General features: G+C 44.1%; 4 protein-coding genes across 4 annotated transcripts; 2 read left to right on the top strand and 2 right to left on the bottom strand.

The window, feature by feature from the left end:
* The first annotated feature begins 21,629 nt into the window (after positions 1–21,629).
* Positions 21,630–154,254, top strand: LOC146057556 (von Willebrand factor A domain-containing protein 8-like). Its single transcript, XM_083168924.1, has 10 exons — positions 21,630–21,790; positions 45,737–45,941; positions 116,820–116,928; positions 123,680–123,836; positions 125,944–126,052; positions 141,521–141,646; positions 142,834–142,992; positions 150,175–150,273; positions 151,621–151,859; positions 153,847–154,254. The coding sequence occupies exons 1-10, from the start codon at positions 21,771–21,773 to the stop codon at positions 153,953–153,955; spliced, it is 1,332 nt and encodes a 443-aa protein (XP_083025050.1). The 5' UTR covers positions 21,630–21,770; the 3' UTR covers positions 153,956–154,254.
* Positions 154,255–199,692: 45,438 nt separating this feature from the next.
* On the top strand, positions 199,693–201,421 carry LOC146058523 (uncharacterized). The gene is made up of 3 exons (XM_083170812.1): positions 199,693–200,213; positions 200,303–200,420; positions 200,612–201,421. Exons 1-3 carry the CDS (start codon positions 199,693–199,695, stop codon positions 201,044–201,046), a joined length of 1,074 nt encoding a protein of 357 aa, XP_083026938.1. The 3' UTR covers positions 201,047–201,421.
* On the bottom strand, positions 199,732–203,381 carry LOC146057554 (uncharacterized). The gene is made up of 2 exons (XM_083168922.1): positions 202,446–203,381; positions 199,732–202,073 (listed from the first exon to the last, which is right to left on the bottom strand). Exons 1-2 carry the CDS (start codon positions 203,083–203,085, stop codon positions 201,274–201,276), a joined length of 1,440 nt encoding a protein of 479 aa, XP_083025048.1. The 5' UTR covers positions 203,086–203,381; the 3' UTR covers positions 199,732–201,273.
* Positions 203,382–233,166: 29,785 nt separating this feature from the next.
* On the bottom strand, positions 233,167–247,445 carry RGCC (regulator of cell cycle). Its single transcript, XM_083168921.1, has 5 exons — positions 247,275–247,445; positions 239,856–240,029; positions 235,858–235,965; positions 235,408–235,470; positions 233,167–233,483 (listed from the first exon to the last, which is right to left on the bottom strand). Exons 1-5 carry the CDS (start codon positions 247,306–247,308, stop codon positions 233,476–233,478), a joined length of 387 nt encoding a protein of 128 aa, XP_083025047.1. The 5' UTR covers positions 247,309–247,445; the 3' UTR covers positions 233,167–233,475.
* Positions 247,446–259,557: the final 12,112 nt, after the last annotated feature.

Below are 259,557 nucleotides of genomic sequence, written 5' to 3'. Positions count from 1 at the left end.
TCTTTCTTTGACCTGCCTGCTGCTCAATTTAGTTTGGTCGAAATGTTTTTAATCCTAAATCAGGACCTAATAATCGCTGTACTTGTTTTTAACCATATATTTTCATACAGCTATCTAAAGTGGTTTGTTAATGTAACAACAATTAAACATTACATCACCAAGCCCCACTGAAAAATTGGGGGAAGAGGGGCAGTACTCCCTCATGCAGACCCTGCCTGGGAACATGTGCACTAAAGCCCTGTTTTGGCTTCACTTTTATTTTAAGAACTGGGTCCTCATTCATTCAGACCTTGTCCTGGCCACTACCAGAAAATGGATGTGCTGGATAAACAAGTCTACACCATGGAGCGCCACCTTACAATATACAGGACCTATAGGATCTACTGTTGATGTCTTGGTGCCAAATACACAGGACACCTTCCGGGGTCTTGTGGAGTCCATGCTCAGTAGGGCAGAGCTGTTTGGGCATCACAAGAGGGATAAAAACAATATTAGGCAGGCGGTTTTAATATTTTGGCTGAGTAGTATATATGTCTGTGTGTGTGAGGTGAAGCCGGAAGAGCCCCCAGTTGGGTATGACACTGTTGTCATAATGTGATCTAAAGGGCACTACAATGTGGCATGGGGTGATCTAAGGGACACTACACAGTGGCATACTGTAATGAAAAATAAAAAGGCACTGTAAAGATAAATCTGTCTTTAAAAATAAATATATATATTGTGGGTTTTCACAATTTTCGCATATTATTCAGTGAAAAAGGTTGTATACTGTATCTCTAATTTGTTATAATATTAATTACTAGTTGTTGTATTCAGCTTGGCCTTTCTTTCTGTTTTTCCCCTTCTCCCTCTCCCATCTTACTCCCTTTAGACATTGTTTGTATCTTATTGTATATTTTGGTTATATACATTCTGATTGATGTATCTTTTGCATTGTACATTTTTCAATTCTTCTATACTGCTACACATTGGTTGTGGATGTAGTTTATGTGATGCTGTTATTGGTGGATATACAGGAGTGTCTTTGCTTTCATCCTAAAGTGGTATGTGATGAGTAAGTATGGGAAATAACAAGTGTTTGGAGGCTGTAGATGTGTTATGCTGGTACTCAGTGGAAGTAGCACCACTCACAGTGTTGGAAGGAGTAAGATTTCATACCAACTGTCTCCACGAGCAGTTCCATGTGATGACATCATTTAACACTCCTCAGCTTTATATATAGATTGCCATGCTATACGGTCACTAGGTCGACAGTACAAAGGTTGCCATGCATTAGGTCGACCATTGAAGGTCAACAGGCCTTAGGTCGACACAGGAAAAAGGTCGACATGGCATTAGGTCAACAAGGTCATTAGGTCGACACAAGCATTGAAGTGGGTTTTTCAGGGGGTTTTTAACCGACATGTGCCAAAAGGCAATATTTCATGCCCTACCATCCACTAGGGCAGGGGTGACTGGACTTTTTCAACCCGGGATCTACTTTTTGTACACTTACTTACCAGGGATCTACCGGCATCTCCCCCTGTATAAAGTATACCCCTCCAAATACAATACGTTCCCTACACCTTATGCAACACGGAATGAGAGAAACGTCACATTACAGTATGCCACACATGACACAGGGAACGTGCCCGAAATTCACATTCTGACACAGGGAATGTGCCCGAAATTCACATTCTGACACAGGGAATGAGGCTAAAATTCACATTCTGACACAGGGAATGAGGCTAAAATTCACATTCTGACACAGGGAATGAGGCTAAAATTCACATTCTGACACAGGGAATGTGCCCGAAATTCACATTCTGACACAGGGAACGTGCCCGAAATTCACATTCTGACACAGAGAATGAGCTAGAAATTCACAGTGTGGCACACAAAATGACTCAAACTTCAGTGCGCCACACGGAATGATGCAAACTTCACATTGCGCCACACGGAATGATGCAAACTTCACATTGCGCCACACGGAATGATGCAAACTTCACAATGGCACACAGAATGAGCTAAAATTCACATTGTGCCACACGTTATGACGCTCCAAATTTTACACTGAATGAGGCAAAAAAATTTTTTAGGGTGGGAGGGGCTAAATATATATATTTAGGGGGAGGGGCTAAATATATATATATTTAGGGGCACAAAACTCCATCACAGGCAGCCACTGGGATGAACTTACTTTTGTAAAGACAGCCCCTCCCACAACATATAAAAACAAAACCCCGTGAACAAACTTATCCCCCCACATGCACAGTGCAGCACTTAGCATCCCTTCTGTTTCTGTCCAGCTACCCACCGCTGCTGAGCCTCCCTGCTGCCACTCACTGTGCGCTGAGTCTTGTCCCGCCGCAGATGATCGCTCCCAGCCCTATCCTGCCACCGCTGAGCTTCTCTGCTGACACTCACTGCGCCGAGTCCTGTCCCGCCGCAGCTGGTCGTACATACCGCTGAAGCTGAGCCTTCCCGTCGGCTCCAACATGTTTTTCACACTTGCAGTGCGCGGGTGACGTCACTTGTGCACCCGCGCACTGCATCCCTGGGAACGCTTGAAGCCTCTGTTCTGTCAGAGGCTTCAGCAGCTATGTGCAGGGAAGTTGATCGTGATCTACCCGCGGGACCTCCGCGATCGACAGGTAGATCGCGATCGACCTTTTGGCCATCCCTGCACTAGGGCGTTGAGGGAGAATAGCATAGTGTGCCCGAAGCATGGCAAGCGAATGCGATGCACCGATACGGTGCCCCTGTCGACCATGTCTACATTCGGGACAATAAAAAAAAAAAAAAAAAACATGTCGACTTTTTTACTGTAGCCCTTCCTAATGTCAACCTAATGCTTGTGTTGACATAATGACCCTGTTAACCTTAAGCCATGTCGACATTTTTCATGGGTCTACCTAGTGGTCACCTAATGCATGTCAACCCTACTTTGGTTGACCTAATGATCCACACCTGATTGCCACTGCTTTAAAGAACCACTTAATCCCAAAATGGGCATTTTTAGAAATGTACTATGGGTGCGGGATACCCTGCTCTGTGTCTGAGACCACTACAGACAGCCGAAGGTCTACTAACATGTAGAGAAAAGCAAGCCTGTTATGTGTCGCTCCAACTACTGCTGGCTTAGTGGAGCACTGCAATCCTAACGTGATAACGGTCTATCTAACCTGGGGTAAATTGTGCACCTCTGCAAATGTTTTTATTGTTGTTTTTTAAGCTGTTTATTGACCTTTCCCACACACAAATACACAGGTGCTAATCTGATTTGACACCCTTGTAGTAATGATCTGCACCATAAATCCAGATTAATGACCTGTGTTATAAATTTGTCACTGTGATTGTAGCACCAAATTGCTTTTTCCTGGAGTGACCCAAATCTATTCTGAACATCATCTTCCCTTGAATGAGACAAGTACTTTTGACAATCTCTTATACCCTGCAGCCATTGGTCTCTTGTCAGATCTCATAAGAGAGCTGTCATAAAGAAAAATAGGAATTTTGTAAACTTGTCGCTATTTTCTTTTGTGTGACAAATTCACATTACACCAATAAATAGATAAAAAGCTCAGTAAAAATGAATTTATTGGAAATATTTCTGGTTACTTTTACAAATGTATATGCAAAATATCAGCTACCATTTGAGGTGATTGCCTTTGCATTGAGTTTTATTGTGCAGTTAAAGTGCACGACTCACAGAGGCTCCCTGCAATGCAATGATAATCCAGTTCATAGTGATGGCCACGAGGTGCCTCTGAAATGGTCAGGGGAAGGTGATTCGTGACCGGTACCTTCTTCTGTTTTGCTTGCGCACAGAGATACAGTACACAGCCATACATCACGCTGATACCCAGCGGCACATTGCTTTGGATTGAGCTATTCACATGTTATGTTAGCCTTGATATACAGTTAAAGGCTAACTAAAATAATTGTATTATTATTACTATTACAAATTTCAAGGGGTTGGAAAGTGAGATAGCTGGAGGCAGTTTTGAAAAAAGTGTATCTCAGGCACTAAAGATCTATCCCCTGGCTAATGGAGGCAAAGCAGGATGCATTATCAATGGAGAGCAGATAAAGTGTTCCCTTATATTTACAGATGTGCTCATAAGTTAACATAACCTAGCAGAATTTGTGATTTTCTGGCCATTTGTCAGAGAATATGAATTATAAATCACAAACTTTTCTTTCACTCATGGTTAGTGGTTGGGGGAAGCCAGTTATTGTCAAACAACTGTGTTTACTCTTTTAAAATGATAATGACAACAGAAACTACCCAAATGATCCTGATCAAAAATTGACATACCCTAGATATTTTGGCCTGATAACCTGCACACAAGTTGACACAAACGGGTTTGAATGGCTACTAAAGGTAACCATCCTCACTTGTGATCTGTTTGCTTGTAATCAGTGTGTGTGTATAAAAGGTCAGTGAGTTTCTGGTCTCCTGAAGGGGTCTTGCATCATTCATCCAGTGCTGGACTGACGTGTCTGGATTCTGAGTCATGGGGAAAGCAAAAGAATTGTCAAGGGATCTGCGGGAAAAGGTAATTGAACTGTATAAAACAGGAAAGGGATATAAAAAGATATCCAAGTAATTGAGAATGCCAATCAGCAGTGTTCAAACTCTAATTAAGAAGTGGAAAATGAGGGATTCTGTGGAAACCAAATCACGGTCAGGTAGACCAACAAACATTTCAACCACAACTGCCAGGAAAATTGTTCAGGATGCAAAGAAAAATCCACAATAACTTCAGTTTAAATACATGACAAAAAAAGTGGTGTGGTTGTTTTAAGATGCACAATAAGGAGGCATTTGAAGAAAAATAGGCTGCATGGTTGAGTCATCAGAAGAAATCCATTACTACGCAAATGCCACAAAGCATCCTGCTTACAATACTCCAAATAGCACAGAGACAAACCTCAAAACTTCTGGAACAAAGTCATTTGGAGCGATGAGAACAAAATTGAACTTTTTGGCCACAACCATAAACGTTACATTTGGAGAGGAGTCACCAAGGCCTATGATGAAAGGTACACCATTCCTACTGTGAAACACGGAGGTGGGTCACTGATATTTTGGGGATGTGTGAACTACAAAGGCACTGGAAACTTGGTCACAATTGATGGCAAGATGAATGTAGCATGTTATCAGAAAATACTGGAGGGAAATTTGCACTTATCAGCCTGGAAGCTGCACATGGGATGTACTTGGATGTTCCAACATGACAATGATCCAAAGCACAAGGCCAAGTTGACTTGTCATTGGTTAAAGCAGAATAAAGTGAAGGTTCTGGAGTGGCCATCTCAGGCTCCTAACCTCAATATCATTGAGTCACTCTGGGAAGATCTCAAACGTGCAGTTCATGCAAGACAGCCCAAGAATTTACAAAAACTGGAGGCTTTTTGCCAAGAATAATGGGCAGCTTTACCATCTGAGAAAATAGAGAGCCTCATCCACAACTACCACAAAAGATTTCAGGCTGTCATTGATGTTAAAATGGGCAATACACGGTAAGAACTGGGGTATGTAAACTTTTGATCAGGGTAGTTTCTGTTGTCATTATGATTTAACCCCTTCCCGACATTGCCTTTTATGCTATTTTTTTTTTTTTTTTTCCTCCTTGCGTTCAAATAAGCGTAACTTTTTTAATTTTCCGGCTATATAGACACATGAGGGCTTTTTTTTTGCGGGACAAGTTGTACTTTGTAATGGTACCATTTACTATACCGTATAATATTCTGGGGAATCAGGAAATAATTCAATGTGGGGTAAAAAAAAAAAAAAACGCCATTCCACAATTTTGCGCTGGTTACGGTTTTTTTGGAGTTCATAGTTCGTTTAAAATGATGGGTTATCTTTATTCTATGGGTCGTTACGATTCTGGTGATACCAAACTTATATAGTTTTCGTTATGTTTTACCACTAAAAAAAAAAATCGCAACTTTTACGGTTTTTCTAATTTGCGTTGCGTCGCCATGTTCTGCGGCTTATAACTTTTTTATTTTTCCACCTACGGACCTGGGTGAGGGCTCATTTTTTGCGGGCTGAAGTGTACTTTTTAATTAATTTAATTATGGGATATGGGCGACTTTCTGATCTCTTTTAGTTATTTTTTTTTGGGTACGCGATGCGACCAAAAAACGTAGTTTTGGCGTTTGGAATTATTTTCCGTTTACGCCTTTAACCGTGCGGGATAACTAATGTTATATTTTAATAGATCGGACTTTTAGGAACGCGGCGATACCAAATATGTTTTTTTTTTAATTTTTTATTTATTTTTATTTGTGAAATGGGGAAAGGGGGGTGATTTGAACTTTTAATATTTTTTTATTTTTTTTTTATTTTTAAACTTTATTTTTTTTTTTTTTTTACTTTTACTACAAGGCCCCCTAGTGTACTTGACCACTAGGGGGCGCGATCGCCTGTACTAGGTTCAGCCATAGAGCTCTATGGCTGAACGTAGTGATTTTATGCACTTCCTATTACATCCTGCCTGAGGCAGGATGTAATAGGTATGCATACACGGCCAGCACAGGGGTCTACATTAGACCCCTGGCTACCATGGCAATCGATCGGCACCCTCCGATCTCGCTGCGGGGGGCCCCGATCGGCGCCGGAGGGGGGCGCCCCCCCTCCGATCAGCTATTTAAGCACTGCGGTCGCTTTGCCCGCGGTGCTTAAAGGGTTAAACGGCCACGATCGGCGAACTCGCCGCTCGTGGCCGTGAGAGCAGGGACCTGGCTGTAATATACAGCCATTACCTGCTCTCTGTCAAGCCAGCTCACTCCGTGAGCTGGCTTGATTCCCCCGCACCCGACATATGACGTAAATGTACGTCATATGTCGGGAAGGGGTTAAAAAGAGTAAACACAGTTGTTTGACAATAAATGGCTTCATCCAACCACTAACCATTAGTGAAAGAAAAGATTGTGTATTATCATTCATATTCTCAAACGGCCTGAAAATCACAAATTCTGCTAGGGTATGTATGACCACAACTGTATCTCATGCAGAGCTTTCACTATATTTTTTAAAAACTTTTTTCATTTAATTCATTAAATATGTTATAACTATTACATAACTAACAAAAACAGGTGGCCACCTAAATCATATGAGCATTGTTTACCTATTATTCATTACTATCTTATAGTTTGTGAAAAGTGTTTATTGTATTTTGATATGTTTTACAAATGAGATTTTTTATAAATCATTAAAAATAATTATTGATTCAAAATTGTGTGGAACGGTGATTCAGCCATATTGCACTTTATATATCACAAGCGCAGACATTGGGATTTTTGTTTTTCTTGCAATAACAAATATAGTGTCAATGAAGGTGTACCCAAACTATTGTGTGTGCATGTGCCACTGTTTCTCTTACCTTATTGCATTGACGTACTGTATGTATTGGGTGTGGCTGCTGTTGTCCAGAGTTAAGTTGCTTCTTTGCCAGGAACATTGTTTCCCACATTTAATAAAATAGATTCTATTAGATTCTGATCACCTCCTATTATTATTATTATAATTTTATTTATAAGGCACCACAAGTGTTTTGCAGTGCCGTACAAAGGATCAATACAGGGAGACAAAACTTGGCATAACATTGAATAACTAACAAAAGTAGAGTACAAATAAAGAGCGCCACAGATCAATACACATTACAGCTTAACTATAAGTAGTGAGGACTCAATCAACATACAACTAGAGGCTTGAGGCCAATGATGGAGATGGGTATGCAGACGAAGATGGTCACTGAGTGTTTGAGTATAGGAAAGCTTTGAGTGAAATGTGAAGAGAAGTGGGCTTTGACAACAGGAAGGAGGGGAACCAGCTGAGGTGGCAGATTCACCCTCGGCGTGGGGCTGCACGCCAGGCTCCAGCTTGAGTACTCCATCTTCCTGGCCAGCAAATCATAGACATGCCATCCCTATTGCATTGTGCCTTGTGTGACAGCACTGACCATAATTCCCTCAGTATAGACATCATACCACACAAAAACTTAAAACATAATTGCGAATTTGGTGTGAGGGCAACTTATACAGGACCTTATTCCATCAAAGTGCAAATGTTACATGCACCTGGGAGACATTTTGCAGTTGGCCGTAGTCACAAGATGTGCCCATTACTACACAAGTAGCACATTATCACCGTCTTCCTGCATGTAACAGGAGCAGATGCAGCAGGAATACCACAGGAGGTGTGGCTTCACTGTGTATAGAGGCTTAGAAACGCTGTACACAAAGTGTAAATAATAAATTCGCAAGTTGCATTCAGAATGTTAACTGCAAATATAATGGAACTGAAATAAAAAATAGGAAAAATACTTTATTTTTTTAACCCCTTCCTGACAGAGCCAGTTTTTGCGTTCCTGACAGAGCCCTTTTTTTCAAATCTGACATGTATCACTTAAGTGGGGATAACTTTTTTTTGCTTTTACTTATCCCAGTGATTTTGAGATTGTTTTTTCGTGACACATTGTACTTCAAATTAGTGGTAAATTTGGGTCGATACAGTCTGTGTTTTTTTGTGAAAAATACCAAAATGTCGTAAAAAAATGGAAAATTTAGCAATTTGCAAAATGTTAAATTTTCTGCTTGTGAGACAAATAATCATACCACTCAAAATAGTTAATAACTAACATAGACCATATGTCTACTTTATGTTTCCATCATTATTTCAACTTCCTTTTCATTTTTTTGGACACTAGGAGGCTTACAATATGAATAGCAAATTCTCAAATTTTCAAGAAAATTTCAAACACTGATTTTTTTAGGGACCAGTTCAGTTCTGATGTGACTTTGAGGGACTTGTATGTGAGACACCCCCATAAATGATGCCATTTCAAAAACTGCACCCCTCACAGTATTCAAAACAGCATTTTGGAAGTTTGTTAACCCTTTAGGTGTTTCACAGGAATTAAAACAAAGTGTAGGTGAAATTTCAAAATTTCATTTTTTTTTGCAGATTTGCAATTTTAATACATTTTTCTAAGGAACACAGTACATTTTACTAGAGAAATGTGACTAAAAATTGATTCCCCCAATTCTTTTGTTTTCATAAATATCCTATATGTGGCCCTAGTGTGCACGTTGACCAAACCACAGGCTTCATAATAGAAGGAGCACCTACTTGATTTTGGAGCCTCCTTTTTATGAGATTATTTTTTAGGCACCATGTAGGTTTCTAGGCACCATAAGATGCTAAAATTTAGGAACCCCCCCACAAGTGACCCCATTTTGCAAACTACACCCCTCAGGGAATTCATCTAGGGGTATAGTGTACATTTCAAACCCCCAGGGGTTTCACCAATTGTGGTACAACTGGGCAGTGAAAATGAAAAATTACATTTTTTTACACAAAAATGCAGTTCTGGCTCAAAATTTTTCATTTTCATAAGGTATGAAGGAGAAAAACCACCCCAAAATCTGTGCCCCAATTTCTCCCGAGTATGGCAATGCCTCATATGTGACCAAAAAATACCAGTTGGGTGCATGGCAGGACTCAGAAGGGAAGGAGTGATTTTTGGTGGTGGAATGTTGGTGGGTGCTATGTCGCATTAGCAAGACCCCCAAAGCACCAATACAGTGGAACCCCCCCACAAGTGACCCCATTTTGCAAACTACACCCCTCAGGGAATTCATCTAGGGGTATAGTGTACATTTCAAACCCCCAGGGGTTTCACCAATTTTGATACAACTGGGCAGTGAAAATGAAAAATTAAATTTTTTTACACAAAAATGCAGTTCTGGCTCAAAATTTTTCATTTTCAGAAGGTATGAAGGAGAAAAAGCACCCCAAAATCTGTGCCCCAATTTCTCCCGAGTACGGCAATGCCTCACATGTGACCAAAAAATACCATTTGGGTGCATGGCAGGACTCAGAAGGGAAGGAGTGATTTTTGGATTTTGCAGCTCAGATTCTGGTGGAATTTTGGTGGGTGCTATGTCGCATTAGCAAGACCCCCCAAGCACCAATACAGTGGAACCCCCCCACAAGTGACCCCATTTTGCAAACTACACCCCTCAGGGAATTCATCTAGGGGTAAAGTGTACATTTCAAACCCCCAGGGGTTTCACCAATTTTGATACAACTGGGCTGTGCAAATGAAAAATTACATTTTTTACACAAAAATGCAGTTCTGGCTCAAAATTTTTCATTTTCACAAGGAATGAAGGAGACAAAGCACCCCAAAATCTGTGCCCCAATTTCTCCCGAGTACGGCAATGCCTCACATGTGACCAAAAAATACCATTTGGGTGCATGGCAGGACTCAGAAGGGAAGGAGTGATTTTTGGATTTTGCAGCTCAGATTCTGGTGGAATGTTGGTGGGTGCTATGTTGCATTAGCAAGACCCCCCAAGCACCAATACAGTGGAACCCCCCACAAGTGACCCCATTTTGCAAACTACACCCCTCAGGGAATTCATCTAGGGGTATAGTGTACATTTCAAACCCCCAGGGGTTTCACCAATTGTGGTACAACTGGGCAGTGAAAATGAAAAATTACATTTTTTTACACAAAAATGCAGTTCTGGCTCAAAATTTTTCATTTTCAGAAGGTATGAAGGAGAAAAAGCACCCCAAAATCTGTGCCCCAATTTCTCCCGAGTACGGCAATGCCTCACATGTGACCAAAAAATACCAGTTGGGTGCATGGCAGGACTCAGAAGGGAAGGAGTGATTTTTGGATTTTGCAGCTCAGATTCTGGTGGAATTTTGGTGGGTGCTATGTCGCATTAGCAAGACCCCCAAAGCACCAATACAGTGGAAGCCCCCCACAAGTGACCCCATTTTGCAAACTACACCCCTCAGGGAATTCATCTAGGGGTATAGTGTACATTTCAAACCCCCAGGGGTTTCACCAATTTTGATACAAGTGGGCAGTGAAAATGAAAAATAACATTTTTTTACACAAAAATGCAGTTCTGGCTCAAAATTTTTCATTTTCAGAAGGTATGAAGGAGAAAAAGCACCCCAAAATCTGTGCCCCAATTTCTCCCGAGTACGGCAATGCCTCACATGTGACCAAAAAATACCAGTTGGGTGCATGGCAGGACTCAGAAGGGAAGGAGTGATTTTTGGATTTTGCAGCTCAGATTCTGGTGGAATTTTGGTGGGTGCTATGTCGCACTAGCAAGACCCCCCAAGCACCAATACAGTGGAACCCCCCCACAAGTGACCCCATTTTGCAAACTACACCCCTCAGGGAATTCATCTAGGGGTATAGTGTACATTTCAAACCCCCAGGGGTTTCACCAATTTTCATACGAGTGGGCAGTGAAAATGAAAAATTACATTTTTTTACACAAAAATGCAGTTCTGGCTCAAAATTTTTCATTTTCAGAAGGTATGAAGGAGAAAAAGCACCCCAAAATCTGTGCCCCAATTTCTCCCGAGTACGGCAATGCCTCACATGTGACCAAAAAATACCATTTGGGTGCATGGCAGGACTCAGAAGGGAAGGAGTGATTTTTGGATTTTGCAGCTCAGATTCTGGTGGAATTTTGGTGGGTGCTATGTCGCATTAGCAAGACCCCCCAAGCACCAATACAGTGGAACCCCCCCACAAGTGACCCCATTTTGCAAACTACACCCCTCAGGGAATTCATCTAGGGGTATAGTGTACATTTCAAACCCCCAGGGGTTTCACCAATTTTGATACAACTGGGCTGTGCAAATGAAAAATTACATTTTTTACACAAAAATGCAGTTCTGGCTCAAAATTTTTCATTTTCACAAGGAATGAAGGAGACAAAGCACCCCAAAATCTGTGCCCCAATTTCTCCCGAGTACGGCAATGCCTCACATGTGACCAAAAAATACCATTTGGGTGCATGGCAGGACTCAGAAGGGAAGGAGTGATTTTTGGATTTTGCAGCTCAGATTCTGGTGGAATGTTGGTGGGTGCTATGTTGCATTAGCAAGACCCCCCAAGCACCAATACAGTGGAACCCCCCACAAGTGACCCCATTTTGCAAACTACACCCCTCAGGGAATTCATCTAGGGGTATAGTGTACATTTCAAACCCCCAGGGGTTTCACCAATTGTGGTACAACTGGGCAGTGAAAATGAAAAATTACATTTTTTTACACAAAAATGCAGATCTGGCTCAAAATTTTTCATTTTCAGAAGGTATGAAGGAGAAAAAGCACCCCAAAATCTGTGCCCCAATTTCTCCCGAGTACGGCAATGCCTCACATGTGACCAAAAAATACCAGTTGGGTGCATGGCAGGACTCAGAAGGGAAGGAGTGATTTTTGGATTTTGCAGCTCAGATTCTGGTGGAATTTTGGTGGGTGCTATGTCGCATTAGCAAGACCCCCAAAGCACCAATACAGTGGAAGCCCCCCACAAGTGACCCCATTTTGCAAACTACACCCCTCAGGGAATTCATCTAGGGGTATAGTGTACATTTCAAACCCCCAGGGGTTTCACCAATTTTGATACAAGTGGGCAGTGAAAATGAAAAATAACATTTTTTTACACAAAAATGCAGTTCTGGCTCAAAATTTTTCATTTTCAGAAGGTATGAAGGAGAAAAAGCACCCCAAAATCTGTGCCCCAATTTCTCCCGAGTACGGCAATGCCTCACATGTGACCAAAAAATACCAGTTGGGTGCATGGCAGGACTCAGAAGGGAAGGAGTGATTTTTGGATTTTGCAGCTCAGATTCTGGTGGAATTTTGGTGGGTGCTATGTCGCACTAGCAAGACCCCCCAAGCACCAATACAGTGGAACCCCCCCACAAGTGACCCCATTTTGCAAACTACACCCCTCAGGGAATTCATCTAGGGGTATAGTGTACATTTCAAACCCCCAGGGGTTTCACCAATTTTCATACGAGTGGGCAGTGAAAATGAAAAATTAAATTTTTTTACACAAAAATGCAGTTCTGGCTCAAAATTTTTCATTTTCAGAAGGTATGAAGGAGAAAAAGCACCCCAAAATCTGTACCCCAATTTCTCCCGAGTATGGCAATGCCTCATATGTGACCAAAAAATACCAGTTGGGTGCATGGCAGGACTCAGAAGGGAAGGAGTGATTTTTGGTGGTGGAATGTTGGTGGGTGCTATGTCGCATTAGCAAGACCCCCAAAGCACCAATACAGTGGAACCCCCCCACAAGTGACCCCATTTTGCAAACTACACCCCTCAGGGAATTCATCTAGGGGTATAGTGTACATTTCAAACCCCCAGGGGTTTCACCAATTTTGATACAAGTGGGCAGTGAAAATGAAAAATTACATTTTTTTACACAAAAATGCAGTTCTGGCTCAAAATTTTTCATTTTCAGAAGGTATGAAGGAGACAAAGCACCCCAAAATCTGTGCCCCAATTTCTCCCGAGTACGGCAATGCCTCATGTGTGACCAAAAAGTGGCAGGACTCAGAAAGGAAGGAGTGATATTTGGATTTTGCAGCACAAATTCTGGTGGAATTTTGGTGGGTGCTATGTCGCATTAGCAAGACCCCCAAAGCACCAATACAGTGGAACCCCCCCACAAGTGACCCCATTTTGCAAACTACACCCCTCAGGGAATTCATCTAGGGGTATAGTGTACATTTCAAACCCCCAGGGGTTTCACCAATTTTGATACAAGTGGGCAGTGAAAATGAAAAATTACATTTTTTTACACAAAAATGCAGTTCTGGCTCAAAATTTTTCATTTTCAGAAGGTATGAAGGAGAAAAAGCACCCCAAAATCTGTGCCCCAATTTCTCCCGAGTACGGCAATGCCTCACATGTGACCAAAAAATACCAGTTGGGTGCATGGCAGGACTCAGAAGGGAAGGAGTGATTTTTGGATTTTGCGGCTCAGATTCTGGTGGAATGAATGGTGGGTGCTATGTGGCATTAGCAAGACCCCCGAAGCACGGTGAAATTATGAACCTAATAATCCATAGATGTGTGGTATATTTTAAAACACTCCTTTATACATAGGCCGGGTTTGTCGGGGCAAGTGTCACACTGGAAAATAGTTTGCTTTCTTATTCCCTTTTTATAGCAAACTTTGCACCTTTTTTGTGTCCTGCCCTTTTTTCCAGTGGAGGGGATTTCATCAGGAAAATGCTGCCCTGGTACAATACGGGGGCCAGTACTAGAAGTACTGGGGCCCTCTGCCTGCTGGTTCCCAAATATTAGGCCCTTTATGACTTCCTCTTGAAAGTGCATAAATGTCCCCCTCTGGCCGGTAGAACGGAATAGCACGTAAGCGTTATACAGTGCCATCTGGATGATATACACGGCCAGCTTCTTGTACCAGATTTTTGTTTTCCGCAGGGCACTGTACGGCTTCAGTACCTGATCTGAAAGATCCACTCCGCCCATGTACCTATTGTAATACAGGATACAATTAGGTTTTGAGGTGTGGGTACTGGTACCTCGTACAGGGACGGAGGTGGTACTGTCTCCGTGAATTGTTGTCAGTATAAGGACATCCCTCTTGTCCTTATATTTGACCAACAACATATTTTCGGTGCATATTCCCCTGCTTTCACCCCTTCTCATTACTTGGGCAATGTGCGTTTTTGGGAGGCCTCTTTGGTTCTTGCGCACAGTACCGCAAGCTGCTGTACCTCTTGAACCAAGGGCCTTAAACAGGGGGATGCTAGTGTAAAAGTTATCCACATAGAGGTGATAACCTTTATCCAGGAAGGGGTGCACTAAATCCCAGACAATTTTTCCACTAACACCTACGAGGGAGGGGGGGCATTCTGGCGGTTCAATTCTTGAATCCTTCCCTTCATATACCCTAAACCTGTGAGTGTACCTTGAGGTGCTTTCACACAGCTTATACATTTTTATGCCATACCTTGCCCTCTTACTGGGAAGGTACTGGCGGAATTTAACCCTTCCTTTAAAATGTATAAGGGACTCGTCTATGCAAATGAATTTATCTGGGATGTACATGTCTTCAAATTTGGCACTGAAATGATCAATGACCGGCCTGACTTTGAATAGCCGGTCAAAGGTGGGATCATCTCTGGGTGTGCACTGTGCATTATCGTTGTAATGCAAAAATGTAAGGATCGTCTCAAATCGAGCCCGGGGCATGGCCATACGGTAAAATGGGGTGCTGTACAGAACATCTGTACTCCAATATTGCCTAATTTCTGGCTTTTTTACTATGCCCATATGAAACACCAGACCCCAAAACGTCATCATCTCTACTGCATCTACAGGGGTCCACCTAGCAAATGATGACGTGGGGTTTTGAGCAATAAACTGCTGGGCATATAAATTAGTTTGGTCCACCATTAAATTTATAAAATCATCAGAGAAAAATTATTTGAAAAAGTCAATTTCTCTGAGACCTGTGGAATCAAATTGGATTCCTGGCATGGCCAAAAACTCAGGAACCTGGGGCTCAAAATTGTCTGGTGGTGGGGTCCATACGAGATCAATTATTGGGGGGGGGGGTCTCAGCTGCTCTACGGGGGCGTCTTTGAGGGGGTCCCTCATCACCAGAGGAGGAAGAGGAGCTTAAGACGAATCCTTCAAATACCCCGCTTGCCTCACTGGCTGTGTCAGAGTCAGAGGCAAGCATGGCATATGCCTCCTCCACTGAATACATTCTTCTGGATGACTGGGATGACATTTGGGATGCCATTTTTATTTTTGTGTTACTGGTAGTGAAATGTTTCAACACGTGTATAGTGTAGGGGGGGGTACAAACTTTATTTCAACCCGGGGGGTATGTAGTGTGTAGTGTGTATGTAGTGCAGAAAAAAAAATACTTTATACAAAAAAAAAAAAAAATTGAAGGGGTTAAAAAAAAAAAAATTGAAGGGGTTAAAAAAAAAAAAATTGAAGGGGTTAAATAAAAAAAAAAAAAAAGGTCCTGCGCCAAAAATTGAGCACAGATGTTGGTCAGTAACGTCTGTCACTGAACAGCGCTCAAAGGCAACAGGAATTTGATAAAAAAAAAAAAAAAAATAGATCAACCCTGTGCCGAAAAAGCTGATCAGTGATGTACGTCACTGATCAGCGCACAGTGGCCACAGGACACCCACAAAATCACAGTGTGTGTAAAAAAAAAATTAAAAAAAGACCCCACAGCACCCACAAAAAAAAAAGGTGATCAGTGATGCGACACTGATTACCAGTGAGGGGCAGCAGGTGCACAACCTTTGGTGCAACTGACAGTGCAACTGGCAGCAACTGACAGGTATATATATAAAAAAAAAAAAAACTCTGCACCCCCAAAAAGTTGCTGATCACCTCAGATATAGTGATCAGCACAAAAGGCGGGGGCAGCAGACACAAAATTTAGCACTCACTATCACTCTCTGTCACTATCTCTCTCTATCTCTCACTATCTATCACTCTATGACACTGCAGCAGCAGCAGTGACAGGTATATATATATATAAAAAAAAAACTGCGCCCCCAAAAAGTTGCTGATCAGTTAATTTATACTGATCAGCACAAAAGGGGGGGCAGCAGTCAGTTATATAAAAAATATATAGCACAATCTGTCACTATCTCTATCTCTCTCTCTCTATCTCTCTCTATCTATAACTATCACACTGCAGCAGCACAAAATATAGCACTCTCTGTCACTAGGCCTCTCTATCTCTCTCTATCTCTTTCTCTCTATCTCTCTCTATCTCTCTCTCTCTCTATCTCTCTCTATCTCTCTATCTATAACTATATCACACTGCAGCAGCACAAAATATAGCACTCTCTGACACTATCTCTCTCTATCTCTCTATCTCTCTCTATCTCTCTCTATCTAACGCTATTACACTGCAGCAGCACAAGTTCACAACACAGGAAGTCACAAGTAACAGGATCCAGGAAGCATCCAGCGCACTACAAGTGATGAAGCAGTGATCAGGCAAGGTATTTGCAAGGATCAGGTAAGTATTTGGCAAAGTTCTGGTCAGTAAATGGCGACAGCTGGGCACGGTGACCGCACTGCACGCTATTCCAGACCGGAATGGCGTCTGCAGTGCAGTCACCGTTAGTTTAAATCCCCCTCCTTGGCTGTGATTGGTCCGTCGGCCCGACGAACCAATCACGGCCTTTGGGGGCGGGCGGGGTGAGGTGGGGTGACACCAGTGTCACCCTTACACCCCGCGGTGATTGGTGCTGTACTTTACAGCACCAATCACCTCCGATCCCGTGTCACCGGCGAACGTTATTCGCCGGTGACACAGGAAAACGCTGTGAATGGCTGTTCACACTGAACAGCCAATCACAGCGATCGCCGACGGGGGGGCGGCATCGCAGCCCCCCCTGGGCATGCACGGACATGTCTGCTGTCAGGGACAGCAGACATGTTGAAACTGTCACCGCGTCTATAGACGCGGTGACAGTTACAAGCCATGACGTACATTTACGCCATGTGTCGGGAAGTACTTCCCGACCATGACGTAAATGTACGTCAATTGTCGGCAAGGGGTTAAAGATGTGTTCTGCTACTCAGACTCGGTCATCCTAATCACCAGCTTAAAACGGGTAATAGAGTTTGAATACCTTCATGTCATGTCTGTTTAAATAGGCACATTTCTGTGTTTCAAGTTGCCATCATTATGCTTCTACCGTACACACCCTAACTGCCCTCTGACCACATCTATGTGTCTCCAAACCCCTACCTTGACCCACTTGGCAAGCACAATAGAAAATAACTTTTTGTGGGGGGAAAAAAAACCATAGTTTAAAAGCATATCACAAATTTTATTTATATAATGCTTTTCTCTAGTGTACTCAAAGTATTTTGCACTATAGCAAATACATAACCAAACAGAAAAAAACAACAAACAGATACTTGGTCACTAAAGATTAGTGACCAAATCAGGCGCTAATATATTGTAAGGTATAATAATAAATTTGTTAAGTCGAGATTTTATATAAATATATTGAGCTGCAGCTATTGTATATGCTCAAGTGTCTGAGCATATAATTTGCCACTTTTGTGGCTACAAACAGAAAAAAAACCTAGAGCGTGCAATACGCGTAATGCAAGGTTGATGCAGTTCTTTTTAAGAAAGGCACCAGGTAATGCAGCGATGTTGGGCACATTACGTAAGATTACCCTGGGTGCAATGGGTTATGCCTAGAAGAGATGACACAAAATGGGTGGTTGCAGTGTCCTAATGCTCATAGTAAGGTCCTAACATAACAGTTAAGACCATGCATTTTTCATCCCATCCATGAGAATACCTGGTGAGTCAGCCATGTTCACTACAAAAGTTACACTTTGGGAAATAGGACCGAAATTAAATTCACATATGTAATATGCTATACTTTATGAATAGATCAACATGTGCATCCTGCCTGTGAAGGAACCATCCGACAGTAATCTGAGGCACACTGCATAGTAGCGGTATGCCATACAGTGGGGGTTACCAGAAGAAAATATTACAGAAAAACAAAACCGTGGCATAAAGCAGTATTAAAACAGTGAGGTCAATATAAAAGTAAAGGGATTAGATTTTACATGTTGCAGGAAGAAGAAGATGTCATTTTCAGCAAGGTGGTCCAGTCGCATTGGTGGAGGATTAAAAGGGGATAGATGAAAGTAGTTCTTTATGAGCAGAGTTGGCTGAATTGTTCCCCATTTCCTTCTGTTTCCTCCCTGGTTAACTCCTTAATAACTCCAGCTTCAATATAAAAATTCAATAACCACTTCCCACCCCACGAAGCCTAATTCTCTCCCTAGTCCGTAACACTGTATTTACCAGCAGGATCCCGCTGTTGGTATTGTGACAAGGTTGATCTGGATACACTTTATTTACATAATTCTGCATTTTTTTTTTTAAATGTGTTTATTATTGTGTTACATTGCTTATGTTATATGTGTATTTTAATATTTCGACCGGTATTTTAAGAAGAAAAAAAAAGAATCTGTTTAAACAAGCCTAATAAATGTTGCCCACATGAAATTCAAATATAAACAGCTTATTATAAACCCTCTAAAACTGAGAAAATGCAAAAGAAAGCAAAACAACTAACCAAGCTCTGATCATAGAGAAACGGCTGCCAATATGGTGCCCACGCTAAAGCAAGGCCCAGCTACTGCAGACTCTGAGGTAAAAGACAGCTTGTAATTATATATAAACACAGACAGTTAGCAAAAGGAGAATATAATATAAGGACATACAGTATACTAATTCCTACTTAGAGTAAATTAGCAATATAGCATAAACAATAAAAAGAAAAGTTTAGTTTCTGTGCTATTGGTAATTTAGGCACCATGGATAAATGCACTACACACGGACACTCAATGTAATAGTTAATATACTTTGTATAATTTTATTGATAAGCAGTAATAGAAAATTAATAAAACATACTTCAAGCGGCCACCTACAAAACAACAATAACAGTAAAATATTTATCAAAGTTAATATATTATAAGACAGTTAAAAAAGAGCCTTGGGATAATTTCATGTATATATCACTATGTAAATTGATACACAGTCCATAATCCAGCAACAGATTCATTTTTATCTGTATATTGTATTTGTATCTCCAATAGAAATAATGAATTTGCTCAGTCACAATTGCATTGGTGCCGGGCTGCAGCACCCACGAGTAAAGCCTTGGATTAAATATCATTCACCAGTTGTACAAGTTTTGCATATAAATGATGCTATAAGTGGATGGTAGCGTGTCTCTCACCTGCGCAAGCTGTGAGCTAAAGATCCACATTTACAATAAAACAACTTGCAAACTGTCTTGACAATAGCAGTGGGCACCTCTCTGTAGATAGCAATAGAGTGATTTTGGGCAATAATATGAAAGCAGAACTAGTGTATGTAGCAGTGTTATGAGAAATTGTGGCACAAAGTGTTAGGAGACATGGTTGCATTGTGTAGCGCTGGAGTCTTGGGTTAGATTAACATATTGGGTTTGAAAGCTCAGAATGCATACAGTCCCAGACATTGGTCAGTGTGCCATCTAGGAACATATAATATTGTGAAGTGTGTAAACCAATATAATAGAAACATTACAACTCACAAATGTGACACATAAAATAAAGACAGCCGTGATGTCCCATGCGTATTTTTTTATCCAACTTGTAAACTACTTCTTATGACATTATACCCTTACAGTATTTTATTGTGTTACTCTCTATTGCAATTCTATTCTCCCTGTGGGAGGAATTGATTTGCTAGGGAAAGGTGTGAATTGCCATAGCGTTTAAATTCCGGCAACAGCGGCCTATCTCGCACTCTATCTGACATGATTGCCCAGGCTTTGGTCACAATAGATACATACTGTAGATACCTTTACCTATCTTATTCCTTTTGTTGATACGTTTATAGAATCTGCATGTGTATGTTTCTGTGTATTTACCTGAGGCTTCACAGGAATTATAAGATTAAATAAAAATGTAATTTCCATCATTTACCTGGGTACACGTTATGCAACAGGCCAACATACAGTATAGGATCCTGTATACCCATTGAAGATCTAATGAAGGCTGGAAAAATCACTGTTCCATCCTGCATTAGCATACATCAGGTCGCATGCCATATCACCCAGGTGGCCCTGCAGCACCGCCAACAGGGCGATGTCGCATGCGACCTTGGGAACTCGCATATCGGGCATACACACTGAGCAATATGCCCGATATGTCATTTTGATTCACCATATTGGGATGATATTGTCTCCGTGTGTACCAGGCTTTATTACCTAGTAGATTATAACGTATATAAAATAAAATGATAGCCTTCATCCTTGCTGGTCTCTCACTCGCTCCTCCTAGCTGCCTTGCATCTTCCCAGTTCATTCTCCAATTATCCCTCCATTAGAATGCAGGCTGTCTGGCGGTCCTGCCATCTTCCATCATGGTCCTTCACTTGCATTACCTTTGCCAACAGTGCATCTTGGACCTTATTCTAGTCCACACACAAAGCTGTGAATTTCGCAGTGCTGCGTGTGGATTTAACGCAGCCCGCCGCTCGCACAGCCGCCCCCCCCCCCCCCCCCCCCCCCCCTGCTCAGCGAGTTCCCCGCATGGCTGCGAATGGATGTTTTGCATAAACATTAATTCACAGGCTTGGGTGCAGGGGAAAAATCATTCAATGGTCACCGACCATGGAATGATTTGGAAGGAGCATGCAAAACTAAGACATTCTCTGGTGTCTTAGCTTCAGATGTCAGCTGCCTGCCCTCGGCAGCCGCGTCACTTTCATTCTCATGGGAATGCCCAGCATTTTTATGGGAACACCCATGAAATGCTGGGCGTTCCCATTGGTGCAGCCCATCGAATCGCCGCCGCGGTCCACACACACCACCCGCACTGGTAGGTGCGAACGGGACAGCAAACTAGTAGTTCACCGTACTCGTTTGCACCAAGCGTATGCACATGCACAGAAATGTGCATGCGCAGTAGTAAAACACCGCTCCCCGTGCGAACATGCAGGGGAGCGACTGATCCAGAATGAGGCCCCTTGTCTTTTGACTCATTATCCCCTTTTGCAACTCTGGCACTGCAAGTTGTCTTCCCCTTCCGCCTGTACTTTTCACTCCCTTTAGGTGCATGTATTTATGCTTTGTACAATTCACTATTGTGCACTGTGCACTGTTTTAATTTTTATGATACCTAATTGTTTATAATGACTTTTGATTTTCCAGGGCAACATCAGTGTCTCCATACACATCTTGGCTGTCTAAAATCTCTGACACAGACATCATTGTGGCAGCACTAGGAAACAGAGGAGTTGTCACTGTGGACATGGGTGGCAGCGTTAGGCTGTGGGAGACTGGGCTTGAAAGTATCCAACGATCTTTGCTTGAGTGGAGAAACATGATTGGACAAGATGATGGGCGACCAGTGCAGGTAGAAACTCAGACCTTTTCTGGATATTGTAACTTTTATCAATATAAAAACATAAAAAGAGATACATAGTCTATGTAATGGCTGGGCTGCGGCTATTTATCTTTCTCAAAAATGTAGTTCCCTTACTCAGTAGCATTTGTTGCATTTTATCCTATTTTTGTCTTCTTATTTACCCTCATACTACTACAGAGGTTCCCAGACTCCACCGCTACAGTCCAGTATTTATGGCTATATATGCTGGAGTACAGGTGATTTAATTAGTTCCTCAGTCAGTTGGACATGATTTAAGCTGGATTAAGTGCAATGACTTGAACATTGTGTATTCCACTTGCTGCAGGGATTGGTTTGGAGGGGGGACTGTTTCTTATGGCGTGCACACATGGTACCATTCGGGCTATATAATCAAAACCGTTAGGAAGTTAGTGCACATTGCATCGTGTGTGCCTGCATCCAATCCTGATGCATGGCCTCGCGACATCGGAATGGAAAGTAGAAATAGACTGCAGCACAATCTATTTCTACTATGTCGCAACAACGGCGATTCTGCTCAATGCAGCATGGCACCTGCTCTCCCCCTCCCCCCCATCTGCCCGATGATGCCAGCAACCTGGCGTGTCCCAGCGGACGCCAATATTGAATCAATATCACCAGCCACTGGATTTCGCTTTTCTTTGTACATGACACAGCAATAAAATCAATAGTATGGTTCAGGTCATTTGCAAGTAAAACATTTTTTAAGATTTATTCAAATCTTCAGGTTTTCTTTTTTTTTAGACATTTTGGGGGGAAATTTATTAGGATGAGACATCCAGAAAGTGAGATATTTTTTAAGAAATCTCCAGGGTTTTTTTTAAGCGGCAATCATTTACACTGCAAAACCAGTTTGATTTTACAGTGTAAATGATTGCTGCTTTAAAAAAAAAAAAAAAAGAGAGATTTCTTACCAAAAGCTTGATTTCTCCCACTTATTTTCTATGGATGTTTGTCTGCAGGTTCCTTTCCAACACTAATGGATGTAATGTCATAATATTTTGTATCCTTATTGCCTGAAGATGTCATACACTGTTAAGTCCCAAAGTTTTATACATAACATAGTTTCATTACTGTATGTTGCTAGCAGAAATGTAATGATTTCTAAAGGGACTAGAGAGAAAAATATTTATTGCAGTTATGTTGTATATTTGTGTTTTTATTCTGTAAAATGACATGCTGCAATGCATTCTACAATCAAAGCACATTCAGATAATGGAAATAAGTGATTTTACTATATTTAGTAATAAGAGGTTTGATGGGAAAATACTGTAATGGTCTTAAGACGACTATACTGGTATTAGAGCACCATCTGGTGGCCAAAGCTAAAATCTCTGATGTAATGCTATTGCCTTATGCACATCGTTGTGCCACAAGTACTTATGTAAATGCAACACTGCAGGCAAGAAATTGTGGAGACATCCATTCCTGGTGATAGAGTTATTTGAATTGAAATGGAGAATTGTAGAGGAGGCTGGGGAGTTACAATAGAAGTATTTGCATTGACAATGAAGGTACTCTTTACCTAGAACGGCGCCCGCGATTAGCATCGCGGGCGTCGGGGGTAAAAAATCGCGGGCATTGCGGCCATCGCATGCACATAAAAAACGGGTGCTACGCGATGCCCGCGATTTTCCCATACGGATCAATGTTAAAAGTCAGATTGGACGCGATTTTAGTGTTAAATGCCTCAATGCCCGCGATTTTTACATAGGAAACAATGTTAAATGGGCCACAGAGCCCTAATAGTCCCCCTGAAGTCTTAAATGGCCCCCACAATTTTTAACGCCACCCCACGATCAACGTGAACCCGAAGCATGGCGAGCGAACGCGGATACCTTCACAGTTATACGCGTCCCCTCGCGGGCTTCACAGGTGTCCGTGGCGACGCGGACACCTGTGAAGCCCGCGAGGGGACGCGTTTACCTGTGAAGGTATCCGCGTCCCCTCGCGGGGCTCGCTGCGCTCGCCACGCTTCGGGCTCGCTGCGCTCGCCACACTATTCTATTCTCAACTCCACGCCGACGTGGATAGTGGGGGTATGAAAAGGTCGGAGGACGCGTACCGCCGCCCCTCGCGGGCTCGCTGCGCTCGCCACGCTTCGGGTTGACGTTGATCGTGGGGTGCCTCAATGCCCGCGATTTTTACATAGGAAACAATGTTAAATGGGCCACAGAGCCCTAATAGTCCCCCTGAAGTCTTAAGTGGCCCCCACAATTTTTAACGCCACCCCACGATCAACGTGAACCCGAAGCGTGGCGAGCGGACGCGGATACCTTCACAGTTATACGCGTCCCCTCGCGGGCTTCACAGGTGTCCGTGGCGACGCGGACACCTGTGAAGCCCGCGAGGGGACGCGTTTACCTGTGAAGGTATCCGCGTCCCCTCGCGGGGCTCGCTGCGCTCGCCACACTATTCTATTCTCAACTCCACGCCGACGTGGATAGTGGGGGTATGAAAAGGTCGGAGGACGCGTACCGCTGCCGCTCGCCACGCTTCGGGTTGACGTTGATCGTGGGGTGTCGTTAAAAATTGTGGGGGCCATTTCAGACTTCAGGGGGACTATTAGGGCTCTGTGGCCCATTTAACATTGTTTCCTATGGAAAAATCGCGGGCATTGAGGCATTTAACACTAAAATCGCGTCCAATCTGACTTTTAACATTGATCCCTATGGGAAATCGCGGGCATCGCATCGCACCCGTTTTTTAGTGCATACGATGGTCGCGATGGTCGCCGTTCTAGGTAAAGAGTACCACAATGAATACTGTGATTTCTTTTTCTTTTAATTCTGGGTCCAAATTTTCAGTTTATTTAATTTTATGGTCTACAGTGCTACATACTGTACACTATACGTCAGAAATAATTTAATATACTGTTGAAAGTGCATAAGGGTACATTAATTAAATGCTATGCCAGGTAATAACTGTGAGGAAGGCATATGAATGAGCATTGACGATGGATAACATGTTTAGAAGGCATCAATAATTATTTTTGTTCTTCTGTCTAGAACACAGAACTGAACATAGTTATAGCCATGTTTACTATGATCAGTTAGGTAGTCAATGAGGCACACCTTACAATAATATGCTGTAATAGGCTGATAGCAAATTAATGGGGAAATTGGTATTGCCGTTTGTACATTAATGGGTTATCGCAGGATAAACCTGCTTTCTCACAAGCATGCTTATATAATAGTCTACATTAACTATTTCCTCGGTAATGCAGGTTATTAACAAAACAACATATGAATTGTGCGCCTCCTGCTTTATAAAGTAACTAGTTCCCAGCCCATGAAAATGACCAGACATAACAATAATTTGAGCATAGTTGTCTGTGAGCGCCCAAACAGCAACACTTGAATTGCTTTGTTGGGCATCATCTAGTGGCTGTCGAAACACTTAACATGTTTCGGCGGGGATTGTGGAATCGGGATTTACATGCTTATTTTCCCGATCCAACAGAGCCTACAGATCGCCGATCATCAATGGCCACAATCATCACATCTGGTCAGCTAATCGCCCCCGCTGGTGTATGGGCCCCAGGTTTTCCTTTCCTCCCCTGGCATCCCCACCTCTCACTCCTATATCCAACGGTTTCTCGGCTATATCCTCCTGGATGTCTAGCTGAATCACACTATCAGTCATATAAGTCAAGGTGCATACACACCAGATGATTATTGTTAATGATATATACATGATAACTAGTGTTCATTCTAGCACCCGCCATATTTGAAAACCCATGCAGTTCCTCTACCCTGCCTGGGGTTTTGCTGTCTGCTGTAGTGCTTCTAGCACAGTGTGGTCTGTATATCAGCACTGATATGCAAACCAGATGTGTTAGAAACACCACAGCAGACAGCGACACCCCAGGCAGGGAAGAGGAACTGCATGGGTTTTCAAATATGGCAGGTGCTAAAATGAACACTAATAACCATATCATCAGCGATATTTTTGTGCATATCGTCTAGTGTGTACGCCCTATATCGTTAGCAATGTGTGCTCCCACGGGTTGTTATTGCCCCCCACTTTCATTTCTAGACCATATGAAATCCTCACTATATCATCGACAGCATGCTTCTGAAAGTGGCTACTGAACATTATCGTTTGTTAGATTGTTTAGGGTGTATGCACTATATCGTTTGTCAGGAAGAACAGCCAGTTCCAGGGAAATCATTGATGACTTTGCATCATTTGCAGTGTCATCTAATGTGTACCCAGCTTTAAGGCCCATACACACTTGAAGATTTTCATTTCAAAAGACTTTGCCAAAATCTTTGATAGATATATCTGTCACAAAAGTAGTGCGTACACACTGAGCTATTTTCCTTAAAGAGCAATAGATTTTCAGGAGGCGAAAGACTTTGCTGAAAATCTTTCATATAAAAGGCGATTTACATAATGGGCGGGGTTTGAATTACAAGGGTTGGAGCAGAAGCCCTTTTATTCAGTGCATTCCTGTTCTTGGGGCCTGATTCAGAACTGATTGCTGGGCTGCATATATTCGGAGCCCAGCAATCAGGTAAACTCCACCCCGCGCTGCTCTGACCGGGCAAAATCCCACCCATTTTGATGGCAAACATTTCATTTGCAGCTGTGCACGTAGGGAGAAATCCATTCACTTACTCCAGCAATGTATACGTTACACCATAACAAAATATACATTGGGGGGGCAGTTGCGGCATTAACATATACATTGCTGGCCTGCGAAAAATTTAAGACATGGCTTTGGGGGACAGGGGACTATGCACACTACAATGCCCATTACACATATACCACATACCATAATGCCCATTACACATTAGGCCACAAACCGTAATGCCCATTACACATATGCCACACCCGGTAATGCCCATTACATATAATGCCACAAAAGTGCTGCTTACCTACATGCTCATTGCTCATTACCTACATGCTCATTTCATGCACCAATAAATAATTGGTGGGCAGTGGTGCCATTAATATATACATTGCTGGCATGTGCCAGCTATGTATATATTCTCCGGCAAATTAATAAATCATTGGTGGGCAGTGGTGCCATTAATATATACATTGCTGGCATGTGCCAGCTATGTTTATATTAACGGCAAATAAATAAATAATTGGTGGGAGTGGTGCCAGTAATATATACATTGCTGGCATGTGCCAGCAATGTATATATTGCTGGCAAATAAATAAATAATTGGTGGGAGTGGTGCCAGTAATATATACATTGCTGGCATGTGCCAGCTATGTATATATTACAAGCTAATTAACAGCAAATAAGAAATCATTGGTGGCAGTGGTGCCATTAATATATACATTGCTAGCATGTGCCAGCAATGTATATATTACCGGAAAATAAAGAAATCATTGGTGGCAGTAGATGCTCCTTGTGTGGAGCACGGCGGAGAGAACACGGAGCAGGGGTCAGTGCGTCCGACAGGCGCAGGGGGTGGCAGGGCGTGCGACGGGCTGGGGAACTGAGTGGCGCATCAGTGTGACATATGCGCCAGAACAGGGGGAGATAGCGGCGGAAGAGCGGCGCAGTTGTCCCGGCGGTGAGTATGTTCCAGCGCCGGGGAGCAGGGGGAGGGAGGGGGCAGTCAGTCGGGCTGAAAGTCTCTGATCTTTCAGCCCGGCTGCCGTACACACCTGGCGATGATGGCTCAAATATGAGCTATCATCGCCAGACGTGCTGGTAAAACCAGCAGATGGCCCACTTTGCTAGCGATGATGCGGGAGCGCGCATCATCGCTAGTCGGGCATCGGTGGCATATACACACTTGCAGACTTTAAGCTGAAACTCGCTCAAAACGTCTGTTTTGAGCGAGTTTCAGCTTAAAGTCGGCAAGTGTGTATGGGCCTTAAGTCTTCTCCAGATTGGACTAGTGTAACTTCCTTCTATCTGGCCTCTGACTTCCACCTCTGTCACTTCCAATCTGTTTTCAATGCTGCTGCCCGGCTCATATTCCTTTTCAAACATACTACATGTGCCTCCCCTCTCCCACATGCCCTTCACTGTCTTCTCTTCTCCTTCAGATTCCAATGATCCAACTAGTGCTTGTGACCCCACCCTCACTTACAAAACCCTCACCCAGTCCTCTCACAGACTTCTTTGATCCCACTGGACCTGGGTTGTATTAATGGCCTGTTCAGTCAGTGTGTGACTTGCAGCTTCCACCAGGGCCCTTCAAGCAGCACCTGGAACCACTTCTGCTATGTTTGCTTACACAAGCTGCAGCCAAACCTCCTGATTGGTGTTGGCTAATTCTCACTGGTCTCTCACCATGATCTCTCACACCTTGCACAGTAACTGGCAGATGGTGGAGTATGGAGACACTGGGCTTTACCAGCTGGAGAACAGGATAGGGTTTGGTGCAATTATATTGACTGCAAGATACAGATGCAGTCGTCCTTACATTGAGTGGCCAAATTATTAGGACCACCCCCTCAATACAATGTTGGACCACCTTTTGCCCTTAATACTAAATGGATTCTTCTTGGCATGGACTCTATGAGATGTTGGTAGGTGGTATGTGGAGTTTGAGACCATATACAATGAACTGCGCTTTCCCATTCCTTTGATTTGATGGTACTGGATCCAGCTGCCTAATGGCCCGTTCGGTCTCATCCCACAGATTCTCAATTGGATTGAGATCTGGTGATTGTGCAGGCCACCTAAGCAAGGTAAAGTCTCTATCATGCTCTTTGAACCATCTGCGGACAGTGGGCGGGATGTTCAAACATCCGCAGCCCAGCTCCGCCCCCCTTCGCCGATCATCGCATATATAATTATCGCATATGTCCTTTGCGGTGAGTCAGCGGGTCCCAGCGGCTACCCCCTCCCTCCCTTACCCGACGCTGCTGCACCGGGCTCTCCTCCTCCCTGCACCCGGGGATCATTGTGCAGGGAGGAGGAGGTCACTGGTCCTGGCAGCACAGCTCACGTCCGGTAGAAGCCCATAGGCTTCTATGGGGCATCGCCAGATTTTTCTGGCGATGCCCCCCATTGCGGTAACCCGGCGGAGGATGCTCAGAGCTTCCCAATTTTTTTTTAAATTGAGTAATTTTTATTGATTTTGCAAAATGAAATAACAGCAACAAAACAAACAAAAAAAATTACATTACAGACAGCAGAGTTTCAAAAGGGTCAATAGGTGCATACAGGAGGTATGTAGCAGCGCACATATTATATGTGCACAGGAGTATAGAAAGGCATCTATATGTGTTCATGCAAAGAACATATGTGGTCTGTACATAAGATGAGTACCTTCCCCACAGGATATAGATTCATATTAGAACAAGTACCTGGAGGCGCCATCCAAGTTCCCATAAACGGAGAGGTAGAAGAAGGCACATTCACATAAACACAGTGCATATCAAATCAGAAGACACCATTGATCTGTGTCATAAAACAAACGAAAAACCCCACTGTCTAAACTTTAGTGGTCCTTAGCTATATGGTAGCTAACTTGTACCAAAAACCTAACCTACTCCTCCCCCCCCCCATCCTGCCCACCCAACTATATCTATGCTGTACTACAGTAGTACTAATCAAACCCAACCCTCCCCTTCCCACCCACCCAGGTAATGAAGGATATTTGACAGGGACTAGGCTATACTAATGGCCTTAGGAAAACTAGGACAGGTACTCTCACAATATAAAGGTAGAAAATATCAAAGGGCGGGATTCTCTAAAATCCGCAGCCCAGTATCGCCGGCATTCGCATTTCTAATGACCGCATATTCTCTAAAATATGCGGTCATTAACGCAAGGGACAGCTCTTGCGGTAAGAGCTGTCCCTTGCGATGCGGCGCCGTTGCTGGACTTCCGGGTCTATGACAGATAGTGAGGTGACAGATAGTGAGACAACAAAGTCCAAGATCGCAGTATTCCCAACAGGAGAGGAGGAATCTTCATGGGAAACTCAACATCAGATGGCTCAAATAAGGGACTGTTCCAAACTGGTGTCAAGTTTGTCAAATGGGAATGTAGCTGGCCCAAGCAGTCGCCAGATGTTAAAGAGCACCAATCCAGGATTTGCAAATGGTTCTCGACGGTGGGTACAGCTCCCTCAGAGCATATGTACCGGACATGTAGAGATACAGGATCTATAGGGGTTATGATATCAGGACTCTTAGGCAGAATTTCTTTGGACATTTCAGTAGGTATAGCAGGGGCATAGGAAGGAGACAAAATGTCCTGTTGTATGACAGTAAGTTGGTTCACAAGCCTGTCTGCAGCGGAGGTGACAGCCAGCAGAATCTGGTGTAGCGAGACTTCAATCACAGGATCTATCGTAGAGGGGGTCAAAAAAAATAAAAATAAATGCAGCAGTGATATCAGAAGATAGCGGTGGCTAGCACACCGCTAGTATATAAAGGAGACTGGTGGCAGAAGGGCAGTCGACCACAATCAGGGTATTCCTACTAAGCCTATGGGGGTCAATGAGATGCGACAGCTGCGGCACCAAGCCGCAGGAGACTTGCTGGAGATCCTATAAAACAACAGAGGATTGCAGGAAACCGTTGCCTCTCCCAAGCTAGACGGTGCCAGGGTCCCACGTGTGAGGACCTATGCGCTAGGTCATATCAGGGGCGGCGAGCTCTCAGCTGGTGTATCCGCACCACAGCACCACCGCCGTACTCACCGCCGGGGTTGGGAGTGGATCACTGCAGGAGGAGGGTGGCAACGTCAGCGGCGCCCCTCGGTTGTATTTCAGAGCCGCAAAGCAGGGTGAGGCGGATCCAAGATGGCACCCGTGTACAGCAGAGAAGAAGCACGGAGCGCCAGCAGCCGCCGGAGCCTCCACAGGTGAATTATGAGAGCCGCGGACGGCACAAGAGGTGCAGGAAGTGCCACTGAGGGCAGGCAGGTAAAGATGTTGCACCCGCAGTCGCTGGGGAAGGATAATTAATCAGAATCTTAGCGGAGCTCTCACCCCCAGCGACCGCTCACATGTCGGGTCAAGCCACGCCCCCCCCAGATAACTGGGTTTTTACCGCATTTTTAGTTTAGAGAATCTCCCCCAATGCCAGCTTTATGACAGGGAGCATTGTCCTGCTGAAAGTATCCATCCCCGGCAGGGTACACTGTTAACATAACAGGATGTACTTGATCTGCGGTAACACTTAAATAACCTTGGCCATTCAGACGTTGTTCCACAGGAATCAAAGGACCCATACAATGCCAAGAAAAAATCCCCCATAATATTGCCTCCACCAGTTTGAATTGTTGTGGCAATGCAGTTAGGGTCCATGCCTTCGTGCTGTTTTCTCTATATTCGTACCCTGCCATCTGCATGGTTTAATTGAAAACATGATTCATCGGACCACATGACCCTTTTCCAGTCATCTACTGTCCAATCCTTGTGCTCCTTTGCAAACTGGAGACATCTGTTGTTGTTCAAGCCAGACAGTTGAGGCTTTCAAACAGATCGTTGGCTTCCATATCCTATACCCTTGATGGCTAACCTTGACATTCCAGCTGTTGCATCAGATTTAGCATGGCCAAATAGCAAAACTGAAGCATAACCATGCTGGGATGTGTAGCTCAACAACACCTGGAGCGTGAAGGTTAGCGAACAAGGGCCTATACGGTGTAATGTCCGGTGAACAGTCCGTTCAGAGACCTTCGCAGTTGCTCCTTTAGTAAGATTCCCTGCAATTTGACGTACTGTTGCTTTTCTGTTGGACTGGACAACTCTGGCAAGTCTCCTTTCAGATCGAGCATTCAGTAGCCTGTTATGACCACAAGCCTGATGTTGAGACCCAGTTTTCTGCTTGGTAGTCCACTCTCTGTAAACATTAATAACTGCTGCTCTCGAACACTTCACAAGTCAGCCGTTTTGCTAATACTGGTTCGGACGGTTCAAGCACCTACAATCATCCCGCGTTCAAACTCAATTAAAGCACGTTTTTGATGCTTCATTTGTCCTGCATTCCCTTTTTATAGCTATCTCGCCCTCTAGCGGCAACAACGTGAAGTTATGGCATGGTCATAATAATGTGGCCACTCATTGAGTGTACTAAACAAGCTGGATTCAATTTATCCTAATCTAACACACAATCCCAACTGGGGTAGTTCCACCCTGTGTTTTTTACACCAAGGCATGCACACCTCTAACATTGTCCCCAGTAGCCAGTAGGGAGTGGTCACTCCTCTGTGCCTGAGCCCACCTGCAGTGACAGGCACCACACATGTACCATCACGTCTAGTGTGCGTGTGGGGGGGGGGATCGTTCCCCTGAAACTGACATCCATGATGTTGCTGGGGACCAAGCCTGCCACCTGTAGTCTTAATCCAGGTTCTATAGATGGACAACAATATCCCCAACCAGAGTATCCTGACCACCAAATGGCAGCTCTTTGGAACTCCCTGACACCATTTAGCTGGCTCTGTTAGGCAGCCTTCTCTTTACCGTCTCATGTCACTTGCAGGTATGAGGCAGCATGGAAAGGTGATCTATTCCTAGCCCACATTGAGCTCTGTTTTTAATACATATCAATAAAGTGTATAACTTTTAATACTTATTCAAGTCCCAGTGCACCATCAAGACTACTCATGGTTACTTTTGGATTCTGATGCTTATACTGTTTAAGTAGTGCTTTGAGCCTAACAGTAGCACCATGAACCTACATGTGGGTACACCATAGTGAAGACCAGGCAATATTGAGAGAGGACATCAAGAAATGACATTATTTGAGTAATAAAATACTGATGCTGGATTTATGCTTTGGTTTGTAATTTGGCGCTATGAATTCCCCTTAAAACACCAGGAAAAATAAAATATTTTTTTTGGTAAATGCATTTTAATTTATATTTATACATTTGATGCATTATAAACATCTGTACATGTACAAGCTCGTAGCCTAGGGGTCATCCTCGACTCTGAACTGTCCTTTGTTCCCCACATTCAATCTGTCACCAAATCATGTTACATGCATCTAAACAACATATCCAAAATACGACCCTATCTCACACAAGACACTTGTCACGGCCTGGACTTGCTGTGTTCCCGGCAATGACATGGGTGAGCCAGTGGAGGGCGCAGGGAACTGGAAGCTCTGAGTTTTAGGTATCTGGAGCTCATGCACGGAGAGATGGGGGTGATGACCTGCTGGGGACACAAAGGATAGGCTAGACCTAAACAGAGGCGCGGAGTCTAAGCTGACAGTGGTATTCACCAGTGACCCCCGCAAGGGGATATGGACTTCGCTGCGACTGCCGACCAGGTCACGGCCCTCTGCCCAGGTTCCTCTGTGACTTAGCAGGGGTGATACTCTGGAGACGGGTAGAGCAGAGATGGTAACGGGATACTTAAACCATCGATGGTGGATTGATGGCACTGAATGCTGGGTAGCAACACAGAGGGCACAGAGGAATGATGGTAGCAAGGTAAACTCAGTAGAGGAGACTGGGTACCGAAGATGCGGCCTGGGAACCGGTTGATGGTAATCGATAGTGCGGCCTGGGAGCCGGTCGATGGTATTTGATTATGCGGCCTGTAAACCGGATGATGGTACTCAATGGTGCGGCCTGGGAGCCGGTAGATAGTACTCGATGGGAATCGATGGTGATCACTGGGGATTGCAGGGGCGGCCTGGAAGCCGAGAGGTAACAAGTAAGATAACCCACTGTACTTTTAACCTGGGCTGCACACAGAGAACTGAATCACACTGAAGATGGAACTTAGTGGAAATTAAGCAGGAGTGGAATGACCAGGTAATAGCAGATGATAACAGGTAACAGCGGGATACAGGTAGCCGGATCTCTGGAGCAAGGGGGGAGTCTTGGAGAGCTTGACACTGGAGAACTTGCAGGGGAACTGACAAGTTGTTCAAGACAAGGAGGAGTCTGGGAAGCTGGCTTTTATTCCTCCAGGTAATTGGTAATTAGCCACAGGCTGTGGCATCTGCCGCAGCAGCAGTACACAGAACCAGGAAGTAACTTGAACTACCTGGATCACGTGACCCTGAATCAGAACAGGGAATGCACCTGGAGTCCTCTATCCTATGTGACACAGGGAATGGCTCGTGAGACAGAGACATCGCGCCAGACTGCAGAGTGCGCCAACAGCTGATCTGCGGTGCATATTACACCAGCGCACCGGTAAGGGGTGCACGCGAGCAGCACGAGAACCGGGGTTCCTGACAACACTACTAAATCTCTTATCCATGCACTCATTATATCCCACATTGATTATTGCAATAGTCTCCTAACTGGTCTTCCCAAGAAGGAGTGATTTTTGGATTTTGCAGCTCAGATTCTGGTGGAATTTTGGTGGGTGCTATGTCGCATTAGCAAGACCCCCCAAGCACCAATACAGTGGAACCCCCCCACAAGTGACCCCATTTTGCAAACTACACCCCTCAGGGAATTCATCTAGGGGTAAAGTGTACATTTCAAACCCCCAGGGGTTTCACCAATTTTGATACAACTGGGCTGTGCAAATGAAAAATTACATTTTTTACACAAAAATGCAGTTCTGGCTCAAAATTTTTCATTTTCACAAGGAATGAAGGAGACAAAGCACCCCAAAATCTGTGCCCCAATTTCTCCCGAGTACGGCAATGCCTCACATGTGACCAAAAAATACCATTTGGGTGCATGGCAGGACTCAGAAGGGAAGGAGTGATTTTTGGATTTTGCAGCTCAGATTCTGGTGGAATGTTGGTGGGTGCTATGTTGCATTAGCAAGACCCCCCAAGCACCAATACAGTGGAACCCCCCACAAGTGACCCCATTTTGCAAACTACACCCCTCAGGGAATTCATCTAGGGGTATAGTGTACATTTCAAACCCCCAGGGGTTTCACCAATTGTGGTACAACTGGGCAGTGAAAATGAAAAATTACATTTTTTTACACAAAAATGCAGTTCTGGCTCAAAATTTTTCATTTTCAGAAGGTATGAAGGAGAAAAAGCACCCCAAAATCTGTGCCCCAATTTCTCCCGAGTACGGCAATGCCTCACATGTGACCAAAAAATACCAGTTGGGTGCATGGCAGGACTCAGAAGGGAAGGAGTGATTTTTGGATTTTGCAGCTCAGATTCTGGTGGAATTTTGGTGGGTGCTATGTCGCATTAGCAAGACCCCCAAAGCACCAATACAGTGGAAGCCCCCCACAAGTGACCCCATTTTGCAAACTACACCCCTCAGGGAATTCATCTAGGGGTATAGTGTACATTTCAAACCCCCAGGGGTTTCACCAATTTTGATACAAGTGGGCAGTGAAAATGAAAAATAACATTTTTTTACACAAAAATGCAGTTCTGGCTCAAAATTTTTCATTTTCAGAAGGTATGAAGGAGAAAAAGCACCCCAAAATCTGTGCCCCAATTTCTCCCGAGTACGGCAATGCCTCACATGTGACCAAAAAATACCAGTTGGGTGCATGGCAGGACTCAGAAGGGAAGGAGTGATTTTTGGATTTTGCAGCTCAGATTCTGGTGGAATTTTGGTGGGTGCTATGTCGCACTAGCAAGACCCCCCAAGCACCAATACAGTGGAACCCCCCCACAAGTGACCCCATTTTGCAAACTACACCCCTCAGGGAATTCATCTAGGGGTATAGTGTACATTTCAAACCCCCAGGGGTTTCACCAATTTTCATACGAGTGGGCAGTGAAAATGAAAAATTACATTTTTTTACACAAAAATGCAGTTCTGGCTCAAAATTTTTCATTTTCAGAAGGTATGAAGGAGAAAAAGCACCCCAAAATCTGTGCCCCAATTTCTCCCGAGTACGGCAATGCCTCACATGTGACCAAAAAATACCATTTGGGTGCATGGCAGGACTCAGAAGGGAAGGAGTGATTTTTGGATTTTGCAGCTCAGATTCTGGTGGAATTTTGGTGGGTGCTATGTCGCATTAGCAAGACCCCCCAAGCACCAATACAGTGGAACCCCCCCACAAGTGACCCCATTTTGCAAACTACACCCCTCAGGGAATTCATCTAGGGGTATAGTGTACATTTCAAACCCCCAGGGGTTTCACCAATTTTGATACAACTGGGCTGTGCAAATGAAAAATTACATTTTTTACACAAAAATGCAGTTCTGGCTCAAAATTTTTCATTTTCACAAGGAATGAAGGAGACAAAGCACCCCAAAATCTGTGCCCCAATTTCTCCCGAGTACGGCAATGCCTCACATGTGACCAAAAAATACCATTTGGGTGCATGGCAGGACTCAGAAGGGAAGGAGTGATTTTTGGATTTTGCAGCTCAGATTCTGGTGGAATGTTGGTGGGTGCTATGTTGCATTAGCAAGACCCCCCAAGCACCAATACAGTGGAACCCCCCACAAGTGACCCCATTTTGCAAACTACACCCCTCAGGGAATTCATCTAGGGGTATAGTGTACATTTCAAACCCCCAGGGGTTTCACCAATTGTGGTACAACTGGGCAGTGAAAATGAAAAATTACATTTTTTTACACAAAAATGCAGATCTGGCTCAAAATTTTTCATTTTCAGAAGGTATGAAGGAGAAAAAGCACCCCAAAATCTGTGCCCCAATTTCTCCCGAGTACGGCAATGCCTCACATGTGACCAAAAAATACCAGTTGGGTGCATGGCAGGACTCAGAAGGGAAGGAGTGATTTTTGGATTTTGCAGCTCAGATTCTGGTGGAATTTTGGTGGGTGCTATGTCGCATTAGCAAGACCCCCAAAGCACCAATACAGTGGAAGCCCCCCACAAGTGACCCCATTTTGCAAACTACACCCCTCAGGGAATTCATCTAGGGGTATAGTGTACATTTCAAACCCCCAGGGGTTTCACCAATTTTGATACAAGTGGGCAGTGAAAATGAAAAATAACATTTTTTTACACAAAAATGCAGTTCTGGCTCAAAATTTTTCATTTTCAGAAGGTATGAAGGAGAAAAAGCACCCCAAAATCTGTGCCCCAATTTCTCCCGAGTACGGCAATGCCTCACATGTGACCAAAAAATACCAGTTGGGTGCATGGCAGGACTCAGAAGGGAAGGAGTGATTTTTGGATTTTGCAGCTCAGATTCTGGTGGAATTTTGGTGGGTGCTATGTCGCACTAGCAAGACCCCCCAAGCACCAATACAGTGGAACCCCCCCACAAGTGACCCCATTTTGCAAACTACACCCCTCAGGGAATTCATCTAGGGGTATAGTGTACATTTCAAACCCCCAGGGGTTTCACCAATTTTCATACGAGTGGGCAGTGAAAATGAAAAATTAAATTTTTTTACACAAAAATGCAGTTCTGGCTCAAAATTTTTCATTTTCAGAAGGTATGAAGGAGAAAAAGCACCCCAAAATCTGTACCCCAATTTCTCCCGAGTATGGCAATGCCTCATATGTGACCAAAAAATACCAGTTGGGTGCATGGCAGGACTCAGAAGGGAAGGAGTGATTTTTGGTGGTGGAATGTTGGTGGGTGCTATGTCGCATTAGCAAGACCCCCAAAGCACCAATACAGTGGAACCCCCCCACAAGTGACCCCATTTTGCAAACTACACCCCTCAGGGAATTCATCTAGGGGTATAGTGTACATTTCAAACCCCCAGGGGTTTCACCAATTTTGATACAAGTGGGCAGTGAAAATGAAAAATTACATTTTTTTACACAAAAATGCAGTTCTGGCTCAAAATTTTTCATTTTCAGAAGGTATGAAGGAGACAAAGCACCCCAAAATCTGTGCCCCAATTTCTCCCGAGTACGGCAATGCCTCATGTGTGACCAAAAAGTGGCAGGACTCAGAAAGGAAGGAGTGATATTTGGATTTTGCAGCACAAATTCTGGTGGAATTTTGGTGGGTGCTATGTCGCATTAGCAAGACCCCCAAAGCACCAATACAGTGGAACCCCCCCACAAGTGACCCCATTTTGCAAACTACACCCCTCAGGGAATTCATCTAGGGGTATAGTGTACATTTCAAACCCCCAGGGGTTTCACCAATTTTGATACAAGTGGGCAGTGAAAATGAAAAATTACATTTTTTTACACAAAAATGCAGTTCTGGCTCAAAATTTTTCATTTTCAGAAGGTATGAAGGAGAAAAAGCACCCCAAAATCTGTGCCCCAATTTCTCCCGAGTACGGCAATGCCTCACATGTGACCAAAAAATACCAGTTGGGTGCATGGCAGGACTCAGAAGGGAAGGAGTGATTTTTGGATTTTGCGGCTCAGATTCTGGTGGAATGAATGGTGGGTGCTATGTGGCATTAGCAAGACCCCCGAAGCACGGTGAAATTATGAACCTAATAATCCATAGATGTGTGGTATATTTTAAAACACTCCTTTATACATAGGCCGGGTTTGTCGGGGCAAGTGTCACACTGGAAAATAGTTTGCTTTCTTATTCCCTTTTTATAGCAAACTTTGCACCTTTTTTGTGTCCTGCCCTTTTTTCCAGTGGAGGGGATTTCATCAGGAAAATGCTGCCCTGGTACAATACGGGGGCCAGTACTAGAAGTACTGGGGCCCTCTGCCTGCTGGTTCCCAAATATTAGGCCCTTTATGACTTCCTCTTGAAAGTGCATAAATGTCCCCCTCTGGCCGGTAGAACGGAATAGCACGTAAGCGTTATACAGTGCCATCTGGATGATATACACGGCCAGCTTCTTGTACCAGATTTTTGTTTTCCGCAGGGCACTGTACGGCTTCAGTACCTGATCTGAAAGATCCACTCCGCCCATGTACCTATTGTAATACAGGATACAATTAGGTTTTGAGGTGTGGGTACTGGTACCTCGTACAGGGACGGAGGTGGTACTGTCTCCGTGAATTGTTGTCAGTATAAGGACATCCCTCTTGTCCTTATATTTGACCAACAACATATTTTCGGTGCATATTCCCCTGCTTTCACCCCTTCTCATTACTTGGGCAATGTGCGTTTTTGGGAGGCCTCTTTGGTTCTTGCGCACAGTACCGCAAGCTGCTGTACCTCTTGAACCAAGGGCCTTAAACAGGGGGATGCTAGTGTAAAAGTTATCCACATAGAGGTGATAACCTTTATCCAGGAAGGGGTGCACTAAATCCCAGACAATTTTTCCACTAACACCTACGAGGGAGGGGGGGCATTCTGGCGGTTCAATTCTTGAATCCTTCCCTTCATATACCCTAAACCTGTGAGTGTACCTTGAGGTGCTTTCACACAGCTTATACATTTTTATGCCATACCTTGCCCTCTTACTGGGAAGGTACTGGCGGAATTTAACCCTTCCTTTAAAATGTATAAGGGACTCGTCTATGCAAATGAATTTATCTGGGATGTACATGTCTTCAAATTTGGCACTGAAATGATCAATGACCGGCCTGACTTTGAATAGCCGGTCAAAGGTGGGATCATCTCTGGGTGTGCACTGTGCATTATCGTTGTAATGCAAAAATGTAAGGATCGTCTCAAATCGAGCCCGGGGCATGGCCATACGGTAAAATGGGGTGCTGTACAGAACATCTGTACTCCAATATTGCCTAATTTCTGGCTTTTTTACTATGCCCATATGAAACACCAGACCCCAAAACGTCATCATCTCTACTGCATCTACAGGGGTCCACCTAGCAAATGATGACGTGGGGTTTTGAGCAATAAACTGCTGGGCATATAAATTAGTTTGGTCCACCATTAAATTTATAAAATCATCAGAGAAAAATTATTTGAAAAAGTCAATTTCTCTGAGACCTGTGGAATCAAATTGGATTCCTGGCATGGCCAAAAACTCAGGAACCTGGGGCTCAAAATTGTCTGGTGGTGGGGTCCATACGAGATCAATTATTGGGGGGGGGGGTCTCAGCTGCTCTACGGGGGCGTCTTTGAGGGGGTCCCTCATCACCAGAGGAGGAAGAGGAGCTTAAGACGAATCCTTCAAATACCCCGCTTGCCTCACTGGCTGTGTCAGAGTCAGAGGCAAGCATGGCATATGCCTCCTCCACTGAATACATTCTTCTGGATGACTGGGATGACATTTGGGATGCCATTTTTATTTTTGTGTTACTGGTAGTGAAATGTTTCAACACGTGTATAGTGTAGGGGGGGGTACAAACTTTATTTCAACCCGGGGGGTATGTAGTGTGTAGTGTGTATGTAGTGCAGAAAAAAAAATACTTTATACAAAAAAAAAAAAAAATTGAAGGGGTTAAAAAAAAAAAAATTGAAGGGGTTAAAAAAAAAAAAATTGAAGGGGTTAAATAAAAAAAAAAAAAAAGGTCCTGCGCCAAAAATTGAGCACAGATGTTGGTCAGTAACGTCTGTCACTGAACAGCGCTCAAAGGCAACAGGAATTTGATAAAAAAAAAAAAAAAAATAGATCAACCCTGTGCCGAAAAAGCTGATCAGTGATGTACGTCACTGATCAGCGCACAGTGGCCACAGGACACCCACAAAATCACAGTGTGTGTAAAAAAAAAATTAAAAAAAGACCCCACAGCACCCACAAAAAAAAAAGGTGATCAGTGATGCGACACTGATTACCAGTGAGGGGCAGCAGGTGCACAACCTTTGGTGCAACTGACAGTGCAACTGGCAGCAACTGACAGGTATATATATAAAAAAAAAAAAAACTCTGCACCCCCAAAAAGTTGCTGATCACCTCAGATATAGTGATCAGCACAAAAGGCGGGGGCAGCAGACACAAAATTTAGCACTCACTATCACTCTCTGTCACTATCTCTCTCTATCTCTCACTATCTATCACTCTATGACACTGCAGCAGCAGCAGTGACAGGTATATATATATATAAAAAAAAAACTGCGCCCCCAAAAAGTTGCTGATCAGTTAATTTATACTGATCAGCACAAAAGGGGGGGCAGCAGTCAGTTATATAAAAAATATATAGCACAATCTGTCACTATCTCTATCTCTCTCTCTCTATCTCTCTCTATCTATAACTATCACACTGCAGCAGCACAAAATATAGCACTCTCTGTCACTAGGCCTCTCTATCTCTCTCTATCTCTTTCTCTCTATCTCTCTCTATCTCTCTCTCTCTCTATCTCTCTCTATCTCTCTATCTATAACTATATCACACTGCAGCAGCACAAAATATAGCACTCTCTGACACTATCTCTCTCTATCTCTCTATCTCTCTCTATCTCTCTCTATCTAACGCTATTACACTGCAGCAGCACAAGTTCACAACACAGGAAGTCACAAGTAACAGGATCCAGGAAGCATCCAGCGCACTACAAGTGATGAAGCAGTGATCAGGCAAGGTATTTGCAAGGATCAGGTAAGTATTTGGCAAAGTTCTGGTCAGTAAATGGCGACAGCTGGGCACGGTGACCGCACTGCACGCTATTCCAGACCGGAATGGCGTCTGCAGTGCAGTCACCGTTAGTTTAAATCCCCCTCCTTGGCTGTGATTGGTCCGTCGGCCCGACGAACCAATCACGGCCTTTGGGGGCGGGCGGGGTGAGGTGGGGTGACACCAGTGTCACCCTTACACCCCGCGGTGATTGGTGCTGTACTTTACAGCACCAATCACCTCCGATCCCGTGTCACCGGCGAACGTTATTCGCCGGTGACACAGGAAAACGCTGTGAATGGCTGTTCACACTGAACAGCCAATCACAGCGATCGCCGACGGGGGGGCGGCATCGCAGCCCCCCCTGGGCATGCACGGACATGTCTGCTGTCAGGGACAGCAGACATGTTGAAACTGTCACCGCGTCTATAGACGCGGTGACAGTTACAAGCCATGACGTACATTTACGCCATGTGTCGGGAAGTACTTCCCGACCATGACGTAAATGTACGTCAATTGTCGGCAAGGGGTTAAAGATGTGTTCTGCTACTCAGACTCGGTCATCCTAATCACCAGCTTAAAACGGGTAATAGAGTTTGAATACCTTCATGTCATGTCTGTTTAAATAGGCACATTTCTGTGTTTCAAGTTGCCATCATTATGCTTCTACCGTACACACCCTAACTGCCCTCTGACCACATCTATGTGTCTCCAAACCCCTACCTTGACCCACTTGGCAAGCACAATAGAAAATAACTTTTTGTGGGGGGAAAAAAAACCATAGTTTAAAAGCATATCACAAATTTTATTTATATAATGCTTTTCTCTAGTGTACTCAAAGTATTTTGCACTATAGCAAATACATAACCAAACAGAAAAAAACAACAAACAGATACTTGGTCACTAAAGATTAGTGACCAAATCAGGCGCTAATATATTGTAAGGTATAATAATAAATTTGTTAAGTCGAGATTTTATATAAATATATTGAGCTGCAGCTATTGTATATGCTCAAGTGTCTGAGCATATAATTTGCCACTTTTGTGGCTACAAACAGAAAAAAAACCTAGAGCGTGCAATACGCGTAATGCAAGGTTGATGCAGTTCTTTTTAAGAAAGGCACCAGGTAATGCAGCGATGTTGGGCACATTACGTAAGATTACCCTGGGTGCAATGGGTTATGCCTAGAAGAGATGACACAAAATGGGTGGTTGCAGTGTCCTAATGCTCATAGTAAGGTCCTAACATAACAGTTAAGACCATGCATTTTTCATCCCATCCATGAGAATACCTGGTGAGTCAGCCATGTTCACTACAAAAGTTACACTTTGGGAAATAGGACCGAAATTAAATTCACATATGTAATATGCTATACTTTATGAATAGATCAACATGTGCATCCTGCCTGTGAAGGAACCATCCGACAGTAATCTGAGGCACACTGCATAGTAGCGGTATGCCATACAGTGGGGGTTACCAGAAGAAAATATTACAGAAAAACAAAACCGTGGCATAAAGCAGTATTAAAACAGTGAGGTCAATATAAAAGTAAAGGGATTAGATTTTACATGTTGCAGGAAGAAGAAGATGTCATTTTCAGCAAGGTGGTCCAGTCGCATTGGTGGAGGATTAAAAGGGGATAGATGAAAGTAGTTCTTTATGAGCAGAGTTGGCTGAATTGTTCCCCATTTCCTTCTGTTTCCTCCCTGGTTAACTCCTTAATAACTCCAGCTTCAATATAAAAATTCAATAACCACTTCCCACCCCACGAAGCCTAATTCTCTCCCTAGTCCGTAACACTGTATTTACCAGCAGGATCCCGCTGTTGGTATTGTGACAAGGTTGATCTGGATACACTTTATTTACATAATTCTGCATTTTTTTTTTTAAATGTGTTTATTATTGTGTTACATTGCTTATGTTATATGTGTATTTTAATATTTCGACCGGTATTTTAAGAAGAAAAAAAAAGAATCTGTTTAAACAAGCCTAATAAATGTTGCCCACATGAAATTCAAATATAAACAGCTTATTATAAACCCTCTAAAACTGAGAAAATGCAAAAGAAAGCAAAACAACTAACCAAGCTCTGATCATAGAGAAACGGCTGCCAATATGGTGCCCACGCTAAAGCAAGGCCCAGCTACTGCAGACTCTGAGGTAAAAGACAGCTTGTAATTATATATAAACACAGACAGTTAGCAAAAGGAGAATATAATATAAGGACATACAGTATACTAATTCCTACTTAGAGTAAATTAGCAATATAGCATAAACAATAAAAAGAAAAGTTTAGTTTCTGTGCTATTGGTAATTTAGGCACCATGGATAAATGCACTACACACGGACACTCAATGTAATAGTTAATATACTTTGTATAATTTTATTGATAAGCAGTAATAGAAAATTAATAAAACATACTTCAAGCGGCCACCTACAAAACAACAATAACAGTAAAATATTTATCAAAGTTAATATATTATAAGACAGTTAAAAAAGAGCCTTGGGATAATTTCATGTATATATCACTATGTAAATTGATACACAGTCCATAATCCAGCAACAGATTCATTTTTATCTGTATATTGTATTTGTATCTCCAATAGAAATAATGAATTTGCTCAGTCACAATTGCATTGGTGCCGGGCTGCAGCACCCACGAGTAAAGCCTTGGATTAAATATCATTCACCAGTTGTACAAGTTTTGCATATAAATGATGCTATAAGTGGATGGTAGCGTGTCTCTCACCTGCGCAAGCTGTGAGCTAAAGATCCACATTTACAATAAAACAACTTGCAAACTGTCTTGACAATAGCAGTGGGCACCTCTCTGTAGATAGCAATAGAGTGATTTTGGGCAATAATATGAAAGCAGAACTAGTGTATGTAGCAGTGTTATGAGAAATTGTGGCACAAAGTGTTAGGAGACATGGTTGCATTGTGTAGCGCTGGAGTCTTGGGTTAGATTAACATATTGGGTTTGAAAGCTCAGAATGCATACAGTCCCAGACATTGGTCAGTGTGCCATCTAGGAACATATAATATTGTGAAGTGTGTAAACCAATATAATAGAAACATTACAACTCACAAATGTGACACATAAAATAAAGACAGCCGTGATGTCCCATGCGTATTTTTTTATCCAACTTGTAAACTACTTCTTATGACATTATACCCTTACAGTATTTTATTGTGTTACTCTCTATTGCAATTCTATTCTCCCTGTGGGAGGAATTGATTTGCTAGGGAAAGGTGTGAATTGCCATAGCGTTTAAATTCCGGCAACAGCGGCCTATCTCGCACTCTATCTGACATGATTGCCCAGGCTTTGGTCACAATAGATACATACTGTAGATACCTTTACCTATCTTATTCCTTTTGTTGATACGTTTATAGAATCTGCATGTGTATGTTTCTGTGTATTTACCTGAGGCTTCACAGGAATTATAAGATTAAATAAAAATGTAATTTCCATCATTTACCTGGGTACACGTTATGCAACAGGCCAACATACAGTATAGGATCCTGTATACCCATTGAAGATCTAATGAAGGCTGGAAAAATCACTGTTCCATCCTGCATTAGCATACATCAGGTCGCATGCCATATCACCCAGGTGGCCCTGCAGCACCGCCAACAGGGCGATGTCGCATGCGACCTTGGGAACTCGCATATCGGGCATACACACTGAGCAATATGCCCGATATGTCATTTTGATTCACCATATTGGGATGATATTGTCTCCGTGTGTACCAGGCTTTATTACCTAGTAGATTATAACGTATATAAAATAAAATGATAGCCTTCATCCTTGCTGGTCTCTCACTCGCTCCTCCTAGCTGCCTTGCATCTTCCCAGTTCATTCTCCAATTATCCCTCCATTAGAATGCAGGCTGTCTGGCGGTCCTGCCATCTTCCATCATGGTCCTTCACTTGCATTACCTTTGCCAACAGTGCATCTTGGACCTTATTCTAGTCCACACACAAAGCTGTGAATTTCGCAGTGCTGCGTGTGGATTTAACGCAGCCCGCCGCTCGCACAGCCGCCCCCCCCCCCCCCCCCCCCCCCCCTGCTCAGCGAGTTCCCCGCATGGCTGCGAATGGATGTTTTGCATAAACATTAATTCACAGGCTTGGGTGCAGGGGAAAAATCATTCAATGGTCACCGACCATGGAATGATTTGGAAGGAGCATGCAAAACTAAGACATTCTCTGGTGTCTTAGCTTCAGATGTCAGCTGCCTGCCCTCGGCAGCCGCGTCACTTTCATTCTCATGGGAATGCCCAGCATTTTTATGGGAACACCCATGAAATGCTGGGCGTTCCCATTGGTGCAGCCCATCGAATCGCCGCCGCGGTCCACACACACCACCCGCACTGGTAGGTGCGAACGGGACAGCAAACTAGTAGTTCACCGTACTCGTTTGCACCAAGCGTATGCACATGCACAGAAATGTGCATGCGCAGTAGTAAAACACCGCTCCCCGTGCGAACATGCAGGGGAGCGACTGATCCAGAATGAGGCCCCTTGTCTTTTGACTCATTATCCCCTTTTGCAACTCTGGCACTGCAAGTTGTCTTCCCCTTCCGCCTGTACTTTTCACTCCCTTTAGGTGCATGTATTTATGCTTTGTACAATTCACTATTGTGCACTGTGCACTGTTTTAATTTTTATGATACCTAATTGTTTATAATGACTTTTGATTTTCCAGGGCAACATCAGTGTCTCCATACACATCTTGGCTGTCTAAAATCTCTGACACAGACATCATTGTGGCAGCACTAGGAAACAGAGGAGTTGTCACTGTGGACATGGGTGGCAGCGTTAGGCTGTGGGAGACTGGGCTTGAAAGTATCCAACGATCTTTGCTTGAGTGGAGAAACATGATTGGACAAGATGATGGGCGACCAGTGCAGGTAGAAACTCAGACCTTTTCTGGATATTGTAACTTTTATCAATATAAAAACATAAAAAGAGATACATAGTCTATGTAATGGCTGGGCTGCGGCTATTTATCTTTCTCAAAAATGTAGTTCCCTTACTCAGTAGCATTTGTTGCATTTTATCCTATTTTTGTCTTCTTATTTACCCTCATACTACTACAGAGGTTCCCAGACTCCACCGCTACAGTCCAGTATTTATGGCTATATATGCTGGAGTACAGGTGATTTAATTAGTTCCTCAGTCAGTTGGACATGATTTAAGCTGGATTAAGTGCAATGACTTGAACATTGTGTATTCCACTTGCTGCAGGGATTGGTTTGGAGGGGGGACTGTTTCTTATGGCGTGCACACATGGTACCATTCGGGCTATATAATCAAAACCGTTAGGAAGTTAGTGCACATTGCATCGTGTGTGCCTGCATCCAATCCTGATGCATGGCCTCGCGACATCGGAATGGAAAGTAGAAATAGACTGCAGCACAATCTATTTCTACTATGTCGCAACAACGGCGATTCTGCTCAATGCAGCATGGCACCTGCTCTCCCCCTCCCCCCCATCTGCCCGATGATGCCAGCAACCTGGCGTGTCCCAGCGGACGCCAATATTGAATCAATATCACCAGCCACTGGATTTCGCTTTTCTTTGTACATGACACAGCAATAAAATCAATAGTATGGTTCAGGTCATTTGCAAGTAAAACATTTTTTAAGATTTATTCAAATCTTCAGGTTTTCTTTTTTTTTAGACATTTTGGGGGGAAATTTATTAGGATGAGACATCCAGAAAGTGAGATATTTTTTAAGAAATCTCCAGGGTTTTTTTTAAGCGGCAATCATTTACACTGCAAAACCAGTTTGATTTTACAGTGTAAATGATTGCTGCTTTAAAAAAAAAAAAAAAAGAGAGATTTCTTACCAAAAGCTTGATTTCTCCCACTTATTTTCTATGGATGTTTGTCTGCAGGTTCCTTTCCAACACTAATGGATGTAATGTCATAATATTTTGTATCCTTATTGCCTGAAGATGTCATACACTGTTAAGTCCCAAAGTTTTATACATAACATAGTTTCATTACTGTATGTTGCTAGCAGAAATGTAATGATTTCTAAAGGGACTAGAGAGAAAAATATTTATTGCAGTTATGTTGTATATTTGTGTTTTTATTCTGTAAAATGACATGCTGCAATGCATTCTACAATCAAAGCACATTCAGATAATGGAAATAAGTGATTTTACTATATTTAGTAATAAGAGGTTTGATGGGAAAATACTGTAATGGTCTTAAGACGACTATACTGGTATTAGAGCACCATCTGGTGGCCAAAGCTAAAATCTCTGATGTAATGCTATTGCCTTATGCACATCGTTGTGCCACAAGTACTTATGTAAATGCAACACTGCAGGCAAGAAATTGTGGAGACATCCATTCCTGGTGATAGAGTTATTTGAATTGAAATGGAGAATTGTAGAGGAGGCTGGGGAGTTACAATAGAAGTATTTGCATTGACAATGAAGGTACTCTTTACCTAGAACGGCGCCCGCGATTAGCATCGCGGGCGTCGGGGGTAAAAAATCGCGGGCATTGCGGCCATCGCATGCACATAAAAAACGGGTGCTACGCGATGCCCGCGATTTTCCCATACGGATCAATGTTAAAAGTCAGATTGGACGCGATTTTAGTGTTAAATGCCTCAATGCCCGCGATTTTTACATAGGAAACAATGTTAAATGGGCCACAGAGCCCTAATAGTCCCCCTGAAGTCTTAAATGGCCCCCACAATTTTTAACGCCACCCCACGATCAACGTGAACCCGAAGCATGGCGAGCGAACGCGGATACCTTCACAGTTATACGCGTCCCCTCGCGGGCTTCACAGGTGTCCGTGGCGACGCGGACACCTGTGAAGCCCGCGAGGGGACGCGTTTACCTGTGAAGGTATCCGCGTCCCCTCGCGGGGCTCGCTGCGCTCGCCACGCTTCGGGCTCGCTGCGCTCGCCACACTATTCTATTCTCAACTCCACGCCGACGTGGATAGTGGGGGTATGAAAAGGTCGGAGGACGCGTACCGCCGCCCCTCGCGGGCTCGCTGCGCTCGCCACGCTTCGGGTTGACGTTGATCGTGGGGTGCCTCAATGCCCGCGATTTTTACATAGGAAACAATGTTAAATGGGCCACAGAGCCCTAATAGTCCCCCTGAAGTCTTAAGTGGCCCCCACAATTTTTAACGCCACCCCACGATCAACGTGAACCCGAAGCGTGGCGAGCGGACGCGGATACCTTCACAGTTATACGCGTCCCCTCGCGGGCTTCACAGGTGTCCGTGGCGACGCGGACACCTGTGAAGCCCGCGAGGGGACGCGTTTACCTGTGAAGGTATCCGCGTCCCCTCGCGGGGCTCGCTGCGCTCGCCACACTATTCTATTCTCAACTCCACGCCGACGTGGATAGTGGGGGTATGAAAAGGTCGGAGGACGCGTACCGCTGCCGCTCGCCACGCTTCGGGTTGACGTTGATCGTGGGGTGTCGTTAAAAATTGTGGGGGCCATTTCAGACTTCAGGGGGACTATTAGGGCTCTGTGGCCCATTTAACATTGTTTCCTATGGAAAAATCGCGGGCATTGAGGCATTTAACACTAAAATCGCGTCCAATCTGACTTTTAACATTGATCCCTATGGGAAATCGCGGGCATCGCATCGCACCCGTTTTTTAGTGCATACGATGGTCGCGATGGTCGCCGTTCTAGGTAAAGAGTACCACAATGAATACTGTGATTTCTTTTTCTTTTAATTCTGGGTCCAAATTTTCAGTTTATTTAATTTTATGGTCTACAGTGCTACATACTGTACACTATACGTCAGAAATAATTTAATATACTGTTGAAAGTGCATAAGGGTACATTAATTAAATGCTATGCCAGGTAATAACTGTGAGGAAGGCATATGAATGAGCATTGACGATGGATAACATGTTTAGAAGGCATCAATAATTATTTTTGTTCTTCTGTCTAGAACACAGAACTGAACATAGTTATAGCCATGTTTACTATGATCAGTTAGGTAGTCAATGAGGCACACCTTACAATAATATGCTGTAATAGGCTGATAGCAAATTAATGGGGAAATTGGTATTGCCGTTTGTACATTAATGGGTTATCGCAGGATAAACCTGCTTTCTCACAAGCATGCTTATATAATAGTCTACATTAACTATTTCCTCGGTAATGCAGGTTATTAACAAAACAACATATGAATTGTGCGCCTCCTGCTTTATAAAGTAACTAGTTCCCAGCCCATGAAAATGACCAGACATAACAATAATTTGAGCATAGTTGTCTGTGAGCGCCCAAACAGCAACACTTGAATTGCTTTGTTGGGCATCATCTAGTGGCTGTCGAAACACTTAACATGTTTCGGCGGGGATTGTGGAATCGGGATTTACATGCTTATTTTCCCGATCCAACAGAGCCTACAGATCGCCGATCATCAATGGCCACAATCATCACATCTGGTCAGCTAATCGCCCCCGCTGGTGTATGGGCCCCAGGTTTTCCTTTCCTCCCCTGGCATCCCCACCTCTCACTCCTATATCCAACGGTTTCTCGGCTATATCCTCCTGGATGTCTAGCTGAATCACACTATCAGTCATATAAGTCAAGGTGCATACACACCAGATGATTATTGTTAATGATATATACATGATAACTAGTGTTCATTCTAGCACCCGCCATATTTGAAAACCCATGCAGTTCCTCTACCCTGCCTGGGGTTTTGCTGTCTGCTGTAGTGCTTCTAGCACAGTGTGGTCTGTATATCAGCACTGATATGCAAACCAGATGTGTTAGAAACACCACAGCAGACAGCGACACCCCAGGCAGGGAAGAGGAACTGCATGGGTTTTCAAATATGGCAGGTGCTAAAATGAACACTAATAACCATATCATCAGCGATATTTTTGTGCATATCGTCTAGTGTGTACGCCCTATATCGTTAGCAATGTGTGCTCCCACGGGTTGTTATTGCCCCCCACTTTCATTTCTAGACCATATGAAATCCTCACTATATCATCGACAGCATGCTTCTGAAAGTGGCTACTGAACATTATCGTTTGTTAGATTGTTTAGGGTGTATGCACTATATCGTTTGTCAGGAAGAACAGCCAGTTCCAGGGAAATCATTGATGACTTTGCATCATTTGCAGTGTCATCTAATGTGTACCCAGCTTTAAGGCCCATACACACTTGAAGATTTTCATTTCAAAAGACTTTGCCAAAATCTTTGATAGATATATCTGTCACAAAAGTAGTGCGTACACACTGAGCTATTTTCCTTAAAGAGCAATAGATTTTCAGGAGGCGAAAGACTTTGCTGAAAATCTTTCATATAAAAGGCGATTTACATAATGGGCGGGGTTTGAATTACAAGGGTTGGAGCAGAAGCCCTTTTATTCAGTGCATTCCTGTTCTTGGGGCCTGATTCAGAACTGATTGCTGGGCTGCATATATTCGGAGCCCAGCAATCAGGTAAACTCCACCCCGCGCTGCTCTGACCGGGCAAAATCCCACCCATTTTGATGGCAAACATTTCATTTGCAGCTGTGCACGTAGGGAGAAATCCATTCACTTACTCCAGCAATGTATACGTTACACCATAACAAAATATACATTGGGGGGGCAGTTGCGGCATTAACATATACATTGCTGGCCTGCGAAAAATTTAAGACATGGCTTTGGGGGACAGGGGACTATGCACACTACAATGCCCATTACACATATACCACATACCATAATGCCCATTACACATTAGGCCACAAACCGTAATGCCCATTACACATATGCCACACCCGGTAATGCCCATTACATATAATGCCACAAAAGTGCTGCTTACCTACATGCTCATTGCTCATTACCTACATGCTCATTTCATGCACCAATAAATAATTGGTGGGCAGTGGTGCCATTAATATATACATTGCTGGCATGTGCCAGCTATGTATATATTCTCCGGCAAATTAATAAATCATTGGTGGGCAGTGGTGCCATTAATATATACATTGCTGGCATGTGCCAGCTATGTTTATATTAACGGCAAATAAATAAATAATTGGTGGGAGTGGTGCCAGTAATATATACATTGCTGGCATGTGCCAGCAATGTATATATTGCTGGCAAATAAATAAATAATTGGTGGGAGTGGTGCCAGTAATATATACATTGCTGGCATGTGCCAGCTATGTATATATTACAAGCTAATTAACAGCAAATAAGAAATCATTGGTGGCAGTGGTGCCATTAATATATACATTGCTAGCATGTGCCAGCAATGTATATATTACCGGAAAATAAAGAAATCATTGGTGGCAGTAGATGCTCCTTGTGTGGAGCACGGCGGAGAGAACACGGAGCAGGGGTCAGTGCGTCCGACAGGCGCAGGGGGTGGCAGGGCGTGCGACGGGCTGGGGAACTGAGTGGCGCATCAGTGTGACATATGCGCCAGAACAGGGGGAGATAGCGGCGGAAGAGCGGCGCAGTTGTCCCGGCGGTGAGTATGTTCCAGCGCCGGGGAGCAGGGGGAGGGAGGGGGCAGTCAGTCGGGCTGAAAGTCTCTGATCTTTCAGCCCGGCTGCCGTACACACCTGGCGATGATGGCTCAAATATGAGCTATCATCGCCAGACGTGCTGGTAAAACCAGCAGATGGCCCACTTTGCTAGCGATGATGCGGGAGCGCGCATCATCGCTAGTCGGGCATCGGTGGCATATACACACTTGCAGACTTTAAGCTGAAACTCGCTCAAAACGTCTGTTTTGAGCGAGTTTCAGCTTAAAGTCGGCAAGTGTGTATGGGCCTTAAGTCTTCTCCAGATTGGACTAGTGTAACTTCCTTCTATCTGGCCTCTGACTTCCACCTCTGTCACTTCCAATCTGTTTTCAATGCTGCTGCCCGGCTCATATTCCTTTTCAAACATACTACATGTGCCTCCCCTCTCCCACATGCCCTTCACTGTCTTCTCTTCTCCTTCAGATTCCAATGATCCAACTAGTGCTTGTGACCCCACCCTCACTTACAAAACCCTCACCCAGTCCTCTCACAGACTTCTTTGATCCCACTGGACCTGGGTTGTATTAATGGCCTGTTCAGTCAGTGTGTGACTTGCAGCTTCCACCAGGGCCCTTCAAGCAGCACCTGGAACCACTTCTGCTATGTTTGCTTACACAAGCTGCAGCCAAACCTCCTGATTGGTGTTGGCTAATTCTCACTGGTCTCTCACCATGATCTCTCACACCTTGCACAGTAACTGGCAGATGGTGGAGTATGGAGACACTGGGCTTTACCAGCTGGAGAACAGGATAGGGTTTGGTGCAATTATATTGACTGCAAGATACAGATGCAGTCGTCCTTACATTGAGTGGCCAAATTATTAGGACCACCCCCTCAATACAATGTTGGACCACCTTTTGCCCTTAATACTAAATGGATTCTTCTTGGCATGGACTCTATGAGATGTTGGTAGGTGGTATGTGGAGTTTGAGACCATATACAATGAACTGCGCTTTCCCATTCCTTTGATTTGATGGTACTGGATCCAGCTGCCTAATGGCCCGTTCGGTCTCATCCCACAGATTCTCAATTGGATTGAGATCTGGTGATTGTGCAGGCCACCTAAGCAAGGTAAAGTCTCTATCATGCTCTTTGAACCATCTGCGGACAGTGGGCGGGATGTTCAAACATCCGCAGCCCAGCTCCGCCCCCCTTCGCCGATCATCGCATATATAATTATCGCATATGTCCTTTGCGGTGAGTCAGCGGGTCCCAGCGGCTACCCCCTCCCTCCCTTACCCGACGCTGCTGCACCGGGCTCTCCTCCTCCCTGCACCCGGGGATCATTGTGCAGGGAGGAGGAGGTCACTGGTCCTGGCAGCACAGCTCACGTCCGGTAGAAGCCCATAGGCTTCTATGGGGCATCGCCAGATTTTTCTGGCGATGCCCCCCATTGCGGTAACCCGGCGGAGGATGCTCAGAGCTTCCCAATTTTTTTTTAAATTGAGTAATTTTTATTGATTTTGCAAAATGAAATAACAGCAACAAAACAAACAAAAAAAATTACATTACAGACAGCAGAGTTTCAAAAGGGTCAATAGGTGCATACAGGAGGTATGTAGCAGCGCACATATTATATGTGCACAGGAGTATAGAAAGGCATCTATATGTGTTCATGCAAAGAACATATGTGGTCTGTACATAAGATGAGTACCTTCCCCACAGGATATAGATTCATATTAGAACAAGTACCTGGAGGCGCCATCCAAGTTCCCATAAACGGAGAGGTAGAAGAAGGCACATTCACATAAACACAGTGCATATCAAATCAGAAGACACCATTGATCTGTGTCATAAAACAAACGAAAAACCCCACTGTCTAAACTTTAGTGGTCCTTAGCTATATGGTAGCTAACTTGTACCAAAAACCTAACCTACTCCTCCCCCCCCCCATCCTGCCCACCCAACTATATCTATGCTGTACTACAGTAGTACTAATCAAACCCAACCCTCCCCTTCCCACCCACCCAGGTAATGAAGGATATTTGACAGGGACTAGGCTATACTAATGGCCTTAGGAAAACTAGGACAGGTACTCTCACAATATAAAGGTAGAAAATATCAAAGGGCGGGATTCTCTAAAATCCGCAGCCCAGTATCGCCGGCATTCGCATTTCTAATGACCGCATATTCTCTAAAATATGCGGTCATTAACGCAAGGGACAGCTCTTGCGGTAAGAGCTGTCCCTTGCGATGCGGCGCCGTTGCTGGACTTCCGGGTCTATGACAGATAGTGAGGTGACAGATAGTGAGACAACAAAGTCCAAGATCGCAGTATTCCCAACAGGAGAGGAGGAATCTTCATGGGAAACTCAACATCAGATGGCTCAAATAAGGGACTGTTCCAAACTGGTGTCAAGTTTGTCAAATGGGAATGTAGCTGGCCCAAGCAGTCGCCAGATGTTAAAGAGCACCAATCCAGGATTTGCAAATGGTTCTCGACGGTGGGTACAGCTCCCTCAGAGCATATGTACCGGACATGTAGAGATACAGGATCTATAGGGGTTATGATATCAGGACTCTTAGGCAGAATTTCTTTGGACATTTCAGTAGGTATAGCAGGGGCATAGGAAGGAGACAAAATGTCCTGTTGTATGACAGTAAGTTGGTTCACAAGCCTGTCTGCAGCGGAGGTGACAGCCAGCAGAATCTGGTGTAGCGAGACTTCAATCACAGGATCTATCGTAGAGGGGGTCAAAAAAAATAAAAATAAATGCAGCAGTGATATCAGAAGATAGCGGTGGCTAGCACACCGCTAGTATATAAAGGAGACTGGTGGCAGAAGGGCAGTCGACCACAATCAGGGTATTCCTACTAAGCCTATGGGGGTCAATGAGATGCGACAGCTGCGGCACCAAGCCGCAGGAGACTTGCTGGAGATCCTATAAAACAACAGAGGATTGCAGGAAACCGTTGCCTCTCCCAAGCTAGACGGTGCCAGGGTCCCACGTGTGAGGACCTATGCGCTAGGTCATATCAGGGGCGGCGAGCTCTCAGCTGGTGTATCCGCACCACAGCACCACCGCCGTACTCACCGCCGGGGTTGGGAGTGGATCACTGCAGGAGGAGGGTGGCAACGTCAGCGGCGCCCCTCGGTTGTATTTCAGAGCCGCAAAGCAGGGTGAGGCGGATCCAAGATGGCACCCGTGTACAGCAGAGAAGAAGCACGGAGCGCCAGCAGCCGCCGGAGCCTCCACAGGTGAATTATGAGAGCCGCGGACGGCACAAGAGGTGCAGGAAGTGCCACTGAGGGCAGGCAGGTAAAGATGTTGCACCCGCAGTCGCTGGGGAAGGATAATTAATCAGAATCTTAGCGGAGCTCTCACCCCCAGCGACCGCTCACATGTCGGGTCAAGCCACGCCCCCCCCAGATAACTGGGTTTTTACCGCATTTTTAGTTTAGAGAATCTCCCCCAATGCCAGCTTTATGACAGGGAGCATTGTCCTGCTGAAAGTATCCATCCCCGGCAGGGTACACTGTTAACATAACAGGATGTACTTGATCTGCGGTAACACTTAAATAACCTTGGCCATTCAGACGTTGTTCCACAGGAATCAAAGGACCCATACAATGCCAAGAAAAAATCCCCCATAATATTGCCTCCACCAGTTTGAATTGTTGTGGCAATGCAGTTAGGGTCCATGCCTTCGTGCTGTTTTCTCTATATTCGTACCCTGCCATCTGCATGGTTTAATTGAAAACATGATTCATCGGACCACATGACCCTTTTCCAGTCATCTACTGTCCAATCCTTGTGCTCCTTTGCAAACTGGAGACATCTGTTGTTGTTCAAGCCAGACAGTTGAGGCTTTCAAACAGATCGTTGGCTTCCATATCCTATACCCTTGATGGCTAACCTTGACATTCCAGCTGTTGCATCAGATTTAGCATGGCCAAATAGCAAAACTGAAGCATAACCATGCTGGGATGTGTAGCTCAACAACACCTGGAGCGTGAAGGTTAGCGAACAAGGGCCTATACGGTGTAATGTCCGGTGAACAGTCCGTTCAGAGACCTTCGCAGTTGCTCCTTTAGTAAGATTCCCTGCAATTTGACGTACTGTTGCTTTTCTGTTGGACTGGACAACTCTGGCAAGTCTCCTTTCAGATCGAGCATTCAGTAGCCTGTTATGACCACAAGCCTGATGTTGAGACCCAGTTTTCTGCTTGGTAGTCCACTCTCTGTAAACATTAATAACTGCTGCTCTCGAACACTTCACAAGTCAGCCGTTTTGCTAATACTGGTTCGGACGGTTCAAGCACCTACAATCATCCCGCGTTCAAACTCAATTAAAGCACGTTTTTGATGCTTCATTTGTCCTGCATTCCCTTTTTATAGCTATCTCGCCCTCTAGCGGCAACAACGTGAAGTTATGGCATGGTCATAATAATGTGGCCACTCATTGAGTGTACTAAACAAGCTGGATTCAATTTATCCTAATCTAACACACAATCCCAACTGGGGTAGTTCCACCCTGTGTTTTTTACACCAAGGCATGCACACCTCTAACATTGTCCCCAGTAGCCAGTAGGGAGTGGTCACTCCTCTGTGCCTGAGCCCACCTGCAGTGACAGGCACCACACATGTACCATCACGTCTAGTGTGCGTGTGGGGGGGGGGATCGTTCCCCTGAAACTGACATCCATGATGTTGCTGGGGACCAAGCCTGCCACCTGTAGTCTTAATCCAGGTTCTATAGATGGACAACAATATCCCCAACCAGAGTATCCTGACCACCAAATGGCAGCTCTTTGGAACTCCCTGACACCATTTAGCTGGCTCTGTTAGGCAGCCTTCTCTTTACCGTCTCATGTCACTTGCAGGTATGAGGCAGCATGGAAAGGTGATCTATTCCTAGCCCACATTGAGCTCTGTTTTTAATACATATCAATAAAGTGTATAACTTTTAATACTTATTCAAGTCCCAGTGCACCATCAAGACTACTCATGGTTACTTTTGGATTCTGATGCTTATACTGTTTAAGTAGTGCTTTGAGCCTAACAGTAGCACCATGAACCTACATGTGGGTACACCATAGTGAAGACCAGGCAATATTGAGAGAGGACATCAAGAAATGACATTATTTGAGTAATAAAATACTGATGCTGGATTTATGCTTTGGTTTGTAATTTGGCGCTATGAATTCCCCTTAAAACACCAGGAAAAATAAAATATTTTTTTTGGTAAATGCATTTTAATTTATATTTATACATTTGATGCATTATAAACATCTGTACATGTACAAGCTCGTAGCCTAGGGGTCATCCTCGACTCTGAACTGTCCTTTGTTCCCCACATTCAATCTGTCACCAAATCATGTTACATGCATCTAAACAACATATCCAAAATACGACCCTATCTCACACAAGACACTTGTCACGGCCTGGACTTGCTGTGTTCCCGGCAATGACATGGGTGAGCCAGTGGAGGGCGCAGGGAACTGGAAGCTCTGAGTTTTAGGTATCTGGAGCTCATGCACGGAGAGATGGGGGTGATGACCTGCTGGGGACACAAAGGATAGGCTAGACCTAAACAGAGGCGCGGAGTCTAAGCTGACAGTGGTATTCACCAGTGACCCCCGCAAGGGGATATGGACTTCGCTGCGACTGCCGACCAGGTCACGGCCCTCTGCCCAGGTTCCTCTGTGACTTAGCAGGGGTGATACTCTGGAGACGGGTAGAGCAGAGATGGTAACGGGATACTTAAACCATCGATGGTGGATTGATGGCACTGAATGCTGGGTAGCAACACAGAGGGCACAGAGGAATGATGGTAGCAAGGTAAACTCAGTAGAGGAGACTGGGTACCGAAGATGCGGCCTGGGAACCGGTTGATGGTAATCGATAGTGCGGCCTGGGAGCCGGTCGATGGTATTTGATTATGCGGCCTGTAAACCGGATGATGGTACTCAATGGTGCGGCCTGGGAGCCGGTAGATAGTACTCGATGGGAATCGATGGTGATCACTGGGGATTGCAGGGGCGGCCTGGAAGCCGAGAGGTAACAAGTAAGATAACCCACTGTACTTTTAACCTGGGCTGCACACAGAGAACTGAATCACACTGAAGATGGAACTTAGTGGAAATTAAGCAGGAGTGGAATGACCAGGTAATAGCAGATGATAACAGGTAACAGCGGGATACAGGTAGCCGGATCTCTGGAGCAAGGGGGGAGTCTTGGAGAGCTTGACACTGGAGAACTTGCAGGGGAACTGACAAGTTGTTCAAGACAAGGAGGAGTCTGGGAAGCTGGCTTTTATTCCTCCAGGTAATTGGTAATTAGCCACAGGCTGTGGCATCTGCCGCAGCAGCAGTACACAGAACCAGGAAGTAACTTGAACTACCTGGATCACGTGACCCTGAATCAGAACAGGGAATGCACCTGGAGTCCTCTATCCTATGTGACACAGGGAATGGCTCGTGAGACAGAGACATCGCGCCAGACTGCAGAGTGCGCCAACAGCTGATCTGCGGTGCATATTACACCAGCGCACCGGTAAGGGGTGCACGCGAGCAGCACGAGAACCGGGGTTCCTGACAACACTACTAAATCTCTTATCCATGCACTCATTATATCCCACATTGATTATTGCAATAGTCTCCTAACTGGTCTTCCCAAGAACAGACTCTCACCACTGCAATCCATTTTAAATGCTGCTGCTAGGCTGATCTTCCTAGCAAGACACTCATCGTCTGCTGATCCGCTCTGCCAGTCCCTCCATTGGTTACCTGTGTTTTACCGTATTCAATATAAAACCCTTCTGCTAGCATATAAAGCTATTAACCATACTGCACCAGCATATATCTCCTTACTTATCACAAAATATCTCCCATCTCGACCACTCCGCTCTGCACAAGATCTGCGTCTCTCTTCTGCATGGATCACTAGCTCCCACTCAAGCGTTCCCTGAAAACTCACCTCGGTACTTATGTAATATCTGGGCTCCCGTTTTTCTTATGAGACCGCATCCCCTCGCGGGGCTCGCTGCGCTCGCCACGCTTCGGGCACGGTGGCTCGCTGCGCTCGCCACACTATATAAAATCAACTCCATGCGTAGTTGGATAGTAGGGGTATGAAAAAATGGTGTGCATTTAACATGGGAGCCCAGATAATACATAAGTACCCTCACCTCTTCAGGCAAGCCTATCATACTTAAGTTCCATACGCATAACCCACTTACGCATTATATAGCTTCCGTTCTGGACCTACAAGCTATGCTATTACTGGTGCCTGTCCTTGTGTTTCCCTCTAATGTCCCTATAGATTGTAAGCTTGCAGCAGGGCCCTCTTACCTCCAACCCCATTTGTTTTATCTCTGTTTACAATTGTAAAGCGCAATGGAATCTGCTGTGCTATATAAGAAACTGTAAATAAATATACTTTGTGCCTGGTGCCCTGCACCATGCTTGACATACTCTCGCACATCAACCCAGGGGTCTTGGCTCAGTGGTGCAAATACACATAAAATAAAATAAAAAAAAATATTTGGTACTTGTGTACTTTCACGGCTCCCATCGCATGCCATCGCATGCCAAATGTAGTGCGATTTTTAACAGAAATGCATCCAAATGCATTGAAATTAGTATCAAACATGTTCAATGGCCCCCAAATGTCATTTTTGAGGCTGTACCACCCCCACTATCAACGCGAACCCGAAGCGTGGCGAGCGCAGCGAGCCCGCCAGGGGCGGCGGTACGCGTCCTACGACCTTTTCATACCCCCACTATCCACGTCGGCGTGGAGTTGAGAATAGAAAGTGTGACAAGCGCAGCGAGCCACCGAGCCCGAAGCGTGACGAGCGGACGCGGACACCTGTGAAGCCCGCGAAGGGACGTGTATACCTGTGAAGGTATCCATGTCCCCTCGCGGGGCGCGCTGCGCTCGCCACGCTTCGGGCCCGGTGGCTCACTGCGCTCGCCACACTTTCTATTCTCAACTCCACACCGACTTGGATAGTGGGGGTATGAAAAGGTCGTAGGACGCGTACCGCCGCCCCTCGCGGGCTCGCTGCGCTCGCCACGCTTCGGGTTCGCGTTGATAGTGGGGGTGGAACAGCCTCAAAAATGACATTTGGGGGCCATATAACATGTTTGATACTAATTTCAATGCATTTGGATGCATTTCTGTTAAAAATCGCATGCAATGCGATTTTTTACTATGCGATGGACATCGTGGGAGCCGTGATTGTACACAAGTACCAAATATTTTTTATCATAGATATATATATTTTTTTACACTCCCCTTGGTGCAGCGAATTGGGGGTTTACACCCCATTTTCCTCTCAGTGCTGGGAGGTACCAGGAGTTGCTTTTCCTGGTCTCCAGCACTACTGGCTCCCATTACATAGCAGCAGCCTCCAGAGCTCCCGGGGCTGGCAGCAATGCTGCGCCCCAAGGGGTTAACCCAATGAATGGCTGCAGGCACTAGAAAGGTTCCGGGCTGCAGTGCACACACACACACACACTATGTCTGTCATCTACCCCTCTTTATGAATGTGTAATGTGTGGGAACAATTAGGGGCACATGCATGGTAGAATTAATACCATATATTTATTAAAAACAGAGAGACAGCTATTGTTGACACTATGGCTAGCATTGCAAATCTGTGTGAACCTTTTATTTAAAACATTTGAGCAAAACATTGAAGCTTGAAACTCATTGTTAGTGGATACCAATTTATGCAGTTTTCTGCAGTAACATGGGGGACTATTCAGAACTGATCACAAAGCATATATTTTAGAAAATGGAAAAACCGTACCGCACTGCAGTTGGGGCAAATGTAACATGTGCAGAGAGAGTTATGTTTGGAGGGATGCGGTCGAAATACCGACGCCGGAATGCCGGCACTTTGTCCCTCTATGGGTGTCCACGACACCCAAAGAGGGAGAATAAATTAGTGTGCCGAGCGTAGTGAGGCACCAGGCCCACTGCGTGGCGAGTGCAGCGAGCCCGCAAGGGAGGGCGATCCACGGCCCCCCCTTGTCGGCATTGCGGCGGTTGGGATTCCGCCGTCGGTATTTCGACCGCCGGGATTCCGACCGCCGGCATGTCATACCTGACTTGTTTGGGGAGGTTGTTCAAACAGAAATCTAAATTGCAGTGCAAAAGTAAAACAGCCAGTATTTATCCTGCACAGAAACCAAAAAAAATCTAACTCACCCTGCACATGTTACATTTGCTCCACCCACAGTGCAAGGTGGTTTTGTCCATTTCCTAAAAAAAGTGCTTTGCGATGAGGTCGGAATAACCTCCATAAGGTATACCATAATTGCTACCATCAAATTGGCATTAATTGCAAATACCTCTCATTATTGAAATTTACATGTTGTGCAGGGCCGGTGTTAGGCGCCCTCCTGCAAACTTTACATTTGCGCCCACTCATAGGGACAGCACACACTGTAAAAAAGATGTGTGGTCTCACAAGGAAGGGGCATGGCCACAAAATAGTACTCCCATTTCAAATTACACCACACAGAACCACAATCTTAATCACATTACACAGCTCCAGTGCCATAACTAGACATTATGGTGCTGTGTGCCAGAAAGGTAATTGGTGACTGTCTCATCACTGCAGGCAAGATAGGGAGAGTGCGTACCGAAGGCGCACGTACAAAATGTAGAGGAGTGGCTTTATGAGGAAGGGAAGTGGCCACATAACCGTACCAAAAACGCCGTAATGCCCATTACACATTATGCCTCACAGTAATGCCTATTACACATTATGCCACACACCATTATACCCCTTACAAAATATGCTGCACACCGTAATTTCCATATGACATTATGCCACACATTGGCCCTTATTCTGATTGACGCGGACTTTACCGCGTACTTACGGATCGCGTCTTTATGGCGTCTGCGCATGCGTGGAGAACGCTACGCGCATGTGCCACGCCTTGACTCGGTACCAGTTCGGCCAAATCCCGTCCAAAACTGTTCACCGCTATCAGTCGGGAAATAGGGGCGTATTATGGGCGTCATGCGGAATGACACATGGGCGTAGTTTCAAAGTGGGCAAAACGGGGCGGAAACATGGGCGGACACGGGGGAGTACACTTATGTTGGGGGGCGTACATTCGGAAACCACTCCGAATGCACGCGATCAAAAAGGGCAGAAATGTGCGGTGTCCACAAGTGTACTATTGCTTTGCGGACACCACTCGTTCATGCGGTAGGCGAACGTACGCCTAATGACTACAACCATTAACACCTGAACCCAATAGAATCGACTCCTTTACTCATTACTCACTAATAGGACGCTTGTCAGTGCTTTAATTGAAACCATTGCTGCTTCAAGGAACCCGTACTAAACACCCACATATGCTGTACTTGTCAGACACTTTCAAACTGCTAACAATGGACATGACAGAATATTAATACTAGCAATACACATGTGTATTTGACATGTACTCATGAAACCACACATTTTGGGTAAAGTAAACACATTTATTTATATTCATGTCACAGTCAATGCCAGTGTGATGCAATGACCATAAAATAATACATACAAACAATAAACAACATGGCAGGAATGCCGCAAAATAAATAATAATACAAAACAAATATAATTGCACACAGATGGACTCCAGCACCTCCTATGTGCCACTGCACATGCAGCCAGTGGGAAATGAGGAGGCTGCTGGCCCTTCTACAGCAGGGCAAGCTGCACCTGACCATTCAACAGCAGGGCACCCTACACCTGGCCCTTCTGCAGCAGGCCAACCTGCAGCTGGCTCATATGCACCATCAGCAGAATCATTTGGAACACAACCGGGGACTTCACAAGATAGTACCATGGCCATCACTTCAAGTACAGCTGACAGTAATGGCAGGCAAAAGAGGGCAACAGGGGAACCACAAAGGACATATGAAGCAAGGGCTCAGCTGGTTCCCCTCAGCACGTGATTGGACACAAGAAGCTGACACACACAGCACAATGGAAGATTTGGGAACACATAACGGCAGAGATTAATGCAGCCACAAGTTCATTTCCGACCACGTTTGGCCTTGGTAGGCTCCTTGGCCTGTGCAGCAGCTCTTCGGGGACGGCCAGATGCTGGGGCAGGTGGAGCAGATGATGTGGAGGGGTTGGCTGGTCTACCCCTCCTGCCAGCAGGGAGTGTTGCCGCTGGTAATGCACCAGAAACGGATGCCATTAGGACCCTGTTGCTGGTAACCAGCTCCACCATAAGCTCATTATGGTGGAGGAGGAGATCATTTTGGCGGGTGGCTTGCTCGGCCAGCACCTGAGCACTTGCAGCCATGGCCTGCATGCTCGCAGCCATGGACTGCTGGGTGCTGACCAAGCTCGCCAGGATCTCCTCGGTCCTACGCACCCGTTCTGATGCCAAGTCTCCCTGCTGGTTGATGTCCCCAAGCACCTCGGCCAAGGCGGCCAAATCGGCTTGGCCCGATGCCTGCTGCTGCACAGGCCTACCTCTGGGGCCAGGTGGCACGGACTCCTCCACCTCCTGAACAGAGTCGTCACCAAGCGGTGGGGTGTCTGTGGGAAAAGATAAACACAATTAGGAGACATTCTACGATAATTACTTGCACAAGTTTATGGCATGACCAATATTTACCTTCCAGAAAAGACGCAAACACTTCAGCTGGGGCCTCGCTATCCATCGTGCTCACCCCCCTGATCTCCTCAACTGATATACAGCTCTCGGCCATCACCTCCAGGGGGGTGAGCTCTAGCCCTGATGGCATGGGGCCGGCCCCAGATGTCTGGCTGTGGTCCCACCGCTTGGTCAGCTTCCTCTTCAGGTTGGTTTTGAAGTCCTGCCACCTGCAATGTAAGTTGACATATTAATACATGTCACTCCCAATGTTAGCTGTTGCAGCCATTGCTCTGTGCTACATATTACAACATGTGATTAATGTCCCATATATAATATTACATGCAACTAGGATATCAACCGTTACAATACACATTCACAATCACCCTACTCTAACTCTCCACGAAATAACATGCCAATAATGTATGTGTATCGTAACAACCTCACGGCCCATTTGCTAAATGCAGCTAAGCATCAATTCAATCATTACTTGGCTATTACTGGCCACATGTATCACAAAACAACTTGCCTCTTCTTCACATGGTCCGTCTCACGAACTTGTGGCGCTACTTCATTAATCTCTGCCGTTATCTGTTCCCAAATCTTCCATCTGCGTGTGTGTGTCAGCTTCTCGGATGGACACTCTATCCAATCACGTGCTCGGGGAACCAGGATGGCCAGCTCCTGTGCTTCATATGCCTTATTTTTTTTGGGTGGTTCCGCTGTTGCACTGGCTCGCCCCTTGCCACGTCCCTGGCCACGCCCCCTGGCACCAGTCGCTGCACTTGAAGTGCTGGCCATGGTACTACCTTGTGAAGTCCCCTGTTGTGTTCCAAACAATTCTGCTGATGGTGGATATGAGCCAGCTGCAGGTTGGCCTGCTGCAGAAGGGCCAGGTGTAGGTTGCCCTGCTGTAGAATGGTCAGGTGCAGGTTCCCCTGCTGTAGAAGGGGCAGCAGCCTCCTCATTACCCACTGGCCGCATGTGCAGTGGCACATAGGTGGTGCTGGAGTCCATCTGGTCAAATAGTTGCTGCAGCACTGGGTCCACCTCTGGTTGGGATCCAGCCATGTTAGCAACAACATTGTCACCTTCTAATACACCTTTATATACTGTTTGTGTAATCTGTTTGGCGGACATCAGCGGCAGCTGCGTTCCGTGCGTGAGCGTACGTCGCTGTTTTTTCGCGCCGCATACGGTGGCGGAAATTCCATTGTGTAAAACCTGGCGAAAGTTCTACATGAAATACTGGTCACCAATGCTAACATTGCATAGAATCTTCTGATACACCTGTGACTATTGCACAATACACATGCTATTTGCTAGCATGACATGACATTTCATTCATGACTACTGTGGTATTGTGGCGTTTTAGTGCAAGCTAAAAGTAGCCCAATCCCTTAGAGAATCCAGCCCACAAGTCATGCAATACTCATCTCTACTGTTATAGACCACACATGTGAGAGCCCTATAAATAGTGACTTCCTGCTAGAATCATTTGTCTCCAGATCTGGACTTGTCAGGGTCTAAGGTAAGCTCTTCCATGCTCCTTGTAGATATGATATCCATTAACAATGTAAGTGTATGAATGTATGCACCATTGCCTCACTGACTACAGATTGTTGGGCCAGCAAAGTGGTGTATCATTATTGCAACATGTCACATGTTCACTATTTCACTCACAGGTCTTAAACCTGTGTGGGTTCATCTATTGCAGGACAACATGTCCCAGCAATAGATGAAATGTGTCATAGTACATGATGTCGGCAAAAAATGCTGACACCTTTATCTGTGTGTTTTGGACGGTGTGTATTGAGTTCATATTATTGTGTCATCATTAGAGAGTCAAATGGATCTGCGGGATTTCATGGGGCGGCCATCTATTGTACGTATTGAAGGCTACAAATCTATTTGTAGTGGGATATGGCCATTATGTGCATAGGTGCATCAGTATTTATGTTCATTTCTTTATAGGTTGCTGAAGCTATTATGCGCTACATGGAGAGGAGGCTAAGGGCACTTGCGGCTCTCCCCACTCGTCGGCCAAGGAGGCCAGGACGTGCTAGAATCTATCGCACACGGGTGACTCTGTTTGCTATGCCCGATGATGAGGTACTTACTAGGTACCGGTTACCGCCACATGTCATTCTGGATCTGCTCACCTTAATTCAGAGCGATCTGGAACCTCTACACGGGATCACGACAGCAATTCCGCCTCACACACAGCTGCTGGCGGTGTTGCATTTCTGCGCCTCAGGATCATTCCAACAAGTAGTGGCAGTACTTGCTGGAATATCTCAGCCGGCCTTCTGCCGAATCCTGAGGCGTGTGACGTCGGCCATGTTCAGGCGCAAGGGGCACTTCATGGCCATGACATTTGCCACCGAGACCCTGCGCAGAAGCCAGCAGGCCTTCCATCAAATTGCTGGCTTCCCTAATGTGATAGGGGCTGTGGATGGCACCCATGTACCATTTGTGCCTCCATCTCGAAGTGAGAAGATATATAGGAACCGCAAATTGTTCCACTCACTGAACGTGATGGTGGTATGTGGCCCATCCATGGAGATTCTCGCCTTCAACTCGAAGTTTCCCGGAAGTGCCCATGACTCTCATGTCATCCGACAAACCGGGATATGGCATAGACTCCAAGAGCTGGAAGGCCGTGATGCGTGGGTTCTGGGTGACTCCGGTTACCCATGTACGCCCTGGCTACTTACGCCGTACAGCTACCCAGCACCGGGCCCACAGGAGGCATTCAATCGGGCGCATGTTGCCACCAGGCAAGTGGTGGAGCGCTCAATTGGCCTTTTAAAAGGTCGATTTAGAGTGCTCCACCGCACTGGTGGTGACTTACAATATGCGCCTGAAATGGTGTCGAGGATCGTGGGCCTGTGTATATTTTTCCACAACATTGCTGTGCGGCGTGAGATACCCTTTGATGAGTGGGAGGTACCATCTGAGCCGCAAGATCCGCCCATGCGCCCATCCCGCGCCCCTGAATGCCGGAGGGGATACCAGCTGCGGGACTCTGTGGCGCAAAGATACTTCAGGTACATGTTATCGAGTTGACAGAACACACCAATTATTGTACAAATCACCCCTTCAAATAAGTACAGTGTGTTAGTTGTCAGTGTTACAACACGAAAATTAGCCAGCCTGCCCTCCTAATGGCAAAGAAATAGGAGATATTTATCATATGTGCTTAGTTTTGGGGGAAGATAAATATTGGTGCTAATTATTATACCTTGTTAAAGGGATCTTATGTGTTTGTTATATCTTCATTATTGTAGTTGATACTATCCCTGATGACTGGTGAGTAGATTGATTTATTCTGTAATGTGTTTTGGATTTTTTCATGTGTTGATGTCTGATTTGTTTGCAGATATATATATATATATATATATATATATATATATCTATATATATGATATTAGAATTTATTCACATGTTTCAACATTTCAAGGGGCAGGCAGGCAGGCAGGCAGGCAGGCAGGGCTGTTGTATAATGCTGGTCTCAGGATACCTGCAAGTGTGTGTATGTGTCTTTTACACATAAATGTACGCATACACATAGATGCATAGAGTAAATAATGCTAAGTACAGCTATGCGTTGCTAAGCTATAGCACGCGTTGCTTGGCGGAGCGAGGCGTCATTGGATTTGCTAAGTGCATACACACTGTGTTTTATATATATTTATATATATATAAATAAAGTTATTAACACAAATAACTGTGATCAACCAATGCCACCAGCTGATTGGTTGATAGATGCCATTGTCAACATGGCGGAGACACGAAGGGCAGAACCCTTCACACATGCGGAGCTGAGGGTTCTTGTCTCCGTCATGGAGACAAGGCTGGGCCGTGCAGGGCCCTTCATAACCAACAGGCATAAGCGGAGGGCCTATGCTGCGGCAGGGCGCCGAATTTACGCCCGCACTCGGGTGCGGAGGTCCCTCGGGCAGCTGGAGAGGCGGTGGTCGGACCTCCGCAGGCGCCAGCCCCAGCTGCTTCAGCAACTCAGGGGCGAAATTGCTGAATGTGAGTATTTTAGCTATGAAATTTCGCACTTACAACATAGCATATATAAACAATAAAATGTGTCTCATGATAAGTGGGTGTCCATGGGTTTAAAAGTCCATAGACACTGTTATGTGTGCTTCTTCCTGGTTAACATGCAGTCATGTGGCTTTTATATGTAATGCCATAGCATTGAGGATTATGATGCATACAATGTGCCAGATCTAATATGTGTTACACATTGATAAATGCCTGGGTTGTAATGTGTGAACAAATTACTACCAATCACATACTAATTTAAATGTCACAATTTGGAATCCATTAACAGTAAGGAGCTACTTTCCTGCATCGTTTGCCATCATTATCACCCTTCCATGTATGTCTTGTTATGGATTAATACATGTGCCCCAATGACCCCACATTGACCATGATGTTTTTTTCTAACACACAGCACGAGCCCAAGCACAACAGGCCCGTGAAGAGGCGGAGGCTGCCCTGGCACAGGAGGAGGCCCAAGACCCGGAGGAGGAGGTGGCGGCAATGGTGGAGGAGGAGGAAGTGGAGGAGGAGGAGATGGTGGTGGAGGAGGAGGAGGTGCGTGAGGAGGTGGTGGAGGAGGATGTGGAAGCGGAGTTGGTTGCGGAGGAGGAGGTGTTGGTGGCGGAGGAGGAGGTGGAGGAGGAGGTGGTGGTGGTGGAGGAGGAGAAGGAGGAGGAGGAGGAGGAGGAGGAGGTGTTGGAGGAGGAGGTTGTTGGTGCAGAGGAGCTGGCGGAGGAGGGTTCGGAGGAGGCCACGGTTGCCCCGGAGGACTCGGATGATGAAGGGGAGGAGGCGTGCCAGGCCCCGGAAGATCAGCAGATCGGTATGTTAACATAATGCATCATTCATGAAGTAGTTGTACTGGTATTTGTTATGTAGCACTGGTGATAAAAAATTTTTTGCCCATACTATTCATATAGACCCCAAAGTGGGTAGCTACAGATACAGGTACGGGTTAGATGGGGTGTCCAAGGCATCCCTTTCATCCAGGACACCTCTGAATTACACCGGTTTGTGGGATGGCTTGGAGCTCCATTTTGACTGCCACATAACCGTTGTAGTTAAACAGGATCCTGGCGTAAAGGGATGAGTGGATCATTTGTGGATTAAATTCACCTGCTGCAAGCGTTGATTATGACCCATCAAATAGTGGAATCTATATTGTTGGTGAATGTTATTTATAAACTCTAGGATGTATGCTATAAATGGAGTATGTCCCGACCTACCTTGGAATGGAGTCAGAAGTTGCCAGTGTCCCAGGAGCCTCCTCTACCTAAACACCCCCTGTAGTTCTGATTTTTATTTTTCCCTCACAGAATTGTAGGTTGCTTTAGACAGAATTATGATTTTGAGGATGTGTACTGTGCATTCCTGACATTTGCATTACTCCCATGCCACGAACCATCACTGAACTTAGACTGAGCAGATTGTGACAAGTTCTTATTGACGGAGGCCATGACCTGCTTGTCATTGGTTAGTCATGGGTGGGTTGTGACTGAGAAGAAACAATATGACTGTTATGTCTTCTGCAGAGTAAAGGGTATAGGCCAAAAAAGACAGTATGTAGTAAATAAGTTAGCATGTATGTATATATGTATGTGTCATATCTATTTATCTATGTGTGTCTCTATCTCTCTACATCATGGGTCCTCAAACTGCGGCCCTCCAGATGTTGTGAAACTACAAATCCCGGCATGCCTTGCCACAGTTTTAACACTTCCTTATAGCAAAACTGTGGCAAGGCATGCTGGGATTTGTAGTTTCACAACATCTGGAGGGCCGCAGTTTGAGGACCCATGCTCTACATAGATATATATATATATATATACACACATGTCACCAAGCATTTGTGCAATTTATGTCGCAGTATGTGAAATGTATGCAAGAATAACATGACTAATTGTTGCCCCTTTGACATGCCCACAGATGACACCACACCGGCAGATGAGGGGGTGCGTGGGGCCCTCCTGCGACTGGAGCACCATCTGTGGCTGGCTCAAGCAGACCTGCAGGACCTGAAAGATCTGCTTCTTTAAATTATAATTTTATATTTTTTTTTAGTTATGTTAATTGTGTGGTTGAATAAATTATTTATGCAAGTTCACAGTTGTTGGTTTTATTTGCACTTTAAATAGTATATGTGTAGATTGTTTATAATCTTTTACACAGGGTGTAATACAAACCATTGCACTTACATTGCTGTAAGGGTTAATGTGTGCAATGCATGTGTTAGGCATGCTTGTAAGGATATATTGGAATCTAATTGATTCCAATTCCAAATAAGCTGTTTTTTCTGAGGATAGGTAATTGAATAAGTGGGTCATGTGATGTATTGCAGAAGATACTTCATAGTGGGTTGTTTGGCGTAAATACTCCGCTTACGTGCGGTAGCACCGCTTGGCTCCCGTTCGGATGCGGTATTCCCGAGCATACACTGTAATACTCTGTAATACCGTGCCGAATCGGAGTGTTTCTCCCGCACACGCATGCTTTGTATGTCGTCCGTAAACACGCCCTGTTCTTAAAGAGTGAGTCCGTCCGAATGCGGAGGACACGTGGGCGTTTCTACGGACGATGGCCGCATGCGGCAAAACACCGTGGCGTGCGGACCGCTCCGTAAGAATGCGGGAATTTCCGCACAGATCAGAATAAGGGCCATTATGCTCTGCATAATGTCCTAAATACTCCTGCTTATACACATAATGCCAGCAGTAATGCCACTTACACAATGCCCCAGTAGTGCCCCTAACAAAATGCCCCCAGTAGTACCTATTATACTTACACGCAAGGCCATAAATAAAACTACACCAACATACACCTTTTTGCTTATCTCAAAATATTTCCCAAACCCATGTCTTTGCTCTTCACAAGATCTACATTTCTCATCCACACTCATTATTTGCTACTATTCATGATTGCAGAACTTTCTTCAGGCTCTCTGGGATGCCCTTCCACACACCATAAAGGTGCGTACACACTGGCCGATATATCGGCCATTCGATTGAATGGCCAATATATCGATGCACCATCAGCCAGTGTGTACCATCAATATATCTGTGAACAGCGTTGTTCAGACACAGCTTCAGTTCAGTGCAACACAGCCGATACCTGATATATCTAAAGATATATTGGTGCATTGTGCTGTGTGTTTGGGCGATCCGCCGACTGCCCATACAGCCGTGTTGGGAGTATATCTGCAGATATCTCTGCTGGTGTGTAACCAGCTTTAGCATCTCCTCAAGTCTCTAAACTTTCAAGTGTTGCCTGAAAACTCACCTCTTTAAGGAAGCTAATCAAGTTCCAGAACCACCTGCTTGACATTCATAAACCTTTTCTACCCAATTGCATCCCCACTGTACAGGCCAAACATGTCCTCACTTACTGTATGTTCTCTTTTTTCACTTTTCCATCCTCCTGACCAACATTGCTTGGTGTCCATATCATAAAGCCCCTACCAAGAACCTTTGGAATCTGGTGGTCCGTTATGCTGTAAATAAAACCGATCCTTGTGTATCAATGCCTATTTCTGATAGATTGTAAGCTTGTGAGCAGGGGCCAGGCCTTCTTACCTCTATGACTGACAATTACTGCTTTGTTTACAATGGTAAAGCAGAATGGAATTTGCTGCGCTATAGAAGAAACTGTTAATAATAATAGTAATAATAACCTATGGCAATTGTAGTATGCATTTTATTAATTTATTTTTGAAAGTCCAGCGTGTTTTTAAATATTCGATTTCTCTGCCTTTATATAGGGTTTGACCAAATCAGAAGCAGTAGGATATATAGCCAATTGATCTATATAATTTTCACTCATTTGCACTCAATTAAGGAACATATTTTTGTGATGCTGAGCTGGAGACACTGGACACCAGGCCTAACACCCCATTACAGCTCAGCTAGTCATCTTGGATGTAGTAAGCAGCTGTTTTACTCGTCATATCAGCAGTAGGAATAAGGCCCTGGGGCAATTACAAGCGCTTATTGAATAAATATTTGCTTTGATTCTGGGATGATTAATAAGCCACAAAGTGATGCTCTCTACTGGTTTATATCTGACGTAATTTAATGTCATTATTATATTGGTATTTAAAGGTTAGGATTTCTGACTAAACTACAGATTTATTAAAATGTAGATGATTGTACCTCTACAGAAGGTTAGCACAGTCAGGGGGTGGAGCTTTAGGTGGATAGTGGGGGTGGGGGTGTAATTGGGCAGCTGGTAGCTCCTATTACAGTAGGCAGAGCCTACCCATGTACCCCAAACCTCCACTGGCCCTTCTAAAATGTGTTTGCATTTACCATTTCTGAAAGGATTTTGTTAAAACCTTCTCATATGGAAAATAGGCTTATGGGTAATGTAATTTATAGAGAATCATTTCAGTAAATGTATCAGCATGAACAGGACGTTACCATTAATCTCTCAAAAGAAAACTTAAAATTTTATCAAAGAGTTACCAAATTACCTTAATTTAAACCCCACAGGTCAAAGTAAGAATCAGCTGGTGGAACATGGTGGCACAGTGGTTAGTGCTGTCTCCTCAAAGTGCTCTTGTCATGGATTTAATTCCAACCAGGGTCCATTTTATGTGACATTTATATATTTTATACATATATATGGTTGTGTGGGTTTGTTCAGGAAATTCACATTTTCCCACAGTCTAAAAACATATTGGTACATACATTGAGGGGTATTTAATGACCATTACGGCGAGCTATGATGGCGAACAGTGCTCACCATCAGAGTATTCAACTCCCTTCACTTGCCATTTCCACCTTGATGGTTCCCTTCGGCAAGGTGGAAACGGTGAGTGTGGCCATTAAAACGGAGGGGCTCATCTCAAATTGCAGCAGACACACTGCATTTGTGGTGAACCTCACCATTTAATGTTGTTTGTTGGGACTATTTAAAAATCACGGCAATTTGATGGTAAACCATAGATGTTCCTACTCTCTGCCACATGGTGGAAGCAGTGAGCTGCAAAAGTAAGAGCTGTTCATTTCATGGAAAATTGTAAGTTGTCTAGATATAAGAACACTCCTATTTATTTTATTGAGAAAACTTGTAGTAGCGAGTGCAACCTAATTGTGATTATATTGTAGCAATCGCTGTGATCGCAGTGATTAGGGTCGACTCCAGCCTGCGGGCAGCCTGACTTTGAAGGCAGAGGCACTGTCCACCTCTTTACATTTGTGTCATGCAGCAGCCTCAGAAATGGACCACTCACCAAAGTGCTGCATCGCCACTCTCGTGACTCCCACCGGTGACTGGGAGAGGCAGTTGGTGATGGGGAAGGGGGAGAGTATGATCAAGAAGCAGTGGGTGATTGGTAGAGAGTGATGGGGAGAGGCAGAGGGTGATAGGAAGAACAATATAAGTAAAAAACTGGTGTAAAAGACTCTCTCCCACCTGTACAGATTAGTGCAAAAAAAGACAAGGGTTTGGGATAAATCCACTTTCAGCGCCACAGATGAGGGAAGGTAATATTTAAGGAAATATGCGTCCCTTATAAATAAATACCGTTCCTCTTCTCCATATATGTCACTCAAGGATTCTACCGAAATGACAAGCAGTATTCAAATATCCTCTAGGATGCCGTCCCGTTCTCGGGGTATTTCATCCAATGTATATGTATGTAAAAGAATGTGCAAGGGAAATGCATATAATGCAATGACCCTTTTTTATTCAAATGTAACACATACTGACATATACATAAAAAACACACATAAGTGGGTAGTGGAAGGAAAACTGAGAAAGAAAGGGTGGTCTGTAATTACCAGATCAATTTGAGAACTCCGTTTAGGGAAATTCTCAAATGAAGCATGGATTGAAGAGATGGTGTTCGGTCCTGTCCGGATTCAGTCCAACACAATGTCCCCTCTGCTGGTAACCGTCACCTCTGTCCTGGACCTGTCCCCACCTGCAGTGCACATGGTTTTGCCCATTTTTATAACAAATTTGTATTGCGATCCGATCTGAATAAAGCCCCTGATGTGAATGCGGCATTAGTCTCTCTGACTGTAAACTTGACAATTGCTGTGATCTGTTGTATGAATACGTTGGACTAAAAGTGTGTTTTGATGCTCCCACACAAGGCATGTACACAGGGGCGAATTTAGGGGTCAGGCCGCCCCTAGGCACAACATTTTTGTCCCCCCCCCCTCCTATTTTAATGTAATCATATATGTATATACAATGTTATTTATATTTCATTAAAATGTAACTGTAGCCCACCTCAATATTTTTTTAAGCACTTTGGACTGCTCACTGTACGGAGGACCCAGAGGGAGGGAGGCACTTATTAGTACAGTGATTAGCACATTGTCTCTGTCAGTCTCTCTCCGGCTCACACACTGTGACTGACTGAGTGCAGGGAGGATCTGCGCGTTGCTCAGCTCCTGGATACACAGCAGCCAATAGACTGTGTGTGTAGAGTAGCCAATGGGCGGGCGCCGGCAGCAGTGAGTCTGAGACATTTCCGGACGCGCAGGGGGACCGTCGAACCCAGCCACTTTGCGGTGATGTAATGTGCATGGCACAGCGGGTGGGCAGTGGCGGGTGACGAGTGGCGCTGCCGCCTACACATGATAATTCATGTCTGCGGCGGCGGCGCTTGTCACTCGCTGCTGCCCACCCGCTGTGCCATGCTGCTATTTAACCCCTTCCCGACGAGGCCTTTTTTGTTAATTTTTTTTTTTTTTCTCCTCGCGTTCAAATAAGCGTAACTTTTTTAATTTTCCGGCTATATAGACACATGAGGGCTTTTTTTTTGCGGGACAAGTTGTACTTTTTAATGGTACCATTTACTATACCGTATAATATTCTGGGGAATCAGGAAATAATTCAATGTGGGGTAAAAAAGAAAAAAAACGCAATTCCACAATTTTGCGCTGGTTACGGTTTTTTTGGAGTTCATAGTTCGTTTAAAATGATGGGTTATCTTTATTCTATGGGTCGTTACGATTCCGGTGATACCAAACTTATATAGTTTTCGTTATGTTTTACCACTAAAAAAAAAATAGAAAATTTTACGGTTTTTCTAATTTGCGTCGCGTCGCCATGTTCTGCGGCTTATAACTTTTTTATTTTTCCACCTACGGACCTGGGTGAGGGCTCATTTTTTGCGGGCTGAAGTGTACTTTTTAATTAATACCATTATGGGATATGGGCAACTTTCTGATCTCTTTTAGTTATTTTTTTTTTGGGTAGGCGATGCGACCAAAAAACGTAGTTTTGGCATTGGGAATTATTTTCCGTTTACGCCTTTAACCGTGCGGGATAACTAATGTTATATTTTAATAGATCGGACTTTTAGGAACGCGGCGATACCAAATATGTTTATTTTTTTTATTTTTTATTTATTTTTATTTGTGAAATGGGGAAAGGGGGGTGATTTGAACTTTTAATATTTTTTTATATTTTTTTTTATTTTTAAACTTATTTTTTTTTTTTTTTTTTACTTTTACTACAAGGCCCCCTAGTGTACTTGACCACTAGGGGGCGCGATCGCCTGTACTAGGTTCAGCCATAGAGCTCTATGGCTGAACATAGTGATTTTCAGCACTTTCTATTACATCCTGCCTCAGGCAGGATGTAATAGGAATGCTGACACGGCCAGCACAGGGGTCTACATTAGACCCCTGGCTGCCATGGCAACCGATCGGCACCCTCCGATCTCGCCGCGGGGGGCCCCGATCGGCGCCGGAGGGGGCGCCCCCCCTCCGATCAGCTATTTAAGCACTGCGGGCGCTTTGCCCGCGGTGCTTAAAGGGTTAAACGGCCACGATCGGCGAACTCGCCGCTCGTGGCCGTGAGAGCAGGTACCTGGCTGTAATATACAGCCATTACCTGCTCTCTTTCAAGCCAGCTCACTCCGTGAGCTGGCTTGATTCCCCCGCAACCGACATATGACGTAAATGTACGTCATATGTCGGGAAGGGGTTAACAGAATGTTAGCCTGCCTGCCGCCCTTAATTGGTGCCGCCCTGAGGCCGGTGCCTCACGTGCCTAGGCACAAATTCGGCCCTGCATGTACAGTATGTGTGTTAGAACAAGATAAGCATTTCCTCATCTTTGTCATCTCCACACTGGCAGGAGACCATGGGACTGTATTCAGAGAAATATCATGTTTGCTCTCTGTGCTCCAGTTAGCAAGCATACTTCACACTTCCTATTACCTGTAACACTTTGAAGACTGTGTGGGTGTTTTTTACTTATAAAACAACATCACAGTCTAAAACCTTCCGTACCCCTTATAAAATATGTAAATCATGTTTTGCCTCGAGTTAATGGAGAGACACGCCGAAGCCTCGGGAGAAATAAAGTACATGATATGCTTGGGACCACGAGCATTTTGGATAAGGGATTTTATGGATTTTGGAATATATTTTTTTCATATTTACCTGGTCCATCAACGTCCACGGTAGCCTTCTAAATCCTCTGCAGCGGCATCTCCGGTTCCAGGGGTGCATTGCGTAGGTGCACCAGTGACGTCTCTATGGTGTTAACACAGGGCTGGGCAATTGCAGCCCTCCAGATGTTGAGGAACTACACATTCCAGGATGCTTTGCATTAGTTTTGCTATGTGGCCATGCTGAAACTGATGCAATGCATGCTGGGATGTGTAGTTCCTTAACATCTGGAGGGCCGCAATTGGCCAGCCCTGTGTTAACAGGACCCAGGTTTCCATACATATATGTGTGCGGATATATATATATATATATAGCGTCACAGGATTTCACACACCTGGCGGGCAGAGAATCAGCACGGCACTGCAGCAATTTTCAAATACTTTATTTCCCACTACGTTTCGAAGCAGTACGCTCCGTCTTCAGGAGGATATGTGTAACAAAGGTATGTGTATCCTCCTGAAGACGGAGCGTACTGCTTCGAAACGTAGAGGGAAATAAAGTATTTGAAAATTGCTGCAGTGCCGTGCTGATTCTCTGCCCGCCGGGTGTGTGAAATCCTGTGACGCTATTACATTGTGCAGGGGCACGCAGCTCATCATCCCTATCGGAGAGTGCCGGGCCGTGAGCTGACTATATATATATATATATATATATATATATATATATATATATAAACAAAATATATAGAGGCACTCCCTGAACTTCAAAATAACGACACCAGGCCTTTAGGTAGTCAACGTTTCAATTGCCAACATGCAATTTTCATCAGGACAAAAGATGAAAATTGTCCTGATGAAAATTGCATGTTAGCAATTGAAACGTTGACTACCTAAAGGCCTGGCGTCGTTATTTTGAAGTCCGGGGAGTACGTCTACATATTTTGTTTGTTCTGGGAATCACTGCTGTGCTCTCGTTGGAGGCACCCAGGCATGCTCCCTCAAAAATCAGCAGAGTTTACCTGCTGTGGACAGTCCCGGACTTTCCCGGCCACATGGAGCATGGCCTGTCTGTACAGTGTGCCTGGGACTCAGGACAGAGGAGCTTCATTCTAGCTCCCTCTACCTTCAGCCAGCAGCAGCCTGTCTCTTGGACAGGTGGAAGCTGCCGGCCCGACTGCCACACAGTCAGTCTGCTCTCTGGTGGAGCAGATGGCTGCTTAATTTGGCAGCTGGGCCGTTGAAACGGCAAACAGGGGGGTTTCAAGGTACTCGAAACCCCCCCCCCCCCCCCCCCCCCATCCTGCGAGCACTGGTTTCAGCAGCTACATTGGAAGAGGCTTCTCTGAACTTATATGAATATCCTTACAAAGAAATAAGGATTAAAAAGGGTTGAGATTACCTGAAGGGTAAAAAAAAGGGGCAGACTAGATGGGCCAAATGGTTCTTATCTGCCGTCAAATTCTATGTTTCTATCACCCTGACTCCAGGCTGCAGGAACAGGGGTATAATAGGTTGACTAAAACGTTGACGTGCACAGGACTGACACTGAAAAAAGGTGGACACACACAAAAGGTAGACATGGAAAAGGTCAACAAATGTAAAGGATGAGCTAAGTTTTTCACTTTTTGGTGTAAATGTTGACCCCTGAGCATGTGGCCTCCCATGCTATACCATTCCCACCAGCCCATGTGAATAGTAAAGTTACAAAAAAAAAAACCTCATGTTAACCTTTTAATTTGTCGACCATAGCCATGTCAACATTTTGATAATGTATGTCAGCCTTATGGTGTCGACCTAGACATAGTTTATCAGCCCTCCGAATACCCTGCTGTGGGTGGTCAATCTTCCTTTTCAGGACCCTGGCCTGCAGGAGGAGGCAGTAGGGTGATTGCCATGACAACCAGGGGGTCCCCCAGTAGGGCTGAGCCAGACAGCTGCTGGAATATTACCATCCAGCAGGCTCCAGTAGGCTTCTCTGACGTGTCAGGGAAAGCCCAGCCTGGTATAGTTGCAGCTGATAGTTAAAACATATACTACTGTTCTCATCTGAAGTGTGCATAGCTACATTGGGTATGGGTCATAGGGTCGACAGCACTACGTTCGACATGCATTCGGTCGACCACTGAATGTCAACATGCATAAATGTCGACACAGCTGAAGGTCGACATGGGCTAAGGTCAACAGGTCATTATGTTGACACATGCAGTAGGTGGACATGGGGTTTTACACATGTTTTAACCTGAATGTCGACACCGTCGACATGGACACTAAAAAAGTGCACCGCATCCCCTCACATGGCTCGCTGCACTTGCCATGCTTCAGGCGCATTACTTCGCTACGCTTGGCATGCTATTTTATTCTCCCACGACACCCTGTTGGATGGTAGGGCATGCGACTGTCGGCGCATGTCGGCCCAAAAAGAAAAAGTGAAAAACCCCATGTTGACCTTTTGACTGTCAGCCATGCCCATGTCGACCTTCAGGTGTGTCGATGTTGATGCATGTCGCCCATCAGTGGTCATATCCAGCTACATTGAACTTGTGATACTGTATAGTTAGTTTTCGTGGCGCATTTTGTGTTTGGGACAGACACAAATCCATCTATTTACCCCATTGTGTGTGACATTCTGGAAAAACATTAGCCGCTCCGATGTAATGAATAATACATAGTAACACAGTGACCTGCTCATGGGTGGGACATTGTTTCTGGTACATTCCTGAACATAGAGATCATCTTCGATAAGTCCACAGGTGTTTCTAATTCTTTTTTTTTTTTTAAAGGAAACAAAACATACTCTTACATTGAATGAAAATCTGTCATTTGTGATTGAAGTGTCTGAACTATAGAGCTCCCCTTACCATATCTGTTTGCTCAGAAAGTAATTCACTCATTATTTCATGGGCACGTCCATTAAATACACTACTGTTCGTATGTATACTTCAGCACCAGTGTATACACATTATTTACCTACTGTTTTATTATGTGCTGGGTTTATTTTTATAATTTTTTAATTAATGATGTTACGCAAAACAAAACCATCGTCATATATTTTTCTCTGGTCACACTATATATATATATATATATATATATATATATATATCACTGTACTTTTCTATATGAAGAGACATCATGAGGGTGAATAGAACAGTACATAATAGCTATTTATCACGTTTTTGTGACTTTGTATATTTAAAAGAATCTTATTCTATTTTAATTATTTCATGTCTGTGGCTTAGTGTTGGTCATGTGACTCTGGATGTGCTGATAACATGTTGTTACAATCTGTGTCTGATGTCTGTACAGAGAATAGCGATCTTGTGGTGACGGAATTTTGCTAGGCAGCAGATGTAACTTGAGAGGTGAGGCAGAGGGCCAGGAAATGTCCTAGCGGTTTCAGTTGTGGCTAACATTCATTTTTTCAGAGTGAAAGCACAGGAAAACTATTGGTTGACTAACAGGATTATATGTACAGTATAATACAGCACTACTGCACGTTCACAGCTGGGACAGCATCTGTTTTATACAAATAAGAGATGTGGCAAGATGAAATGTAAAATTATGTAAGCATCACAAGTGCATTATTACTATTAATAATATTAATAATAATAATTTGATACATAATGCTTATACTGTACCTTAAATATGAGTTAAGAGCCTGTTACTTCATGTGTATTGAATCTTATAGTGATATGAATGTTTGGTGGTGCAAAACAAACTACAGGAAATCCAGGTTTTACTTTAGGACATATTCATATTACAACAAGTTATTTGCATTGAATCTGTTAGTCACAAATATACATATTTAATATCCAAGCTTATAACAAGATTTAACATTGTCCACTGTGAAGTACTGTACTCTAGTAAAGTTTTCTTGTGTTGCTGTGGGTTACTGTTGGATATTGTTATGGACCATTAGGTGTTACATTATCTGCAGTTCTTATGCCCCATACACAAGGAGTGACTATGCCTGTGTGCTGAGCAATCTAGTTCAGCACAGACCCCTCAGCACACAGCGATGCACCAGCGATGTGTGCTGAGCGATCAGCCATAGCCAGTCTGGTGAGACCACACTGACGATGACTAGATATATACTGCAGGCTTGAATGATCTAGCCTGGCGACAGCGACATGTGGCACCGCACATCGCCATTATACATCATACATCATACACACAGAGTGATTTGTGCTTAATTTCTAAGCAATCTGGCCAGAAATTAAGCTTAAATCTCCCCTTGTTGATCCTATGTTGACAGACTTCGACCTCTTCTCCAACTAGTCTACAGACAATGATGATTTCACAGGGTTGATACAGATGATGCAATGCATTTGTTATAACTACAACTCCCCTAGTACAAGTCCCCAACACCACAAGGACGTTCTTTCACACCTCTGCAGGTTGGAGATGGGGTTAACCGATAAGACGCGTGCATACCTCCCAACTGTCACGATTTTAGAGGGACAGTCCCGATTTTCGGGTCCTGTCCCGCTGTCCCACCCGCGGCAGGCATTAGTTGGGAGACCCCCAATCTAGTAGAATAGACGCTGTGCGCATGCGCACAGCGTCTATTTTCGTATGAAAATGAGGTTGCGGCTAATTAGCATAAGCCGCGCCCTCATTTGCATACGCCCCGCCCCCTTTTCGGGCGCTAGTGTCCCTATTTCCTCCGGCCAGAAGTTGGGAGGTATGCTATTGGAGATGGCAGGTATGGCTCATACAGGTTTATCTCCTCCGCTGTCTGCATTGTGGGGATTGTGTGATTATCTAAACTTCCTGTGTTCCAAACCAAACACATGACGCAATAATAAGGTGTTTCTGTGTTACTGATGCGCACATACAGTGAGGAAATGAGGGACGGCCTCAGGAGGTGATTACTCAGTCTGAATGCACAATCCCTACAGTAGATCACTCCGCCGACCATAAGCGGACATGCATACCTCCCAACTGTCACGATTTTAGAGGGACAGTCCCGATTTTCGGGTCCTGTCCCGCTGTCCCACCCGCTGCAGGCATTGTCCCGCTGCGGGGGGGTGGCAGTTGGGAGACCCCCAATCTAGTAGAATAGACGCTGTGCGCATGCGCACAGCGTCTCTTCTCGTATGAAAATGAGGTTGCGGCTAATTAGCATAAGCCGCGACCTCATTTGCATACGCCACGCCCCCTTTTCGGAAGCCGCGCGAGTGTCCCTATTTCATACGGACAGAAGTTGGGAGGTATGCGCGTGTAAGCTTGTGCGAAGCCTTTTCATGCAAAATTTGCACTTCAGAATTAAAGGTGCCCATACACGTACCAATTACCCGGTACTTTTTGTGCTAAAATAGCATCGTTGTGCATGCGTTGTGCATGCGATGCAATGCTATTCTAACACAAAAAGTATTGGGTAATTGGTACGTGTATGGGCACCTTAAAACTGATTCCAAATTTACAATCCAGCCTCTGTGCAGAGTTGCAATTTTCTTGTGCCCAACCCCCTCAGCAGGTTAAACGATAGGGAAATTTAAGGTTAAAATGTCGGGACACAATGCAGAACCTCTGGTACATATATTCCATCACCCAATGAATGATCATGCACTTGGAAGGTATAAATTGTATCATTTGGTCAATAAATTTTCAGGTGAATTTTATCCAAAAAGCGAAAACTGTATAAAGGATTTGGGACTGGCACGTATAGTGTTGTGTTGATTGGAAAGTGTTGAATATGGAACTGGGAGTAGCAACTGTCTTTTCCAACATGTTGTGGGACATATACAAACATTTTTCTGTACTTCAGAATAGATCAGAATTACATTTGCTGAAAACTTGCTAGCTATCATTTTTCTACTATTACTTAAAAAAATGTCAGCGATTTACACATTTTTAGAACCTCCAGTACTTTACTTGTGGCCAATAACAGTATTCTGTATGGCCCTGCTACAGATGTGTCCTCATATATTGTTGCTGCCAAGCATCCCATCTGACATACAGATGTAGCCCCATGTCCAATGATTCTCTGCTAGCACTGATTCTGTGCTTTCTAATTTTGTATGTAACATGTGAGTCTGGTAATCTGTATATGAATAAAGAGCTATGATGTGGTGACTGCAGCCTTTTTACATGCCAAGTTCCGTTATGTTTTCTATACAGACCCAGTCACCCACAGACCTGCCAGCTCCCTCCTACTAGGCATCTCATGCTGCCAGGTGGATTAAGGCTAGGTGTATGAAGACACATCTGTGTCTCAGTTGGCACTTCTTGAGGTGGTCAGAATGATTTTGCCACTATTTCATGCCTCTTTCCTAGTCCCATTTTGTACAAAAGTCATGCCACATAGCCGCTAGTACAGCAATCTGGGGATCTCACATTTTTCATGGTTTATGATTGATGATGGGAGTTCCCTTTTGCAAAATCGCATATGATTGTATTGGCATCTTAGTGGTAGCAGCTGTCACTCTGTGTAGGGCACCACATGGGCATTAAAAGCACTGGACAACTGATGGTATGTCACTTCTTTACTGCTTAGATGCCCCCTTTACAACAGTAAACCACCTATCGTAGTTTTACTATAACGATTACTTGCAGGGAATTAATTGCTTTTCCTGTAGGTTTCATCCTCACATCATGACTGTGTTTCAAATGATTCAAAGCAAAGTTGCCCACAAAAGGTATTTCTTGGCATACCCTTATAAAGCAAAAACCATAAGTGCATTTCAAAGAGTGTTTCCATAGTTACTGTTGGTATGGAGCATTCTGTCTTTCACAACCTATCTATTAAATAGCAACAGCAATGTGATTCAGATTTTCAAGCAAGAATGATGTCTTCTTTATGTATCAGAAGTTTTCTAGCATATTGCCGTATTCAGCATATTTGTTTTAATGAAGCAATGCAATTTTTGCATTTTTTTCCACTGTTGGTATTATGTTCTTGTAGGATAGTGTATAAGGAACCCTAGGTTATACTTTGAATAGGCATATTTATTATTTGCAGCTTTGCCAGTGTTCTGTACTGTATAAGATGGGTTTGTTCCTAGAGAGATCAGTGCCAAACAGTATGTGACATATGTACTAGGAATGCAAGCATGTCCAGAAGAAGTTTCAGTGCAATTCATATTGAGCCAAAGATGTGGTACAACCTTTACGGCACATGATGTACTCCATTAGGAAGTTTGTGCATAGTTCACCAGCCCACCAGTTACGTGGTATGATTTTTGGTACTTGTGTAGTTTCACGGCGCCCGATATATCGGATGCGATATCGGCCTAAATATCGGATGCAATATCGGCCGATATATCAATGCTATCCAAAGCGATTTTTTTACCTGTTCATAACCCCACTATCCACGACGCATGGAGTCGATTTTATATAATGTGGCGAGCACAGTAATCCGCATCCCCTTGCCACGCTTCGGGCTCGGTGGCTCGCTGCGCTCGCCACACTATATATATTATCAAGGTACTTGTGTAGTTTCATGACGCCCGATATAAATTGGATGCGATATCGGCCGCTTTATCGAATGCAACATTGGCCGATATATTGATGTGATCCTATGCAATTTTTTTACCTGTTCATAACCCCACTATCCACTAAGCATGGAGTCGATTTTATATAGTGTGGCAAGTCCGAAGCGTGGCGAGCGGAGGCGGATTACTGCGCTCGCCACACTATATAAACTCTACTCCATGCGTAGTGGATAGTGGGGTTATGAACAGGTAAAAAATCAACTTTGGATCACATCGATATGTCGGCTGATATCGGCTGATATATGGCATCCGATATAAATTGGGCGCCGTGAAAATACACAAGTACCAAAATCAACTCCATGCCTAGTGGATAGTGGGGTTATGAACAGGTAAAAAATTGCATTGATATTTCGGCCGATATCTCATCCGATATATTGGGCGCCGTGAAACTACACAAGTACCAGATTTTTTGCGTGTCACTTATTTCCCCAACACTTTAAGGATCAACTAATCCCATATACTGATCTACTCATATAAGAAGGCACATGGGAACGCAGGCGGGCCGATGCATGCCGGGGGCACCCGCCCCCTCCTCGGCTGATACCATAGGAAATAAAGGTCAGTTCAGACTCATTTTTATTTCCGAAAGCATTCGGGTGTGGTGGGGGTCTCTCGGCGTCTCAGTGCTCGGTAAGCAGCAATTTTCGCTCCTTACCGAGCCAACATGAATCACCATTAGTATGTAATCATCTGACTAATCATAAACTAAATTGTTGTTTGCTTTCCCTGAATTTTCATGATTTTACTTAATTGACTCCAGTTTCCTTCCACGCTCCAAAAACATAATTTTACGTTAATTGACATCTGACAAATAACCCTAGTTTGTGTATGTGTTTATGTGATAAAGAATATAGATCGTGAACTCCAGTGGGACAGAGCTGATGTAATACTCTCTGTAAAGTGCTACGTTATACTGTATGTGTGTGCTATATATATATATAACTAATTAATAAACTCTAGGTAAAAGCTAATTCTCCAAATATTCACCTGTATGGCCTTTGCTGTAGATTTATTTTAACCATCTGCTCTGGGAACTGTCAGACACAGCATTTACATGTGTAAAACTAATTTTATCGGCATAAGAACTCAATGATATAGTTAGTATTTTATTAAGTATTAAACCCTTGGTAATGCAATAACCACAGCATTTTCTTTATTTACATGGGATACGGTCATATTGTCTACAGCAGGGGTGTCCAACCTTTCACCTTCCCTGGGCCACATTAGAAGATGAAAATTTGGTTTGGGCCGCACATAAAATAAAATAACAGTAACGATACCTGATCATCCAAAAAAACATAGAAAACATAGTTAACATATTAAACTTAATTGGAAATGAAGTTAGTGAGATGTTTGACATTGTTTCTCACATTCGGACACAGAGAATAGGCCGAAATTCACATTGTGACACAGAGAATAAGCCAAAATTCACATTGTGACACAGAGAATAAGCCGAAATTCACTTTCTGACACAGAGAATAAGCCAAAATTCACATTGTGACACAGAGAATAAGCCGAAATTCACTTTCTGACACAGAGAATAAGCCGAAATTCACTTTCTGACACAGAATAAGCCGAAATTCACTTTCTGACACAGAGAATAAGCCGAAATTAACTTTCTGACACAGAGAATAAGCCAAAATTCACTTTCTGACACAGAGAATAAGCCAAAATTCACATTCTGACACAGAGAATAAGCCAAAATTCACATTCTGACACAGAGAATAAGCCAAAATTCACTTTCTGACACAAAGAATTAGCCGAAATTCACTTTCTGACACAGAGAATAAGCCAAAATTCACAATGTGACACAGGGAATGAGTAAAAATTCACATTTTGACACAGAGAATAAGCCGTAATTCACATTTTGACACAGAGAATAAGCCAAAATTCACATTGTGACACAGAAAATAAGCTGAAATACACATTCTGACACAGGGAATGAGTAAAAAATTCACATTCTGACACAGGGTGCCAGATAACACACATGCCCCACAGTGCCATATGACACACATGCCCCCACAGTGCCAGGTGACACACATGCCCCCACAGTGCCAGGTGACACACATGCCCCCACAGTGCCAGGTGACACACATGCCCCCGCAGTGCCAGGTGACACACATGCCCCCGCAGTGCCAGGTGACACACATGCCCCCGCAGTGCCAGGTGACACACATGCCCCCGCAGTGCCAGGTGACACACATGCCCCCGCAGTGCCAGGTGACACACATGCCCCCGCAGTGCCAGGTGACACACATGCCCCCGCAGTGCCAGGTGACACACATGCCCCCACAGTGCCAGGTGACACACATGCCCCCACAGTGCCAGGTGACACACATGCCCCCACAGTGCCAGGTGACACACATGCCCCCACAGTGCCAGGTGACACACATGCCCCCACAGTGCCAGGTGACACACATGCTGGTAATGCCAGGGGGCATTATGAATATAAGTGGCATTACCAGGGGGCATTATGAATATAAGTGGCATTACCAGGGGGCATTATATTCATAATGCCCCCTGGTAATGCCACTTATATTCATAATGCCCCCTGGTAATGCCAGGGGGCATTATGAATATAAGTGGCATTACCAGGGGGCATTATGAATATAAGTGGCATTACCTGGGGGCATTATGAATATAATGCCCCCTGGTAATGCCACTTATATTCATAATGCCCCCTGTAGTGATTACTAACCACAGCTAATGGTAGTGGGGGTATGATAAGTCACCGCTGTCCTGGCTGCCTGCTTGCTCCTGCCGACGCCGCCGCCACGCATCAAATAATCATCCAGCCCTGCGCGCTGCACGTGGGGAAAGCGCCAGCACAGACGTCCTTCGCGCGGGAGCAGCTGAGTGCGCCTGCGCATGCACACCAGCGCTCCCGCGTCCATTTTAAGTTTGGGAGAACAAGATGCTGGCCGCGGCCATCTTTACTTTGGGCACAGTGCCGCGGCCAGCACGAAGACGCTGCTGCGGGCAGAGTTGCCCTATAATTTATATTTAGAATGCCTATAAAATGCACTGGGCCGCATTACTACCCGACCTGGGCCGCATGCGGCCCGCGGGCCGCGGGTTGGACAAGCCTGGTCTACAGCATTTAGGTCTACCAGCATTAGGTCTACACCACTAGGTCCACCTGCATTTAGGTCGACCTGCATTTAGGTCGACATGACTTAGGTCGATAGGGTCATTAGGTCGACAGTGTCATTATATATTTTTATATTCTAGCAGACTTTATAAAGAGCGATCATTCCACCAGTTTGCTCCACAAACTTAGAGCTTATCAATGTTACACAAAAAACGGTTCATTTATTTACACCGTCTGTATAATTGGAAAGTGTATATTGACATTATACACATATATTTATGCATGCGATTATATTATTTGTTTATTCATTTTTTTAAACTATGTTTTTATGACAGGTGGCCACCTGCTATGATCTTGTATACGAAATTTGATTTTACAAACAAAATTCTAGATGATGAAAACACACAGAGATTTTTGTCACGTTGCTACCTATACACTTTATGAATTACTTTCTTTGATCACAGTTTCAGTTAATCATTTCATGAAAATGACAAACCGCTAGTAGCGATCCTTGATCTTTATAGCATCAGAGTGTCTAGTGGAATAAAGGATAAAATAAAACATTTGAGGCATGTACAGTAATCATATTATTAACAGTGCACCTAGCAATTGTGCTGCACCTGGCAAATTATGCGGGCATTGCATAATGAACGGTGCACAGAACCTCAAAGCATCTCTCAGCTAATCATTTGCCCTTAAATACAATAACATAGTGATCCTATAATCAAACAGCAAATCCTGTGCGGAATGTGCTGGCGGCTAAGTCCCTGACAGAGATTCTTCATATCCCCTAATAATAGCTATTTGTCCTAAAGCCCCTCTATTGACAAATGATCACATCCACCACTATTTATTTTCATTTGTAGTGGGACACTGGAATCCCATGTAAAATATACAGCTATGCGGTCTTACCCAAAATGATCCCTCCCCTGTGTAATGTAATATGATTACAATTTTCATATGTTGACAGGCATGACAAATGAAGCCTCTTTTACGCTGGATTATAATTAGACATGATTTGACTGTATTATTTTGTTCATAATCATTGTATTCATGACTGCAGGTTTTGGCCATTCCATTCATGTACTGCAGGCGGGTGTGGAATACTGGCCAGACAGTTGGGATCCCGACGGGTAGTATACCAACATGGGTATCCCGACAGAGGGGCGAGTGCAACGAAGCCCGTTGGGGAATAGCCCCTGTCAGTCGGGATCCGATTTTGGTGTACTGACCGTCGTAATCCCGACTGTCGCTCCATCATCTGGCACCCCTGCAGGCTTAAGCCCTGTACACACACATCAAGTTGCTTTTGATTCGATGTTAGATTTGATTTTTATTCGATTTGGCATTAGATCTTTACATTCGATTTGGCATTAGATCTGTACTTTTGTTTAGACATTGAATTCGATATACATTCATGGTACATTGTACACATTCGATTTGCTAGATCGAATTCGATATTTTATTGGCTGCACAGTAGATTTTTCTGTTCGATTTTGTGAAAACAGGAGCACGCATCAAATCGAATGCAGATCGAAACATTCGATTTTGTTTAGGATTCGATTTGATTTTTGCTTCTATAAGCAAAATCGAATCGAAAATCGGGAAAAATCGATGCATGTGTACAGGGCTATAGCTCTGCTTTTGTTCCTGCACATTACACTTCAGCTTGGCTGTAGGCCCACACTATAGCTAATGAATTACATCACTGATTTGGTGTAAGTTCAATGATGACAAGATAGGCATGCTGATAGCTTACCAAATTAAGGTACCTAATACTACACCTAACGAGACAGTGACGAGGAACGTTGGTAAAGATACCTTACTATAAACAAGGCACAATATAGAAATGCTGATTTTTAATGAAGTCAAATGTTATTACCAGTTATGCACATGTGCCTGCTGCGGGTGTTCAATTACATATATCAAAAAGCACAATGCATTTTATGTATAGGCCTCTAAGGTTATAAATGAACGTACAGTACATAGATGCTGCAAAAATAAGGTGACAGTTACATTTGCTCAAAACTGCATCTCCCATACCAATATAGTTATTTGTTCTATTTTCTAAGTATGTATCAGATTTATAAAATGTAAGGCATTTTATTTTGGCCTAATTCTTCTGTTGCTCCCACATGCCATTAAGAGCAGAGCCTTAGACCTTTTGCATTAGGTTTATATTCAGTATATAATGACAAATGTGGTTCTTATGGGAAGAATGCATTTATACTGCTATAGCACTGATGGTATTGGTAGATATTGTGTGAGATCCGTAATCTCTTGTACAGAGGTGTTACTAATATTTTGTGGGCCCCATAGCAAATCTAGAAAGTTGGAGTGCCTGGAGTTCTTAACCCTTTGAGTGCCAACGTTGCTGAGAGAGATCCTCAAAATGTCTGCTAAAAATGACAGGGTCGCTCACTCCTTCCCAATGTCAACCTAATGCTTGTTTTTGACCTTTTGACCCTGTTGACCTTAGGCATGTCAACCTTTTGTCTGTTACACCCAATGTATGTCGTCCTTAATTTGGTCGATCCAATGACCCATTCCCCTTATGTTCTAGGCATAAATATATATCAAGTGTCAAAATGTATGTCAAATTAAGTTGAAATAGGGTGACAGCCAGAGGACAGTCCATACAAGAGGACACAACTGTACAGAATTACAAGGTCAGTTTCTGCTAATATAGGTTAATTTGTACAAGAGGAGGATACAAGTATTACTTAGGCAATAAAGCCTGAAATTAGTATGGAGATATGCGTATAGACACTGCGCTCACCAGTGCGATCTTGTTGCAGCTGCTGGTCTCCAGGGGAGGGGGGCCACCCTCCAATAGGTAATAATGGAAGCAGGGGGTATGGAGACCTGCGCTAATAAAATAACGGATTGTGTGTTCCCCTAAATCTACTGGTAACAGTAAGTGTAAGTGCTTGGCTGTACAAATATGTATACGTCAGGTAAATGAGATGAGAGGGTACTTGTAATACAAAGAAATTTATTGAGAATAAAATATAAGGGGCAGTGAAAGCACAGGGGCTCAGAAGGGGTAGGAGAAGGGGTTCACTGTTAGAGCACTCTGTGGTGGTGCTGAAAAAGTTCCACAAACCCCAGGGGCGTCACAAACTGCACTTGGGTGACAGCAGGAGCAGCTCACCCAATGTCACTGGCTTGTAGATGGTAGCAGATGCCGGGGAGTAAGGGACACAGAGTGCGGGGCGCGGGATACACTACACCTGGGTGGCAGCAGAGGCTGGGCACCGTGTGTAGGATACGCTTAGGAAGTCTCGATAACAGTGGTGGTGGGAGAGAGGGAAAACAGTCTGATATGCAGGTGGGATGAGTCGGTCACAGGCCGGTGGTGCGGGGGGCTGGCGTCCCGTCCCGTCCGCAGTACACCTCTAACCTGTGGTTGGTGATGGTTCCGGTCCTCGTTCCCTCCGTGCGTACCCGCAGTCCCGCCGCAGATCAGGTCGGCGCCGTGTCCGCACGTCCTGCCGGGCTCCACGGAATTCGCACAGGACTAGACTTCCGGGATGTGGATGACGCGGATGACGCGGTATCCCTGCACCCAAGTCTAAAGTCCTGGCGTCTGCCGTGCGCTCTACTCCCGACGGGAGGAGACTGGGGTGGGTGTCTGGTGGGTAAATGTCCTCCAACGCGTGTCGACCTTGCGGCCTTCTTCAGGGAGATGCTGTGTACTAGATGTGGTGGCCGGGGGTATTTTTATTGTAATCCTGGGGGCGGGTCTCTGATGTAGAGGCGGCCATATTGGTTATGGGCAAACATGCCCTCAAGTCTGTATCGAAACCTGTCAGTTTCTGTATAATTCCATTGGGTATAATTGGTATCTATCGTACCTGGGTTCGTCTACTATTATCTTGTAATAGCTCTGCTATGTTGGGCTCAGGACAGTGTTCTAGCTTGTCTTTCTGAATGGGAATCTGAAAGCAAGATTCTACACTGTAGGAGTCGCCATAATGGTCGTGGGCACTATGCCCTTCTATGTGGAGCTGTGGTTTTATTACGTGGTACTGATTGACCTGACCTCGTTGTCTACATTAAGGCCTCTTGGTGTAAGGGTTTTGAGATTAAAAATCCATTTTAGCTCTTCTTTATTTATCATTTTTAGGTAATCTCCTCCTCTCCAGTTCTTGGTTACTAGTTTTATCCCAATTACTGTGAGGTTTTTGGGGTTACAGTCATGTGTCTCTTTGAAATGTCTGGAGATGCTGTGTGTGTCTGAACCTTTTGCAATGTTCCGCATATGCTCGCCCACCCTGACCCTGAGTTTCCTGATGGTTCTTCCTATGTATTGCAACCCACAGGGGCAACTTGCCAGGTATACGACCCCTGTGTGGTTGCAAGTTATGTGTTCATTGATTTTGTACTCTATACCTGTCACTTTTGAGGAGAATCTGTCTGTCTTTTTGGTTGTTATTGTGTGACTGGTGCAGTATTTGCAAGATCCGCAGTGGAAGAACCCTTTGCTGTCTTGAACTGGTTCTGTCTGTCTACTGTGGTTATGTGTCAGCTGTTGTTTAAGGTCGGTTGATTTTTTGTAGATGATTGTGGGTTTAGGTGGTAAGATGTCATTTAGGGTTTCATCCTCCAGCAGTAAATGCCAGTGTTTTTGTAGGATTTTTTGGAATAGTCTATTGTCGTCGTTGTATTTTGTTATGAAGGCTAATTTAAAGTCTTTATGCTCGTCTGTGTTTTTTGTCTTGGGTATCAGTAGGGTTTCCCTGTCTATTTTTTCTACTTTAGTGTAGGCTTCTTGTACTCTGTTTTCATTGTAACCTTTGTTTGTGAATTGTGTACTGAGGTCTTTTGCTTGGGTTTGGAAATCTGTCAGATTAGTGCAATTGCGGCGTAGTCTTTGGAACTGACTGGTGGGGATGCTAGTGAGCCAATTGGGGTGATGTCCGCTTGTTGATAGGATATAACTGTTAACGTCTACAGGTTTTTGGTATGTTTTGGTGTTGATTTTGCCGTCTTGTATGAATATGGTGATGTCGAGGAAGTTAACTGTTTCTTGGCTGCATTGTGTGGTAAATTTTAGATTATTTTTGTTATTGTTCAGGTTATTGTTAAATGTGTCAAGTTCTTCTTTGGTGCCGCTCCAAATGAAAATGATATCATCTATGTAGCGTCGCCAGAGCACCAGATTCGACCCGAGTTCGCCACCCCTCCATATGTTCTCTTCCTCCCACTTACTCATGAAGAGATTGGCAAAGCTCGGGGCGAATCTGGTGCCCATGGCGGTGCCTGTTGTCTGTTTGTAGTAATTGTCATTAAACCAGAAGAAATTGTGTTCTAATATGTACCTGATGCATTCTGTTATGAAAAGTGTTTGCTCTGGTGGTATGTCAATGTCCTGTTCTAGGTAGTGTCTTACTGCTTCTATACCTTGGTCGTGTCCTATTACTGAATAGAGGGAAGTGATGTCACTAGTACATAACCAGAAGTTGTCTTGCCATTCTGTCGTTTGTAATGTCCTTAGAATATCAGTAGTGTCTTTTATGTATGATTGTTGGGTTTTTACGTATGTTTGTAGGAATCTGTCTAAATACTGAGAAAGGTTTGAGGTGAGTGAACCAATCCCAGATATTATTGGGCGTCCTGGTGGGTGTTGTGTGTCTTTGTGGATTTTTGGCAGGTGGTAGAAGACTGGGATGACTGGGTTGGGGTTGTCTATGAAAGAGTGTTCTTTGTCATTGAGTATGCCTAAGTCTTTTCCTTTTTGTAGTAAGTGTTTTAATTCTTCTTGATAGGTGTTTGTTGGATTGGATGGTAGAATTTGATATGTGTCTGTGTCATTGAGTATCCTGTTGCTTTCTGTGATGTAATCGTCTGTGTTCAATATTACAATCCCCCCCCCCTTGTCAGCTGGTTTAATTGTAATGGTATCGTCCTCTTTCAATTCTTTTAGTGTTGTCAATTCTGTTTTGGTCAAATTGAGGGTCTTTTTGTGTTTTTTCAGATCAAGGTTTTCTAGGTCCCGTGTGACTACTGTTTCAAATGTATCAATGAGATGCCCTCTCATGTACTGGGGATAGAAGTTGGATTTGGGTCGTAGGTCGGAATGTTTATATATGTCCTGTGTTTTGGGTTTGGGCTGGTATGGTAGTGGTTTGTGGTAGTATTTGGCTAGCGTCAGTTTTCTGGTGAATTTGTGTAAGTCTAAATATGAGTGGAATTTGTCTAGTCTGGCTGTGGGGGCGAATTTCAGTCCTTTGTTAAGGACACTGATGTGCCTGTCTTCAAGTGTGAGTCTACTGAGGTTGAAAATACCAGTTTTGTCTGCTTTGTCTGTGTTGGGTTTGTGTTGGTTTTGTGTGCCTTGTATTTTCTTGGTGAGTCTCCCTCCTCTACACCCTCTTCTAGTGTTATAAGTTTTCTTTTGTTTGTTTTCTGTTCCCCCTGTGTGTTCGGTATTGGTAATGGTGATTTGTCTTCGTGGGTCTTTCTGCAGGGTTCGGCCCCTGCATTTTGTTCTAAAAAAGGTGGGTCCACACATGTTTTGTCAAGTGATTGTATTTCTTGTACCTTTGACCTCACTGTTACAAAGCTAAGCTGCGTGCCTGCTTCCAGTGAGTGTCTGGCTGTCTGCTCGTATTTCTGTGGGGTTTCCTCAATACTGTATGTGGAGAAGGATGTGTCACTGTTGTCTCTGTCACTGTTAGTGCTAAAGCTACTATCGATCAGTTCTATGGGTTCTTGTTCCACGGTGGTGGGTATGTGTCTTTCTAGCTGCTGTCCTTGCTTTTGGTTAGTTTTGTGTATCTTTGTCATATATTGTTGGTAAGTTAGTTTTAGTCTTTTGTAGATGGGGGTGTTTGGTTTGTGTACTGGAAATTTATCTGTCTGTCTGGTGTTGTGCTCAGTGGTCTGGTTCTTGGGTCTATGTGTCTTGAGTCTATGTGACTTCTTCCCTATTTTGTCTCTGAGTATTTTCTCTTTTTTGGTGTTTATCACGGTCGTCTCTTTCCTAAGCAGCCTTTGCCTGGAAATTTCCTCTAGTTGTTTGAACTCTGTGTTGTCTTTAAACTCATCTAGGTTTTTGTTTAATGTAGTTATTTCTGAGTCAAGTAGTCCTAGTTCTGTTGTTTGTGTGTCCACAATTAGTTGTGTGAGTTTGAGGGAGCAGTCATGTGTAATGAGGTCCCATTTCTTCATGAATTCTGTGTCATCTGTGTGATGGGAAGGGATTTTCTTTATTTTTAAACCTTTGGGTATAAGATTGTTGTTAATATACCATTCTAATGTCTTTGTGTCCCACCACAATCTAGTTTCTTTAGTGACTAGTTTCTCAAGTGTGATGAAAGTGTCACAAAATTTGTTTCCGTTTGCTTGGATTTGTGTCGACGTGTCTAGTTCTCTAAATATCTGGGTTGCTCTGAGTTCCCTGTCATGTCTTATGTCTAAGATTCCCATCTAGGAGCTGCAGTCTCTGTGGCCGGGTAATAGTATGGAGATATGCGTATAGACACTGCGCTCACCAGTGCGATCTTGTTGCAGCTGCTGGTCTCCAGGGGAGGGGGGCCACCCTCCAATAGGTAATAATGGAAGCAGGGGGTATGGAGACCTGCGCTAATAAAATAACGGATTGTGTGTTCCCCTAAATCTACTGGTAACAGTAAGTGTAAGTGCTTGGCTGTACAAATATGTATACGTCAGGTAAATGAGATGAGAGGGTACTTGTAATACAAAGAAATTTATTGAGAATAAAATATAAGGGGCAGTGAAAGCACAGGGGCTCAGAAGGGGTAGGAGAAGGGGTTCACTGTTAGAGCACTCTGTGGTGGTGCTGAAAAAGTTCCACAAACCCCAGGGGCGTCACAAACTGCACTTGGGTGACAGCAGGAGCAGCTCACCCAATGTCACTGGCTTGTAGATGGTAGCAGATGCCGGGGAGTAAGGGACACAGAGTGCGGGGCGCGGGATACACTACACCTGGGTGGCAGCAGAGGCTGGGCACCGTGTGTAGGATACGCTTAGGAAGTCTCGATAACAGTGGTGGTGGGAGAGAGGGAAAACAGTCTGATATGCAGGTGGGATGAGTCGGTCACAGGCCGGTGGTGCGGGGGGCTGGCGTCCCGTCCCGTCCGCAGTACACCTCTAACCTGTGGTTGGTGATGGTTCCGGTCCTCGTTCCCTCCGTGCGTACCCGCAGTCCCGCCGCAGATCAGGTCGGCGCCGTGTCCGCACGTCCTGCCGGGCTCCACGGAATTCGCACAGGACTAGACTTCCGGGATGTGGATGACGCGGATGACGCGGTATCCCTGCACCCAAGTCTAAAGTCCTGGCGTCTGCCGTGCGCTCTACTCCCGACGGGAGGAGACTGGGGTGGGTGTCTGGTGGGTAAATGTCCTCCAACGCGTGTCGACCTTGCGGCCTTCTTCAGGGAGATGCTGTGTACTAGATGTGGTGGCCGGGGGTATTTTTATTGTAATCCTGGGGGCGGGTCTCTGATGTAGAGGCGGCCATATTGGTTATGGGCAAACATGCCCTCAAGTCTGTATCGAAACCTGTCAGTTTCTGTATAATTCCATTGGGTATAATTGGTATCTATCGTACCTGGGTTCGTCTACTATTATCTTGTAATAGCTCTGCTATGTTGGGCTCAGGACAGTGTTCTAGCTTGTCTTTCTGAATGGGAATCTGAAAGCAAGATTCTACACTGTAGGAGTCGCCATAATGGTCGTGGGCACTATGCCCTTCTATGTGGAGCTGTGGTTTTATTACGTGGTACTGATTGACCTGACCTCGTTGTCTACATTAAGGCCTCTTGGTGTAAGGGTTTTGAGATTAAAAATCCATTTTAGCTCTTCTTTATTTATCATTTTTAGGTAATCTCCTCCTCTCCAGTTCTTGGTTACTAGTTTTATCCCAATTACTGTGAGGTTTTTGGGGTTACAGTCATGTGTCTCTTTGAAATGTCTGGAGATGCTGTGTGTGTCTGAACCTTTTGCAATGTTCCGCATATGCTCGCCCACCCTGACCCTGAGTTTCCTGATGGTTCTTCCTATGTATTGCAACCCACAGGGGCAACTTGCCAGGTATACGACCCCTGTGTGGTTGCAAGTTATGTGTTCATTGATTTTGTACTCTATACCTCTTGTACAGAGGTGTTACTAATATTTTGTGGGCCCCATAGCAAATCTTGAAAGTTGGAGTGCCCGGAGCTCTTAACCCTTTGAGTGCCAACGTTGCTGAGAGAGATCCTCAAAATGTCTGCTAAAAATGACAGGGTCGCTCACTCCTTCCCAATGTCAACCTAATGCTTGTTTTTGACCTTTTGACCCTGTTGACCTTAGGCATGTCAACCTTTTGTCTGTTACACCCAATGTATGTCGTCCTTAATTTGGTCGATCCAATGACCCATTCCCCTTATGTTCTAGGCATAAATATATATCAAGTGTCAAAATGTATGTCAAATTAAGTTGAAATAGGGTGACAGCCAGAGGACAGTCCATACAAGAGGACACAACTGTACAGAATTACAAGGTCAGTTTCTGCTAATATAGGTTAATTTGTACAAGAGGAGGATACAAGTATTACTTAGGCAATAAAGCCTGAAATTAGTATGTCACATACTTATGTCGCATGCAATGAAGGGTGTGACCTGTTTATACTTAATCAAACATATCAGGAAGAAATAATGATATGGCGCATGAAATAAGAGTCATTTGAAGACATCATTTGTTTTGACTCCAGTTGGAGCCGCTGTCATTAGAGCGGCTCCTGGCGATGCTATTGCCATCGCCATCCGCCAGGAAGGGGCACGCGCACACCCCATTCTCACGGAAGCCCTGGGACTGCTCCCTGCCTGTCTCCCAGGTCTGCTTGCTCCCTGCCCATCTCCCTAAAGATGGGCAGAGACGGACAGAGAAGCACCCTGTCCCCGTTGCCCAGCTGAGTGGGACGTGCGAGTGAGACACTCGCGCTTCCCCGCCATCCGCTAGCTCCGCCGGAAACATTGCCATGGCAGAAAGAGGCTCCATCATTATGTTGTGTCAGTCGCTGTCTTCATGTTTAGGATGACAAGCCCAGTGTATTTACAAGCACGGTTGGGGATGTAGAATTTTTGGAATGTGCTCCTTCATAAACACGGCGTATAGCAGGAGGATTTCGTTAATAGAGCTACTGTATTTGAATAGCAGCTCGCTACTTGCCATGGGCAACCAGCCAAGCCAGAATCACAAGCATTCTTTTCAGGAATTTTCTTTTTTGCTTTAATTTGAAGCCACGGGAGACGTAGCAGATTCCAAGCAATAAGTGTCATGAAGGTGTTAGCAAATAATCCTGTTAAAGCAGAGACGTATATGAGAATTTACACCATAATAATTCTGTTTACATTGTACAGTACAGATCTCAGCTGAACTGTCTTGAGGCTTGGATGGAGATTCTCAGTTGTGGATACACCTAATGTATATATTATCAAAGAACAACTACTGTATCATTACATATTGCAAGACTGCACTGAGCAACAACGTGTGATAACATTATAGATCTTCAGTGCTCTATAATGTTGATGAAACCAATATGATGCCATGTGTTTCAGATAATTGCCCTTACACTTTCAGGCACACGGTAGTTAGGACGATGCTTTATGAAAAGTAATCAGTTTAAGCCCCATACATACAGTATTATGCGACCCTGGCCGCAGCTGATATAGTTAACAATATCATTGCGTGGCCACAGGTGGCTAATATTGAGTGTACACACTAAAGGATATCGGTAAACGATATTATTCAGTGACATCTACCGGACCTGCTGAACATGCGGGCTATTTGACTATATAGCCAAACTCACCTGCATGCTCAGCAGATGGGAGAGGTCATTAACAGTTGGCAGGAGTGCCTATGGTGAACGATATTGAGTGTACATGCTAGATAATATTTTAAAATATATAGATCAGAAACTCCTTTCGGAGCGATATCTTTTACAATATCCTCTTGTTTGTGTATAAAGCTTTAGGTCACAATTTGGTACTCTTTACCTAGAACGGCGCCCACGATGTCCATCGCGGTCATCGGGGGTAAAAAATCGCGGGCATCACATGCACTAAAAAAACGGGTGCGACGCGATGCCCGCGATTTTCCCATAGGGATCAATGTTAAAAGTGTGATTGGACGCGATTTTAGTGTTAAATGCCTCAATGCCCGCGATTTTTCCATAGGAAACAATGTTAAATGGGCCACAGAGCCCTAATAGTCCCCCTGAAGTCTTAAATGGCCCCCACAATTTTTAACGCCACCCCACGATCAACGTGAACCCGAAGCGTGGCGAACGCAGCGAGCCCGCAAGGGGCGGCGGTACGCGTCCTCCGACCTTTTCATACCCCCACTATCCACGTCGGCGTGGAGTTGAGAATAGAATAGTGTGGTGAGCGCAGCTAGCCACCGAGCCCGAAGCGTGGCGAGCGCACGCGGATACCTGTGAAGCCCGCGAAGGGAAGCGTTTACGTGTGAAGGTACCCGTGTCCCCTCGCGGGGCTCGCTGCGCTGGCCACGCTTCGGGCTCGGTGGCTCGCTGCGCTCGCCACACTATTCTATTCTCAACTCCACGCCGACGTGGATAGTGGGGGTATGAAAAGGTCGGAGGACGCGTACCGCCGCCCCTCGCGGGCTCGCTGCGCTCGCCACGCTTCGGGTTGACGTTGATCGTGGGGTGGCGTTAACAATTGTGGGGGCCATTTCTGACTTTAGGGTGACTATTTGGGCTCTGTGGCCCATTTAACATTGTTTCCTATGGAAAAATCGCAGCCATTGAGCCATTGAACACTAAAATCGCGTCCAATCACACTTTTAACATTGATCCCTATGGGAAATCGCGGGCATCGCATCGCACCCGTTTTTTAGTGCATGCGATGGGCGCCGTTCTAGGTAAAGAGTATACCCACAATTTTATAAAATCCTTGTGCACATTTATATGTCATAGTTTTTTTGTTATGCCTATAGTGGTTACATACTGTAGCACAATCATCCACTGATGCGTCCTGTTTTGTTTTAGGAGTCATTTCAGTACAGTATTTATTTTATGATAAAAAAAATATGTTACAAAGATTCAGGGTAATATACACCCAGACACACAAAATGCAAAAATAACCAGTGAATAGTTTCTTTTATTCTGGCTAGCTGGGTGTTCCTGACTACACTGTATCACAAGTAGAATGCCTCCAGCTAATTTTTCCAGTGTAGAGAGTCTTTCATGGTCTGTGTCCTTTATGGCTCAATACTGGAGTGAAAATTATTATTTTACTGGCAGTACAACTTTAAATGGCCGGAGCTATTTTTTAACTTTGTTGTCAAATGTAGCTCTTGTCAGTATTAACAATAGTACAGTAGTTTGTTTTTAGAAAAATTAAAATTTTTTTACAAATCTTCTACCCGTAGTTTAGGCAATATGTTCAAATTGTCGTTATTACACAAAATGTGCACTTTTACCTTTTGACTTTTGTATTTCAATTTCGTATGTATTACTTTTTTATATAGATTTAGATGGGTCAAATAAAGCAATCGTTTACCTGGAGATTCTGGAGGGGGGGGGGGTGATTCAATGCTATGGGGACTGCGCAATGTCTATTATACGCATGTGCAGCCCCCCTTTGCGAATGGCTTCGGCGACTTGCATAGTCGCCGACCCATACACAAGCATCGGGACAGGCTGGGGGCAGACAGTGGCGGGAATGGGGCAGCTTGCTCATGGGAACACCCATCAATTTATGGGCATTCCCATGGTGCGTGGTCTGACCAATGCCTGCCAGGGGTGGATGACTGACATCACAGGATCGCATCAGCCTCCCACCCCGTCTTTATTCAGGCACACGGCGGGGGAGGGAGAGCTTTTTGACAGACGGCAGGCGGACATTGCAGCTTACTGATCCCACCTGAATCAGGCTAATAATGTTGAAAATATAGGCATCCCGGACAGTGTAAAGGTTAGCATTACTGCCCCATAGCACTGAGGTCATGTATTTTATTTCCACCCTTGCCCTAACTGTGCAGAGTTTGTATATTCTTCTCATGCTTGCATGGGTTTCCTCTGAGTACTTTGGTTTCATCCCACCATTAAAAACATACTTGTAGCTTAAATTAACCCTAGAATGTCTGTGTGTACATGTGGTAGGGAATATAGATTGTAAGTTCCACTGGGGCAGGGACTGATGTGAATGTTCAAATATTCTCTATAGTATATGTATGCGCTATATAAGAAACTGGTAATAAATATATTTTAACTGTGCATTGTTCAAATGAGTTTAGCTCTACCTTGTTACTCAATGACAAAAATCATCCATGAAATGTATGTCTTAACCCAAAGAAGACAAGATAGTGTGGTCATTGCCATATTTGGTAGAATTCTTATTTATAGTCATCCAAGTAACCTAGTTGTTGTGGTTGTTGTAGTTGTTGTTATTATTATATATGGATATGGATTACGCTAAAATGAAGTAGTGATTAAAACGTGTAGCGCCTCAATAATGTCTCTAAATATTGTATACATTGCAATAGAATACAAACCGTAGCCACGTCTTAATTCATTGTATTAATTATGCTAGTGTTATCAGATGCCATTTGACACAGGAGATTTCCTGTCTGGCAGCTGGATGAACTTATGCCATTGCTGGACACTTCAGTGCTCTCCGTGTTGTAGTGTCCATTCAGACTTTTCTGTTTCTGATTTATGAGCCATATAATATGTGGGAGAACAAAAGTTGTCTAGGTATCTACAATTCCGCTGCAAAAAAAGGTCATTAGTTGTCAAGTGAAATAATGATTTACAGATAAGAGCACCAAAGGTCACATTGTTGTTTTACATGTTAAAGCTGAAGCCCTGCTTGTCCAGAGAAGCTGCATTGTGTTGTCTGGTTATTTGAATTGCCCTAAGTGACGGATCACATACTTCCTGGAAAGCCTATACCCAAACTCTTATTATTTATTGATTTCCAGTTTCTTAGATGGTGCTCGCAATCTTACAATCTATAGGGAAAATAGGAGGGATACATGAGGATAGAATTCCATAGCATGGCAGTCCCACCAGATTACAAGACAGTCCTGATGGGATTCAATCAGATATGAAAGCTACTGGAGGGGGTTCTGGAATATGATAGGCTTGCCTCAAGAGGTGAGTTTTCAGGGAACGCTTGAAAGTTTGGAGGCTAGAGGAGAGTCTTAGTGTGCGTGGAAGGACATTCCATAAGGTGGGTGCTGCCAGACAAAAATCCTGCAACTAAGTGGGAGGAGTAATGAGTGTGGATAATAGACGCAGACATTGTGCGGAGCGGAGAGGTCGGGTGGGGATATATTTTGAGATATGTGAAGAGATATAAGTCGGTGTAGTCAGAGTAATGGCTTTGTATGTAAGTACAAGTATTTTATATTTAATACTGTAGTATACAGGCAACTAATGGAGGGACTGGCAGAGCGGATCAGCAGACGATGAACGTCTAGCCAGGAAGATCAGCCTCGCAGCTGCATTAAAAATGGATTGTAGTGGTGAGAGTCTTTTCTTAGGAAGACTAGTAAGGAGGCTATTACAATAATCAATGCGTGATATAATGAGTGCATGGATAAGAGTTTTTCAAGTGTCTTGTGTAAGGTATGGATGTATTTTGGATGTTTTTTATATGCATGTAACATGATTTAGAGGGGATACGGTCGTATTGTTAGGTTGGCAGTCATTAGGCCGACACCGTTGGGTCGACAGGGTTCTAGGTCAACATGGATGAAGGTGGACAGGTGTCTAGGTCGACCTGCGACTAGGTCGGCAAATGCGTTAGGTCGCGAGGTCGACGTGGGTTTTTTTCACTGGTTTTTGAGCCGACATGTGCCGACAGGCGGTATTTTATGCCCTACCATCCACTAGGGCGTGGGGTGAGAATAAAATAATGTGCCGAGCGCAGCGAGGCACCGTACCCGAGGCATAGTGAGCGATGCGAGGGGCTGCGGTTCACTTCCAACTGTGTCCATGTCGACTGTGTTGACATTCGGGTATAAAAAACAGTGAAAAAAATCATGTCGACCTCGCAACCTGTCGACCTAACCCATGTTGACCTAACGCATTTGTCGACCTTGTCCCATGTCGACCTCCACCCATGTCGACCTAGAACCCTGTCGACCTTGCTGCCTGTTGACCTAACGGTGTTGGACTAATGACTGTCTGGTCGACAATACGATCCACACCCATTTAGAGACAGATTGAATGTGATGAATAAAGGAGAGTTCAGAGTCGAGGATGACCCCTAGGCAGCGAGCTTGTGGAGTAGGATTGATTGTTGTGTTCTCAACAGTGATAGAGATATCAGGTTGGTAACTACTCTTGGCTGGTGGGAATATAATTAATTCTGTTTTGGAAATGTTGGGTTTGAGGTCGCAAAATGACATCCAAGATGAAATGGCAGAAAGGCATTCAGAGACACGGAGCAATGCTGATGGTGACAAGATAGATTTGAGTATCATCAGCATACAGATGATACTGAAATCCAAAAGAGTTGATCAGTTTGCCAAGAGAGGAGGTATAGACTGAGAAAAGCAGAGGACCTAAAACTGAGCCTTGTGGTACTCCAACTGACAGAGGTAGTGAGGAGGAGGTAGAATTAGAGAAGGAACACTGAACATGGAACTATGGAAGCAGGCAGCACACCAGCAATTAATAAGTGACATTTCATTTTTTTTATACAGCTGTGCTCTCTTAGCAAAACAAAAATTTGTATAATATAGAACATTACTAAATCAAATCTTTAATTCAGAGCTTGCCAAACTCCTCCGCCATTACAGTTTATATTTTAAGTATATACATATTTGGCTCCAGCTGATTAATTCAAATTAAATGAGGTAATAATCATGTCACCTATGCTCAAGCATGAATATCTATAAATCATGAACTGTAATGGTGGAATATGGGAAACTGTGTATTAATTGATTTGTTTATTGTTCTGTATTTATTTTCTGAGACCTCACAGAGCCAAAATGTTTCTAACAAGATATAAGAGGCATACACACAGATATTAGGGTGAAACAACTTAACTGATTACTAGAATTATGCAACAGTGCAAAACACGCCCATTTATACTGTAGGTGCACAACTTACCTCCAAGTCTGTCTGTTGTTACCCAGTTTGTGTTATCACTGTCTACAATTGTAAAGCGCAATGGAATCTACTGCGCTATATAAGAAACTATAAATAAATAAAATAACATAGAGGCGACACAGGGGTGAGATTAATCAACCCTGTAAAGCCCCATACACATGGGGCATCGCCGCCTCCGTGCTGAGCGAGGTGCTTAAGCACAGATCGCTCAGCACACATCGTGGCACACAAGCGATGCACCCACAATGTGTGCTGAGTAATCTGTGCCGACTTGTTTTTTTGCTAGGCAATACACTGCAATCTAGCAGGATAGACAGTCTAACTCTGCAAGGTATGTGCTGGACCGCGCATCACCATCGCTGCAGGGCATACACACGGCACGATCCGTGCTTCATTTCTAAGCCATCTGGTCAGATGGCTTAGAAATGGGGCTTAAATCGGCCCGTGTGTATGGCACTTTCTATTCTTAAATCCACGCCGACGTGGATAGTGGGGGTATGAAAAGGTTGGAGGACGCGTACCGCCGCCCCTTGCGGGCTCGCTGCGCTCGCCACACTTCGGGTTCACGTTTAGAGTGGAGAGTGGGGGGGTGGGGTGGCGTGGGGGTGCATTTTACATTGTAAGCACCCATTAGGGTGCTTATACAATGTTTAATCGCATCGCATTGTATGGCATTGTATGCCATGTACAATGTCATACAATTTAAAAATTGTATGACATTGTACAGTATCACGCGATATCGCGACGCATCGCATACCATCGTATGCCTTATGGTATGCGATGCAATGGGCGCCGCCAAAATACACAAGTACCTGAGATCTTCTTTACCATCTCTAACAGTCTTTGTGGGTGGCCAAGAATACATCATGGTCTGCAGGAGCAAAGCCTGAGAAATTGTTTGTCAGCTGCTGAATTCTAAGAAAAATGTAATTTGAAACTGAATGAGGAAATTTGTCAGCAAACAAAGAACACACAGCACTCCACTAAAGGCATTTTGTATGTAGGTGACAATGATGCACCAATGTATTTACATACTGTCTTTAACATTATGACGTTTAATTGTATTTGTATTTATTCCATTGAGTGTATTTACCGGACTTAGCAAAGCCTTTATTAGATAAAAAGTAATATTAAAAAGTTGAAAATATAAAACTGAAGTTTAAAGGGAAAGATCCAGTAACTTTAGCTTTCAGATAAGGACATGTGCAAACATACAATGATATAAGTGGCATTAGCAGAGATATGCCCACTGATAACAGTTACATTAGCAGATATATGCCCGCTGATACCAGTCACAGTAGCAGATATATGCCTTGCTGATGCCATTCACATTAGCAGATATATGCCCGCTGATACCAGTCACATTAGCAGATATACAGTATGCCCACTGATACTAATCACTTTGGCCGAGGTATGCCCACTAATACCAATCACATTTGCAAATATTCATTATGCCCACTGATACCAGTCACATTAGCAGGTATATGCCCGCAGACACCAGTCACTTTATCAGATACATGCCCAGCTTATACCAGTCACATATGCAGATATACAGTATGCCCACTGATCCCAGTCACATTAGCAGAGGGATGCCTGCTGATATCAGTCACATTAGCAGATATCTAGTAGGCCCATTGATACCAATCAATTTGCCTGAAGTATGTCCATTGTTACTAGCCATATGAGCATATTCACACCCACTGTAAATAGCCACATTAAAATATATATATATATATAGGTACGTGCATAGACCGCACTCGCACTTATTTATTTATAGCTGCGGGGTGCCAGACAAGAGATAAACGGGGTAAGCGAATATCCCAATAATAGTCTGGGGTGTATCCACACCTGCTGAGGCGTGGAATGTCAGGCACTCGCCTAATAATAATCAAAGTCCAAAGGTCAGATAAAAAGTCCAAAGGTAGTGCAGTTTTTATTTCAACTATCCAATATAGTCATATATTTTCATAATATATATATATATATATATATATATATTGCACCCTCTGATACTTCTTTGATTCTAAGTTCATCCCAGTTGCCCAGAGGCAAGTTGGAAATTGGTTCCCTCCTCCACTTACAAAAAGATGTGTCAATGGCTGGCAGGTCAGGGTCAGATTTCCAAGCTTCATCTGTCTGTACCATGAATCAGCATTCATCAGTGGGTCCCAACTCAAAATCCAGCAGCAACTACAGGTGCACCTCCACTTGCTACAGTGCAGCCTGAGTGGTCCCAAGTGGGGGCCATCCTATTCCCTACAGAGGTCTTTGATTTTGCTGTGAACCACACAGGTGCTGCTGTACATGCAGGTGCCATGCCCCTTCAGCGCTTGGAGCCCGGAGGCAGGCGACTCCATTGCCTCTGGGAGTTACACCCCTGCTTCTCACATTAGCAGAAATATGCGGGTTACATGCAGCAGTTGATTGGGGTGTGGATTAAAACATTGGTTTTAGGTTGATTGACAGTGAAAAGGGCGACAGGTTAAATTTCTACTTGAGAATGGTTGACACGGTAAAAGTCAACATGAGTTTATCACATTTTTAGTGTCTATGTCGACATCTGTGGCGAGAGAGGATGTAAGGGAGAGACAGAGCAAGAGAGGTTGTGAGAAAGAGACAGGGAGTGAAGATGGTGTGAGAAAGAGACAGGGAGTGAAGATGGTGTGAGAAAGGGACAGGGAGCGAAAGAGAGTGTGAGGTAGGGACAGGGAGCTAGAGAGGTTGTAAGGTAGAGACAGTGAGTGAGAGACCGTGCAAGGGAGAGTGTGAGGAAGAGACGGAGTTAAAGACAGTGGGAAGGGAGAGGCGGAGTGAGAGAGTGTGAGGAAGACATGGAGTTAAAGAGGGTAGGGAGTGAGAGAGGGTGTGAGGGAGAGACGTAGAGAGAGTGTGAGGAAGAGATAGGGAGTGAGAGAGTGTGTGGTGAAGAATCGGAGTGAGAGAAGGTGTGAGGGAGAGACAAAGCGAGAGGGTGCGGGGGCAAAAAAAAGTTGAAAGAGATAGGGCGCGAGAAAAAGATGAAAGACGGGCTGAGAGGAGAGAAAGATCAGAGAGACGGGGAAGAAAAAGATGAAAGATGAGAGGGGGGATGAGATACAGTATGAGGTGGATAGAAAAGGGGGGGGGGGGGGTAAGAGGCAGGGTGATAGAGAGAGGGGGCAAGGTGGGGGTTATTTAGGGGAGAGGGATAGAAAGCTAGTGTTTAAAAGGGATCACTTTTCCCTCAAACCAGTGCGCAGCGCAGGCATTTGTGCGCCTTGTACCGCATCTGGTGACCGGTGGTCTCCCTGCTCCAACCGCGACACAAGACACAAGCGCAGCCATTGTCAGTGGCTTGTGCTGTACTATATTAAAAAAAACAACAGGTACACAAAATTAAGAGAGTGCAGGGTATAACCTGCTGGCAACCCCCCCCCCCCCCCCAATCCCTGGGCCCCATAGCAGTTGCATCCCCTGCACCATCTGCAGTTACGCCTTTGCACAAAATCAAGAGAGTGCAGGGGATAACCTGCTGGTTCTGCCTCCCCCGGGCCTTATGGCAGTTGTTTTCTTTGCACATATTAGGCCCATTTATACCATTTGAGCATTGTTTAAATTCCAGTATTGCTGCTGGCCATGTACTGTACATCCCTTTATGGCTAGAGTTTACCCTTACTTGAATGCCCACATCCAGTGGCGTATCAGGGACTATTGGAGCCCCACACCCCAACAGAGGAAAAAAAGAACATCCCTGTGCACGTCTTAGGCGCACATGCTCGCAAAGGGCCTTATTCTAGTTCACTCTTTCAGACAAAATCCTTCTTAGATGGACAAAACCATGTGCACTGCAGGGGGGCAGATGTAACATGTGCGGATCTAATTAGATTTGGGTGGGGTTTTACTTCAAAGTGAGATCTATATTGCAGTGTGTCACGATCCGAGCTGTCAGACAGACTTTCCTACCGGCTAGGTGCCTCCGCAGGTTCAGCTTGCGGTCCAGACGTCATCTCTGCCGGCGTCCTGTCTCCCAGTGACAGTCCCCAGTGCACGACAATCCACCTGTCTGCCGCCATTGCTCCCAGTATCCAGCATGGTGTGCACAAACACACTTTCCCGCCATAGCAGACATGGGGGCTGCCATGTTCTTCCCAGTCACATGTCTGTGCTGTCCAATCCTGTTGGTTCTGATCTCCCTGTCATACTTCCTCGGCCAATCCTGGCCACCCAGTGGGGATAAGTATGCTGGGAGCTCTCAGAACCATTGCTAGTGCTTCAGTTGTCTCCAGTGTATGGTCAGCTGTCCTTGTCTCCGTGCAAGTGTATTTCTCTGCTGGTGTTGTCTTCCATGCTGCAGTGTATTCCAGGTTATTCCATCTCCTGTGAAGTCCAGGTTATTCCATCGCCTGTGATCTTGCCTCTACAGCCCAGCGACCAAGCCTAGCTCCGGGACTCTGGTCCTCCGATGCTCCAGCATCATCCACCATCGATGTTCCCACATCATCATCGTTAAATCCGATATTCCGGATCTCCTGCTTCCGTCCGTCATTCCGGACCCACAGTCATCTCCCGTCCGTCACTCCGGACCCACAGTCATCTCCATATCCGATATCCGGATCCGATGTTCCACCATCGATACCATTCATCACATCTGTAAAGTATTGCAATCTGCATGAACTGTCATTACTCCTGCATACTTTACTGCCTGTACCGTTACAACCTTCTGCATAATAAATCTGGTTGTACTTTTACCTCTGACTGCTTATTGGCTCTGGGTGCACTGTCGCGCAGTTCATGCGCAAGGGTCCTCTCCAACCTCCCCGGTTCAGGTACCGGTCCAGGTCCCCACCAGAGGTCTCAGTCTTGTCGACTAAGCCCCCTGGTGTGACAGTAAGCACTAGTCAAATGGATCCAGCCGCAAACCAAGCATCTCCACCCAGCCCTGTACAGCAACATGCTGTTCGCTTGGATCAGCAAGAGGCTGCGCAGAGCCAAGTGATTCATTGTCTGCAAGATCTGTCTTCCCGGCTGGATAAGCTACAGACCACTCTCAGTGGCCCTGAGCCTGTCAGAGAACTTCCAAGTCTCGTTCATCCTCCTGTAATGGCTGCTGCACCTCGCCTTCATCTATCTGTCCCCACCAAGTATAATGGGAACCCCAAGACCTGTCGAGGTTTTCTCAATCAGTGTGAGATTCACTTCGAGCTGCAACCCAGAAACTTCCCTACTGAAAGGGTCAAGATCGCCTACATCATCTCCCTCCTGTGTGGAGCAGCGTTAGAATGGGCGTCTCCCTTATGGGAAAGGTCTGATGCCATCCTGTCCAATTACAAGGACTTCGTGTCAACATTCCGGCGTATCTTCGATGAGCCTGGGCGATCAGCATCTGCCTCCACTGAACTCCTCCGTCTCAGACAGGGATCCCGCTCCGTCGGGCAATATCTGGTCCAGTTCCAGATTCTGGCGTCTGAACTCTCCTGGTGTGATGGGGCCTTATACGCAGCTTTCTGGCATGGCCTATCCGATCGTATTAAGGATGAACTCGCTACCAGAGACTTACCCTCAGGTCTAAGTGACCTTATTTCATTGTGTATCAAAGTAGACCTACGCTTCAGAGAAAGGGCTGTAGAACGTCACAAGAGCGCTCCAGTTAGAGTGCCAACTCCTCCGCCTTCTTTACCCACTGCTCCTGCGGTCCATTCCAAAGAAGAACCAATGGAGATCAACCGTTTCCGTTTGTCTCCAGGAGAACGTCGACGGTTGGCACAGCTCTGCCTGTATTGTGCCGATCCTGCACATCAAATTTCTGCATGCCCAAAGCGTCAGGAAAACTCCTCCTCCTAGCCCGTCAAGGAGAGGGTAGGCTAGGAGTGATTAAGTCCTCTCCATCAGCAACTGATTGTGTCCTTCCAGTTTCCCTACAAGTTGGTCAGCATTTCAAGACTGTCTCCGCACTTCTTGATTCCGGTGCCGCCGGCAACTTCGTTACTGCAGAACTGGTCCGCTAATGGGGGCTACCCACTGAAAGTCTTTCCAAGACTGTCTTCCTTACTGCTGTGGATGGCAGTAGGATTCCTGATGCGACAGTCTCCCGCAGAACTTTGCCACTTACAGTAAAAGTGGGAGTCCTACACACTGAACTTTTGTCCTTCCTGGTTTTACCCCGAGCCACTCATGCTCTGGTTCTGGGTTTACCCTGGCTCCGTCTTCACAATCCTCGTCTTGATTGGAAGACATCGGAAATCCTTTCCTGGGATCCTTCCTGCTCCGGTACCTGTCTCCAAAAGGTACTCCCAGCTCGTCATTCTTCAGCCGATGCAGCAGACCTTCCGCCTCTTCCCTACCAAGAGTACTCAGATGTATTCAGCAAGTCTGGCGCTGATGTCCTACCTCCTCACAGACCGTGGGATTGCCCTATCGAACTTATCCCAGGCAAAGAACCACCCAGAGGTAGAACCTATCCTCTCTCTCTTCCAGAGACTCAAGCCATGACCAATTACATCAAGGAAAATCTGGCAAAGGGATTCATCCGTCCTTCGACTTCTCCTGCTGGCGCAGGATTCTTCTTCGTCAAGAAGAAGGATGGAGGCCTACGTCCCTGCATTGATTATCGCGGCCTCAATGACATTACAGTAAAGAACCGATATCCGTTGCCCCTTATCACCGAGCTATTTGACCGTGTCAGCGGTGCAACCATCTTTACGAAACTCGATCTGAGGGGTGCATACAATCTCATCCGCATACGAGAGGGCGACGAGTGGAAGACGGCGTTTAATACCAGAGACGGCCACTATGAGTACCTCGTCATGCCCTTCGGGCTCAGCAATGCCCCAGCCGTGTTCCAGCACTATGTCAATGAGATTTTTTGGGACATTCTGTATCGTCATGTAGTTGTATATCTCGATGACATTTTAATCTACGCCAATAACATCACAGAACATCGTTATTGGGTCAAAGAGGTTCTGTCCCGTCTGCGAGCTAATCATCTCTACTGTAAACTGGAGAAGTGTGTCTTCGAGGTGAAGTCTATACCCTTCCTAGGGTACATTGTCTCCGGTTCCGGTCTTCAAATGGATCCAGGAAAACTGCAGGCCATCCAAGATTGGCCAATTCCCTCTTCGCTGAAAGGTATTCAACGTTTCCTGGGTTTTGCCAATTATTACAGAAAATTCATTCGTAATTTCTCGTCTATTGTGGCTCCCATCACTGCCTTAACGAAAAAGGGGTCTAATCCAGCGAAGTGGCCGGCAGAAGCCATCGAAGCCTTCCATCTGTTGAAACAGAGGTTCACTTCCGCTCCTGTTTTAAGACAGCCTGATACCACCTTGCCCTTTATTCTCGAGGTTGATGCCTCCTCCGTGGGTGTTGGGGCAGTCCTCTCGCAGAATGCGCCCGATGGTCGTCTTCATCCCTGTGGGTTCTACTCTCGTAAGTTCCTGCCTGCAGAGCGTAACTATGCCATCGGTGACCAAGAGCTCCTCGCCATCAAGTTGGCATTAGAAGAATGGAGATATCTTCTAGAGGGCGCTGTTCATGAGATCACAATTATCACAGACCATAAGAATCTGCTGTATCTCAAGTCTGCTCAATGTTTAAATCCCCGTCAAGCCAGATGGACACTTTTCTTTTCCAGGTTCCGCTTCAAGCTGTCGTTCTGTCCAGGGACACAAAACCGAAAAGCTGATGCCCTTTCCCGCTCATGGGAGCAAGAAAGTGAGTCTAAGTCCACACATCAACATTTCATTATTGATCCAGTGGCCTTCTCCGCAACGAGAGTTTCAAATCTCACGACCCCTACAGGGAAAAGATATGTAAAGCCAGCTCTAAGAAAGAAGTTGCTCTGTTGGGCGCATTCTTCAAAATTCGCTGGCCATGCAGGCATTCAGAAAACTTACGAGTTTATCACCAGGTCCTACTGGTGGCCGTCCCTCAAACAGGACGTACAGGACTTTGTTTCTTCTTGTGCTAAATGTGCTCAGCACAAGACCAGTCGTCAGTCTCCTCCTGGGCAATTGATGCCACTGTCAGTGCCACATCGTCCTTGGACGCATATCTCTATGGACTTTGTAACTGATCTTCCAGAGTCTGACAAGTTCACCACCATCTGGGTGATTGTTGATCGGTTCACCAAGATGGCTCACTTCGTTCCCCTCACCGGTCTTCCGTCAGCTTCCAAGCTGTCCCAGCTCTTCATCAAAGAGATATTCAAGCTTCATGGACTGCCTCTTGAAATCATCTCCGATAGAGGAGTCCAATTCGTAGCCAAATTCTGGCGAAGCCTGTGCTCCTTGCTTCAAATCAAGTTAAAGTTTTCCACAGCCTACCACCCTCAAACCAATGGCCAAACGGAGAGGGTGAATCAGGACCTTGAAGCATTTCTCTGCACATATGTCTCTTCTTCCCAAGATGACTGGGCTCAACTCCTTCCATGGGCAGAGTTCTGCCATAATAACCAATATCATTCTTCATCAAATGTCACTCCATTCCTTGCCAACTATGGGTTTCATCCTCGAGTTCCTGACTTCACTCTGCAACCTGTGTCCTCTGTTCCAGCGGTCGACACGACCATCCGGCAATTCGTCAAATCCTGGAAGCTCATTCGTTCTTCACTTCTGAAGGCTTCAAGCAGGTACAAAAAATTTGACGACAGGAAACGCAGAGCTGTGCCAGCCCTCCGTCCAGGAGATCGTGTCTGGTTGTCAACTAAGAATCTTCGATTGAGAGTGCCATCGATGAAGTTCGCTCCCCGATATATTGGTCCTTTCCCAGTTGAGCGAGTCGTCAATCCAGTAGCTTACAAGCTCAAGTTGCCGCCCTATTTGAAAGTGCCAGCTACATTCCACATTTCGCTGCTCAAGCCGCTGGTCTTGAATCGCTTTCATTCCAAGCTCCCCAAGGCTCCTAAGGTTTGCACCCAGCGTGGAACAGAATATGAGGTCAGTAAGATCTTGGACTCAAGCATCCGATATGGTCGTCTGCAATATCTGATCGATTGGAAGGGCTACGGCCCCGAAGAGCGATCATGGACCAATGCCATCGATGTCCATGCTCCCAGACTCATCCGGGCGTTCCACTCCAAGTTTCCCCGCAAGCCTAAAAGGTGTCCTGGGGCCACCCTTAAAGGGGGGGTGCTGTCACGATCCGAGCTGTCAGACAGACTTTCCTACCGGCTAGGTGCCTCCGCAGGTTCAGCTTGCGGTCCAGACGTCATCTCTGCCGGCGTCCTGTCTCCCAGAGACAGTCCCCAGTGCACGGCAATCCACCTGCCTGCCGCCATTGCTCCCAGTATCCAGCATGGTGTGCACAAACACACTTTCCCGCCATAGCAGACATGGGGGCTGCCATGTTCTTCCCAGTCACATGTCTGTGCTGTCCAATCCTGTTGGTTCTGATCTCCCTGTCATACTTCCTCGGCCAATCCTGGCCACCCAGTGGGAATAAGTATGCTGGGAGCTCTCAGAACCATTGCTAGTGCTTCAGTTGTCTCCAGTGTATGGTCAGCTGTCCTTGTCTCCGTGCAAGTGTATTTCTCTGCTGGTGTTGTCTTCCATGCTGCAGTGTATTCCAGGTTATTCCATCTCCTGTGAAGTCCAGGTTATTCCATCGCCTGTGATCCTGCCTCTACAGCCCAGCGACCAAGCCTAGCTCCGGGACTCTGGTCCTCCGATGCTCCAGCATCATCCACCATCGATGTTCCCACATCATCATCGTTAAATCCGATATTCCGGATCTCCTGCTTCCGTCCGTCATTCCGGACCCACAGTCATCTCCCGTCCGTCACTCCGGACCCACAGTCATCTCCATATCCGATATCCGGATCCGATGTTCCACCATCGATACCATTCATCACATCTGTAAAGTATTGCAATCTGCATGAACTGTCATTACTCCTGCATACTTTACTGCCTGTACCATTACAACCTTCTGCATAATAAATCTGGTTGTACTTTTACCTCTGACTGCTTATTGGCTCTGGGTGCACTGTCGCGCAGTTCATGCGCAAGGGTCCTCTCCAACCTCCCCGGTTCAGGTACCGGTCCAGGTCCCCACCAGAGGTCTCAGTCTTGTCGACTAAGCCCCCTGGTGTGACACAGTGTTAAAATAAATCAGCCAGTATTTACCCTGCAAAGAATCACCAAAAAATCACCAAATCTATTTCTATCTGTACATGTTACATCTGCCCCCCTGCAGTGCACATGGTTTTGTCCATCTAAGAAGGATTTTGTCTGAAAGAGTGAACTCGAATAAGGCCCAAAAAGAGGGGATGGCCAGTCATTCACCCACTTCCTGACATACCTATAGTTCTGGGTGGCTGCCATCTTTCCTGGCAACTGCCCCCTCTGCCCTGGCACTGTTTTGGTGCCCAGACAATGTGTCATGCGCACCACACCCTTGTTCAGCTACTGCCCACATCCAACAGAACATTTCATGAAAGCACTCAACTGAGTATATTTACTAATATTTAGCAACCAACACATGTCAAGCCTTCTATGGCTCTTCCTCAAGGCTTTGAAGAAGAGCCATAGGAGGCTTGAAATGTGTTGGGTTTCTATAGTGACTCAGGACCGGAGGAGACTCTGCCCAGTAGAAACTTTTTGGAGCCCAGTAGGGTGCATTACAGGACTGCAATCGGTTTTATAACATCCACCCATGCTCCAAAATACCTTCTGGGTAAGACTGCCTCCCTACATCTAAAACGTTTTCCTCTTTTATTGATTGCTGTGAGATTTTTTTGTCTTTTAACATTAAAATTCCTTATATTCACTGAGCACTTGTGTCCTGTCACCAACTCATATCTTTACCAGTACTACAGGTTGAGTATCCCTTATCCAAATATCCGTTATCCAGATTATTCAGAAAACCATACATTCCAGAAAGTGAAAAAACAAAAACAAATATATATATATACTGTGTATATATATATATATATATATATATATATATATATATATATATATATATATATATATATGTGTGTGTATATATATATATATATATATATATATATATATATATATATATATATATATATATATGGGGTGGATGCAGCCCAGCACTTTTTTTGCTAAAAAGCACTACTGGGGACATCTATAACAGCACTACTGGGGACATCTATAACAGTACTACTAAGGTCATGATATGTAACTGGCACAAAATCTATGCAATATACAATGATTGCTTGGAATTCAAATTAAGTACCTGAGATAGTTCACAAACTTTGTTTCATGTTTTGAACCCTTGTTTTAAGCACAAATAAAATATATTTGTGTGTATTTCATGTGTTTGATGTGTTTGTACAACATAAATGCAAGATACCTCAAGATACATCATTGAAATATAAAAATATTCTGAAATCCGGAATAATCTGTTAACCAAAATTCTTCTGGTCCCGAGCATTTTAGATAAGGGATACTCAACCTGAAGTGAGATGTTTAAGTTCTGTACATAAGAGTCCATCCACTACTTGTATATACTGTACAGTACAAAGAACATTTTCATAACTTGTGAAACTGCTGACAACACTCTAGTGATCATCTATAGAGAGCTATCCAATTTACAATACAGAGTGATTTGTAATATTTAAATACGTTGCAATTTTTAAGGTCTGTTTTACAATATAGAGATTTTTTTATAATAGGTTTGTACGCTGCTTGCATCCCTTCTCTGGGCTGCCTTCGTTCCCTTGTGCGGTTTCCTAGCATTTCTCTGTATGGGCGGGGGAGGAGATGCTGGGAAAAGATGTTGGGGTAGGAAAATAAGATTTAATTGTGGGGCTGAGAGAGAAAAGAGATAGAGGGAGAAAAAGTGTTGGAGCAAGAGAAATAGAGTGGGGATAGAGATTAAAAAGAAAAGGTTAGGCAACGCTGAAGATTACAGCTACTGTGGTTAAGAAAACTGACTTTCCAAGTGTAGTGAGTAGTGTGGAAACCGTGCATAATTCGTCTAAGTAACTGGAAAGTAGAAGCGAGGGATTAGGATCAAAGAATGAGAGGGTTAGAGGTCTAGATGTTGAGAGTGGAGCACGGACCTTCTTGTGGGTCAAAGGAGGACCCAGCTGAATGGTCATTTGGGTGTGCAGAGAGGTCCTGGAGAGTTTGACAATTAAGTGTCATTAGTAGATGTCCTAAATCTAATCTTTTAAGCTTTGGACAGAGAGACATTTTCGGTGGATAAGGACGGCTTGAACTTGTTCTAATAATGAGGGAAACAAACGAGAACTTGGAGATGCGGCTGTCACACTACAGATCTTTGGTTAAAATTGTAGTTTTAAAAAGAAAACAAAAAGGATCATTGTCCTGGTTTGGAGCTGATTTATTTATTTATTTTACCTCCCAGAACTATAAAACACACATAGTTTAATCTGAGTTTGAAGAATTATTATGGACGGTAAAATAGGTTTTGCTCATAAACTCTTAATATAAATTTTGGAAATAAAAGCAGCCAGTTCAAGGATTTCTGGAGGACATTGTGAGACACAGCAGGAAAGCCTGGAGGAGAGGAGGTTATACTAGGAGTAGAATGGTCACTATGGAAATTAACTTTAAAATGGGGACATGTAGCCTATTTACATGTGAGCAAATGTTCCTATTTATCTGCCACATGTGGCATAGTACATATATAATGTGGGCACTTCCCCAGTAAAGATGCTCTGCACAACAATGTATGAAATTGCAAGTCCAAATAGGAATGTGTACAGGGGAAAAGTTAAAGGGTCACTTAAAAGTCCTTCCTATTTACTTTGGGATTATCGCATTCATTTAAACATTTAGTGGGTGATTCTGGTTGGTTTGCGAAGCATATTTTGTTTGCTAATGGACAAAACCATGTGTAATGCAGGTGGGGCAGATGTAATATGTGCAGAGAGAGTTAGATTTGGGTGGGGGGTGTATTTCAAACTGATATGGATATTGCAGTGTAAAAATAAAGCAGCCAGTATTTATCCTGCACATAAACAGTTCTCATCCTTCCTGTCTAAACGCTCTTTCAGTGTTTGTTTCTCTGATTGCACCTCCTCTTCACTAACACTATCAGTTGGAGTAGTCCAGGGCTTAGTCTTCGTTTTTCTGCTTTTCTCAATCTATACCACATCATTACAACAAACTAATATGCACTTTTGGATTTCAGTGTCGTCTGTATGTGGATTATACTCAAATTTATCTATCCTCCCCAGATCTGGCACCATCTGTATTGGTTCATGTCACGGAATGTCTTTCTGCCATTTCATCTTTGATGTCATCTCGCAACCTAAAATTGAATATTTAAAAAAGCAGAATTAAATTATATTTCAACCGACCAATAGTTGTAACCAACATGATATCTCTATCAATGTTAAGAATATGAAAATAAAACCTACCCCTCAAGCTCGCTGCCTAGGTGTCACCCTTTACTCTGACATGTTCCTTTTTCCCCACATTCAATCTGTTTTAAAACCCTCACCAATAGTCTCATCTCTTGCATTGATTATTGCAATAGTCTTCTTACTGATTCTTCCCAATACAGACTCTCACGACTATAATCCATCATGAATGCAGCTTCATGGATAATCTAATTTGCCAGACGTTCATCATCTGCAATACTGTCCTCCTGCATTCTATTACAGCAGTTCCCAACTTTTCCCGTACCCCTTGATTAGGCTTTTCATTTGTGAGTACCCCCACCTCTCAATTTGAAATATCCACAGTACTTATGAGTAGAGTGGAAGTGAGTGGTATGAGTGTCCTTATTTGTGTCCTTATATTAAGGAGTAGGGGAGGAGAAGTGTGGTCAGGAATCAGGTCCCCTGTCTGGCCGCTGGCTGTGCACTGTCTATAGGGTTCCCGCTAATGCCTGTAGAATTAATGCTGTCACTTCCTGATGTCTGAGGGCAGCACAGGTAGCTCCCAATGGATTGCTGGTTGAGTGAAAGCACTGGAAGATGCTGATGACGCTGCAGATGGAACCGGAAGTGACACAAGGTGGTTCATCTCCATGGTATACTTAGGCCACCATCGGGAGACTTCTTCCTCTTATTCCGCCATTACTAATATTACTTTCCCCCAGGGGTACCCGTACCTTAGGTTGGGAACCATATTCAGTATGAAAAGACCATAAAGTAAACGACACCACATACATCGCTTCACTTGTTTAGAAAAATCTCCAAATTTCACCACTTCGCTCCTTACAAGATCTATGTCTCTCATCGCACTTTTTGCCCCATTCACAATTGCAGGACTTTCTTCGGGCTGCAGCCACTCTGTGGAATGCCCTCTCATGCACAATTAGACTCTCCTCTAGTCTCCAAACATTCAAGCGTTCCCTGAAAAGTCATCTTGTTAGATAGCTTATCAGATTCCAGAACCACCCACATAGCCTTCATAAACCTTTTCTATCCAATTACATCCCCACTGTAAAGTCCAAACATGTCCTTTCTTTTTTCCTTTTTCACATTTTTCATTTTCCTGACCCCTGGCCAACATTGCTTGGTCACCGTATCATATAGCCCACCAAGAACTTGTGACCAGTGCCCTAATACCATTTTGACTGTCTGTAACTATCCAGTTTGTTTTATTACTGTTTCCAATTGTAAACCGCAATGGATTTTGCTGTGCGATATAAGAAATAAATGTAACACTGCTTTCTCATGTTTACAGATCACTGTGCAAAAAGAGAGTGGCTTGGATGTGAGCTCACCAAAACATGGAAAGATGGATCCAGATAATACGCCCCATGTTGGCGGTAATACATGGGCTGGGGGAACTGGTTAGTATTATTAATTATTTTATACATTATATACAATTATCTATTGTATTTACATATTTGTGAATATAAATAATGTGTACATCACCAGTTATGGAACAAAGAAATATGCTTATTGTATGCAAAACTGTAAGCTCATATTCCACAAAACAAATATCAAACAGCGGTCAGGTTTATTTTCTTCTTTTTGACCAAATTGTCCAAAAATTGTGTGTTGTTTTTTTTTGTCTGTAATTATATGTATATTGAGTCTAATCTGTATTATAACTGTATTTGGCTTAACCAATCGTTATCTGTGTGTTGTCACTGGGGTATGCATAGAGGTTTGATCATATCCAGTTTGTATATTCTCCCCGTACTTGGGTGGGTTTCCTCTGGGTACTCCGGTTTTCTCCCACAATCCAAAATATACTGGCATGTTAATTGGCTCCCAACCAAATTAGCCCTAGAATGTCTGTGTGTGCATGTACATGTGGTAGGGAATATAGATAGTAAGCTCCACTGGGGCAGGGACTGATGTGAGTGTTCAAATATTCTCTGCAGAATATGTGTGCGCGATATAAGAAACTGTTAGTAAAATAGTATGCATCCATTTGTTCAGCCGGAGCACCTAACAATCCGACCCATTTTTGGGTTAACTGTAATTTTAACATGTGGTGTAATCAAGAAAATTAGATCATAAAATGTTCACAATATGTGCGATGCATGATCAATGGAACATCACATACAGTATACCATGGAACACATTTGGACCTTTTGGATTACTATTGACTTTGAAACGCTGCATTCACGTACAGCCAGGAGTGCTGCTTGCACTATTGCGTGGACAGTGGGTGGAGTTTCATGACTTGGAATCTACTAACCCCATGCTTGCAGTATTATATTGAACCACACATGTAGTTCCCACTCCACACATACAGTCCTGGTTTTTGGCTGGGTAGCGAACGGACAGCATCTATGAAATAGGCACTTATTCCCCTTTCACACAGAAAATTTAATTACCAGGTCAAACATTTCTCCCCACTAAGTTGCGGTTCAACACAGGTCCTTTTCTTGTGTGTCAACCCAGGTCGAAATTCCCAGGTTTTCAACCCTAGTTTTTACCCGGGTTGATACTTTCACACAGAAGAAATACCTCTGTTGATCAGCAAATTACAGGGTAGAAATGTTTGACCTGGTCATTTGTTTTCCCTATGTAAAAAGGGGTCAGACTGGGACTGACAAAATGACCCAGCATTCAAATGCCAGGTAAAAGCTTGGATTTACAGTAATTTTTTTACCCTACACAATAAGGCAGACTAAGTTTTTAGTTTGTCACTACAGATCATCTAATATTCAGCTATTATTAACCCTTTATTGGTCACATTACCTTCATACTTGAATAGGAAATATTTTTCCTTGTGGCTGCAGTACTCCAGTCTCTCCACCAGATAGTAATGGTCGGTCTAATGTTGCCAAATGAAAGACGTAAGATGGCATTAAAAAATTCCTGACGTAGCTGTAGCCCTTTGGCAACAATATCGATAAAAGGTTAAAATATGTATTATTATTACCGTATATAGTACTTATTTTTTTGACTACATCATTTTTGTTCTGATTCCAGAGCATATCTCCAAAAATCGCTACTCACCGATTTCAGGAGATCTTCGTATGCGTGAGCACTTAAACTGCGTTCTCTCTCCTCTGTGACAGGGTTGCGACCAACCATTCAGGGGCGGCAACAAACTATGTTGTGTGAGCGTTCTGGACACTGCACACATGTCCGGACTGCTCGAGGGGAGTTTTGCAGTGTCTGCGTGACGTCACATGCAGCCGGTGTGACCCGAAAATTGGTTGGCCTGTGCCTGGCGTCTCAGCTAGGGGGCAGCCGGGATGTCCGGGCACACCGTGGGGCTGGACCCTGCGAGCGGGTTGTAGTTTTGCAAGGATTCTGCATCAGGCCCATTGTTATGACATAACAATAATAATAGCAATAATCATTCCTGCAGGGGGCTGTCATAGTTCAATTAGAATGGAAGTCCTTGAGATACATACATGTGTTTAGCACATATTACGGACACCTTTCCTTTAGGAATGCTGGCAGGCTGTCATATTTACTTTCTATTGACACTTCATGCTTGCTCTTTCTTGGCCTTTCTTGTCAGCATTTGTCTCTGCAATTTGGGGCCTCACACCTGTGAAATCAGGTGCTAGAGGCAGTGGCACCAGCATAATATAGGGCCCGGTGTGTGATCATCTTTATTATGTAAGATGTGAGGCTTGTCATTCTTCCTGTTTAATGATACCCCGCACAGATAACCTTTCTGCTGGGTCACTGCTCCCATTTTCACTCTTCCAGAGAAAACAGCCACCTGCAATCTTGTCATAGAATAGAATAGAATCAACTTTATTGGCCATGTATGCTTGCGCACACTAGGAATTTTTTGTGGCTTTACAGTGCAGCATCAAGCAGGGATGAAGGGGGGGGGGGGGGGAAGGCATTACATACATTACATTAAGACATTACATGTAGGGAACACATGCCCACCGAGTTGCACAGCGCCTAGGCAGCCATCAGCAGCACCACTGGTCACTGCTACAGCCAGGTAGGTAACATTAAGTACAGTTATCACACAGGGAACACATACCCACCGAGCTGAACAGTGCCTAGGCAGCCATCAGCGGCGCCACTAGCGGCGTCATCTCTGCTGGGTTATGTAATAGGATTTATGAATGTGTAATACTGTGGCATGTTTATTTATTTTCCATTTAGTTTCCATGTATTGATATGATATAAATTGGTTCATATATTATTGTTTTATTATAAAAAAAGATAATTAGGCAAGATTTCTGAGTTGCTTGTTTCTGATGCTTCTGTCGCATTGCCGTGCAAATAATAATACAAAGGATATCACAATGATTGCTGTACATATGTAAAGCAGTAATGCAGGAAATTGCACATACTTCATGTCACTGGCTGGTTTGTGGCCAATTTTCTGCAGTAATACTATTTTTATTAGTAAATAACTTCTCACACTGTGTCCATAGCCATCCAGTTGTAAGTCGCGTTTCCTGACTTCTGACAGTTTGATCAACTAATTAGTGTCAGCAAGGAATGAATGCTAAATCCGTGTGGAATGCATCTATGTGAGGGGGCTGTCACTGGTTCAGTGCTATGGTAAAGGAATAGACCGATTTTCACAAAATAAGATGTTTAGCTAGTTATAGTGCAATGTTTTCATCACTGTCGTTTTAGCTATTTTATTAGGTTAAAAAGAGGTTGGTGTCATTATATTTTTTAATCGCCCAGATGTAGAATTCAATCCGTGTACTGTGCCAAAGTACAAAGTAATTAAATATACAGTACATATTCAAATGCAGTATGGTGGATATATGTCTAAAGGTGATTTCTACCTTTCACACAATGAGGTCTGAAGCAGGGTACACATTAGACAATATTTTAAACAATATTCATGATAGCAATAAAGTTAACATTTTCATGCATATTGTTGAGTGTGTACACGCTATATCATTAACGATGCGTGCTCATTATCAACCCCTTCTGTCGACTTACATGTATTAAAATCCTGACATTATCATCAACGACCGCATGCTCCTGGATGTGGCCACTGAATGATATTGTGTATGTGTATGCACTATATCGGCAAAATCTGATGTGTACCCCGCTTTAATCTGACATCTTATCAGTTATCACTTTTTATTAGATTTTGCTACCAGGCAGCATCCTGTTGTCACTGGCACCACTTGGAAACCAGTCACACTATGGCTGTGATCGGTGCACCAATGTGGTGTTCCCCAATGTGGGAGGATATTATTGCCCAACCAGACTACTTCATCATAAATTGAATCTGCTTGGACTTCTGTGTAGTGTCACACACAATGAGAAAGAATGCAAGTGCGCCATTCAAGCATTACTAATTAGAATTGTAATACTGTATATTTAGTAAGTTTTTGGGGGATTTTTGTTTTGTTATGGATTAACCAATCATGTCTAGGTAACCTCATCATTGGGTTAATCCCTAACATGTTAGGGAATTACCCAATAAATAGTACTAGCTAAAACGTGATTAATTGGTAATAGGAAGCAGCAGGGTACTGAATTGTAATATGGAAGCAGACTGCTGATCAGTGATTGGGAAGCAGGATGCTGGTTGGTATTAGGAAATCTGCCTAACCTATGGTTTAGAAGCTACAGAGATATCCTCACTATTTTATTTTATGTTTTAACATTGTATGTTGGTAGTGGAATTCATTAAACTTCGGTTTGACCTATACTGCATGGTCTCAAAGAAACCTTTATAGGACTACCAAGCTGCGTTTATCAGTAAGTTGGGGTACGCACTATACACTCCTTGTTGGTGTTTTAAAGATACCTTTATGGGAAAGATCGACACTTGTACACTGTGAGTTGGGATACGATTCCATTAAAGATACCTTGATAGGTTTTATTACATCAACATTGATGTGAGTTGGGTAAGCAAATCTTTCCCTGCGTTCATCTGGTGTAAGGAAAAATCTGCACAGTCCCTATACATCTGCACTGGTGTAGAATGAAGTCTATGGCTTATGTGGACGTATTACACTATATACGGTCTTGTATGTTTTTTTACATGGACAATTACATATGAAAAATTCTTCTGTGAGGATCCACCAGCATATTCCCTGACGTATATTCTGAATATCATATACCATAAGGGATGTAACAGTCTGTTATTCTGTTATTTAAGCACTTTTATTGTCTCCACCTGAATTGGTTCCTCAGTGACATACTCACATGGCCCAAATGCTTAGGGGCCAGCAGGAGCTACTACCCTGATACCTACTAATTGTTAGTGGATGAGTAATTGAAAACCTATAATAGCTTTCGGAATTTTTGCATAGTCCCATGGCCATTATACCACCTGACTTATTCATTAGGGGAGCAAAATGAGGCTCAGGCCGACAAGGACAACAACAGTGAAAGTGACAAGACCTTCAGATGGTGCTGTCATATGACTAACATGAGGCTCATTGAACACAGGCTTGGGAGAGGGAAACCTTTTTCTAGTTCTGTAGTGTTTTCTGTAGTAGACTTTTTTCCCAGCCATTCCCTAGAGGGCATACTGACATAAGTCTATTAGTGTTCACATTGTCAGGGTCAAGAGAGAGGTCAATGATGCATTTTCTTAGGGAGGGTTACGGCTTATACACCCCAAGGTGCATACAGACTGTCAGTCATCTGCTGAGCTCTGAATTGTCATATAAGCAGCATCCATCCTCACAAAGATAATAATGCGCTGATTGCTGGGATGGGAAACCTGTTCACCCAGTAATACAATAATTGTTACTTTACCGCACTCTGAAGGATAACTTGTTGTATACAGCAAATTATGTTCTTCTCAGAAAGCTGATGTTATGTTTTACATGTTATATTATATAATGGATAAATAATACCAGAACTCTGTGCCTAATTCAGCTTAATTGCAAAACTACAACTCCCGGTGGCAGCATGTGTGTGTGTGTGTGGGGGGGTAGTTATTGTTTAACCTTTTTGCGAATCCTTTGTCATATTGGCAAGCTACAGCCGTGGCGTAAGTTCATCCCAGTTGCCCAGAGGCAAGATAAATATTGGTGCCCCACACACACAAACACACACCACCTTCTTTAAATATATGTATGCATGTGTGTATGTATGTATTCATGTATGTTATGTATATTTTTTTTAAATAAAGAGACTGTGATGTATATGATCCTGCTGGGAGGGGGAGTCATCCTCAGAAGTGATATTAACGGCTTTCAATTAACTGATTTAAACTTGCAGGGGAGGAGAGGTTCCCCCTTGGGAGCAGGAGCCCAACGGCAGATGGCTCCATTGCCTCCCAGAGTTACGCCTCTGATCAACAGTGTGATAACGGATGTTGGTAACAATGTAATTTATCCATGATTGCCTGTTAGGACAGTCAATTACATACACTTGGTTTAACACAAGATGTTAATTCAAATGTGATATTGAATGTAATTTGATGCCAATAAATCATAAAAACCAACGTGTGCAAAATTAAAGTGAAATAAATGTATTAATATATAATTTTAGAGAATAGGGAAATGTACCATTCACCAGCTCCTGGCACCACTACTGTGAAAGAGGTGCACTATTTAGTGCTACAAAGTAAATTCAAGGCAATGGGTGTCATAGGTTTCTATCCTATATAACCCTGCTCAGCCTTGTGAAGTCAGATGCAGTACGTGAGACTGCACTGGCATCCCTGTAGTAGGCATTCCCATTGGGAAGTGTTTACTCCCTCTGGGACTGCAAGTCTGGGCTGCGATAGGCAGAGAGCTGGCTTCCTTTAGGAAGCCACTCCCTGCCTTACCGTGCTGCCCTAGCTGGCTTCTATGGGCTGCAGCCAATGCAGCCCATAGAAGCCAGGATCTGCACTTGTGCAGTAACGTTGCCAATACTGAGCATGCGCCGGGCCTGGCACCTGTCACCTGCATTGTCTAGGCACCAAGACCCTGGACAGCAGTGGGGGAGACCCAGCAGGACAACAGCCCACCTTCTACAGTCAGGGAGGAGCCTCCGCTGGTAATAATGATACAAAGGTGCAGGACATCTTGGATACCTGTTGCCTGTACACAGTTTTTTGCAGCCAAATGAGGATGAGGATGTCGCCTATCACATGGAATAGTCACATTACTCAGGCATGATACTGATATCTATCTTGGTGCATATTGGAAAATCATGAAAAAGAATAAACCGAATATTCTTTCACAGGAGGCAGGGACACAGCTGGACTCGGTGGAAAGGGAGGTCCATACCGCCTAGATGCAGGACACAAAGTCCACCAGGTGTCCCAAGCTGAAAAAGATGCTGTCCCTGAGGAAGTGAAAAGAGCTGCTAGAGAAATGGCCGAGAAGGCTTTTAAGCAGAGGTAACATACAATAATAAAAGTACACCAAACTTTATTCTGCATTAGTCATTTCTGATATATGTCTACAGTGCAAAGCTCCTATGTCAATATTATACAAAGATAGCAATTAACGTCAAGGTGTCTGCATGGGGATCATTTTCTGCTTGAATTGCTACTGACAATTATTTGTTTACATGCTGGGCTAATGTTAGACACATATGTCAGGTTAATGAAGTGCAACAAATACAAAGTGCTTTTAGATGGGAAATTATGTTGATGATTCATTTTTGCATTTGTTCCCTGACTTTCAGCACTTTCTACAACCTGACATACAGCCATGGTACAAAGCAGTTCCCATTTGTACTGAGTTTAGAAATAAACGAGAAATAAAAAAAAAAAAACACATTCATATAATTCCTAGTTTGTATTTGCTTAAGCAGATCTTGGTTAGATAGTTTGTGTGGGGCCTGTCCATCCAAAAGTTTATTTGTAATTGGTCAAATGGGCAAAACATGGGGCTATGGCATTGAGAGCCAAGTCATTTTGTGGTTATAGCTCATAGTAAAAATAAACTATAAATCGCTGCTTTGTTGCCAGATTCAGTTTAAGGGGAGAATTCAGTTTGGCGTGGTCATTTAAATTGCAAAAACGAATGTTTGCATTTAGTAGCCGTTAGGCACCCAAGGTGCAGGCTTCTGTGCTTGCTCTTCCCTATGGCGGCAACATTCCATTTACATTTTATTTATGATATTTGCACCACCAGAGATTTTTCAGACACAGGTTTGCCTTTCCTGTAAGTGTGAATCAGGCGCATGCATCTACGGTATACGTTCAGTAGGTTGTCACTGAAAAGGTTGACATGAATTAGGTCAACCCCTGAAGGTCAACAAACTCAAAAGGCTGACATGGCTTTAGGTCAAGAATGTCATTAAGTCGACACAAACATAAGGTCGACATGTGGTATTCACTTTTGTTTTGAGCTGACGTGCTGACATGCAGTATTTCACTAGGGCATGGAGGGAGATTATAATAGTGTGCAGAGCATAGCGAGGCACCGTGCCCGAAGCATGGCGAGGGCAGAAATGCACCGATACGGTATCCATGTTGACTGTGTCGACATTCGGGTCAAAAAGAAAGGTACAAAACCCTTGTTGACCTTTTGACTGACAATTTTCCCAATGTCTATCTAATGCTTGTGTTGACCTAATGGCCCTTTCGACCTAAAGCCATGTCGTCCTTTTGAGTGTGTCGACCTTCAGTGATCGATCTAATGCATGTCGGCCTTCCTGTGGTCATGGTAATGATCCACACCCATATGTACACATCCATGACACTCCCATGTGTGCTTCTTTTGCCTATTTCATGCCAGTCTCGCTTCACACAAGATGTGGCACACACACACCTAGTTGTGACTTCAGCCACATCATGCTGCGCACACACAAATACACATATATATATTAGTAAGCCCACTCGTAGCAAATGCTTCGGAACCTAGTCTGCTTTTAGTCTGTGTTTTTGAATGTGTGGGGGAGAAAGATGTAGTTTCACTCGCTGCCAACAGATGGCAGTGTTTCGGAGACACACAATCAGATGCTAGACATATGTACTGTATATATAGAGAACGAGAGAGAGAGAGAGAGAGAGAGAGAAAATGTATTTATCTATAACACAGACATATATACTCATTGTGTAATGGTTAGAATTAATGCCTCACAGTAATGGGTTCGATTCCCACCATGGCTCTAACTGCAATGAATCGGAATATTTCCACCTTGTTCGCCTGGGTTTCCTCCCACAATCGGAAAATATAATTGGCTCCCAAGAAAATGAACCCTAGCATGAATGTGTGGCCAATGGCCAAATTGGGGCAGGAAGAGTTATGGGTAGTAGGGGCAAGGCAAGTATACTTATGGGATACCTTTCGGGTTTCCCACCATTAGAATGCTGCAATCCGTATTCTGACCGCCGGCATCCCGCCTGCCAGTCATCGGTATGTATTCTTGTATATGTATTTGTTCCTTTAATATTTTTGTTTTGTTTTTTGCATTCTTCTTTTCAATTAAAATGTATACAAGCTCTTTAAGCATTTGTATATGTTAATAATCCATTTTCTTTACATTGTTTTTAGGTTAAAGGAAATTCAGATGAGTGATTATGATGCGACTACATATGAACGTTTCTCAAGAGCTGTCCGCAGACATGTCCAGTCTCTGCGAGTTATATTGGACAGCCTGCAGGTAATCTGTTACTTAACGTTGATCTATATATAGAGTTCAGTAAAATGTGACAAGGAAATTGGTCTGGAAAGTCTTTATTGCCCATGGTCATGTACCGCTATGTGTATCTCAGAAGAATGTCTACGTGAAATTGAACACACATGTTATCAGGTCTATGTGTTATGATGCGGAATATAACAATGCATTTTTATGATATAATAGAGCTTTAAACTTGGCAACCAACATTATTTTAATTTTGTAATGTTGTTTATATTTAGAAACATCACACAAAGTACAAAGCACGCACATAAAATAAAAATCAATACAACAACAGACATTTCTTATAAAAATTATGGAAAAGGTCATGTAGATATGTAGACATAAAGGGTGACATTTAATGGGATGAGATATCCCGACTTTTGCGATTTTTAGTCAAACAACGTCCAAATTTGCACATTTTTAGAAATCGCTAACTTAACAGGATGCGAATTGCTGTAAAAATCCCACTTTTTGGCGTGAAAATCTCTCTCATCTGTTGATTTCAACACACTTCAACTTGCAAATTTAATAGGAGGTGATATTGGGAAAACTAGTGCGATCTGTGCATGGTTCTGTGCATAACAATGTGTAAAAGTACATTTTAAAAAAACGGAGCGGGGTCCCCCTTCCTGAGCCCCAGGCTCAAAGCCCGGTCCTGGTTTAAAAAATCACGGGGCAAGCCACTAGGGGTCCCTTGGATTTTTCAAAACCAGCACCAGGCTTAAGAGCCAGTTCTGATTCACAAAATACTTGTTTTGTTCCCCGTATTTCAAGAACCAGCATCAGGCCCAACCAGCCAGCAGGGTAATGCCACAGCTGTGGGAGAGTTTTTATACAAGTCCTCCGGCCAAAGCATTCACTCCCTGACCAGTCAGCCTGGGCAGGGATCCTGGTGTAGGGGGGAACTAATGAAGGGGTCCCCCCTCTAGAATTTACCTGCCCAGGCTGTCCCCGGTGCCCTTGTGCGGTAGGCACTGGGCTGATGTTTGTGTAAAAAATAGAACAAACTATTGTGTATTGTTGTGGAACAACAAGTCCCAGCAAGTCTGCACCGCATACAGAGACTTGGAGAACCACAAGTACAAGCACGCGGGGCATTAAAGGGCCCGCTGAGGCTTGTAGTTCCATAACAGTACAAATAGTGGGGGAAAAACCACAGACACATACGAACAGTAAAACTTTTATTACATGCTACAATCATCCACTCATACATTACATATGGGTCCACCGATGGCCTGTCCTCTTGTCTATGTAGAATCCATTTGGGTTTTTCTGGAAAGAAATCATACTCATGCGCTCGCTGTCTTCTGTGGTTCTCCGGGAATGCTGTACACAAACTGTGCTCTTCTGTTTACATCTGTGGTTCTGCTCACAGCCCAAGTGTTAGGTCCGCCCACCAGCCAATCATGATCGGAGAAATTCTTGCTGGTGGGCGGGATACCGCCTCTGGCATTCTCATTGATGTCGAGATTCCGTCACTGGTCTCCAGATGGTAATCGGGATGCCAGCATCCCCACTATTGCGGTATGAAATTCCAACTATTGCCAGGAGACCAGCACCAGAATTCCAAAATGAATGAGGATGCTGGCACCGGAATCCTGATGGCTGAGATCAGAGCTGGATTAGGTGGGGGGGCAGTACCCCTGGGCCCCACTTTTTGGAAGGGCCACTCGCCACATATTGGATCTCTCCTATGATCTGATCTGTGGCACTGCATGCGCTCCTCGCTCCCCTGACAGCAGTGGCTGCTAGAAGATTACAGAAGAGCAGGACAGCTGAGTGACGGCTCACTAATTGGCTGGGCATGCAGCCAGTCACTGAGCGTTAGCAAGTGACTCAGGGGGATTGAGTGCAGGCCATGGGGTGAGGGAGAGCATCAGTGTTATAGAGCATAGGCTTCAGGGTGAAGGATTGCGTCAGTGTGATAGAATGCAAGCCACAGGGTGAGGTATTGCGTCAGTGTGATAGAATGTAGGCTGCAGGGTGAGGGAGGGCATCAGTGTGATAGAGCGCAGGCTGCAGGGTGATGGAGTGCGTCAGGGTGATAGAATGCAGGCCGCAGGGTGATGGATTGCGTCAGTGTGATAGAGCGCAGGCCACAGGGTGAGGGGAGTGCATCAGTGTGATAGAGCGCATGCAGCAGGGTGAGGGAGAGCCTCAGGGTGAGAGTGCAGGCCGCAGGGTGAGGGAGAGCATCAGGGTGAGAGTGCTGGCCATGGGGTGAGGGAGGGCGTCAGTGTGATAGAGCGCAGGCTGCAGGGTAAGGGGACCCTCCGTGCGAAAAAACCTGTCCGCAAGAGTACGGTCATTGTGGGTGGCATGGGGGCGTTTTTAGGGGAGCGGGCGGAATAATGAGGAAAACTGGGCGTAAACATGGGCGTACACGGGGGTGTGCACCAAAAATGTACGGTGCTACAACCGCTCGATCGGCGAATGCACCATGCATTTTGGCCCAAAAACAGGCGGACGCCAAAGATAGCTCCAGACCACCCCTAGAGATACCGTATGAGAGCGGACGCCTGGGTCTGCTAATTAACGCTGATTACTTCACCTGAATGTAATAAGCAATGCTGCAGCTTACTAAGTGAAAACCATGATTTCACTACCTGCAAGCCACAGACAGCCCTCAAACACATTGGAAGCATATCTTTCTACACTTCTCTACATGTAAAGGTTGTTTTAATTTTAGGTAAGATTCATTCTAAGACCTGCTTATATATGTCAAGGTAGTTATTTTATAACCATCTACACCCATTCAGTAAGTGTTTTTGTATACTTTAAAAAGCAGGACACTCAATTCACAGAAGTCGACATGTGTCAACTTTTTCACTGTAACACCAACAGAACTTTATTTAAAAGTAAAACCAATGTGGGGACACATAGATAGTGATTAAATTGCAACATTAGAACATAATAAATATACATGTAATGAGGGTTAAAATGTTGTTTTATTAGGGTGTTTATTAAGGTAGAACATTGAGTTAATAGAAAACAATTATAGAATAACAGTTAGAATAATTAATTAATTGTCTTAATTATAGTTCAAAGGCAAGATTTGCAGTGCCATATATGTGAAGGATATGCCACCGTGCACGGACGTACTCTCACGATCGGTGACACACACTGAGTTTTCCATTGAAAAAAGGCGAGACCTGTCCATGCAATGTGGCGTACGCTCAGATATACGGAAGATGTTGGTGTGAAAACGGACGAGACCCGTCCGTATACGGTGGCGTACGCTCTGTTGTACACCAGTTAACAGTGTCTAAGAGGAGACCCGTCCGTATACGGTGGCGTATGCTCAAGTGTACGCCACTCCCCATTGGCGGTGTTTGTGACCGTCCGTATGCGGCTGTTCTGTGGGCGGACTTTCGCTCACCGTCCGCGTATGGGAAACGTATGGTGAAATGGACCGTACATACATTTCACCAACCTAACCAGAATAAGGCCCAGAGTGTAGGCCGCGGGGTAAGGCAGAGCGTCAATGTGATAGAGAACAAGGTGAGGGAGCACGGCAGTTTGATAGAGCGCAGGCTGCAGAAATAGGGCTGATCCCAGAAAGTTCCCAGGCTAGTTTTCCATCCTAATATAACCCTCCCTCTCTGCTCCACACTAATCCAGTAATGGGCACAGGGCGCTTACAGTTTATGTTCCAGCATAGGGGTTGGGGGCCCACAGCGATATCAGTGTATGGGGCCCCAATAATTCTGTTGCTGGCCCTGAGTGCAGGCTGCTGTGAAAAAGGAGTCGGGGATCCCTCGGCGTCTGGAGCAGGAGAGCGGAGCTGTGCTGCTTCGTGAGAGAAATGTACAGGCTCACTCTGCTGCTTTCTGTGTACAGCCTGTTTGCCAGCAACAGAGCAAAACTGTAAGGCAGGCTGTACTGAAAGGGTTTTTACTGCTTTCATTAAGTTTTAGGCTCTTGGGCTTTATATTAGACAGCACCTTAGGTGAATATTGTAGTTAATAATACTTTTAATCCTTAAGGCCCCCATTTTTAAGTACCCTGGGCCCCCCAAAGCCTTAATCGAGCTCCGGCTGAGATGCCAAACGTAAGTATGCCGAGGCGGATTAATGTTAGGTCAGGGAAGGGGGATTAGATTTAGGCACATGAGGGGGGGCTCTTTGTTTTGGTATGCCCTTAACCCAGCTTATTATGATAATGTTGTATATATATATATATATATATATATATATTCACAAAGTCCTGATTGTAAACCAGAGAGGGCACTCACCAATTTGCAGGTAAAATAGATGCTTTTTATTAGGAACGATAAATCATGGTCGACGTTTCGACCCCCGAAGGGTCTTTGTCAAGACAGGATATACTTTTCAATGTATCACCCAGGTAAGCCAAGCATACACTGAGTCTACCAAGGTGCCCCATATATACCATAGCCAATCAGGGAACAACACTCCCACTAGTTAATTAACCATCAGGTGCATAAAGCCATTCTGATAGGCTACAGTCATCAGACTGTGCCCGTATTGTGAATCAGCAACCAATCAACCTTCTAGCCATAAGATAATAAAAGCAGCCAGTCATCGTATATACAACAAACCACTGGGAAGGGGGAACAAGTTGTAGATATAAACTACCTTGACCGCCGAGATCGTGTGGAGACGCGATGAGCCGCGCTGTCACCAGTGTCCAGGGCCGCACGCTGTCACATACGGCACCCGGACCCGGAAGTATGCGCGTCAGCTGCGTTCCACCCGTCCCGGACGGCGGATTGGGTAGTGAATCCAGCTGACTTCAGTCACATGACTGGCGCCCATCCAATGTGGGTGCTTGCGGTCCAAATAGCATGTCAAGCTATGACCTCACGTAGCACTGTTACTATGGGGACGTATTTGTAAGAAGGACATCCGCATATGTAGTATTAACTACAATCTGTCTGGGTATATTAGGTCATCAAGTCAGTGTTATAGACGTGACTATGGCAAAGCGTCATCCAATATAAGTACGAACGAGACATACAAAAATAAAAAACAAACAACATATAACAAATGATCAAGGGTGAGTGCATCGCTCACTGGCCCATGTCAGAGCATCGCTGGATCTAGTAAAACATAGCCAGCACAGATAATGACAAATAAAAAGGTTACATAGAATCACCCATGCATACTACAAAAATCGGCACAGGAAGGGTTGCATAGATTCACACCAGAAATAGGGAATGGGGCATATAATATAATATAATATAAGGACAGCTATAATGATTAGGCTACGCCAGGTAAAGATAGGTGCACCAAGGCAGTATATATAGATATCACTTAAATAACAAGAGTGTTATACAAAATAATGCATCACATATAAGTTAAAAATCACACATGACACCGCACACGCCACGAAAGAAATTATGGCAAATGATAGGAGGTCATGTGTGCTGTGTCTACAGACCAGTTGCCAACCAGATAAATCACCTATTGCAAAAACACATTAAGGGGGTTATTCTCATTCAACCCATTGGGGTCGATGGTATTTAGTGTGAAGATCCAACGTGGTTCTTTCTTTTTGAGAAGTAATTCTCTGTTGCCACCTCTAAGAGGTTTGGGCACATGATCTATTAACATACACCGAAGAGATGATGTCTGATGTTTGAGTTTAAGAAAATGGCGGGCAACCGGTTTATCAGAATTACCGGTTTCGATGGCAGACCTTATAGACAGTCGATGGTTCGCCATCCGATCACGGAAATTTCGGGTCGTAAGTCCAATATAGTACAGTCCACAGGGACATGTGAGCATATAGATCACGTGGTCCATCGTGCATGTGAGTTTATGTTTAATTTTAATTTTCTTGCCAGAATGCGGGTGGGCAAAGAATGATCCAGTAAGCATCGCTCTACATGTGGTACATGATGTGCATTTGAAGCATCCAACCTTGTTGCTTCGGAGCCAGGTATCAGCAGTGGGAGATGGTTGTACAAGAGGGCGCATTAATAGTTGTCGCAAATTGGGTCCCCTCCTGTATGCACTCATAGGTGGTGGTGTCCGCTCCAATTTGAGTGCTGGGTCCGTAGTTAGTAAGGGCCAGTATTTCTTGATGACTTTATTTGCAGTATTAGAAGTATGGTCATACGTACTCACATATGTCATCCTTTCCATCTTTCGCTGATGTTGTTCAGGTCGATGACTCTCTGCATGTCGAGTGTATGCCTTTTTTATACATCTATCGACAGTAGTGGTGGTGTACCCTCTCTGGAGGAATCGGTCCCTCATTTCATTTATTTGTGCTGAGGCTTGTTCTTGAGATGAGTTAATCCTAAGTACCCTTAGGAATTGGGACACTGGGAGGCTCTCCTTAAGAGTCGTGGGGTGCTGGCTGGTTGCTCTGAGGAGGGTGTTACGATCAGTCTCTTTTTTATATAGAGTTGTCCCCAACCTATCTCCATCACGGTATAGGGTCACATCAAGGAAGTTAATCCTTGTTCTGTCAATATTGAATGTAAATTTGACTGGTTCATTTAGGGAATTAAGACATCCTATCATAGACTCAAACTCTGCCCTGGTGCCTGACCACACAATAAATATGTCATCTATATACCTGAAAAATTTCTGTATTTTGTCACCATAGGTAGTATAGATAAATTTATTCTCGAAAGCCGCCATATAGATATTGGCGTATGCCGGCGCGATATTACTCCCCATAGCAGTCCCATTGCATTGACCATAAAACTGGTTACTGTACACAAAATAATTTTTTGTCAAAATGATGTTAATTAGGGACAATAGGAACTCTATGGGTGGTCGCGTATGTGAAGACGCCATCAAACTTCTGCGGACTTCATCCATCCCAGCTGTATGGGGGATGATAGTATAAAGGGACTGTACGTCCATGGTTGCTAACCAAATATCAGAATGGGTAATTTGTAAATCTTTGATTTTGGACAGAAAGTCCCCAGTATCCTGTATGTAACTGGGGATCTTACACACCAACGGTTGCAGATATTGATCAACATATACAGCAAGCGGCTGGAGAACCGACCCACGTGCCGAGATGATAGGTCGGCCTGGTGGGCTCTCCAGCCGCTTGTGCACTTTAGGCAAAGTGTATATGATGGGTGTGGATGGATAGTCCACTGTCAAATAATCTGCGGTTTTTTCATCAATCATATTACATGTTTTGGCAGTCTGGACTATCAGATCTATGGTTTTTTTAATGGTTACTGTAGGATTACATGTCAACTTAACATAAGTATTGGTGTCAGAGAGTTGTTTAATGATTTCGGCGTTGTAGTCCACCCAGTCTTGGACTACTACAGCCCCGCCCTTATCGGCAGGGCGTATAACAATCTGCCGATTGTTCTTAAGGGCAGTAAGGGCCTCCCTTTGTGGGGTGGTAAGATTATGATATAGAGGTTTGGCCTCGGTCAGTCGGTTCATGTCGGCATTCAACATCCGAGAGAATGTTTTTATGCTCTCATTTCGGGAACCCGGGTCAAAGGTACTCTTTTTGACACATTTATTCTGTACAGTCACCTCGGTAGAAGTATCTGGAGGGAAATGTTCACGTAGTCTTAATTTTCTACAAAATTTGTAGTTATCAACCGTCCAGTCAAACGTGTCGTGTCGACATGTAGGGACAAATGATAACCCAAGGGACAGGACAGATGACTCAGCTTCCGAGAGAGTGTGTGATGATAAATTAAATATCATATTTGATATTTCCGTGGTCTGCCCACCTTTCTTCCCCCTCCCCCGTCGCGTGTGTTTCCTCTGCCTTTTCCTCTGTGGGTAGGAGGAAGGCCGGGATCTAAAAAATCACTCCTATTACTACGATGATCGGAGTGTTCGCTTTCTGAGGATGATGCCACAGTGGAGTAATCAGTATACTTGTGATCTCTCTGCTGTCTATATCTAGGGGGCCGTCGACCACCACGTCGATCAAACGAATCACCCAAGAGCCAACGATATACTTGATGATTTTTGTAATCGTTGTTCACTATTTCAAGTTTTTTGCGCTTGAATAAAACCAGTTCTTGGTGATACGTTTCTACTTGGTTTTTGAGTTTATCTAGCCAGCCTTCGCTTTTGTCTGCTGCTAGTTTCTTAAGGGATTGTGTCTTAAAGGTATCAATTTCTGCTCTTACTTTTTTTACTTTAGTAAGAGCAGAAATTGATACCTTTAAGACACAATCCCTTAAGAAACTAGCAGCAGACAAAAGCGAAGGCTGGCTAGATAAACTCAAAAACCAAGTAGAAACGTATCACCAAGAACTGGTTTTATTCAAGCGCAAAAAACTTGAAATAGTGAACAACGATTACAAAAATCATCAAGTATATCGTTGGCTCTTGGGTGATTCGTTTGATCGACGTGGTGGTCGACGGCCCCCTAGATATAGACAGCAGAGAGATCACAAGTATACTGATTACTCCACTGTGGCATCATCCTCAGAAAGCGAACACTCCGATCATCGTAGTAATAGGAGTGATTTTTTAGATCCCGGCCTTCCTCCTACCCACAGAGGAAAAGGCAGAGGAAACACACGCGACGGGGGAGGGGGAAGAAAGGTGGGCAGACCACGGAAATATCAAATATGATATTTAATTTATCATCACACACTCTCTCGGAAGCTGAGTCATCTGTCCTGTCCCTTGGGTTATCATTTGTCCCTACATGTCGACACGACACGTTTGACTGGACGGTTGATAACTACAAATTTTGTAGAAAATTAAGACTACGTGAACATTTCCCTCCAGATACTTCTACCGAGGTGACTGTACAGAATAAATGTGTCAAAAAGAGTACCTTTGACCCGGGTTCCCGAAATGAGAGCATAAAAACATTCTCTCGGATGTTGAATGCCGACATGAACCGACTGACCGAGGCCAAACCTCTATATCATAATCTTACCACCCCACAAAGGGAGGCCCTTACTGCCCTTAAGAACAATCGGCAGATTGTTATACGCCCTGCCGATAAGGGCGGGGCTGTAGTAGTCCAAGACTGGGTGGACTACAACGCCGAAATCATTAAACAACTCTCTGACACCAATACTTATGTTAAGTTGACATGTAATCCTACAGTAACCATTAAAAAAACCATAGATCTGATAGTCCAGACTGCCAAAACATGTAATATGATTGATGAAAAAACCGCAGATTATTTGACAGTGGACTATCCATCCACACCCATCATATACACTTTGCCTAAAGTGCACAAGCGGCTGGAGAGCCCACCAGGCCGACCTATCATCTCGGCACGTGGGTCGGTTCTCCAGCCGCTTGCTGTATATGTTGATCAATATCTGCAACCGTTGGTGTGTAAGATCCCCAGTTACATACAGGATACTGGGGACTTTCTGTCCAAAATCAAAGATTTACAAATTACCCATTCTGATATTTGGTTAGCAACCATGGACGTACAGTCCCTTTATACTATCATCCCCCATACAGCTGGGATGGATGAAGTCCGCAGAAGTTTGATGGCGTCTTCACATACGCGACCACCCATAGAGTTCCTATTGTCCCTAATTAACATCATTTTGACAAAAAATTATTTTGTGTACAGTAACCAGTTTTATGGTCAATGCAATGGGACTGCTATGGGGAGTAATATCGCGCCGGCATACGCCAATATCTATATGGCGGCTTTCGAGAATAAATTTATCTATACTACCTATGGTGACAAAATACAGAAATTTTTCAGGTATATAGATGACATATTTATTGTGTGGTCAGGCACCAGGGCAGAGTTTGAGTCTATGATAGGATGTCTTAATTCCCTAAATGAACCAGTCAAATTTACATTCAATATTGACAGAACAAGGATTAACTTCCTTGATGTGACCCTATACCGTGATGGAGATAGGTTGGGGACAACTCTATATAAAAAAGAGACTGATCGTAACACCCTCCTCAGAGCAACCAGCCAGCACCCCACGACTCTTAAGGAGAGCCTCCCAGTGTCCCAATTCCTAAGGGTACTTAGGATTAACTCATCTCAAGAACAAGCCTCAGCACAAATAAATGAAATGAGGGACCGATTCCTCCAGAGAGGGTACACCACCACTACTGTCGATAGATGTATAAAAAAGGCATACACTCGACATGCAGAGAGTCATCGACCTGAACAACATCAGCGAAAGATGGAAAGGATGACATATGTGAGTACGTATGACCATACTTCTAATACTGCAAATAAAGTCATCAAGAAATACTGGCCCTTACTAACTACGGACCCAGCACTCAAATTGGAGCGGACACCACCACCTATGAGTGCATACAGGAGGGGACCCAATTTGCGACAACTATTAATGCGCCCTCTTGTACAACCATCTCCCACTGCTGATACCTGGCTCCGAAGCAACAAGGTTGGATGCTTCAAATGCACATCATGTACCACATGTAGAGCGATGCTTACTGGATCATTCTTTGCCCACCCGCATTCTGGCAAGAAAATTAAAATTAAACATAAACTCACATGCACGATGGACCACGTGATCTATATGCTCACATGTCCCTGTGGACTGTACTATATTGGACTTACGACCCGAAATTTCCGTGATCGGATGGCGAACCATCGACTGTCTATAAGGTCTGCCATCGAAACCGGTAATTCTGATAAACCGGTTGCCCGCCATTTTCTTAAACTCAAACATCAGACATCATCTCTTCGGTGTATGTTAATAGATCATGTGCCCAAACCTCTTAGAGGTGGCAACAGAGAATTACTTCTCAAAAAGAAAGAACCACGTTGGATCTTCACACTAAATACCATCGACCCCAATGGGTTGAATGAGAATAACCCCCTTAATGTGTTTTTGCAATAGGTGATTTATCTGGTTGGCAACTGGTCTGTAGACACAGCACACATGACCTCCTATCATTTGCCATAATTTCTTTCGTGGCGTGTGCGGTGTCATGTGTGATTTTTAACTTATATGTGATGCATTATTTTGTATAACACTCTTGTTATTTAAGTGATATCTATATATACTGCCTTGGTGCACCTATCTTTACCTGGCGTAGCCTAATCATTATAGCTGTCCTTATATTATATTATATTATATGCCCCATTCCCTATTTCTGGTGTGAATCTATGCAACCCTTCCTGTGCCGATTTTTGTAGTATGCATGGGTGATTCTATGTAACCTTTTTATTTGTCATTATCTGTGCTGGCTATGTTTTACTAGATCCAGCGATGCTCTGACATGGGCCAGTGAGCGATGCACTCACCCTTGATCATTTGTTATATGTTGTTTGTTTTTTTATTTTTGTATGTCTCGTTCGTACTTATATTGGATGACGCTTTGCCATAGTCACGTCTATAACACTGACTTGATGACCTAATATACCCAGACAGATTGTAGTTAATACTACATATGCGGATGTCCTTCTTACAAATACGTCCCCATAGTAACAGTGCTACGTGAGGTCATAGCTTGACATGCTATTTGGACCGCAAGCACCCACATTGGATGGGCGCCAGTCATGTGACTGAAGTCAGCTGGATTCACTACCCAATCCGCCGTCCGGGACGGGTGGAACGCAGCTGACGCGCATACTTCCGGGTCCGGGTGCCGTATGTGACAGCGTGCGGCCCTGGACACTGGTGACAGCGCGGCTCATCGCGTCTCCACACGATCTCGGCGGTCAAGGTAGTTTATATCTACAACTTGTTCCCCCTTCCCAGTGGTTTGTTGTATATACGATGACTGGCTGCTTTTATTATCTTATGGCTAGAAGGTTGATTGGTTGCTGATTCACAATACGGGCACAGTCTGATGACTGTAGCCTATCAGAATGGCTTTATGCACCTGATGGTTAATTAACTAGTGGGAGTGTTGTTCCCTGATTGGCTATGGTATATATGGGGCACCTTGGTAGACTCAGTGTATGCTTGGCTTACCTGGGTGATACATTGAAAAGTATATCCTGTCTTGACAAAGACCCTTCGGGGGTCGAAACGTCGACCATGATTTATCGTTCCTAATAAAAAGCATCTATTTTACCTGCAAATTGGTGAGTGCCCTCTCTGGTTTACAATCAGGACTTTGTGAATATTTATGGAACTTTGCTTCCTTGGGGAGCACCCCGCTATTGTTTATTTGGACCTGGATGTGCGTGCGGATTCCTGGACTATATATATATATATATATATATATATGACGTGTCAATAGCCCAAATAGAGAGAGTGTGTACGGTGGTACAATCTTTTTCTTGCGATTGTTTGGACGGGATTAGATTGGACGTCACAAGTAAAATTGTATAGGTGTGTACGCGTGTGTCTGCTGCTGTTTGTGGACAGTCGATCGCGTTTATGGTCGCAAGTAAACAGGGATTGTATAGATGTGTACCCAGCTTAACTCTCTCTGCACATGTTACATCTGCCTCCCCTGCAGTGCACATGGTTTTGCCCATTTTCCAAACAAATTTGTACTGCGATCAGATCTGAATAAAGGCCTAAGTAGTGAGATACTCAAAGAAAAAGAATGCTAAATCAACACATGTAATTATTCTATTTAATTTATATAAACATTTAAAAAAAAAATCATTCAAACAACTGTAAATAAAATGCAAATGCTAATAAATCTGAATGTAAAGTATGCTGCGTAGTGTAACAGATTTGTTGCCAACAAGGCACTTATAGGAATCAGCAAGTCTTTCATAAAAAGTTCAAAGAATAATTCTCTAAGAGGGTCCAGTTGGGGAGGGGAATATAAGTTGCTATTAATGGAACTAATATTTCTATTCATATGCTGTATAACACATTTTACCTAGAAATTTATTCTCCATCTTCTCATTGAATACACTCATGGAGAGTGACGGCGAGAGACGGAGAATTTACATGTAAAATCCCATTGACAACACGCGGAGAGTGGCGGCGAGTAAAAGATGGAGAGCAAGCAATAAATCACTGTTCTCCGACGGCGAAAATGTCACATTGAATAGGGTTGCTCGCTTTTGGAGAGCAAAAGCCTCCGTCCAACGCGAGAAAAGCACAAACTCGCCATGAAACACGGCGAATTTTTCTCATTGAATACTGCCCTTTGTGGGAATGTCAGCGACCACGAATACCCCCCAGGTATCGTCACCATGTGGGTATGGTCTGTTCTTCACCAGCGATGGGCAGAGGGTCTCCCAACTGCCACCCCACACACACACAGCCACAGGAACTGCTGGCCGCAGGGAAGATGATGGACAGTCCCAAAACAATGGGACTGTCCTGCAAAAATTAGGACAGTTAGGAGGTATGCTTAACGGCTTTCTGTGATCGCTGGCCTTGTATCTGAAGTACTACACACGCTGACTTTATGTGAGGCAGACTATAAATTGTTACATGCAAATGATGCTCTCCTCATAGATTGCCCTCTGTCACTCTGAAATGAAATATATGTAAATCCCCATACATTGCTCTTATATGTGATGATGGGAACTAGAGGATGCTAAAGCTGGCTGTGGTTTCTTCTCACAAGCTTATGTGCTTTTACTTCCAGATCACTTTGTTTTCGCCAGTATTAAATTAGCTAAAAAGAGTTATTTCAGCATGAAGTAGCCTTTTCTGGCCATTATTACATAATGAGCTTATATTTCCTTCTTTAATTTCTTGCATTTTTCTTTTATTTGCTTTAATGAGACCCTGCATTTACTCCGACCAAGATCCATTTACAAGGAGATCTCTTCTCTTTTTATTAGTCCTCTCTACCTTAGTTCAAAGCACTTCAGCACGTCTTTGTGAGCTGGCATAAGCCCAGCTCATATCCAGCATAGCATGATGTCACTTCCAAGACATGCCTTTCAAGCCATCATTTCTTCAGCTCAAAGCCGGCCAGCAACAGGACGATGCTAAGTCCGGCAAGATTGTATCGTGTCTCTGCCGAGGCAGCCAGCCATCTTGGCATGAAAGGGGTAGTCTATGCTATGGGAGCTAACGCAAAGGCTGATAACCAGTGACCAAACAAAGCGTGCATACATGCCATCGGAAGTACATGCATTCATTCGGTTGAAAAGCTCTGCAGGAATTTTGCACATCATTGTAAAATGTAAACCTAGCCTTCAAGTAGGGAGCATAGAAGTTTGAGACTTAGTAATATTGGCATAAATATTGGTCATGGTATTGATTATGATATACATGACGACATGTAGGAAAAGCAGTATTAAGCCTGTGACACATGTAAAATGGGCACTGATCTGCGTGTGATGCGAGTGCATTTGTTTTCATTCATGTGCATAACTAGACCTTAAAAGGAAGATGGTTTTTGCAGTGTTTGGTTTTAAGGCTCATAGTGGCTGATGGGAATAATAATTTGCTTCCCATCCACCATGTAGGGGAAGGCAGTGCTAGTTGTTACAGAGGCAGGTTGTGAATAAATGAATCTAATGCAGCCCACACACGCACCGATTCCAGCGTGCGTTGTGGGCTTAACTAGCACACACAGCATCGCATCGTATGCCTTGTGCATACGATGTGCATGCGATGCGATGCTGTGCTAGAAAAAGCTAGTACAAAAAGTATGTGCAGCACATACTTTTTGTACTGTACAATGAGGTGCCGCGGGAGCGCGCACCCCATCGTACAGCATCGCACCGCCGGCATCGGCGCGTGTGTGGGCTGCATAAGACCACACCCATGTCATGCAGTGGCACTAGTAACTGGAAACAAGTTTGAATATGTAACCATCATTGCAGAATGGATATTGAACTATGGCCATCTTAGGTGTCTGACGTCACATGGGGCAAATTGTTACACAGTATTAGAGGCAAGTTGTTAATCAGGACTCCGGCATGTGGCTTGCCCAAGCTTTCAAAAAGGGGGTGTGGCCACAGCAAAGGAGGTGTGACTTCACAGCAATGCTGTAAATGAATGCCCAGCAATCTGTGTCCCTGTCTGTTTTAAATAGATGCTGTGCACAATTGAGTAACAGGGGATCTCCTAATTGCCCCCCCCCCCACCGCATAAAACTGCTACCCACAGGTGGAAAAGTGGGACAGTTCCAAAAAAATTAGACTGTCCCACGAAATTTGGGACAGTTAGGTGAAATGGTACTGCCATTTTTCAGATTTTTTCTGCTTACAATCTATATTCCCTACCACATGTACACGCACACACAGACATTCTAGGGTTATTGGGAGCCAATAAACCTACCAGTATATTTTGGATTGTGGGAGGAAACCAGAAGAAACCCATGCAAGCATGGAAAGCATATGCAAACTCCACACAGTTATTGCCATGGTGGGAATCTAATCCCATGACCTCAGTGGTGTGAGGTAATGGTGTGTGGTGTGGGGTCTAATTTTTGAACAATAGACATTATGTAAAAATGCATTTATCAACTCCAGTGATAAATACAGGTATATCTATAAACAGCAAAAGCACCAGCACTGCCAGTTATTTTTTTTTTTTGCATGAAAACATAGCATCCAACTGTACTCATGCGATCACATATCTTAATAGAAGTACTGTTTATTGTTTAACCAATAAGTACGTATGCTTTATTTTAGGCAAAGGGCAAGGAAAGGCAATGGCTGAAACACCAAGCAATGGGAGAGTTGGATGATACCAAGATCATTGATGGTCTCACAGGAGAGAAAGCAATTTACAAAAGGCGGGGAGAGCTTGAGCCAGAAGTAAGTGTGCCAGTGTGCATGTTCTCTGGGCTGACACCCACTTGGCGTCATGTCTGCCTTTTTATACTCCAGAGAACTTTCACTAGTCATGTTGGTCACAGCGTGGGTGGATACAGAAGCTGTTTCCGAATGACAGTTCTCACTGTTATTATAAAGGATCAACTCTATCAGACAGTTACAATTACAAGTATTGGACCTCACAGAAACGTACATTAAACAGAATAGAAAACAGTCAACAGTATACCACAAGACTGTATGGCTAAATCCTGATTAAAAATAAGTTTTCTACTAAACTATGTTTATAAAAGGATTATTAAAATGAATATGTATTTAATTATTTTCCAATGTGGGCTGATCCTGACATGGTCCAAATGCCTGCTAACAGAATTAGTGGCGCATTGGGGTTGGAATGTACTAAGCCTTGAAAAGTGATAAATTGAGTGATAAACCAACAACCAATCATCCCCTACCTGTCATTTTTCAAACACAGCCTGTGGTATGACAGTTAGCAGTGGATTGGCTGGTGGTTTATCACTCTCCATTGGATCACTTTTCAAGCTTAGTACATCTGGCCCTGGATGAGATTGTACTTCCAAGAACATACCATAGTTGCCTAACAACCTGCATTATGCAAGAGACTCCCTGAAATAGCAGCAATCTCCTTCTCTCCCTCATTAGTCTAGCAATCTCCCTCAATTCACCTAGCCTACATAACACACTTACATTTTTGGGGAAAAAAGGAATGAAAGATAAATACATTTACATTGAGTGATCAGCAACATTTCCCAGCACTTTACAAGTATAGTAGCTCTTACTAACTGCATGACACGCCCCCTTAATGGGGAGCTGTGCAAAATTCTGCTACCAACTATAATCTCCCTGAAACTAGTTTTCAAAAGTAGGCAAGTATGGGACAAACTGAGCTGTTGAATCTCTTCATCAAGCTCTGTGTGTGCAGCAATATGAATTCATTTATGATCCATTTTCCAACCAGTTTCAATAAACTTACCAACACTGAAAATATTTGTAGTAACTGGTCTGTAGCGGAGGTACCTAGCACCTAGTGCAGTCCTCTGCTCTCAGCCGTTTTATTTCTGTTTTGCTTTGTTTGAAGACAATTTATCATTAGCCTAAGGCTAAATCCCAGTATGGTGCACATGGTTCTGATCTTCTGTTTCCCTGCACAGCTCGGAAGCCCACAGCAGAAACCAAAGAGACTGCGTCTTCTGGTAGATGTGTCTGGCAGCATGTATCGCTTTAATGGGGTGGATGGGAGGCTGGAGCGCTCCATGGAAGCAACTTGCATGCTTATGGAAGCATTCGAAAATTACGAGCATAAGTTTAAGGTAATGACAAATGAAAATAACAGTCATGATGATTACACTGCATGTGGAAAATGCGGTTCCAAGGAGCATTATTCATGTAAGGGAAAGTGATTGGGTTTCTCTGTTGCTAGGATATAGACAGCTCACCCCTCCATCAGGCAGACATAACATTTTTGGAACTCATTTGTCTGGAAAGTCATATTTATCTGTGAGAATTATGTATCAGACAAAGGTCAGCTGCAAATTATTGGGCACATAATGAATGACTGGATACAGACAGTCTGGCTTGTGTAGCAGGGAGTGTTTTCATTATTCAGCTCACAGTTCCCGAATATTTTTCAGTGGCAGAGGAATTGCTGTAGTACAGCCACATTATGACACAGCTCGGGGAGACTCTGCAGTATATTTTCTATGGTGCATATAGACCATAGTTTAGGCATGACTATTACATGGGAGCTTACATTTGTGATAGTTGTCATAATGGGGCTGATGAGCTTTGTAGAAATATGTTCCCTATTAGAACTGCACATGCTCCAATAATTAGCTTACATATCTGTGGGCAATTCCTAGTTGTAATTGAATGAGCATAACTGGCTGGCAATGAGGCGTTGACATGTAAGCTACGTTTATCTAGGGCAGTGGTTCACCTGTGCTCAAATACAGCGATCCTTAAAACCTGGACTGCTAGGGGTAAATTTACTAAGATGGGAGTTCTATTGAACATGGAATGTTGCCCATAGCAACCAATCAGATTATATCTATTATCTTTTAGAAGGTGCTAAATAAATAAAAAATAGAATTTGGTTGCTATGGGCAACATCCCATTTTCAATAGAACTCCCATCTTAGTAAATGTACCCCTTACTGTGTCTTCAGGACCAGTGTTGGGAAACACTGATGTGCATCTCCTGCACCTAATAATTCTAGAAGACTTTGCTATTCTCTGCCTGTGGCAGGTGAAACAAAATCCCTGATAAGCAGTGCTGAATATCGGCTTATCAGGGCTGATTGAATGGCTCCCAGCGGCTCAGTTATCTGTGATCAATATTCGCAGGTAATTGAATACCCTGAGTGGTCTTGGATCACCTAAAGGAGGTAATCCCGGTGGAATTTGACCGTTATCAGTTTGCGTATAGGTCAAATCGATACACCGAGGATGCTGCTCATACTGTCCTTCACAAGATTCTCTGTCATTTGGAAACTAAGGACTCCTGTGTTAGATTATTATTTGTGGACTATAGCTCCGCTTTTAATACCGTCGTTTGATCACGAAGATTCGGAAGATAGGTTACAATCCTCCCGTATGTGACTGGCTGTTGGACTTTCTGACGAACCGTCCTCAGTCAGTTAGGGTGGGTTCCACTTCTTTGTCAGAACTTGTCCTAAATATAGGTGTCCCTCAAGGGTGTGTTGTGAGTCCTTTTTTGTACTCTTTGTACACCTCAGATTGTTTCTCAAATTCAGAGTCCAACCTCATTGTCAAATTTGCTGACGATACTACAGTGGTGGGTTTGATTAGTGGGGGAAAGGAAGACAGCTATAGGTTAGAGGTGCAGAAATTAATTGAATGGGGTGAGGTTAATAACCTTCTCCTAAATGGTAAAAAGACCAAGGAGGTGGTTATTTACAAGAAGGTTGACTATCTATCCGTTGATTTTAAATGGTGAAGAGGTGGAGAGGGTTACAAATACTACATTTTTGGATATTACGTTCTCGGAAGATCTGTCCTGGTCCACATACTGCAATGGCAGTTGGAAAAGCTCAGCAACGCCTTTTTTTTTCTGCGACGATTACGGGCAGCTGGCCTATCTAGGCCTATGCTTATGAACTTTTACTGCCGTGTAATCGAGAGTCTGTTGACTTATGCCATTGTGGTATGGCATGGAAATTCAAAGTGCTCTGATTGTAGATCCCTAGACAGGATAGTTAGGGCTGCTGAGAAGGTCAATGGCCAACCTTTGCCTAGGATGGCAGACATTTTTTAAGAAGGGGAAAAGCGAAGGCTAAAAAAATTATTCTAGACCCTAGTCATCCCTGCTATTCTCTTTTCTCCCTGTTGCCCTCTGGGAAACGTTACAGGTGCTTGAGTTGCCGCATTAGCCGGTTGCGGAAAAGTTTTTTCCCATCTGTTATTTTGTGCTTGAATTGTTATATATGAATGATGAATTATGAGTATTTCTTTCTTCTCTTCTTTTCTTCCTGTGAATTTCACTTTATATTTTGTAATGTTGTAGTGACAATAAATTATTATTCTGTTCTTATTCTACCCTCCCTTCATCAGATAGGTTGGTGTAAGTCAACACACTTGACTGCCAAAAATGGTTTACATGCACTGCTGCATTTTCCACGTGAAATGTCACAGTTAACAAATGAGAAAAAAGATTGATAAATAAGTTAATTTGTGTAATGAGTCATGATTTGCAGCACCTGAATGGGCCAGGTCTTCACGGATTGGGAGCCTGGCGTCAGTGGCATATCTGTAGTCAGTACACAGATGTACATATCTGTAGTCAGTACACAGATGTCTCTACCCTTGAGACAGGATGAGCAGTGCACACCCAACATCCGGGCCAGACCCCACACTTTCATCAGGCCCCACATCATTTAGTCTGCTGCCAGTTTTATATTCTTGTTAATATCTTCAGAAAGATGGTATATGTATTAGCAAAGATTCCTGCACTGTACCAGCACCTTTGCTACCTTCTGTGCATGCAACTTGCTGCCAGATACCACATGGCAAATAAAACTGCTGACTGAAAGAGGGCAGCTGCACATTGTCCCCGGGTGTTGATAAGCCTCCGGTTGGCATTGCCAAATGTTTATCAGACTTCTGGGAGGTGTGTTAAAGTTGCTGATGGTCTCTTCAGTGGCTGAACAATTATCAGCATTTCTTTATTAACATTACTTTTATAAAGCTATTTGATCATTTGCTGATCTGCTACAGATAGGCTTGTCTTCAGATCACACGTTATAAATGCTACATTAAGTCAGTTTCCACAGCTACTGCGAATCCCACTGCATGGTATTTTAACCCTCATTAGTTTTATGGCCATTACACAGGTAGAAGTAATGCTTTATTAATGCTAGTAAAGTGTTTAATATGCCATTGCTTTAGTAATATAGACACAGTATACCTACAAACATTGGGCAGGGCCTGGGCCTGTCAATGCTGTTTAAAATGATTATTATTATTATAATTTTATTTATAGGGCGCCTATTAAGCGTTTCGCAGCGCCTTACAAAGGAACAGTACAGAGAGACAAAACTTAGCATTACATTGAATAAATAACAGAAATAGATTACAGGTAAAGAGCACCACAGTTCAATACACATTACAGCTTAAATATAAGTAGTGAGGACTTGATAAACATACTACTAGAGGTATGCGGACAGATGGTCGCTGAGTGTTTGAGTATGGGAGAGCTGTGAGTGAAATGTGAAGAAAAGAAAGTCTTTGACAACAGGAGGGAAGGGGAGACAGACCGATTACATGAGGTGCAAGCAAGTGGGAGGTGGCTTGATAGCAGGATGTAAGCAGGCAGGGGGTCGGGGAACCAGCATCAGGACTAGTTTATGCAGCAGAAGGGTACGCTTTGATGAATAGGTGAGTTTTCAGTGCCCGTTTTGAAGCTTTGCAAGGTTGGGGAGAGTCTAATGGAGCGAGGGAGTGTGTTCCACTGAAGGGTGCAGCACGAGCAAAGAGTGGTCAGGGATACAGAGATTTTCAGAAAAGAGAGAATTAGAGTAAAAGAGGAGCAAGAACAGGTGTAAGAAAAAGACATGGGGATGAGCAAGAGCGAGAATGGTAAGCAAACAGAAGTGAGAGAGGGAATATCAGGGGGAGGAAGAGAAAGAAAGAGAGTGAGAGTGTCAGGAAGAGAGAGAGGTAGAGAAAGTCGGTATTGAGAGAAGGGAAAGCGGAAAACAGGAAAGAGGGAGAGAGAGAAAAGAAGATGAGGTACTTGTGTAGTTTCACGGCGATGCAATTTGACATGCGATATGGCATGCGATTTACTATCCAGTTCATTACCCCACTAGGGCGTGGAGTTGATTTTATATAGTGTGGCGAGCGCAGCGAGCGGGCACGGAATGTATTCCACGGAATTGCATGCAAATGGCATGCGATATCGTGAGTCGCTGTGAATACATTCCGTGTCCCCTCGTGGGCCTCGCTGCGCTCGCCACACTTCGCACTATATAAAATCAACTCCACGCCCTAGTGGATAGTGGGGTAATGAACTGGATAGTAAATCATATAAAAGTCCTGGCCCCATAGCATTTGCATCCCCTGTACCCTCAATAGTCATTCCAGTAACTGTATGTGTGTTTTAAATATTTAAATCTGGATTAGTAAACAGTGGAATGTAATGATTTAGATCAGGGGTGTCCAAACTTGTCCTCAGACCTACCAACAGTTCATGTTTTTAGGCAACCTGTGAATTTATAGTAGGAATGAATGCAGCATGTTTGAAAATGTGACAGTTAGTAATGACTGCAGCTGTGCAGCAGCTAGGTGATTTGGGAAAGTGGAATGTTGGTAGAGCTCGAGGACCGGTTTGGCCAGCCCTGATATAAAGAATCCATACAGTATAAGCTATTATTATACTATAAAAACAAGGATTTTCATTTATGCCCATTGCATGAGCTAAATCATGCTCAGGTTTAATATACTAATATCCCATTATTACTAAGTACGCACAATCATCTAAATACTTATGTAATGGTTTTAAGCCTACTTGTTCATTGGAACAGATTAGCTCTTATCCTACAGCCACATTACTCAAGATGTCACAGCGGAATTGTGGATTTGCATTGCACATACCTTCATAGACTTATTTTGAATAAATGTTGCCATTTAAATCCTTGTATTCATTCCAACGTGAAGAACAGAGTGAAGGGGCAGACACACGGGTGATTTTATCCCTATTTCTAAGCAATCTGACTAGATAGCTTAGAAATGAAGCATGGATGGCTCCGTGTGTATGGCCTGGTGTGATGGCAATGTGCGGTCCTGTAAGTCGCTGTTGCCCGCAGTGATAGATAGATGTATGCACTGTCTATCCTCCTAGATAGCAGGGTTTTGCCTATAAATAATAGGCAAACCCCCGATCAGCACAGATCGCTCAGCACGCATCGTGGGTGCATCGCGTGTGTGCCACAATCTGTGCTTAGCAAGTCGCTCAGCACGGAGGCCAGTGTCGCCCTGTGTGTAAGGATATTCATATGCCTATCCCAAGCATGTTTAAATTGTAAGACAGCAGAACAATTTAAACATGCTTGGGATAGGCATATGAATATTGAGGATTAAAAAGGGTTGAGATTACCTGAAGGTTAAAAAAAGGGGCAGACTAGATGGGCCAAATGGTTCTTATCTGCTTTCAAATTCTATGTCTCTAAGTGTGTATTGAAAACTTAAACAAATAATTTAATCAAAATTGACTAAGGAAATATCACAGGATTAGCTTTTCATTTTATGTACATTTAGATTGTTGTTTCAGTGTTCTACTTGAAAATTAATTCTGTCAAACCTACTAAAAAAAAGCCATATTTGGAGGTCTGGCTGCAGCCCCCATATGCACCAAGCCCGGAATACGATACGTTCTGGGACTTGGATGCAGTGGGCAACGCGATTTTAAAACTAGCATTGCCCGTAGAAGCTATGGGCTTCTTTTGCATTCCCCTGCTGTGAGGGATCCAACCTTCCCACTTACCTCCACTGTGGAGTGTCAGCTGTGCCACTGTCTCCCACTGGTGGTGGTGATATTTGTGGGTCTCCAATGCAGCCACCTGTCTGTTGTAGGACACTGACCCTGGATCAATTCTTCCTAACTGTCTGCGCAATACTGCAGCTAGGTGAGCTACCCAAATTATGACCATGAGCTACAGGTTGGAGACCACTGGACTAGACTAACTGGTTGATCGCTATACCTCATTTGTCTCTTTATTTATTTTATATTGTATTGTCAGCACTACAGGATTTATAACACATGTGCATGAGGACATACAATAACAATAACAATTTCTCCGATGGCAATTTGGTTCATATAAAACCACAATATAATGTTCTAATATCTTTGTTGGGCTATCCTCAGTAATGCGCTATGTAGACATGAAATTGCCCTCCTATAACTTACATGACTCTACCACAGTCCTGATGTTCATTTTTACTGACTTTTCCCCATCTGTCCCACACAAACCTTTCCAGTAAATGTTACATATAAAGGAAAATTATATTGCGTGCCCTTTATAGTTTTCATATGCTTTAATAGATTTTTGGAAAAAAAGTCTAGTGGTTTCATAATGTAATGAAAAAAATATACTGTATGTCCAGTTTCACCAATATACTAGGTAACCATAGGTGGGGGCCTGGGTGCCAGTGTGTAGTGGGCAACTAAAACACTGCACATGTGTCATGCATTCAGTGTCTTTATCATCGTTTTGGTACCCCCTACACTTTGTATTAGCCTCTAACATGACAGTCGTCAGCATCTTAACTGTGAAACTCACAGAAGCACAGGAAAGGGTGACAAGGGCCCACAGGGACACACTGCAAGCCTGTAACATTATTATACAGTATTTCTTTATGGAGAGTTTAGATGAAGTTAATCATAACAAGCCCAATGAATATAACATATTTCGGCTTTAAACTTGAGCCTAACCAAACTTTAACAGCATGTGTGTGACTTTACGTAGGTAGATTTAGTTGCATACATTTGTCCAATTGAAGGATATTTTAATCACCTCCGTGTTGACAGTGAGAAACGATTGTTTAGAACAAGCTGCTAAACAGCAAGTGTTAGTTCAGCACGAGAGCACATGAGTGTGAGGGAATGCAGAGCCGGTAATGTCCAATCAGATGATAGATATGTAAACATTAAGATCTCGTAATCTGAAGATATGTAGTTTTATTCAAACGGTTTGATAAATGGAGAAGAATTTACAGAAATAACATAACTGTGCATTTACATTACTATATGCAATGTAGAAAATGTGTTGGCATTAGTGCAAAGTGTATTTAATTATCAACAAAGTCTGCACGCAATAATAAAAAGTATGTTCCTTTCCCCCGTGGTATGCTGCGTGTGCGTCATACACATAACGTTACTAGAACAACCGTTATAGCCCTTGCTTTATGTTTAAGTGTCCTGTGTTGTACTAAAGCTTTATACCTATGTTACATTTTTATTATTTATTTCCATACCAGTATGATGTATCAGGGCACTCGGGGGATGGCTGCAGCATTGAACTGATCAGATGTGACAAGATCCCCAGGAACAATAAGCAAAGATTGGAAGTTCTTAAGGTAAAAATCCTGGAATAGTTATATGTTTTTGACATTTTGGTTGTTGTGAAATTATGGCCAGGAATCGGGTCTCAAGTAATTGGGTTCAGTCATATTGTTGCAAGAGGCCGTAAAAATGGACAGCATAGTGCCTAATAGTATGTTATGTACATGTGTGGCTCTGCAACATCTGTGATATTTTTGTATAGTATATATATATATATATATATATATATATATATATATATATATATATATATATAATTTTCGATAAAGTCCGCACTCATATATTGCGTCATAGATGAGGGAGGTGCTCCTACAGATGACTAAACATCAAGGTATATCGGAAGTGAAAAAGGGCACTCACCATTTTAAAAGCAATTTTTGTATTTTATTCCATCACAATGAAAAAAGCTGACGTACCATCGACGTGACGTGACGTTTCGGTCTTGTGAAAGACCATCATCAGGATTCCATACAGCTTATAAACAGCAACTGTCAGACAAGCATCCTGGCACCCATCCCTGGGGAGGACACCAATGTGGTGTCCTCCCCAGGGATGGATGCCAGGTTGCTTGTCTGACAGTTGCTGTTTATAAGCTGTATGGAATCCTGATGATGGTCTTTCACAAGACCGAAACGTCACGTCACGTCGATGGTACGTCAGCTTTTTTCATTGTGATGGAATAAAATACAAAAATTGCTTTTAAAATGGTGAGTGCCCTTTTTCACTTCCGATATATATATATATATATATATTGGGGTGTATTCAATGCGGCCGGCAAGGGGGTTAAACGTCGTGGAATGCTGAAAACAAGCGATCCTTGCAGTTTAACCCCCAATGCCGGCCGCTCACCCTATTCAGGGAAATCCTCTCTGTCAGATGACAGCAAGGATTCCCCCAAACAGTGAAGCTCGCAGCTAATGCAGGGAGCCCGCTGGATTTAGCCACGAGCCTCGCTGTGTTAGCGGCCGCATATGCCGTTTCCCACTCGCTCCAAAAACCGAGCGAGGGGGGAAATGGTGTGTGCAGGGGGTCAGGGGACCCTGTGAGCTGAGACAGCGAGCAGGCAGCACCGCTCGATGTCACAGCTCTCAGAAATCATTGAATACATCCCATTTGCATAGTATTTAAATATATAGTAGACATGTATGACATTTTTTTTTTTAGACATCATCCCTATGCTTTTTTTGTGCCAAACATACAGTTAGGACAACCATAGGTTTGAAGCTTATGTGGAACCCCCAGTTACCCTAATGACCAGACTGGTCCTATGGAGGATAGCTTTAGAGTTATAGTTGGATGCAGCCCTATGTACACAATGTTGTTTTCTTTGTGCGGCTAACCTTTTCTGTGCCTTTCTGCAGACTATGCATGCCCACTCCCAGTTCTGTATGAGTGGAGACTACACGTTGGAGGCCACAGAACATGCAATTCAGGAGATAGCCAAGGAGGATGCAGATGAATATTTTGTCATAGTGTTGAGTGATGCCAACTTAGAACGCTATGGCATACCACCAGCACGGTTTGCTCAAGCCTTGACAACTAATCCACAAGTCAATGCTTTTGCTATTTTTATTGGATCTTTAGGAGATCAAGCTGAAAGGTGAGCTTAGATTTTCTAATTTGACCGGGACGAGAATTTTATTCATTGAACTGTCAAAAGCCATTATAAAAATGACTATAAAACATGGGACACAACCTTTACTCAGAGCTGGGGGCAGCCAGGTTTGCACAGATGTAAAAGATATAACAGGCAGAGAGGGGGCGGTTCACAGGTTTTGGTTGGTAACATGGTTGCGCGTTCGCGTCCGTGTAGCCATGCGACCCCTATGCAATACCGAGATTGCCAGCATTGTACAGTGTGATGAGACAATTCAGCATGAATTGCATCATCAGCTACCTGCTGGTCCACCCACTTTATTTGTTAAGCAGGCTTGGTGGCAGGGGTGAAGGTAGATACAGGAGGCTTGCCCACTTTCCCGGAGGGCCTTGGGTCTCCCTGCAGTTCTGAGAGCGTAGCCAAGTATGCTTTTACAGTACTTTGACTCATTTTCCTTTAATGATAATTATAACGACCTGGGCCTCAAAAAAAAAGAAGTTTTCCAAGGTCATAAAAGGCACCCATTACTTCATATTTGCTAGTGAAAGCAATGTAACAGGTGCATTAAGAATATATAATCCTGGCAATTAAAAACAATGGCCTAAATTGACTGAGTGGACACAAAACCACTAAGAAAGCACACTTAGAATAGAACAGAATTGATTATCACAGGACCAATTATGTTTTAGCCAATAGAAAGAATAGATTTACAGTATCAAGCTGTTTTTTTTAAACCCACTGGAAAGCCCATCCTAAAAAAACAACTGGACTGAGACAGGTGTGATTGCCGAAACAGCTAATTTATTTATTTTGCTAGGCAACAATTGATTGGCAGGAATATAATCCATTTGGGCTATGGAGGATTTTGATGTCATTCCAGATGGACTTTAACTGAAATACACAAACAAAAATATAAAACACAAAAACACAATCACATCACACTCCCACATATATCTTGACAACACATATGAACACATAACAGACAATATGGAAAACACCTCAAATAGACAATATTCAGAATAAAGAACCAGTCAACTTTAAAGAAAACACCACATTTCGCAATTATGTTATATCTTCCTCCTTTTACTTCCCTACAACTTTCTCCTCCACTTACATTACATTAAATGAAAACACCATTAAGTGACTATGAATTATTGCTTCTAGTCCACAGTGGTTTCAAAGGAAACCACTGCCAAACAGAACACACTGCACAAAGTTGTCATTTCTGATCCAACGTGTATGTTTCTAATAATAATTAAAATTATGCAACTCTTTATTCCTTCTCTGGTGCTTCGAAGCTGCTTTTTATGGAATAAATACTGTACAAGACTTTCTGTTTCTGCCATGATCACTGAAGTTGGCTTACATTTTTATTAACTATATTCATTTTTAAAAAGAGAATTTTCTGTCCTAGTTTTATTTAAATTGACCACATGCCCCAATACTAATCAGTGCTGGTAATCTGGGCACAGAATAGTGGGTGTGTGGCCATGATCATACATCCATGCCCCCTACTGCCTACCTAGGGTGAGGCCATGCCCCGAGTTTCGTTGACTTGGCTGTTCAGTTCCGCAAGTTTCAGTTGAAATGATGGTTAGTATGCCACTACATAGCTTACCTGTATATATGTATTCTATATATTGTGGCCAGGACTGCTGGGGACAATAACATTGGGGAATTGTTCTGGGCATGGTCTTATAATTGGGTGAAGTCGGGTAAAGCATTGTAAGAGATGCTGTCTTGAAGAAGCGTGTGTAAAGGATAAATCCAAGTGTGTGTAACAGTGTAGTCTTGTCCTTGTGCTTCCTCCCTGGTCACACCAGCTTGTGTTATTACATCCGTCCAGGCTCTATTCATTAACTTTATACACCGGGCAAATGAATAGCATCTATCTTATTAGTTATCCACAAGTGAAAGCCTTTCTCTTCTTCCTTCCCATAGTACAAAGATTTGCATTGCTAATTCCCTCTTCCTTTGCCTGTGCCCGCAGACTCCAGAGGACACTTCCAGCAGGACGATCTTTTGTTGCTATGGATACCAAACAGATTCCGCAGATCCTGAAACAAATATTCACATCTACTTTGCTGTCAAATGCTTAGTGCTGAATGAAGGCAACATACCACTCTGTGGAGGAAACAGCTCAACTTCTGAAAAAAATTAATATTATGATTATAATAATTTTATTTCCATGTGTAAATATTGTAACTGCATTGCACAATTTGGCATCCATATGTTTTTATTTGTCTAACTGCAGAGTTTCAGATTATCAGATGCCATCATTTTAATTATTTAATAAGCGCAGTTTAATCAAGACTGCATTGCTGCTGTGGTAAATACCGTGTTAGTTTTATTATATTTCATTTGACTAAATGGCGATAAACCTCAGATTATTTAACAATTTCAGTTGTTTTTTTAACAATTTGATGTTCCATTATTTTACTATAAAATGATTAAAAGATTAAATGAAAGTAAGTTGTGTCCTAATGGTTAGACAGGTCAATATGCCCCCTCACATTTAGCAAGGTATGTGTGTGGTAAGTTGCATGGCCCTGAGCTGACCTTCATCGGCTAGTACTACCTGTCCTAAAATGCAAAGGTCTGGATGGTAATGGAAGGCCATTTTGGTCCGATTTTTGTGAAAACGCCCAATGTGATAGCATCCGAGTTCACTAAAAATCTGATGTTTTCAGCTCTGCATAAGAGCGAATGGTATAAAGAAGGATCAAGATCTTTTGCCCATGTTAAACATACGACTCGGCCGATGTAACGGAGCCCGAGCTAGAAATTTGGGCGCAAAACAGTTCCGTAAAGTTAGACATGATTAAAGCTGCTTCTTTTTGGGTGACTAGTATTTGCCATTGTTCAAAATCAATTACAAGTAGCACATATACAACATGTTTGCAACAACTAGTTTTATAATTATTTCCAACCTTAACAATTCTACAAGCTGCAATCGGATGCACAAGCAGCTTCTGTTGATTAAACAAATATATGGCATGCCTATATTCAATGTGTACTTGCAACTGTATCTGCATAATAAATGTTATGCTACAGTGTTTCCTGCCAAACACTATAACATATTTGTATGCAGATATAGTCGCATACAATGATATGTGGCATGCCTATATTCTGTGCGTACTTGACACTGTGTCTGCATTTGTGTGCAGGTTATCGAGGCTCAACACTCCTATACTTACCATGATAACCAGTGACAGAATTTGTATTTTAGAACACGTCAAGCAATGCTATTTGAAATTAAAATAAATGACAGTATAACAGCAAATTTGCATACTTAATATGCAACTAATAATGTGGCCTGGTATCCAGATAATAGGGGGACGTGAATATGGTTCACATGGACAAAAGTTTGATATGGCTATGGTCAACACATAACCATAACCATGAGCTTTTGGGATTTTTTTTTTCTTATATTTTGTACTTTTTCATAATTTACCATTCATATGCACTCAGATTTTTGTATGGTAAAGTGCATGGCAAGCACAGCGCCACAATAATTATGGGTCCATTTGCTCAGGAGAAATGTGTATTGACTTTTTGGAACTGTCTGTCACCTAATATACCACACCTAGATGACCTTGGTTATCACTTTGGCTGCCCTGGCTTTGTGGCATTACAATTGGAACCTCAAATGATATGAGGCTACACAAATTTCAGGTAAATTACTTTGGGGGGGTCGCTAATTTTTGCTGGCACCTGTGTTATGTAAGCAATGCTGAGTGTGATTATCCAGCCTGGGTAACTCACGTCACAGTATCATTCTCTGTACCCCCCACCTGAAAGATCAAACAGTGCCTGCTCAGCGACTTAGAGCTCCTGCAGCTCAGCCTCGCTTCAGGATGCGCGCATGCAACATAAGGCCCCATTCGGATGCCGGCCGCTGACCCAGCACTCCGTCCAGCACCAGAACACTGGAGCTACATGAAGCTTCAGCAGGATGAGTGACACGGACCTCTGTATAAGCCAGAGAACCGTAGGCTCGTGCCACATCCCTGCTGGCAAAGCCGCGGATGGGGACTAAGAGTTGGGGCATACAATGGCAGCGGGAAGAAAGGCTGCTTACCTTCCGGAACTCAGGTGCAGCCAACAGTGGGGATTGCAGCAGAGGCCTCTATGTCCTTCCCTGTCTCTGCAGACCGGTCGCCCAGAGACCCATATCCCTTTTTCTATAATAAGAGGGGAAGAGCTCCTCATGAGGTATGCATACAATTTAAGGAAAAATAAATATTACCTATTAGATGGCCTGTGCGAAAATTACAATCCCTTTGTCTCCCTTCATCCTAAACCAAAATTGGTAAATGAGGTACCATTTTAAAGATTAAGTTCTACACTTCTGACGAATTGCACATTGTTTAAAAATCGAGGTTTAAAATTGACTATGCATCAATACGGATCATAGTGTGTACACAGGGTGAGATCTTGTTTTCGATTTGATTTGTCCTATTCAATCTGTACTCTTCGATTTCTCTACTGCTTTTCAACTTTCACTTTTTGACATAAAATTTATACTATGTAGTCTTGCCTGGCAAGTCTACTTTTCTATGACATGACACAATATTTTTCTTGGCATGAAATGTCATTGCATCTAGTATTAAGGGCCCCATACATCAGCAATTAATTGTGACAATTTTAAGATATGGAGATGATTGCCACAATTAATTTTAGATGTGTAGGCTCCCCCTTTTGGCAATCCCAATCAAAATCGCCAATCGATTGCTTAATCAGGTTTTTAAACATGTTTAATAATCTGGTATTATCTGCAGATCTTTTTTATATGTGTGGGCATTCCCAATTCGTCTTCTTCATCTATTTACATTATGAACAGCAATCGATTGGGCAATTTCCAGATATGAAGATGCAAAAATCTGCCGATCACTGAAATAAATCTGTAATGTGTGGGCAAAGTCAGATAGATTGTAAAATCCATTTATCTGGCCAAAATATCCCTATATATAAAAATCCATAAATTGTGATTGCTGATGTATGGGGCCCATTACTTATGATAATTTATATATATATATATATATATATATATATATATATATATATATATATATATATAGAGAGAGAGAGAGAGAGAGAGAGAGAGAGAGAGAGAGAGAGAGAGAGAGAGAGAGAGAGAGAGAGAGCGAGAGAGCATATTCATGAATGGCAATTTTCTATTCTATGGGTATTCTTATTTTTATCATGACGGTAGTACATGTACAGTAACAATAGGGCTGAGTGAGGAATAGCTGACTGTTCTGGCTAGGGGGTAATGTGAGACTAGACATTTGTATCTGTTAATCAGCGTCTGCACAGCACACGTGGTAGACACTGTTACCTGGAGGCCACCTCTTGTATGCTAAGGGAATTTTACACAGCACAATGTAATCTTTGTTTAGGAAGGGAAATGATTCTCATGCAGCTCATGTACACATGAAGATCAATGGTAAAATGTATTTAGCATAGACAATCGGTTTGCACATAATAATATTGATGCACATTAAATTATTTTGAACAGGGTGTATATATCCATATAATTAGCCCTTATTCAGTGGTCGAAGTTGGGGTATAGAAATTTGTGTACTGCATTGCGCTCTGAAGGGGTGTGACCACTCAAAAGGGCATGTTTTTAAAATGATGGTGATATGGCAGGTAAGATATCTAGCTGTGGAATCTTGTGTTACTCACCAGTTGCTTCTGTAACTCAGTTGAGGAGGAGTCTGCTCCTGTCGGGTGCAGTTAGATAGCATTGGTCTAGTCCAGGCATGTCCAACCTGCGGCCCTCCAGATGTGCTAAAACTACACATCCCAGCATGCATTGCCATCATTCTAGCATTCCCTAATAGCCAAATTGTGGCAAGGCATGCTGGGATGTGTAGTTTTAGCACATCTGGAGGGCCGCAGGTTGGACATGCCTGGTCTAGTCACTGAGCCTTGCAGAGTTGATGGCCTGCCAGTGGAGGGGAGAGGGACTATTATTATTACATTTTATTTATAAGGCACCATAAGTAGTTGGCAGTACTGTACATATAGCACACATTAGAACAATACAGGGTACACAGAACTAAACATTACATCTGAGAAACTACAACAGAGCATAGGTAACAATCAGCAGCACACAGTACATACAGTAAATACAGTTAAGATGTATTAAAGAAAATGAGTTGTCTGCAAGTTATTAGGGGCAGTTTGTCATTGGTGAGATGAACGATTATGAGTGAGAAGAGATGCGGTTATAGATTGGCTGAGTAAGAGATTTGTAATGGAATCGAAGTGCAAGAGAAGAGGTGTACAAAGAAAGACAGTGTATTTGGCTGAGAGTGCGCTTCAATAGCCGCTGAGCAGGCAAATTCTAAAGGTGGGCATACATCAACCCGATTTGGACCGATTTCGGCTGATTGCGATCAATCGGCCCGATAAATCGGCCCAAATCGGTTCTTCATGACATGGTGTCGGGTCCGATGCGCGGTCCCGTGCGTATCGGACCCGGCCCCAGGGGTCGGACCGGCGGAACATGCGATGTAGGTCAGTCAGGGCGGTGAGGAGCAGTGGGGGCGGGCGGCTGGGGAGGAAGAAGCAGTGGGGCAGCAGCGCGTTACCAGATTGGGGCGGGCGGCGGTGACCATCAGTGACAGTGTCACTCTCCACTGTCCAGCGCTAGCGGTCGGGCAGCCGCGGCTATTACATCTTTAAAATAACGTGTCAAATGACTGCCCGGCTAATGATTGGCTGAGATAGAGCACTCTCAGCCAATCAGTGGCCTCCCTTCGCGGCCGCTGATTGGCTGAGAGTGCTCTATCTCAGCCAATCAAAAGCCGGAGAGTCATTTGACACGTTATTTTAAAGATGTAATAGCCGCGGCTGCCCGCCCGCTAGCGCTGGACAGTGGAGAGTGACACTGTCATTGATGGTCACCGCCGCCCGCCCCAATCTGGTAACGCGCTACTGCCCCACTGCTTCTTCCGCCTCTGCCGCCCGCCCCCACTGCTCCTCACCGCCCTGCAGCTCCCTGATATTTTTTTTACATGTGATAAATCGCATGCGATTTATCACATGTAAAAAATGGCACATCAAAGTCCTCATCGTAGGTGAGCCTCCCGGGGAGCTGCCGGGCGGCTCGGAGGAGAATAGGGTCCGACTTGTCCTTAGGACAAGTCGGCTCTATGTATGGGGGCCTTAAGAATGTGAAGCTTCCCCAGAACTAGACATGCATAGAAAAAGTTCTAAGATTTCACTTAGTTGAATCAATTCTTATGATGGATAATCTTTTCCAATGGCACATAGATAACCAGAATAAAATAGAAAGATGATAGTGAAGTACAGTTTAATCAACAATATAAAACATCAATCTTAAAAAAATGCAATAACATTCATCACATCCACATAGCTGTGGTATAGGGTAGATAGCGGCAAATTACCAGAGGGCATGTGAACTGGAAGGATAACACAGTTCAAACAGAGCACGGGATTAAATGATACCCGGGTGATATACACGTCTCCTGGCTCCTGATGGTGAATGCCCGCACTTGTGCAAGATGCTGTCACTCTCTGTCCGCGGCCCACCGACCAACGCGTTTCTACACGCCAAGGGGTCTTTATCAAGGTCCTAGTAGTGTGACAGTGTCATCATCCCGGACGTATATTTGCGAGCCCAGGAGAAATCATTTGATGGTCGGCGGCCATCAAATGAGTTTTCCTGCTGCGGGCACATGTTTTCATAACACATACCCTCGCATGGTTGCTAGGGGTACTGGCAGCTGGGGGGGGTGTATTCAGCAGGGCAGCATCACAAGGTCTACGAGCTTTGCAGTTTACGGAGTCAATCAGAATCAGGCCCCATAAGTAAGCTATCAGAGCCTTGCCTGGGCTTCATAGGGATGTCTGTCAGATAATAAGATGTGGATATGCTAGTGACCAGCCTGGCCAACCTGTGGCTCTCCAGATGTTGTCAAACTACAAATCCCATCATCCCTTGCCACAGTTTTGCTATAAGGGAGTGTTAAAACTGTGGCAAGGTATGCTGGGATTTGTAGTTTCACAACATCTGGAGAGCCACAGGTTGGCCTGTTCTGTACTAGTCTGTGAGAATGTGCTCACCTTTATGAGTAGTTTATGCTTAAAATGATGGTGAGGTACATTGCTGCCCTGTCTATCTGGGTTTCGATTTGTGCTGTCACAGAAGCGTGCTTCGGGATCGCAAGGTTAAGAATCTATGCGATCTGCTTGCGATTTTGACTATATAGTCAGAATCTAATGTCAAATCTCACCGTGTATACACAGCATTAGAGCAGCAGACTTTATGCCTGCTGAAGACAATGTGAGAGGGGGCTGACACAAGGAGGCAGGGGAGCTGCTGGAGTGGAGGGTCACATGGTATGGAGCTGCTGGAGTGACAAAGGCAGAGATATGTATAAGGGGCACTACAGCATTATGTGTATAAGCAGCAGTGCTGTGGACATTATGTGTATGGGGCACTAGTATCGTGGGCACTGTATGAGACACTACTGTGTGGCATAGCATGTATAAGGAGTACTATGAAGAATAATGTGAATAAGGAACACTACTGTGTGATGTAACATGAATAGGTGCCAATACTGTGTCTTAAACTTAATAATAAGGGGCACTACTATGTAGTGTAATATGAATCAGGGACAATATATGTGTAAAGGTGCCCATACACGCACCGATTTTCCCGGTGCGATGTATGCGATGAGATGCGCGCTCCTGCTGCATCTCATCGCACAGTACAAAAAGTATGTGCTGCACATACTTTTTGTACTGTCTTTTGATCGCATTGCATTGCATTCTGAACAATTGGATGTAGATTGTGTGGTGATTGGGCCCTTTTCTGTCCTGGTGTGGACCGATACTGATCCGATGCGCGGTCCCGCAGGTCGGTCGGTCGTTATTCAGATCCTACCTGCAGCAGGTAGGATCTGAAGAACGACCATACAGCCGGGTGCTGGTCGCCATTGGATCGGACCCGCTCACGGTGCACATCGTGAGCGGGTCATGCCCCCCCCCCCCCCGCATCATCGTGAGCGGGTCTGAAGAAACACTGACGACCCACTCACAATGTGCATCGTGAGCAGGTCGTCGTGGTGTGTATCCCACATTATACTCCTATAATGAGTGCTAGCCCTACAATTTAAACTTACAGATAAAAATAAAATAAAATGTTCAACATTAACCTGAATTCCCACTGCAGTTTTATTTAGCAACCACAAAAAAGTAATGTAACTCTTCCTACTCGTTACAGAATGTTCAAGCTGCCACTACATTTTAAGAAAACTATCATAGTAGATTTTTCATTAAAAACCTAAAAGTGCATCATTTGACTTACTGGGACAGAAGAGTAAGCAGCGGTGGGTCCTTCCTCTGTCAGGTGTGCTGCTGTGCTGTTATCCTGAGCAGCACTGTGAGTATAGGGGGAACCGGCGAAAATTACTACACACTACACTAGGGGTGAGATTTAATAGGATGAGAGAATCAGAAAGTGAGAGATTTGGTAAGAAACCTCCAGTTTTTTTAAAGCGGCAATCATTTACACTGCAAAACCAGTTTGATTTTGCAGTGTAAATAATAATTAAAAAAAACTTTCTGAATCTCTCATCCTATTAAATCTCACCCCAGGTGTTCATCACTTTTACGTGTTTTGTTGTGACGTCTCTCTTAACCATTTAGTTGCACCCAACTTTATAAATAGCTAAAGATTCTCTTGTTTCAGAGGTCATGAAATATATCCTCAGTTATTCACATTTTTCAGCTTGGCAAAATCTATATATACTGCTTGGATACAGGGCCGGCGCTAGCCGCTCAGCAAAGCCTGCAAGGCAGGGAGGCGCCTGGCTGGAGAGGCGCTCCCTACCTTGCTGACCTTGACCCTGATGCTGTGCGCTTCTGCTATTGCCTGCGCTGCGCCTGTCAACTTGTTTGACACTAACAGCGCAGGCGGCAGCTTGTAGAGCGGCTCCCCTGTCACTGGCCGCAGCAGCGCATACACAAGTATTCTTCCTCCCTGCGCCTATGGTCCCGACTCCCGTGTGAGCAGCAGCCTCTTTCCCTCCCACCCACTTCCTACACAGTGTCCCGGCCCGGCCTCCGGCACCTTTCTCCCTCCCTATCTGTGATGGTGCGCTGAGCGCGCTTCCTCCCTCCCAGGAACAAAAACCTTTGACCGCTTCTTGCCCTCAGCCTGGGTGCACTCAGGTAGGCACCCATGTTACTTTGTATACACAATACGTATATCCAGCACTACAACCCCTCTTTTTAATACAATAAATATATATATATATATATATATATATATATATATATATTTATTTATTATATATTTGCTTATATTAATTGATTTAGGATATAGGTGGGAGTTTTGGTATTTTATTATTGTTTGTTTATTTTTAATTATTTTTTATTTATTTGTTTATTTGTTTTTTTTTTGTAATCTTTATATTGATATTTTGTGTGTAATTAGTGGGTTGCTTACACATTGGCCTTATTCTGATCCCTTTGCTCCCCCACACATTCACACGGGGAGCGATGTTTGGCATCTGCACATGTGCATTTCTGCGCAAGTGCAGATGTCGGGTGCGAACGGACATGGCGAACTGCAAGTTCGCTGTCCGATTTGCATGCACCAGTGTTGCGGCTGTCTGGGGCGGGCAGCCGCCATGTCCTCGTACTGGGCGCACGCAAAGCTAAGGCACCTGAGAGTGCCTTTCTTTTGCGTGTACGCACCAAATTATTCGATGGGTCGGCAACCATCGAATGATTTGGTCCACCCCCTAAAGGCTGCGAATGTATGGCGGGCAAGGGCTGTGGGCATCCCTGCGGGCGGCATTTAGTCCACATGCAACACTGTGACTACACAACTTAAACAACGCTGTGTGGGCCCACACAAATTAAAGTAAGCGGCCCTACTACTGTGGGCATTGTGTATAAGGATTATTACTGTGTAGCTTAACATGAAGGGTTACTAATGTGTGTCATAATGTGAATAAGGTAGACTACTGTGTGATGTATTGTGAATTAGATTGCGCTACTGTGTGGTGTAATATGAAAATTTTTTACTTTTGTGTGGCCATGCTTCTTGTAAGATCAAGTTCTTTTTGTTGCTGTTTCAAGGGCGCAAATTTATATTTCGCAGGAGGGCGCCACACACCCTAGCACCGGCCCTGCTTGGATATTAGATTGCAGAGCTTAAAATATATATATTTTTTAAATCATTGTACTTTGTTGTGTTTATTCTATTTGTGTACAGATAATGTAGCCTCAACATTGTTTTATATATTACACAGGTGTGCTAAGGCGATCATATGTCAGGCTAATGTAAGCCTATGTATGTCTAATATGAGGATCCATAGGGCTAATGCCAGGGGGATACAGTCGGTTGGTGGACCTAATGATGGTTGACACTGTTGGGTCAACATACTGCAAGGTCAACAGGTGTCAAGGTCTACATGGCTCAAGGTCGACAGGTGTATAGGTCGACATGAGTCAAGGTCGACAGGTGTATAGGTTGACATGAGACAAGGTCGACAGGTGTCTAGGTCGACACATGTGCTATGTCGACATGGGTTAGGTCAACCTGGGGTTTTTCACTGTTTTTTGAGCCGACATGTGCCGACAGGCGGTATTTCATGCCCTACCATCCACTGGTGGAAAAAACCATGTCAACCTTTTGATTGTCTACCTAACCCATGTCGACCTAATGCATATGTTGACCTAGACACCTGTCGACCTTGTGCCATGGCGACCAAGACACCTGTCGACCTTGCAGTATGTTGACCCAACGGTGTCAACCTAATGACTGTCGACCATCATTAGGTCGACACACTAATCCCAACCCAATGCCAGGATTCATAGGGCTAATGTAAGCATATGTATAGCTAATACCAGGATCATAGGACTAATGCGAGGATATGCGGGTCTAATACAAGGATCCATAGGGCTAATGTGAGGATCCCTGTTGCTACAAGAAGACTGGCAGAGGAAAGGTTGGCAGTGCTTAACCCTTTGAGTGCCAAGTGAATTTGTCATAATAGGTGGGAAGATTACCAAGCAAACATTTGTATTAATCATAATGACCTGTAATGTTTACCCTATACAGGCTGAGTATCCCGTATTCAAAATGCTCGGGACCAGAAGAATTTTGGATAACGGATTATTCCCTATTTCAGAATACTTTTATAGGTACTTGTGTAATATCTGGGCGCCCCATTTTTTGATCGTATGCCTTAACTTAAGGCATACAATCAGATGCGATGCAATGCGATTTTAGCCCAAATTGCATGCGATGTGATGCGATTTTCCCATAGGAACCAATGTTAAATGGTCCCAAATGATCCCTGAGACCATTAGGGTCAATGTGAAATGCCCCCCAGCCCCCCCCCCCCATTGTTTGTATGCCCCCTCATTGTTATCGCCACCCCACCATCAACGCCATCCCGAAGCGTGGCGAGCGCAGCGGTACGCGTCCTCCGACCTTTTCATACCCCCACTATCCACGTCGGCGTGGAGTTGATTCTATATAGTGTGGCAAGGCGAGCGGATGCGCATTACTTCACAGGTATTACGCGTCCCCTCGCGGGGCTCACCACGCTTCGGGCTCGGTGGCTTGCTGCGCTCGCCACACTATATAAAATCAACTCCACGCCGACGTGGATAGTGGGGGTATGAAAAGGTCGGAGGACGCGTACCGCTGCGCTCGCCACGCTTCGGGATAGCATTGATGGTGGGGGCCTGGGGGGCATTTTGGGGGGCCTGGGGGCCATTTGGGACAATTTAACAGTGATTCCTATGGAAAAATCGCATCGTTTTGGCTAAAATCGCATACAATCAAAAAGTTGGGTGCCCAGATATTACACAAGTACCCTTTTATATTTCAATGATGTATCTTGAGGTATCTTGCATTTATGTTGTACGAACACATCAAACACATGAAATACACACAAATATATTTGATTTGTGCATAAAACAAGGTTTCAAAATATGAAACAAAATTTGTGCACTATCTCAGGCACTGAATTTAAATGCCATTAAATCATTGTCTTGCAAATATGTAGTGCAAGTTACATATCATGTCCCCAGTAGTGCCAGTTACATATCTTGTCCCCAGTAGTGCCAGTTACATATCATATCCTCAGTAGTGCCAGTTACATATAATATCCTTAGTAGTGCTGGTACAGATGTCCCCAGTAGTGGTCTTACCAAAAAAAAAATAATAATAATTCAGTGGATAAGGGATACTCAACCTAAGGGCAGTACGGACGGTGTAATGGTTAGCATTACTGACTCGTAGCGCTGAGGTCATGGGTTCGATTCCCACCATGGCTTTAACTGTGCAAAGAATGTATATTCTCCCTGTGCTTGCGTGGGTTTACTCCGGGTACTCCGGTTTCCTCCCACAATCCAAAAATATACTGTACTGGTAGGTTATTTGGCTCCTAACAAAAAACTAACCCTAGAGTGAACGAGTGTTCATGTACATGTGGTAGGGAATCTAGATTGTAAGCTCCACTGGGGCAGGGACTGATGTGAATGTTGAAAATATTCTCTGTAGAGCGCTGCGGAATAGGTGTGCGCTATATAACAAACTGTTAATAAATAAATAAAACCTGAATAGGAAATATAATCTTTTTTTATACAAGTTTTTCTTTTTCAATTTATATAAAAAATGTGAGCGACGCTGGTATTTTTAGCGGATATTTTGAACATCTCTCACAGAGGTGTTGGCACTCAAAGGGTTAAGGGCGACAGGCAGAAAAGGTTGACAGGTTCAAAAGGTCGACATAAAAATGGTCTGTTATCTGACCATCTCACGGGCTTGTGGCTCTTCGGGAATGGCTCTTTCTCATGAATAGTAAATAAAGCAGATTGTAGGTTTAGGGCAAAACAACAACAACAACAACAACAAAAAATGTGTTGACCATTTGTGTGCCAAGCTCACTATTACACAGGGTTGCCGACTTTTGTAGTCTCCTCTCAGGGAGCGGGGCTTGAATGTTACGTCATTAAGCCCCCATGATGGTAAATGGCCCAATTTGCCGATTTCCGTGGAGGGGGCGGGGCTAAAATTACGCTAATGCCACTTTAGCCCCACCCCCTCATCGGAGATCAGCAGATAGGGTTATTTTAAAGCCGCGGTCAGGCAGAGGAAGCCGCGATCAGGGGGCAGAGCAGGGGTCCCCCAGATTCCAGGAGGGTTGCCCACCTTTCCGAGGAGCCAGGAGGGGGACCCAATTTTTCGGGCCCACCTTTCCAGGGGGCATTCCCGGAGGGTAGGCAACCCTGCTATTACATAAATGATTTTTCATAGAACAAGCAAAGAGTTATTTTGCTTCATAAACAAGTTAATACAAATAATCACGTATGAAACCACAGTTTTTCAGACAAAGAGAGCTTAGTATTCAATGAAAAGGATTAAATATGGAAAGCACAAGTGTGTGTGGTTAGGGTTTAATCTCTCAATCGACAAAAATCCTTCATGAAGTTGTGAGGAATGCAGTTTACATAACAAGAACGCAAACCAACGCAATCAGATTATACATGGAAATTTGTTACATAATTAGATTTTTGTCCCAGCCTACTTTGGTTTAGCTTTTTGTTGTTTAAGCTTCAACCCTTAATAATTATTTTCCCAATTACTTATTTGGAATCATTTATTCATTAAAGCGCAGCAAATTCCGTTGCATTTTACAATTGGAACAACAGTGATAAAACTAATCTGTGTTTTATAGAGTGTCATGGAGGTAAGAAGGCCCTGCTTGCAAGCTTACAATCTATGAGGAAATAGGCATTGATACACAAGGATAGGTTTTATTACAGAAGGTTCTTAGTGAGCTGTATCATATGGTCACCCAGCAATGTTGGCCAGGGGTCAGGAATATGGAAACGTAAGAGCGAGGTTGAGGATAAGTTTGTACTGTACAGTGGACATGTAATTGTATAGGAAAGTTTATGAAAGTTATGCAAGCGGTTCTGGAATTTGATGTGCTTGCCTTGAGAGGTGAGCTTTCAGGGAACGTGTGAAGTTTTGGAGACTAGAGGAGTATCTTATTGTGCAAGGGAGGGCATTTCACAGAGTGGGTGCAACTGGAAGAAAGTCCTGCAGTTGTGAATGGGAGCAAATAATTAGTGTGGATGAGACTTAGATCTTGTGAAGAGCAAAGAGGTTGGGTTGGGAGATATTTTGAGATAAGTGAAGAGATTTATGTTGGTATAGTTTAGTTAATAGCCTTATGCATAAGTCAACCTAGTTTACATTGTAGGTATACAGGTAATCAATGGAGGGACTGACTGAGTGGATCCACAGCCGGGGAACATCTAGTAAGGAATATCAGCCTCGCAGCTGCATTCAGAATGGATTGTAGTGGTGAGAGTCTCTTCTTGATAAGACCAGTAAAACGATTATTGCAATAATCAATGTGGGAGACAATGAGAGCATGGATTACAATTGGTCAGTAGAAATATAATCAATTCTGTTATGGAGATAATAAGTTTGAGGTGGTGAGATGACATATAAGATGAAATGGCAGAAAGGCATTTAGTTACATGGACCAATATATATGGAGCCTGATTCTAACGCATTTGCACCGGAGACCGATATTTCTGTCCTGTGCATTCGCATATGCGCATGCCCAGGGCTCCTGTGTGGGCATCTTCACGACTTGCATACTGTAGTTGCTGTGGTGCTCGCAGGGGGGGGGGGCATTATGGAGGTGAGTCATCACAGCTGCCCACCCAGTTCACAGACCGGAACGGCACAAGTCAGCCCAGACTAACTTAGACATGTACACACAAAAAGAAAGATTCCCGCACCAGTCTCTTATATTTATGAGATTGTCCTATCTCCTCCAATATGAGAAATCCTTGGGGAAATTCCCCTCTATTTTTCAAAAGGAGGTGCCACCTACTACTTAAGCCAAGACACACATTTTTACAAGAAAAGTAAGTATATTGTAAGTGCACTGACAATCACAATATTTATTCTTAAGATTTAACTTTTATTTTTATTCATTAAAAGGTGAAATATTTAAAATATAGAAAGATAAAGAAAGAAATATAGTTTAAAATATCAATGACCCCTGCTCTCCAACCAAAATTATTGTAGGGTTCTTTTTATCCCTATATGCCTCTTATATGCTTTATAATAGCACTTTTCTTCCTGCTCAGTTTTGAGGAAGAGATATTATTTGCTTCAATGTTGCGAATTTCTGTTATGTAATGGATCCTTATGTATCGGATCTTGTTTTTTCTCTGAATCTCTCAGATTAATGTGTATATTTTGAGTTATATTTTTACACTTTATTGATGTTAACAGACTGACACCTCACATTTTCTGCAGACAAATTATGTCAAATATTTTCGCAGAGAGAGGTGCAGTTTTTTGTTGTTAATATATATAACTCTTAATTACAGCTGTACTCTAATTTATCACAATGGATTAAACTGTACTTTGTGGACTGACAGAAGCTGTGGGTTAACTGTCAGTAATTGCTCTGTGGGCTGATAGAAGCTGTGGGTTAGCTGTCAGTAATTATGTTTATTAATTTAATTTTTATTGACAGTGATTCACACAACCGCAAATTATACCCCCTGTACTTGAGGTTTATTTTTCACCATTTGCACAGAGGAAATGTATAATTAGTCACCTCTTTATTACGTGCTTCTGTATTGAATAGGCACTTATTTGTGTCACAATTATCTGTCGTTGTGTTTATCTCCAAGGTAAAGATTTTTGTCTATTTCTTACACAGATTTATGGTTTCACAGTGTACAGGCATTGAGCTATATCTGGTATCAATGCTATTTAATAAGCAATTATATAACCCAGCTCTTGAATCAAAAGGTGTCCGACAGATTCTCTGTCTTATGCCAAGTAGCTACCTGGAGTTTTTTTTGACAGTTGTTTAACTACACAGTATTTGTGCCTGTTGCACTAAGTATTGTAATACCCAGTGCTAAGATCAAGTATCCTGAGCTATATCCGGTATGTATTTTATTTAAATAACAGTCATACAACCCAGCTCATAATATAACGATAGATGGTTATTTTTATATGTCATATTTTTGCGGTAATTATGAAAATGCTGTCACTGACAGTTTTTTAACAGATTTAGTTGATGTACTAAACGGTCTGTGTAAAAGTACTGCCGCTGATCGTTAGTAAACAGGTATTGTTCCCCACAATATTATATTTCTGTCTTATAGCGGGTTTATTATAGCAATTCCACGGTGGCTGTGTCATACTATGAGTCTGTTGAACAGTATGTCTGCGACTATGATTTGGCTATGATAAGTCAAAGAATACATTCATATCGCCGCTGTCTGTCATGTACCCCGAGCAGCTCCGGTGGCTATGCTGTATTGTGGGTCTATTTAACGGTATCTCTGCGGCTGTGAGGCAGCTATGATAAGCTAGAGAATACCCTCACACCGCTGTTGTCTGTTATGTATATCTCCGGGCAGCTCCGTGTCTCACGGACTGCACGGAGGCTGTGTGCCGGCTTTTGTCTGCCAGACACGCACCCACGCCGCTATTATCGCTTGGTCTCAGTTACTGCACGGAGGTTGTGTGCCGGCTTCTGTCTGCCAGACACGTAACACCCCGCTACTGTCACTTGGTCCCTGTTACTGGTACAGACTGTCTATCATTACACATATATTACATTTCATTTCATTAACATTTCTACAACATTAGGTGCATTTTTAAAGAGGCATAAGATTGGAAGCAGAGGTCATTGCTAGCCAACGACCGTTTCACCAAGCTTCCTCAGGGCATCCTTTTACCAAGCTTCCTCAGAGATATGACTGCCGGGCAAAAAGGGCTGTGCGCTGCCCGGCTGTATAGTCACTGGCTAACTTCTAAGCAAAGCAGCAGCTCCGTCCCCGTCAATATCTTCATTCAATACTCAATCAGGAGCGGTATTGGTGGCCACCAATACCGCTCCTGATTGGCTGCCACACCGCGAGCTCCTATTGGCTCACAATCCAGAGGGAGTATTGAATGAAGATATCAACAGGGGCAGAGCTGTTGGTTTGCTTAGAAGTTAGACAGTGACTATACATAATTGTGAATATTGTGTTTTCTCCTGAACGTGTTTATAATAGAAGAAAATCAAATACTCTAAATGGAATTTCAGTGACACTGTGTCCTACCTTAGACGCAGGCAGCCGGACCTGTTGGGGCGTATCCGCCGTTAAATTAATCGCTGTAAGTAATGTTTATTTCTAATACAGTATGTACATGCGAATGTTTGCAAATGTATGCAAAATGTGTATGTGTGTATATGTGTATAGGTGTTTATGTGTGTGTAGTTTTGTAAGAATATGTACTCAGATTTAAATTTTAACAAATACACAATAATAATTTATAAATGGAGTATGGGGTTTGCATTATTAACTGTTTCCTTTTTATGTTTTTCATTTCATATTCAAACACCTTCAATGACACTTCTTTCAACATTGACATTGCAGCACGCACCATGGCACGGATCAGGGCAAGAGCAGCACACCAGCAGGAGGAGGAGAAAGACGATGGAGATACACAGGGCATAAAGTGGTCAGGCAGAGGTTGGGGAACTCATTTCTCATTTCACCTAATTACACCCCCTCCCCTCCCCCATTATGCAGAGACAGGGCCAGTGGTAGGGTTTTTGGCATCCCCGTGAAATCTAGAATGCTTTTCTGTGAGAAATACTGTGCAGGGCCAATGTGGAGGTTAAAATGTTCCACCTCACCATTAGAGGTGGTGGAACTCAGTTCCACCCCGTTCCCCCTCACTTTAACCCCTGGAGATACACCAGCTGGGCCTGCTGGTTTCCACCTCATCTCGCACTCCCCTACCCCCACCCACTCCCCTACCCCCACCCACTCTCCTGCCTCCACCCACTCCCCTGCCCACACCCACTCTCCTGCCTCCACCCACTCCCATGCCCCCACCCACTCTCCTGTCCCCACCCACTCTCCTGCCTCCACCCACTCCCCTGCCCTACCCACTCCCCTGCCCCCACCCACTCCCCAGCCTCAACCCACTTCCCACCCCCCCAAACCCATTTCCACCCCCCCTACTTCTCCCCAACCCCTACTAATCCCCACTACACCCCACCACCTTTATCCCTACTCCCATCCCAGACTCCTCCCTCCTTGGACCCCCATCCCCAACCACCCTACCTTCAGCCACCATGAACCTGGATGCCACTGCCGGATGTAAGTAAACAATGTGCCTAATGTTGTCATACACATTTACACACATTTACATTCACAACACCCACATATGTGCACTCCACAACATTGTTAGTTCCTCCACATCACTCCAGACCCACCATGACCTGTGAGGTGTCCTCCTCCAGGAACAATGGGTCTCTTGGTGTAGGTTTGGAGTGTGGACATGGCTCACCCCTTCAGTGATTGACACACCTTACATCCATTGAAAGATCCTAGAGTAGTGGTGTAGAAATCATGGTGCTCCAGCTGTTGTGGAACTACACTTCCCAGCATGATGTGCAACATACATTTAGATATTGCCTTGTTACTAATGTCGGAGGCCATGCTGGGGCATGCATTTCCACAACCGCTGGAGGCCCAGTTTGACACCACTGTCCTACAGTTTGAGAAGGATAAAGTAGTTAAGCATCAATAATGTAATGATCCTTACACTGCATAGGTTAGTTCAGAGGTTTGGGGTGTTTTCCCCAACACAAACCAACCAATTGCGATGCTGCATACATTCAGCAAAGAAGGCAGAGGGCACTTATTTGAAGTCATGTAATATGTATGTGTGTGTGAACATCATAGTAGTTTGTAACATCTTCACAGCAGGTCCATCTTCAATGCCCTTTTAAAATGTTTGTCACCTTCACATTTCACTGACAGCTTAATCTTCATTAAAAAGAGAACAAAAATGTGTGTTTAAGTTATAAAAAACTAAAATATTTTTTTTTACTTCCCAACAGAAATTCGACAGCACCAGGAGGCCTTGGCCCAGACTGTGGGGGAACTGCAGGGGGCCTTTATAAATGTTGCTGCACGACCTCATTTGTTATTTTTTTATTTATTTTATATCTCTTATATATTTAGCCAGATCTGTCAGTCAAGCAGTGTGGCAAACGGTGGGCGGGGTTTCACGGGTGATTGACAGGCCCATCCACCGTCAGCCACACTGCAAAACCAAGGCACCTATGTCCTACTGTTCTCCACAAGCACACACCCCTCCTCGCACACCACTCCCCATGCCTGCCCACTAACTCCATCCACGCCTGCTCACCACCCACAACCCCTCCCCTAACACACTCATCCCCAGGCATCTACACAACGCGCGCCCAGACCCCCCCCCCTCATATACGCGCGCCGCCCCACCGGACATTTCACCCGCCCCCCTTCTGCCTCACACCTGCAGCCAGAGGCGTAGGGAGGGCAGAGGCACCGGAGCACCCGCTCCGGGCGCAGTTGGGGCGCAGGGCGCCGCCCCCCCTCCGCACATGAGGTGAAGTCCTGCTGCCCTGCAATACTTCATTTCACACACGCAGGGCAGCGTGCGCCGGCGGCTGCCCTGCCCGGCGGTTGCCCTGCTCACCTGGACCCGGCCTGCCGCCGCAACGTGATGGGGTGACGTCACGTGACTCACTGCTCGCCTCCAGTCCAGTCCCTAATCAAGCTGCTGCTGCTGCTCCTGCTCGGGCTGGCTCCCGGCCAGCGCTGAGCAGCAGTAATAAGGAAGAAGACTCCTCCCTGCCTCTACAGAGAATATCTGTGCTGTGCTCCTTAAGGTAGACTTTTTCGGGAATTATCATGGGGTCTGGGGTTTTGGTGGGGTGGGGTTTTGGTGGGGTGGGGTGGGGTGGGGGGTGGGATCTCTCAGGTTTCTGCTGCCACCCTGCTCTTCTCAAGGTGGATTTTAGTTTTTTACTAAAGTGGGAATAATCATGGGGTTTGGGGGATTTATGGGGGGGTGAATCTCTCTTATATGTGTCTTATATAGCGCAGCAGATTCCGTTACAGTGTCTTATATAGCGCAGCAGATTCCGTTACAGCGTCTTATATAGTGCAGCAGATTCTGTTACAGTGTCTTATATAGCGCAGCAGATTCCGTTACAGCGTCTTATATAGCCCAGCAGATTCCGTTACAGCGTCTTATATAGCGCAGCAGATTCTGTTACAGCGTCCTATATAGCGCAGCAGATTCCGTTACAGCGTCTTATACAGCGCAGCAGATTCTCTTACAGCGTCCTATATAGCGCAGCAGATTCCATTACAGCGTCCTATATAGCGCAGCAGATATAGCGCAGCAGATTCCGTTACAGTGTCTCATATGGCGCAGCAGATTCCGTTCTACTTCTGATGGGGCGAAGCCCCTCACAACGGTGTGAAGAGCGCCCGGAGGGCGCGATGAATCACCTAGTTTAAAATAAATGTTTCTGAATAGTTAGAACTTGTGTGTGGTTTTTATAGTAATATATTAGAGTGTTTCTGAGGGCAGGTGGACATAGGTACATGAACACATGTGTAATGTAACTTATATATGTAATGTAAAGTGAAGGGTAAGGAATGAATGTTGTGTGAATGTGTGGGTTATAGGGTTAAATAACACATAATGTAAAGGCAGGAATGTTAGTTGTTCGTGGAATAAGATAACATCACACATATCATTAGGGTAGTGAAACATGTAAATAAATAGGGACATAACAATTATCCTCGACTGTCGGGAACGCGTCCGGCACCCATTTACAGCATGCACACAAACACACACATCCATTTAATGTAAGCTTAAAACATTGGTGGGACACATAGGAGGTTATTCTGATCGGTGCGGCCAAACGTGCGTACGTTCGCCATTACCGCACGCTAGCCGTACGCGGCCGTTAGGGTTAAGTCCACCCACAAATCAGCCGCTTACGTACGGGCAGAAATAACGTAGAAGGGGAGTGGCGTACAAATGAGCGTACGGCAACGTACGCGGACGGGCCAGCCCTTGCACTCCGACAACAGGCGTACAACTGAGCGTACGGCGCCGTCTACGGCCGTCTTTCCTCCGTCTCCCCACCGCCTTCTTGCGGAGATCTGAGCGTACGCCAGTTTGCACGGACGGGTCCCTATTGTTTTCAATGGAAAACTCAGCTTATGTCACCGCTCGTGAGAGTGAGCGTACGTCCATGCACGCTGGCATACCCTTCACATATATGGACCTGCAAATCTTGCCTCTCAACTACTAATCTGACAATTGATTAATTAATCTATTTGTTATTCACTTATTGTTTTCTATTAACTCAATTGTCTACCTTAATAAAGACCTAATAAAACTACATTTTAACCCACATTACATGTATATTTGTTATGTTCTAATGTGGCATTTTAATCACTATCTATGTGTCCCCATATTGCTGTTACTTTTAAATCAAGTTATGTTGGTGTTTCTGTATATGTACTAAATTATGTACGTAATTACTTTGTCCAAAATGTGTAACATGTATACCTACCCTGATGTTATGTGTGATGTTTTAATCGAACAACATTAAACATTCATGCATTTTCACTATGTGTTATTTTACTCCAAAACACACACATTCACACATCAATCATTACCCCTCACCTCAAATTACAAGTATAACTTACAGTACACATCTGTATGTACCTACCCTTACACGCCCTCTAACATATTTATTATTAAAAACACAGGCAATTTCGAACTGTAATCAAACTTTTATTGGATACAAAAATAAAAAGGGGGGGGGGATAAATAAAAAATTAAAGGCGGGCCTCCAGAAGGCCAAAAAGGAGCTGGAGGTACACCAGGGTCAGCATGATTTCCCGCATGAGGGCTGCCACCTCCTCCTGCTGCTGTTCAGTGTCTGTAATGAAGGGATAAAACAAAAAATTAATATATAACATACACAAATGTTTGTTGTATTTGTACATAATAAAAAGTTCAGAGTTATGTGTGAAGGCCACATACATTTAGAAACTACATTGAAGATGGGTCTGCTGTAAACACAGTACTAAAAAAAAATATGTTAACACACACATACTGTACATAGTAAATAACATTAATTCAATTACTCCTTCATCAATGAATGTATGCTGTATCCCAATTGGTACTTTGTTTTTGGGGGACTGTCCTCTAACCTCACAATTAGCCTGTGCTATTTAAGGGTTATGACATTGTTGTGGCTTAAGCACTCCTTACTATTTTAAATTTAGGACATTGCTGTACAAATTATAGGCCTACAGCTATGTTTGTAAAGCATGCATCCGCATGGCCTCACACACTATTACCAAAACAATCTCTACATTTAAGTTGCACCAGTGGCAGATTAAGCCTTTGGGGGGCCCGGGGTACTTTAGAGCGGGGGGCCCCCTTGCACTTGTCATTACTGGCCGCACACTGCATGGGCGAATATTATACTGTCAAAACATAGAGTAAAGGCAGAATAAACTTGGTCAATGGTTACCTGCAGGGGATATATATATATATATATATATATATATATATATAAATATATATATATATATATATATATATACTGTATATATATATATATATAGACAGGGGGTTGGCGGCACTCGGAATAATAATAGACCCCATATATATATATATATACACACACCACATGAAAAGCCTGTGTTTGTCCCTCTGCCCCTTACTCTGGAGGAGACCTCACAGTCCTAGTGCTGCCTCTGATTAAAAACCCTCCTATGACTAAGCTGCTGCTGCTGTTCTCCATGGACCTGAGAAGCATGTAATGAGCTCCACCAATCAGAGCTCAGCACAAACTTCTCAGCCTCTGTCCTCTGGTGCAAAGTGTCATGGGACTTAGTCAACTCCCAGAAATGCACTGCACACTTGTGCAATCAGTGTGCCTTGGCTCCCGATGCTCAGCACCATAAATCATTGTCACATTGGCAGATAGGTGAAGCTGCAGCACTACCCCACCCATGCACAAAACATTTAGCTAAAAAAAAAAAAACATAACTTAAACATTTTATTTTTAAAAAATACATGACAACCACAGGGGGCCCCTAGCTAGAGGGGGGCCCAGGGGCACTGACCCCTTGCGCCTCCATTATAATCCGGCCCTGTGTTGCACATCATGCTGGGAACTGGAGTTACCCAACACCTGGAGCCACATAACTACCACACCACTAATGTCGGATATCTCATTGGATGTACTGTTATGTCAATTATTCAAGGGGTGAGGCATGGCCACACTCAAAAAAACCACCAAGGGGAGCCTTGTTCCTGGAGAAGGACAGGACACACCTCATGGTCGGCCTGCAGTGATATGTTGCAACTAATGTTGATGTTGGATACACATATGTGGTTGTTGTGATTGTTTATGTGTAGAAATGTGTAGGTCAACATTAGACACATTATTTACTTACGGCTACTTGAGCCATCCTGGTTGCCGCTGGTTGGCTGTGCAGTGGTTGGGGGGGTCAGGAGCAAGGTGGATGGTCCTGTAGTTTGGCCCGAGGTAGTGGGTGTGAGTGGGGAGTGGAGAGGTTTGGGGGTGGGTGGTGGAGAGGTGTAGGGGGGTAGGAAATGGGGTGGGGAGGGGGGGTGGGGGTTGTGGAGGTGGTGGGGGTTGTGGAGGGGGTGGGGGTTGTGGAGGGGGAAGGGGATGGGGAAATGGTGTGGGTCCAAACTGCACCCATTGTCTCCAGTGTTGGGGAGGGGGTGTGGGTTGGGGAGGGGGTTGTGGAGGGGGTGGGGTTGTGGAGGGGGTGGGGGTTGTGGAGGGGGTGGGGGTTGTGGAGGGGGAAGGGGATGGGGAAATGGTGTGGGTCCAAACTGCACCCAGTGTCTCCTCTTCTTCCTCCTCCTCTTCTTTCTCCTCCTCTTCTTCCTCCTCCTCCTCTTCCTCCTCCTCTTTCTTCTCCTCCTCCTCCTCCTCCTCTTCCTCCTCCTCTTCTTCCTCCTCCTCCTCTTCCTCCTCCAGGGCTGCCTGGTCCCGGGCTGCCTGGTCCCGGGCTGCCTGCTCCCGGGCTTCCATACGTGCCCTTGCCCGTGCTGAAATGTTCATGTTGATGGCATAGAAATCGAAGATTGGGTTTCATAAAAAAGGGGGAAAGAAAAATTCACATTAGTCATGCTCATAACCTTCAAAATTATCATTGCTGTGATATTTCAGACATTTATCATGCAAACTATTTGATATCCTACACCCAAAAACTGATCAACTACTTAAACCCCCCCCTATACACCCATATACCCCCCATATACACCCATATACACCCATATACACACATATACCCCCCATATACACCCATATACACCCATATACCCCCCATATACACCCATATACCCCCCATATACACCCATATACACCCCATATACACCCATATACACCCATATACCCCCCATATACACCCATATACACCCCCATACTCAGGAACATATTTATAAAAAGTACAGAAAACATTGCTAAAAAACGCTGACATACTAGTAATCAAAACTTACATCGGGCAATATGGCGGCGAAGGCTGCTGAGTAAAACCGGCTGCCGCCGGCGCAGGTCTGACCAGCGCCGCTCAACCTGCCCCAGGCTTCTGCGGACGCCGGTCGTAGAGAAGATGAGGCGGCGGGCAGCAGTATACGCCCGCCGCTTGTCGGCATTACTGACATATGGGCCCCTGGGCCCCAGGTGACGGTCCATCACTTCCACCAGGGCCAAAAGCTCTGAGGTGGAAAAGGGCCTAGCTCTTGGACAAGTCATATTGGCAATGGCGCAGTTATTAATTGCAGGTACATATATCACTTTTGGTGCTTGCTGATTGGTCGAAAAAATTGTTTGTTTGGTATTAACTTTATTAATCCTTCTTACATTAACAAACTGGATGCGAATAGAAACTTACGCGGACCGTTCCGATATACACACACCACAACGAACAGCATGCATTCAATGAAGAGAGAAGTACTGTATTTACAGTGTGCGGAAAATAATAAACGCAACCCTCTACTTATAACTACGCTGCTTAAAGGGGGCACGATACACCGATATGCATGGAGAGGAGTACTGTATATACAGTAGGCGGAAAATAATACACGCAACCCTCTACTTATAACTACGCTGCCTAAAGGGCCACAATGCAACATGTTGCTGTATGACAATTTCATACACATTACATATGTAAGGAAAGCATTATAACTTGATGTTTTGAAATGTGACTCACAAAGCATACACGAACTCCAACAGATACCAGCTGACAACACTCGTCATTGGAATGACAGGTGCCCACATTTCACGATGTAGCACAATGCTCCACAACCTGTGTATGTGCATATACAGGTGTTTGATCAGGTGCGTTGAGACCTGCGTAATTTAAGCGGGAATTATCGGCGGGAAATATCGGCATAAATTTGCATCTACATTGCGGGAAAAAATATACGCCCCCTTGTTCATGGCGGGAGATTTACATATAAATATTCAGTCAGATGCAGCCCACAATTGCTGCAAACATGTCTGACTCAGACGATTCTGCAGCAGAGGACGCTCTGCAGAGAGCTACAGCACAATCCATGCTTGATGCACTCAACAAGAGGGAACAGGAGCGGAGAAGGAGGGCCCAAGAGAGGAGTCGCCTGCAAGATCAAGCGGGCCCCTCAGTAACAGGCCCTGGTGAACCTCCACCAGCTCCACAAGGGCCAAGCAACCAGCCAGAACAAGAGGTTGCATCTCTCCAAACAGGTGTGACCCAGCAGGTGCATGGTGAGAGAACTGGGGCCACCAGAAAACGTGCTGCAACATCTAGGGTGATGACTGAGCAGGATACCACCACCAGAAGGAGAAACCCTGCATTTGTAGAGGCCGAAATGCGAATTCTAGTGCCCAGGGCACGCGAATGGATTGAATTGGCAACCAGGAAGCCGGGTGCCAGTGCAAGGAGAAACCTTTGGGACAAGATCACAGAGGAAGTGAACCAGGTGTCACCAGTGGTCAGAACTTGGGACGCGGTGAAGAAAAGGTTAGTGTGTTTGTCAGGTCAATTTTTCTGCAGTCTCCAGCAGGAACTGAGGCCCTTATTCTAGTTCACTCTTTCTGGCCAAATATTTCTTAGATGGACAAAACCATGTGCACTGCAGGTGAGGCAGGTGTTACTTGTGCAGAGATAATCAGATTTGGGTGGGGTTTTAAACCTGCCTCACCTGCAGTGCACATGGTTTTGTCCATCAAAGAAATATTTGGCCACACATGGCAAAAAAACATAAGATCACCCACACTAGGAAATGTCACGTAGCTAGGGGTACCACCTAGTCCCTTTAATTCCGGACACATATTAATTACACAGGTTCTGTGGCTGGCTGACTTCAAGACTCCACTTCACCTAATTTTAAACTGCCACAGAACCTGTGTAAGTAACATGTGTCCGGAATTAAAGGGACTAGGTGGTAACCCTACACGTAGCACAGTGGTGCACATATCTCATGGTGATATTTGTATTTTTAAACTTGTAGGTGGACTGACTTCAAAAGTGCCCTGAAGAGGAAGATGACTGACCGGTACAACCACAGCATGTCCACCGGGAGCGGTCCTATGCCTGACCATTTGGAGTATACCCCCCTGGAGCTGGACTCCTGTGACGTCATCGATGTGGGGGAGATCAGGGGGATCTCCAATATGGACAGTGAGCTCCCGGCGGAGGTCTTTGCTGCTGCTTTTGATGGTAAGTCACAGTAATGCATTGTATTTAGAAAGATATTTTTTATTGCGTATGTGATGGTGACATTGTTTTCAATTCTTATCCTAGCAGAAGCAGAAAGTCAGGATGTACCGGCAGCATCTTCCTCTGCAGAGACACAGGTGGAGCAGGTGGTCCAGCCTCCACCAAGACGTCGCCCCCAGCCCCAGCCACAGGAGACATTGAGTGAGAGCCTGTTGGTGACGCTGGACAGGATCGAGCAGCAAGGGGTGGATGCTGCGATCCGTCAGCAGCAGGTGGCGGATTTTCTGGCAGAGTGGAAGGCCACAAACCAGCTGCAGGTTGAGGCGTTGAACCGCATTAATGAAACTCTGGCGGCTGGCATGCTAAGCATTGGTCAACACCTCAGCCGCCAGAATGAACTTATTGCGGAGCAGCTGTCCACCGCCAGGTCCCTAAGGGACAATCCCCCATCTGCTGCCCCACCCCAAGCTGCTCCCCAACCTTCCACCTCGGCTGACCCTCCTGTGTGGACTAGGGGAAGACGCCGAAAGCCAGCTGAGCCAAAGGCCCCTGTCCCCAAGGCCCCATCTAAAAGGGGCAAAAAAGGGCCCAAATGAGACCTGGTTCACTTCCTCTGTGGTTGGAGGCCAAAGGTTTAAATTGCACTGGACATCCGCTTCCTGAGTTGCCCATCGATCCATTTGCGTGCCATGGGCATGAAAGTTCGTATTTTGACCTCTACAAATGCAGGATTTTTTTTTTTGGTGGTGTGTATCTTGCTTAGTATTCACCCTGGTTGTTGCAGTACGTATTCTGGTGTCCCCATTTCTTTCACCATTGCATTTGCAGGGTAACACATGTTTGGAGATATGCAACCTCTTGTTCTGGCTGTTTTATTATTTGTGTGTCTATTTTATTTGTTTATTTGATTTGTCACATTAAAGTGTCAAGCTGTGATGCTGAACAGCAAATAAATTTATTTTACAAATTAAAACAAAATTGTGGTATGTGTAATTTCTTGTGTGAAACAAATACTAGATTTATGTGTACTTACTGACCAGGGTATTTTTGAACATTTGTTGAAGTGTGGTGGAAGTTTCCCATGTGTAACCCTCTCCATGGCCATTCCCATGTTCCTATCCAACTTTTCCCTGCTAATTAGTTTGTGTCAGCACATGTGCAGAGCAACTTAATAGGTGAGAAAGCAGTTTGTGTGCAGGTGAGGTAGCTCCTACAGTAGTAGGTAAAAGCAGGTCCAGAACAATGCTTTCCTCATGGAGTGGGTGAGGCAGACAAACAAGGGTGAAAAGGTAAATTTCTGTAGGAATGCATATGTGTCCTCCCTAAAAAAAGATGTGTGAATGGGCCAAACATGATAAATTAGCTTGTGAACAAACATGCATAACTTTTAAAATATATATGATTTGACAGTGTCATAAGCAGATGTAGGAATCCTTTGTTAGAGAGATGAGAGTGCAATAATGTGATTGGTGGCATCTTACATCCAGAGTGTAGTGAAATCCAAATCATAGCAGATGAGATAGTGGTACAGGTCATAATTTTGGGTACTATACAAAGATTGTGTGGAAAATAGTGGTCATGGGCTTCAAACATTGCTGAAACATCCTTTGTAGGTGTTAGATGTGGTTTATGTTATTGTATCCTAAATACAAAACCTATGTTAGTATTAGAGTGAACACGTTGACACATGTCGACTTGTTTATATTGAGTGTGCTACTGCGTAAAGTCTATGAAAGCAGGTAGTGAATGTGTCTGTTTAGCAAATACCTACCTTAGCGTATAAAAAGATTCTTACCTTAAATTAAACAAACCTTTAAATGTGGAGAAGTATAGAAACATAAGCTTCCAATGTGTTTGCGTGCTGCATGTGTGGCTTGCAGGTAGTGAAATCATGGTTTGGACTTAATAGACTGCAGCATTGGTTATTACATTCAGGTGTATGTGTTTGAGTAGTAATCAGCGTTAATTAGCCAACTCAGGCGCACGCTGGCATGCGGTATCTGTAGGGGTGGTTTGAGCTGGCGGTTGGCGGCCGCCTGTTTGGTGTCCGAAACGAACGGTGCCTTAGTCGATCGTGCGGTAGTAGCACCGCTCATTTTGGGTGCACACCCCCGTGTACGCCCATATTTACGCCCATTTTCCCTCATTATTTCGGCCGCTCCCATCAACACGCCCCTATGCCGCCCCATTACCCGTACGCTCGCGTACAGGTTTTTTCGCACGTTGAGACACCGGCCGTAAGCGTTGTGGAGTGTTCGCGCCGGCGCATTAGCATATCTGCACATGCGCAGATCGTAAAAAACCCCGGGACGTACGCGTACGGCCCGGACGCTCCAACCAGAATAAGGCCCTTTGATAGTGAGGAAAGTGTCACATTAGAACAGAAGAAATATACATGTAATGAGGGTTCAATTGTAGATTTATTAAGGTGTTTATTAAGGTAGACAAATTAGGTAATAGAAAGCAATTAAGAAATCCCACTTACTATAATTGGGTAACTGTCATAAGGTAACTTCAAAGGGAATATTTACAGGACCATATATGTGAAGCGTACGCCACCGTGCTCGGACGGAAGCTTTCTCTCACGATCGGGGAGACACGCTCAGTCTCCGAGCGCAAAAGGCGAGAACCGTCCGAGCATGGTAGCGTACGCTCATATGCACACCACGCCCCATTGTCGGCTTCTCTGACCGATCGTGTGCGGATGTTCTGTGGGTGGACTCACGCTCCCCGAAAGAGTGCGTAATGTGATTGGTGTGCACGTCCGAACGCACGTTCCACCGATCCGATCAGAATAAGGCCCATAGTTCCAGACACTCACTGACTTTCATACATTGTATACAGTGCTTGTACAGACCGAGCATTAGTTAAATATTTTCACAGAATTACCTGGTATCAATAGACTAAAAGTAAACCAGCGTTATTTCTAATAATATGTTGTATAGTTTTGCATAAAATTTGTGAAATGGTTTCCTTCATCATCTTCCAAGTGACCTGCTTCTTAGCCTCAGCACAACTCAGCATATGAATGGAACCTTGTGTGGGTGCAGTAATTTTCATGTATCCACAGAACGATTTCATTTAAAGCAAGTTCATGCTGAGGTTTTCCACTTCATATTTGTAGCACTCCCTGGGTCCCTCCTTTCTCTCTGATTGATCTAGAGAATTCCACACCGGTTCAAAAACTTAAATAAAGTTCAGTGTTTGATGGTGGCACCAGTTTCTTTTCTAATGAATAGTACAGTAGTTCTGAGTATTTGGATAAAATGCTTGCCCGTCAGTTTCCTGCAGGTGGAGCAGACTAAAGCATTCATCTTTCCACCTGCTGAAGGGGTCAGTAGGCTTGACGAATGTCCCGCGGGCACCCGCATTAGATTGTGATCATGCCCACACATGGTAAGTTTCTGAAAGAGTGGTCTTTCCATTCGGTTGGAAACGGCCATATTGTTTAAATAATCTTACCGTGTGTGTACCTTGAGGACCGAGGTTGGGAGTGCCTGGTCTATTTCCTCACAACCATCGATAAATCTTTTGTGCCATTTATACACACATACAGGTGACATAGAATCTGTCCTGTAAGCCTTGGTTTGTCTTTTGGAAAGATACGGTGGGAGTTTTGTTCAATTTAAAAACTTCATATTATAAGTTAGCATGTTGCTCCACTTTTGAACTAAACATTTTAACAATGCACAGGAAAAACAAGCTTCTCTAAATGCTGTGTGACCACAAACTGTGATAGAGGGGTAAAACTTGCAACGTTGTTTTGGGGTAGTCCAAGATCAATGTTCTCCCACTCACCTTTATCTCAACGCAATATGGTTTATTTTTTAAGTAATCACAACTTTTTCTTGTTACCAACTAATGACGTGCAAACAATTTGTTGCAGAAAGTTGTAGATAAACATAACAGTGACCACAAAAGTCTGATATACTGTAGAGCTTTTTTAACACCCACTAAACTGCACTAGTCACTTTTTCCTTTAGGTTTTAACTCATGGTCCAAACACTGAAAACTCATACTGAAGGTGCGTGCACACTATACGATATATCGTTATCCATATGCATGATAACAATATTGTTAATTATATATTGTTCATATTGTCTAGAGTGTAAGCACTATGGGCCAGAGTTGATCACTCATTAGCGGATACATGGATAATATGCAATGTGTCCGCAGTATAACTGACAGGAAGCCAGCTTTTGGGTGGTAACCTGCCATTTTCTGGGAGTATCCAAAAAAACGCAGGTGTGCTCAGGCGTTTTTGGGGAGGGTCTGTGACATCAGTGCCGGCCTCAATCAGCTTGTCTCAGTCACAGAGCTGTGGAGCGGGTCAGAGTTACATTTTCACAGACTGGAAAAATCATTATATGGTTCCTGCACTGCGAAGGGATTTCCGAGTGGATAGTGAATAGTGATCCATTCACAATGCTGTCTCAGATGTACACTGGGTGGGTTTTGTTTCTGTCTGGGTGGCGGCTATGTACTCGCAGTCATCTGCAACTTTGCTGATTAGCGAACATCCCCGCATTAGGCCCTATATCATTAACTGCATCTATAACGCAAAAAATGCTCAGTGTAAGTAAGTTGATGAATAAAATGTGTAGTGACCCCCAAATAGTTTTTTTTAGACAGTTTTTCTAACAGTTTTTTTAGATAATATTAAATATTTTGGTGAGTGCGGTGTGTCCGTTATCCCTTTTTATGTCCTAAGTAGGGATTCCGGTTGATAGAGCTAGTGTCTAGAGATAGAAAGTCAGTAGGTCTACCCCAAAAGGTCAACGTGCAATATTTCGATGGACAAAGAGGTTGCAATAGGTTGACAGAGTCAAAAGGGTGATTTGAAAAAGGTTGACATGAGTTGTTGTTTTTTTAACTGGCTTGTTCTTACGGTTATCTCACCATCAATGCCGGCAAAGAGGGAGAATATAATAGTGGGCTGAGGGTAGCAAGGCACTGAGCACAAAGCATGGCGAGTAAACGTTACACTAATTGGGGTCCATGTCTACATTGACACCATAAAATGTGAAAGACTCATGTCAAAGTTTTCATGTGCGTACCTTTTTCATGTCGACCTTTTGGAGTCCACCTATTGGCTGTCTATCTAGACACTCTGGGGCACCTAGCGGCCAATCAGGAGCCACTAGGCCGCAAGCCAGCCAATAGCGCTATTTGGGAGGTGGAGCCGCATGATGTAAACAAAGACATCGTGCGGCTCAAGCTCAGTCCGGTGGTTCGCGTAGTCGGTTTATTTTTTTGCCAAGACCCCTGGGGAGCCTACTTGGAATGAAGAGGACGTGATCTTCACCAGACAAGACTTTTAAGTGTAATTTGCTTCCACACGTCCCCTATGGATTTCTTCAGACACCTGACCCCGGACCAGGAAGATGGACACCGGACCCCGAGCCCCAAGACACCAAACCGAACCCAGGGACCTACCTACGGGCTCAAGATAGGTAAGTATCAGTATGTGTGGGCTTTGGATATAATAAAGCTTTATTTTTGATTTTGTGTCAGTGTGTGTTTTTTTTGCTATTTCTATTACTGTGTCAGCGGGCCCTTTAATGCCCCGCATGCTGGGACTTGTGGTTCTTCAAGTCCCAGCATGCGGGGAGTCGTATTTAACTGCTTTGTAAATTCCCCTCTGAAATACGAATTTGCATATGGCTAAAACAGCCGTATGCAATCATATTCATTTGTATTAAGAATACGAATACGAAAAATCTTATTTGTATTCTTAGTAAATTTCCCCCTCTGGGTTTTATTTACTAAGATGGAAGTTCCATTAAAAGATGGGATGTTGCCCATATCAACCAATCAGACTCTACTTATTATTTATTTAGCACCTTCTAAAAGACAACAGTTAGAATCTGAACAACCCGTCTTTAATAGAACTCCCATCCTATTAAATAACACCTTTGTCCATCTTAAATTCCACACACCCTTAAAAGGTATCTTCAGGGCCATCTTAACAGCATTATGGGCCCCCGGGCAAATCAGGGAAGTGGGGCCCCTACCTTAACGACCACACAGAAATTTCAATTACCCAAACAACTAAGCTAGAAATGGAACAGTGTGAAATTGTAATAGCAACGTTTCAATACAAACGTATAACAATACAGGTGTATTGAAAAAACATTGCACTTTATTAAATGAACATCTCCAAATTGCTATAGAAATATCTATATCGATGTGTGTGTATGTATGTATGTCAGTATAGAGAGAGAGACAGAGAGAGACAGAGAGAGATTTCGGTAAAATGATATAGGCCCTTACTGGAGCGAGGGGAGCCAGGACTCGGGACGGGAGTCAGAACAGGAGTCTAAGACATGGACAGGGACATTTCTAGACTATTTGACTCCCATTGCGAACAGTGAAAACTCTCTCTGCACATGTTACATCTGCCCCACCTGCAGTGCACATGGTTTTGTTCATTAGAGAGAGAATTTGCTTTTACGCGTTAACCAGAATCAGGCCCACTGTTTGTAAAGACCTGCAGAATATGCATGCGCTATATAAATAACTGATAATAATAATAATAATAATAATAATAATAATAAATATGTATATTACATCCAACAGGGCTAGTATACAGTAAGGGGGTTATTCTGGTTGATTCACTCGGATGTGAATTTGCATCCTTGCCAATCAACAAAACCCCACCTTGCAAATGGGTGGCTGCCGCCAACCCATTCGCAAGGGTGACTTTCTCGCAGGGCATGCCAATGGATGTTACTCAGTAAAATCTATTTGCAGGCCAGGGGGGGGGGAACTACCACATCTTTCGATGGTTGCCAACCATGTTAGGTTGCTCTGTTGCTCTGGTGATGTCAGCTGCCTGCCCCCCGCCTGTCCATCATGTCTGTATTAGCATAAGAACGGCCAGCGTTCTCATGGGAATGCCCATGAAACACTGAGCGTTCCCATATGCTAATTGGGCTGCCCGGTGCCACACGCCCCTCTCTGCCCCATGCCCGCTATCCTGGGTGTGTGCACCTGGAGAACAGTCTGTTCACTGTGGGTGCACGCACTCTGCATAAGCACATGCGCACAGCGCCAGTATCAGTCACCGTGCGAACGCAGGGCGGTTGCGAAGCAACCAGAATAAGGCCCTAAGTGTAAGTGAACCAAAGATTGGGCAGGTCAGCTGGACCTAGACTTTAATCACTCTCAGTTCCTCCCCTGTAAGAAATCTGTGCCATGAAACACAGGTAAATGATCAATTCTACAATACTAATACAGGGACATTTTATGTTTACGCAGTTTTTATTTCTATTAAAAATGATATTACTGGTTATAAACAAATAGGTTTCTATTTGTTTAAAAATACAGTATATTCACATTTGATTTTATAGCCACTGATGTACTAAGAAATTGTTGAATTTTCAATGCGATTTCAACCCAACATTTCCAATATGTTGTCTGTTCTTCATTAACATTTGTTCAAACAACATGCAAAGATCTGAGTGCGCGGCCTGACCTTTGCTTTCCCTGCTCTGCACACAGTCACGCAGAATGGCCTCTTTGTGGCCTCCAGCTGAAGCTCCATTCTGTATTTAGCAGCACAAGAAGATGTTTCATTTGCTGGAAAATCTGCCGTGTTACTTCATGTTTGTTCGGTGATGTAGAAAGAAGCCATTTATTCACTGGGCAGTAGCCAGGAGGTTTTCATTAATCTCCTTGTACACATCTATAGTTAAACGCATTCAATTTGAATTTAACTCTTTCACTGCTAGGTCATGGGATTCATTTTACACCATCCAGCTTCTCGTCTGCAGGGAAACACATTTCCATGTACACTTTGGCCAATGTAGTCAACCGTTTCAAACACACAAATATGACACATTTCATAAAGGCAGGCCCAAAGTCTCCTTCTTGCTCTCATTTACTTATCATGTACATGACATTCAACTGCACATTATTTATTGTTTAAATAATTTTATTAACAAAAATATACAATACACCACACACGATATGTAGCATCACACATAGAGATAGTACAAACAAAAAACATATCCAATAAATAATAATAATAATAATATCCAATACAAAACACATACAAAAAAATGCTACAATACCATAAAAAATAAAATGGCATTAATTATTTTTAAAAATTGTAACAATTATATTGATAATCAATAATCATACAATATCAGACATAATGAAAGATTACACAAAATGGAGGGGACCCATTAGTAATTATTTCTGTCAGTGGCGTAGCTACATATGTGGCAGACCCAGCGGTGGCTTGGGCGAGCAGTGCTAGTGGGGTCAGTGGTAGGCGCAGCTGGCTGTGCTGACAGGCGACCCAGGCAGCAGTGAACGCTGAGCTGGTCCTGCCCTGTACATATCTAATGAGCGGGGACACAGTGCAGTGCATATTGAATGAGCGGGTCCCTGCCCCATGCATATGTAATGGGTGGGTCCCGCTCATTACATATGCACGGGCGGGGCTCCAGAATGTTTTTGGGCAGGGGAGAGAAAAATTTCTAGCTACGCCACTGATTTCTGTATTATACCATGTGGTGAGTCTGACAGTCTTACATACATATTCTTGTGTTGATGGTAGTAATCATATGGAAAAAAACATACTGTTTGGATCTGGCCTCCTCATCCAATAAACATTCCACCTAGTTAATTTGATATAAAATGCTAATCGAGGTAACATGAGTGATAAGAGTGTATGATCCTTGTGGATCCACTGAGATAATATGGTTTTCCTACACGAGCTAGTAATAGTTCTGTAGCTTTAGATATCTTTTGGTTTTGAGGAGTATACTGTTCCAAGACACCCAAGACATTGTTATGGTGAAACTGTGCATTATTTTAAGAGAATAAACTAATTAAGTTTAATAGAATCAATGGGGGAAAATAAATCCAAAAACTTATCTCAATCTTTTCATGTGCCCAACATTGCCATGTCAACCTTTTTGTCTACTGTATTTCAATATTGTGTGTGTCGACCTAGACACTGTCATCCCATCAACCGCATACCAATTAAACATGGTCCCCAAATCTTGTGGGTGTTACACTGACAAATTTGACACAAGGGCACTTTTCACACAACTAAGATCCTTGACAAATGTCTGCCGTGCTGTGCAACGTCACACTGGGACCTGGCAGGCACCATGACCGAGATTTGTGCATCTAGATTGTCCCCAAGGCGTGGCATGGATTTGCAGAGCAAACGTTTGCATTAAATGGACTGACTGAGGACGGGCATTGCCAAGTATGGAGTAGGCACAGTGGTATAACTAGCAGTGTAGGAACACTCTATTGGTTCATATGAAGCCTCTATGAAATTAAACATAAAGGGTTAGAGGGGATGCAATTATAATAGCCCTCCTTGATTTGGGAGGTGGCACTGCACTGGCACATGGCCATTACCCGGCTCCACAAGGAGGTGAATGTTGAAGTGAATGTCACTGGCTCTGGGTATGGATCATTTGGTCGACCATAAGTTGGTCGAAAGTTATTACGTCGACTCCACTAGATCGACCTGCTGAAAGGTCAACATGGGTTTAGGTCAACATGGGGTTAGGTCGACATGGGTTTTTTCACTGTTTCTTTACCCAAATGTCGACACAGTTAACATGGACACTGAAATATAGCACCGCGTTCCCTCGCATGGCTCGATGTGTTCGCCATGCTTTGGGCACACTATTTTATTCTCTCTCCATGCCCTAGTGGATGGTAGGGCATGAAATACCACCTGTTGGCACATGTTGGATCAAAAACAGTGAAAAACCCCCATGTCGACATTTTGACTGTCGACCTTGCCCATGTCGACCTAATGCTTGTGTTGACCTAATATCCTGTCAACCTAAACCCATGTCACCTAGACGCATGTGGACATTTCAGCATGTGGACCTTTCTGCATGTCGACCTAGTGGTGTCGACCAACTTATGGTAAACCAAATGACCGTTTCTCCTTGCTGTAATCTGATTTTGTAATGGGAATGTTGCAATGGAGAGTAAAGCCCCTTCACGCTACACAATTAGTTTTCCCTCTCAATTCCTTAATGCTGGGAGCAGACAAGCCATCCCAGCACTGGGGGACATCTCCACAACTGCACCTTAGCCCCACTTCTAAGCGCCTACACCTAACCCTCCCTCCCCACAGCCTAACCTTGAACCCCCCCAGCTTTACATTAACTTCCCCCCAGGTTTGTAACCCTAACCACTCCTGCCCCTGTCTATCCGCCCCACCCTGGTATAGTTATGCTCGGGATGACGGCTGACAGGATTCTGGTGTTGGTATCGTTATCTACAGTATATTAAAGTTTCCATTAGCAAGCATCTGACTGCTGACAATATAACTGTATCCTTCTGTGAGCCCATAAAATGCACTTGAGTGGAATAAACTATTTAGATACCGGTATAAAAGCCTGATGGTGGCAACAAATGACTCGCCCATAGTGAGGTCATTCGGTTATAGGGGCATATCTGGCTCCTGCAGCTGCTCGCCAATACAGCCAGTTTGGGTGCCAGGGTGCCGATAGCACCACAGTGTAGGTTAGTCTTTCTTGTTTTTGGAACATTTGCGATTTTAACAAATTTTAAATTTTTTATTTTTTTTACATGAATGCATAATGGATTTCAGATAAGCCACTGTATTGCTGTTTCTTCTGGCAATACAAATGTCAATGACAACCTGTGGTTGTGGAGGGCCGGTAGAAATACTGATACTATATGCTTGTTAGTGTTTATTGTCCATGAGAATTCCGCGGCAGCTGGAGACTCCGTCTGCTTACCTCGGCATTACACCCAGAGGGCAGAGACTAGGACATTCTGCTTTACTAGGGTGTGATTTTTGAAAACTTCATTACATTGAGTTGAGATTATTTTTCACTCTCCAATTCAAACAACATCAGGGAATTGACAGCCGGTGCCAGTGATTTATGTTGGCTAGAAAACAAAGAGTGGTAGCACTAAGAAGGTCACACACCTTTTCATACATTACTGCCATGCTTCCAAACTTGTTGTGTGGCTAACAAGGGAAACACAAACAGAAAACATGACTATAAAGTTAAGTAAATAAAAAATATACGTAGGAAAGATGCATGAAAAAATGTACATGCTCATAGGAATAGGCGTGCGCAGCACATTTTATTAGGGGGTGCACCGCCAAAGGAGTGTGCCTTAAGGTGCCCATACACTTATAGATTTATCTTCAGATCTGGCTGGTTGGAACAAACACCTGATAATATCTGAATGACAGTTTGTCAGTTTTCCAGCATTTCCAAGCAATTGGTCAACTGTCATTTGCTCTCATCCATAACCATGTTATTGTTCCAACCAGCCAGATCTGAAGATAAATCTGTAGAAGTATGGCCTCCTTAACACCACCTATTGGACATGCCTAACACCACCTATTGGACATGCCTAACACCACCTATTGGACATGCCTAACACCACCCATTAAGTGTGTTTAACACCGCCAATCAGGCGTGTCTACCATCATCTATTTGCACTCACTACAATATAAAACGTCTCTCAGACACACCATAATCTCCTGCCTATTTCAGTTTTAATGATCTAATTACTCTGTTACATTATATGCAAATAAAGTAAAACACATATATTGATGATGCAGGTATGTAGTGATATGACAATGGTATATGACAATTAACAATGCAAAACACAAATAATTGGTTGATGGGCGCTTTTAATGGAATACAGTTCTTAAAAGCAAAAGTCTGGAAAAAGGTATTGCTAGTATTGCTAAGCACCATCAATCAATTACAGTATGTGTGTTTTGCATTATTAACTTTACTAGGCAATTGTCATATCACTACATACCTGTGTCATTTATATATGTTTAACTTTTTTACTTTATCTGCATATATTTTTTTTTAGCTAAAGGTTTTATGCATGGGATTGGGGTAGTGCTGCAGCTTCACCTATCTGCAGATGTGACCATGATTAATGGTGCTGAGCATCAGGAGCCGAGACAGATGTAAAAATGTAGTAAAAACCAACAACACAACAACATGGACTAGTAGTGTTTTTGCCCTAACAACGTGCCATGAATGTGTGAGGTAACACATGTCAGAAATTCTCAGGTGCAGGTACTGGAGGAGTGATGAGCCTGACATTAATCAGTAACAGTTTCACTTCTCAGCCATAAAGAAATGTTTTCTTTTACAAAGTGCATCGGACTGTATAATGCATCTGTCTATATAGTGCATCTGTCTGTATAATGCATCTGTCTGTATAGTGCGTCTGTCTGTATAGTGCATCTGTCTGTATAGTGCGTCTGTCTGTATAGTGCAGAAGAAAAACTGGTACTTGTTTCCTAGAACGGCCACAATCGTGAGTGATCGTGGCTCTTAATTAAGGGACACGATCCTCACGATGTGGCCGATTTTTTACATTTTTTTGCCTTTGATTGACAGAAATCGGGTCAATCGGTCGGTCGCGACCAATTAAAATCGGCCGCGATGCGACCGACCGATTGACCCGATTTTTCCATAGACTTCAATGTTAAAAAATCTTTTAACATTGAAATCGGGAGGATCGTGTCGGTCTTGTGCCATTATAATGGCACAAGATGAGATGGACTTGATTAAGTCCATCTCACATAGGGAAAATTGATAAAAAAGGTGAAATGGGTCAATATGACCCATTTCACATTTTTTATGTGCCCGCCATGACCCCACGATAGACGTGAACCCGAAGCGTGGCGAGCGCAGCGAGCCCGCGAGGGGCGGCGGTACGCGTCCTCCGACCTTTTCATTCCCCTACTATCCACTAGGGCGTGGAGTGAGAATATAATAGTGTGGCGAGCGCAGCGAGCCACCGAGCCCGAAGCGTGGCGAGCGCAGCGAGCCCCGCGAGGGGACGCGTATACCTGTGAAGTTATACGCGTCCCCTCGCGGGGCTCGCTGCGCTCGCCACGCTTCGGGCTCGGTGGCTCGCTGCGCTCGCCACACTATTATATTCTCACTCCACGCCCTAGTGGATAGTAGGGGAATGAAAAGGTCGGAGGACGCGTACCGCCGCCCCTCGCGGGCTCGCTGCGCTCGCCACGCTTCGGGTTCACGTCTATCGTGGGGTCTAGCACACTTAGTAACATTTGGGGGGGCAATTAAAAAAAATCTGGTGAAAAAATAAAAAAATCGGGTGAAAAATCGGCAGATCGGATCGGTCGCATCGTATGCGACCAAATCGCATGCGATGCGACCGATCCGATTTTTTATCTTCCGACCACAACGATCTAAATCGTTGTGGCCGTGCTAGGAAACAAGTACCGAAAAACTTGTTACTAGCTATTAGACCAAGGGCATAAGTTCCAAAATGTATTAAATAGGTTCCAACTCATGTCTCTACAAATTGCATAGGCAGTGGCGTAGAATCAAAGAAGCAGCGCTGGAGTTACAATTGACCAGTTTAAAGTGGAAAAATTACTTTATAATTACAGATTAAAATAAACATTTACATACATTTATGCACAATAACATGACACAATAAGAATGTAAAAATATAAAAAAGAAAGGTCTCACTCTTTGATTGGATGAGAATCTGTAAGGGCCACTGCCCAATTCGATATCAGTCCAATTGGAAAGTGCACTTAACCATTGGTATCTCTGCTGAATGGGAAAGCAAAATCAAAAGGATTATGTGGGGGACAATTCACCGGTCCTCTCTATTGTCACGGATAGTTGTTAATGCCGCTGGAGGAGTCGATGGGGAAATGTCCATTTGGTATCCCTCTGGGGTCCCTCTGTTGGTTTTGGGGAAGATTTTGTGGCACAATACCCAATTTGGGCACCTCCTGTGTGTAGTGAAAAGTCACTGCTGATGTTGTATACACTACAGGAGGATGGGCATAGGTTCTCCAATCTGGACTTTGTTTGAGGGGGGCAGGAACCTCTAACAGGTGGCTAGGATGGTGTTTACTCACCTGGAGGTAGATGCTGCAGATTACCCCGGTCACTGATGTAGTGGAGATTGCCGATTACCCACTTGAGGCCTTAGTAGGGGGACACTGTCTCAAACAGGTGGCTAAGGGTGGCGTGGCTCACCTGGAGTTCAGTGTCCTGTAGAGGGTTTAGGAGGGAGATTCAAGATGGAGGTTCCCAATAATAGGCAGAGAATGGACTGAATGTTGATGGAGGTCCAATCTGGTAAGAGTGAGAGGCTACACCTGACGCGTTTTGCCACTAGCTTGTGGCTTTTTCAAAGGTGCCTTCTGGTATGGTGACTAGGGGTATATATACCCATAGTAATAAGTAGCCAATTAGCATTCAATCTAGACAATAAACCATAACAATCACAATTTCAATACACATTTATAGAATAGGAGACAAACATATTAGTACAACATGGGTGGTGTCCATAAATATTTATTATTCCTGCTGGATTCTCAATAAAACATAAACATATAATGTGGTAATCAATAGTACTTCCGGGTTGTGGGTCACATGACCACTCATGGTAAACACAAATATAAATGAGAAGAGGACCATTATCTCTCTAGTTAAATGCATCAGAGGGAGACAGAGTCCCCAGCTCGCTGCATCCATAATGATTATCAAGAAACGATGTATAGGGACTGAGCTATTAATTAGAATATGCAGGTGGAACGCATATGCATTCCATCTGCCGAGAATGACTTCCCGCTTCCGCCGGAAGTGTTTCTGTTGTATTGGCCGGGATTCGGCCGCATGTCATGTGGGTAATCATGTGATTCCGGCCAAGTATCACCTGAATAATAAGGGTGCGGTGACGCTGCATACCTGCGCCACCGCATCTTTTAGATGATCTATGTTGTATGTCACTTCCGGGGGAGCGGAGTCCGTCTCTATGGATATAGGAATGTGTACTATAACGGGGTGTGGTCTTTTCATTCATAAATAAGATGTGTTTATGTATAACCAACTTTATTGTTTTCATACAATGAACATTATTTTCGTATAGCTAGCATTTAGATATCGTTTTTGGCACCATCCTCTACCTAAAGTAGGGAAGAGTTATTTTTGACTGGAAAGAGCTATATTGATGGATGATTATATGTATATAGAACAAGACATAATAAAGAAAATATATATACTGTATATACTCGAGTATAAGTCGACCCGAATATAAGCCGAGGCACCTAATTTTACATTAAAAAACTGGGAAAACTTATTGACTCAAGTGGGACCCTCACTCGAGTATAAGCCGAGGGGGGCTTTTTCAGCATAGAAAAATGTTCTGAAAAAGTAGGCTTATACTCGAGTATATATGGTAACTCCACAATACATTTTTTGTGAAATATGTATATAGGTCGAGTATATTAAATAGATGGAGATGACAAATTGGAACAACAATAAGAATTTAGTAAAAATTAATTAGAGTTAAGAAGTGTGTAAAAATACATCCATTAAATCCATTTATTATTGTTCTATGTTTTTACACAATGCAAAAAAACTTTTTTTATTTTTTTTAGGCAGTGGCGTCCCTACCTGAGGTAACAGCAATTGCTGGAGGATATGTTCTATAATCCAAGGTAAAAAAAAATAAAAAAAACTTTGGACAGGAGTTAACCACAGTTATTGGTAGGTGTCCATATCCTGTTCCTGGAGCCGGGGTGCCTGTATTTCCATCTCAGGAGACCTACTGCATCTTATTTGGGGTGAGCTGTGATGAGGAACATCTGGTGCCCCATATTCAGGAGGACAATTTTATGCTTATTATTAAGACAAGGACTTTTATTTGTGAAGTGTCGTTTTTCCTTACCTTAAATAAAACTTTTTGGATTTCGTTTGGAGTCATCTGAGCCTTGGACTTCCCTAATCAATCTGGGTGATGACTATCGTGTCCAAAGAAACCTTTTGTGGAATATAGGGCACCTTATACAGGTGAGATCTTAAATTGATGGGGATATGCATGAGGAGTGACCACTGAAAGAAACCTTTAAATTCCTCTAGGGCCTTGTTAAAAGGTCAGTTGTGTGAAATTCAGGAGGAATTCTTCAGTGCTTTAATTTGGGAGGTGTATCTGATTTTTGCTTCTCTATTTCCTCTTGTGTTCTTCCATACCTATGAGTAACACACTGTGAACAACTGGAAACCCAGAGTGTGTAACAGTAGAGTGAGACAGTGCATTTGTATTTGCCACCATCTTTGTGTTTTTTTTGTAGCTAAAACATGGGCAATTTACATACTACTGGTCGATATTTTATCAAAATTGGGGGAATTGAGGCCAAATGGTTTCGGTGTGTACCCAGCATTACCAGGTAAGTACTGTACTGATCATCTGCCTAGCTCTTATCACCCCATAATGCCCTTTATCACTAGCCATCATTTCAGTTGTCAGTATCAGCAGTAATATCTGCAGGGGCTGGATAAGGACATCACACATGTACATATAGAGCTGGCGGTTTCATTACAGTCCCCCAGCTCATATTGATAGTAATTATCTCTGCTTAATAATGACAGAGCATGAGCTATGATCTTACCCTTTGCACTTTTACTATTATTATTATTTTATTTTTAAGGCGCCACAAGTGTTTCGCAGCGATGTAGACAGGAACAGTACAGGGAGACAAAACTTAACATTACAGTAAAGAAATAACAGAAATAGATACTTTGGACATTATAATCAATGCAATTCAAATTATAAAATAATATTTGCCGGCTATTCCCCACAAATTGTTGTGTCCCTTCTACAACTGCTGGAAGTCTGTTACCATAGGGGAGTGAGCAGGCAGACATCACCTGGGCTCCTCTGGTGGTGCACGGCTGTCTAGGCATAATCTCTGCCTCTTATCGCCACACAGCAGCACATACTTTGTTTACAAGCCACCAGACATTGCTTTGCCACCTCCCCAATTATCCATGCTCCTTCAGCATTGGGGCCTATGGGTACTCTATGTGGCCCTGACTAATTCTAGAAAAACTCTTCTTTTAAAAATACAGTATTTTGGACATCTACTATTATCTGTTCTAGTCCTATTTTAAATTTTATATATTTGGCACTAAGTTTTGAGGTTAAACAAGAAAACCTAACTACAATAGCCGACTTTTTGTGTATGTATGCGCCAGACTGATAGAAAGACTGCACCTTAGGTTTAGACATGGTTGACTACTTTCAATAACTCCTCTACAAGAGAAACCAAGAGAGAAGTTGCAGCAGGCTGCTGAGTGGACAGTTCTGGAGTTTTGCGTCATGGGTCTAAGAAGAGGGGTGGGGCCAACATTTTGCATCACGTTGACCCTGTCCCTTCAATATGTACCCACAATTTCTGATAATACAATCCCCATCCTGCCCATTTCACTAAGAAGTGTCCGAGATGCATCCACTCACCCAGGGATCCGGGGGAATCCCAGAAATATTGTTAGTGTCCTGATCCTTCCAGGAGATTAGGTAAGTGTGGGTTTAGTGGGTTATTGTACATATATTACATAATAGTGACTATAGGTTTTAACTCTTCATACAGTAGATTATGTTTTTTTTTATTACATCATTCGGTACTTGTGTATTATCACGGCGCCCACTACGCATAATGCGTAGAGGGCTATTCTGCGTAAAAAAAAATGAATCGCATTGCATGGGCCATTATAGGCCCATGTGATGCGATGCGATTTTTTTTAACTTAATTTATTCACTGTTCATGTCCCCAGGCCATCTCATCGCATGGTTTTGCACCTCCCGAAAATCGCATGCGATGTGATGCAATTTTTTAGTTAATTTAACATAACTGTTCTTATGTCCCCAGGCCCATCTCATCGCATGGCATCGCACCTCCCGCAAAACCGCATGCGATTTTTTTGATTACATGCGATTTAATGGGGTGCCATGCCATGCCAGATTTTTCGGGAGGTGCGATGCCATGCGATGAGAAGGCCTGGGGGCATGAGCAGTGAATAAATTAACTAAAAAAAAATCGGGGTCTGACCCACATTTCTGATGTTTCCAACCTGGGTTTTTCCCAGGTCAGCCCTATTTTTTACTGAACCCAATTCTGCCCGTCAGACCCTGCATTGAGGCTGACCTCTGCATATAAAGCCAATCAGCAGCTTTTAATCCTTTGAGTGGCAACATCTCTTTGAGAGATATGCCAAATATCGGCTAAAAATTTGTTTTATAAATTTAAATAAAAAATGTTGTGTAAAAAAAAAAAAGATTATATATCCTATATAAGGTAAACATTACAGGTCATTATGATGAATAAAAATGTTTGCTTGGCAATTTTCACACCTATTTTGACAAATTCACTTGGCACTCAAAGGGTTAAACATAACCTTGGTTTGGTAACCTGGGTTGTGCCGTTTAGGCAGCATCTTTACCTGGTAGCTACCGCAATCAGATTCCAGGGCTATTTGGCCTGGGTTATCAGGGATCCTGTTACATTGAGCCACAACACAAGTAGACCCGTCACGTCAATAACCCAGGTTATGGCAGCAGTGGAAAAAGAGTAGTATTGAGATAATTCACTCCATTGCTAGTGTTGCAGAATTATTGCCACATCTAGTGCTCTGGTTTTTCTCATCAGAGCAAATGCGGTGAGTAAAACAAACTCTAAATATTGTAAATATTATGTGTATTCAATTTAGACAAATAATATTTTCGGTACTTATATGTTAGTTGGGCGCCCACTAGTTTGTATGCTCATACCCCCACTATCCATGTCGGTGTGAAGTTGATTTTATATAGTGTAGCGAGCACAGCGAGCCACTGAGCCCGAAGCGTGGCGAGCAAACGCGGAAAACTAAGCAAATAGCTTAGTGCAGGGGTTCCCAATCTTTTTTGATTCACGGCACCCTAGAGTATAAAAAAAAAATTCACGGCACCCCTAGGCCAATTTTTTTTTATTAGATTGGGTTTATATGCAATTCTTAGGGTCAGTCATGTGGTAAAGGGCTGGCTTTGCTTCTGTTTATACACATTTTATAATTGGCAGCCACCAGCACTTGTTTTACTCATAAATAATTAGCCATTAATAATTTGAATTGGTCCTGGACCACCAACCCAGGGCACCCCTGCATGTGTACGGAGGCACCCCAGGGAGCCACGGCACACAGTTTGGGAACCACTGGCTTAGTGGGTGCCCAACTAACATATAAGTACCATATTTTCATTCATTGGAATTACAGTTATGATATAACTTTGCATAGCATTATAATACAAAAACAGTCCTGTTATACAGTTTGTATTCCAGTCATAAGACCTGGTCGTTTTAAACAAATTACAAGTCTGTAGTGACAATAGATTAAATCTAAGTGGCTACATTTGATTTAATCATTAATACAATCAGGGAGGGTAGAAAATTGTAATCTGATGTGGTCAAACTGAATATTTTTGAAGCGTGTATACAGTATTACCCATAATCATGTATCAAAAGTCTGACAATGTTTTAATAATATAATTTTTTTTTTAAAGTCAATTGATTATTGTATAACATGACAAAAATGTGCCCTTTACGATGCTAGCTCAATGTGCCATCCACATAAGTACAATCTTACTACGTGTTAGTCTCACATGTGTTAGTAATAATAAAGTCAATAGTGTTCAAGGTGCTTAATGAAGATCAGTTATCTTGTGTCAACACTTGCACTGACCACATTAAAGTATTAAAGGTGTATATTAACTTGCTGAACAGGCGGTATTCAAAGACAGCTACAGAAGTACAGGACATATAATACCATGTTCTCATTGCCGCCCCTGCAAAATCCCGGGTTTTTCTTGCCGTGTTTTTGGCGGGGCACAGAGAATGGATACTTTTCTTCCCCATTCTACAGCACCTTAAACCCGGGAAATTCCCGTGTATGACGCGTTCACACTGCTTCCCCTGGTCTGCCCTGCCAACAAGTGTGTGAATATAAAAGCAGCTTTGATTGGCTGTTGAAAAAGTAGCTGTGATTGGCTGTTTTAGAAAGCAGCTGTTATTGGCTGGCTGAGGATGATGTCATATAAAGTGGCCTGTTTTTTCCAAGCACACTGCATTGCTGGAATCATGGCTGATGAGATGCTTTTGTTTTGCACCATTTTGCTGTTTCATGCAGCAAATGAGAGCTTGCTGCAGCTGCTTACATTGTGCTACCTTGCACAATGCACTTTGAAGAGGAGGAGAGCGCAATTTCTTGCTGAGAGAGACAGTGCTCGCCTTCATTATGTGCGAAGGAGAAGAGCTTTCATCACCTTCAGCGTTACCTCCATATTGAGGTTCAGCACATCCAGTACCCGGCGAATGTGGACCAGAGACTGCTCTCATGGCGATTTATTTTGGTCTACAGTGGAGGGTTATGAGGATGACCAGTGGATGGAGCATTTTCGCATGTCACGTGGGACCTTTCAGTATGTGCTGGACCTTCTAACCCCTGCACTTTCCAGACAGACCACAAACTGCAGAATACCCATCTCACCTAGAAAGAGACTAGCGATAGCGCTATGGTGGTATGCTACACCGGGAGAATACCGCACAGTCGCCTGCTTGTTTGGAGTGGGGAGATCCACTGTATGCACTATAGTCCATGAGGTGACGCAGGCTTTGCTGGAAGGACTTTACCGTCGTTTCATCACCTTACCTCAAGGACAAAGGTTGGACGACATCATCGCTGGTTTCCTGCATCGTGGATATCCACAGTGTGCTGGAGCTATAGACGGTACACACATTCCTATTATTGCCCCCACAGAAAACCATGCGGATTACTTTAATCGCAAAGGCTGGCACTCCATAATTCTACAGGCTGTAGTGGACCACAAATATTGGTAAGTACATTTTTTTATGATAATATTAAACTGTACTTTGCGTATTGCTAGGGTAACTAAACAGAAATCTTAACACTTTATATTTTCAGCTTCACTGATGTCTTCATTGGCTGGCCTGGCCGTTCCCATGATGCAAGGGTTCTAGCAAATTCGGACCTATACCTTATTGCTGAGGAGAAGCAGGATGGCTGGTTGTTCCCTAGAGAGGTAAAGATATGTTTTTGCATGTTGCAGTTGGGATATTTTTAGTGTTATGTATGCATGTATGTATAACCAACGTACCACATGTATTGTTGTTTTTCAATGTCTCTCTTTACACCGGTAGAGAAAAGTGGCAATCAGAATAGCATACTTGTACTCCAAGAATTCCATATTGTAACTCTTATTTTACTTTGCAGAAATCGAAGATCATCGATGGGGTGGAGATCCCAGTACATATAATCGGGGATGCAGCATACCCATTACGACGATGGTTAATGAAGGGGTTCACCCAGCGCCATCAACTTACCCCGGAACAAATTGATTTCACCCACACCCTCAGTTCTGCACGAATGGTGGTAGAAAATGCCTTTGGCCGTCTAAAAGGCCGTTGGCGTTGTTTAATGAAGCGCAATGACATTGATACCAGCTTCATGCCTCATGTAGTTGCTGCCTGCTGTGTGTTGCACAACATATGTGAGTTTAAGAAAGAACAGTTTCTACCAGAATGGACCGTACTGGAGCCTGAGGAATCAGATCACTCTGCAGATTCTGAGATGTATGAGGGGACAAACACATGTGCAGAAGACATTCGCAACACCATTACCAATAACATATTTGCTTTAACCCACTAGTGTACTATAGTTTTTAATTTTCAATAAACTTCAAAAACATTTCTGTTTGTTTGTACATATTTTATTCATATGTACAACATATATTTTTTTAGTTAAATAGCATAAAGTGTACCAAAAATGCACATAGAAAAATATAATAAAACTGTAATGACAATACCCAAATGCCTTACATAACTTCTGTACAGGCCGGGTGGGCAGACAAATAAACAAAAAGTCAATAAACACCTCTACAGCACATGGTAGCGGGGGTTTTCCTTTCTTGGAGCCGTTCGATTCTCCGCATGACTATGTGGACCAGCCGCATAATCAAGGCAGTGTGGTGGAACTGTGGGAGGCTGAGTTGCACCCGGTGTACGCTCAGGGAAATGGCAATGATTTGCTGGAGGCTGAGGTGTCCCAGCAGCATACTCGGGGCACTGCGGAGGAACTGGTGGAGGCTGAGGTGCACCAGCTGTACGCTCTTGGAAATGTCGAGGATTTGCTGGAGGCTGTGGTGTCCCAGACGCATACTCTGAGGAGTGCGGTGGAACTGGGGGAGGCTGAGGTGGACCTGCTGTACGCTCAGGGAAATGGAGGTCATTTGCTTGAGGCTGAGGAGTCCCAGCAGCATACTCAGGGAAAAGGTGTGACATTGGTGGTGGGTGAGGTGTGCTGTATGGCACCATGTTCCCCTGGGTTGGGCCTACAAAATTTGGTTGGCCTGCGCTATACATTGGATAACCATACTGAAAATTATTGTGTGGTGGCTGGGGCAGTGCATGGCCTTGTGCCCTAAATAGACTATTAAGGAACTCCATCTGCGTATCTCGGTTCTCTCGATTGATACGCTCATGCATACCAACAATGGCAGTAATGAACGTGTTCTGTAGGTCACGCTCATTGTCCATAAATCGCTGCAGACGAGCATCTTCATGAACTTGCATCGAATTATCCATTTCCTTCAGGTGTTCAAGCATTACGGTGGTCATTGCTTTTGTGGCTTGTTCCATCTTAGTGGACCTCTTTCTTCTCAGTGGCACATTATAAACTATGGGAAAAACAAACAACACATTACTATACAAGACTATAATAATGTTACTTCTCCTTCTACCCAAAAGACATTGTTGGTGCCCATGCACTTGGAAAACCATCTGTGCTGAAGGCTAGATATCAGTAAAACCTTAACTTCTCATTCAGATGTGTTAGCAATGTTGCTGACAGGCCTGAATCAGATCCCCTCTGCACAGATGCATGTGGATGTTAAATTTCAAAAATACTTAAATAAAAAAGCAGTGTTGGCACATGCATGCTTGAGGCCTTTTCCCTCCTGCACTCTTGCTACATGCTGCAACATATTTCTTTAATAAACAAAAATATAGTACTGTGTAATAATGGTGTGTGTAAAAAGTTATAAACTTACTGTTGGTCCGCAACTTTGGACGTGCACTCTGTGGCAATGCTTCAAAGGCTGGACTTCCTTCAGCAGGTAGTGATGATGCAGGCGTTGATGGTGGTCGCTGCAAAGGTGATGGCGGATGCTGCACAGGTGAAGAGAATGCCGTGGGGCCTACAGCTGAATTGTGGGAGTTAAATGATGAATCCAGAACTTCACATTGGGCTTCACCATGGACAGAGCGGGAATCCATTTCACTGTCTGTGGCCTCAAGGTCAATGGGTGACGCTGCTGCTGCTACTGCGTTTTCTTCACAGACACTTGCTGCACTGCCAGCAAAACTGCTGGAGGAGGACAGTGATATGGGATTAGCCAGTGCAGAGTTCCCAAAGATGACATTACACTGGTCATAAAATGGCCAGTCCATACGGGCACCACCACTCTTCCTCCTGTTTAGGTCATGGACCTTAGCATACTGCTTCCGCAGGGCTTTGAGTTTATTCACTACCTGTTGCTGCGTTTTGACGATGCCACGGGCAGACAGGATTTTGGCGATGTTGTAGTAAACAACGGAGTCCTTCACTGTGCCGGTCACTTGCTTTTTTATCTCCTCCTCTCCTCTCACTGCTAGCAGCTCGAGCACTTCCTCATCCCTCCAGTGCGACATGTCTGCTCTCCTCGACGCAGCATATGGACGTCAGACGCAGCATGAAATGGACGTCACGTCACCTGATCACATCCGCCAATGAGCTTCTTTTTTTCCATCATGTTTGAAAAACCCGTGTCTGCGCTGTTCAGACTGAAGTACACCCGTGTTTTACCCAGGAAAAACCCTGCAAAAAACCCGTGTGTAATTCCCGGGGCATAACACCCGGGAATTTCAAAAGGACGCGTTCACACTGAGACACGACACGGGAAATTACCGCTCGCCCTGCCAAATACCCGGGTTTTTTAGGCAATGAGAACGGGGTATAACTATATCTTGCTCACTGAGATCAAAGGAGATTATTTATGATATTACTGAGCCTATTTCTATATTAATTAAATAAATCCATTATACATATCCTAAAACTACCTCAATCTTCTTTATAGTGTTACAGTCCTGATTAGTGGACTGTCGTAACATTACACCGATCAGGTTGTTTCCGCTTACTTGTCACACAAGTATCTGATTGGAGTTCATCTACAGCTGGGGTAGCCACCTCCAATCCTCGAGAGCTACCAACAGTGAATGTTTTCCAGATCTCCTCACAGAATCCCAAGCTTTAGCTGTGGATCTTTTAAAATGGGTCAGTGAGTAATGAGTGCACCTTTACAGCAGCTGGGTTGTCTGGACAATGTGAACTATTGGTAACTCTCGAGGACTGGAGTTGGCTTCCACTGATCTACAGTATGTGCAATTAAATTGTTTTAATTCATTTTAACATAGAAACAGTTATGGGTAATAAAATGGCCCACTTTTTGTACGTCAGAAACCCAGCATGCCTCAGCCAAGACTCTGTGCCGATATACAGTAAATGTCCATTTGCAAAATAAACATTTGTAGGGAAGGGTACAAAATAAACAGAAGGGGAATGAATGGGACTACAGGTCACAAAATAGTATTTTAAACAGATTGATGTTAATTTTCACATAATAAATAACCTGCAGAAGACTTACAACTTTTTGAGGAGAATGTTATTTCCCGTGATGGGTGCACATTGCCATTGCATTGATATTTGAACACTAACTACAGCACCCAAACTTGCACCACTTATGTCCCATTCCAGTGCATTATTCTGGGATAATTAGATTCCCCCTATGGTGTTGAAATGGTGTCAGGTTAAAGGATAGAAACCATTCCCCTAATGGTGATGTTAAGGAGATTGTCAGGATCGTGGGTTCTCCCCTTTTGTCACAAATGCGTGCCACTTGAACCATTTACTCTATGGTAAAAAGGCATAGATGGATATGTCCGGTTTATCTACAGGCCTCCCATACTCTATGATCTTGGAAATAGAAGTTTGGGAGGTAATTTTCCAGAACTAGGTAATTGTGGTACCAAAATGTGTCCTATGACATAGCGATCAGGTTTTGGAAATTCTATGGGTTATATACTGTATGCAGGGCCGGCTCTACCACTAGGCAGCTGCCTAGGGCGCCAGGATCTGGGGGGCGCCACCAAGTCTGCAAATCAAAAAATCAAGGATGTCTATGAGGATCCTTGTTGTACTTAATGCAGGTGGCTGCTGTGGAACTTCTAAGACCTCACCTCCATACTTTCCCTTGAGTCATACTTCCTACATTTCTGCCCCCTTCTCCTTGTACTCTATTGTGGGTGGTAAAGGGGAGGGTGCAGAGGAAAAGCAGGGGACTTGTCTACCTTCCAGGGGGCGGGTCATGGGGATTGAATGACCACATGATCTAAAAAAAATGGGGGGGGGGGAGTAGCTTGAAGTTTTGCCTAGGGCGCTGAGAAGCCTTGCACCGGCCCTGACTGTATGTAAAAGAACTATTGATGGTGAAAGTTGGAATCGGAACTCAAAAGCTTTAGAGTTTATAATAAATACATCACACCATTTGATGAGATATCAGTGGGTAGACAATGTCTAGGTTGATCACTAATAGTCGACAGTGACTAGGTTGACACCTTAATAGGGTCGACATACATTAGGTTGACGCTGCCAAAAGGTCGAGACAAGCTTATGGTCATACTTTATCCAAGTGGGCATAGAGTGGGAATATAACAGTTTACCGAGCACAGGGAGCCACCGTGCCCGAAGCATGGCGAGCAGACTGAGCCATGCGATGGGATGTGGTACATATATACGGCGCGCATGTCAACAAACGATTACATAGACACCAAAAATCATGAAAAACTCCAACCTTTTGACTGTCGACCTTGCCTATGTTGACCCATAAGCTTGTGTTGACCTTATGGCAGTGTCGAACTAAGGTATGTCGATCCTTTTTTAGTGTCACCCTAGTCACTGTTGATCTAGTGACTGTCGACCTAGACATTGTCTATCATCTATATCAGTGGTTCCAACCTTTTTTCTCTCCCGTACCCCTTGAGTAGGCTTTTCATTTATAAGTACCCCTCCTCTCAATTTGAAATATCCACAGTACTAGTGGACTAGTATATGGTCAGGAATCAGGTCCGTCTTTGTCTGGCCGCTGGCTGTGTATTGTCTTCAAAGTTCCCGCTAACGTCTGTAGGATTAATGCTTCTTCCACCCATGTCAGTACAGGGCAGATGTTCGCTGATGTCTGAGGGCAGCGCAGGTAGCTCTCAGTGGATTGCTGGTTGGGCAAAACACAAGGAGACGCTGATGGTGCTGCAGATAGAACCGGATGTGACGCAACGTGGTTGGTCTCCATGGCAATGGTAGACTTCTTTTGCCATAGGGAGACATTTTTTTCTTCCGCCATTACCAATGTTATTTTCAAGTACCCCCAACTGGTCTGCAAAGTACCCCCAGGGGTACTAGTACCCCAGGTTGGGAACCACTGATCTATATCGTAACCATTTGAGGGGAGTCTCGAAAAAAAACACATGGAACAAGCCACCAACTGCGGAACGGTTTTTCTAACACAGGGTCTAATTCAGCATGCATCGCTAATCAGTGTTCACAGTGTGCATGGGCAGGACCAAATAGCAAAAACATATTTGTCATAGAGGAGTCACAGTTTGATTGACAGGAAGCTGGTGTTTAGGGGGAGAAACATGGCATTTTCTGGGTATGTTTGTGAAAACGTAAATGTTCCCAGGCATTTTCGGGTGGGTCTCAGTGGTGACGTCGGCGATGCCCACTTCCAGCCTGATTCTTGAGCAGATTAGTGGTAGCCCTAGACTGGGACAGATGAAAAAAACTTTTTTGCGAATGGAGCTGTGACTACATTGCTATTTATGATGCATTCACAATTTTGTAGGGGACTTTTCGTTCTGACAGGTCAGCGGCATTCTGTTTTCAGACTACTGCGACTTCTCTGATTAGCGATCCATGCTGAATTAGACCCATGATACAGACACATTTTATGAAGCTTCTCTTATGAGGTGAGGTATAAAGGGTGAGTTATTATGATTTGGAGTTCCAATTGGTTTTAGCATTTTGACAAGCAATGTAAATGTATTCTAAAGCCCCATACACAAGGGGTGATCTTCCCTAGCTTGCATGCTGAGCGATGGGAAATTTGCTTCCTGGTGGAAAGGTCACCCAAACACATGTAGCGATCTGTGCTAACCAGTATCTTATGGTGAGAACGCTGGCGATCTGATTAGTTCCTGACTACATGGTGACCCCTCTGGGGCATACACACAGACCAACCTGTGCTTAATTTCTAAGAGATCTAGTCAGATTGCTTAGAAAACGGGTTTAAACCGCCTCGTGTATTCCCCGAACATTGTCCACATCATTGTCTGGGCATCTGCTTACCACTATGGGCTGTATTTAATAAAAAATATTGGTACTTGTGAGTTATCCGGGCGCCCGATGTGGTCATCGCATGCCATTATAATAAGCATACGATGCGACGCGATTTTCCATCGCGTCGTATCTCGTCGCATCGTATGCTTATTGTATGGTATACAATGGGATGCGATGCGACGCGACGCGATGTTTACACTTCCCGCCCATTTTTAAACCCGCCCTCTGGCACATCTGGCAGAAAAACAGTGTGAGGTAGTTTCCAGAGGAGAGAGCAAGTGTTTTACTGAGAGAGATATTGATTTACAGCGTTGTTCCATATTTGTGAGGTGAATTTTTGGACATTTACCCCATTTGGCCCCTTACACCTGCCCCATTTCACCCCTTACACCATTATTGCCAAAATGGCTTTGGTTGATGGCATCTTCAGCCTCCCAAAAACTGAGGAAGAGACAGTCGCATTCCTGCAGGAGAAAGGGCTGCTCCCATTGACTGCCACATGCCCAAATGGGCACCCTATGCGCCTGTCCCTGAAAGAGCGCAAATGGCGCTGCTATATTAAAAGCTGCAGCAAAAAACAGAGTCTGCGGGCCTCCCTATTCTATCCTGGGTGCAGGCTCCCATTCATGACGATCCTGCGCTTTATCTGGTGCTGGTGTGATGAACTGACATCAATCGAGTTCTGTGCAAAGAATTTAAAACTATGCAATAAAAGCACCGTTTTTTATAACGCCTTGATGCGGCAGGCATGCCAATGTGACTTAATGGCACAGCCTCAACGGCAGATTGGAGGCCCAGGGCAAATGGTGGAGGTTGATGAAACCCTGTTTGTAAAGCGCAAGGCCAATGTTGGCAGAGTACTCCCACAGCAGTGGGTGTTCGGAGGAGTGTGCCGGGAGACAGGGGACTGTTTCATGGTCGCAGTTCCCAAACGAGATGCACCCACTCTCCTTGGTGCAATTGTGGAGCACGTGGCACCTGGCAGCACCATCGTCAGTGATTGCTGGCGCGCCTACCAAACCAGTGAACTGGAGCGGGCTGGTTACAGCCACTTGCGGGTAAATCACCGCTTTAATTTCGTCGACCCAGAGACTGGTGCACACACACAGAACATTGAGAGACTATGGGGGTGTGCAAAATGGCGCAACAAACGCCAGCGGGGCACAGCCCGCCATCATCTAGATTCCTACATGCAGGAGTTCGTGTGGCGAAAATGCCTGGCGAGAGACAACGCATTTGAGCGTATTCTGCATGCGCTCACGTTAGTTGATAAATCATGATGTTGATTGATTATTGTGTGCTTTATGATTATTTGTTATTGTAATTTATTTCATTCTTATGTTAATTACACAGTTATTACCTTTAATTCAGTTGTCCTTAATGTGTCAGATATGCATGATATTGATGAATGATATTGGATGCTCACAGCCACTCCACTATCAACGTGAACCCGAAGCGTGGCGAGCGCAGCGAGCCCGCGTCCTCCGACCTTTTCATGCCCTACTATCCACTAGGGCGTGGAGTGAGAATATAATAGTGTGGCGAGCGCAGCGAGCCACCGAGCCCGAAGCGTGGCGAGCGCAGCGAGCCCCGCGAGGGGACACGGATACCTTCACAGGTAAGCGCGTCTCTTCGCGGGCTTCACAGGTGTCCATGGCGACGTGGACACCTGTGAAGCCCGCGAAGGGACGCGCTTACCTGTGAAGGTATCCGTGTCCCCTCGCGGGGCTCGCTGCGCTCGCCACGCTTCGGGCTCGGTGGCTCGCTGCGCTCGCCACACTATTATATTCTCACTCCACGCCCTAGTGGATAGTAGGGCATGAAAAGGTCGGAGGACGCGTACCGCCGCCCCTCGCGGGCTCGCTGCGCTCGCCACGCTTCGGGTTCACGTTGATAGTGGAGTGGCGTTAACAATGGGGATGGGACTGACATTGTGTCACTTTTTGGGACACTTTCTTGGGGGTTTTACACTGCAAAAATCGGGTGGTATCGCATCGCATCGCATGCCATGTGGTTAACATGCGATGCGACGTGATCACTTTACATGGTACCCGATGTAAAATCGGGTTCGGGTGGTCATCTCGTCGCGTCGCATCGTATGCCATTTGGTTAACATACGATGCCATGCGATGCGACGCGATGCGTATACGACCAAAAATCGGGCGCCCGGATAACTCACAAGTACCAAAATATTCTCTGTGCATGGCGAGAGATTTTTTCTCTTGCCATGCACTCGCCCTGTTCCGGAGGGCTCGCTGCCACTCCTGCTCCCACTATTCAATGTGGTTAAGACTCGCCGCCACTCGCGGCGAGTCTTAACCCCTGCAGCGGACGAGCGTCCGCGGCAGGGAGATGGCAGGGAGCTGGCAGGGAGCCGGGGGACGGTGGCAGCCAGGGAGATTAAAGTCTCCCTGGCTGCCCCGGAACATATGTGGAGGGGAGGAGGGCTCTCGGGGACCCAGGCAGCACAAGCTGCCCCCCCCTATAGCCAGCGGGGGACCCAGTATTCACTGCACCCGATTGTGCATATGTAATGATCGGGTGCAGTGAATATATGAATATCTATTGAGCGGCTCGAGAGCTCCGGCCCCCTGCTGGCTGCTCTGTGTAAAAAAAAAAATAATAATTAAAAAAATATATTTTTTAAAATTAAATATATATTCATGTGCTATAAGCACATGAATAAAAATAGCATGCCCCTTCACAGAAAAAAAATCCTGATTTTTTTACACCAAAATTAAAAAAAAAAAAAATTTTAGTTTAAAAGTTCACATTCCAGTTCTCCATGAAAAGATGGAGAATTGCTACACGGGGAGACACGGCGAAAATCACTTAGAAAGACGGCGAAAATATCACATTGAATAGGGTGGTTCACTTTTGGAGAGCAAAATGCTCCTTCCAACGCGAAAATAGCACAAACTCGCCATAAAACACGGCAAATTTTTCTCATTGAATACTGCCCTATATCTGTGACTGTCATTTCTCCACTGGGCCATTCCTTCAGGAAACAGGTAAAGCAGAAGCCAGAACTACCATTAGAGTTTATATTGTGCTATACTAAACCGGATCTCACTGTGGCATCTACAGGGAACCCGCACCGTAACCGAGCTGATAATCCAGTGTCTGACATGAAATATTCACTGACTACCTAGACACTGTAGCTCTATCTTCCGAATACTGATGAGATGGTGGGACTGGAGCACATGGTGTCCTTCCGATGGCCATCTCTATAAGTGTGGCATGACCACTCCATGTTCTCTCATGTAACACAAAGGTAAGTCCAAATGTTGGAAGTTATTGGAACATCACTGAGGTATAACTTAATCTCACTGATTGTGCCATTATAGGTTTTTGGGAAATTGTATTAAACATTGTAGAGATGACAAGTGGAGACGTTGCCTATAGCATCCAATCAGATCCTATAATTTATCTAGTACATTGCATGAAATGGTAGATAGAATCTGGATTTTTTTTCTGCCAACAACTTGACTCTTCCTCATTAGAAGGTTTTCCACATCGCTCCCTTGCATATTTGCCTACTTTTAAAAACTAGTTTCAGGGATATCATATTTGTTTGTAGAATTTTGCACAGTGCCCTATTGAGGGGGCGTGTCATGCTCCACCCAAAGGCGTGTCTAGTTCCATATATGGAGAGATTGTGAAAAGTGCTTGTGAACGTGGCACCTAGAAGGGTGGGTGTGCACTGCTACATCTGAGAGGAATCTTTTACAATGACATATCCAAATGTAGATGAGCCCCAAAGCAGTTAGTAAGAGCTACTATACTTGGTAAAGTGCTGGGAAATGGTGCTGATGATTCAATGTAAATGTATCTGTCTCTCATTACTTTTTTCCCCAAATATGTAACAGTGTAATGTGGGCTAGGTGACATGAGGGAGATTGCTAGACTAATGAGGGAGGGAGGAAGATTGCTGTTATTTCAGGGAGTCTCCTGCAGAATGCAGGAGGGTAGGCAGCTATGCTTCCATGCTACATGTAAGTGATTGGTACACTTTAGATCACAGATGTCAGCAGCATACCTCCCAACATGGCCCTCTCCAGGAGGGACAAAATGCTATGTTTCTGGACTTCCCACTTAATGTTGTTAGGGTTGCTGGGTGTCCTCGCCAACCCTGACTCCGTTGTCACCGAATGGAATTTTCGGACGCGTGCTTAGCTAGACTTCACCTCTAATAGCCGCGTTCGGCAGAGCCCGTTAGTCAGGCTCCGCCCCCGATGCCACCAGGTCTTACGGGTGACAACGCCGCCGCCAAGGCCAAGGATGAACAAGGGGGAAACTAACTGCGTACCCAGAGGCGAGGACCCACCAGCCCCCGGAGGGGTAATGTGGAGATAACACTACTAAGGGATGGAATAGAAATAACAAGATGCATATACAGAGGCGTAACAATACACAGTGAAGCTGAAACAATAATAAAATGTATCGGGACCCGAAAGGGTAATGCCGAAGTACACGGGTGTAACAATACACAATGTAGCTGACACAATAAAGAATATGGATCTGAACCCAAATAGGGAACTGCCAAAGCACACGGGTGTAACAATACACAATATAGCTGACACAATAATGACGATGAATCTGAACCCAAATCGGGAACTGCAAAAGCACACAGGTGTAACAATACACAATATAGGTGACACAAAGTGAAAATAACTTCCAAAGCAATGAGTAGAAACCCCCACTTATCTGAAAGATGGTATGCAGCAGACAAGAGGATAATCCACCAGGCTGGAGGAATGAGGGAATGCAGGAAACCAAGGCTGGACACAACTCCGACTGGAAAGGCAAGCAGAGGCTGGACCAGGAACGCTCTAGGCAAGATAGAGCTATAACCGGCACCAGATAGCCCCAGCCATGGGTTTAAATATGGAGTGAGGCCAATAGCTGCCGGAGGCTAATTGGCTACTCCAGCGGCCGTGCGTGACCCCTCCTCCTCCGTACGGCTGCCTGGCGTCCCCCGTCGCCTAGGCAACCACTGAGGCCGAGGAGGAGGTGCCTGGACTCCGGCACATGCGGGAGCGTCCGGCGGGAGTCGCGGCTTGGTGACGCGGCGGCGTCTCCTAGTGACGCCGCGGCGCACCGAAGTGACGCGGCCGCGTCCATGTTGCTTAGCAACATGCTCAACGTGCCGCACAGAGGCCGCCGGGCTAGCGCTGGAGCTACCCGGCCGGCTTCTGACAAATGTATTATTACCATCACCTGTGTAGAAGCACCTTTCTTCTCAATTTACCTGTTTAAAACAGGTGATGGCAATCATACTGTACATTAAAAGGGAAGTCCAGAAACAGAGCAATGTGTCCCTCCTGGAGAGGGTCATGTTGGGAGGTATGCAGCAGGCAGATGAATAACCTGTTGCTTTTACTTGTCTGCATAATGCAAGCAGGGTCAGCTGTGCAGTGTATAGGAGACGAGACAACATTATCATTAGATCAGAAACATTGTTGCCTTTTTGCTGAAAGCAAAGTGGCGTAGGGCGTAAATGTGTTTTCTTCTCTCTGCCCCAGTGCCCCTGTCAGGAAACAATACATGTTATAATGTGACTGCCAATTATGCTCAACATAGACTTTGTTTTACTCTGTACATAGCAGCTGTAAGGTGGCCTTTCACCCTGACATTGCTATGGTTCAATATGAAGTCATGCTCTGCATATCCTCTTGTTGTACAAGATGTGGCCAGTATCCTGCTTCATATCACTCAATAGATCAGAGTTCAGAAGAATAGATCTGTGATGTGGGGAGGAAGCTAATCAATAGACTGAGCCGTGCTCTGTCACCTGAGCAGCTTGCAACTCAATACGGGAAGGAATGACAAAAGGTCATTGTCCCTGCAGGTTAAGTGGAATACTAGGTAGAGGCATCAAGCATCCGGGCTGGACACGCATGCATTATTCAAAGGTGCACTCGGAAAGACAAGTTTGGATACTATGCAAGAAAGTATGTCCTGTAGATCTATTAAAGGTATGACACCACCTGACAGATTTATTTATTGTTTATTATTAGTTTGTTCCAGCACAAAGATACTGGCTTTGCATTGGCAAGGGCATACACACCTGCCGATGACTGTGGATGAGGGAGTGACTGCTGGGGAGGGTGCTAGATGGACTGACCAATCAGCACTGGAGTAGCATCTATTATTGATTGTATAAAGAAACCGTTAGGTAAAAACAACCCTATATAGGTTGATAGACTGGGATTCTTTCCCTGTACATACGAATCTCCAATAAGAACCAATACTGAAGATGGACAGAGATAATCCTTCTCTCTAAGAGACTTCCTTCTCCTACAGGGAAAGAATCCCAGTCTATAAACCTATATAGGGTTGTTTTTACCTAACGGTGTCTTTATACACCTCTGAAGATAAGAATCACCATTTTTCCGATTGTTTCACAAACATACAGGAAACCAAAATCACTTGGGAAAGAAGGGACATCTATCCCTATAAGTACTTTCGGGAGTCCCCACTTCTTCTTTATTGAAAGAAGCTTCAGGAGATCTTATCTCTTTATTGAAGATACATTTCTGTTCCCCCTGATGAAGTCTATATAGACGAAACGCATTGGAACTACTGTACATGTTTTATCTTTGACAAACAAGATCTACAAAATAAACAAGTTACTGGACGAACTGTATCCATTTGCTTCACTTGACAACAGTTCATCTTATTTATGGACATTATCTACAAAATATAGGCGGCACACCACAATTGTGTTTTATATTGTTTCTTTTGGTCCCTTGGCCCTCGGGGGACACTGTGGTGAGGCAGCCAATCTTATTTGATCATAATTGACCAATAAATCTGTATAAGCGCGTGGTGGATTATTGGTTATTATATAAATATGTGTATTATTTTGTGTCCACGCCCCTTCCCCATGAACCCACTCCCCTATATTTTTGGCTTGAGCAGCCACCAGCAAAAACATAAATCGGTACCTATGCGTGGACCCAGTGCATTATGGGAAAGGTCCCTTTAGTGAAGTGGATCTAGTCGATACCCTCTTGGATTCACGTGAAAGGAAAGCTTGGTTGATGGTGTCCATCTTTTTATAGCCATTTTTTTTGTAGCCACTTTAAAACAAGTTTTTTATTACCACTGTGCACTGACAATATACAGAGGAATAAAAACATGTATCAGGATCCAAAGGGGAAAACTGCAACAGATGGTGACAAACCTGGATGGTATTAGAATATCAGCTCCAGATCCATTAACCCCTACAGTTGGCACACTGGCATCCACAACTACATCACAAGCTTTACGCGTTTCGTGCCACCGGGGTCATTTACTCTGAAGAACACAGAGTTTATATATTATCTACATTGAAAGCAGTGAATATCGTGTGAAATTTATGCACTTTGATGAATTTATGGAATATGTGGGTGGGAAAGCGCATGAAAATTGATGTACTGTTACACTCAGCATGATATGTCTGACATTGTTACAATGATTTATAAACATATTGTGTATATATTGTTTCAGTTAGCATTGCAGTGTTGGTTTTACAAAAACATTTTTAACAATATTATGTAGGAAATGTTGTTATTTTTGTTATTTTGTTATAATAATGAGGCATTTTTGTGGCAGTGTGAAGGTAAATTGCATTAACAAGCCGGTGATATTGTGTGTGGCTGGAGGGATCCGCCCACACAGAGAAGAAACAGGGGGTGTGAGCACACCTAGGGGCTAGTCTGTGGCTACACATGGCAGGTGGTACAGTCAGAGCTCAGTGTGCTTGGAGGCTACTGAGGCCGGGAGCTCAGTATAGACCTGCATGGTGGAGGTGTTGGAAGTGGACTACCAAGCTCTGTGAATGAACTGCCCTTGTGAAGCTGTAGTAACCAGCAAGCCTTTGTGAGACTTTTCATTTGTAGCATACCTCCCAACATGACCCATTCCAGGAGGGACAAAATGCTCAGTGCTCTGCAGCACAGTCCAAAATTCAAATAGGGAAGCCACACCAACTACCATTCCAAACATTGCCAAACATTACAGGCCTGGACCAGGGGCAGATTGGAAACTAAAAAGTGGCCCTGGAAACATTTCTAGAAGTGGCCTCATGTGAGCAGCAAAAATCAAATGTAGGCGGAGCCAACAGCAAAATATGTGCGATTCATGTATCACACCTGTTAGGAAGCCTTTTCTTGCAATATCCTTGGTAGTCTAGTGGCCCCCAGACAAGTCACAAACCTTCACATTTCAAATGATACCCCACCGAGACTGAACTGATGCTTGGTGAGTGTATATCTCACTATTAGCATAAATGGACAGTTCCTAAAAGCTTTCTTCCTTACACATTACCAGCCCTGAGTACTATGGATGTCAGTTGGGGTCTGCGAGATCCCGTGATTTAGGGAAGTTTTTGCTGAGATTTCAATCCTGTATTGGAGCCTCCAGTCCCAGGATTTCAGGATCATTTTGTGCTGGGTAGTGCTGAGCATCAGTAGCGCTCGGCTCAGGCACTGGCCAGCAATTATGTTCTGCTCCTGCGCAGACACGCCCCTGCCCCTTCTACACGGCACTCACCCACCTGTTTAAGGACTGCTTCACAGCAGCTTTCGGCACGGTGTAGCATCCAGAGCCCGATCACAGGATTGAATAAAGTGGCCCGGGATTGGCCTCCCTACTGACATTGATTGTCCAACTGAAATACATACACAATACATACACAAGACATAAAGGTTTAGAATAAATAACAAAATCTCTTCCCTACATTCTATTGGAAGCATTTTAATGTTTGGATCTATTAAGGATCTGTAGTCGTATAGCTGAACCCTTATTTACACTGGTTCTATTGTTTCATATCCTATACCTTATATACTACATTACTGGACAGAAATGGAAGCATTTTGCTGACTATGGGGCAGATTTATTAAGCTTGGAGAAGAGATAAACTGGAGATAAAGCGGAGAAAAGGTAAAAGGAGATAAAGCACAGCCAATCAGCTGTGTTTGAAAAAGACAGTTGGGAGCTGATTGGCTGTGATTTATCTCCTTTTACCTTTTCTCCGCTTTATCTCCAGTTTATCTCTTCTCTAAGCTTAATAAATCTGCCCCTATGACTTTATAACCAGGACAAGATAATATAACATGAATTCGCACAGTTACTGGACAGCCAGCAGTGAACATACAGGCAACCTCGCGGTTTGTGTGTTGTGCTGGCCGGAGTCTACTTAGGACCATCGCTGCCAACCCCTCATTTAGCATTCCTCTGAAATGAGAACAGTTGTGTAACAGGAGCCTTTCAGCTTCTATGTGATGAGAACCACGAGTTCTAGCAGCCAGAGTATAATAGCAGCCACTAATTTGCCAAGATAACAAACTCCTGGATAAGTATTGGAGCATTAATAAACTGCTGATTGCAACTAAATGGCAATAGATACATAGGATGCTGGAGAGACTATGACATTTACAATGGAATATTTATAAATTATAATACTCTAATACTAATGTATACCTCAGAACATAGCAATTTACAATCAGATACAATTTACATTGTGATGTAGAGAAGTTCCACATTGGGGCAGATGTATTAAGCCTTAACAAGAGATAAATGCAAGAGTGATAAGAAGAGATAAACGTCCAGCCAATCAGCTCCTTACTGACTTTTTTTCAAACACAGCCTGTAACATGGCAGTTAGCAGGTGATTGGCTGGACGTTTATCTCTCTTTATCACCCTTGCATTTATCTCTTGTTAAGGCTTCATACATCTGCCCCAATGTGGGAAGACCTTAGCCATGCAATGGAGAGAGAACAGGGGGCCTGGTTCCAAAATGTGGATGGAATTCAGCATAGTGCGCATGCACCATAGACAGAAATAAGACCTGTGCATGTGCTGGACCAGGACGGAGATCACTAGTATGTACTGATGTGTCCATTCTAATTGTAATGTAATGTCCATGCTAGCCCAGATACTAATGATGGCGGTGGTGGCTGGTGACGTAAAACTGCTGGGAGGAATAGGGATTTATATTATACATGTGTAGATTCTCACATTAGTATAGGGAAGGCAGTAGGCTACAGCGGCCAATGGTGAAGAGGCCACAGATGTATCAGGCCCAGAATAAGGATCAGATTGTACAGTATACCGGGACCTTCTTTCATATAAATTGGTGCTAAGCGCTGATCCCAAACATAAGTTGTAGTCTATCTCATGGTTGTAGTCTATCTCATGGCTTATGTAGAACATAAATAACGTTACACAAGTATAATCTGAAAATGGATTATGTATCTTTAAGTTTACCAACAAGGTAATTTTTGCAGATTTCTAAAAGACCTATGGCAGATTTCTTAAGACGTGAAATCGTAAAGTAGAAGGCGATAACACAGCAGCCAGTCAAGCTCCTAACTGTCATTTTTTAAACCAAGCCTGTAACTTTACAGTTAGAAACTAATTCGCTGGTGCGTTATCATCAGCCACTTTATCTCTTTGCCGGGTTTAATAAATCTGCCCCATGGTCTACATTATTCACTTCAATGTGATATAATTTAAACAAATTGAGCTCCATATAATGTACTAGTAAGCACACTCGAAGCAAAAGCTTAGAAAGCTAGTCTGCTACCGTCTGTGTTTGTGCATGTGTGAGAAAGAGATGTAGTTTCACTCTCTGCCAGCAGGTGACAGTGTTTCTAAGACTCACGGACACTAGACCTATATATAGATGATGTCCGGCTGATTGTCCTAATATTGGTACCCTATTCCCTCTCCGTGAGTTTGGTAGCATTTGCGTTATTAGAATAGAGTCTGCATTTGTGAGAAATGTGTTTTAGCAATGCACAATCCGTAATACAACTGGGTGGTATAATAACTTTTGTATACCTCTACCTGTGTTATATGATTACTACTTACTGGTTTTCTCTGGATATTGTGACGGATTGGGATCATTTGGTTTACAGCATGATGGTCGACAGTCATTAGGTCGACACCATTAGGATGACATGGGAAAAGGTTGACATGGGTGTAGGTCGACATGGGAAAGGGTCGACATGGTTATAGGTCGAAGGGTAATTAATTCGACAGGTCATTAGTTCAACAATGTCTAGGTTGACAGTCAAAAGGTCGACATGGGGTTTTTCACTGTTTTTTTTACCTGAATGTCAAGTCAACACAGTCAACATGGACACAGTTTAAAGTGCAAGGGCACGCTTGATTCCAAGGTTGACCACTGAAGATTGGCATGCATCATGTACATAATTTAGGCATTGCCCAACTTGGTCCTCAAGGTACACTAGGCGGTAAATTTACTAACGCTTTTACAAATTAAAAAAGGTGATATTGCCCATAGCAACCAATCAGATTCTGTATATCATTTCTCTTTTGCATCCTAGAAAATTATAGACAGAATCTGATTGATTAGAAGCTTTAGCAAATTTACCCCTAGCAGTCTAGATGTTAGTGATATGCATGCTTAAGGGGTGATTCAGGTTGGTTTGCAAAGCACATTTGCAAACCATATGCACAGCACTGTTTCTGTGCAGGGTAAATAATGGCTGCTTTATTTTTACACTGCAATATAGATATCAGTTTGAAGCACAAACTCCACCCACATTTAACTCTCTGCACATGTTACATCTGCACCACCTGCATGGTTTTGTCCATCTGAAAATCAAATGTGCTTTGCAAACCAACCTGAATCAGGCCCTAAATTAGTATCTCAATTATTTTTAATTCAATCATCTGTGCTGAAACCTTAATATACCTAAAACTTGTACTGATAGTTTGCCCTGAGGACCGAGGTTGGGAATGCCTGACATACACTGTATCATGCTTGCCTACCTGACCCTCTCCTTCAGGGAGAAAATGCACTGTTCCTGGGCTTCCCTGGTAATGTATGATTGCCATCACCTGTGGTGAGCTAGTTAACTGATAAGAAAGATGTTTCACCACAGGCGACAGCATTTTCCCCCTGAAGGAGAGGGTCAGGTAGGCAACCCTGCACTATATGGACAAAAGCATTTGGAAGACTGACCATTACACCAACAGAGACTGCAATGACATTGGATTCAAATACACATACTTTACTGTGGGGCTGATCTGCCTTTTGCACCTATAACAGCTTACCCTCTTCTTGGAAGGCTTTCCACAACATTTTGGAGTGTTTCTGTGGGAATTTGTGCCCATTCATTCTGTGGAGCAGTCAGGAGGTCAGGCACTGATGCTGGCTCACATTCTCCATTCCAGTTGATCCCTAGAGTGCTCGTTGGGGTTGTGGTCAGAGCTCTGTGCGGACCAGTCAAGTTCTTTCACAGTAAATTCATCAAACCATGTCTTTGTCCTTTCTTTGAGCACTGGGGCACCGATATTTTGGAAAAGAAAAGGTCCTTTCCCAAAAAGTTGCAACAAAGCTGGAAATTCAAAATGTCTTCTTTTTTTTTCCCAATATAAATTTTTATTAAGAGTTTTGTCCTGTTACACACGGAAGGGGAACAGGATACAGAATAAAGGAGGGGAGGGGAGGGGTAGGTGGTACAATCCAACATACAACAGCTTATACATATCCAACTATAAGTGCAGGCACATACAATAATTACACTGAGAATACAGATAAGAGAAATATCAATATAAGGATTAAGTTGGCGATAAATTGGAGTAGGCTAAATGGGTTCTGCATTAGATGGGATTAGTGGCTGCGGTACTTATGTAGTATCTGGGCTGCTGATTTTTTGATTGTATGCCTTAAGTTAAGGCATACAATCAGATGCGATGCGATGCGATATCGCATCGCATCGCATCCGATATCGGATGCGATGACCCGATTTTTCCATAGGAATCAATGTTAAAATGATTCCTATGGAAAAATGGGTCCTTTTCATACCCCTACTATCCAAGTGGGCATGGAGTTGGATATAAACCTGTGGCGAGCGTAGCGAGCCACCGAGCCCGAAGCGTGGCGAGCGAAGCGAGCCCCGCGAGGGGACGGTATTCGTCCCCTCGCGGGGCTCGCTTCGCTCGCCACGCTTCGGGCTCGGTGGCTCGCTACGCTCGCCACAGGTTTATATCCAACTCCATGCCCACTTGGATAGTAGGGGTATGAAAAGGACCCATTTTTCCCATTGAATTCCATGTTAAAATGGACTCAGTCCATTTTAACATTGATTCCTATGGAAAAATCGGGTCATCGCATCGCATCGCATCGAATCGCATGGTCGCATGCGATGCGATGCGATCTCCCGATCCGACCCGATTTAGAAATCGGCAGCCCAGATACTACATAAGTACCGTGGCTGCTAATCCCATTGTGTCCATGGTGGAGTTTCCTGAATATTTTGCTAAGAGGGTGGGGGGGGGGGAGAAGTTTTTTCCCATTCTTGTGCTATTGCTGCACGAGTGGCTATGAACAAATGGCCTAAGACGTAACATTTGGCCTGTGGGACAGCCGGTGGGTAGAGATGCAACAGCGAAGGGAGTGTGGGGGGGGGGCTCTCGATCGAAGCTCCAATAGCTTTGGTTAAAAACCTCCCCCCACAGTTGTCTTATTTTCGGGCAGGCCCAAAAGATGTGATAGGTATCACCGATCTCGCCACATTCTCTCCAGCATAAGTCGGAAGTTGAGGGCCAGATTTTGTGCAGTTTGGCAGGGGTGAAGTATAGATCTTGTAGGAGTTTGTAGTGCATTTCAAGATGGTTACTACATTTAGATGTTCTATGTGAAGCGAGATAAATTCTTTCCCATTGATGTTTTGTATTCTAGGGCTCCCTCCCATTTGATTTGAGTAGTGGATTTATCCTCCAAGGTGATAGCCTGCCTCTCTGAATACCAATATAGTTGACTCTCCAAGTCCACCCACTGTTTTTTGCCTTTAGGTAAGGACCAATTGTTTATTTGGGCCACTAAACATGCATGTTGGTATTTCTTTAAGTCTGGGACCTTGAGACCTCCGTGTTTTCATAGTCTCGTCAATCTCTTATATGCTATGCGAAGGGTTTTTTTCTTCCAAATATATTTCAAGATTATAGAGTGGATTTGGTTAATGATTTTCTGTGGGACTAAGGGCCTTATTTTGGTTCATTCTTTCTGACAAAATCCTTCTTAGATGGAAAAAACCATGTGCACTGCAGGGGGGGCAGATGTAACATGTGCAGAGAGAATTAGATTTGGGTGAGTAATTTTGTTTCTGTGCAGGGAAAATACTGACTGCTTTATTTTTACACTGCAATATAGATCTCACTTTGAAGTAAAACCCCACCCAAATCTAATTCTCTCTGCACAAGTAACACCTGCCCCACCTGCAGTGCACATGGTTTTGCCCATCTAAGAAGGATTTTGTCAGAAAGAATGAACCAAAATAAGGCCCTAAGTATGGTATTGCTCGAAAGAGGTACATCAGCCTTGGCAATATTGACATTTTAAAAGCTGCGATTCGCCCCAGCCAAGATATTTCTAGGCTGAACCAAGCCTTCAATAATGCATCTATTTGAGAAATCAGGGGGTTGAAATTAATTTCAGAAACTGTTGCTAAAGAGTTGGGAATGTTGACTCTAAGGTATATTATGTAATCCCTCTTCCAGTTGTATTTGTAGATTTTCTCCTTCCGCTCCTGTTGAACGGCAAAGCTTTTGTCTTTGTCGTATTGAGTTTATAGAAAGAAGCTGCACTAAAACGGTCAAGTATGTTGTGGAGGGTGGGTAGGTAGGAGTCAGGCTTTATCGCCAGGAGAAGGATATCATCGGCAAACCTGCTGATCTTATGGAGAGACGTGCCTACTCAAATTCCGGAAAAGCTAAGGATTGTCATATTGCCATAGCTAGAGGTTCAATAGCTAATAAATACATAATAGGGGACAGGGGGCAGCTTTGTCTAGTTCCGTTGGAGATTCTAAAGGGGGATGATCTAAAGCTATTACCAAACACTACTGCAGGGCTGGACAACACCGGCCCTCCAGATGTTTATGAACTACACAACCCAGCAATCCTTGCCCAGCCCTGCACTACTGCATTAGGGGAGCTATAGAGAGCTAAATAGAAGATAGTATCGGACCCCGAAGGCCAAAACTTGTCAAGGTGTCTGTAAGGAAGCCCCAATGTAGCCTATCAAAAACCTTTTCAGCATCTAATGACAGGAAAATTGCTTCCTCCCCCATCTGAGAAATATACGAAATATATTCTGCAAGGTCAAATACTCTTGTAGTATTATCAGTTGCTTGGCGCCCTTGTACAAAACCAACCTGATCTGGGTGAACCAGATTGGGGATAAGGGGGGCTAGCCTATTTGTGATTAATTTAGAAAATAGTTTGAGATCAGTGTTAACCAGGGCTATGGACCTATAGTTTTGGCATAGTGAGGGGTCCTTGCCTCAAAATGTCTTTTTTTTATTAAGATTCCTCTACACTGGAGATAAGGATAGCCCAAACCCTGAAATACAGCCCAATACCATTATCCCTCCACCACCAAACTTCACATTTGGCATAATGCAGTGAGACAGGAAAAGTTCTCCTAGTATCCACCAACTCATACTGGTCCATATTACTGCCAGAAAAGCACTATTAGTCACTCCACAGGACACATTTCCACTGCTCCACAGTCCAGTTTTGGTGTCGGTGCAAGCAGTTGCTCGGCCATGGAAACCCATTCCCGCCGCACAGTTTTTGTGCTTACATTAACGCCAGTGAAAGTTTAGAACTCTTCAGCTAGAGCAGGACATTGGTGACTTTTACACACGATTCACCTTAGCAATCATTGACCCCACTCTGGTCTCCACTTTTTGGCTGGTTTGCTGTTTTTCCTAAACACCTCCACTTTCTAATAATATCACTTACAGTTTACTGTAGAATATCCAGCAGGGAGGAAATTTCATGACTATTTTATTTAAAAGATTGCATCCTAACATATCTTTTTTTATGGACTGGTTGGAAACCACATTAATTATATGAAAACAAATTAAAGGCTTCTTCGAAACATGGGAAAGCTATATAGGTACCCTTCCTAACGATTTTCAGGAAAGGATCAAAAGATCTCTTCACAATATGGAATATTTTAAAACAAGAATGTTGCTGGGTGATCCTCCGATTACGTGATAACTGGGCTCTGAGATCTTCAGAGGAATCCATTTTGTATCACAAATGTTTGCAAATGGAAACTACATGGCTAGGTGCTTGGTTTTATACACCAACGGATCTGATTGAAGCACCTGAATTCAATAATTAACAGGTGTGGCAAAATACTTTTGTCTATATAGTGTTAATGACAGCAATGTACTTAGGTAATCAACCTTATTTTATGACCACCATAATTCCTTCTAGTGATCTCACTCCATAATTCTGTACATTTTAGATGTTTTGGTGTTCACAAAACACTTCAACTGGGTACACAAATCCTATGATCTTCTTATGAATTTCTGACATTGTCACCCTAATATACCACACCCCAATAGGAGCGTCTGCCATAAGGAAGCATTTTTTTTTTCATTTAAGTTTGACTGATCCCTTTAAATTCTAATTTAATTTAGAAATAAAGTTAATTACAAAATCTACTTCTGAATATACATATGCATTCACCATAAACACTGATTTGTCACCAAAATGTCTGACTTCTTGTATGGAATCGGGAATCTTTGCTATTTTAGGCAAATTGGACTTTAAAGGATGATTTAGCTGCCTCTAGAGAGTCCAATAGGAGTTTTAGGATGAACTTGACAAGACACATGTCTTTTCAACTACATATAATATATTATTAAGGTCAAATAATTATCACTTTGTACATTACATTAGTAATTACTAACACCAAATTCTCAAATGTTTTTATAGCTTAGTTTAGTCTGGCTATGAAAGTCAAATCTTTAAAAATTCTTTTAACACCTTTAGTACATTGGGCATTATAATAGCTGTAAATTGGTAAAACTAAGGGCATTTTCCATCTCGCAGAATAGTTGTATATGCCAAAAAGTCACAGAAGGCTTGGCAGTAAAATTAGGAATGTTCCAAGTCTAATAGGAAACACTTAAGCCTTGTCGGTCAGCTGTTTCCCATAACTGATAGGAATGAAGTGCAGATAATGAAGTGATTGTCATTTGTACTTTATTTGGAAATGATAAACCTCTGATAATAGTTGGGCTGTCCTCCATCTAGCAAAGCAATGCGCTCGGTAAGGAAAAGGTTATTCTTTGTATCTGTTAGAGCTGCCGCACTGATCCTTTAGGGAACTGAGTTTGCATATTATGCTATGTCTGGAAATAAAATTTCTGGCTAAATTAAATCCAGAATGTCACTTAATTTCTTTGCCAATAGCTCTTGTATTTTGGATCCCGTGTGCAATATTTATAACAATACATAGTCATTCTGTGCATCTGGAAAAATTTTCAATTATTTATTAAGAACAGTGATTCATTTTTCTTTTTGTGACACAATGGATGAGGCTCTCGTGTTCGTTTCCTTGCTCTCCTGCTGATTGCACGAGCAGTTGTAATGCTCTTGGTCATGTCTGGTTAACTTGGTGTTGCTGCTTGAGAGCCCAGTGGCGCGATATTCTTGTCTGAGATTTTATTACCTTTTGGCAGTTGTAGCTAATAATTTGGGACTGCTCTATGAGGACTTCAGTCACAGTAGAGATTAGATCAGAGCAAGTGTCGTCTTTTACCACCCAAAAGTTAAACCCTGATCAGAACTCAAATAAACACCTACTATAACAACTAAATAATTATTTGTGCTCGGTAGTTGTTGTTGAAAATGTAAAGGTGTCCCCTACACTAGAGGGGAAATATAGAAATTACTATGTAATATATATATATATATATATATATATACTAGGTGATTCATCGCGCCCTACGGGCGCTCTTCACACCGGCGTAAGGGGCTACGCCCCTTAATTTGTGAACATTTGTATTGTGAGAAATATGGTTAGAATTGTATGAAAGATGCCCTGTATTGCAGCTTCTGGCAGTGGGTGAGGGTCCAGCGTGGCAGCACAGGAGTACCGGACGGTGGCCCTGAGTCAGTGTCTCCTCCTACTGGGTGGGAGTTAGGGTGCATGAGAGCAGGAGGCTGGGATATGAGGCATGATAGGGGTATGTGGGCAACACAGCGTCAGCGATTACCCAGTGGTGGAAGTTACGGTTCAGGAGAGCAGGAAGCTGGGTAGTGATAGGGGTGTGTGGGCATACGGGGGACTAAAGAGGGTGGTGGACACTGTGCAGCTTCTGCCAGTGGGTGAGGGTCCAGCGTGGCAGCACAGAAATACAGGAGTCAGTGTCTCCTCCGACTGGGTGGGAGTTAGGGTGCATGAGAGCAGGAGGCTGGCCGGTAAAGCATGATAGGGGAATGTGGGCAACACAGGGTGAGCGGGTCTCCACTGGCGGAAGTTACGGGGCAGGAGAACAGGAGGCAGGGCAGTGTCCTCCCACATTGATGGCAAAAGTATTCAACATCGGCCATAAACCATCGATTATTTGAAAATCATTGATGGTCGATGGGCATCCCTAGAACTGGAGGAGGGTGGGGGACAGTATGCAGCTCCCGGCAGTGGGTGAGCGTCTCCTCCCACTGGGAGGGAGTGAGCGTGCATGAGAGAAGGAGGCTGTATAATAGTGGTATGTGGGCAAGTCATTGATAAAAGTTGTGGCGCTGGTGCAGAGGGCAGTGGGGAAACCTGCAGTGCGGCAGCCAGGGCCGGATTTCCCACCTAGGGGCGGTACCTGCTTGTGGTGGTACAGGATCCCCCATTGTCACGGGGGTACGTGAAATGCGGGAGCGGGGGCCGCGGTGGTCCGCTGGTGGGTGGAATTGCCGGAAGGGGGTCTGCAAATTGCGGGAGGGGGGGTGGTGTGTGGGGTTCCGCGGTTAGCGGGAGGGGGCGGGGGTCCGCAAATCATGGGCGGGGGGGCTTGAATCTTGGGAAGGGGGGTCCGCAAATTGCGGGAGGGGGGTTGTCGGGGTTAGTGAATTGCGGGAGGGGGGGTTGCGGAGGTCCGTGAATTGCGGGAGGGGCGCATGGGGTGCCGTGAGTCAAGAGGGGGTGGTGCGGGGGTCCGTGAATCACGGGAGGGGTCATGAATCGCAGGAGGCGGGGGTCGTGGGGGGGCTGCGAATCGCAGGAGGGGGGGGTGTGGGGGGTTGCCGTGAATTGCATGAGGGGGGCGTGAATCAAAGGAGGGTGGGCGCAGGGGGGTGGTGCGGGGGTCCAAATCGCGAGAGGTGCCGAGGGGGCCCGCAAATCGCGGGAGGGGGGCGCTACGGGGGGTTTCATGAATCGGGGGAGGGGGGGTCGTGGGGGGTTGCGAATCGCAGGAAGGGGGGTGTGGGGGGTGCCGTGAATTACGTGAGGGGGGCATGAATCGCGGGAGGTGGGGTCACCGAATGTGTGAATTAGGGGGCGGTCGCAAATCGCGAGAAGTGCCGAGGGGGCCCGCAAATCGCGGGAGGGGGGCGCTACGGGGGGTTCCGTGAATCGCGGGAGGGGGCGGTGCGAATTGCGGGAGGGGGGTCGCAAATCACAGTAGGGGGGGGGGTGCCGTGAATCGCGGGAGGGGGGTCGCGGGGGGCCCTTTTAATGCCGGGAGGGGGGGTCGCAGGGGTCCCGCGAATCGCGGGAGGGGAGGATGCAGGGGTCCTGCGAATCGCGGGAGGGGGCTCGCGGGAGGGAGGGGTCGCTGGGGTCCCGCGATTTGCGAGAGGGTCGCGGGGGTCCCGCGTTTCGCGGGAGGGGGTGGTTGCGGAGGTCCAGCGAATCGCGGGAGGGGGTGGTCGGGTCTGGGACGGATATTAGACAGCACTTACATCGACAGCCATTACATCGGCACCATTAGTTCGACAGCTCAATAGGTCGACATGGTTTTAGGTCGACATGTCATTATGTCGACAGCTCATTAGGTCGACAGCTCATTAGGTCGACAGCTCATTAGGTCGACATGTTTTTAGGTCGACACTGCCATTAGGTCGACAGAGTCTATGTCGACAGTCAAAAGGTCGACATGGGTTTTTTCACTGTTTTTTGGCCGAAATGTCGACTGTGTCGACATGGACACAGTTTGAAGTGTACCGCAGCCGCTCGCTATGCTTCGGGCACGGTGCCTCGCTGCGCTCGGCACACTATTTTATTCTCCCACCACGCCCTAGTGGATAGTAGGGCATGAAATACCTCCTGTCGGCACATGTCGGCTCAATAAACAGTGAAAAAAACCATGTCGATCTTTTGACTGTCGACAGACACCTAATGGCAGTGTCGACCTAATGAGCTGTCGACCTAATAACATGTCGACCTAATGGTATGTTGACCTAAAACCATGTCGACCTATTGAGGTGTCGCACTAATGGTGTCGATGTAATGGCTGTCGATGTAAGTGCTGTCTAACAATAGTCCGGATACAGTGGTGGTCGCGGGGGTCCCGGGAATCGCGGGAGGGGGGGTTCGCGGGGGTCCCGGGAATCGCGGGAGGGGGGGTTCGCGGGGGTCCCGCGAATCACGGGAGGGGGGGGGGTCGCGGGGGTCCCGCGACTCGCGGGAGGGTGGAAAGCGGGGGTCCCGCGAATGGCGGGAGGGGGGGTGCGGGGTCCTGCAAATGGCGGGAGGGGGGGTCACGGGGGTCCTGCGAATGGCGGAAGGGGGGGGGGGTCACAGGGGTCCCGCGAATCGCGGGAGGTGGCGTCGCGGGGGTCCCACGATTCGCGGGAGGGGGGTCGCGGGGGTCCCACGATTCGCGGGAGGGGGGGGCGCGGGGGTCCCGCGATTCGCGAGAGGGGGAGTCACGGGGGTCCCGCGAATCGCGGGAGGGGGGGTCGCGGGGGTCCCGTGAATCGCGGGAGGGGGGTCGCGGGAGTCCCGCGATTCGCGGGAGGGGGGGGGTCCCGCGAATCGCGGGAGTCGCGGGGGGGTCCCGCAAATCGCGGGAGGGGGGGTCGCGGGGGGTCCCGCGAATCGCGGGAGGGGGGTCGCGGGGGTCCTGGCAGAGGGTACGGATGTGCAGGAGTAATGGTGGATGGTGGATGGTGGCTGTGGAGTAATGGTGGATGGTGGGCGTGTACTGTAGCCCTGGCTGGGCGGGGGGAGGTGATGTCAAGGGGGTGGAACGTCAGACACATGAAAGTGAAACTGTCCTACACAGGAACGTTCTCCACAGGGGTTGAGTGACAGATCTGGCTAAATATATAAGAGATATATATTATATATATTGACTCCATGTACCTAGATCACAGGACAGACTACGGGAGACATATGGCATCATTGTTCCAAGAATGGCATTGCTGAAGCTGTCCTGTGATCTAATATACATCTAAGACCACCTTATAAGGATGGACAGATGCTCCTGGACTAGTGCTTATATGGCGGCAACAGGGTGTTGTCATCGGCAAGTGCATACACATTGCCGGCGGGTAAGGGAGCGACACAGCTTGGGGGGGGGGGGGGGTGTACTGGTGAGATGAACTGCCATGCTGCATGGCAGTTGATCTCACCATGGCTGTAATTAACGAGGACTCCCTCATCTGTACATGTTCAGATGAGGGAGGGCTTGGAAATGACTCCCGGGAGCCTGTATCATTACCGATATAGAGTGTACACACTAGACGTTATTGTGAACGATATCAGTCAGAAGCCCCTTTCTGAGCGATATTGTTCACAATATCTTCTAGTGTGTATGGGGCTATAAAGTCCAGATGTGAATTATTTATCAGCGCAAACTTTTAAAAATTATACAGGTTTACATGAGGATAGAATTTATCTATTGTTTATATTTTTGGTGCACCATAAAAGTGTCATCAGTTTTATTTGTTCATGTGATTGTTACCAGTGGAGCACCTCGTGGATCATTAATGTGATATTACTTGTGGTGTACAAGGGAAAGTATACATTGTGTACACAATACGAATATTGTAACTGGCTTTATGCCTCAAGAGGGCAAAACCAAATGTGTAACAATGTAGAAAAATAAAGGGATGGATGAAAGCGTAGAATAGGAAATGTTATAAATGAAAATGTAAAATATTGCATAGCAAGAAGAACAAGGAACAACTGGTCATTTGCAACAAGGGAAAGAACCTTGGAGTTCTATGGTTAGATCATGGTATGAGGAAGCTGCGTAATAAAGCAGTTAGAACAGCCGGTATAACACAGATAATGGTATTAGTAGAACGATAAGGACTTTAATAATACTGCTGTATAGGTCATTGGAAAGACCTCACCTCCAGTGCTGTTTTGTAGAATAAAATGATAAAATGATGCTTTGGCTGCCTAACATTTACTAGGAGAGACTTAAGAGTAGAACATATACAGCAATACTGCAGCGCAGGGTGAAAACAGTGACGTATGCCAGAGGTCAGGAAGGTCATTCATGAGAACATTAGAGGACATCTAGGCACACTAGACTGGAAACTGGACCGATAGACATACACTAACTAATTTATACTGCATAGGACAAACATATTGCTTTTGTTTTTTTACCTAACAGCGGCGCATTGTTGGTGAGACACACCCATCCACTGAATGTGTGTAACAAATATCAACTTTTGTCAGGAAAGTTAGAATACACTGAAATGTTGAAATTTGTTAAACGCATTCAGTGGGTGGTTGTGTTGCCCACCTTATCATTCCAAGTCCTGAAAGTGCCGCAGCAATCGATGTCTGATACATAAATGCACTAAATCGAATACGTTTTAAAATCTGTACCACATTTGAAAAAAATGTAGGTTTTGGATTTAATAAGCACTATTATTATTTATTTATTCATTAGTGTTATTATTATTAGGATAGTTTTGGTATATAATACCGTATTTATATTTTGTCATGTATTATTATTTAAAGTGCTTGAACAGAATATTTCTGTGCTCTAATATATCTTTCCTTGTCCTAATTGCAGAGCTGTACATCTGGACAATTCCTTTAAAGTAGTTAACATTAATTTTACTATAAGCACTAAAATTAATCTAAATATTAGTGATCACCTCTTTACGTAGTTAAGGAAGTTTTGTTAATATAGCGCGCTTTCTTCAACAGGACTCAGTATCAGAAAAGTTGTAGGGTGCTTCCTGCAGTAATACTAAATATTATTACATATAGCACTTAGCATCTATGAGGAGATGATGGGAAATATAATTAATGAGAAACTCACAAACAGCAACTACAACATGAGCGCCATGCAATTAATGAATATGTTGATGATTAGGCAATTAATACCAATAAGATAAAGATGTGCAAAAAAATTCTATAGCATTAAATAATTTTTTGGGAGAATATTTCATGTGTTCCTGATTAGTTGGTTCTCCTTGAGGATAAAAAGCATCTTTTTATGAACACTGTAATGTCTGTGATCATCATAATGGATTGTAGTAGTTTCCATGTCAGTTAAATGTTCCAAGTGACACTTGTAATTTGTGCTCTTTCCACTGAACACTTGGAGACTTTTAGTTGTTAACAGAAACACCAAATATTACAAATGTTCATAATCATGGAGAGTAAACTAGTTTTAGATGAATTTGCCATAAAAGTCAAAATGTCAGGGCATATGGCAGCGATATCCCATAGCAGAACAAAGGCTGGCTTCTCAGCTAGAGGCACAAATATCAGTATTGTTCTTCTAGCCTGGGAAAAAGCTGGAAATACATGGAAATAAATACTCCGTGCCATGGCAGCTTCATGACTCAAACATGGCGGCCCCACTACAAGGATGCTTATTATATGTACAGATTATCCAGGCTGTATAATGGAAAATCTGCTCAGCCAACTCTGTAATCAACAATCAACAGGACACTTCTGTTTTCTAGGGCAGATCTGCCCAGCTATTTCCATAAAGAAGTTCTAAACAAATGTCTTGTAAGTGCGAACAATAAAAATTAAGGATATCAATGGAGCGCTGTCCGTGAAACTAAGGAGCTTTTAGTCTTCCCTCTCTTCTCCGGCTCACATGAAGTCGGACGTGATGGAGATAGAAAGAGAAAGAACAAGGAACAAATGTGTGGAAATGTTTCAAGATGTAAAATAAAAATTAAGATTAAATGGAGAAATCCCTGTGTAATAATATACCACTCTCATAAAAAAAATAGTGTGGTGATAAGCATATAAAGGTTTCTTTATGGTGTACTGCAGCCTTCACCAGATCCACCCAGTGGCAGATAGAGAGGATGACAGAAACATACTTTTTCAACTCACATGTACACACTGGTAAATAAACATATAAAGGTTTCTTTTTGGATCATACCAAAACTCACAATTCAGAGTGAGGTCTAAGATGCATCAAGGTATCTTTATCTTCACAATCAGGTCAGGGGTCAAGATTTGAAGAAAATACTTTTATTTATAATGACTTTAAAATAATAAAATGATAAAGGGCACCACATAGGAATCAGATAGGCTATCTGGACTTTCTACACTTTATTGGGACTATCTAAGGACTGTATGGACAATATTTGAGGTATCTGCACTTTTTTGTAGATGAAAACAAATGAAATTAAATTATACACTGGGTCATATGTAATAGGGTGCAGCAATCAATTACACTGCAAAACCAGGTTTATTTTGCCATGTAGTTGATTGCCGCTTTAAAAAGAATGGGAAAACTCTCCCAAAATCTCTCACTTTCTGAAACTCTCACCATATTACATTTGGCCCACTATCTGTGTGCTAATACAGAAGGTAATAATAACAAGTGAAATGTTTAATCCACTGTGTATGTTTTCAGTGTCTACCAAATAAATTATTCAATTTCAGAATTTGCATATGCCAAATATGAAATAGAATAATTTATATGGTAGACACTGAAAACATACACAGTGGATGGAACATTTCACTTATTATTACCTTCTGAAGCAGCACACAGATGGTGTATCATTTAATTTGTTTTTTTGAACCAGCCCATTGTACAAGTTACAGGACACTGTAGATTTGACTTGTAAATTACTGCACATGCTACTATAGTAATTATAAATGTTAAAGAACTTTTTTAATTTTTAATGGTTACATATTGGGCCTAATTCAGACCTGATCGCAAAGCTGCTTTATTTTTTTAGCAAATGGACAAAACCATGTTCACTGCAGGTGGGGCAGATGTAACATGTGTAGAGAGCGTTAGATTTGGGTGAGTTATTTTGTTTCTGTGAAGGGCAAATATACGGGCTGCTTTATTTTTACACTGCAATTTAGATTTTAGCTTGAACACACCTCACCCAAATTTAACTCAAATCTCTGCCCCACCAGCAGTGCAATATGGTTTTTCATCTAATCACAATCTACCTGAAATAGTTTGTTTTAACTTTGCATTTATACTAATCTGACTGCGACAGACTCTGCTCAATTCACAAATTTTCAGTTTGTGTATCAGCCATCCCGCATCACAGTCTGCATATCTCATATCACTAACATATACCTCTTGGTAATATATTCACATGAGAATGGTTCATTGCCAACCACAACAGCACATTCCGCTCTAGTTTAATGCTGTTATCTGATTGGCTATAGACCGTTCTATTCCCACCTACTTGAAACAGGACAGACACTGACGTGCAGGAGATGAGATCTGATAAGTGGTTGTCTGACCGCAGGAAAATGCACTGGAATGCAGCTACTTTTTCAATAGAAAAGCACATGTACATTTAGCATAAATCTGCTGGAGTTACCTGGCAATAAAATCTAGATCTATTTGACAGATGCAAACATAGCCTGACACCATGTAATCTAAAGCAATGTTTTTCTAGTGGATTCTGCCAGAGAATTAGGTTGAACATCAATTGACCATCCTCTACCCGGGATGCAGTTAGAATCCCGGCGGTCAAAATCCAGACGCCGGAACCCAGACCGCTGAAATCCCAACACTTTCTCCCTCTATGGGTGTCCACGACACCCATAGAGGGAGAATAAATTAGTGTGCCGAGCGTAGCGAGGCACTGGGCCTGCCGCGTGGCGAGAGCAACGAGCCCGCAAGGGGGGGGGACGACTATGATCCACGCCCCCCTCCCCTTGTCGGGATTCCGGCGTTGGGATTTTGAAAGCCGGGATTCCGACCGCCTTGATTTAGTACCAATGTGGTTCCAATCCTTGTGCGGCCCCCACAGGACTACAGGAGAGCATTCTCCCAAACTAGCACAGGTCCACTACCCAAACCTCCCAGCCCTGACAGAAATATATTTGGATGCTCCTTTCCACTTGCAGCCATAATAACTAATAGGTGTAATTTATCCTCCTAAACCATTCATAGGAATTCTACAGTAACCACAGTGTGGTCATGACTAATGGCTGCTGTCAGTACTAATCTTAGCAGCAGGGATCCCGGAGGGACAGCTCAGAGGGGATGGACATTGTACAAGTACAGGGGTTAGTTGTGGTCACATCTCCAAGTCTGACCAAAGCACAGTGCTGGAGCCAGGCTACAACCAAACATACAGGATACTAGGGAACTAAGAACATAAAAATAAATAAATCCAGCCAAAGTTTTATTTGTGTACAAAAATATATTATATTGGGAAAAAAAGCTTAATTACATTTGTTTCATCTATAACTTTACAAATTATCTCCATAAAAGCATTTTAAATTACAAGCAATATTTATGTAAAATATACAGTCCACTGTATCTTCAAAGTAATATAACCAAATATCAGGTTCTCTATGACCGTGCGGCAGGCTCTTCTGCTGAGATCACAGAGCATTATTAGGTACAGTATGGTCTTCAGCTGCAAACGTCCGCCGTAAGGAACGCTACGTCATAGGTGACCAGCGTACAGTGCTTTACATGCCTGGAAGGAAGGAGAGAGGCAGAGGTTAACCAACTGTGGATGGAATGTGATGCACAGGGCAGGAATGTACAGCTGAGGTGTGCTCTAGTTTTGTGACACATGAGAATCCAAGTGAAAGGAACAGGTGCGGAACACAAGCTATTTAAGTAAGCGGACGCTTAGATATAGGACCTCTATGTTTTTGTTTCTTGTTAAAAACTTCTAGTATTGGATGGGGATTGTGGGAAAGAGACACCTGTATGGATGATGCAGCTTACCAACAACACAGTAACATTAAATATAAAAGGGGAATACACCCACACATGATGTACCTGCATGACTACATTCTACAGGACTGCTTCATGGAATATGGTTCCAGTTCTACAGTGTATAGATAGACAGTCAATAGGTCTACCTCAAAAATTGACATGCAATAGGTCAACAGGGTCAAAAGGTCAACATGATAAGGTAGACACATGACAGGGTCGAAATAAATTTTTCATGATTTTTTTTAACTGGCTTGTTCTTACTTCACCATCCATGTTTGCACAAAGGGAGAACATAGTAGTGCGCCGAGCGAAGGAAGGCACCAAGTCAGAAGCATGGTGAGCGAAGACGTTATGCTTACACTAATTGGGGGTTCTTGTCGACAGTTGTCAACATTGACGCAAAAAAAAATACGTTGACCTTTTCATGTGTCTACCTTTTTCATACTGACCCTGTCAACCTATTAACACTGTCTGTCTAAGAATCCTACATGGTGGAGTATGGAATATTACAATGTACGTATATGAATATGGATACGTTTAAGGCACCACATTAAAAGTAAGGGATATTTAGGGTAAGAGGGGGCAGTCTCCTCATGTGTAACATCCAGACAGCAGTAAATAACCCACATATTCCTGTCTATTCTGCCCCTTTAAGTTTGTTTTCTATCAGAGTTTAGGAACGTGTTTGTCATATGAATGGGGCAGATGTATTAAGCCTGGTGAACAGATAAAGTGGAGCTGACCTGGAGCTGATTGGCTGGAGCGTTATCACTTTCCACGTTATCTCCACTTTATCTCTTCATCAGGCTCAATAGATCTGTCCCAAAGTGAGACCACTCTTAAGGCCCCCATATATTAGGCAGACTTATCCGAAGGACAAGCTGGACCTAATTTCCCCTGAGCTCACCCGGCAGCTGCATGGGAGAACTCACTACGATTTGGCACTTGATGTGTCATTTTTACATGGGATAAATCACGTAAAACTCCCAGGGAGCAGGAGATAATATAATACCTGGGCATCGTGGGGTCTGGGCTGCTGTCCGCTCAATCAGCGCTTTCCCGGACACTGTGGACTGCCCGCTCCGCCGCTGCACCCACAGCCCCCAGATGCTTCACGCAGCCTGGACCCCATGCTGCCCAGGTATCTTTATTTTTTTCCGTGCGGACTGACTGCCCTGCTGCTGCACCCACAGCCCTAGGGCGTTTCGTGCTGCCCGCCCCCTTCACATAGGTGTGTGCCAGCGGTGCTTCACTGCTGGCACACACCTGCCGATTGGACCAAAAAAATTGTGGGTGCTAAAAAGCCCCCGCAATGTGCAGATGATGGGTCTGATCCGACAGATTGAACCTGCAGCAGGTTCAATCTGTATGTTCCGACCCGATGCACATGGAACAGCGCATTGGGTTGGATGGGATGTCAAACACATCCAATTTTGTCCGATTTCTCGGCCCGATCCACTGGAATTGGGCGAAATCTGCCCAAATCGGATAAGTGTACTGTACATATTACTGCCAGAAATGGAACTGACCCACTGGCAAGAGGCTAACACTGCTTGGTACATACGGTGGCATATAACGTTAAACAAAAAACTTTAGGGTTTGTCGCTACTAAACCAGAGTGATTTGTACAACACCACATAATACTGGAGGAAAGGTGGTTATACTCATAGACTTACTTGCAAGTGTCCTGTCAAGATCTGCAATAAAATCTTCCAATTCTTTTGTATCTCCAAGTTTAGCTGTGGATATAAAAATCCATTTAAAACACCTTATCCATGCATAAAGGGTGCTGATATTATTATAGTTATTTCTGTCATCACATTATAGACCGACCATAAGCTGTGTTTAGGTCCATAATAAGGTGTGTTCAGATCATGTGTTTCTTAGGATACTGTAAGCCAATCACAGCGATTTTGCAATACCCTAAATTGTTGCCCTTTCCACCAATGGATGTCCCAGAGATTATCCAGTCACATTTGGTCACTGCTACATCAGTTAGTTTATTTTGCACTGAGATACAGAGATTATAGCGTTACTTATACTGTAAAATACCTATGGGTTGCTGTGATTGGCAGAGGTTTCAATTTAATAAAAGGGAGGAAAAGATGTAATAATCTGAATGATACCTTTACGTGGAGTCTCTGTAGGTGAGGAGTGCGGTGGAGATGACAGTGTTGGCGAGTTGAGCTTTTCATCACTGAAACTAAAGCTGTTTCTGCAAAGTGATTCTGCACCTAGAAGAAATAAGACAATGGTGAGTATAAGCCAGGTGCTGCTATTGAGGTTACACAGCTGTGCGATGTGAGACAGTTACAGAAACACCCAAACATCATGATCCACAGCAGATAACTTACTCCTGTTGTAATACAATCTTTCAGAAGAGAATTTGGAGAAATTTAAATGAATAAAAGAAGAAAACAAAATCTAAAATAGTGATGTAAATATTCCAATAGGCACACCACCTATACTGTACATAAGGCGGCACACTCTGAGCTGCAGGAAGCACATTCAGCAATTATTTGCTGCAGTTAAATTCTGTAATAAAAGTTGTACCTGTTGCCTAGCTACAGCGGAATCCCATAGCACACCCTAACTGAGGCATCAGGCATTTTTTATTCAAGCCTCCATGATGACACGAGTTCCTAGTGAATTGAGAGCCTTATAAAAACTTAAACTCTGTTATAAAAGGTTATAACAGAGTTGCACTGTGAGCATGGATACAGGTTAGGAGACTGCACAACTGACTCTTTATACGAAGCACCAAGGAACCTTTGGCCTAATTCAGCATGAATTGCTATTTAGAGAATTTAAAATCCAGTTGATTATGGAACGACTGAGATGCAGTAGTTTGTGGGAGTGATTCGAATAACGCAGGCATGTCCGGACCACGGCGGCTGTGTAACATCACATGCAACCGCTGCGAGGGGACAGCCGGTGCGAGAGCTTTGCTGTATAGTGAAACACTCAGATAATAGCGATGGGCCTGCAAAATTTTGCGGGCACATCATTGGGTGGCCTTGCCCTGTGCTGGCCAGTCCCACCCCCCTCGCAGCCTAACACCGGGAGTTGTAGTTTAGTGAATCCTTTGTAAACGATAACCCACTCCGAATCAGGCCCCTAGTGTGGAAAAAAGCCGCAGCATTGTAGCACATTATATGCAGGTTCGGATATGGTCGCATATAAATTTAATCAGCACAGTCTCCTTATGCATCCTAGTCCCATCATGTTGGAACCAAGTCACATTTTTTTTTTAGTAAAAGGATGCAGCAACAATGTATGAGGACACATCTGCACCTATGTAACATTCTAGTACAGTACAACTGGTGAAAGTGGTTCAAGTTTAATCCTAAATTAATCTCTCCTCCTTCAAGCATCCTGCGAGACATACTGTGTGCATATTTTGCAATTAACTTGGCAAAGTAGCGAAGGAACATCTACATTTACACGAAGCCACAGACAGAGTTATACTTAAAGTTAAATAAAAAGGTTAGCCATAAGTTAAAATAAATATAATTACAACTGCAAAATGATTTCCTGTCATTTAAAACAGACAAAAGAGCTAGTCTCGGAAATACACAGAAGATTTTAATATAAATATTTTAGTACATAAAACTTTCTATAGTTATGGAATTATACTAATTGTTATATTCAAGTTTATAAATGGAATTTTAATACAGGGAAAGTGCATTGCACAAAAAAGCCCAAAAATGTAGATCTGGAACGGATTGGTTAGTTTGTCACTGGGGGGTACAGCTGACCAACCGCTGTCAGCTCCAACTACTCGTGTATAAGGTAACATGGTAACATGGCAGTTAGGAGCTCATTAGCTGGTTGTTTATCACTTTATACTGTATTTGATCACTTTTTAAAGCTTGATATATCTGGTCCCCTATCTGGTTTATGCTAATAAGTTTTCATGAGACTTTATGAATGAAAGCATTTTGCTAAGATTTGGAAATGTTTTCCACTTGAACAAATTTATAGCACAACATAAATGAATAAATTAATGCTCACCCACTTTGGACAACCAATACAAAGCAGAATTACATCATACACTGTCTGCAATTGGTCTAACCATCCATTGGGAGAGAACAGTTTTGGTAAGTAGTGAGATAAATTTCCCAAATTTAAAAGGATACAGTCATTGGGTCACCACCAAGTAGGTCGACAAGTATTAGGTCGACATGCAGATAGGTCGACATGAGTTTAGGTCGACGGGGTCATTAGGTCAACATGGGTTAGGTCGACATGTTTTTTTTTACTGTTTTTTTTGAGCGGACATGTGCCGACAAGCGGTATTTCATGCCCTTAGCATGGCGAGCGCAGCAAGCCATGCGAGGGGATGCGGTGGTACGTTTTAGTGTTTATGTCGACGCTGTCGACATAAGGGTAAAAAAGTTAACTTTTTCCCTGTCGACCTTACCCATGTCGACCTAAATGCACGTCGACCTAATGACTGTCTAACAGCTTGCTGGTGACCAACTGATCCACACCCAATTGGGATTAGGTAAAAAAGAATATCAAACAATCTTTCACAGAAATTTGCATATCACATGAAAACTGCGGCATTGCTATGACAACTAACATTGAGACTGCAGTAAGCCACATATTTCCTGTCTGTTTAGCCACACATGGTTTAGCAGTGTGGCACAGAATATAAGAGGTGTAACAATGTCACTGTATGTAGCTTAACATTACCGCTAAGGTTACAGAGACAGACACTTGTAACAGATCACAACACCTGAAAGTTATAGGCAGTGTCCATGCAGCTTCTTGTCCCCAGGGGGGTGGCCTAGCAGATCTGTTTGTGTGCCTCACACTGCTGTACTCATTCCTGGTATGTGAGATTCTTATTTCCAACCCCTGCTAGGGTCATCTTCCCATACAGAGACAGAAGTGCATAATATACTGTACGTCTTCATCTGATCACCTACTATACATGTCACAGCTCACAGGAAAGAATAGGGCCAGCAGGAGCACAGTTGGTCCCCACCCCTAATAATTCCATCTGCCTTGGGAGGATGCAGGTAATAATAACTGCAGATGTATGCAGTGGAGTCTCCAGACAGAATGACAGACATCTCCCTGGCTAATGGATGAGGTCATAATCTGGTGCACAACTGAGACATTATCCTTCAGTATGACACAGAAGTTAGACAAAGAGTTATCTATTGAGATTGCTGAAGACAAGACCACCCCAGGCTGAATTACAGGTCATGCACACAGGTAATCTACAGTATTAATTATGAAATACATCTTCAGGAATGTGACACATCAGCTAAATGTGCTCCTATTGTTTGGAGACAGAGATAGAGTTATCCATAGAAGTTTGGTGGTAGTGCCATATACTAGTCTTAAAAGACAGCAGAATTCTTACAAAGCTTCCCCTTGCCCATATAATGTTCTCCGTTATTGCTGTATTAAATTCTAAAAAACAATAAAATTGAAAATGTGCTCAATATGCCTCAAACACTATGGGCCTTATTCAGATCTGATCGCTGCTGTACAAATTCACACAGCGGCAGATTATCGATACACTGCGATACGTCTGGGCCCCAATGCGCATATGAAACCCCTTCCAGCGATAGAATCCTGTTACTTTTCTCCTCTGCTAGCCGCTCGCAATGTTAGTGACAGGAAGCCGGCGTGTGGGGGTGGTAACCGGACGTTAATGGGAGTGACAAGAAAAGCACAGGCATGAGTGAAGGAATGCAGATGTACCGAGGGAAAACGCAGGTACAGGGTTCCAGGGTGATTTCAGCCATGCAAATATAATGTAATAGGACAGTGTTCAGTTATATGCAGCAACAGAATAGATTTTCTAAATCCACATATCACAGCAATAGGAAATGTTCCATCACTTGAAAAGGTATCAGAGTGGGGGATAGTGGCTCAGCAGCTGTAAGCACACAGGTATGTTCTGATGCTGCAATATATCTACAAGTATCTGCACCAGTCTTTACTACTGTATATAGCGGTCATATTCACCATCTTCCGGCCCTATCCCACTGAATCTATTTTCAGGGTTTCAGGCTCAGGACACTAACTAATGAGGGCAGTGTATGGACAAGTCAGACAAAACCTGCTTTAGGGCATAGAAGACTAGAACGCCATAGATGCTCACTTTCTGAGTCGGAGATTCCACTGTCGCTGATACTAGTACTACTCCTCCTCTTCATGGTCTGTAGATGCTCGTCATATCGGAATCGCCTCTTGTTGAACGGGGAGGAGAAATCTTCTAACACTGCATCAAATTCACACAACACCGCATTCAAATCTTCATCTTCAAGAAAGGCAGCTGAAAAAAAGAAGTCGCACATTACTTACTATGTATTGCAACACACTCACGTGCATAGCGGTCACATCTCACACAGAACACTGACCACCACTGGAAAAGTGTGGTTAACCCTCATTGACCCAATCTAAAGGCCCCCATACACTATGCAATTTTGGGACGATTTCATCCGATTTCGGCACTTTGGACCGATAACCGGGTGATATCGGCCCAAAATCGCAGTTGTGTGACATCTGATCCGATCCGATGCGTGGTCCCGTGCGAATCAGGGAGGTCGGACAGTCAGCACATAAGATCATCCGCCCTCCCTGTATGCTATGCATATGCCTGCCCACCTGACAGGCATATGCATGCAGACTGACCGGGAGCAGCACGGCGGGCAGCGGGTCTCTGAGCACTAGCGCCCACACACACTGACCTGGCCGGGCATGTGATCACAAATAGCAGCGCTGCTGCTGCGGGACGGGCAGTGCAGTAGTGGCGGCTATTAGATTTTTAAAATACCTGTCAAATGACAGGCCGTTCTTTGATTGGCTGAGAGCTCTCTCAGCCAATCAGAGAACGGCCGGTCATTTGACAGGTATTTTGAAAATGTAATAGCCGCCACTGCACTGCCCGTCCCATCTTGCAGCGTTGCTATTTGTGATCACAGCATGCCCGGCCAGGTCAGCATCACTCGCCGCACCCGGCACCCGCCGGGAACTCATTTGAGAGCCACCGCCCGCCCCCACTACTGCCGCCGCCCGCCCCCACTACTGCCGCTGCCCTCCCCACTGCTCCTCACCACCCTGCAGCTCCTGCAAGCATTTTATCACATGTAAAAACTGGCTCATCAAGTGCTAAATTGTATGTGAGCCTCCCGGGGAGCTGCCGGGCGGCTCACAGGAGAATTGGGTCCGACTTGTCCTAAGGACAAGTCGGCCTAATGTATGGGGGCCTTTAGACACAGGTTATGGAGCAAAAAGTCTGTTTTTTCCTGTGCGCAACAATCAAAGTTGTTTGGCTGCTATGAGAAAACTTAAACACAGGGAAACAGTGGTCCACAAGTAGAGGGCCACCGTTCACAGAAAGGATTCCTTTTTGGAGGCACACTTTTGAGTAAATGATGATGGTGTTAAATGAGTGAAGTAAAACTTAGCTTTTATTTCCAATTATTTTTTAAAAAATAATGCTAGCTCTATGTTTACATATAGTGCATAAATTGCCATAGAGAAGTAAATGCATGAGAATAATTTTAAGAATTTTTAAATTTTTGATGAAAAAACACATTTTTTACGCTAGCATCGGTGCTTGTGTATTAATACCATCCTTTACCACCAACGGGTATTATATGTGATTGAGTATCTGTACCTGGTTAATTCACATATATAAAAATATTTTTTGTAACACGTACTTTTTGACAAGACGAAACATACCAGCAGTACAGACTTCTCACAGACGCTGGACACACTATCAGCTGGGCCTATGTTGGACCCTATTTAATCATTTGTTAACAACACATGATTACTAAATAACACCACTTATCGGCCACCTTATTGATATTAATTCATGACAATTTGCCTTAATGTTGATATAAATACGTTATTATTTTTGAGTGGCCCACTCCTGTTTTGTTTTTCCATTTTTGTTTTTTCATCAAAAATTTAAAAATTCTTAAAATTATTCTCATGCATTTACTTCTCTATGGCAATTTATGCACTATATGTAAACATAGAGCTAGCATTATTTTTTAAAAAATAATTGGAAATAAAAGCTAAGTTTTACTTCACTCATTTAACACCATCATTATTTACTCAAAAGTGTGCCTCCAAAAAGGAATCCTTTCTGTGAACGGTGGCCCTCTACTTGTGGACCACTGTTTCCCTGTGTTTAAGTATACTAGTACTTGATTCCTGGGGGCACCTCCAACATTTAATACTGTCTATATTTGTTAAGACTTATTAGCATTGAAGTTGGTTCTATAACTTTATTGTACTAAACTCTTTGTCCTGTGCGGGGTACTATTCCTTTTTGTTACCTGCTATGAGAAAACACCTGGAGCCTCCACCAAATACTCCAAACAGATTCAAATGTACATGCAAAAAGTTTGTGCTCTCAATTAGACACAGGTTATATCGGTTACAAAAAAATCAGTTTTGGTACACCAACAAGTATTTCTTTGTTTATTAGTAAACCACCCGAACATCAAAATGTTGACATTGAAAATGGGGACAGTGGCCTCATTCAGATATGTACGCAATGGCGGTTTTACAGAGTTGATCGATTATCGGCTGACATATATGCATCACAGTTACTCTAGTAATGCCGTTCCCTAGTGAAGATTTTTTCGGAATAGCATCCTGCTATGGAAAGCCATCCACCCCTGGGGGAAAAAAAAAAAAAAATCGCTTGGACATGTGAAAATTGCTCTGTGTGTATGAACCTTTAGCCTACATCCGCGAGCCCATGTGCCGAAAAAAATAACTCAGCAATGTTTAGGGTCACTAGCAGGAAAAGCAAGGGTGTAAAATCCCTAAATTATTTATAGATCTAATACCAGCCATATATTATGCAATTATCAGCCTCATCTGCAGATTATTATCTGAGCCAAAGTAAAGTATGGAAGTGAAACCAGATTGGGGATTCCAGATCATGGGGGGGGGGGGGGGATTAACAAAAAACACACAATAATGTAGTAAAAAACACTATGGTATATTAAAAAAAACACCAAACAAAATAAATGATGAGCCTATGCCTGGTACAGATACATGAAAATCATACACAGGCAATAATAATATAAACCAGCACACAATGGTAATCTAATTTGTATAAAGAAAAGTACATCATCCTGAGAACGAGTGAGCATAAAACCACTGAATGAGTCATTGTCTATTACAGGGCTTGGTAATTCTGCAAAGATGTGCTCATGTCATTTAAAGACCATGATTAGTTTTCAAGACTTTCCCTTAGCTGCCCCCTCACTGGAACAGCCACCAGACTGGCACAGAACGGTAACTAAGCCAGCAGCACCAGTCTCTTCCAATGTGGGCACTTGCTCACAATAAAGCATTAGCAGTTGGCTGGGAACAAAAGACAGAGAAAGCCTCTTTAGCAAAACACAGCTCCTCACTTTATGGGAAACCTTTCAGTGAATAGGACGGAGCAGCAGAAGAGACACTGAATGGCACATCTGCTATGACAGCAGCATGCAGAGAAACACAGGCGCAGGCTACAGCTACTGCATTACACTCTTCCCAAACCTTTACTAAACAAAGATCTGACGGCTCTGTGACAACTAAAACTGAAGTGTTAGCTTTGGTGTAGAACTACAATTGCCAGAATGCCATAACAGTAGTTCTGCAGCAAAATTGCAGACTGCTATAAAAGTACAAATGTCAGTCACAGACTGGTAGGTCACTGCACTTGTACTTGTATTTACCACTGCATTAGAACCAGATACCTGGGCATAACTTCAACCTCAAATGCAATGCATTTAATAAATAATAAATATAAAGACTAATGCTGTGTACACACGGCGAGATTCCTTTGCTATTCGACTTAAGTTTCGAGTGCTATATAATCTTTGCTATCTCTGTACTTTTTACATACAATTCTTGCTATCTGCATTAGATTTGCACTATATAGTCATTGCTGTCCTGTGTATCTGGGTTTCAATTTGTGCTGCCACGGGAGTGCGCATCGGGATCGCAAGGAAAAAAACCTGTGCGATCTGAATACGATCTGCATGCGAATTTGACAAAATCTCATGCTGGATTGTACCGTGTTCACACTGGTGCAGTATTCGCAGGCAATATATGAAACACTAAAGGTCCATACACACTGGGCGACTATGCCCAGCATGTATGGACAGCGATGATAGCATTCATCGGTGCTGGGAAAGCCGCTCAGTTCATACACACTGAGCGGCTTTCCCCCTGCCTGGCGCTGACGGAGGGGGGAGGACGGCGTTGCATAGAGGAGCGCTATGCAAAGCTGTCCTGAAAGCCGCTCATCTGCTGGTATAACCAGCAGACGAGCGGCTTTCCTGGCGATGTTGCGGGAGCCCGCAGCAGCGTTCATCGCTGGGGCATACACACTGTGCGGCTTTGAGCTGAAAGCCGCTCAAACCTGCTGTTTTGAGCGACTTTCAGCTCAAAGTCGCCCAGTGTGTATGGGCCATAATACAGTCATGTGGGCAATAAAGTTAATAGGGCAGTGCAGGTTGTGACAATGGTCTGTCACCGGACCCATTATATATTACACAGCCAGGAGACCGAACCCATTACATATCACACAGCCAGATGACAGGACCCATTATATATCACACAGCCAGGTGACAGGACCCATTACATATCACACAGCCAACTGACAGGACCCATTATATATCACACAGCCAGATGACAGGACCCATTACATATCACACAGCCAGATGACAGGACCCATTACATATCACACAGCCAGGTGACAGGACCCATTACATATCACACAGCCAGGTGACAGGACCCATTACATATCACACAGCCAGATGACAGGACCCATTATATATCACACAGCCAACTGACAGGACCCATTACATATCACACAGCCAGGTGACAGGACCCATTACATATCACACAGCCAGATGACAGGACCCATTACATATCACACAGTCAGGTGACAGGACCCATTACATATCACACAGCCAGGTGACAGGACCCATTACATATCACACAGCCAGGTGACAGGATCCATTACATATCACACAGCCAGGTGACAGGACCCATTACATATCACACAGCCAGGTGACAGGACCCATTACATATCACACAGCCAGGTGACCAGACAATTACAGGTCACACAGCCAGGTGACCAGACCCCTTACATGTCACACAGCCAGGTGACCAGCCCCCTTTCATGTCACTCAGCCATGTGACCGGATCCCTTACATATCAATCAGCCACATGTCACACATCCAGGTGGCCGGACCCCTTTCAGGTCACTAAGCCATGTGACCGGACCCCTTACATATCAATCAGCCAGATGACAGGACCCATTACATATCACACAGCCAACTGACAGGACCCATTACATATCACACAGCCAGGTGACAGGACCCATACACAGATCACACAGCCAACTGACCGGACCCATTACATGTCACACAGCCAACTGACCGGACCCATTACATGTCACACAGCCAGGTGACAGGACCCATTACATATCACACAGCCAGGTGACAGGACCCATTACATATCACACAGCCAGGTGACAGGACCCATTACATATCACACAGCCAGGTGACAGGACCCATTACATATCACACAGCCAGGAGACCGGACGCATATACATATCACACAGCCAACTGACCGGACCCATATACATATCACACAGCCAACTGACCGGACCCATTACATGTCACACAGCCAGAAGACCAGACCCATTACATAGCACACAGCCAGGAGACCAGATAAATTACATATAATACAGCCAGGTGACCGGACCCCTTACAGGTCACACAGGCAATTGACTGGTCCAGTTACCTATCACACAGTGAGGTGACCACCAGACCCCTTACAGGTCACACAGCCAGATGTCCTGACCCCTCACATGTCACACAGTCAGGTGACCAGACAATTACAGGTCACACAGCCAGGTGACCGGACCCCTTATAGGTCACACAGCCAGGTGACCAGCCCCCTTTCATGTCACTCAGCCATGTGACCGGACCCCTTACATATCAATCAGCCACATGTCACACATCCAGGTGGCCCGGACCCCTCACATGTCACTCAGCCAGGTGACCGGTGCACCGTACATGTCACTAAGACATGTAACTAGTCTCCTTACAAGGAACACAGCCAGGTGACCGGATCCCTTACTTGTCACTCACCCTGTCCCAGGTCACTGGTCCCCTTACATGTCATACAGCCAGGTGACCGGTCCCCATTCATGTCACTCAGCCAGGTGGCCGGTCCCCTTACACGTAACACAGCCAGGTGACCGGTCCCCATACATGTCACACAGTCATGTAACCAGTCCCCTTACACATAACACAGCCAGGTGACCGGATCCCATACTTGTCACTCACCCTGTCCCAGATGACTGGGCCCCTTACATGTCACACCGTCAGGTGGCTGGATCCCTTACATGTCATACAGCCAGGTGACCGGTCCCCGTACATGTCACTCAGCCAGGTGACCGGTACCCATACCTGTCACTCTGCCAGGTGGCCGGTCCCCTTACATGTAACACAGCCAGGTGACCGGTCCCCATACATGCCTCACATGTAACAAAGCCAGGTGACCGGTCCCCTTACACGTAACATAGGCAGGTGACTGTTCCCATTACATGTAACAAAGCCAGGTGATCGGACCCCTTACACGTAACACAGCCAGGTGATCGGACCCCTTACACGTAACACAGCCAGGTGATCGGACCCCTTACACGTAACACAGCCAGGTGATCGGACCCCTTACATGTCAATCACCGAGTCTCAGGTGGCCGGTCCCCTTACACGTAACACAGCCAGGTGGCCGGTCCCCTTACACGTAACACAGCCAGATGACCGGTCCCCATACATGCAACACAGTCAGGTAACTGGCCAGCTTACATGTAACAAAGCCAGGTGACCGGTTCCCTTACACGTAACATAGGCAGGTGACTGTTCCCATTACATGTAACAAAGCCAGGTGATCGGACCCCTTACAAATAAAACAGCCAGGTGACCGATTCCCATACATGTCAATTACCCAGTCTCAGGTGACCAGTGCAGGGCCGGTGCAAGGCACCGGAGCGCCCCAGGCGAGTCGGGGTGGGGGCGCCCCGTTGCCGGTGGGAGGGAGGGGATGGGGTGATACCTGTGTAAAAAAATTGCTGTCCCGGCATCCCTGCAGTGCTGGGGCAGTCAGGGGTGTCCGTGCCGTAGGTACCCCTACGGCACGGACACCCCTGACCGCCCCAGCACTGCAGGGACGCCAGGGCAGCAATTTTTTTACACAGTTCGCTGAGGGTAAGGGGCGAACTGCCGCCCTCCAGGTGCCGGCGCCCTAGGCAAATGCCTAGAGCTGCCTAGTGGTGGCGCCGGCCCTGGACCAGTGCCCTTACAAGTCGCAGAGACAGGTGGAGTGAATGCTGGGGACAGTACAGCGAGTTACTAGTGAGTGTATTGCGAGTGTGACAGAGGTTGCTAGGACGGTAAGTGCTCTGGCTACTGATCTTCAAGTTTAGTGTAGCAGCACCAGTACTACTCAGTGCACTGGGAAAGTTGTACTTGTGATCCCCTCCTCTTACCTCTCCTAGACGCGCTCACGTTTGGAGACTTCATGGCTCCAAGTCAATGAAATAAGATTTTCCTTCTTTAGTAAAAGCTGCAGCTGGTGAGTCCCACAGAAGATGCACTGCCACACTCGCGTCCCTGTGCTGTATTTCCCCGGGCACAGCTCTGTCTGATGCTGAGCGCGGCACCTCTGGTGCTTTATGTGATGCTCTCCACAGGGCTCCGACGTCACGCACCAGGCGGGGCTGGGAAGTTCCTTTCATTCATTTCACAGAAGTACACTGCTAGGAGTGCGTGTAATCTCCTTGTGTGCCGCTAGAGGGCGCGAAACGAATATAATCCTTGCTCGCTAGTCTCCCGCTGCAATACACTGTAAAATTTTTCACTGGGATTTCTAGTTATCACCATTTAACTGGCTAATATTCATTTCCCAAAATGTCCCCAGAATTATTAAATGATCAAATTATGTAAAGAATAGCTATGTAAAGCTGATTAGAATTATATTAACAAACATAGAGATTTGTTAATAACATTGAACTGAAACTTGGTTAAAAACTTGTCATTCTTTTCTGAAAAAAAAAAAAAGCACAAATTTGGGAACATTTTGGATAATACATACAGTTATAGGGACTGACAAAATAGGCAGGGCCCCTACCCTTTCTCGGACATCTGGAATGCCCGGTGAGACCTGTGTCTGCAGCACCGTTCGCACTACTTAACCTCTACATTGCTTCAAGGGAAATGTAAACTTTGTTTATGACAAAATATACTTTATAAACTCCTGTCCTGGGCCCCCTTTCTGTCTAAGGAGTCCCCAGAGTCCCCCCCTGACGGCTGCCCTGTTGCCACATAAAGATCTATCTGTGTACACACTATACAATATACTCTAGCTAGCTCCTGGAAGAACAATGTAGGGCAGGGGTGGGGAACCTTTTTTCTACCGAGGGCCATTTGGAAAATTTGAAAACCCTTCAGGGGCCATATAAAAATGATCAATTATCGGCATATACGCGTGGGCATTATACACAGGGCAGCGGCATATACATGTGGGCATTATACACAGGGCAGCGGCATATACATGTGGGCATTATACACAGGGCAGAGGCATAAACATGTGGGCATTATACACACTGGCAGCGGCATATACGTGTGGGCATTATACACAAGGGCAGCAGCATATACATGTGGGCATTATACACACTGGCAGCGGCATATACATGTGGGCATTATACACAGGGCACCGGCATATACATGTGGGCATAATACACAAGGGCAGCGGCATATACATGTGGGCATTATACACAGGGCAGCGGCATATACGTGTGGGCATTATACACAGGGCAGCGGCATATACATGTGGGCATTATACACACGGGCAGCGGCATATACATGTGGGCATTATACACAGGGCAGAGGCATAAACATGTGGGCATTATACACACTGGCAGCGGCATATACGTGTGGGCATTATACACAAGGGCAGCAGCATATACATGTGGGCATTATACACACTGGCAGCGGCATATACATGTGGGCATTATACACAGGGCACCGGCATATACATGTGGGCATAATACACACTGACAGCAGCATATACATGTGGGCTTATACACACTGGCAGCGGCATATACATGTGGGCCTTATACACACTGACAGCGACATATACATGTGGGCATTATACACACGGGCAGCGACATATACATGTGGGCACTATACACACGGGCAGCGGCATATACATGTGGGTTTATACACACTGGCAGCGGCATATACATGTGGGCATTATACACAGGGCAGCGGCATATACATGTGGGCATTATACACACGGGCAGCGACATATACATGTGGGCAGAAACACCATAAAAAGTGACAGTGTGGAGGAAGGGGGGGTGTCACCCCCAGACAGGTAAATGTGATTATGTCTGATTATGAGAATCAGACATAATCACATTAACCTGTTTGGGGGTGAATCCAGGGGTAAATGACAACCCCTGGATGTGTCAGTCACTGGGGAAGGGAGGGTGAGAGAAGCAGCATTGGCGGGTGCATCTTCTGCATATCTCCCCCGCCACCCGCCCGGCTTTATTACCGATTAATCAGCTGCCCGCCCTCCCATATTACTGATGTATCAGCCGCCCACCCGCCTATATTACTGATGTATCAGCCGCCCACCCGCCCTCCTATATATCATACCAGGCGCCGGGGATGGCTGCTGCTGCTGCCGCTGGGGAGATGTGTAGAAGACGTGCCCGCCAATCACAGTGGCTGTGGAGGGGATGCGCCGGCAGTGATTGGCTGGCGCGTCTTATGCACATCTCCTCGGCGGCAGCAGCCATCCCCGGCGGCTGGTATGAAATTTAGGCGGGCGGGCGGATGATACTTCTGTAATATAGGCGGGCGGGCAGCTGTAATATAGGCAGGCGGGCGGGCCGGACATATTGGGTGCGGGGGCCGTATCCGGCCCGCGGGCCGGAGGTTCCCCACCCCTGTATAATGTCAGCTGACTCAACAATGTCTTCTTTACAATGTATTCTAGCACTGCAATCCGTTTATTGGCCAAAAACTGCATCACATAGAGAACTGTATGGGTTGTCTTGACTGAGGATGAAACAACTTTTTCACAACACTGGCTTCTTTGTTCTGTTTCTTTCCTGCAAAGTTTCTAGAACATTTTTGTAGTAATGGTAATTCATTTTGGTTTATTCTGGTACCCATTCTGCCAAAATAATGGCATACAGATGACCAGTGGTCAAAAGCCGACAGTCATAACACCAATGCTGGCATCCTGAAGAAGAGAATCTTGACAGGGTTCGGGTAAGTATACTTACCATACCCCTGGCCCCACTAACCCTACACCCTGCCTTCTAGCAGCCTAACAAACCCCCCCCCCCCACGCAACCTGTCGCTAACCCCTGCTAGTGCCCAAACCTAACTACCACATCCCACCGCCTAAACCTAACCTCTTGCCCTGCCACCCCTAAACCCAATGCCCGCCTGGCAGCGTAACCTTTACCCCTCCTGCTAAGTGCCTAAGCTCCCCTTCTCGCATCCGAACTCTATCCTTCCACTCCCCACAGCCTAACCCTAAGTCCCCCCCCTCACTAGTGCCTAAATATAACACCCTCTTCCCCAGCCGCAAGCTAGGGATTCCTGTGTACTTACTGGTTAGGATGCCGTCTGTCAGTATTTCCGCGTCAGCACCCTGATCCTTTCGGACAACCAGCGACAGTCTTCTGAAGGCAGTTGGCATGGTAGAAAATGTAATGTGGTATATGAGGATCTGGGAAATCCCTGATACAGCATAGCAGACTATTATACAGAAAGGGAAAACTAGATTCAGGTGGGAGGATGAAGTAGTGCTAATGTCGACAGGGTCGGAATGTCGACAATGGGAAGGTTGACAGTCTAATCAAGTCAACCCTAGGACCCATACAAGTCATATTGGGAGCCTCCTCTAACTGTAGGGTGGACATAGGCGGGATTAAGAGATAAAAAACCTCATGAATGAAGGCGATGGAAGGGTTTATGTACATATAGACGCTACGGAAAGTAGGTTTGTTTAATTTGCAGAAAACGTTCCCCTGGTTCACCTAGTTAGGAGAGGAGAAAGGAATCTGGGTAAGGGGAAATGGGGAGGGGGCTGGAATCATTTTGAGACTGGGAAACATTAAACAACACTTACATTTAAGTCAGAGATTAATGTTTGAATTGTTGAGTCATTTTATTAATAATGGTCCAGTTCTTGAATTCTGACACTGTGGAAAACATCCAGACTTTAGCACTGATATATTCAACTGCTCAAATAATTGAGCTTATATTATATAGTAGCTCTTTTTATCATTCTCTACACATATGGTTGTTATTAAGCATAATTAATGAAACTGGACTTATCAAAATAATAATATTACTTTGTGGAGAGTATTTAGTTTAAAATTTGTCAGTCCACTTACAATTGTAAAAATATGATCATGTCCTTACATCGAGTCAAATCATCAGCTTTTGTCATCTATCGATCTACTGTTTTCAAAGTAATCCCGCAGAATTCCCACAGACCAACAGGCAAATGTAACTTTATTCCACGTTCCTATCATCCTTAATTATTCATGACATCATAGATATTTAATTTTCATACTAAGGATAGAGAAATCTTTATTGATATAAATAACACACTCAATGACAATATGGATTAAAGTGCATTCAAATGCCTATATACCCCCACAGCAAAACTTTATCGAATGGACAATGCCAACACATTTAACAGATGCCATTAAAAATTATAAAGCAGCAATTTAAATGATGATTTGATGATTTGGAGAATATTACTTATACCACCCCAACAATCTTTTGATGTCTGATACTTTCAACACATGAATATCTTTGGATTGCTAAAACAGGCATTGCCTTTATCTTGTGGGGTGATAAGCACGTATTCATCTGATGCATGTAAAGTAAAGATTAGGAATGATGTAAGGTCAGTGTATGCCACGGATACTAGCGGCAATATGATGGCCAGAAAATATATAGTGCACACTAGGCATATGTAGTCTCAAATAGTAAGTCCATTGTTCTATAAGCCTGCAAAGGATCAAGGTCATTCATTTCAAGGCCTGTCAAAAACAATTTAGGCTTACTCATATTTAATTTCAGCATGATTGTACTCACAAAAATGATACATATAACATTGAAAAATATGCAGTGTTTTCAGTACTGAACAGCTGATCAAGAGTTGCTGATCACTCTTCTGGGGCATACACATGTTGCGATTTATGCCTATTTTCTAAGCGACCTGTCTAGATCACTTAGAAAGTAAGCACAAATTGCCCTGTGTGTACACCCATAGCGATGGCGATGCACGGTCCTGAGTGTGGCTATCGCCGGCTCAGATATTGGGTGCATGCAGGCAAAATCTAGTTATATGGCCTAGCAAGTGCATGCAACACACATTGCATAGCACACATTGCACGTGTGTACAGGGCATTCTAGACACCAGGAAATTGCCTATCCTTGATCACTTAGCACAAAAGGTTAGCACACATCTCAACGTGTGTATGCCCCTTTATGCAGGGCCAGTGTAAGGCTTCTCAGCACCCTAGGCAAAACTTGAACCTGCTGCCACCCCCACCCCCCACCCCACACCCCACACACACACGCATACTGCCACCAATACCCACTTTCCAACCCATTAAGGCAGGCATACTTGCCTAACTTTCTTGAAGTCGGGAGGTCCTCCCAGCCGCCCAGGATGGTGGGGGTGCTTTCCCTGGAGGCCTCCCTTTATTTATTTTTATTTACAGTTTTCTTATATAGCGCAGCATTCTGTTTACAATTGGAGACAACAGTGATTAAACAAACTAGGTAGAAACAACAACAAGAGAGTACAAGGAGGAGGGGGCAGTATGCCTAAAGGGAAAGTATGGAGGTGAGGTCTTAGAACTTCCACAGCAGCCACCTGCATTAAGTACAACAAGGATACTCATAGACATCCTTGATTTTTTTGATATGCAGATTTGGTGGTGCTACCCCACATTCCGGCACCCTAGGCAGCTGCCTAATGGTAGAGCCGGCCCTGCCTTTATGTTATTTACATACATTTATTGAGCACAGCCTCAAGATGTGCTGTACTTCATGTAACAGTCACTTTGATTCTGCCACTTATATACCAGAAATCATCGGATTCTGTCACAGAGCTATGACATTATTCCAGCATTCCATAGGGACTATTTAGCAATAATCACAATATTGGAATAACTGTGAACAAAGTTGTTGCAATTATTAGCTAATATAATGCAGTGTAACACCACCAGAGCGGAGATGCCTTGCCGTGGCTGGGGGATTACCATATAGTTACCATAATGTTGCTAATGTATGTAACAGATCTCTGTAGTACTATTATCATGTAAGGTGTATTTCTCTTTTGCTGGTCCATTATATATGCTGGGGGAATTTTTGAATGATATAACTGGCAAGACAACATTAGCAGTTTTTATAAAATTATTGTACACTATCTGCACTCCTTATACCCGAATTCATTCGGTGCTGCTATTTCCCCGGGAGGAAATAGCAGCACTCGCCTATTTAATGCTGCCGTTTCCGACAGCATTGAAGGCTTTCAGATTTGAATCTGAATTGTCAGAAACACACACTAATTGTACAAATTGGTGGCAGTGTCCAACAATTTAGCGTTTATTTCCGTCAAAATGCTGCCGTTCTGACAGTCAGAACATTGAATACTGACTGGTGGAACATTGAATACTGGCTGGCGAGATACAGTCGAAACGGGTCCAAAAACCCTTTGAATCCAACTGTCTGGAACGAACCAACACTCGGATTCGGAATTGGATATCCCCCTATAACTTTGTTGCAAAATATGCCCAACATTATGAAATATTTTGGGCATAAGTCATTTTTAACTACTATGTTCTGCTAAGTGTATAATAAAATTTGTAATATAATAGTTATGTACTGTAGGTGTATCCCAACAATATTTTATATGAATTGGGGGGGGGGGGGGGATCATTCAATGTATTGTATGGTAATTATCAGAGGCCTATGTATTGAAAATGTAATTTACTCTGCTCCATAAGAAACACCTCTCACCTAGCTCTGGGAGTCATGTAGATTAGTGGTTCTCAACCTTGGTCCTCAGGGACCCCCAACAGTGCACTTTTTCCAGGTAACCTCACAGATACACAGGTGCACTAATTACACACTGGCACATTTTAAAAGATCATAAGTGGAGCTAATTATTTCACTCTGTGATTCTGTGTGAAGACCTGGAAAACGTGCACTGTTGGGTGTCCCTTAGGACCAACGTTGAGATCCACTTATGTAGATGACTGTTATGAATGTCAGTAACTTGGTCTATATAAAACACTGGTCTAAGTTGCAGAAACATTTAGCTAACACTTGGCTGTGCTAATTATAAGTCTATTTCAATTCAGCATAGTCATTACAGGTGAAGTGTTTAGGAATTTATTTCCATGTAATAAACAAGTCAATGAAGATCTGTGTAGCTGTTCCTTTGACTGTTGACTGTCCACAATTATATCAATGAAGACATTGTGTAAACCTATAATAGGCTCCCCACCCAAACACTGTACATGTCAGTACATCCTCCTTGCTGACCTGAGGGTGCTGTAAAAGCTGGATTAGCATAGATAAACCTTGTCGCACAGCATTATAAGTGCATCATTAACAACAGGGGCATGACAACCTTTATTTGGTTGGGGGGGGGGGGGCACCCCTATATTGCTGAATGTCACCCCCTCAGGGGCAACTGGACTTACCATCCACAACACCTACAGTACCTGATGACAGAGATATGTATACCTCCGTCTATCTCTATATAATCATTAGATTACTGGTCTTCTGAATAGATCAATGTCAGAGCTTGTCAGACACTGGAGCCCTTTCTACTGTGTGCATGATTACAATCTCAGGCTGAAACACACCCTGAAAATGTCCACAAGGCTGCGTTTCTGCTGCCACCCCTCAAACAGTCCTTCCTCTAAGTGATCACCATTGGTATGTGCGACTAAGATGCATACACAGTTTGCCTATAATTGCACAACTACAACGATAATGACCGTGTCCCTTGTTTTGTGTTTGTGTTCTTTTTTGCTGCGCTGAAAGATTATATCATAGTTATTAGTTTGGGTCACCTCTTTGTCAGTATTTAAATACAGGTAAAGAAGAGTCTTGACATGACATATTATTATCACTGGTGAATGGTAGTGCATGGGGCAATTTGACTGCAGCTCCATTAAAACTGCACAAACAAGCCTTATTAGGAGATACTTAATGCCCTTGAATCCAGAGCCGGCCCTAGCTAATTTGATGCCCTAGGCAAAATTTTGGCTGGTGCCCCCCAGCACTGCTGCTTGTTCTATCACTGATCCAGCTCCCCTCTCCCGGTAAAGCATATATAACTCAGCAGAAGCAAGCAACAACCATCATCCACTGATGTATCCATAATGGGTGCAAGGTGTGCATCGCACATGGTCCCCTGGGTCCTGGGGGCTCACACGCTGTACACCCTGCACCCATATCATTCTATTTACATTAGACAGCATGTAGTGACCCATAATCACATTACACAGCGCATAGTGGACCATATTCACATTACACAGCACATAGTGACCCATAGTCATATTACACAGCGCGTAGTGACCCATATTCACATTACACAGCACGTAGTCACCCATAGTCACATTACACAGCCCGTAGTGACCCATAGTTACATTACACAGGACATAGTGTCCCACAGTCACATTACACAGGACGTAGTGACCCATAGTCACATTACACAGGACGTAGTGACCCATAGTCACATTACACAGCCCGTAGTGACCCATAGTTACATTACACAGGACATAGTGTCCCACAGTCACATTACACAGGACGTAGTGACCCATAGTCACATTACACAGGACGTAGTGACCCATAGTCACATTACACAGCCCGTAGTGACCCATAGTCACATTACACAGCCCGTAGTGACCCATAGTCACATTACACAGCCCGTAGTGACCCATAGTCACATTACACAGCCCGTAGTGACCTATAGTCACATTACACAGGACATAGTGTCCCACAGTCACATTACACAGCACGTAGTGACCCATAGTCACATTGCACAGGACATAGTGTCCCACAGTCACATTACACAGCACGTAGTGACCCATAGTCACATTACACAGCCTGTAGTGACCCATAGTCACATTACACAGCCTGTAGTGACCCATAGTCACATTACACAATGCATAATGATCTATATTCCCATGGATCACTAGTGCACTATGAGCAGTGACCCCCTGGCAATGAGCAAGAAACCTCAGGCAATGAGCATATGTAAAGGAAACCGTCAGCCATTGAGGACGGAGAAATGCGTCAAGCCGTTTAACTCTGCTACCAACATTGCTTCACATCGCCCCCAACTTCAGCTCCATCTCCTATTGCTCTAACTGGTTCCTGTGACCAATGCTACTTTGGCCGCACGCTGGGAGTGACCTGCGGCAAACTCCACAGTGCTAATAATTAACAAAACACTTATATGCAACTAAATCCTATTAAGGCACATGAACTATCACACTTAAATGGGAACTGAGCTATACAAATCTTTGGAGATATGTGAACTGATCTAAATTAATCAAAAGTGATTAACAAAAAGCAGGGGACTGTATTAACAAATCCATCATAAAAAGTTATACCATTGAATTAATTGAAACATCATCTGTAGAAATGCTGGATATCAATTGTTTCTAATTGTTTTATTTATGTATGGTTATATGTATATTATTTACGAGAGAGAGAGAGAGAGAGAGAGAGAGAGAGAGAGAGAGAGAGAGAGAGAAATGAAAAGGATCTTTACCCTGTTAGTGATTAAAGCACATATCTGTGCACAACGGAGGAGTCTTTTTACTGATGCTGTCATGCTGCTCACCTGATGGTTTTATAAACACAGAGGAGGCAGGGGGAGGCAGAGAACTGCAGGGCTGACTCCCTTCTGAAACGACAGCCTTATCACAGACTCCAGACATGCCAGCGCGGATCCACAGTGTACATACACATGCAGGATGTCAGCGCTGCTTCCTCGGCTCCTTTCTCTCTGAGTCAGTCAAAGCAGGGGGGCACAATGGCCTCATGGGATTTGTAGTTTATCCTTAACTGCTTGAAATGTGACCCAGAAAACGATAAACTACATATCCCATGATGCCAATGTTCCTGCTGCTCTGGTTGGCCGGCTGCCTCTGTGCAGCCTCTGCTCTAAGCGACCACACCACCGACAAACCCGGGATCCAGGGAGGAGGAGGGAGGTGAGCCGGGCCCCCCTAACATACCCGGGCTTAGTAAACTGTACCCGCTCCCTCTCTCGGCAGCACAGGGCATAGGAGACTGCTGCCCCTAGGCATAGGCTGATGCCCTAGGCAATTGCCTAGCCTGCCTATGCCTAGGGCCGGCTCTGCTTGAATCAGAGTATGAGTAAAAACCGGCCCCGGACAAGACCCCTGAATGTTGGACTGGACATCAAAACTCTGCATTTTGGAGCTTGTAGTGTCCGGTCCGGGGGGGGGGGGGGGGTGATAGGGCATGTCCAGGCGTGTAGCAAAACCGTAATGGTCCGGGCCACACAGGCGGGCTGTAATCTCCCCTTCCCCATGTCCCTGGTGAAAGCTATCACAGGCAACCCCCCGGACAAGACACCCCTAGGACCTGACACTACAAATTCTGGAATGCAGAGTTTTATGTCCGGTCTGGCGTTCCGGTTTTTACTTAGTCCCCTATAATCATTCTATTTATACAAGACTAACAGAGTCATACTGCATTTCTCTGGCATAAGAAAAATATCTCTGTCTAGAAGTAGCTTGACATGTCATGGGGGAATACATACGGATGGCCAGCAGCCAGTGGCAGTGGTGGCTCCTACCTTGGTTAGGAGTGGGGCTGCCGCTGGCCGTGATGCCGCCGCCCCCCTCCTCCTCTGCTAGTCCCCGACGGACCCTGCTGCTTTTACCCCCCCGCCAATCCCACAACTTCCTCAGTACTGCACATGTGCTTCGACAGCAGCCCATACACACTAATATACAGTCCCAGCACCTGTACACTGCAGATGACCGGGACCGGTGCATGCATGCACAGTATCGGCCTCAGCAGAGCCGGCCTTAGGCATAGGCAAACTAGGCAATTGCCTAGAGCATTTGGAATGCCTATGGGCATCAGCAGCTTCTGCTGATTAAAATGATATGCAGCTTGCCTATATTCTGTGTGTGAGTGAGGCTGTATCTGCATAGGAATTAGTGTATTCATGGAAATCACTGTAACATAGCATTCTGTATGCAGGTACAGCCACAGTCGCACACAGAATATATTCATGCCACATATCATTTTAATCATCGGAAGCCCCTTGTGTGTCTTGTCACATAACAATGCAAATTAGACAAATTTTCAGCAAAAAAGGCATCCAACATTAGCAGAACTGGCCAGGAGCTGCATGGCCTATTGAGGCAAGATGTATGAGGAAACATCTGTATCCAAGCAGAGGCAGAGGTCACAGTGTTAGCGGCTGTGCGAGTGCTGTCTGCGGGTGGGTTGGTTGTGCAATAGTGTAAGGCATATGTGTAAGGGGCATTTTGTGTGTCATGTATAAATGCATAAATAATGTGCGACATATGTGTAACAGGCATTATGTGTGTTGAAAGCGCTCTCTATACCTCTATTTCTCCCATTTTCCAACACCACCTCCCACTAACAGGGGGGGTCATAGAGTAGCGGCTTGTGAAAGCGCTCTCTATACCTCTATTTCTCCCATTATGTGTGTTATGTGCAGGGACGTGCAGTCAGGGGAGGCAGGGGAGGCAGTGCCTCCCCTGTCATTAATTATGAACATAAAAAAAAAAACCACAAAGAAAATACTTATGACACATAATATATGTCATATGTATATGCTTTATATTAGTCTAATATTTTTTACAACATCATTTTTGTCTTTAATGGTTATGGAGGCACCAAGAGCGGTGCCTCCAGCTGACAATGTTAAAGGACAGAATCATGGGGCGGGCGGTGGGCAGAGCGAAGCAGCAAGCTGCAAAAGATCATTAAAAATAACGTGCATAAGCGGCACTATAGAAGTGCCTCATTGACAGGGACATGCTTTCTGTCTATATGAAAGCACACCCCTCTCACTGAGGCAGATCTGTGATTGGTGTGTGGCTGTCTGCTGCTTATGTGCCTGCCTGTCAGCACCGAACCCGCAGCAACTCTCCCCCCCTTACACCGGGACCCACCAGCAGCTGCTTGTTGTGATGCCTGACGAACGGATCTTCGCGTCGTCGTCTCCCCTCGTCTCCCCTCCCCAAGCGGCAGGTGCACGGACCTCCGCACCCCAGCCCCTCTCCATGGCTGACAGCTGCACAGACATCCGCACCCCCATTTCCCTACCCGGCGGGTGCATGTACAGACGTCCCTGGCATCCACTAAAGACCCGCTGCACCCGCTTTGCTGGTCGGGCAGCGGGCTCGCACAGCGCCTGGCCTGCAGAAGTTTTTAGAGGTATTTTTTTGTAAAGGGGACGTGGCCACGCCTATATGACTAGGTCATGCCCCCGATTTTTGCTGAGATTTGTAGGAGATGACTGCGTGGTGTGTTGCTGGGGGAGCCAGCTTACTGTCACTGTGTGGGTGTAACTGTGGTAATGCTGGTGTGTGTGTGTGTGTGTAACTGGTAATGCTGGTGTGTGTGTGTGTGTGTGTGTAACTGTGGTAATGCTGGTGTGTGTGTGTGTGTGTGTAACTGTGGTAATGC

This window comes from Crinia signifera, chromosome 2, assembly GCF_055691185.1.
Source record: "Crinia signifera chromosome 2, ASM5569118v1, whole genome shotgun sequence".
NCBI lineage: Eukaryota > Metazoa > Chordata > Amphibia > Anura > Myobatrachidae > Crinia > Crinia signifera.
The sequence above is the reverse complement of the archived record's forward strand: the minus strand, read 5'-3'. Positions and strand labels throughout refer to the sequence as shown.

Bases quoted from the DNA above. Each gene is read 5' to 3' on its own strand.
- LOC146057556 (XM_083168924.1), top strand. From the start codon at position 21,771: ATGATGGGCGACCAGTGCAG. The intron at 116,929-123,679 runs GTTAGTATTATT...ATTCTTTCACAG, and splicing joins TACATGGGCTGGGGGAACTG to GAGGCAGGGACACAGCTGGA. The intron at 151,860-153,846 runs GTGAGCTTAGAT...CTGTGCCCGCAG, and splicing joins TTAGGAGATCAAGCTGAAAG to ACTCCAGAGGACACTTCCAG.
- LOC146058523 (XM_083170812.1), top strand. From the start codon at position 199,693: ATGTGGACCAGAGACTGCTCTCATGGCGATTTATTTTGGTCTACAGTG. The intron at 200,214-200,302 runs GTAAGTACATTT...TTATATTTTCAG, and splicing joins GTAGTGGACCACAAATATTG to CTTCACTGATGTCTTCATTG. The intron at 200,421-200,611 runs GTAAAGATATGT...TTTACTTTGCAG, and splicing joins GCTGGTTGTTCCCTAGAGAG to AAATCGAAGATCATCGATGG.
- LOC146057554 (XM_083168922.1), bottom strand. From the start codon at position 203,085: ATGTCGCACTGGAGGGATGAGGAAGTGCTCGAGCTGCTAGCAGTGAGA. The intron at 202,074-202,445 runs GTAAGTTTATAA...TTTTTCCCATAG, and splicing joins TCCAAAGTTGCGGACCAACA to TTTATAATGTGCCACTGAGA.
- RGCC (XM_083168921.1), bottom strand. From the start codon at position 247,308: ATGAAGTCTCCAAACGTGAGCGCGTCTAGGAGAG. The intron at 240,030-247,274 runs GTAAGAGGAGGG...TCTTTTTTTCAG, and splicing joins CGTGAGCGCGTCTAGGAGAG to CTGCCTTTCTTGAAGATGAA. The intron at 235,471-235,857 runs GTATCATTCAGA...TTATATCCACAG, and splicing joins TACAGAGACTCCACGTAAAG to CTAAACTTGGAGATACAAAA.